At 39.1% G+C, this 270,815-nt stretch overlaps 9 protein-coding genes, 2 long non-coding RNA genes and 1 pseudogene across 18 annotated transcripts; 9 read left to right on the forward strand and 3 right to left on the reverse strand.

Annotated features, from left to right (window-relative positions):
- Positions 1-22,265: 22,265 nt before the first annotated feature.
- Positions 22,266-25,973, forward strand: MDA1 (Mitochondrial transcription termination factor family protein). 3 transcript variants are annotated; one of them, XM_088982585.1, is made up of 5 exons: positions 22,393-22,662; positions 23,773-23,822; positions 24,300-24,515; positions 24,615-25,434; positions 25,541-25,973. In XM_088982585.1, the coding sequence occupies exons 1-5, from the start codon at positions 22,592-22,594 to the stop codon at positions 25,590-25,592; spliced, it is 1,209 nt and encodes a 402-aa protein (XP_088838711.1). In that variant the 5' UTR covers positions 22,393-22,591; the 3' UTR covers positions 25,593-25,973. The 3 variants fall into 3 exon arrangements, with proteins under 3 accessions (XP_088838709.1, XP_088838711.1, XP_088838710.1); XM_088982583.1 differs by having other exon boundaries at positions 22,266-22,662; positions 24,615-25,973; XM_088982584.1 differs by having other exon boundaries at positions 24,315-24,515; positions 24,615-25,973.
- Positions 25,974-26,103: 130 nt separating this feature from the next.
- LOC148853584 (uncharacterized) lies at positions 26,104-26,870 on the reverse strand. Its single transcript, XR_016112362.1, has 2 exons — positions 26,485-26,870; positions 26,104-26,339 (listed from the first exon to the last, which is right to left on the reverse strand). It is a non-coding gene; the product is annotated as an uncharacterized LOC148853584 (long non-coding RNA).
- A 2,162-nt stretch (positions 26,871-29,032) lies between these two features.
- LOC148853585 (RNA helicase family protein) lies at positions 29,033-96,741 on the forward strand. The gene is made up of 16 exons (XM_088982166.1): positions 29,033-30,848; positions 31,519-31,611; positions 31,749-31,853; positions 32,679-32,896; positions 35,603-35,655; positions 35,775-35,891; positions 49,678-49,769; positions 51,262-51,348; positions 60,781-60,995; positions 61,680-61,772; positions 69,781-69,904; positions 70,428-70,575; positions 91,044-91,113; positions 95,050-95,210; positions 95,735-95,910; positions 96,006-96,741. The coding sequence occupies exons 1-16, from the start codon at positions 30,649-30,651 to the stop codon at positions 96,154-96,156; spliced, it is 2,103 nt and encodes a 700-aa protein (XP_088838292.1). The 5' UTR covers positions 29,033-30,648; the 3' UTR covers positions 96,157-96,741.
- A 3,427-nt stretch (positions 96,742-100,168) lies between these two features.
- Positions 100,169-105,265, forward strand: LOC148853586 (adenylate kinase 4). Of its 2 annotated transcripts, XM_088983662.1 has the most exons (7): positions 100,319-100,379; positions 100,467-101,088; positions 102,848-102,993; positions 103,110-103,229; positions 103,340-103,507; positions 104,095-104,184; positions 104,935-105,265. In XM_088983662.1, the coding sequence occupies exons 2-7, from the start codon at positions 100,974-100,976 to the stop codon at positions 105,034-105,036; spliced, it is 741 nt and encodes a 246-aa protein (XP_088839788.1). In that variant the 5' UTR covers positions 100,319-100,379; positions 100,467-100,973; the 3' UTR covers positions 105,037-105,265. The 2 variants fall into 2 exon arrangements, with proteins under 2 accessions (XP_088839787.1, XP_088839788.1); XM_088983661.1 differs by having other exon boundaries at positions 100,169-101,088.
- Positions 105,266-113,474: 8,209 nt separating this feature from the next.
- On the forward strand, positions 113,475-121,537 carry SYN2 (Rad21/Rec8-like family protein). Of its 2 annotated transcripts, none has more exons than XR_016095069.1 (13): positions 113,475-113,842; positions 115,131-115,392; positions 115,479-115,516; positions 115,601-115,635; positions 116,658-116,722; positions 116,812-117,134; positions 118,445-118,556; positions 118,998-119,134; positions 119,210-119,505; positions 119,810-119,846; positions 119,997-120,018; positions 120,220-120,347; positions 121,164-121,537. XR_016095069.1 is itself a non-coding variant. In XM_088941820.1 (13 exons), exons 1-13 carry the CDS (start codon positions 113,719-113,721, stop codon positions 121,257-121,259), a joined length of 1,680 nt encoding a protein of 559 aa, XP_088797946.1. In that variant the 5' UTR covers positions 113,475-113,718; the 3' UTR covers positions 121,260-121,537. The 2 variants fall into 2 exon arrangements, 1 of the variants encoding a protein (XP_088797946.1); XM_088941820.1 differs by having other exon boundaries at positions 120,215-120,347.
- Positions 121,538-125,781: 4,244 nt separating this feature from the next.
- LOC148853588 (Zn-dependent exopeptidases superfamily protein) lies at positions 125,782-142,570 on the forward strand. The gene is made up of 11 exons (XM_088982741.1): positions 125,782-126,253; positions 126,415-126,550; positions 126,647-126,725; positions 126,915-127,117; positions 127,216-127,285; positions 136,353-136,475; positions 136,738-136,893; positions 139,754-139,930; positions 141,307-141,381; positions 141,462-141,602; positions 142,189-142,570. The coding sequence occupies exons 1-11, from the start codon at positions 126,163-126,165 to the stop codon at positions 142,408-142,410; spliced, it is 1,473 nt and encodes a 490-aa protein (XP_088838867.1). The 5' UTR covers positions 125,782-126,162; the 3' UTR covers positions 142,411-142,570.
- An 11,230-nt stretch (positions 142,571-153,800) lies between these two features.
- URE (urease) lies at positions 153,801-201,102 on the forward strand. Its single transcript, XM_088983387.1, has 19 exons — positions 153,801-153,996; positions 154,577-156,192; positions 159,579-159,750; positions 160,182-160,255; positions 162,876-162,921; positions 163,164-163,269; positions 164,061-164,203; positions 164,907-165,017; positions 165,299-165,462; positions 165,647-166,025; positions 166,248-166,356; positions 182,296-182,435; positions 182,623-182,760; positions 182,841-182,932; positions 197,234-197,398; positions 197,742-197,955; positions 200,008-200,142; positions 200,568-200,639; positions 200,810-201,102. Exons 3-19 carry the CDS (start codon positions 159,625-159,627, stop codon positions 201,029-201,031), a joined length of 2,436 nt encoding a protein of 811 aa, XP_088839513.1. The 5' UTR covers positions 153,801-153,996; positions 154,577-156,192; positions 159,579-159,624; the 3' UTR covers positions 201,032-201,102.
- A 5,243-nt stretch (positions 201,103-206,345) lies between these two features.
- On the reverse strand, positions 206,346-209,126 carry LOC148853590 (uncharacterized). Its single transcript, XR_016112238.1, has 3 exons — positions 208,893-209,126; positions 208,563-208,638; positions 206,346-206,614 (listed from the first exon to the last, which is right to left on the reverse strand). It is a non-coding gene; the product is annotated as an uncharacterized LOC148853590 (long non-coding RNA).
- Positions 209,127-219,917: 10,791 nt separating this feature from the next.
- Positions 219,918-225,300, forward strand: LOX6 (PLAT/LH2 domain-containing lipoxygenase family protein). Of its 3 annotated transcripts, none has more exons than XM_088941785.1 (10): positions 219,918-220,075; positions 220,362-220,849; positions 221,454-221,731; positions 221,848-222,085; positions 222,220-222,552; positions 222,706-222,791; positions 222,893-223,000; positions 223,086-223,387; positions 223,526-223,792; positions 224,175-225,300. In XM_088941785.1, the coding sequence occupies exons 2-10, from the start codon at positions 220,450-220,452 to the stop codon at positions 224,932-224,934; spliced, it is 2,772 nt and encodes a 923-aa protein (XP_088797911.1). In that variant the 5' UTR covers positions 219,918-220,075; positions 220,362-220,449; the 3' UTR covers positions 224,935-225,300. The 3 variants fall into 3 exon arrangements, with proteins under 3 accessions (XP_088797911.1, XP_088797912.1, XP_088797913.1); XM_088941786.1 differs by having other exon boundaries at positions 220,403-220,849; XM_088941787.1 differs by having other exon boundaries at positions 219,920-220,286; positions 220,403-220,849.
- A 3,691-nt stretch (positions 225,301-228,991) lies between these two features.
- LOC148853592 (O-fucosyltransferase family protein) lies at positions 228,992-231,799 on the forward strand. The gene is made up of 6 exons (XM_088984340.1): positions 228,992-229,792; positions 230,001-230,169; positions 230,249-230,335; positions 230,440-230,723; positions 230,828-231,086; positions 231,451-231,799. The coding sequence occupies exons 1-6, from the start codon at positions 229,107-229,109 to the stop codon at positions 231,664-231,666; spliced, it is 1,701 nt and encodes a 566-aa protein (XP_088840466.1). The 5' UTR covers positions 228,992-229,106; the 3' UTR covers positions 231,667-231,799.
- A 3,917-nt stretch (positions 231,800-235,716) lies between these two features.
- Positions 235,717-250,930, forward strand: LOC148853593 (COP9 signalosome complex subunit 3-like; annotated as a pseudogene). Its single transcript, XR_016112876.1, has 5 exons — positions 235,717-237,908; positions 249,574-249,663; positions 250,079-250,239; positions 250,524-250,596; positions 250,668-250,930. The product of XR_016112876.1 is annotated as a COP9 signalosome complex subunit 3-like (transcript).
- Positions 250,931-252,709: 1,779 nt separating this feature from the next.
- On the reverse strand, positions 252,710-268,609 carry LOC148853594 (protein TPLATE-like). The gene is made up of 7 exons (XM_088984338.1): positions 267,181-268,609; positions 264,519-265,115; positions 262,728-263,089; positions 259,424-259,727; positions 254,559-254,681; positions 254,013-254,468; positions 252,710-253,799 (listed from the first exon to the last, which is right to left on the reverse strand). The coding sequence occupies exons 1-7, from the start codon at positions 268,306-268,308 to the stop codon at positions 253,293-253,295; spliced, it is 3,477 nt and encodes a 1,158-aa protein (XP_088840464.1). The 5' UTR covers positions 268,309-268,609; the 3' UTR covers positions 252,710-253,292.
- Positions 268,610-270,815: the final 2,206 nt, after the last annotated feature.

A 270,815-nucleotide genomic window follows, 5' to 3' on the forward strand; every position in this document is an offset into this window, starting at 1 on the left:
CCGATCTGTAGTGTTCGAGCCGGATCTGTAGCCGAGGTCGGGATCGTGACCGTTTCCTCTGTGGATGAAGCTCGTTCCTCACCCTGCTCCGTAGGCCGCTCCAGTTCGAGGTCGTTGGCTACCTTTGTTTTCTCTTCAAGGCGGTAATATAACACTTGCGGGGTTTACTGGTTGTGCTAGTGAGTGTATGGGGAACTTCATTGCCAGATAGTAGGTGGAGACCACTGCCCGTAGAATATGCGTGATTGGCCGCCCTATTATGGCATTGTATGGGGAGGGGACCGCGACCACCAGGAAATCATGGTTGAGTTTGACCGCGCAAAGCCATGTGTTGACTTCCATAGGTACTGTTATCTTCCCCAGGGGCCTGACTTCCTCTCCGCTGAATCCCACCAGAGGAGTGTTTGCGGGCTTCAACTCACTTTTCTGCAACTGTAGTTGGTCAAACGCCGACTTGAAGAGGATGTCCGCCGAACTGCCTGAGTCTACAAGTATGCGCCGGACTTCGAAGTCGCTGATCCTTAGTTTTATGACGAGTGCGTCATCGTGCGAATAGTGGACACCTCGCGCGTCGTCTTTCGTGAAAAAGATCGGTTCTTCTGTCTTCAGCCTCTTTGGAGGGTTCTGCTCTTCTCGGGCTGCCTCACGAACTGACATCCGTGCTGCTGCCGAAATGCACCCTGCTACCACCGAACCTCCTACTATTACATGGATGGTTCCCCAAACTGGCCTCTCTTCTGGAGGCGGTCGCTGCATGGCTTCGGCCGGTCTGCTGCTGGATTCGGGGGCATCCTGTCCCTGCTCCCCTTGCCGACCTGCTTTATTATTATTGTCATTATGTTGTACAAAATTTCTCAAGTATCCGCGACGGATGAGTCTCTCTATCTCGTCCTGGAGATTATTACATTGTTCGGTACTATGACCATGATCTCTATGAAAACTATAGTATAGATTTTTATTTATCTCGTTTGGATTACTCTTTAGGCGAGGTGGCCACTTTACGTAGGGGGCGTCCTTGATCGTCATCAAGATTTTGGTCCGCCTTGTGTTCAACGGCGTGTAATCCGTATGAACTGCTAAGGGAGCTCGGGACGGCAGGCTTGGCTTCGCTTCTCGGGCCTGGCTTCTTCTGTCGCCTGGGTTGGAGGGCTCACCTTCCCTTTTTCTTTTCTCGACCCTGCCTTCGGTTCTTTGGTTGATTTCTTCCTCTATTTTAATGAGCTTGTCCGCGAGCTTGAGGAAATCGGCTACAGTCCTTGGTTGGCTAGCCACCATGTGCCATTTGAACTCCTTGTGCGTTACCCCTCTCTTTGCCGCCGCGAGCTATACCACGGGTTCTAATCGCGGTATCTGCAAGCATGTTTCATTGAACCGCTTGGTGTAGTTCCGGATGGATTCCCCTTCCCTCTAGACTACCCCGAAGATACTTTCCTCGGTTCTGGGGCACCGTTTGCTGGTAACGAAGTGTGCGATGAGGATCTACACGAACTGGGCCCAGCTTCTTATTGACCTGGGGGCTAAGTTCCGGTACCAAGTGCGGGCCACCCCCCTGAAGGTGGTGGTGAAAGCCATGCACATGCATGATTCGCTGGCCCTAGCGAGGTGCATTTGTGACTGGAAAGCGTCGACGTGGTCGTTGGGGTCAAAGGACCCATCATACTTGTCCAAAGATGGAAGCTTGAAGTCTCTGGGCATGGGGACTGCCAGGAGTTCTGAGGCGAGGGGGGAAGGAACTGAGAGAATTGGGACAGTTTTTACCTCGTCCGAGCTCGTCTCTTCCTTGCCTCTGAGCTCGGGTAAGACACGGGTAGCAGTTCGGCGACTTCGTCGGCTTTTGTTGAGCGGGCCTGGTGCTGGCGCTGCTAGCCTCCGTGTTGCCGAGCTCGATGAGCCCGGAATGTTGGTCTGCTGCTAGGGCGCTGAACCGGTTCTTCGTGAGTGGGAACTTAGGCTTGGAGCGTCGAGGTGCTGACTTTGTGGGCGAGGTTCCCGACCCACCTGCGAGGAGGGGATAATTTTTCTTTGCTTTCGGCCTGGGGATGAGGCCTGGCTATTAGGGGGGTTCTGGAGTTGGGAAGCTTCTCCTCGGTGAGGGCGTCCTCCTGGAGGGGAGGCCTTAACCGGCTTCGGAACTGCTGCTGATAATGGTGTTGGGAGAGGTGGTGTAGTACCTGGTGCCGCTGGAGTTGATGCTGCTGGAATTGTTGCATCGTAATCCGGTCGGTCCTATCTATCAACGATTTCGCCTCTGACGGGAGCAACGAGGAGCCTGAAACGTAGAAGATGAGGGAACTCTGGGGGGAACTCGGTGATATAGCTCCGAAGCTCAAGTTAGTATTCTCTCAAAGGCAAGGTAAAGACCAGATGGCGCAAAGTTCACATACCTTGTTGTTGGGGGTAGGGGGCCTTTTATAACCACTTCGCGCACTCACTCCGAGGCCTCTGTCAAGTCAGGTATGATTACTTCTGTGTTTCTGCCAGTTCGGGTGTCATCCTTTCTGTTGGGATAGAACCGCCACTGCTCCTTGTCGGAGCCGTTTCTGTAACTGGAGATGGCGGTGTTAGGTGGCCGTTTGAAGTGCGGCCGTCAAGCATAAGATCCCAAGTCAGTCAGTTGCGCCGCCCCTGGATACGAACTTCTTCGGTGTCAGTCATGGTACAGTTTGTTCAATTTGGCGTCCTAGAGGTGAAGTGCTGGAGTGGTGAGCGAGATGAATACTTGAGTTCGGATGTATGTCCTGAACTGCCATTAGGCAGGCCAGTTCAGTGAGGCGTGTCCCGAACTGCTATAAGGCAGGCCAGTTCAGGGAGGTGTGTTCCGAACTGCCATAGGGCAGGCCAGTTCGGGTTTGGTTTGGGGCCTAAGGGAGAGTTCGGGCTCCTAGTAGGGAGTTCGGACCGTTGGTTCCTTCCTTTGGTGCTCGTGCCTTAGGCGTGCTGTTGTGCCAAGCTTTTGCCTTTGCCACATGTTGCGTAACTACGAGGTCGGGCCAAATCTTCTTTCATCAATTCCCATCTAAAATTAGTGATGGGAAAATGGTCTATGTTGGAGATATTCTGTGCAAAAGACTTAAAACATATCCGACAACGGTCTCAACGTTATGAGACAATGGGAGTTCCAATCAATTTCCGTTTTTTGGTTTTCATAGTTTATAAATACCATTTTGAAAATTTAAAATAGAATGAAGGATAAAATACTCTTTTCCATCTTTTCAGAAACAGTTAGCGACAATTATCCATTGTCATAAAATTTGAAGATGTTTAAAGCAATTTCTGAACAGTGTGGCTAGAGTTAATCCATTTTCTAAAACTTGGGGCTTTTAAGGGATTTCTCCTCATCTCTCCGGAGAATGTATGGTTGTGTGGGCATTGAATCCAGCCACGGCGAATGGCGACAATCCTTTAAATGAGTCGTTGAATTCAGCTAATGTCATAGTAGCAGGTGTGAAGGGACTGATGCCCATCATGCCCTGCCCTGGCATCAACCGAATCGGAGAATCCACCATAAGCCATCTAATTCTGTGTGCTAAGTGGTGGTCGGATCGGAAGATACAGTACAGAAATGCAGGGCCAGCTTCGTATGCATTTAACAAAGATTCGTCTGTTACAAGCGGGGCCTCTATTTCTCAGCTCACTTTTCAAGGTGTTGTCTCCCACAATTAGATTTTGCCTTTGGAGCCACACGTACATTTTGATATCACTTCTCTGATGCTTTCAGAGGCTGCAATTTCCTCAGAAGTTCGTCTGCAGACGTTTTACCTTATTGTTGTTATTTGCGAGGAAAAATGGTTCCCGAAACGATTTCTGGCTTACATTAATTTCCAGTGGTATGCTTCTTGATCAGTTCATCCTTCAGTGCTTCACAAACACAATGTGGTGATTTGGTGGGTTTCATGACAGACGGAGTATTATTTTATCTCGGGTATCGCGTTTCTTACTTTAATATCTAATTGCCTCCATAGTTTCAGATCGAGCTTGGAATTTGCTGTTAACGTCGTTGTTCTGCAATCACCGAGTGCCAGCTAGAACTAGAAGAACATTACTCTAAAATAGCTGTGATTCGGGGGGATTTTAGCTTATGTGGACTGGAAAACACTCGTTTCATGATTCCGGGTTCGTCAAACTGTATCTACATACGCTTCTCTTGAACAACCAAATAAGGAGCTCGGATTTGCTGCCCTCACAGCTCTATGCAACGGGCTCTGTAATACCCAACACCAGAGTGTCCAATAACACCTTTTCTGGTGTCAATACTCCTGTCACACTTTTAAACACCCCCTCGTTTCAATCCATTCACAGAGTTCGGATCTTATCCGCAGATCCGGTTTTCCATTCATACTTCTTTTAGAGTCGATCTGTGTACTTGACAATAGACCTGTTCATGGGCCGGGCCGAACTTTTACTTTACATAAACAGGATTTTGTTAGGCTCGAGTCCAAGCCCAAGCCCAGCCTGACCAACGAGTCTATAATTTGGGCTTGAGCCCAGCCCTGATAAAAAGCCCAAAACCCAGGCCCGAGCCCAAAGCCCGACCTATAGAGAAGATTGATTCTGGAAATTTTTCTGGAGGGTTTTGATCAAACCCAGGCCAGACTCTCCACCTAACAAATTTATTCTCTCCACTCTGTTACTTGATCACTTGATGTAATACAACAAAATGGCAAAGAGGAGTCATCGTTGGTGATTGTGTTCGCTGGTGCTGAATTTGTGGTGAGCATCAACGAAAAGTGAAGTTAGTTCACATTTGAGAGAGAGAGAGAGAGGACTCGTCGCCACCGCCGATGCCTATGTTCGTTGCCTCACCAGTGCCTGAGTTCGCGTCTAAGATTTGAAAGAGAAGAAGTGAGAACTGAGAAGAGGAGAGAGAAAGAGAGAGAGAGAGAGAGGAATCACGCTGGTCTGCCGGAGTTTACTGGTTGTGCTGGTGAGTGTTCGCCGATTCTATGATTGCCTAAGAGTGTGAGGTTGTGAGTCACTGTGAAAATTGAGAAATGTTCGACTAACTGGCTTAGACAAGAAAGAGATGAATGAGAAGAGGGGCTAGGATATTATGGTTTTTTAGTTTAACCTATAGGTCGGGCTGGGCTGAGCTTTTTTAACAAATCCCAAGTCCAGCTCGCAACATAGTCGGGCTCGGGCTTTTAGGCCTGAGGTCAAGCCCACAGGCTCAAATGTGTGTTCAAGCCCATCCAGGGGCCAGATCGGGCCGGGCTGCCCCGTCGGGCTACCCGGCCCATGAACAAGTCTAGTTCACAGCCCCATCTTATTATTCATGGGAGATGTTCTCAATACACAATGGAATGAAATTGGAATCTGCCCCTCGCACGGAACTCACAGCCACATCCCAATGTATATTGAAAACATCTCCCATGAATAATAACAAACAAATACGGCAGGTGTTCCAATTGCATGTTAGGATGGGGATGTGAGGTTGGTGTGAGGTGTATAATATATTAATATACTAAATATGAATATATAGCAGGTTTATTGTAATCGGTTCAGACCCGATTATTCTGAAATTCGATTCTGGGTGTAAAAAATACAGACCCTATGGGATCCGGTTCTGTTCCTGATCCTTACCCGTTGGCAGCCTTAGTTTAATCGGACCACAGTGACTCCCGATCTCCGTCGTAGGCTCGTAGCTTGGTGGCACTTCCAAGGCAACTTCTGCCACTGATTAGAGGGAGCTTAGATAAAAGATGTAGAGTTTTGGTTACCCGAGTTCTACAATTCGGAATTGTTGATGAAAAATAAAATCTGGTGACAAAAAATCAGAGGAGATAAAGCTGCAGCCATGGCAGATTTCAACGGTTCAGTTTCTGTTGATATGGGGATGATATCTCTTGGTGGAAAGTTTGGGTTCTTCCCTGACCAGAGAGGGAGACAAAGATGCAGAGTTCCATTACCCAAGGTTTGCACTTCGGAATCATTGATGAAAAATCAGATTTGGTGATTAAAGAGACGAAGTGGAAGATGAGTTTGAGGGTTTGTTCCATTAGCTCCAGAATTTGACCAGGAAAACCAATTCAGTTCTTTTTTTTTTTGTTCCCTCTTTCTCCGGATATGTTGAACTCAAAATTTTCTATATGTAGTTTTATGGCTTGCAAGACACATGAGGATTCTATAATTGAACCAAGTTGCTACAGAAATCAAGACTGTTCATCTCGTAGATACCCCTCTTCACCCTGAAATTCAAAAGAAAGCAACTTATACCAAAACTCAACTATTAACCTCTGAATCCACTTCCGAAGTTGTAGGCTTAGCAAATGAAATCTGTCAACCGGAGCCAGGGGAGGAGAGAGATGAATAACCGTTTCACCAACCAAAACTGTTCCCTGGTTCAACAGAATTAATGCTCGCTCTCTCTCTCATATCCTGCATGCCTTGTTTACTCTTATATATCTGAAACTCTCGTCTTGCATTCTTGCTTATTTCAACCTGCGCACACTTTTTTTTTGTAACAACAATGGATGCAGAGATGGGTTTTGACGAGCAAGGTTTAGCTGAACTCTCTTGCTGTTTGGTGGGCCGTGGAACCACTGATAAGATTCTATGTATTTAAGGTTTAGCTGAACATTCTAGTTGTTCATCAGGCTGTGGTAATAATGATGCGGGTCTCATATATTTAAATACTGGCGTAGTATCTTATTATTGGTTTCACATCCCGTTCAACAGTTAATTTGAATTATTTTAACTTATCAATAATTCCACAACACTCTGAACAGCAAAAGCATTTAGTAAAGCTCTCAACCCGGATTCAGATTAGTTGATCGCTTTGGCTGTTCAGCTGCCTGTGGAAGTGGAACTAATCGCAAAGTTTCATGTCAGTAATAAAATACAAGGGACTCACACTGGGGTGGATAAATTTATTACTGACTTAGAATCTCATAATTGGTTTCACAGGGCACAAACATGGTTCTTTGCTCTTTTCGGGTCTCCCATCCGATCTATTTTAGATCATTCGCTCGTAATTAAGTTGATTTTGCTTTATAGGCTTAATTTGAAAAGAGTATAAATATAAGTATATACAATATAAATATATATAAAATAATACAAAATACAAGATTTTACACTCTATAAATTTGTATTTATATTCCTTTCAAACTGAGACATAGCTTCATTTTATTTTCTTACAAGTCTGTTATTGTCTCGTTTGATTTATTTTTGTTGCCACGTCCGTTTGTGTTTTAGGACATCCGTTTGTGTTTTAGGACATTTGTTGTGTTGTCAACTCACAATTCTTCTCTGAGCTTTAAGCTACGGTTTTGAGAAGTGTATGGGAGGTGTAGTGTAAGAGTCGGATGATTATGGATTGAGCCGAGCTTTTAGGCCTGAGGGTATGGGCGGGTTTAAATTATTGGTTATAAAATATTACAATATTTTATATAATTATGTATAAATTTTAATTTATACATTATATAATATAAAATAACGTATATGCATAAATATAAATTATAAAAAAATACTGATATGGCCATAACCAACCACAAATCAGAGGAGCAAAATTGCTAATTGACCAGGCCGAGCTGACTTGACTCGAAGAGATAATTTGATCGGGCCCAGATGATCTAGTATCAGTTCATAGCATGCACAAGCAATGCGTGTTAAGCTGATCAGTACATCAATCCCAACACATTTCATACAAGTCCATTACCTATTGCATCCATAAAATGTGTACTCAAGTATGCACACAACGTGTCAATCAAGGATGTGTCAAGTAGACTGAACTCTATGTATTAGAGATGTATCAATTTTGGATGAAGCTCCTCTTTTATAAATAAATGAGCCCCTCATTCGTTTGGATACATAATACAACATTGCATTACGCTATTATACGCAAGACACGCTAGACATCTCCACGCACATATAACAAGCTCTCTAGCTTCTCTCAGTAAACTCTCCAACTCACCTTTTTTTCCTTCGACGTTATTGACTTAATTGTCAGAATCCACACCTCTGGGATATCAACCCGGGGCTTCTGATGTCTCTTATAGTTGCAAGTGTCCCTTATCTGCCAAGGTGCCAAGCCGAAATAACACCCTACTCCAACAACTTCCCATCTCCGCCTCATGGCCAATTTTAATGTCAATAATTACAGATATAAAATAAATAGTCAGGGGTGTCAATGGACCGGTTTCGGGTGTCCGTCCGATCGAAAGTATTATGGACGGATTTGGACAGTCCTAAAATTGATATGGATTCGGACCGGTCCAAATATGAATCGTCCATTCATAGAATGGACCGAAAGTGAACAAGGCCAAAAGTTTCAGACGAGCCCGTTGGTCTGTTTATTTTCGTTTGAAGTTTGAATGTTGAAGGTTTGGAGCGTAGAAACTTTCGAACGCTAGTTCGACACCTCTGTCATTCCATCTCAAAGTCTCGCCGACGCTATTTCGTTTGAAGCTTCGAATGAACTCCGACGGTATTTCCCCCTCTCCGGCTATCTTCCTCTCACCCTTAACCTGTGCACCTCCCACCTCTCCATCTCTGCACTCCACCATCGACGTCTCCGCCACAAGCACCTAACACGCCACCGACAGGCTGGCCTCCATCTCTCTTCCGACCACCGGCCCTTGTTTATAGGATCTGGACTACATCTCTCTTCTGACCACAAGTGTCGGTAAACACTTTCCTGGTTTCTGATGAATCTATGGGCATCACAAATAGGGCACCGATTTGATGTCGATAAACCAGAGAGAGAGAGAGCTCACTAACCTGACTCTTTCACTCTTTCCTGGTTTCGAATGAAGCTACATGCACCACAAACAGGGCACCGATTTGATGTCAAGAAACCAAAGAGAGGAAGAATAGAAAGTGGTTGCTTTGTAGGGTTGGACGACATGTCATACAATTAATTAAGTACATTGGATCTTAGCATGCTACTGTGGCAACTGGCGAGTGACAAGTGATGCCACCGGCTACGACTGAGATTTCTCCAAATTTGTAGGGACGGGCGGTGGGATATTATCAGGGGAGAGGGCGAAGTTTTTAGCCTTCTAGAGTCCGTACGCGATAGAGTATACATCGGGTCGTGTCACCCGCGGCTTGTGATAAGGCACAGTACAATAGCACACGGGCTGCGCCAGGCCTGGCATGATGGTCTGTGATAACCCACGGGCTGTGCTAGTCCATGGACGTGCCAAGACGACCCCCAAACTTTTCATCAGGGAGGGCGGCATGGCCTATGATAGCCTGCGAATCAGCATGGCACGATTCACACTTTGCGCAAACTGCTCGCAGGCCATGTCATGCGGGTCTTACACAACCCACTTTACACTTCTAGTATGCTGTTTGGAAGAAATGTTGCTTTACCAAAACTCTCAACCAATGAAAAAATGACACATATGTTGAGAGGTTATCGTATGCTGATTTTTGTTGTTATTTCACCGTTGGGGACTCTTATGGACTGTGAATAGGGAAAAATATTTTCTAAGGAAAACATTTAATTTAGACCGGATTGGGTCCAATCTAGCTCATTTGCATTTCAATTGAACTAAACTGAAATCAATTTGTATGAGATTTAGACTGAATTTGGTCCAATCCAATCCAGTCTAACATTGGTCCATTTACAAATAAATTGGACCAAATCAGTTCAATTGACAGCCCTATAAATAGTGGATGAGGGGCTGTCAAAGAGTTGATTCTGCCCGATTGTCCAAACCAAACCGAACCGATTATGTTAGTTTTAGTTATATGATTTAGTCTCAACTTAATATTGAGTCGGTTCTCGTTCTTGTTTGTCGTGAACTGATTATTTAATTAAATATATAAGGTTTTTGTAATTTTATAATAAGTTTTATGATATTTTATGTTCGAATAAAGGGTAAATTTGATAAATAATATCAGTTAAAAACATTTAGTTTATTAATATGTAAATAATATAGAATTTTACTATCATTTTTATTAAGATTATATTATCAAATTTACATTTTGAGTCATTAAATAAATATATTTTTCAGAATAATTGGGCCTATCAGTAAGATTCAATAGAAGCTGACTATTGGCCAAAATGGCTTTGGGTCTGCTTTTTCACCGAATTAATATTCGGCTCAAAACTGGTTCTGCTTAGACTCGACTTGTTGATGACATAAATATAATAGGTATTAAAAAACATGCGGATCCAAAGAGAAATTCCTTCCAAGTCCAAGCCAATGTTTTGAAAACCAACCCATAGGCTGACCCACATTTCCTAGGTCACAGGTCATCTGTTTGACCATCTAAGTTGAACGAGTCATATCGTGCCACATCATTAAATCTATCTATGTGTGTATAATTGTATTTTATCATTAAAAAATGTATAGTTATTTTTGTGATGTAATATATATATATATTATTTTATGTTTAATTTATATTTTTAATTTGTTATTTGTAAAAATATAAAAAAGTGCAATTTAAGACTCCAAAAGGTTTTTCTTTTCGCAAAAAATAGTGGGACACACCTTTGGATTCATGGGACATAGATTTTGAAAAGTTACCCATAATTAAGAAAAAAATCATCTAAATCGGACATCAAAATGCAAAGTTATGGCCTCTAGAAGTACACATACATTGACTGTACAACCCACAACCTTGTGATTGGGTCAAATGGGTCAATTGTTGAACCGCTTAGGTTAGATTATTTTTTACCATATCAATATTTTTAACCAACAATTGATTTTAGCAAAAACAAACCTGATGGAGCGCGATCCGGCCGGTCTTAGTTGTCCGCTGCCTTGCTTCCGAACAGGGTAGCAGGGAACCTAAAACGGAGGAGATGGAGAAGCTCCGGGGGGAACCCGGTGTAGAGGCTCCGAAGCTCAAGTTAGAATCCTTCAAAAGCAAGGTAATACCAGATAGCGCAAACTTTGCATACCGTCGTTGTCGGGGGGCAGGTGGCTCTTATAGTCACTTCGTGCACTCGTCCCGGGGCCCTTGTCAGGTCAAGTATGATTACCCTTGTGCTTATCAATTCGACCGTCGTCCTTTCTACTGAGACAGAACCGTCACTGCCTAACCGTCATCTAACTGGAGATGGCGGTGTCAGTGGCGGTGGCAGGTGGCCGTTTAGGGTGCTACCGCCAAACGTCAGATCCCAAGTCAGTCAGGCGCGGCACCCTTGGGCACGAACTTCCTTAGTGTCAGGCGTGGTACGACTTGTTTGGTTTCGGTGCCAAGTGATGCGAAGTGCTGAGCGAGGCGGTCTTGAGCTCGGAGGTATCTATAGGGCAGGTCAGTTCGGCGAAGTGTATCCCGAGCTGTTACAAGGTGGGTCAGTTCGGCGAAGTGTATCCCGAGCTGTTACAAGGTTAGTTTGGCAAGTATAACCCGAGTTGTTACAAGGTAGGTCAGTTCGGCAGAGTGTATCTCGAGCTGTAACAAGGTCAATTCGGCGAAGTGTATCCCGAGCTGTTACAAGGTGGCCGTTTAGGGTGCTACCGCCAAACGTCAGATCCCAAGTCAGTCAGGCGCGGCACCCTTGGGCACGAACTTCCTTAGTGTCAGGCGTGGTACGACTTGTTTGGTTTCGGTGCCAAGTGATGCGAAGTGCTGAGCGAGGCGGTCTTGAGCTCGGAGGTATCTATAGGGCAGGTCAGTTCGGCGAAGTGTATCCCAAGCTGTTACAAGGTGGGTCAGTTCGGCGAAGTGTATCCCGAGCTGTTACAAGGTTAGTTTGGCAAGTATAACCCAAGTTGTTACAAGGTAGGTCAGTTCGGCAGAGTGTATCTCGAGCTGTAACAAGGTCAATTCGGCGAAGTGTATCCCGAGCTGTTACAAGGTGGGTCAGTTCAAGCCCCCGGTAGGGAGTTCAGTCCGCTCGTGTCCCCTTGTTCCCGCCTAGGCTTGGCCCCTTTTGCCGAGCTGTTGTTTCTGCCACGTGTCAATTAATAGAGAGGTCGGGCCAAATCTTCCTTCATCAATTGCCCCCCACTCCTTGCGTCGGGGGTCTTGCCATGGTGCGGGGAGTTTTTGCGAGGTAGCAGGTGGATTTGTCCCGCCCTTCGAACCTTCACTGCACGGGATGCTTTTGCTAGGATTCTTTCAGTTTCCGAGAAGGCTGGAAACGTGCTTACTCAAGAACGCTAGTGGTTGTGACAGCGCGCATTTTAAATTTCAAACCAATTCGCGCCGCTGGGACGTGACAGCGGGTCGTTTTAAAAAGGCGCGCCACTGCTGTACGTGCACGGGCGACTGTCAGGGAGACGTGGCGCGTTAGTTTCGAAAAAGACGCATGTCGAAGCGACGTCGGTTTCAAAAAGACGTGCGCTGACGTTTCACTTTTTTCGGAAAGACATGCGCCAATCACGTCTCGACCTTAAGGGTTGTGCGGTCGGTAAGAACGTTGGCCGTCGGATTGTCTTCGGCCTGCGTGGCCGATTCTTGGTTACTGTAGCTATAAATAGTGGGGGACCCCGGTTGGTTTGTCACTTCTGCGGTTTGTCTACTGAGTTCGTGTCCAACCTTTCAGCTCGCGTCCAAGTCTTTTCCAGCTCGCGTCAAGGCTGGTTATACAGTCTTCACAGTTCTTTGGCTTGTTCTTCAAACTTTCTGGTGAGTACTTTCCTGAATCTATCTTTTCCCCAATGTCTAGCTTTGATAGCTCAGACGATTCTTCGAGTAGGGCCGACGTAGGTTCCACCAACCGAGTCGTGTCCCCAGACTGCCTCAGTGAACCTGAGGTGGAGTTTGAGGACTATGAACCAGTAGGCCGAGTTGCTTCGGGCAGTTTGGCGTCTATCTCCCGCCGAGGTCGGATGCTAGACAGGTTTGGTCCTTCGACCATGACGCCTGAGGGGCTTCAATCCATACTTCTGTCTTACAATCTTCCTGGGGGGTAGACATATTTTATTCCTTCGGGTAGCTTTCCTTGGAAACACGGTCCAGACGAGATCGTGATTTTTCGAGAGCAGCTCGCTGCAGGGTTGCGACTTCCCTTCCATCCCCTTCTCGTCGAAGTCATAAACCACTTCGATGTCACCATTGGCCAGTTTCATCCGAACTCTATTCGGAACCTGGTGGGGACAGTTTCCCTTTTTTGCGAGCAGAACTTCCCCTTAGACTTAGAGATATTCTCCTCTATCTTGATGCTCAAGAGACAGGCGGGTTCTCTTCCTGGGGGGAGACGAGCGTATTACCTTTCTCCTCGCCAGGGTTTTAAGCTTCTGCACGATCTTCCTAATAAGGCCCCGGCTTGGAAGCGGGACTACTTCGGCGTGCGAAGTGCACAAGGATGGCCCTTTCAGACCGGGTGGGGTGAGGCGCTCCCGATTTGGGCGTAACTCTTGATAAAGAGACGGTGAAGGGTCTCTGGCAATGGGCATGTCAAGGCTTAAAGTGCCACCACTACTTAACGGAGGCCAAGCTTATTGCAACCGGCCTGAGTTCGGGTAGGTTTCTACTAAGCAATTTCTTGCTTGCTTTGTTCTTTCATTTTTTTCTGATGTCGAACTCGTTTCTGTAGGTGTGATGGACGCGGAGAGAACTCGTGGGGGGCGTTTGTTCCAAGGTATGAAGAGGAGGAAGCGGGTCGCCAAGCGAACTCGTACCAAGCTGCCCCTGGATGAGGAGCCCCAAGCCCCAGACCATACGCCAGAGGATCTGCCCAGGGAGCCCGAAGTGACTCCACCGGTGCACGAGACTGTCGGGGCGCCTTACGCTGAAACCACTCATACGGGCGCTCCTGCGTACTCAAGTGCTCCTGCTCACTCCGGATCTGCTCATACACGGGCTGGGCCCTTATGCTCGGGAGCTCAAGGGGAGTTTAGGTGCGTGTTGACGCCGAACTACACTCTTTAGAAGAGTAGGGACACTACTTTCCCCGAGGAGGTCGCGGCCTGGACCGATCTTCCCTTGAATCAGGTTGCTTGCCGCGCCGTAACACATGCCATGGTGGTAAGTTAGATTATGTCTTCCTTTTTTATTCTGTGGCTTCTGCTGTTATTTGCTCACTTGTTTCTTTTGGTACGTGAATTCTTCGATTCATGCCTTGGTGGCCCAAGTGGAGAGGAGCTCGCGACAGGCACGAGCTGCTGAGGCTGCCGCTCATGCTACTGAAGAAGCCTTCCGTGCTGCAGAGGCAAATACCCAGGCTGCTGAGGCGGCTGCTTATGCTGCTGAAGAGGCAAATACCCGGGCTACAGAGGCAAATACCCAGGCGAGGTCTCAACGTGACGCCGAGGCCATGGGGGTAGTTGTCAAGCATATGGCGGACTTGAAGTTGGATTTGCAGCATCAAGTCGAATATCTTCAGGACATCAGGGAGAGAACACGGATTTTTTCCCAAGGCATTGAAGACACCAAGAAGAAGGCAGTTGAAGACTACATTGCCTCTCTGCATTTTGACGATCTGATGGTGGACTCTTACAGGAGGGGGTTCAAGTTGAGCCGGTGGATGATCCGGAATATGTACCCCGACCTCGATGTAAGTGCCATAACCACTTCGCGTATAACTCAGGAGATGGCAAATGCTGCCGATGGCGAGCCGGACTCTGAAGGAGAGGCAGGGCCTTCGGGTGTTGTTGAAGTGCCTTCCGATGGCGAAGAAGTGGCTTCGGGCATGTAAATTTTTTTTTTTTGCCAATGTACTGTTTCTTGCAATGGAGTGTCTTTTTCCCCTTGCTCATCTTCCCCGAGCTGTTTCTTTGCCGGGTTTTTAAATTTCCGCGGTCTTTTATGCCGCGAACTGATTTTTTGCCGAGCTGATAATGTGTTGTCTACGCCGAAGTTCCTCGGCTTGCCTTGTGGCACATAGGGCCTGATTTCGTCCTTTTCGCTAGGTGGTTTATAGGTAGTAGCGCCTTAAGTTCACGATGTTCCACGTTCGAGGTACTCGTTTGCCTTCCAAGGTTTTGAGTTCGTATGCGCCCCCGAGCGCTGTTTTTACTTTATAGGGCCCTTCCCAATTAGGTCCAAGCTTGCCGATGCCGGGTTCGGGCACCATAATCTTACGGAGAACCAGGTCGCCGACTCAGAAGCTTCGTTGCTTTACTCTGCTATTGTAGTAGCGAGCTACCTGCTGCTGTTATGCCGCTGTTCGGATGTGCGCGAAGTCCCTTACCTCATCCAGTAGGTCGAGGTTGGTGCATAACTCGTCTCCGTTCGTCCGATCGTCGTATGTTTCTAATCGCAACGTTGGTATTTCGATTTCCGCCGGGATCACTGCTTCAGTGCCGTAGGTGTGGTTGAAGGGGGTTTCTCCCGTGGATGCTTTTTCGGTCGTTCGGTGAGCCCATAAGACACTTGGTAGCTCTTCGGCCCACAATCCCTTAGCTCGATCCAGACGTGCTTTCAGTCCGCGCAGGATGGCTCTGTTCATTACTTCCGTCTGACCATTTGCCTGCGGGTGCGCGACTGACGTGAAATTTTTCCGAATCCCCATGTTCTGGCACCACTATTGGAACTTGATATCCTCGAACTGTTTGCCGTTGTCGGAGATTAGAACCCGAGGTAACCCGAACCGACATACTATGTTCTTCCAAAAGAAGTTCTGTATGTTTCGAGCCGTAACAGTTGCCAGAGGTTCGGTTTCTATCCACTTCGTAAAGTAATCTACCACAACAACTAAGAATTTTCTTCCGCCTGTTGCTGGTGGGAATGCCCCTAGGAGGTCGATGCCCCATTGTGCAAAGGGCCACGGGCTGGCGAGGTATTTGAGGTCGGAGGCAGGTTGATGGTGGATGTTAGCGTGCTTCTGACACTTGTCGCATTTTCTGACGAGCTCGACAGCTTCTGCCTTCATCGTTGGCCAGTAGTATCCTTGTCGAAGTGCCTTTTGAGCGAGTGCTCTGCCCCCCAAGTGTCCGCCGCACAGGCCTTCATGAGTGTCGTAGAGTACGAACTCGGCTTCGGTAGGTCGCAGGCAACGCAAATAGGGGAGCTTGTACGACCGTCGGTATAACCGTTCGTCTATTATGACGTATTTGGTCGCCTGGCGCTGCACCCTCTTGGCCGCATTGTGTTCTGCAGGGAGGGTTTCGTCTATCAGGAAGCTCGTGAGTGGATCGATCCAGCTCGGCGCTGCTTCTATGACGGGAGCGACCTCCTCTATCCCCCCGAGAATACTAGGCCGAGGTAAGTCCTCTATGTACACAGTTCTCATATTGTTGTGACTCGTACTGGCTAACTGGGACAGGGCGTCGGGCTCAATGTTTTCTGACCTCGGGATTTGCCTGATGATGTGTGACCGGAAGTTAAGCAAGGCTTCTTTTACTTTGGCCAAATTTGCGATCATGGAGAGATCGCGTGCTTCGTACTCGCCGGTAACTTGGTTCACCACGAGCTGAGAATCGCTGCAGATGACCAAGTGTTTTGCCTTTACCTTTTGCGCTAGGTCCAGCCCGGCAATCAGTGCTTCGTACTCTGCCTCGTTGTTGGATGCCACGAACTCAAAGCGTAGTGCGTATTCTAATTTTGTGTCGCTCGGGCCGCACAAGACTATTCCAGCTCCGCTGCCTTGCCGGTTCGAGGAACCATCCACGTGAAGGATCCAGGGCTCCTCATCCCAGTTCGCGCTTCGCCTGACAGGAGAGATGTCACACTGGCTGCTACTTCACGGGGTTCAGACTCTATGGGCTCGGGAGCTCCGGGTTCGCCCGAACTGGGGACCTCGGGCTCGACCTGTGGGGCTTCGTGGCTGAAAGTGCACTCGGCGATAAAATCTGCCAAAGCTTGGGCCTTGATAGCGGTTCTCGGTTTGTACTGGAGGTCGTACTCGCTGAGTTCGATGGCCCATTTCGTCAGTCGACCGGAGACCTCGGGTTTGAGTAAAACTTGTCTAAGAGGTTTGTCAGTTAGGACGATGACGGTGTGAGCCTGGAAGTACGGGCGGAGTTTCCGAGCTGCTATTACTAGGGCATATGCTAGTTTTTCTATCTCCGGGTACCTTGCCTCTGCTCCCTGCAAAATTTTACTAACAAAATATATGGGTCATTGGACCCGGTCTGTTTCTTTTATCAGTACCGAACTGACCGCCTCGTCGCTCGCCGAGAGGTACAGTTCTAAGACCTCGCCCACCTCGGGCCGGGCTAAGGTTGGCACACTAGCGAGGTAACCTTTTTGTTCGTCGAACGCGAACTGGCAGTCCTGGGTCCACTCGAACCCTTTGCCTTTGACTGCCTTGAAGAAGGGTAGGCAGCGGTCTGCTGACTTAGACAAGAAGCGGCTTAGAGCGGCTATGCAGCCGTTTAGCCTCTGAACCTCTTTTACTTTCCAAGGTGGTTTCATATCTAGAATGGCTTTTATTTTGTCCGGGTTGGCCTCAATACCGCGCCGATTGACAATGTAGCCTAGGAACTTGCCCGAGGTGACGCCGAAGACACACTTATTGGGGTTCAACTTCATGCTAAATTGACGCAGGATTTGGAAAACAGAATCTAAGTCTTGTATTAACTCTTGTGAAAACTGAGTCTTGACGACCATGTCGTCTACATAGCACTCTATCTTCGTACCAATCAGGGGCTGAAATAGCTTATTTACAAGTCTTTGGAAAGTCGCCCCGGCATTTTTTAGTCCGAAGGGCATGACTTTGTAGCAATACAGGCCGAACTCGGTTATGAAGCTGGTTTTTTCCTCATCGGATGGGTCCATCCTAACTTGGTTGTAGCTCGAGTAGGCGTCCAGGAAGCTTAGCAACTCGTTTCCCGAGGTCGCGTCCACTAGGCGGTCAATTTTGGGGAGGGGGAATCAATCTTTCGGTCAAGCTCGATTCAGGTCGGTATAGTCAACGCACATGCGCCACTTGCCGCTTGCCTTTTTTACCAACACCAGGTTGGCCACCCAGCTCGGGTAATGGACTCCCCTTATGAAGTTTGTTGCGAGGAGCTTCTCGACCTCCTTGTCGACCGCTCTCCAGCGTTCTGGGGCTAAGTTGCGTTTCTTCTGTCTAACGGGTCTGACTACAGGGTCAGTATTAAGTTTGTGAGTTATCAGTCCGGGGCTAATGCCGGGCATGTCGGCCGTGGATCAGGCAAAAATATCTAAATTTTGAAGTAAAAAACTCACCAGTTCGGCTCGTTGGGGGTCCTCGATGGAAGCTCCGATGCTTAATGTGCGAGCTAGGTTCGTAGCTGAAGTCGGGATTGCGACAGTTTCCTCCGTGGGCGAAACTCACTCCTCACCTTGCTCCGCAGGCCGCTCTAGTTCGAGGTCGTCGGCCGCCTTGGTTTTTCCCTTCAGGGCGGCAACGTAGCACTTGCAGGACTCGAGCTGGTCGCCCCGCGCTACCCCTATACCGAAGTCCGTAGGGAACTTCATGGCCAAATAGTAGGTGGAGACCGCCGCCCGTAGGATATGCGTGATCGGCTGCCCTATAATGGCATTGTGTGGGGAGGGGGTCGCGACTACCAGGAAATCATGGTTGAGTCTGACCGCACAAGGCCATGTGCCGACTTCCACAGGGACAGTTACTTTTCCGAGGGGCCTGACTTCCTCTCCGCTGAAACCTACCAGGGGAGTGTTCGCGGGCTTCAGCTCACTCCTTTGTAACTGCAGCTGGTCAAATGCTGATTTGAAGAGGATGTCCGCTGAGCTGCCCGAATCTACGAGTACGCGCCTGACCTTGAAGTCGCTGGTCCTTAGTTTAATGACAAGCGCGTCATCATGGGGGGTTCCATTCTTCGAGGGCCGCTTCGCGAACTGAAGTCCGGACTGCTGCCGAGGTACACCCCGCTACCACCGAACCTCCCACTATTACATGGATGGTTCCCCGAACTGGCCTCTCTTCCGGAGGCTGCTTCTGCAACGGTTCGACAGGTCTGTTGCTAGACTCGGGGGCATCCTTTTCGTGCTCCCCTTGCCGACCTGCTTTATTGTTATTGTTGTGTTGTACAAATCTTCTCAAGTATCCGCGACGGATGAGCCCCTCTATCTCGTCCCAGAGGTTATTACACTGTTTGGTGCTATGACCATGGTCTCTATGGAAACTACAATACAAATTCTTATTTCTCTCGTTTGGATTTCCCTTTAGGCGAGGTGGCCACTTAACATACAAGGCATCTTTGATCGTCATTAAGATCTCCGTCCGCCTCGTGTTTAACGGCGTGTAACCCGTCCGAACTGCTAGGGGGGCCCGGAACGACTGGTTCGGCTTCGGCTCCCGGGTCGAGTTTTTTCTATTCACCAGGTTGGAGAGCTCGCCTTCTCTCTTTCTTTTTTCGTTCCCGCCTTCGGTTCGTTGGTTGATTACTTCCTCTGTCCTCATGAACTTATCCGCGAGTTTGAGGAATTCGGCCACGGTCGCGGACTGGTTGGTCACCATGTGCCATTTGAATTCTTTGTGCGTCACCCCTCTTTTGGGCGCCGCGAGCTACACTACGGGGTCCAACCGCGGTATCTGCAAGCATGCTTCGTTGAATCGCTTGATGTAACCCCAAATAGATTCTCCTTCTCTTTGGACTACTCCGAAGATGCTTTCCTCCGTTCTGGGGCACCGTTGGCTGGTGACGAAGTGTGTGGTGAAGATTTGCACGAACTGGGCCCAGCACTTTATCGACCCGGGGGCCAGGTTCCTATACCAAGTGCGGGCTACCCCCTGAGGGTGGTGGTAAAGGCCACGCACATGCACGATTCGCTGGCCCTGGCAAGGTGCATTTGCGACTGAAAGGCGTCAACGTGGACGTTGGGGTTGAAGGTCCCGTCGTACTTGTCCAGAGGTGGGAGCTTGAAGTCTCTGGGTAAGGGGACCGCCAGGAGTTCCGATGTGAGGGGGGAAGGAACGGAGAGAGCCGGGGCAGCCCCTACCTCGTCCGAGCTCGTGTCTTTGCCTCTGAATTCCGACAAGGCGCGGGTGGCGGTTCGGCGATTTCACCGGCGCCTTCGCCGTTGAGCGGGCCTTGTGCTGGCACTGCTGGTCTCCGTGTTACCGAGCTTGATGGGCCCGGAATGCTGGTAGTCTGCCGCCAGGGCGCTGAATCAGTTTTCGGTGAGCGGGAGCTCGGGCTCGGAGCGCCGGGGTGCCGACCTCGCGGGCGAGATTCCCGACCCGCCCGCGGGTTGCGAGGCGGGGATGACATTTTTCTCTCTTCAGCCTGGGGACGAGGCCTGGCTGTTGGGGTGGTTCTGGGGCCGGGAGGCCTTCGCCTGGTGGGGGCGTCCATCCTGCGGGGAGGCCTTAATCGGCCTCAGAGCGGGGTGGCGAGGTGGAAGTAGTGGTTGGTTCAGTGGCTGTTGGGGGAACTGCTGTTGATAGTGATATTGGGAGATGTTGTGCAGCACTTGGTGCTGGTGAAGCTGGTGTTGCTGGAACTGTTGCATTTGGGCTTGCATTGCCCGCATGCATTGCATCAGGTCCTCCAACTGGTTTTGGCTAGCTGCCAGGGCGACGGCAGTTGGTTCAGTGAAGGTTGTCTCAATGTGGGGAGGAAAGGAGATGCTTGTGGTAGGAAGGTTTACGGGTGCCATTGCTTGTGGTGTGTTCAGGCTTGGGATCCCATCCGCCGAAAGGGGGATCGTGAACTGTCCAACACACACTACGGGGACTTGAAGTTGCTCCCCGGTGGCGTTTGTCTCCGTGCCACGTCCGGTGTTGCTGGAGGAGGCCATGAGTGTTGGGTTTTTTGAAGAAAAGGGGTTATCAAAGTTTGGAGGGAGGCTTTTTGAAGTGGTTTCCCACAGACGACGCCAATTGATGGAGCGCGATCCGGTCGGTCTTAGCTGTCTGCTGCCTTGCTTCCGAATAGGGCAGCAGGGAACATGAAACAGAGGAGATGGAGAAGCTCCGGGGGGAACCCGGTGTAGAGGCTCCGAAACTCAAGTTAGAATCCTTCAAAAGCAAGGTAATACCAGATAGCGCAAAGTTTGCATACCTCCGTTGTCGGGGGGCAGGTGGCTCTTATAGTCACTTCGTGCACTCGTCCCGGGGCCCTTGTCAGGTCAAGTATGATTACCCTTGTGCTTGTCAATTCGGCCGTCATCCTTTCTGCTGAGACAGAACCGTCACTGCCTAACCGTCATCTAACCGGAGATGGCGGTGGCAGGTGGCCGTTTAGGGTGCTACCGCCAAACGTCAGATCCCAAGTCAGTCAGGCGCGGTGCCCTTGGGCACGAACTTCCTTAGTGTCAGGCGTGGTACGACTTGTTTGGTTTCGGTGCCAAGTGATGCGAAGTGCTGAGCGAGGTGGTCTTGAGCTCGGAGGTATCTATAGGGCAGGTCCGTTCGACGAAGTGTATCCCGAGCTGTTACAAGGTGGGTCAGTTCGGTGAAGTGTATCCCGAGCTGTTACAAGGTGGGTCAGTTCGGCGAAGTGTATCCCGAGCTGTTACAAGGTGGGTCAGTTCAACGAAGTGTATCCCGAGCTGTTACAAGGTGGGTCAGTTCGGCGAAGTGTATCCCGAGCTGTTACAAGGTGGGTCAGTTCGGCGAAGTGTATCCCGAGCTGTTACAAGGTTAGCTTGGCAAGTATAACCCGAGCTGTTACAAGGTGGGTCAGTTCGGCGGAGTGTATCCCGAACTGTTACAAGGTCAGTTCGGCGAAGTGTATCCCAAGCTGTTACAAGGTGGGTCAGTTCAGGCCCCCGGTAGGGAGTTCAGTCCGCTCGTGTCCCCTTGTTCCCGCCTAGGCTTGGCCCGTTTTGCCGAGCTGTTGTTTCTGCCATGTGTCATGTAATAGAGAGGTCGGGCCAAATCTTCTTTCATCAAAACCCAAAATCAAAGCCAAGTGACGATTCAAATGATTCTACAAGCTAGGTGAACGACAGGTTGAAAACATTGGTCCAAATGCAATGGATTCAGCGTTAATTGTAGGGCTGCAAATGGATTGGATCCTGTTCGTATCTTCAGATCAGATCGGATAATATGATCTGATCAGAAATCAAATCAGATTCGGATCACCCCTATCTAATCCAAGAAGATTCAATCTGATATATATTATATATTTATAGAAATGTATAGAATTTGTGTATGTGTGTATATATATATATATATATATATATATATATATGTTATTTATTTATAAATATCTTTTTTATATTATATTTTTATAAATTTGTTATATTATTTATTTTGTATAAAAACATGTATATATGATGAAAATACTTAGAAAATACTTATATTTTTTACTTTATTTAAATTAACATATTTTAATTTTCTTTTAATAATTTATTAATTATAAAAACAAGTTAGAGCGGATCAAATTCGAAGATCTAACTTACCATTCAAATTCAAATTGAAACATATCATATCCGATCGGATTGAATCCGATATGAACAGTGTCAGATCGGAATCGAACCCGATCCATTTGCATCCTAAGAATTTGTGTATGTCGTGGCTTCTAACCGTTGGGTTCACATTTGACTGAATTATCAAAGATCACAAACTTTGCGTAAATTTCATTGCCCCACGTGCGATACGCACGTGAATGACTCGTCCTGTAGATATCTCAAGTCTGATATTAAACGGGAGACCGGAGCCAATACAGGACCATATCCAAGACTACACCACAAGGATATTCATTTATTTTTTATTTATAATTTTACAAAAAACGGGAAGGATCTGAAAATGGCGGTTCTTTTCCATTGTGGTATTTCATCTAAAGCCTGACAAGACAGTTCGCAGCTCAAAGAAGAAGAAGAGCAGAAGAAAAACTTGAAGCCTCCAAACCAGAAAGAACCACTGTAGAGAATGAGAGCTTTCTCTGCTATTTATTCTGTCGAGCCGACATCATTATCTAGGGGGTTTCTACCTGTCAGAAGGTAAACAACCTAACATCTACAATTTTCTTTTCTTTAATCTCTTTTGTTCTCCTTCAATTTATTTCGTGCTTTAGTTTGAATCTGATTTTTCGCTGGCAATAAACTGATCTCATTAGGAACTAGTTCTTGCCTGCTATCTTCAAATTATTACTTTTGGGTCTGGTTGCAGTATGGAAATGATAAACAGGGAGTGAAAGGATATTCTTCTCAATGCCATTGGTATCTGGGAAATGTTTGGGCAGGATTTTCTTCTAAATATGTTTAAGGGCATTTCTTTCTGATTCTATCTCTTTCCTTGAAGAAATAGGTGGTTTATATGTTAACTGATCCTAGTATTTCCTACACAAGTTTAAAATTCAATTTCAATCTTCTATGCATAGTGATTGGTAGAACATTTTTTCACTGTATAAAACTACATACAAAAAGAAGATTTTGTTTCAGTTTTCATCCTTTCTTTTTACAGATATAATAAAAGGATTTCTTCTAATCATATTCATAGCTTTAGTTGGAATGACTTCAAAATTGATTAGAATGCGTAAATAATTTCTAAAAATTGAGTTTTTGACCCATTACAGATTTGACACAAACTTTTAGTAAGGAAAGTAAGGAAACCCCTTTAAAAAATACCTACCAAAATAAGTCTTGAAGAGCTTTGATGGCAACAACATGTTTAATTCATGTCCAATTCCAAATACATGGTCCTTGGTTTGTTGGGTTGATTATTGGACAAGCTTTCTACTGACAATTATCCAACAAAAAAAAGGAAGCTTTCTACTGACACCAAAGTCAAGCCAATCTAATGAGTTTTGATGCTCAAATTTTTGTCTGCAAGTAGAGTGATGGGCTTGAAATTTTTTATCTGCAGTTTCATTTGAAGTAGTTCATCTTCAACTTTGAATTTGGGACCAGTTACTTTTCTTGGCATTGGTTTTGTTTGTCACGGACAACTCACCTATTTGAGATTAGTTATTCAACTTTGGATATGAATTAATTGTCAACTCTTATTTGCATTAGTTTTTGAACTTGAGATGTTTTATCTATGATTTCAAAATTATGAGTGGCAAGGCATGAAGAATTTTGTGAGTTAATGTTATCAATTTATGTGTCCAGGATTTGTCTTAGTTTTCCCCAACGTGTCTTCTTCTGCAAAGCGAAGTCTGGTAAGCAATTTTTGTGGTAATTTTTTGTGACTATGGCTTCTATAATTCCGAACCCATCCTCAACCCAGAACATAAAAGCAAATAGGGTTGGCAATGAGCTAAGTGGAACTGAGCTTTGTGCAGCTAGGGTTGCCCAGCTGGTAACATCTCAGTTGGTCTTGGACTTCTAATGTAGTGAACTCATGCTAGGATTGGATCAGCTCACTTAGGTTCATTTTCAATATTCAGCCTATCCAAACCAAAAAGGTTTATAATACCACTAAGCCATAATCCTAAACTTGCTGCCCAAATTTATTAAAATAGAAAAGATGTATATGATATCTAAACAAGTCAAGCCCACAGGCTCAGTTCCAAACTCAAGCTTCCACAAACTTAAATATTTAACTCAGACATTTTTTTCCTTTTTCTTTTTCTTGGTTGTCGTTGTTTTCTTTCTTCTTGTACAAGAACAATCAACATGTTCTAATGTGATGGCAGCTGAATTTGGGCCAGATGGATCTCTCAGCTTTAGAACAGTCTCTCATACTCTGTTAGTAGCAGAAAAAGAGGAGGCCAAAGCTGTCCTAACCTTGTTCTTGAGGAAACAAGGTCTGAGCAATGCAGTTGCAGCACGGATAATCAACAAGTCAGACCTTTTTATTAACCACCTTGTATCAAGACTCCATTCTGTTCATAAATCTCGATATCTAGTAGGTTCGACTTCAAAAGCATTGTCATTTTTTATTGATTGTATTGTCTAGCTGATTGCCCATATTTTGTGACCTGGCTGATCAAATCTTGGAACATTTGCAGGAAGAGAGCTTACCACCCTTGAGATCAGAGATGCTCTTATTCCATATCTTGAGTCTCTTCTTGAGGAACATGGAAACGTTCTGGTAGATGTGGTTGAAAACTTTCCTAACCCACCTGGGAAAGAAAGATCAATTGTTCCAGCTTCTCCAAGCACTTCAAATCTTAGCTCCAAGAAACTGAAGGCTGTGGCCCGGGTAAGTGAGATAGGCCCTGATGGGCAGCTGCCTGCACATGTACTCTACCTCATAGACCTAGGGATCGAACTTGAACAGATTAAGGTAATGACTCGCAAGTTCCCAGCTTTTGCCTACTACAGCTTGGAGGGTAAAATAAAGCCAATTGTTGAATTTCTCCTTGAACTTGGAGTGCCCAAATCAGACATCCCTACGATCCTTATCAAAAGGCCTCAGTTGTGTGGTATCAGTATCTCTGAGAACCTCATCCCAACCATGGCATATTTGGAGAACTTTGGTGTTGACAAGAGAGAGTGGGCGAAGGTGATACATCGCTTTCCTGCGTTGCTGACTTATAGCAGGCAGAAGGTGAAAGCATCTGTAGATTACCTGTATGAATTGGGCCTCTCAGCAGAGAGCGTAGGTAAGATCCTTACACGTTGTCCGCATATCATAAGTTATAATGTGGACGATAAATTACGGCCCACAGCCGGATACTTCCGATCAATGGGTGTTGATGTTGCTGTTCTTCTCCACCGATCCCCACAGACTTTTGGTCTCAGTATTGAGGCCAATCTGAAGCCTGTGACGGAGTTTTTCTTGGAGAGAGGATACACAGAGGCAGAGGTTGGGACCATGGTTTCAAGGTATGGAGCTCTATACACTTTTAGTCTGGGTGAGAACTTGATACCAAAATGGGATTTCTTTTTGACCATGGATTATCCTAATTCGGAGCTGGTAAAATTCCCACAGTATTTTGGTTACAGTTTGGAGGATAGGATTAAGCCAAGATATGCTCTTGTGAAAGAAAGTGGAGTGAAATTGTTGCTGAACCAGGTACTATCTCTTTCAGATATTGAATTTGGTAAGGTATTAAAGAGGAAAGTGAAGAAGATGCTTGATGATTAGACTTCACTTAGTGTAACAGACAGCGAAGATCATTGTTCAGACCTGGAAAGAAAGAGATAATAGTAATGTATAGATAACAAAACTCTGTATGCCCATCTTGAGGAAATAGTTGTAGATTGTCAGATCAGACACCAGTTATTGCTGCAGCAGTGGGCAAGAAAATTGTCCGATAATTGCATGTAATTTTTTTAGGGGTTGGAAAAATGTATACAGATTGTCATCCTTTTTTCCATTTTAATTTAATATAAGCTAAGCCTGTTGTCTTTGATGATGGAAATTGTGCTTGGTTCATGAGCAACCATTGCCATCGGAATGTTTCATGTGCATTGTGGCAGCCAGGGTTTCAACTAAAAGTTCTTTTCTTACTACTACAAGCCGCTGTAGCTATATTGTGGAGCATACTTAAACATGCAGAAATTAAAAGGACTTCTGCTTCAGAGATGTTATATGTTCAAAGAACGACTGTTCTTGCCTTACAATCTGATCACAGTGTCCCCATTGGCATCACAAACAACATCCATTGCATCAGAACACAAAATGATCCGTGAAACTGTTGTCAACAATGCCCACCGTAGCGCCTTGATCACAGCCCATATTTCAGCATCAGCGGCTCTGGTGGCTTTGCAAAGCTGTCGTCCGACAACTGCAATAAGAGAACTTTGTGATGTGATAGCAAAGCAAAACCAATAGATGCATGTATTGGATTATGATTAAAAGAGCCATCAACAAACATAAAGTAATCCTTGTCTGACGCAGATGCGGATAAGGGATCGTGTGTGGGCTGCTACCTGTTGGTAGTAGATTTTGGTTCCCCACCACCACGTCGTAGATACTTCCATAGTTCCATACATCTTCAACTACACCTCCAGGATTAGGAGAGACATGATGGGAGAGTATTGCGTTCCTTTGGTCCCAGATTAAGCGTGTAAATTGTAATGATCACAAATTCACAATGCAGATTATCTATTTCCTCCTTATTAAGCATCAATTCCTAAGCCAATCATGGACCACTAAAGGCTTTGAACACAATTTGTTCTTCCTAGGAATGGTCTCCCAATACTGTTTCCATAAAAATAATTGGAAACAGTACGGATTATGGAATGTCAAATTTCCACGATGACCCACTCGGCCTCCTTTTTTATAAGAGGAAGTGTGGGATCAGACGCGCAAATCCACAGGTTCTCTGGCAACCGGCAAGGTTTTAAAAGCCGGTCTGGGGACTGGTTCCCGGGTCGAACGGATGGTCTGTTCTGACTTAAAAAATATAAAAAAGGCTAAAAACTGTTATCTGGGTCAATGGTTTGACCACCCAGGTCAGTGGGTTGCTGACCAAATCAATGGTTTTTGGCCAAAAAAACATTAGGGGTGCTCATAACAAACCGAAAAAATGCGGTTAACTGAACTGATCGGTTTGATATTTTAAAAAACCAAGGGAATCGGTTTGGTTTTTGGTTAACCTAGAAAATAAACTGGTAGTTAACCGAACTGACCGATATATGTATTTATGTGTATATTTTATATATATTTTTAATATATCTCACATATTATTTATATATTATTTATAAATATATGAATTATATATAAATATATACATATTATATTTATAATTATTTATTTATATTTATCTATTTAAAATATATAATATATTATAAATATATTACATATATTATATATATTTATTGTATTTATAATATAATATAATATTTATTTATTTATAATGTATGTTATAAATATAAAAAACCAAAAAACCAAAGAATCGAAGAATCGAACCATTCAAAATTTGAAACCAGTGATATTTGTTCAATTTCAGTTTGGGGATATGGAAAAATTGGTAGAACCACTTTGATTTAAAAAAAAAAAAACCTTATGATTTGGTTAACTGAATCGTAAGCACCCCTAAAAAACAGTTTTTGGGTGAAACATAACCCGTTACCTGACCAGTTCCTAGGTTTTCTGGTCCGATCCGGTTTTGAAAACCATTCTCTTTGTGGTATGGTTAGTGGCATCTTGCTCTATCCCTATCTCATGAGCCCCCTGTCATGTTTGTTATGTAAGACCCAGAAATGGCTACAAGTACAGAAAACCGACTTATAATGTTTTTCTGTCCATTTTCTCCATGCAGATCGATCTGCCTATACATAAACTACAAAATGGTTTAACTTGCTAAGCAATTCTCATGCTTTGCTACCTTGTCTAAACATGTGATTCAAATTTTCAAAAACCAATAAAAGAATGACCGAAAGTAAATTGATTTACATAAAAGGCTTTTATGTGAATTGGGGCAGAGTTAGAATAAAGTCTTTACTTATGTTTAAAATCAAAGTAGAAGTATAGATGATGGTAAAGTTGATTATCCAAACAAACAAATAATGATATTCCAAATCCAAATAGGGCATAAATAAATCCATGTTTTAGGAAAAATTTTCTATTAGTATCATGTACTTTGGGCCTGGTGTGACTTTGTGTCCAATAATTCATTACCTGAACTATCAAAACATATCAATCTAGTACATGTTGTTAATCAACCACTAAATGGCATTTGAAAATACACAAATGTCCTTCGAGTGTCATCTAATTCTCTTTATCAACCTTCCAATGTTGAAAAAATTGAACAATCTCAAATCCTTGCTTCTTTTATTCAAGGTGGTTGGTTGCCTATCTTATGCTAATACCTCCAAGGCAGGCTGAGACAAATTCGCCCCACGCTCTCGTAAATGTGTGTTTATTGGGTACTCTCAAGGACAAAAGTGGTATCGCCTTTACTATTTAAAAACTGGGCAAATATTTGTATCACGGGATGCCATCTTTTTCGAAATCAATTTCCATTTGCTGGACATTTATTTGAAAATGGTTACTCTTCAGATATTGTGATCCCGTTACCAGCATGTGATGATGCTGATATGAGTTTACAACAACCTATGGTCCAATTATTGATATTGCCCCACCTTGTGAGATTGATTCACATATTGATCTTGTAACAGTCTCAAATTTGTCCACACCTACCTTGGGCAGGCCCACTCACTCTCGTCATTCTTCATCCCATCTTAATGATTTTGTATGTCTTACATTATCATATACTAACACAGGATACCCCATTTCCAATTATCTCACATATTCACCCTTAGCTTTCTAAATAAACGTTATGCAAATACCCAGTGACCCAAAGTCATTTGCCCAAGCACATCAGTTCCCTTGTTGGCGCCAAGCAATGGTTGATGAGCTTGCTGCTTTAGAAAGAACTAATACATGGACCCTCACCAATTCGTCTCTTGGAAAGAAGCCTATAGGCTGCAAATGGGTTTATAAAGTCAAGCACAAGGTGGATGGCAGTGTTGAGTGGTTCAAAGCACACTGGGTAGCAAAAGGCTACACGTAAACCGAAGGCATGGGTTACACTGACACATATGCTCTTGTGAAAAAACTTGTCACTATTCGATGTCTATTGTTCCTTGTTGCGGCATGTCACTGGGAGCTTCACCAAATGGACGTCAACAATGCTTTTCTACATGGAGCATTGCAAGAAGAAGTCTACATGCTACCACCACCAGGAGATGCATGTGTATGTTGTCTTAACAAGTCCATATATAGCCTGAAACAAGCTTCAAGAAAATTGGTTTGATACCTTAGCGCAAGCATTAAAGCAATGGGGATTTGTGCAATCTCTTGCTTATAGTACACTCTTCACCATGACCAAGCTGTGATACTTTCTTGTTGTGTTGGCTTATGTTGATGACCTTGTGCTAGTTGGGAATGATCCTTCTGCCATGGGAGCCTTAAAGTAGTATCTTAGCGATTGCTTTCCCATCAAGGACTTTGGACATTTACATTATTTCTTGGGCATTGAGGTATCTCATGATGATGATCGCAGCATATTTCTTAGCCAACATAAATACATGTTGGATATTCTAAAGGATGCTGGAGTGATTGCCTATAAATCCAACCTATTTCCCATGGAACAACACCACCACGTTCAACATGATTCTAGACCACCCATTGATCATCCAACTCAATGTAGAAGATTGGTCACCTCATTTATCTAACTATAACGCGACCCAAGATCACTTACTCAGTGCACATCTTAAGCCAATTCATGGCTGCTCCGCGCCAACACCATCTGGAAGCTGCAATGCATATACTTCGTTATTTAAAATCTTCCCCAAATCATGGCCTTTTTTTGCCTTCACAAAATGATCTTGTCATACAGGCCTACTGTGATTCCGGCTGGGCTGGCTGCCCGACTACTCGTCGATCCACCACAAGATACTTCACCACCCTTGGCTCTTCTCCTCTTTCTTGGAAGATAAAGAAGCAATCCACTATATTTCGTTCTTCTGTATGGCTGCAACCACTAACAAACTATTATGGCTGAAACGTCTCTTTCATGATTTGGGCCTCTATCATGCAGAGCCTATGCAACTCTACTGTGATAACAAACCAGCCTTTCACATTGCTGTTAATCTTATTTACCGTGAACGCACAAAGCATATTGAACTTGATTGCCACTTCATCCGCCGGCACATTCAATCCGAAACCATTGTTAGTGCACATATCTCCTACAAGTTACCAGCAGATATTGAAGGTCTTGGGGCGTGACCAGTTTCAAGCTTTAGTTCCTAAGTTGGGCATCACCCAAGTTCATGCTCCAACTTGAGGGAGCGTATAGCAGCAAGTGTAAATCCGTTGGAACAAATTCTGTTAGTCCAGCTGTCTAATTGGACTGACAGGTTGCATTAGTTAGAACATTGTCTCAAGTCGATTTATGTATCTATATATACGGGACTCTGTAATAAACACAAAATACTCTTTCTCTGTTTCTCAGTTGCATCTCGCAATTTTATAGTTGGTTCCGCAACAGTCCGCAGTTGAGCGAGGGAAGAAGCATCAGATATTCTTTTAATTCTTACTTGGTTATTTAGCTACGCTGCAAGTTCCATCTCTCCTTGGGATATACGATGGCGGTTCTTCCAATTCTTCAGTTTGAAGAGAAGATCATTGAAACGGTGAAGCAAAACCCTGTCGTTGTTATAATCGGAGAGACTGGTTCAGGGAAGAGCACGCAGCTCTCGCAAATATTGCACAGAAATGGGTACACCAAATCTGGAATCATTGCTGTCACTCAGCCTCGCCGAGTTGCCGCAGTCTCGGTTGCGAGGTAATTTCGTCTAACTCCTTTCTCTTTTGCTTTCTTTTTTTTTTTCCCTTCCTGCTATGACAGATCCTTTACTCCTCTAAATAGTTTCGAATTGAAACGTTGGAATAGCCAGAACTAGGTTTTCGAGTTGGATATCAGGTACAATTGGAGTTTATGTGTCTAACATTTGGAATCCTTTTTATGTTAGTTTATGAGTGTAAAAATCAATAAGTGCAACGGAGCTTCACTCATGGACTTTCAGATGGAATTAGCTTTCTTTAGCTTCTTTGCTACTTACTCTTGTAATTTATGTTCTCCTATTATTGAATTCAAAACGATAAAAATTTTCAATTAACATCCTGCTTTAGTTGATCATTAACTAGTAAAGCTGATTTGCTACTCTTGTGCCATTTTCTTCTTCTAAGTCAACCGAAGAAGCTGAAGGAGGATATCTGTTCAAGTCTGTAGATAGTAGATACAATGAGGACAGTTTTGGTTTCCTCATCTCAAAATAATTTCTCTATTTGATTTCCATTTTTGGCCTTTTCCACTCATTATAATAATAAATTTGGTTTGCTTGTCAATTACAATATTCAGTTATTCACCCGTGGGAGTGGTGAACGAAAATATCATGCTACACTACAGATTTTTTAAATTAAACCATTTGACTTCTTTTCTCATTGGTGCACAGGCGTGTTGCACATGAACTTGGTGTTCAGCTTGGTGAGGAAGTTGGCTATGCCATTCGATTTGAAGACAGGACATCAGAGAAAACATGTATCAAGTAATGCCATAGATTCTTATTTGCAAAACTTAATATTATATTCTTTCCTTTTTTTTTTTTTTGCCTTTTTGGTTGTTAAAATATTGGCATCTTATGCATTGTAACTTCAACTTGGATTTAAACTTGTGGAATCCCAGATATCTTACTGATGGTGTTCTCCTTCGTGAGAGCCTTTCTGGCCCAGAGCTAAATCAGTATTCAGTAATTATTTTGGATGAAGCTCACGAGAGGAGTCTAAACACGTAAGTTTCATTCTCTATATTTCTTTAATGTTTCCTGCTGATGGAATGCAGTGGAGTCCCTGTTGCTTCTTCATTTTCATCTTTGATACCCTAAACATTTAGGGGAAGAGTTGTATTGTATTTGCTTCTGAGATGTAACTCTTTTTTAAACCAGATTCATGCATTACTTTGGAGAGCATATAGAACATTCCATGCAATACTGAATTATTGATGTGGTTATAATCAGGACCTCAACCTAATAAATTCAACACCCCAATACTCAAGACACTGTGTCAATACTTTGCACTTGGCATTTCTTTTAACATACTGAGGATGAAGTCATAAGTGTTAGGACCTAACAGTGGCATGAGAATGGAAAAATCCAATAAGGCAGCAATACTTTGATTTGCCAATTTTTTTGTTTATTATTTTTACTATAATTTTATATTGGTTATGTCATTTAATGTTTATGTATGGCCAAGTTGTTATGCCATAAGTTCCAGAGGTTTAATATGTTGGATGCCTAAATGCTTGTCACCCATGTCAGGTATGAAGGTAGAAGTGATATGAGATTTGTTTCTATATCTGTTTATGCATTTATATTTTGCATGTATGTAAGGGTGCTAGACTTCTGGTTGGGTTGGGAATTTGTTAAATTTTTATTGGGTCTGAACCCTAATCTGAGCCCAATTTAATTGAAATTCTTCAAGTTGAGCAATCTGCCTCACAGCCCCATGTATGAGGTTCAAATGCTATGCTAAATTTGTTTAGTATTATATTGAGTTTTTCATTTTGTGCTACTGTGTATTTAAAGTGAGCTAGATATTTAAATGCATTTATATGCAGTGATATATTGCTGGGATTGATGAAGCGCTTGGTTAAGATGCGTCCCTCTAATCTGAAGGTTTTGATCACTTCGGCAACTCTGGATGGTGAGAAGGTTTCAAGATTCTTCTCCAATTGTCCAATACTGACTGTGCCTGGAAAGTTGTTCCCTGTGGAAATCCTATACTGCAGTGAGCGTCCTACAAGCTATCTTGAGTCTTCTCTAAAAACTGCTCTTGGTATGACAATAACTTGGATCCATACCTTGTATTAGCAGTTTATGACATGACTTTTTTCACCCTTATATAGATAGATTGGTAATTATTGTGTGATTTTGTATGATACTGCTTAGTTGTGCCTATCTCTTAGAAACCTGCATAGTTTTGTGAGCTTTTAATCTCTATTTTTGTGGTTTTGTTCCTTGTGTTCAATATTAGATTGTTCCTGGTATTCCAATGCATTAAAGATGATATACATGTTATTTGTTGAATATTAAAATAATGTTCATTTTAAGGAGCTTCAATTAAAATAGCTTCACTGTCAATCTGTCCAATATAGTGGAAGAGAAAGAGAAACACATACATAACAGAAATGGAAGTAAATACACCTTACCAGTGAGGCTGCTGTCTTGTGATTTTTACAACCGCCCATTTGATTTTCTAGAATTCAGTGTTAGGCCAGGTCTTGCTTTGTTAAGATGGTCCTATACCCTCAGATGCTTTGCTTATTCAGGTCTGCAACATGGAGCTTGGAGGGGCCTTTGATGGTAAAGCAAAAAGTTCTCCACTATTTACCTGTGATTCTCCCTTGAAGGCACACGGGTATAGGATCTGGTGAATTCAGACTTTTGAGGTTCGGATCTGAGATGGAGAATCAAGAAGGCAAAGTTGATAAAATTTTCCGATCTGAGTTACTTATAGAAAATGATGTAATAAACTAATTTTATTGTAAAATTTCTGCGTAGAAATTACAGTGTCTAGAAATGATACTTCAGAGAGAAAGGAGAAGCAATACCATACTGATATGCAGTATAGGATTTTTTCAATTCCACATTTCAACTCTAAATTCCATAACAAAAAGAGGGTGCCTATTTATAGATTTAAATCTATGGGGTCAGCTCTTTACTTCTAAAATAAAATAAACCAACTAAACTACTAAAAGATTATTGATATAAAACTAAATAATTAAATGATTCCTAAGCATCTAACTACTTGACCCTTAAGGATACAATGCTGTTTCCAATTAAAACATTACAAATAAAATGGATGCAACTTTCAAAATCAACTTAGGTTCGCAATATCTTGGTAATTTTGGACTGGTTACTGACATATCATAATGATGGAATTAAATTATTTCAGTCCAATAAGTTTTGATGGATCAAAACTTAGAGCTACAAGAAAAGTGATATGATCACAACCCTTTAAAAAACCCTAAGAACCCACCTATAGGATTCTTCTGACTGTTTTTGACTATTTAGACCATTAAAGCTATTCCTGCGATAGTTGTAAATAATATAATTACTCAAAAAGGGACCCATAATTGAAAAAATCCTAGAGTTACGAAACTGCCACTGGAGAAAGAGAAACCGGGAAAAGCTTGATTTTCTTCATTTTGATGTATTGCATTATTCTCTGACAGAGCTGGATTGATGTCTTTATGGGGTTTGGTGGTTGAGAGGTTCCACAGGAAGCTGGTCTGATCTGATAGAAATTGAGATATTTTTGCTAGTTTGTAAAATTGTTTTGATTCTTAGTGCACCACCAACCTTCCTATCTTATACTGCCTTGTATCCAATTGGATCAGAATATACTAGAAGGGTTTTCCTGATTGCCCTGAATTTCCTAGAGAGCAGGCATCAAATTTAGCTTTGCTGCACCCAAGGAAGGTGGAACCCAGCTCTGAATTATGGATGGTTTTTCTTCTAGAGTTAGCTATAGAAACAAAATACCAGCCTCCAAGAATGTCTTCAACAAAGAACTCTCTGAACTTGTCATTGTATGCATCCAATGAGCCACTTAACTGTAATGATGTCATTCAATCTCTCTGGCTGTGCACCAAATTCCTGACAATTCTCGCATTGCTTTCCACCTAAACCATTCATAGAATCATTGCCGGGAAACATCTCTATAAAATCTTTCCTAGCTGATGAGGAGAAGAAACAAGTTTCAAAGAAACTTATGGAATTAACACCCTCTGGACCTGTGGTCCAGAAGTTTCTGGACAATTCAATATTTTTTGCCATATTTCTTGAAATTTTGCAAAGATAAAGAGTTTTGTGTTTTGAAATTTTTTGCCAGAGGATGTGAGCTCAACTTATGGGTGGGAGTCCACTTCTCCCCCAAGGTGGAGGTGATGAGTTCATCCAAGAAACATGTTCTCTGGCCTAGTAACCAAAACCTCTGAAGAAGTGTAAATTTTGTATTTTTCAAAGATCCTAGGAAGAAACTGAACTGTCATTTCTACTTCTGGTACTTCTGGGTATCTGGTAGATCTTCAAAGTTGGGTAACAAGTTTGTTATTTCGTGCAGTAATACTATGATAGAAATTAACTGGCTGTTTTAATGTTAAAGCAAAAATGCTAGTTTTCTTTAATTGCAAAATCTCTACTCTAAGTTTGAGCGCAATGCAAAATATCAAGGCTAGGTTCTTCATTGAAGTGGATTGCATATATTCTCATTCTTTCTGAAACTGCTAGTTGTATGGAATTATTCTTCCATATGCACGCTTTGTGCTTTGAGATTCTGCACTTCTGGGAATCATATAGAACTCCTGTCATTCTAGTGGACAGGAAGGGAAGGCATTCTTTTTAAGTTTTCGTTTTCACTTGGAATTGTTTACAGTGCTAGATCTTAGGGTCTCTCTTCTATTACCTTGAAATATATTCTTTTTTGGTTGTAGAGACTAATTTGTGAGGTTTATCCACTGAACCATTCGTTTCTTCATAGATATACATGTTAGGGAACCAGAAGGAGATGTCTTAATATTCATGACAGGACAGGTGAGAAATTTTAGTTTTCTTTATGAATGTACCTATTAACTACTCAGGAATTTTGCATTTTGGTACTTGAGAAACTTTTAGCAACATTTTCCTGACAAAATTCATGGGGACCCTTACAGGATGATATAGAGAAGTTGGTAAGAAAGTTGGAGGAGAGAGTGCAAGGCCTGGATGAAGGGTCTTGTATGGATGCTATAATCCTTCCACTTCATGGCTCTTTACCACCTGAAATGCAGGCAAGCTTTCTCCATTTTTGTTTTTAATTAGCTAAAATTTGTAGATGAAACCCATTGTCGGTAGCTTTTGTTTTGCTTTTTTAAAGAAACCTACTTTTGTGGGATTGTTTCAGATCAAAACTCACTGCACACACATGCACCAGTTAAACGGTAAACCCTATTTGTGATAGGCACATGGAGAGCCTCATAACCTATTATCTATGCAATTAATCTAGTCATACTTCATATATTTCTTGAAACTTATTTATCTAATTAAAGTTATGCACTATAAAAGGGTGGGATGCCAAACTCAGGAGAAATCCAAGATGGAAAGATCATAAAGGCAGGACTGGAGCTAGCTTATATACCTTCCTTCTCTAGATCGGGTTCTGTAGTGGTGAGCCATAGGCTGGGAATCTGGGATAGTTGTATTTTGGAAGTACAGGCAACAATTGGAATAGTGGCTTGGGAATATAAGAGTTCAATGTGCTATTTAATGAGAGGGTAAAAGTTAGTTTTGAAAAATTAAGAGAACTCTAAAATGTAATTACTGAGACATCAGACATGGGAGATGGTGTTAGGCCAATGGCAGCAGCCTAAGTCCAGAAGGGCAAGTCTCCTTCCCTAGTGAATCATTTCCCATGCTACAACATTGTCTATGACAGAGGGCCCAGGCACCAGTTCATCAATTCAAGTCAGACCGTAGTTAGCTACAAATGAAAGAGTTTCCAAGTTCCTCTCCTTGTTCTAGAAAGAATTTTGGCATAGAAGGCTGTGCTAAGCTATCTTTTTGGACCATTTTTAAATTAAAAAATTGAGGACTTAGAGGCCTCTTATCAATCAAACAAAATTCCATTCTGAAATTTGAATAGGTGATGTAGGATTGGAGGAGAACATGCTATGGGGATTAATATGGTGGTTGAAGAAAGGGAAAATTAGGGATTTGAATTATGAGAAGGAAGAGATTCAGATCTTCGATTATCAAAAAAAAAAAAAAAAAGAGATTCAGATCTGAAATAGAAAAGAGAGAAAAGAAATAATGCTCTTTTAAAAGAAACGGGAGAAAAGAAAAAGATCATGCCATTAGCCCCAGGAAACTTCAAAATAAAATATTATTTCATTAAATCATCTCTAGATTTCCAATTATAATGATTCTATTTACAGACTAAATGTGAGAGAACGGGTCTCCCTTCGAAGAATCCAATTTCAATTATGAAACTGATACACAACAACTTATAACTGCTATAAAACTAAGACAAACCCATAGGTAACTGATTTTGATCAGAAAAGAACGGTGAAGGAAGGAGAAGAGGAAGGGAGAAGAGAAGAAGAGAAGAAGAGAAGAAGAGAGAAGAGAAGATTGGAGTCCAAAGAAAAAAACTTGGCTGGCAGTGCCAGTCCTTTTATTTATACATTAGGGCGACCATACAATAATAAAGAAAGATAGAAAGACAAAAGTGCCCGTGTGGCACATAACCAAAATTACATCACTCCCCCTCAAGTTGGGGCGTAGATATCAATCATCCCCAACTTGTCACAAAGATTATAGTGTCCCAAGGAGTTTAATCCTTTGGTAAGGATGCTTGCAAGTTGTTCCTCAGAGCTGATGTAGGGAGTGCATGCTTCTCCTTTTTCCAAATTTTCCCTGATGAAGTGTTTGTCAACCTTTATGTGTTTGGTTCTATCATGGAGAACAGGATTGGCTACAATGCTGATAGCAGCCTTATTGTCACTATAAAGCGACATAGGATCACTGAGAGGAAAACCCAATTCACCCAAGAGACTCTTTATCCATAGTAGTTCTGCCACACTATGGGACATGGCCCTGTATTCAGCTTCTGCACTAGATCTGGCCACCACACTATGTTTCTTACTCATCCAAGTCACAAGATTTCCCCCAACAAAGGCACAATAGCCATTAGTGGATTTTCTATCGTCCACAGAACCTGCCCAATTTGCATCGGCGTAAACGTCAACTCTCATATGCTCATGTTTTTCAATAGGAGCCTTGTCCCAGAGAATTTCTTCAGGTATCTAAGAACTCTGTTTGCTGCCTCTAAGTGTGTGGCCTTGGGAGCATGCATAAACTGGCAAAGAACACCCACTGCATATGCAATGTCAAGTCTTGCCATAGATAGATAGAGAAGTCTGCCCACTAATCTTTGAGTTTGCTTTGTGTCTGCTATGGGCTCATCATTGCAGTCCCCAACCTGTGGTTTACATCCATAGGAGTGTCAATAGGTTTTGCTCTAAGCTTCCCCGTATCTTTCAAGAGATCTTGGATATGTTTCCTCTGGGAGATGAAGATACCCTGATTAGAACGGGCAACTTCAATCCCAAGAAATAATGTAAAGACCCCAGATCCTTCACTTCAAATTGAGTGGCTAAGAATCTCTTCAATCTCTGCATCTCTGAGTCCCAATCACCAATGATAATAATATCATCGACATAAACAATCAAGGTTGCCATTCTTCCTTGTTCTCTCTTCACAAAGAGTGTAATCAGACTGGCACTGCTTAAAGCCCATCTGTTGGACTGCCTTGTGGAACCTATTAAACCAAGCCCTTGGAGACTGTTTTAGGCCATATGGAGATTTCTTCAATCTACAAACTCTTTGTTCATTTCCCTTGGCACAAAAACCTGGAGGCTGGGTCATGTACACTTCTTCTAAGTCAACATTTAGGAAGGCATTTTTAATGTCCAGTTGATGAAGCTCCCAATTTAGATTTGCTACTAAAGAGAGAAGTACCCAAATAGAATTCAGTTTTTTTATAGGGGCAAGGTTTCTACATAATCAACTCCATACACCAGTAAAAAACCTTTTACAGCTGCCCGGGCCTTGTACTTCTCCACTGTGCCATCCGCCTTATGTTTCACAGAAAATACCCATTTGCACCTCACATGTCCCTTTCCCTCAGGCAGATCTACCAACTCCCATGTGCCATTTTTGTGAAGGGCATTGATCTCCTCCTTCATTGCATCTGCCCACTCAAGAACAAGTAAAGCTTCTGCAACACTCTTAGGAAGGGGAACATTGTCAATAGCAGAGAGGAAAGCACTGAAAGAGGGTGAAACATTCTCATAGGATAAGGAATGAACCATTGGGTGGTGTGTAGTGCATGATCTGACACCCTTCCTCTTAGCAATAGGAAGATCCATATCACACTTGGAAGAGTCAATATCAATGGGTTTAGGAATATCAACTAGAATAATAGTACCTGGGTGTGGTGATGGATTCAAGCCCTGAGAGTTCAATGGCTAGGTTGCACAACTTCAGGATGCTTTGTGTCTGTTGAACTTTGTTGACCCCGGCCTTGGCTTTTGTACTGCTGTCTACGAAAGACCCGAAATGGAGGAGGGTTAGGAGGAGAAGGCAACAAAACCTGTTTTTGTTTCTCCTCACTTGAACTCTCTCCCTGAGGAGAAGCAAAAAAGAAAGGAACATCTTTAAAGAAGGAGACACTAGACATCCATGGATACAAAGTACTTTTTGGAAATAGGATCAAAGCAACGATAGCCCTTTTGGGAGAGAGGGTAGCCAAGGAAAACACAAAAAATGGCTTTGGGATCCAACTTACCACGGGTAGGAGACAAATCATGGACAAAACACTTACACCCTAAGACACACATAGGTATAGGAAACAATAGAGCTGTAGGGAAGATGAATTGATGAGGGGACATGTACTCCAAGAAACGAGATGGCATCTGGTTGATAACATAAACCGCAGTCATAACATCATCCACCCAGAACCTTTTGGGAACATTCATGTGTATCAGCAACCCCAAGCAACCTCTAGACGATGACGATTTTTTCTCTCTGCAACCCATTATGTTGAGGGGTTTTGGCACGAGCTACGATGAAGAGAGCCACAAGTTTCAAAAAAATCTGTGAGGTCATCATGAAAATACTCTTTAGCATTGTTCGATTGGAAAATTTGAATCTCTGTTTGAAAATGTGTGTATACCATATGTTGAAAAGCTTTCACAAGTTTATGGACTTCTTCTCAAGAGTGCATAGGGTAAACCCACGTATATTAAGAGAAGTCATCAATGAAAGATATGAAATATTTGTAGTCATTTTTCCGTTGAAATATTTATAGGTCCCCAAACATCAGAATATATAATGGAAAAAGGAACTTCTGATCTTTTATTACGTAAAGAAAATGAAGTTCTACAATGCTTGCTTAGCTGACACACTTGATACTGAAAATTATTTATTGACACTGACTTAAACAATTTTGGAAACAAGAACTTCAAAGACTCAAAGGACATATGACTCAAATGATTGTGTCACAAAGTAACTTGACTCTTATTTGACTGACTCAAGGACTCAGAGGCTACAAGACCAACTTTATTCTCCAGCACATAGAGACCATTCACCATGTTCCCTTTACCAATCGTCCTCCTGGAGGCCAAATCCTGAAAGACACAGGATTGAGGAAAAAAGGTTATTGAGCAGTTCAAAGAGTGTGTAATGCTGCTAATAGATAAATTAATAGGCAACTTTGGAACATGTAAAACATTTGATAGAGGTAGGCCAAATGGAAAAGATATAGATCCTCAACTAGCAATGGAGGAGAAGGATCCATCATCTAACTTCACTTTATCTTTGCTAGAAAGAAGGGTGTATGATTAGAAAAAGGTTGACTTACCAGTCATGTGATTGGAAGCACCAAAATCAATAATCCATGGAGATTCGGAGGTATCAGTAGACACATGGAATGCAAAAGCTAAGTTACCTAAGGAAGAAGCAAAAGAGGTTGAAGGAGTGGGTCCAAAATCATCTTGTGTGAGAGCACTACCATATTTCTCCAAATGGTCACAGAAGGCATTGATAATATTATCCTTGAGATCAGAACTAGGGGGGCAATCCTGGGAGTTAACAATAGTACATCCACTTTGTGGCTCATGAGAGGCCAAGTTAGCCGAGGTGAACTTTTGATTTGGTTTCTTTTTTGTTCTTGTGCTGATTTTTTACTTAGGTCCTGTGCCCACTTTGGCTTTCCATGCAATTCCCAACATGTCTCCCGTGTGTGTCGGGATTTCTAACAATGAGTGCACCATAATTTATCTTTATCATCAACCCTTTTTTGACCATCTCCCTTTCTTGCTGAATTGGTATTACCTCTTACGGCTAAAGCAATGGTCTCCCCCTCAAGGGGATTCATGGCAGATTTTCTACTTTCCTTAGATTGAACTAGTGCATACACCTATTGGACAAATGGAAGATCCTTGCTGCCCAAAAACCTGAACTCGAATGGATTTATACACGGGATTAAGCCCCAACAAAAAAGCAAACACTCGCTGCTGTGAAACTAACTGTTTGTAAGCTTTGGCATCCTTCTCACTCTCCCAATCAATGTTTTGATAGTAATCTAACTCTTTCCAAATAGATGTGAGGGCAGAATAGTAGGTGGATAAGCTTCTTTCCCCTTGTTTACATGTTGCAGACTCGACTTGCAATTGATAGATTCTAGCATAGTGCTCTGCTTGGAGTAAGTTGACCTTGCTTGTTCCCATATTTCCTTGGCTGTCTCAGCCCACGTAAAATTCTGCTTAACCGATGGTAGCATAGTAATCAAAAGCCATGACATAATTGTTGAGCAAGAGCAAGTGAAGAGAGGAGAGGAGAAGAGGGAAGAGAGATGAGTCGAGTGACTGAAAGCCCTCCAGAACTTAGGGGGCGAAAGAATGATTTTATTATTTATACTAGTACAGTCGAACAATATAAACAGAGGAGAAATTACAACAATATCCTTATGGTACTAAATCTGAATACATAAACAACTGACAACACTCCCCCTCAAGTTGGAGTATAGATATCAATCATGCCCAACTTGTCACAAAGATCATGATGTCTGGAAATGTTTAAACCCTTTGTAAAGATGTCTGCAAGCCGGTTCTCAGAAGTGACATAGGGGGGGTACACACTTCGCCTGTGATAACTTTCTCTCTGATAAAATGCTTGTCAACTTCGATGTGCTTTGTTCTATCATGTAGCACCGGATTGGCAGCAATGCTTATAGCTGCTTTGTTATCACAAAATGGAGTTATAGGTTTGGTCACTGGGAAACCCAACTCCCCCAACAAATTCTTTATCCACATGCCTTCAGCAACCCCGTGGGCCATTGCACGATATTCAGCTTCAGCACTGGATCTAGCTACCACATTTTGCTTTTTACTCCTCCATGTAACAAGGTTCCCTCCTATAAAGGTGCAGTAGCCATTGGTAGACTTTCTGTCACTTTGGGATCCAGTGTAATCTGCATCTGTATAAACTTCAACTTTCAAATGTCTGTGCTTTTGAAACAACAAACCAGTACTCAGATACTTCTTTAGATATCGAAGGATTCTCTCTACTGCTTCAAGATGAGAAGACCTAGGAGCATGCATGAACTGACTGAGGACACCAACAACATATGCAATGTCTGGGCGAGTCATAGAAAGGTATAACAATCTCCCTACAAGCCTCTGAAACTGTTTCACATCCTTGAGCGATTCACCACAATTGTCACCTAATTTATGGTTGGGGTCAATGGGAGAGTCAACTGGCTTCACCCCCATCTTTCTAGTGTCCTGAAGTAAATCTAGGACATATTTCCTTTGAGAAATGAAGATACCCTTCTTTGATCGGGCAACTTGAATTCCAAGGAAGTATTTGACAGGTCCTAGCTCCTTCACTTCAAACTGAGTGGCAAGAAAAAGTTTCAATTTCTGAATTTCATCCTCCCAATCACCAGTAACAATTATGTCATCCACATATACAATTAGAGCAGCAATTTTACCCTCTCCTTTTTTTCACAAACAGTGTGTGATTTGATTGACATTGCCTGTATCCTTTCTGCTGAACTGCCACATGGAATCTGCTGAACCAATCTCTTGGTGATTGTTTCAGCCCGTATAAGGACTTCTTCAACTTGCACACTTTCTGTTCATTGCCTTGGGCTAGAAAACCAGGAGGTTGAATCATGTACACTTCCTCTTCAAGGTCACCATTCAAGAATGCAATCTTGATGTCCAGTTGGTGTAAAACCCAATCCAGATTAGCCACAAGAGAGAAAAGGACTCTAATGGAATTCATCTTGGCAACGGGGGCAAAAGTTTCTGCATAATCAACTCCATACACTTGAGTAAATCCCTTTGCCACTAAGCGAGCTTTATACCTTTCCACTGTTCCATCAACCTTATGCTTGACTGTGAACACCCATTTACATCCAACTGGAACCTTTCCCTTAGGAAGATCAACAAGTTCCCATGTGCCATTTTTGTAAAGGGCATTAATTTCTTCCCTGATGGCATTTGTCCATTCAGGAACTGAAAGAGCTTCTGCCACATTCTTAGGGATAGGGACACTGTCAATAGAGGTAAGGAAGGCACGGAATGAGGATGAAATGTTCTCATAGGAGACAAAGTTGGAAATGGGATGTTTAGTGGTGCACAATCTAACACCCTTCCTGTGAGCAATAGGACGATCAAGATCATTAGCAGTAGAGGAATCATTTTCAATAGATTCAAGGACATCATTGGGAGCCAAAATACCTGAGTGAGTATGATCCTCCCCCGAGGAGTCTGGTGGCACTTGAGGTACAACTTCCGGATTCTCTACAGCTCTTGAATTTGGTTGGCCTTTGCGACGACGAGAAAAAACACGAAAAAGTGGAGGGTCGGGGAGAGAGGGAAGCTGAACCAGTTTCTCCTCATGCCTACACTCCCCCTGAGGAGAAACAGGATAGAAAAGCTCATCTTCAAAGAAAGAAACATCCATGGAGACATAGAATTTACGAGAAACAGGATCAAAACAACGGTATCCCTTTTGAGTGAAGGAGTAACCAAGAAGTATACAAGGGATAGCACGAGAATCCAATTTCCCACGAGTGGGAGACAGATTTTGGACAAAACACCAGCAACCAAAGACATGAGGAGGAATAGAAAGAAGGGGAGCCTTAGGAAAGAGAAGTTGATGTGGGGCTTTGTACTCTAACCGACGAGAGGGCATACGGTTTATAAGGTAAGTGGAACAAAGAACAACTTCAAGCCAAAAACGTTTGGGAACATTCATATGAAGTAGTAAACCTCGAGCCACTTCAAGGAGATGTCGGTTCTTCCGTTCGGCCACACCATTTTGTTGTGGTGTGCGGGCACAAGAGCTACGGTGAAGGGAACCATGGGAAGCAAAAAAGTCCGTGAGATCACTATGAAAAAATTCTTTTGCATTGTCTGATTGGAAAATTTGGATTTCAGTTTGAAATTGAGTGAAGACCATTCGCTGGAAATCTTAAATGATTTTTGATACTTCTTCTCTGGTTCGCATCGGGTATACCCAAGTATATCTAGAATAATCATCAATGAGGGTAATGAAATACTTGTAGCCATTCTCAGATGGTAAAGTAACAAGGCCCCACACATCAGAATGAACAATGTGAAACGGAGATTCAGATTTACTATTTCTTTGAAGAAAATGAGTTCTACAATGCTTACTCAACTGACACGTTTGACAAGAAAAATCAGAAACAGACATTGACTTAAACAGTTTTGGGAATACAACTTTCAAAGACTCAGAAGACAAATGACCAAGACGATAATCGTCCTTATTCTCCAGTATTATTCTCCAGCATGTAACATGAAGACCGACCTTATTCTCCAGCATGTAAAGTCCATCAGCCATACGACCCCTACCAATCGTCCTCCCCGAGGCCAGATCCTGAATCAATGAGAAGGGAAAAAAGTCACTGAGCAATTCATGGAATTAGTAACACTACTAACAGAGAACAAATTAATGGAAAAATTTGGAACATGAAGAACATCAGAAAGGGTAAGGCCAAGAGGAAGAGAGAGAGTTCCTTGACCAGCTATGGAAGAGTATGATCCATCGGCTAGTCTCACTTTGTCTCTTCCAGAAAGAGGGTGATAGGTTTGAAAGTAAGAGGACGTACCAGTCATATGTTTTGATGCTCCAGAGTCAATGATCCATGGAGAGTCAGGGGTGTGAGAAGCAACATTGAAAGCAGTGGCAGGGTTACCTGACGTAGATGCAAATGAGGTTGAGGGAGGAGTATCCATCTGACGAATTTCTCTACCATAAAGCTCTAAATGGTTATGGAAGGAATTCATAATGTCCTCCCTCGGGTCAGGTCCAATGAGATGTGTCTGAGTCACAGTATGGGGGGCTGATTCTCCCGACTAGCCATGTTGGCCATGTGATGTTTCTTTGTACTTTGCTGTCCGTACTTCTTATTCACCTTTGAACCTTGCTTCTTAGTCAGGTCTTGAGCCCATTTTGGTTTCCATGAAGATCCCAACATGTATCTTTGGTGTGTCGGGGTTTCTGACAATGAGTGCACCACAATTTTTCCTTATCTTCTGTTTTTTTCTGGAGATCTCCTTTCCGGGAAGAAGATCCCACACCAGTAGATACACCTCCTTTTGCAACTAACACAACAGCCTCCCCACCAAGGCTGTTCATCAAATTTCTCTTGCTTTCTTCAGATTGTACAAGAGCATAGACTTCTTGAACAGAAGGGAGATCCTTAGAGTTGAGAATCTGAACCATGATAGATTCATACATAGGATTCAGACCATGTAAGAATGCAAACGCCCTTTGCTGGGAGACAAGCTGTTTGTACTTCTTAGCATCCTCATCACACTTCCAATCCACACTCTGGTAGTGATCCAACTCCTTCCAGACAGATGTTAAGTCAGAGTAATAGACCGATAAACACCTCTCCCCCTATCTACAAGTAGAAGATGTTGCCTGCAGTTGATAAATTTTGGCATAGTGTCGCAATTCTGAATATGTAGACTTTGTTTGTTCCCAGATTTCATTCGTTGTTTCAGCCCACATGAAATTCTTCATGATTTGAGGTTGCATGGAAACCAAGAGCTAGGACATAACAATACTGTTCTCCTGATTCCATCTATCATATTCAGCACTCCTAGAGGATGGTTCTTTTATCCTCCCATTAATATAGCCTATCTTCCCCGTTGCAGTGATGTATAATTTGATCCTTCTTGACCACTCCAGGTAATTTAAACCATCAAGAGGGACAACAGCCATGGGAAAGGATAGGTCACCCCCACCCATTCCATTCAGCATTGAGGAAACTCCAGATGTGGCTGAATCTTCACTGCCCATGATATCTGAATAAAAAGTTGAAACAGCAACCAAAAAAAGCACAGCCGTACAAGACTATTTCAGATATAGGTCCTTCTGACCACCGGTTTCACTGAGAACAAAAGAAAGAGCACTGCTGTTGCAGTACAAGAACATGTCCTTCTGACCTACAACTTCACTGAGAATAAATAGCAAACTGAACACTGTTGTTGCAGTACTGAAACAGGTCCTTCTGACCTACGGTTTCACTGAAACAAGTCTGCACACTGCTGTTGCAGTACAAGGACAGGTCTGAATGACCTACTTAGTAGGGCTTAATAAGATTAATGTTGAGCAGACAATTAGTCGGCTAAAACAGACCATCAACAGTCCACAATACCAACAACAAAAAAGTTTGAATACAGTTACTGTGTTAAGGAATACAGTCGCTTAACAGTAGGGCAGCCGAATAGTTCATCAGTCGAACAGACAACAGTAGGGTAGCCGAACAGTCATCAAACAGTTCAGCAAACAATAGGCATCCGAACAGACAAGGATGATAGTCCACAAACAATAGGCATCAAACAGTTCATCAGTTCATCAGTCGAACATACAACAGTAGGGTAGCCGAACAGTCATCAAACAGTTTAGCAAACAATAGGCATCCGAACAGACAAGGATGATGGTACCTCTTTTAGTTTCAGATGATAGTCTCCCTTATGGTAAACCAGAACTCCTTGACTGTAAACCAGAGCTCCTTCTACGAATCCTCAAACAATAGGCAGCCGAACAGAAGATGAGCAGAATAAGGAAAGCAGCAATTTCTGAAGACAGAACACCCTCTACGAACTGCAAACAATAGTCTCTCTACAGTCGAGCAGACAGGAGGAGCAATCTTTGGGCTGGAAGACGAATAGACTCTATAACTTCTAGGTTGAACTGACTTCACCAGATCAGGAGTTCGATTGGAGACAGCACTGGATGCAACAGTAGTTAGCTTAACACCACCCTTCAGGCTTGGACGACTTGCTCTGATACCATGTTGAGCAAGAGCAAGTGAAGAGAGGAGAGGAGAAGAGGGAAGAGAGATGAATCGAGTGACTGAAAGCCCTCCAGAACTTAGGGGGCGAAAGAATGATTTTATTATTTATACTAGTACAGTCGAACAATATAAACATAAGAGAAATTACAACAGTACCCTTATGGTACTAAATCTGAATACATAAACAACTGACAACAATAATCATGCAGTTCTCCTAGTCCCACTTATCATATTCAGCAGTACCAGCCCTAGGCTCCTTCACTTTTCCATTGATATACCCCGCCTTACCTCGAGCTGTGATGTACATCTGCATCTCCTTAGATCATGTCGTATAATTTCTGCCATATAAGGGAGTAATAATTGTTGGAAAACTCATAGAGTCATGACTACTGTTCATTCCTCCTGGAGTGAAAGAGGTTCTAGAAGTTGCAGTCCTCAGAGGCCATAACAGAGGCTGCTATCAGAGGTTTCAGACCTACAACTCTTCTCCCACAGTCCACGCACTCAAAAAACACACAGCCCTCACTGTAAGGTTTAAAAAAACTGTAAACACAGTAACACAGTGCCTGCTTTCACAGGTTCACAGGTCTAACTGACCTCACAAGGGCTAGGTTAAGCCACATAATATTCACAGGTCTAACCGACCTCACAAGGCTAGTTTAAGCCACACATAACATCTACAGCTATTCTGTTGTACCTTTCCATCTAAACCAGGTCACACATGACCTACACAGGTTCTTCACCCACATAGATTTGGATCACCGACCCACAGGAAGCAACTCAACAGGCTTACACCATTCAGCTAAGGCAGATTTTAGTATGTTCTTGGTGACAGTACCAAGAACCAATAATAAGAACACTTCAGTCTATGTTTCTGATCAGTTCGACTGACTTCTGGAAGTTACAGTCCAGAGAAGAATGGAAGAGAAGAAGAAAAACAACCACCGACCTCTAAGAAGACCTCAGTCAATCATCTGCTGCTCTCTGAAAGTGTTTTTTCCAAGTTTCTGTTTAAAGATAATGGAACGGGATCAACTGAACAGTTCTCAGGGCAAGGTCGAACTTGTCTTCCTCATTCACAGTCCAGATATGCGATTGGAATAGTTTCAATCAGACAAGAATACTTTTACAGAGCACTGTCCCTCTCTGATACCATGATTTCGATCAGAAAAGAACGGTGAAGGAAGGAGAAGAGAAGATTGGAGTCCAAAAAGAAAAAAATAAACTTGGATGGCGGTGCCAGTCCTATTTATATGTTAGGGTGACCATATAATAATAGAGAAAGATGAAAAGACAAAAGTGCCCTTGTGGCACATAACCAAGATTACATCAGTAACCTATAGGGACACTCAAGTAAGGACTCTAACTCCTAAACGAGTCTGAATACCCATTATTAATCCTACTAAAACTAGCTTATATTGTAAAGACAGCTGACATTACTTAAAATAGTAAATCACAAATTTCCTATGAATAATAATTAGAGAATTATTAGAAATAGCATGCTTGACAATTACTGTAAATAGTAATTTTGATTTATCAGCAACAATAAATTTCTTGATGGTTACCAATAAACTAGAAAACAAATTTGAAGACTCAAAGATACCAAAATCAAAAACACCAAAAACTATGAAATTTCATTGGATGAGGAATTGGGACTTGGGAGAAAATTGATTTCTCTCTATTATAGTTCTTTCCTTGCTTCCATGCACGCATCAATAGCACTGATGTGGATTGGGACATGAGAAGAGGAAGGAGGATCTCATCTTTTTTTTTTTTTAATTTTTTATTTTTATGAAAGATGTATTATATTAAGAAGAACGAAGATGCATAACACCAGTTGGGGGGGGGGGGGCGGGGTTGAGTGAAGAGGCTATTAGCATTGGCCACAAAAGAGATGGTTGGTCATGACCAGCCGAGCTGGGATTGGGTTTTGAGCTTGATCTTTGTTCCTAACTGTATCTGGAAGAAAAGAAATATGAAGTTACTGGTTATTGACCAGAACGGTTCTCAGGATTGTGGATTTTAGTTTTTTTTTTGCTGTTTAGGTGTTAGTGCTAAAAGAGTCCAACAGGTTCTATGAAGTCTTGAGTGTTTATTATTGTTCTCTTTTTGAATTTTCTAATATTTTGGGAGAGCAGCCTTAGTCTCTTCGTGTAATTGGGGTTTTATCTTTTTTGTTTGTAATTAAACTTCTTTGACTATAAATCAATATATATATATATATGACGAAGTTCCATTTCTTTCTTCATTTGCTTTCTTTGGTTTTATTTCTGAAATGGCATTTGTCATCTACTGCAATTGGTCAAGTGAATTTCTGCTTATTGCTTCAGTCTTGGTTCAAAATATATTATCAGGTTATGAATTGGGTACACAAAGCACTACATAAAAAGAGGTTATTACCCAATGGTGGTCCCAACCATCTGGGGTCTTGGGAGGTGGACTTGATATGGACCTATCCATTGGCATTTTTTGGACAATGTGGTTTCTCTTTTCTGGGTCCCTTCTTTTTTTTTCTTCATTATATTGATTTGTCTGGATAAAACCCAGTTATTTCTGTACAACCAACTTGGAATTTTGATTTTAACACAATAATATGCCACTGTAATGACCTTAGAAGCTATTAGATTTCATAATTATTTTTTATATTGATTGTGCTTTGTTTATTTTGGTCCTAGGTACGTGTATTCTCTACAGCACCTCCAAATTGTAGGCGTTTTATTGTTGCCACAAACATTGCAGAGACTTCCTTGACTGTGGATGGTGTTGTGTGAGGATTCGTTCTTCTTTTTCTTCTACTTAATTACAAGTTAGTTTATATGGTTTCTTCTCATAAAAAAATGTTTCTGATTCACCTTCTTTTGAGCAATTTTGTAGAAATTGTTGTCATGTAATAAAATGCAGAGAGACTATAAAATAATAATAAATCATAGAGAGTTGAATTGAATTAATTTGTGTATTGTATTGTAGGTTGTAAGGTTATTTGAATTTTTCTAGAAAATTTTCAAACTATTATTTTACCATATTTTCAATCCACACTCACCATAAGTAGGGGTGTAAATGGAATTTGGTCATCCGCTTTCGACTTCGAGATCCGATATAACTGAATCGAATTTGGATAATCCAATTAATTTAATGGTCAAATTTGAATGTATGCTGATTCAATTCAATAAATATTCAAATTTGATTAGGATATAAATATAATATATATTAATTAATATAACATATATTAACTAAACAACACACATATATAATATTAGTTACAAGTGCCCCATGGGTATCAAAAAAGTTACTGCAAAAGTCTGCAAAGTGCGAACATCTCATTTATTGATAATCCAAACTCTTTTGGTAATCTTCCTTCTATCTCTTCTCTCCCGTTTTCCCTCCCTCTCTGCAAATCTTAGTCGATTTTGATTTTCATGTCATTCTGATGTTCACATCAATGTTCCAACTTCTCTACAACTTTAGAACTCTATTGTTCATGGTGTTTCAATGTGGTCTTAGTCAATGTTCATGATGATGTTCTGATGTTCATGGGGATATTCTGTGTTGCAATTAGTGAATTGGCTGCTGATGTAATTTTTCTGTTGTGTGTTCTTGTTGATTATTGTTTGTTACTTATAAAAAATTTCCTCCCAGCGTTCTGATTTTCTGTTGTCTTGTTTTTGTTCTAATGGTATAAATAAATTTTTTTATAACAAAATTTCCTCATGGTTACATCCAAAAATTGTAAGCATATTCACATAACTGTCCCTGACAATGGTGATTTGTGGGTCAAAGTGGTAGATGGGTATCAAACAACAATTCTAATATGTAAAGTGGCATTTCTAGCTTCTTTTCCTCTTCTCATTTTACTCAAGTATTATCTTACCCAAAGGAGGAGTTTTCACAATAATGCCAATGTGGCATATTTTGGACTAATACTGCTTATTTCTTTTGACATGTCATATCCTTTCAAACCTTTTTCCCGTGTTGTAAATGAAGCCTGTGCAATTCAATGATGATGTAACATATTGGAATGAAACAAGTTCTTGTTCTAATGAATTTAGAGTCCTTTGAAACCTTTTTCCTCTTCAAAAGAAAATTTATTATATACAAGTACAGAGTTCCATCTGCTTTGTTCACCATCTAATTTCCTGTTAAGTTAGATACTTTTCTAGTTTTTTTATGCCTTAATATTTGACATATGACCTTCCAAAAAAATTTCACCTGTTGATCATGCTCAATCCAAGTTATTAATTTTGCTTTTTCAAATATGATAGGTATGTTATTGATTCTGGATATGTGAAGCAACGCCAATATAACCCATCAACCGGCATGTATTCCCTTGATGTAGTCCAAATCAGCAAGTAAGCAATTTCATTGACATTTAGGTTGATGCTCCAACAGACATTGTTCTTAAATCTCTGTGTTATTATCCTTATTGCTTCTATTATGATGTCAACGTTTGAATGATTTTCTCATTTATTCTGTTTTCATTTAAAGCTTTTTTTCCTGTGTGAAAGGCATTCTCCTTTTCAGTAAGGTACAGCAGTCTATTTTATTAATCATTGGAATAAAGTTCAATGTGTTCAAGTATAATCCATATAGTCCTGTACAACAAGTTACTACAGATAAAGATTTTAATTGACTCACCATAAAAATACAAAACAAGAAGAATGTAGCTTAAAAGTCAAAACACATGATCACACAATATATGTCCTTTTTATCAAGATCCAAGTGTACATTGGTCCAATGATTCTTATCAAATTGCATCCTCTTGATTGGGATTTATTGAAGATATGGCTGTTTCTTTCCTTCGAATCTGGCCACAATCGTACAGTGAATAGTTCTTCACGTCAGATATTCTTTCTTGCTTAGCTTTTTGATGTTCCAAACTCTCCACAAGCTCCTTGATGGAAAAGGGGTTGATGTTGGATGGGTGGGTTGAAGAGGCTGATTTATGAGTGAGAAAATTTAAGGTCTGATAATGGATTCATAGAGAGGGTATATATGGTTGTAGAGACAATGGAGGCATTTCAGATTTGTAAACTGAGAATTAAAATGATGTAATAGATGTTTAATGCAAAAAATTCTGGATAGCATTAGGCTAGAAAAGGTATGTAATTAGAAGAGGAAGAAATATGATTTACACTGCCATGGAGAAGATCCAGCAGGGAAATAGATAGAGATAGAGATTTAAGGGATAGTGTTAAAATAATTTAGTTGCTGATGTTAGGGCCTGTTTGGATAATTAAAGTGTTTTTTTAATTTCGTTTTTTCTTTCTGTTATGTCTGTTATTGTACTCAGGGGCACAAGGGTCTTTTCCCTTGTTATTTCTGCCCTATATATATTAAAATAAAGACTGGCGCCGCCAGCACTGTTACATTGCAAAACCCTTCTTTCTTCCCTCCTTTCTTCTCTTCTCTTCTCTTCTCTTCTCTTCTCTTCTCTTCCTCTTATTTCTGGCCGGCCTTACTGTCAATATGGTATCAGAGCGGGAATACTGATTAAAGAGAGCAGATCGAACAAACTTATTGAGAGAACAGATCGAACAGACTAGCAGAACCTGGGCGGAACAGAAATCTGATTCGGGACTTAAAAAACAGCTACAACTGTTTCAGTTCTCCCTGTTTTTCTCTTCTTTACCCTCCTTGGTCATGTGCCAAGTGGAAACCCAATGAGTCTGGGCAGCTGAATGCTGTTGAATCTGTGTACCCGTTTTTTTGGATCATGTGATCCTGTTCATGTGTTAAGACAACTGTAGGTCAAGGATGACCTGTCTTCTCAATGGTTTGATTTGACTATAAGTAAGAAGGATCTCTCCTGCTGATTAGTGGCTGTTAGACATTCTGGAATTCTGGTAGGTTGGGACTGTTAAAACTATACAGGTTTAAAATTTGCCGAATAGTACCTCTGTTTTGTCCGGAATTTGGTACTGTTTGTGCTCAACCTGGTTGTTAAACCCAAGTGTGTGGGTGTGAACTGAGTGGAGCATTGTTTTGTGGAGTAAGGAGGGGTCCTAAGTCCGGTGTTTGGGACTGATTTACAGTTTGACCATGTCGACTGAGAATTCTGCTACTTCAGAGATTTCAGGGAGCCACAATGGAGTGAGTGGGGGAATGGACATGAGCTTTCCCATGGTTGTTATTCCCTTTGATGGTCTGAATTACCTTGAGTGGTCTAGGGGAATAAAATTCTACATCACTGCTAGGGGGAAAATAGGATACATCAATGGGAGAGTGAAGGAACCAAAGTATGGAAGTGCTGAGCATGATAGGTGGAACCAAGAGAACAATATGGTGATGTCTCGGCTCTTGGTTTCAATGCTGCCACAAGGAAGACTTTTATGTAGACTGAAATTGCTTGTGAGATATGGGAACAAGCGAAGTCCACCTATTCAGAGCAGAGACACTATGCCAAGATATATCAACTACAAGCTGAATCCTCTACTTGCAAGCAGCGGGAGAGGAGTCTCTCGATGTATTATTCTGATTTGACATCAATATGGAAAGAACTTGATCACTATCAAAATGTGAATTGGAAGTGTGATGAAGATGCAAAGGCCTATAAGTCATTTGTATCTCAGCAACGAGTGTTTGCCTTCCTCCTAGGGCTGAATCCGTCATATGAGTCCATCAAGGTGCAGATCTTGGGTAATAAAGACTTGCCATCAGTTCAGGAGGTGTATGCCTTGGTGCAGTCAGAAGAAAGTAGAAGAAGTGTGATGAATGGTGTAGAATTGGAGTCAGTTGCCCTAGCTGTTCGGGGAAATTTAGATACAAATGTCGGAGGTGGTTTTAAAAAGGGTGACACTAAAAAAAAATCAGATGATAAGAGCAAGCTTTGGTGCACTCACTGCCAAAAGACACGATACACGAAAGATACATGTTGGGATCTCCATGGAAAACCTAAATGGGCACAGGATTTGGGTAAGAAGTCAGCACCTGATCAGGGCATGAAACCAGGCCAACAGAATAAAAAAAGGTATAACTTAGCTAATATGGCATCGATAGAGACTAGTCCTTCAGTAACTCAGGAGAGACATCCTAGTTCTGACCCTAAGGAAGATATTATCAACTCCTTCCGTGAACATTTGGAATTGTATGGTAGGACTCTCTGCCAAATAGATTATGGGCCTACTCCTACCTCGTTTGCGTCTACATCAGGTAATGCCACAACCTTCCATGTGTCATCTCACACTACTGATTCTCCTTGGATTATTGACTCCGGAGCCTCAAATCACATGACCGGTAAGTCTAATTTGTTTCAGACACATAACCTTCTCTCTGGGAGAGATAAGGTAAGACTGGCTGATGGTTCTTTTGAAGGGATAGGATATCCATCACATGGACGCCCAAATCTTGCGGAATGGACTGGGCGAATTTCAAAAATTTCTCCCATCTTTGTAGGGAATCGAATTCTCTATTTTAGAAAAACATATTTTTCAAGGATCAATCTTGAACCATTACCAAACCAGACCTGAACCAAAAGGAGTAAGAGGGAGGATGTACCTGATATAGAGAAACAGTATCTCCCAATGGAGGTGTTCATGCCCAAGGAAGGATCCAAAATCTGCTCCCACTGAAGATGGCGCAGTGCAGGATGGAGCAGAATCAGCAGTGTTCTTCCAAAAGAACTTGACCCTTCGCAAGAATCAACAGGATGGCTTGTGAATACAACTCCAATCAATCTTTTCCCAAAAGACTGGTATCAAGATCAAATCTTGATTACTCCTGTAGAGAGTAGGAGATCGAACTGCTGGAGGTGGCAGTTGTAGGAAGGAGGTGGCAAGAGAGTATTCGCAGGGTGCCGAATTCTCTCTTCTTGTGATTTCAGCTTTGAAGACAAGAGTTTTGGATTGCATGTCAAAAGGCTGCCGCCACCTCCTCCTTTTATAGACTTAAAGGGATCAGCTCCTAATCCCATTAGGGGTTACTGATCCAAATCATATTTGGATTAAAAGTCCCTTTAAGTGATAAGGAATAACCCTTATCTTATCTGCAGATTAGATCAGCCATCTCCTAATCTAATTAGGAGGCTTCCAGATCTAAATCTTATTTAGATCTTGGACTCTCTAAGTGGATAGGGTCTGGGCCCAATCCTATCAGCTGATCCATCTTAGAATTCGCCCCTTTTTAATTGACTGATCAAACCAGCCCAGTTCAAAATGGGCTTAAGGCCCATTTAAGGTTATGTATTCACTTAGCCTTCCAAACTGCTGCCCAGTTGGGCTTCCTTGTATGGTGTGGGACCCAAACATTGATCTACACATCAGCCACATGCGTTCGGCCCAGCCTTTGTTACAAGGCCTGGCCGAATACACTGTTATGGACAGTGCACCCCCTGAAACCCATCTCATGGGCTCTATGGGCCCAACACTTACCCTAGTGGTCCCTTGGCCAAGCCACCTTGTAACACCTAGGGACTGTGGGCAGATGCAAGATTAGCCCATCAGGTATTATCCTCAATGGTCTTACACTTAACCTCTCAGCCCATAATGATCATACATTGCCTGACAAGAGAGGACTTCTCCTTCGGCTGCAAGGAACAGTGTTGCACTCTCTGCTTATATGGATCCCGGGAATTAAAACCTTTTGCAAATCATTTCGAAACCATAATATATATACTTTTATATCTCATATAAAATATATTTTGCAAAACAAATCTCAACGATTGAAATCGGCTGTCGGCAGTCTTGGTTTCCATCAGTGAGAGTGCATCCCCGATCATTACCTTTGTCTGACAAAGGGGCTGATCCTGTCACTATGATTATCCACTCAGATGAATTCTCAGACTGTCCCAACATACCCAGGTTTTGACCCCCGCTAAGGATCTCACTGAATGGTACATCAAAGACAGTCCAATCTGACACCTAGTGCAGTATCATAATCGAGTCTAGGGGTCGGGTGTAACTTTCCAGTTTTGCCCATCAATCTCCAAGGTTCAGGGCAATACTGAAAATCTAGTCCAGTTCATAGATTCAATTAATCCTACACTATATGTGCCTAGGGTCTCACCCTGGCAGCTAAGATAGGCCACCCCAACCGACTTGGTGGCACCACAGTGTTAGCCTTGTCAGGATAGGTTTCCCCAGACCGACCCACTGGCTGTGAACATTCTAAACTAACACGAATCTCATTAAGTGTCCAGTTTAAGGGTATTACACAGAAACATACCAAGGGAACATGAATCAAATATGCACTTTTATTCATTTCAGTAAACTCATAAAGTACATCATCTTGATTGAAGCTAAGGGCATACAAAACTGCCTAACATCTTTTTCTACCATAGCTGGCCGAGGCACCATACCTCTCCCACTTGGCCTTACTCTTCCTAATGTACTGCGCGTTCCGAAATTACCTATTAATTTGCTGTCTGTTAGTAGTCTGACTCACTCCTTGAACTGCTCAGTCACTTTTTTTCCGTCTTCATGTGTGTTAGCCTTGTCAGGATAGGTTTCCCCAGACCGACCCACTGGCTGTGAACATTCTAAACTAACACGAATCTCATTAAGTGTCCAGTTTAAGGGTATTACACAGAAACATACCAAGGGAACATGAATCAAATATGCACTTTTATTCATTTCAGTAAACTCATAAAGTACATCATCTTGACTGAAGGTAAGGGCATACAAAACTGCCTAACATCTTTTTCTACCATAGCTGGCCGAGGCACCATACCTCTCCCACTTGGCCTTACTCTTCCTAATGTACTGCGCGTTCCGAAATTACCTATTAATTTGCTGTCTGTTAGTAGTCTGACTCACTCCTTGAACTGCTCAGTCACTTTTTTTTCGTCTTCATATGTGTTTCAGAATTTGACCTCGGGGAAGCCGATTGGTAGAGGAAGCATGGTGGATGGTCTCTACGTGTTGGAGAATAATGCTGGTCTAGTGGCGACAGAGTCCACGAGTTCGTCAAGTGAGAGTCAAGCCTATTTATGGCATAGTCGTTTAGGTCATCTTTCTTTTGAGTCGTTAAAAGTTATGTTCCCAAAGTTGTTTGAGTCCTTGTCAGTGGGTCAGTTACAGTGTCAAACTTGTCAGTTGAGTAAGCATTGTAGAAGTTCTTTACCTTTACGAAATAAAAGATCTGAATGTCCATTTCATATTGTTTATTCTGATGTTTGGGGCCCTGTTACTCTACCTACTGTGGCTGGCTATAAGTACTTTGTTACTTTGATTGATGATTATTCTAGATACACTTGGGTTTACCCTATGCGATCTCGAGATGAAGTGCCACAAATTGTGAAAGATTTTCAACGCATGGTGTTCACTTAGTTCCAAACGGAAATCCATATCTTCCAGTCGGACAATGCAAAGGAATATTTCCATAGTGATCTCACAAAGTTTTTTGCTTCGAGTGGGTCACTTCAGCGAAGCTCTTGTGCCAGGACACCCCAACAAAATGGTGTAGTTGAACGGAAGAACCGTCACCTTCTTGAAGTTTCTCGTGGCTTGTTGATTCATATGAATGTGCCAAAACAGTTATGGATGGATGCAGTCTTGTGTGCGACATATATCATCAATCACATGCCCTCTCGACTACTAGAGTATAAGGCCCCACATCAGCTCTTGTTCCCTATAGCCCCGCTGTCCACCACGATGCGTGTTTTTGGGTGTCGTTGTTTTGTCCATAACCTGTTCCCTACTCGTGGTAAGCTTGATCCTCGGACTATTCCTTGTGTTTTTCTTGGTTACCCTTTATCTCAAAAGGGGTATTGTTGCTATGATCCCATTGCTTGCAAGTACTATGTTTCCATTGATGTCTCATTCTTTGGGAATCAACATTTTTTCTTGGTTTCTCCTCAGGGAGAGAGTAGGGTTGAGGAGAAACAGGCGACGACTCAAATTCAACTACCTCCTTTACCCGATCCTCCTCCATTCCGGGTTTTTCATCGTCGCCATAAGAGCTAGCAGAGTTCAAGAGCTGTGGAGCCTGACGCTATGCAACCAACATCATCGGATTCACCCGATGCAGATCCATCTCATCATCCAGGTACACTTGCTCCCATTGATATATCTGCTCCTTTAAATGTTGATTCACCTGTCACCAATGATCTTAATATTCCTATTGCTAAGAGAAAGGGTGTTAGGTCTTGTACCACTAATCATCCTATCTCTAATTTTGTGTCCTATGAGCATGTTTCGCCTTCGTATCGTGCCTTTCTCTCTTCTGTGGATAATGTCTCCGTTCCTAAGACTGTGGCAGAAGCTTTGTCAAAACCTGAATGGACAGATGCAATGCAGGAAGAAATTGATGCCTTACACAAAAATGGCACTTGGGAGATGGTAGACCTTCTTGAAGGGAGGGAACCAGTGGGGTGCAAGTGGGTATTCACAGTGAAACACAAGGCTGATGGAACTGTTGAAAGGCACAAGGCTAGACTGGTAGCAAGAGGCTTCACATAGGTATATGGAGTGGACTATGCAGAGACTTTTGCTCTAGTAGCCAAGATAAACTCTATCAGGATTCTTCTTTCCTTGGTAGCAAATCTTGACTGGGATCTTCACCAACTGGACATCAAAAATGCCTTCTTGAATGGTGACTTGGAAGAGGAAGTGTGCATGACCCAACCCCCAGGGTTTTGTGCCAAAAGCAGTGAACAAAAGATGTGCAGGTTAAAAAAATCCCTGTATGGGTTGAAACAATCACCTTGGGCTTGGTTTAGTAAGTTCCATTTAGCAGTTCAATAGATGGGGTTCAAACAATGCCAGTCAGATCATACTCTGTTTGTGAAAAGAGGTGAAGGTAAAATTGCAACTCTTATTGTGTATGTGGATGACATAGTGATCATAGGAGATTGGGAGACTGAAATCCAGAGACTGAAAAAATTCTTAGCCACTAAATTTGAGGTGAAGGATCTAGGCCCCTTACGATACTTTCTTGGAATTGAAGTTGCCCGCTCTCACAAGGGCATCTTTATTTCCCAACGGAAGTATGTACTAGATCTACTAGAAGATACAGGCAAGTTGGGGGTAAAACCATTTGATTCACCTATTGGACCTAATCACCATCTGGGAGACAGTCAGGGAGAGCTTCTGAAAGATGTAAAGATGTTTCAAAGACTCGTGGGGAGACTTTTGTATTTATCTATGACCAGGCCTGATATTGCCTATGCAGTGGGTGTCCTTAGTCAATTCATGCACAACCCTAGGACAACTCACTTTGAGGCTGCAGAGAGGATCTTGAGATATCTCAAGAAGTTTCCTGGAGCTGGTTTGTTGTTTTAGAAACACAGTCACTTAAAAGTGAAAGTATATACTGATGCAGATTGGGCAGGAGCAGTCAATGACCGAAAGTCTACCAGTGGGTATACAAAGTGTGGTGGCTAGATCCAGTGCTGAAGCAGAGTATAGAGCGATGGCTCATGGGGTTGCAAAAATCATGTGGATAAGAAATCTGTTAGGTGAACTGGGTTTCGTAGTAAGCAATCCTCTGTCACTCTACTGGGACAATAAAGTTGCCATCAATATTGCTGCTAATCCAATTCTGCATTACAGGACGAAACACATTGAAGTGGACAAGCATTTTATTAGAGAGAAACTTGAAAGTGGAGAAATGTGTACACCATATGTCAGCTCAGAAGAACAACTTGCAGATATCTTCACCAAAGGTCTCCATCATGTGCGGCACAAAGATTTGTGTGACAAGTTGGGCATGATTGACATCTATGCTCCAACTTGAGGGGGAGTGTTAAAATAATGTTAAAATAATTTAGTTGCTGATGTTAGGGCCTGTTTGGCTAATTAAAAGTGTTTTTTATTTCGTTTTTTCTTTCTGTTATGTCTGTTATTATACTCAGGGGCACAAGGGTCTTTTCCCTTGTTATTTCTGCCGCCCTATATATATTAAAATAAAGGCTGGCGCCGCCAGCACTGTTACATTGCAAAACCCTTCTTTCTTCCCTCTCTCTTCTCTTTTCTTCTTCTCCTCTTCTCTTCTTTTCTCTTCCTCTTATTTTTGGCCAGCCATACTGTCAAGAGATAGGATGGGAAAAGTTTTAACTATGAGAAGAATTGGATTCCATGATGACACATGTCACTTGGCACAGTACTTATTGTAGTTTGATGGTGCTCTGAGCTGAAGTTTACAGAAAAACTTTTGCCATTGGCATCCATATACAGGGTGTCATGAGAAAGGTGACATCCAATGAGAAGTCCGTTCTTTGATTTACCTATTTTTACTACTACCAAATTATTTATGTAACTAAGTATTATTTATAGCTGTGTCACTGTGGAATGATTTTTTTTGACATGCTATTCACCTATAAACACCTATTTCTTGGAATGTTTTCCACATACTTAGCGAACATTGGATAAAACTAAGTGAAGGATGATTCAATAGGAAAAGGAGAAGAAAAATAGAGAAGTTAGTTAGATATGGGTGGATAAATTGTGCACAACTGGTATCCAGAAGAAGAAATTTCAAACTAAACCTTTACTCAATTTCATTCATCACTAACTGAGGAAATCTACAAAACATTTTTTTAATCTATAACCTAGAATTGTATTATTTAAAAATGGAAACTTCTCAGCATCTGAAAGGATGGAGAGAATACAGTGCAAATAGTTTAAAAGTTTAGAAGAGTATAAAATGTTATAGAGACTTCTGTATTCCCCAGAAAATATGGTTTCTGGTACTCCGCCTCGTGAAAGACTCCAATATAGTCTTATATAGACTTTAGTATTGTTGTTTTTTCATGACCAGTCGTCCACTTGTCACCAGTAATATGTTCTTAAAAGTACTACATTTTCTTATTATTATAAAGTTACTAATTTATGTATGTATAAGTGCAGAGTTCAAGCCAATCAGCGTGCAGGACGAGCTGGAAGAACATGCCGTGGAAAGTGTTACCGGCTTTATCCTTCCATAGTTTATCATGATGACTTTCTAGATGTGACAGTCCCCGAAATACAGCGGTCTTCTCTTGCTGGAAGTGTCCTTTATTTGAAATCATTAGACCTCCCTGACATGGATATTCTCAAATTTGATTTTCTTGACCCTCCTTCACGTAAGAACAAATCTTTGTTTTCTTTCTCTTGACTTTTTATTTCTAAGTAACTAGCATGCTTTATTTGAATCATATGTTGTCTGTAATTAGGAATGGCAATGAGGCAGGGAACATACTCCCCATCCCTGACCCCGACTTTGAAATAAATCCCCGTCCCCAACCCCGATCCCCGTTGGGGATAAAAGTGATCATCCATCCCTGATCCCCAATGAAAATGGGTTCCCCATTGAGGATCCAAATCCCCAAAGTTTTAAATTATTTTTTTAGAAAATAGATTTGCTTAAAATAAGGATTTTTTAAATATAAAAATATTTTGATATAAATAATATAAATATTGTTATATATGTATATATTTAATATAAATAGATTTAGAAAATATATATGTATATATTTGATATAAATAATATAAATATTGTTATATATATATATGTATAATGGAGTTGAGGTGGGGTGGGGAATTCACTCCCCATCCCCGTCCCCATCCCTGGTTGGGTATCACTATCAATCCCTGTCCCCATCAAGGTAATCTCCATCCCTAACCCCATTGGATCGAGGAAGCTGTGTACTGACGGGGACGGGGAAAATTGCCATCCCTATCTATAATGTTTCTCTTTGCTTTCAGTATGCTCCTATTTCCCTCTGTCATTGTTACTAAGCAGTCCTTAATATTGGCCATTACTGCAGGTGAGTCACTGGAAGATGCTTTAAAACAATTATATCTTATTGATTCTATAGATGAAAATGGTTTAGTTACACAAATTGGGCGAAAAATGGCTGGTAATGGCTTAGCTTCCCACCAATGTTTTTTTAGTGTTGCTATATACTTATAGCGGAATGTTATTATTTTCTGGTATGATTTTCAAAGCATCATGGGTTTTATGTATCATATCCTCGTTATCTTAAGGATTTCATTTTCATTATCTAAGATTGGTTAAATGAGTCACTTTGGCTTTCCTTTCCTTTTTTTTTTTTTTAATCTAGGGCCATAATCTTCAATCAAAGCGTGACTTTATTGCTTTTTAAATTTTAACACTTTTTTAATAATGGCTTTAAATTCTTGGAATTACCTTGATCACTGTTTTTTATTAACTATGTCGTTTTAGAGCCTTTAATTTTGCATCCTTCTCCACAATGATGTCAATGGTCAAATAAAAGAATTTCTGTTTTATTAACTATGTTGGTTTAGGAGGGCTTTTGAGGAATTTGAAAGGAGGAGAGAAGAAAAGTTAAATAAAAGTTTTTGGGGAAGGAGGTGAAATTTGGGACGAGGATGATTCAAGCCAGGAGGATGGGTTTGTGGAAGAGGATTGAGGGGTAGTTTTTTTTGCAAGGTGTGGCTTGGTTTTTTATCAGGTCTCCGGTTGGTGGATTTTTTTGGTCTACGCATGAGTCTGGTCTGTTGTGGCTGGATGCTCGTTGAGTCAGTTGTAGTCTTGATGTTATTAGGAGGATGGTGAAGTAGTTTGGTGAATCCAGTGATTGTGTCTCTGATAAGCCCCCAATTATCCTCACGTATGCCAGGAGAGGGAAAGGGCAGTGCAAGCCAGGTCGGCAGTCGGTTGAGGGAAATGTGTAGATATGCCAGCTGGGAGGGAGTTAATTATGATATCAGGAGGGAATATTTCTGGAGGGAATTAGTTAGGATGTCAGGAGGGAATATTTCTGGAGGGAGTTAGTTAGGATGTCAGGAGGGAATAATATATGGGAATTTCTGGATAGGGGGAAGGGGGTGCGGTGAGAAACATTTTGAGTGTTTTGGGAGAGCCGGCGGTCTCTCGAAGAACTGACCACTGTTATTACTCTCCATTGAACGAATACAATTTTCTTTTCATTTGAGCTGTGTATTTTCACTGAGTGCTTGTGAATTGTGTGCGAGATTTTTGGGATATATCAGTCTCTCTCTTAGGTGATATCTTTTGTACTCCTTTCTTCTATTTATGAAATTTTCTCTTTATTCTTCAAAGACAAAAAAAAAAAATGAAGTCAATGGTCAGTCGTTGCTTATGAACAAAATCATCTTTGTTGAAGTATCCCATGTTGTTTGCTATCACCATGCCACAACTATAATATTAATACAGTGGCTATATAAAACTGAAACTGAATCAGAAGCAGCCTAATCAGAAGCACCCTTCTCCATAATGATGCCAATGGGCAACTGTTGCTGTGGCTGGATCCATCAATATTCACAATTAGTGATATCTGGAGGGGGACTAAATTGACAGACTGACCTCATTTAAGGAACATGCTACAGACTGTATAATTAAAATAGGAAGATGTTACAGACTGTATAATTAAAATAGGAAGTAAATACTAGGGAGATATGATTTACCTTGATTGTAGGACAGATTTGTAGGAATTTGATTAGTCTTCTTTCCTAATATATTCTTTCCTAACATAGAATTTGTAACTTGTATATATACATACGAGATTGATGAATAATATAACAAATTCTTCTTCTTCCTCTGTTTAGTCTTATTTTACATGGTATCAGAGCATCTAGTCTCTGCCTGCCCTTTTGTTTTAAGTAAACAGTAGGTAGAGGAAAATTTATGGGTGTTTCGGGTCACCTCCTTGGAGCAGTCAGAGCATCTAGTCTCTACAAAGTCCGGCAGTCAGCAGCCCTGCGCGTGTCTCACGCACCGCCTGAAGATTCTACCACAGTCATGCGCGCCGGCACGTGGAGGCACATCTGTTGCTGGAAAATTTTTTTCGGTCGTTGTCTTTTGGTTCGCCTTGTCCTGTATGGCACATATTTGTGCTTTGTTACGTGTATATCCATTCTGGTGTTTTCAACAGGTGTGCTCTGATTGATTTTCGGTGTTCAAAATATTATGTTTATTTGAATTTTGAGATTATGGCAGACAAGAAATCAGTAGTTATGTCGGATGTTATTCCAGTGATGTCAAAAATAACTGAGCATAAGCCTAATGGCTCTAATTATCTGGTTGGAGTAAAACTGTTCAACTATATTTGCTGAGTATTGCTATGGATAACCATTTGACTGATGACCCTCCTAATGATGACTCGAGAAAGTCTTGGTTGAGGGAGGATGCACGTTTGTTCTTGCAGATACGCAACTCCATTGAAAGTGAGGTGGTTGGTTTAGTCACTCACTGTGGATTTGTTAAGGAATTAATGAACTATCTGGAGTTCTTGTACTCCGGAAAGGGGAATATTTCCCGCATTTATGATGTGTGCAAAGCCTTTTACAGGGCAGACAAAGGCGATAGATCTCTTACAAGCTATTTCATGGATTTCAAGAAAACATATGAAGAACTTAATATGTTGCTTCCGTTTAGTTCTGATGTGATTGTTCAACAAGCTCAGCAAGAAAAGATGGTTGTTATGAGTTTTTTAGCTGGCCTACCTTCTGAATTTGAGACTGCTAAATCTCAGATTCCTTCTAGTTCAGAGATCTCTTCTCTACAAGATGCTTTCAGTAGGGTCCTTCGTACAAAATGTTCTCCACCTGTTCAGCCTAGTAGTGCCCTTGTCAGCCGCAATAATACATCTGAATCAGGGAGACAACAATACAGGAGTGGTAGTGGTAGGTCAAGTAACTATGACAGGAATACTAATACTCGTGGACAGGAGTTAGGAGAGATAGTGTGTCATTACACTGTCATAAGCCAGGACATATGAAGCGGGATTGCAGGAAGTTGCAGAATAAGAAAACTCAGTCAACCCATATTGCATCCACCACGGATACTTCTGAGAAGTTTGTTATGATATCTACAGATGAATATGCCAAATTTGCTCAGTACCAAGAATCATTGAAACCTCAATCTACTCCTGTTACTGCCATTGTCGAGTCAGGTAAACCCAATACATGTCTTGTTTCCTCCTCTTCAAAATGGGTCATTGATTCTGGAGCTACAGGTCATATGACAGGTAATTTAAGTCTGTTTTCTACCTTTCAGTCACATAAATCTACCTCTCCTGTTACTTTAGCAGATGGGTCAACATCTTGTGTTATTGGGTCTGGCACAATTAGTCCAACACCATCACTTCCTTTGTCATATGTTCTTAGTTTACCTCAGTTATCATTTAATTTAATTTCTGTTAGCAAACTCACTCGTACCCTTAATTGTTGTGTCTCATTTTTTCCTGATTATTGTTTATTTCAAGATCTTACGACGAAGAAGATTATTGGTAAGGGACATGAGTTTGGAGGTCTCTACATCCTTGATACACAAGTTCCAAGATCCATAGCCTGTTTTGGAGTTGTAACCCCTTTTGAAGCACAATGTCGGTTGGGCCACCCCTCTCTCCATGTGTTAAAGCAAATTTGTCCTCAATTTCAGAATTTGTCGTCATTAAATTGTGAATCTTGTCAGTTTGCTAAACACCATTGTCTTAGTTCGAGTCCTAGAGTCAATAAACGAGCTAATGCTCCTTTTGAATTAGTCCATTTAGATGTTTGGGTTTAAGTATTTTGTTACTTTTGTTGATGATTACTCTCGTATGACATGGTTATATTTAATGAAAAATCGTTCTGAGGTGTTTTCTCATTTTTCTGCTTTCTGTGCTGAAGTTAAAACCAATTTAATGTTTTTGTACAAATATTGAGAAGTGATAATGCTAAGGAGTACTTGTCAGAATCCTTTCAAACTTACATGCTTTAGCATGGCATTCTTCATCAAACTTCTTGTGTAGATACACCATCTCAAAATGGGGTTGCTGAATGGAAAAATAGACACTTGAAACTGCAAGAGATTTGTTATTTCAAATGAAGGTTCCTAAACCTTTCTGGGCTGATGCAGTTTCCACAACATGTTTTTTGATTAACCGTATGTCTTCATCTGTCCTTCAGGGTAAGACTCCTTATCATGTTTTGATTCCAAATAAAACACTGTTTCCTATTGAGCTTAGGGTATTTGGGTGTACATGCTTTGTTCGGGATGTTCGTCCTCAGGTTACCAAACTAGATCCAAAATCTTTTAAGTGTGTTTTTCTTGGGTATTCTCGTGTTCAAAAAGGGTATAGATGTTATTGTCCTACTCTTCACAGATATCTTGTGTCAGGTGATGTTAATTTCTTAGAAGATACACCTTTCTTTCCATCTACTCCTCATTCAAGTCAGGGGGAGGATGATGATTTGTTAATCTATACTGTCACATCATCTGGTTCACATCCTATTGAATCTACTCCTGCCAGGCCTAAGCCACCTACAGTACAAGTTTATTCTCGGCGACCAACCCCTCCGGATCCATGTCCTGCACCAGCTCCTTCGTTGGCAGATCCAGTCTCAACTGATCATGTTCCTTCGTCATCAGAACCAGTCTCTAATGATGATCTTCCTATTGCTCTTCGTAAAGGTAAGCGTAAGTGTACTTATCCAGTATCTTCATTTGTGTCTTATAATCATTTATCGTCCTCTTCTTGTTCTTTTATTGCATTTCTTGATTCTATCTCTGTTCCTAAGACTGTTAAAGAAGCCCTTTCTCACCCTGCATGGCGTAATGCTATGATTGAGGAGACGAATGCTTTAGAGGACAATGGTACTTGGACCTTGGTAAATTTACCTACAAATAAGAAGGCTATTGGGTGTAAATGGGTGTTTACAGTTAAAGTCAATCCTGATGGGTCCATTGCCCGATTGAAAGCCCGTCTTGTTGCTAAAGGATATGCTCAGACTTATGGAGTGGATTATTCTGATACCTTTTCTCCTGTTGCTAAACTTACTTCTGTCAGGTTGTTTATTTCTATGGCAGCTACTTATAATTGGTCCCTTCATCAGTTAGACATCAAGAATGCTTTTCTTCATGGGGATCTTCAAGAAGAAGTTTATATGGAGCAACCGCCTGGTTTTATTGCTCAGGGGGAGTATGGGAAAGTTTGCTATTTTCATAAGTCTCTGTACGGGTTGAAGCAGAGTCCTCGCGCCTGGTTTGGAAAGTTTAGTCAGGCAGTCGAGAATTTTGGTATAAAGAAAAGTAAGTCTGATCATTCTGTTTTCTTCAAGCACTCTGCTGCTGGCATCATTTTGTTAGTTGTGTATGTGGATGATATTGTCATTATAGGAGTGATACTACAGGGATTTCATCCCTTAAATCCTTTCTCCACACTCAGTTTCATACCAAAGATTTGGGAATGTTGAAATACTTCTTGGGTGTTGAGGTAACAAGAAGCAAGAAGGGAATATTCTTATCTCAAAGGAAATATGTATTTGACTTGTTGTCTGAGACGGGAAAGTTGGGAGCTAAGCCATGTAGCACTCCAATGATTCCTAACTTGCAGCTCACAAAAGATGGTGAATTAATTGAAGATCCTAAGAAATATAGAAGATTGGTTGGAAAGTTGAATTATCTTATTGTAACTCGTCCAGATATTGCGTATTCAGTTAGTGTGGTGAGTCAGTATATGTCCTCTCCAACAGTTAATCACTGGACAGCTGTAGAACAAGTTTTGTGCTACTTAAAAGGAGCACCTAAGCGAGGAATTTTGTATGGAAATCATGGTCATACTAGAATTGAATGTTTTTCAGATGTTGACTGGGCAGGATCCAAGGAAGATTGAAAGTCTACTTCAGGCTATTGTGTATTTGTTGGAGGGAATCTAGTTTCATGGAAAAGCAAGAAATAGAATGTTGTCTCACGTTCGAGTGCAGAATCGGAATATAGAGCTATGGCCAAGTCTGTGTGTGAAATAATGTGGATATATCAGCTTTTGACTGAAGTAGGTCTTAAAACTTCAGTACCAGCCAAGTTGTGGTGTGATAACCAAGCTGCTCTTCACATTGCATCTAATCCTGTTTTTCATGAACGAACTAAGCATATCGAGATTGATTGCCATTTCGTTCGTGAAAAGATTCAGCAAGGTTTGATTTCCATAGGTTATGTGAAAACAGGAGAACAACTGGGAGATATCTTCACGAAGGCTCTTAATGGGGTTAGGGTTGATTATCTTTGTAACAAGCTGGGCATGATTAATATCTATGCTCCAGCTTGATGGGGAGTGTTACAGACTGTATAATTAAAATAGGAAGTAAATACTAGGGAGATATGATTTACCTTGATTGTAGGACAGATTTGTAGGAATTTGATTAGTCTTCTTTCTTAACATAGAATTTGTAACTTGTATATTTACATACGAGATTGATGAATAATATAACAAATTCTTCTTCTTCCTCTGTTTACTCCTATTTTACAGAACAAAAGCATTTCAGTTGACTACCATGAAAAAAATCTTCTCAATTTGGTCTTACTTATTTTCCTCTCATATATATTCCTTCTCTTGAATGCATGGTTTTGTGATTTTGTTCTTCCTATATTTGCTCATTTATATCGTCATCCTCATTTGGGTTATATGTACATAATTGATAATTCTTGATTTCCAAGATTATGCTGCATATGCAACATTTACAGCTATTGCTGTCTTACCAAGAGAAAAAGGCTTCCCACAACCATAGCCCAGAAAAAAACATATACAATAAATAACCTGCTTTATTGACAATGAAGGGCACTGGGAAAAATCTTTGTGTCCACATTTCTCTTCACTAGGCTAGATCATTGGCTAGCTCAGTAGCTTAGTTTGGTTTCCAATTGAATGAGATATTGCATATTAGACATGAAGAAACATGCCCCAACAAAATAATTGGATGAACACCACAGACATAAAGGTGACTCAATCACCCAATCAATGGTAAGATTGTAGAGACAATGAGCGCCAAAGGGTTATTTTGTCTTTTTATGCTTTCTTGTACATTAGATTATTTCTTATTCTTTTGTACATTATTTGTATATTGAGGACAGAATGGTCCTTTCACTATTATAATATAAATACTCTTACCTGGGTGTCGACTGTCATCTTCTTTTCTCAGTCTCATTATCTGACTCTGACAAAGATAACCAAGGATATAAGAAACAATCTCATAATCAAGTTTGTTGGTAATTATCAAAAAAAAAAAAAAAACAAAAATCAAGTAGGTTGGTATTCCTTTAAATTCATTGCTTTTCTAATGTGTTGTTCTAAATACATAAATAATGGAAACCTAAGGAAGTTTGATACTTGTCACCTCGCACATTGAATGGGATGAATACAATATGGGAAAGCATTAGGATTCCTCTCCTCCCATAAAATGCAAATAACCACCAGAAAGAGACTCCCCTTTGAAACTCTTTTCGTACCTCTGTGTAAGGTACAAAACGCAAGAAAAGACATTATTTCAATAGTATCCTCTGCAAGGAGCAAACTAACTAAGTTGATAAAGTCTTAGGGGGTTGGAACCAGCTAGGATTGAATCCAGCCTTCATCATTCTAGCTACTGAGTACTGACTACTAACCACTGAACCATTGTTTAGCAAACAAATTCCAGGGGGGGGGAGCTTGGAGAAATGAATAAAATTATTGATTACTCTTGCTGATCCAAAAATAAAAATAAAATAAAATTATTGAGACTACATTATTGTGCCCATAAAGTAACTAGAAAAATCAGAGCTCCCATGTATTTATGAAATCATTTGGATCATAATCTTCTCATTCATTTTACAATCTTTGGGCAGTCAAAATGTCACTTCATAATTGTTTTTCTAGCCAATATTCGCCTATCATGCCCTGGGGGTTATTTTGAGCTTTCTTGCTTGCCGCTTTTGTTGTCACTAGTCACTAAACTCTGGGAATTATGCTCTTTCCACTGAATGTCTATATCTATATTCTTACTTGAAATAGATCTGCAATGCAGTTTGAATATTAAATTTAATTAATACGTGGTGTTACAATTTTGTTTAGATATATAACCTTTTCTTTTCTCTGAGCCTTGGCATTGTTATTGAATCTTGTGCAGAGCTCCCATTAGAACCTTCACTTTCAAGAACATTGTTAGAGGCAAATGAATTAGGATGTCTGTCTGAGGCTTTGACTGTTGCTGCCATGTTATCTGCAGAAACCACATTGCTTCCTGGTCGAAGGTTAAACTTATTTGATATTGTTGTATTTCATTATTGATAAGTTGGTTTCATCTTTATGTATTCACTAGGAGAAAATATTTTTCACTGCTGAAATCCTATCCCCTAACTTTGACTATTTGCAGAATAACGGTAAAGTAGGACTAATCAACTTGGAATTTGAAATTGAAGTTATATGTGCTACCTTGTCCACAAGTTTCTATCACTAGGGAATAATATTTTATCAATATCTTTAATAGATGGTATATTTTCAGGAAGCACATTATATAAATAAATTACTTTATTTCATTATCTCCATAAATTTTACTATATGGAAATGAAGTCTTCAATCCGGGATCAGGATGTGCTGGACTTTATTTTCATTTCCTTCCAGAGATGGTTTAATTATCTTATCCTTGTTTAACTGATAACATGATCTTGTAGTTACCATCCATTATCTGATTTTATTTACCAAGTTTTATATGCTCATCTGTTTTTGACATGCTTAGGTTATGTTGAAACCTTACGCCATATGCTCCACTTGCAGTAAAGGTACTGAGAAGAAAAGAAAACCCACTCCTTTGGACTTGCCAGATGGTTCTGGATGGGGTGATCACATTCAGTTACTCCAAATTTATGAGAGTTGGCATCGAGTTGAATATGATTCACGTTGGTGCAAAGATAATGACTTGCAGGTATCTTTCTGTAATCAATTTCAGATACACTTTTAAGAACCGTGCTGAGGTGACATAGAGGAGATGATATTCAAAATTTTTTGCAAGTTACTTGGGTCTAACTTCAAAGTGGAGACAAAACTGTCTCAAGTTATATTACTTGACTTACAGTCTAAATTTGTGGAAAATTCCCATTTGTCCAGATTTGGGTGCTACTAGATAGGTCATTCACTTACTCATCAACAAGACTAAGATGGTGCTATTTGGGCATCAATAGTTATTACTGATTTACAGGAAATTGATGCCTCTGTCACAGTTTCTATTTTTCAATTTTGAGTTAGAGCAATAGTAGTTTTAGGATTTATTTTAGTAGGTATTTGTATTTAGAAGTTATTTCCTTTTTAAAATTGTATGTCAAAATTTGTAATGGGTCAAAAGTCAATTTTTCTAACATTCATAGGGTTCTATATTTTGGCACATTAGTTGTATTCCCTCTTTCTTCCTGTTTGTCTCTAATGATTTATTTTTTCTTGCAACATGCAAAACATTTGTTATGAAAAACACATCTTAAACTTGAGTCCATTTAAAAGATATGTGGCTGGCGGCACCTAGGTTAGTATTTATACTTGGGGTGACAACTTATAACAAATAGAGGAGGAAATGCCAAAAATACACTTCGCTAGTACAAAACATGTTACAACACTCCCCCTCAAGTTGGAGCATTATATGTCAATCATGCCCAATTTGTCACACAACTCATTATGCCGCAAATAGTGAAGACCCTTTATAAGGATATCAGCTAATTGTTCCTTGGAACTGATGTAAGGGGTACAAACTTCTCCCTTTTCAAGTTTTTCCCTTATGAAATGCTTGTCAACTTCAATATGCTTGGTCCTGTCATGAAGAACTAGGTTGGCCGCAATATTAATGGCAGTTTTGTTGTCACAGTTGAAAGACATTGGACCATCAACAAAGAAGCCCAACTCTCCAATTTAAATTCTTTACTCAAAGAGCTTCAGAAAATCCATGCGCCATGGCCCTATACTCGGCCTCAGCACTAGATCTGGCCATTACACTTTGTTGTTTGTTCCTCCAAGTGACCAAATTTCCACCAACAAAGGTACAATATCCACTAGTTAACTTTCTATCATCAATTGCTCTGGCCCAATCTGCATTTGTGTAGACCTCCAATTGGAGTGGGAGATTCTTTGAGGGATGAGATACTAGTAGCCCTTGAAGGGGTACATAGGGTCAAGGACATGAATATTAATAAATTGATCATAGAAGGAGATTCTGAAATTGTGATGAACTGGCTAAAAGAGGACAACTCTAGGCTTTGGAATTATAGCATGAAAAGAGGAAATTTAAATGGCTGACTAAGGACATTGAAATTCAATGTACATGGGTAAAGAGAAGTGCAAATTCATTGGCAGATGGTCTAGCTAGGCAAGTGGTGAACAGAAACTCTATGTTTTGGGCTGTGTTGTAATTGCTTTACATTTTGGGTGTACATTGGTTGTATACAAGAGTTAAGATTGTTTAGCTCCTTTGCTTTGTAATTTTCAATACTTTAATAAAATTCACTATTATTGATAAAAAAAAATCTTGAATAATAACCCAGTTCTTGGATATTTCTTTAGATATCTGAGCACTCTCTCAGTTGCCCCTAAATGGGAGGTTGTTGGCGCATGCATAAACTAAGGACACCAATAGCATAAGTTATATCTGTCCAAGTCATTGATAGGTAAGGAAGTCTTCCTACCAATCTTTGAAACTTCTTAACATCTGTCATTGGTTCTCCAGTACAATCACCAAGACTATAGTTTTCATCAATAGGGGAATCTACAGGCTTTGCTCTCATCTTTCCTGTGTCTTGTAAGAGATCTAGGATATATTTACTTTGAGAAATGAAGATGCCCTTTTGAGAGCGGGCAGCTTCAATACCAAGGAAATAACGTAGCTGTCCCAGATCTTTCACCTCAAGCTGCACAACAAAGGATTCTTTAACTCTCTGAATCTCAGAGTCCCAATTCCCCGTAATTACAAGGTCATCAACATACACAATCAAGACCACAACATCCTTTTGGTTCCTTTTGATAAATAAAGTATGGTCAGACTGGCACTGCTTGAACCCAATTTGTTGAAGAGCCAAGTGAAATTTACTGGACCAAAGCCCTTGGGGATTGTTTTAAACCATATAAAGACTTTTTTTTTCTTTTTTAATTTGCAAACTTTCCCTTCACACCCTTGTGCTACACACCCAGAAGGTTGAATCATGTATACTTCTTCTAGATCCCCGTTCAAGAAAGCATTTTTAATGTCCAGTTGGTGAAGTTCCCAATCGAAGTTAATGGCCAATGATTGCATAATCCGAATAGTGTTCATTTTAGCAACTAGGGAAAATGTTTCTACATAATCAACCCCATACACCTATGTATATCCTTTTGCAACTAACCTGGCCTTATACCTCTCAACTGACCGATTTGCTTTGTGCTTTATAGTGAATACCCACTTGCACCCCACTGGCTCTTTGCGTTTAGGAAGATCCATCAACTCCTAGGTGTTGTTTTTGTGTAGAGCAAAAATTTCTTCCTTCATTGCATCTGTCCATTCAGGTATAAATAAGGCTTCTACAACACTTTTGGGAATGGAAACATAATCAATGGTAGTTAGAAAAGCACGAAATGAGGGTGAGATGTTTTCATAGGACAAGAAGTGGGTAATAGAATGTTTAGTAGTACATGATCTAACACCCTTCCTATGAGCAATTGGGACATCAAGATTATTGGTAGAATCATCAATAGCAATAGGTAGTAATGTCAAGGGGAACAAGTATACCTGGATTTGCCTTAAAGGAATTTGATGATGCTGGATGTATAGCCTCTAGCTGCTCCACATCCTTTGAATTCAGTTGTCCCTTACGACACCTCACGAAAACACGAAAAGGAGAGGAGTCAGGAATAGAAGGGAGAGAAACTTGTGGAACTTGCCCCTCCTCCACGCTACTCTCCCCTTGAGGAGAGGCTTGGAAGAAGGGTTCGGATTCAAAAAAGGACACATCCATCGATACAAAGTACTTATGTGTGACAGGATTAAAGCATTTGTAGCCCTTCTGAAAGATGGATAACCCCAAAAAACACATGGAATAGACTTGGGGTCCAACTTACCCCGGTTTGGAGACAGGTCATGAACAAAGCACTTACAACCAAACACACGTAGAGGAATAGAAAATAAAGGAGATTGAGGAAAGAGAAGTTGATGTGGGGCCTTGCATTGCAAGATACGTGATGGCATACGGTTGATACCATAAGCCGTGGCCATCACAACATCAACCCAAAACCGTTTTGGATTATTCATGTGTAGCATCATACTACGAGCAACTTCAAGATGTCAATTCTTCCTTTTAGTAACACCATTCTGTTGTGGTGTTCTGGCATACAAGCTTCTATGAAGAGATCGGTGAGATGAAAAAAAATCAGCTAAGTCATGATGAAAGTATTCCTTTGCATAATCCGGTTGGAAATTTTGAACTTCAACATGAAATTGAGTAAAGATCATGCGGTGGAAATCTTTCACAATTTTGGGTACTTCTTCTCTGGAACGCATAGGATATATCCAAGTGTATGTAGAGTAATCATCAATGAAGTTGATAAAATACTTGTTCCCACCCTTAGTAGATATGTTCATAGGGCTCCAAACATCAGAAAAAACATGGACAGGCAAAATAGATCTTTTATTATTTGATGGAAAAGTTATTCTACAATGCTTGCTCAATTGACATGTTTGACATCGCAATCTAGTGACAAACACAGATAATGGGTCATCTTTGCTTCTACATCAGGTAAAGGGTGCTTCTACATTTCATGTGTGTACCTCTGTTCTTGAGTCACCTTGGGCCATTGACTTAGGGGCATCAAACCATAAGAGCCGACCTATCCATCTGTCCAAGAGTCCTACCGTATAGTTCCAAATGATCTCTGAAAGAATTAATGATGTCTTCCTTAGGGTCAGAACCACCAGGATGCTCTTGGGAAGTACCAGTGGTCTGATTATTAGATTAGTAATCTTGTGCAACCAGATTTGTAGAGGTAAATTTCTTATGAGGAGGCTTCTTTGATGTGTCTTGATTCTTGGTTGCCCACTTGGGATTCCCCACTAGCTCCCAATAGGTCTCTCGAGTGTGTCTAGGCTTTTGGCAGTGAGTACACCACAACTTGTCCTTGCCACCATTTTTTCTTGATTCTCCCTTTTGTATTCCAATGTTACCCCCTCTTGCAACCAGAGCAACTAGCTGCTCCCCCTCAGAAACATGCATAAGATTTTTTTCTGCTTTCTTCAGACTGAACTAAGGCATATACCTCCTGAACCAAACGAAGTTCTCTACTTCCTAACAACTATACCCGAAGAGGTTCATAAATAGGATTCAGTCCCAACAAGAAAGCAAACACTCATTGTTGGGAGACAATTTTTTTGTATGCTTTAGCATCCTCATCATCCTTCCACTCAATAGTTTGATAATGGTCCAGCTCCTTCCATACAGAGGTAAGGGCTGAATAGTATGTAGATAGGCTATGGTCTCCTTGCTTACAAGTAGATGATTCTGTTAGACAGTATATGCCCTTAGCTCCAACTAGAATGATGTACATTATGACATTTAATGTAAATGAATAAAGTACATATTTGATTCATATTATTATGGTGTGTTTCTGTGTAATACCCTTAAACTAGACACATATGAGACTTGTGTTAGTTTAGAATCTTCACAACCGTTGGATAAATCTGGGGAGATTTATCTTGCCAAGGCTGACACTGATGTGCCGCCAAGCTGATTGGGGTGGCTTGTCTCAGCTGCCAGGGTGAGACCTGAGGTACATGCAGTGTGGGTTTTCTTGAAACCCTGAACTGGACCAGAATTCCAGTATTGCCCTGGACCTCGGAGATAGATGGGCAAAACTGGAATGTTACACCTGACCCCTAGACTCGATAATGATACTAAACTAGGTGTCGGATTGGGTTGTCTTTGATATACCAATCAGTGAGATCTTATGGGGATCAAAACCTGGGTATGTTGGGACAGTCCGAGAATTCATCTGAGTGGGTAATCATAGTGACAGGATCAACCCCTTTGTTGGACAAAGTGAATGGTCGGGGATGCACTCTCTCTGATGGAAACCTAAAACTGTCGGCAGTCGATTTCAACCATTGAAATTTATTTTGCAAAATATATTTATATAGAGATATACATATGAGATTTGGATCAGCAGATAGTATAAGGGATTATCCTTATCCACTTAAAGAGTCCAGATCCAAATAAAGATTTGGATCAAAGGAACTCCTAATTTGATTAGGAAGGCTGATCTTTATCTGCAGATAAGACAAGGGATTATCCTTATCTCTTAAAGAGAGTCCAGATCCAAATAAAAGATTTGGATTGGATTATCCCTACCCAGTTCGATCTCCACCAGTGGGAGTGATCAAGAACGGTTCTTGATATTGCCTTTTGCTAGAAGAGGCAATATGAAGTCGTGCTTACCAGCCCTCCATCATATTCTTGCTGAAGAGTCGTCCTGTTGATTCTGCTTCACCTCACACCGTGTCATCTTCGGTGGAAGCAGTCTTTGGTCTTCTCCTTGGGCATGAACACCTTCGTTGGGGGTTACTGTTACTCCGTATCAGGTATATCCCTCTCCTCCCTTTTGGTTTCAGATCTGGTCCGGTTTGGTTTCAAGATTGATCCTTGAAAATGTAGTTTTCTAAAATAGGGAATGCGGTTCCCACATGGGAGAGAGAAATTTTTGAAATTTTGCCCAACCTTCTTACAGGGTTCGGCCATCCATATGATGGATCTCTCATCCCTTCAATGGTATCAGAGCCAGGTTCAAATCTTGAAACGAATTAAGCCAAATCTGGATCTGCGCAAATGGGCAGAAGGCGTTCTACCCAATTTGCGCAGTTAATGTTTTTTCTGGGAAATCGGTTCCTGGTTTTTGGGTGGTTGATCTGAAATTAAATCTTTATTAATCTGATTAATATTTAGAACTGTTCTATATATTTTTCTTGATTTTTGGGCTGTTCGTATGGTGGAGATCGAATTCTTTAATGGCGCAAGAAATCTACGCACCTACTGTTCTATTCATTCATGGTCTGTAATTAATTATTTTTAATTTTTAGACAGAATGTATAGGAATTCAATTCTGATGTAATATTAATAGAAAATTAGGTTTTCTATTTTATTTCATTTGAAGATGAAGCAGAAAGCGCAAAGGAGAGATTTTCGCAGATTTGGGTTCAGCCATCTGCGATTTGCAGTTTTGGAAATTGCATACTGCGAACTAACCTTTGTTTCGCAGGGTAGCAGACTTACGAGCAGCCCTCCTGCTGATTCTTGATTGTCTTGTATCAGTTATTTAGTTTTAGATCATCATCTTGAATTAAATCTTAAAATTAAACATCAAATCCTAGACCCATTCAAACCAGATTGGACCAAACTGGTTGGACCGACTCTGTGGTTCGATGGGGGCTGTTCTTAGCCCTAAGTTCTTCCACATGGGTCGAGGGATTGATGGTTAATTGCAAGATGCAATTCGGCTCACAGCTGTAAAACCCAGTTTTAATCTGTTAAAATTGCTTTTAAGCCCAATTCAACACAAAAGCTATATGGGCCAAACTGCTCTTTGCAGTTCAGCCCATATACCTAGATAATATTAATGGTAATATTATGAAAATATATGGGCTTTAATTATGGGTTTTACAATTATTTAATTGATTGGATCAATTATGGATTTCATGCCTATGATGTATGGATGTGTTATGTGCTATGTTCATGGGCCATAAGCACTTGGCCTATGTTGATTCGATAAGTGGCTCTTACGCACACCATGGCTGAATGCACATCATTGCCATGGTGTCCTTAAGATCATTGGATTATCTCCCTTCGTGGTGGGCCCCACACCAGTTTCCTCCCCAGGAACCGTGCGGATCCCTAGCCGTTTAGGGCCCATCTAAATCTGGCTTTGAGAAAGTCAATGGGAGCCACTTTGGTTTGACCTAAATAAAACTAGGGCGTGATATTTCATCCCCTCCACTGAAATATGAGTGCATGTGATAGGGAGATTTCATGTGATGAACTCTCTAAAGGCCTTCCATCATTAACATGAAGATGGGTCATTCAATAATGAGGAAATGCATCATAAAATCGGGCTATCCATTTGCTGTTGGATTGTTTCATAAGATGATAGGGGTGTCATAGACCGATGTGGGAGGGGCCTATCCTAAAATGAAAAACTCTCTCATGGTACATTGGCGTTCACGAATACGAGGGGTGAGCACTCACTAGACAGAAAGGTTTAACCTGAAATGGCAATGAACCTTGTCTGATATAGGCCAAAGGGAAAGCTCATAAGATGAGTGGATATGATCCTTCACAGAAAGTGGTGGGGTTTTGCAGGTGAAACAGTTGGCTCTATGCACCCTATGTGATTTTCCACATTTCCAGAGACATAATTCGCAATCTCCGTCACTAAGGAGGGAAATCTCAGAGATGAATAAATGGAAATGGAACATAGATTAAAAGCCATATCTATGTAGATAACATGAATCAAATAAGGTTGTGGACTAATATTTGCTTTGCCCTTTATCAAAAATGGCAAACGGACAATTCGCCAAACTGTTGGACGACAATAAGCTTAAGGGCCCAAATTACATTGATTGGTATTGTAACCTTATGCTTGTCCTAACGTTCGAGAAATTGGACAAGGTAGCTAAGAACCCTGCTCCGGATCGTCCGGGTGATAGGGCTTCTGAGGCCTGTAGGAGCGACTATTAAGAATGGGAGGAGAAAATTCTCTTGCCCAGTGCTATATCATAGCCTCCTTAGACAATCAGATACAGCGACAATTCGATTAGATCGAATTGTCCAAGGATATCTTGGATAGTCTAAAGACAATTGTCCAAGGATATCTTGGTGACCCACAAATGTCCAAGAACCAGCTAGTTCATTACCATTGTCTTAAGATGATGGGGTACATCAATGAACTGGAGGCTCTTGGATTTGGGCTAGATCATGTCACCAAGGTTGATGCCATCCTGAACTCTTTGCCCCCTTCTTTCAATCAGTTCATCATGAACTATAACATGAACAAGCTAAATGTTAGCACTCAGGAACTTAGCAATATGTTGCGGAGGGCCGAGGAACTGATAAAGAAGGATGAGCCCATCGCCATGCTTGTTGAGGGTGGAAAATCGGGCAAGAAGAAGAGGAAGGCAAAGAAGAAGCCTCAGAAGAAAATTAGCAAGCCCAAAAGGCAGAGGAAGGACAAAGCATCAAATGCTTGTCACTCCTGCAAGTAGGCCGACCACTGAAGAGGAACTGTCCTCAGTACTTGGAGACCAAGAAACAAGGTAATTTCGAATCCTTTGTCATAGAAACCAATATGTTGGTGACTTCTGCTTCCTGGTGTATTGACTTTGGGGCTTCTACTCATGCATATAATACATTGCAGGGGTTCAGGACAAGCAGAAGACTGAGTGACGGAAATGTGATTCTTTACTTGGGGACTTCTGCAAGTGTTGCAGCTACAACCATAGGAACTGTAGAATTGTATTTCAGAGAATGATCAATTCCATTAATAGATTGTCTTTATGCACCAAATTTGAGAAGAAATTTGATTTCTGTTTCAAAATTGTGTGCGGATGGATATTTTGTTCTCTTTAGTAATATGATTACTATCAAAAGAAATAACAAATTCCTCGCATACAGAGAACTTGAGAATGGTCTCTATGTTCTCCATCCTTTTCTGGAAACAAATATAACCGAAACTACATCGGATAATAACCCCAAGAAAATAACCCGTGATACAGTTAATCCCACGTGTCTGTCGCATTACCGGCTTGGCCACAGTAACATAGATCGCATCACAAGGTTGGTAAAGGATGGTCCTTTGGATTTTCTAACTGTAGAAGATCTTCCAACATGTGAACCTTGCCTTCAGGGTAAAATGACGAAACAACCATTTAACGGTAAGCCTGAAAGATTAATAGGCACACTTGACCTTATTCATACTGATGTATGTGGTCCCATGAATGTTAGGACATGTAACCAGCATGTTTATTTCATAACATTCACCGATAATCACTCTCGGTATGGTTACATGTACCTAATGAGACACAAGTCTGAATCACTTGAAAAGTTCAAAGAGTTCAGGCAAGAGGTCGAGAAATAGTTGGGAGGCACATTAAGACCCTTCGATCACATTGAGGAGGCGATTATCTCTCTGACGAATTCAGGGACTACTTAAAGGAAAATGGGATAGTATCACAATTAGCTCCTCCTGCTACACCACAATTAAACGATGTATTAGAAAGGAGGAACCACACTTTATTGAATATGGTCCGATCACTTCTTGTACACTCGGAATTACCCACATCCTTTTGGGGTTACGCATTAGAAACAACGATATACGTGTTGAACCGGGTTCCAACCAAATCTATTCCAAAGACTCCCTATGAGCTTTGGACCAACGAGAAACTAAGTGTAAGACACTTGAAGATTTGAGGTTGTCCGACACATGTTAAAAGAACAAGTGCAGACAAATTGGAATCCATGACCAACAGTTACCTATTTGTAGGTTACCCAAAAGACTCTGTAGGGTATTTATTCTATGACCTAGGAGAACAAAAGGTGTTCTGTAGTCGAAATGCCCATTTCTTGGAAGAAGATTACATCCTAAACAATCATCATCAAGAAGTTGTTCTTGATGAGGAGAGCTCAGGTGTAGTGGGAGATGTCCCACAAGCTCCAGTTAATAACCAACCTAGGAGATCTACCTGGGATTCCAGGCCTCCAGTTCGTTATGGCTATGACCAAGAAAATTACTTGGTGGAAGTCACGACCAGTGAGGAGGATCCCGTGACTTATACGGAAGCTATGTTGGACATAGATTCCTTGAAATGGATAGATGCCATGAGAGCAGAGATGGACTCAATGGAGACCAATGGTGTCTGGACTCTAGTAGATCCGCCCCTTGGGGTAAAAGCAATTGGTTGCAAATGGATCTATAAGAGGAAGAAGGGCCCCGATGGTAAGGTTGAAACCTACAAGGCTCGTCTTGTGGCGAAAGGGTACACTCAGAAAGAAGGAATCGATTATGAGGAAATCTTTTCGCCCGTGGCCATGCTTAAATCCATTAGGATCCTACTAGCTGTAGCAACATACCATGACTACGAGATTTGGGAAATGGAAGTCAAAACTATGTTCCTGAATGGAGATCTTATTGAAGATAACTATATGCAGCAACTGCAAGGTTTCATAGCTACAGGTCAGGAACACATGGTATGTAAACTCAATCGATCCATATATGGACTTAAGCAAGCTTCTAGGAGTTGGAACATTCGGTTTGACTTTACCGTCAAAAGGTTTGACTTTGTATGTAGATGACATTCTACTCATTGGGAATGATGTAGGAATGTTAACTACGGTGAAAGTATGGCTTTCACAGCAATTCTCCATGAAAGATTTTGGAGAAGCCTCCTACATAATGGGTCTTCAACTCTACAGAGATAGATCGAAGAGGATAATAGGATTATCTCAATCTGCTTACATTGACAAAATAGTCAAGAGATACAGCATGGAGAACTCCAAGAAAGGAAATGTTCCTTTCAGGCATGGAGTCACTCTCTCCAAGGGTATGTCTCCCAAAACTCCCGAAGAGATTGAGAGCATGAAAGAGGTTTCCTATGCCTCAGCCGTAGGGAGCATCATGTATGCCATGTTGTGCACTCGTCCTAACATTTCTCAGGTAGTGAGTGTGGTAAGCAGATACCAATATAACCCAAGGCAAGAGCATTGAACTGTTGTGAAAAACATACTAAAGTGCCTTCGAAGGACAAAAGAGTTTTGTCTGGTTTTCAATGGTAGTTCACTACAGATCTAGGGGTATACTGATGCCGATTTCCAGTCAGATCCAGATGATAGAAAGTCTACATCTAGTTATATCTTCACGATAGGATCGTGTGTTGTTTGCTGAAAAAGCAGCAAACAGGGGTTCATGGCGGATTCCACAACCGAAGCCGAATACATTGCCGTAAGTGAAGCTGCCAAAGAAGTCGTATGGATAAAGAAGTTCATTCAGGAATTAGGAGTAGTTCCATCCAGCACATCACCCATTCCATTGTTGTGTGACAACACTGGAGCCATTGCTCAGGCTAAGGAGCCACAAGCCCACTCGAAGTCGAAGCACATCGAGAGGAAGTACCATGTACTGCGGGAGATAGTTGGAAGAGGGGACGTCCTGATTCAGAAGGTAGCATCAACGGAAAATGTAGAAGACCCATTGACTAAGCCATTGACACAAAAAGTGTTTGAGAAACACATGGAAAGCATGGGACTCCGGCTTATACCCGATTGGACCTAAGTATAAGTGGGAGCTGTTAAACAGTGTATGCCCTTAGCTTCAATCAGAATGATGTACATTATGACATTTAATGTAAATGAATAAAGTACATATTTGATTTGTGTTATTATGGTGTGTTTCCGTGTAATACCCTTAAACTAGACACATATGAGACTCGTGTTAGTTTAGAATTTTCACAGCCGTTGGATAAATCTGGGGAGATTTATCTTGCCAAGGCTGACACTGATGTGCCGCCAAGTTGGTTGGGGTGGCTTGTCTCAGCTGCTAGGGTGAGACCTGAGGTACATGTAGTGTGGGTTTTCTTGAAACCTTGAATCGGACCAGAATTCCAGTATTGCCCTAGACCTTGGAGATAGATGGACAAAACTGGAATGTTACACTTGACCCCTAGACTCAATAATGATACTAAACTAGGTGTCAGATTGGGTTGTCTTTGATATGCCAATCAATGAGATCCTTAGAGGGGGTTAAAACTTGGGTATGTTGGGATAGTCCGAGAATTCATCTGAGTGGGTAATCATAGCGACAGGATCAGCCCCTTTGTCGAACAAAGTGAATGATCGGGGATGCACTCTCTTTGATAGAAACCTAAAACTGCCGGCAGTCGATTTCAACCGTTGAAATTTGTTTTGCAAGATATATTTATATAGAGATTTACATATATATATATATATATATATATATATATATATATATTATGGTTTCAAAATGTTTGCAAAATGTTTTAATTCCCGGGATCCATGTGAGTAGAGAGTGCAACACTGTACCTTGCAGCCGAGGGAGAGGTCCTCTCTTGTCGGGCAGTGTTTGATCATTATGGGCTGAGAGATTAAGTGTAAGAACATTGAGGGTAATACCTGATGGGCTAATCTTGCATCTGCCCACAGTCCTTGGGTTTTCATAAGGTGGTTGGACCCAAGGACCATTTAGTGTAAATGTTGGGCCCATTAAGAGCCCGTGGTGATGGACTCAGGGGTTCACTGTCTCCTACAGTGAATTCAGCCAGGCCTTGTAACAGAGGCTGGGATGAACCCATGTGGCTGATGTGTAGATCAATGTTTGGGTCCCACGCCATACAAGGGGAACCAACTGGGCAGCAGATTAAGAGGATAAGTGAGCACATAGATTTAGTGGGCCTAAAGCCCAATTCGAACTGTCTTAATAAGATTAATTAAATAGGGGCGAATCTGAGATTTGGATCAGCAGATAGGATAAGGGATTATCCTTATCCACTTAAAGAGTCCAAATCCAAATAAAAATTTGGATCAAAGGAGCTCCTAATTTGATTAGGAAGATTGATCTTTATCTCCTTATCTCTTAAAGATAGTCCAGATTCAAATAAAAAATTTGGATTAGGAAACTCCTAATGGGATTAGAAGATCCTCTCTTTAAGGCTATAAATAGAAGAGCAGGGTGAACCTCCAAAGACACAACAACAGAACAGAGTTCAAAGTTCGCAGATCACAAAGAGAAGACATTACAGTTTGACTGCTCTTGTCTTCTACTCTTTTCTTTCCCACTCATGCCGCCCCTACCCAGTTCGATCTCCACCAATGGGAGTGATCAAGAACGGTTCTTGATATTGCCTTTTGCTAGAAGAGGCAATCTGAAGTCGTGCTCACCAGCCCTCCATCATATTCTTGCTGAAGAGCCGTCTTGCTGATTCTGCTTCACCTCACACCGTGTCATCTTTGGTGGAAGCAGTCTTTGGTCTTCTCCTTGGGCGTGAGCACTTTCGTTGGGGGTTACTGTTACTCCGTATCAGGTATATCCCTCTCCTCCCTTTTGGTTTCAGATCTGGTCCGGTTTGGTTTCAAGATTGATCATTGAAAATGTTGTTTTCTAAAATAGGGAATGCAATTCCCATATGGGAGAGAGAAATTTTTTAAATTTCGCCCAACCTTCCTGCAGGGTTCGGCCATTCATATGATGGATCTCTCATCCCTTCAGATTCTGATTGGACCTGGTAAATCTTGGCAAAATGCCTTTGTTCAGAGTAGGTTGCCTTGGCTTGTTCCCAAATCTCACAAGCTGTATCAGTCCATATGAAGTTTTTCTTTACATGAGGCATCATGGAACCTAAAAGCCATGACATAACCATACTGTTTTCTTGGTCCCATCTATCATATTCAGTTGAACCAGCTTTCCCCCTAGCTGTTGTTAGAATGACATGTTAGAAGGCTTGAGTGTGTTCGGCTGATAAGAATTCCTATTAGCCCATTCTTATGTTAAACTTATCTTGTAACTGGGCCTTTGCTAATGGGCCTAATCTTGTTTATGTCTTAAGTCTTATGGGTGTCCCATCACTAATCAGGGGTATCCCAGTAATTTCTTATACTTTGTACTTCACTTATATATAAATAAAGGCATGGTCGACTGCAAGTACAGTTCGACATTCCAGCATCTCTTCTTCTTCTCCTCTTTTCTGCTACTTCGACTACAGTGGTTCAGCTTTCGTGGTATCAGAGCATTGAGCACCTTCCTGGTTACTGTCGACGCCATCTCCTCTTTCTTTTTGTATTTCACCTTTTTTTTTATCTGGGTTGTTGCTGTGAAACCCTAGGGTTGCAGGAGAACACCACAAGGTTCAACCTAGGGTTTCCCTTGGTTGTAGGGCGCAAGGGAGGTAAGACCCTGAAGCTGGAGTCCTACTAGTTTCTAGTAGTTAGCAGCTATTCGATTGCTAAGAAGAGGTCTGTATAGGACAGACCTAGTTGAGGACTTATTTCAGCAGTTCTAGTGTTGTCTGTAAGGAGGGGAACTCCCTTTACAGTTTCAGTACTCGAAGTTCAAGTGGAGTCTGCATAGCACAGGTCGGTTACCATCCCAGAACACCTTTTGCTGCTGTAACAGAACTGCTTCAGAACTGTGACAGTCTCGGCAAGTCTGAAACTGTGTTGCGAGCTGTCAGGGCCTGCTGAGGTTACTTCGGCTAATCAGAACTGGTTCAGAAAGACCTTTACAGAACTGTGGCGACTTCAGTTACAGATCATTTCCAGGTCGGTTACCAGCCCTACTCCATCTCTGTGAACTGGTTTAGTTACAGACTTTTCCTTGCTGCTGTACCCGAACTGGTTTAGTCCAAGTGAAGCCTATCCGGTGTGCTACCAGCACTGTGAACTCTGAGGTGAAGCCTATCTGGTGTGCTATCAGCACTGTGAACTCTGTGACTACTTCGGCCAGCCCTAACCAGAACCACCCAACAGTACTGTGAACAACTCCTTGACCGAAGTTAGGGTGTCATCACTATCCGGTGAAGTTTCTTCTAAAGATAACAGGTCCTCAAACCTAGAGAACCCTAATTTGCATAGCTTGCAGATTACAAGTGTGCTATTGGATGAGTATAACTTTAGAGAGTGGTCAGTCTCAGCAAGACTGTTCATTACCTCTCGTGACCTCACAGGCTATTTGGATGGAGATAAAAAGGAACCAAAAATCAGCAGCCCTGAATACACTGTGTGGCGTAAGGAAAATGCCATAGTTATGTCTTGGTTGCTGGCCTCCATGACTCCTCGGGTGGCCAGAACTGTTCATCATTTTCCTACAACCACTAAAATCTGGGAGAAAGTATCTAAGACATATGGCCAAAAGAAGAATAATGCTAGAATCTACAGGCTGAACCAAGACATTGCAGCCCTAAGGCAAGGAGACATGTCTGTGGCAACATACTTTGCAACACTGGAAGGTCTCTGGGAAGAGCTTGACCATCACATGATTTTGGATTGGGAAAATGCCAGGGATAAGGAGAGGCATGACAAGCAGATTGAGGAGGGCAGAGCCTTCAAGTTCCTAGCAGGCTTAGACCCTATATATGAAGGTGTAAGGTCACAGATTTTAGGGAGAGATGAGTTACCTGAGCTTCATCATGTTTACTACCTGGTGAGGAATGAAGAAGTAAGGAGAAAAGAGATGTAGGTTGACTCCCATACACAAGCAACAGAACTATCTGGAGAACATTCAGCCTTAGTCTCCACTAAGGGAAGCAGATTTTCAGACAAGAAGTCCCTCAAGTGTACCCATTGTGGTGGTGAGAAACACACACGAAGGAGAAATGCTGGGTCTTGTACCCTCATCTGAAGCCAGCTACTCTGAGAAAGGAAAAAGGCAACATAAGGGCCACACAGCAAGTAGGAATCTTGCCACCAACAGCAGTAGTGACACCTCACAGAGTACTCAGCCAGTGTCCTCTTCCACCACAAAGCAGGTTGTTGATTCCTCTGGACCAAGTACCTTGGGCTTTACAGCTAGTGAGGTATAGGTTCTCAGTCGGGCATTTGCCCGTCTGAAGAACAATCCTTTAGCTTCCACCTCTCTTGCCAAATCAGGTACAGCCTCTGCATTTAGCGCAACTAGTTCCATTAATTCTAGCTCATGGGTGATTGACTCAGGAGCCACTGACCATATGACACATATGTCCTCATTATTCTCCTCATATCATTTATTGTCTGGCTAGGATAAGATGAGAGTAGCTGATGGGTCCCTCTCCACCATCTCGGGAAAGGGAGTGGTTGACTTAAGCAAGGATCTCTCTCTTAAATCAGTCTTACATGTTCCTAGTCTTACATCAAATTTGTTGTCTGTTTCAAAGCTTACAAGAAATTTGAACTGCAGTATAACTTTTTTTCCCTCTCATTGTGTTTTCTAGGACAAATTGACGAGGAGAACGATTGGGAGTGGTCATGAGTATGAGGGCCTCTACTATTTTGATGCAGATGTTAGTTCAGCATTGCAAGCTTCTACTATTACTAGTCCAGAAAGTGTGGAGTCAAGAGCTAGGCTACACTTGTGGCATGCTAGGCTAGGTCATTTGTCTTTTTCTTCTTTAGCAATGTTGTTTCCCGATTTATGTAAGGGCATTCCGAGTCAAAGTTTAGCTTGTGATGTGTGTCAAATGTCAAAACAATGCAGATCAATGTATCCAATTTCTAGTAATGAAATTCAAGCCCCTTTTGATTTGGTCCATTCTGATGTTTGGGGTCCTTCACCCATTGTCTCCATTGATGGCTTCCGTTATTTTATCAGTTTTATTGACCATTATTCTCGGTGCACTTGGATTTATCTGTTAAAAGGACGTGAAGAAGTTCCACGGATAACTATGATGTTTCGCAAGATGGTTGAAACACAATTTGATAAGAAGATTAAACAATTATGTTCAGACAATGCAGCTGAATATTTTGAAAGATCCCTGAACTCATTCATGGAAGACGAAGGCATGTTACATCAATCATCATGTGCTTACACCCCTCAGCAAAATGGAGTTGCTGAGCGCAAGAACAAGCACCTAATGGAGACAGCTCGAGCTCTACTTTTCCAGCACAATGTGCCCAAGCAATATTGGTCTCAAGCTGTTCTCACTGCATCATACCTGATAAATTGGATGCCATCTAAGGTACTGGGTATGAAGACCCCTTTCTCTGTGTTGTGTCCCACTCTTCCACAATTTCCTCTTCCCCCACGGGTTTTTGGATGTACATGCTTCATACATGTGAATGATCCAAAGAAAACCAATCTGGATCCTAAGGCTACAAAGGGAATTTTTTTGGGTTACTCTCCTACGCAAAAGGGGTATAAGTGTTATGATCCTGTCTCCAAGAAAAAATATGTCACCAGAGATGTAGTCTTTTTTGAGTCTCAACCCTATTTCCAATCTTCTCAGAATCCTCTTCAGGGGGAGACTAGTGGGATGGAAGAGGATTCTCATTCTCCCTTCTCTTTTGTTCCCCTTTCATCACCTTCCACTACTCCTAGCTGTAACATTCTAGGTCAACCTAGTGAGACTCCCGCTGTGCCAGTTACATCTCCAACTTCAATTGATGCTCCTAATGATTCCAGCAGGCAAGAGAAAGAGATACTTACATACAGTAGAAGGAAGAAGGGCCCTCAACCTCATGATTGCAACCAGTTGGACTCAGATCAATCTGTCTCTGCAATCCAAGGTAATTCTGACTCTCTCAATTCAGATTTGGATCTTCCCATTGCTCTCTGTAAGCTTGTTCGTTCTTGCACCACTCGGCATTCCATAGCTGATTATGTCTCTTACTCACATTTATCACCTGCCTATCATTCCTTTGTGTCTGCTCTTTCCTCTGTATGTGTCCCTTCCAGGTATTCAAAGGCGATATCTGATCCAAGATGGAAAGAAGCCATGAATGAAGAGATGAAAGCCCTAATGAAAGCAAGAACGTGGGAATTGGTGGACCTGCCAGAAGGGAAAGGCATTGTTAGGTGCAAGTGGGTATTCACAGTAAAGCACAGGGAAGATGGGTCAATTGAAAGATACAATGCCAGACTTGTGGCAAAGGGATTTACACAAAAGGAAGGAATTGACTACAAGGAAACCTTTCCCCTGGTAGCAAAGCTCAACACAATCAGGGTTCTACTGTCATTAGCTGCAAAATTCTCTTGGGAACTTCATCAGTTGGATGTGAAGAATGCTTTCCTTAATGGTGATCTACATGAAGAGGTATTCATGGAACCCCCACCTGGATATAATGTTGGAAAGAAGGTGTGTAAACTAAGGAAAGCTTTGTATGGCTTGAAGCAATCTCCCTGGGTATGGTTTGAGAGACTTTGTACGACCATGAAGAAAGTGGGGTACACTCAGAGCAGTGCGGATCGTACATTGTTTACAAGGAGACAGGATGAAAAACTTACAGCTTTCATTGTTTATGTGAATGATATGGTGATTACTGGAAATGATGTGAAAGAGATGAAGAGGCTGAAGGAGTTCTTAGCTTCAGAATTTGAGATCAAGGACTTGGGAAATCTGAGATATTTTCTCGGGATTGAAGTTGCTAGATCAAGAGAAGGAATCTACATATGTCAACGAAAATATGTGCTAGATCTCCTAGAAGAAACAGGCATGATGGGGTGCAAGCCAATAAACACACCAATAGAACCGAACCATGGATTACAAGAATCAATGGGTGAGGAATACTGTGATAAGGAAAGGTACCAAAAATTGGTAGGAAAACCGATATACCTATCCCTCACTCGGCTAGACATTGCCTATGCAGTGCATGTTGTCAGTCAATTCATGCACTCACCAAAGACTCCTCATACGAGAGCAGTGGAAAGAATTCTAAGATACTTGAAAACTTGCCCAGGGAAAGGAATTCTATTCAGGAAGAACAACAGACTTGAAATTGAAGCCTACACTGATGCTGATTGGGCTGGGTCTGTTGGAGACAGAAAGTCAACCTCAGGTTACTGTACATTCTTGGGAGGAAACCTAGTCACATGGCGCAGTAAGAAGCAAAATGTTGTGGCTAGATCAAGTGCAGAAGCAGAATACCGAGCTATGGCACGCGGGGTTGCTGAACTCTTATGGCTCAGAACTCTCCTTAATGAGCTTGGTATCAAGACTGAAGGTTCTCTCAAGTTGTATTGTGATAATAAAGCTGCTATCAACATTGCCAATAATCCAGTACAACATGACAAGACAAAACATATTGAAATTGATCGACACTTTGTAAGAGAGAGAAATGTTTCAGGGGAACTCTGTGTGCCTTATACTCCATCAGAAATGCAGATTGCAGATGTATTAACAAAAGGGCTTGAGGGGGAGTGTTAGAATGATATGTTAGAAGGCTTGAGTGTGTTCGGCTGATAAGAATTCCTATTAGCCCATTCTTATGTTAAACTTATCTTGTAACTGGGCCTTGGCTAATAGGCCTAATCTTGTTTATGTCTTAAGTCTTATGGGTGTCCCATCACTAATCAGGGGTATCCCAGTAATTTCTTGTACTTTGTACTTCACTTATATATAAAGAAAGGCATGGTCGAGTGCAAGTACAGTTCGACATTCCAGCATCTCTTCTTCTCCTCTTTTCTGCTACTTCGACTACAGTGGTTCAGGTTTCAGCTGTGATATAAGGTTTAATGCCTTTGAACCATTCCAGATAATTTAGGCCATCAAAGGGGGTAATAGTCATAGAGAAATTCATGCTGTCCATCCCCCCATTAAGGTTATATTGAGGGGATGTAATACCAGAGGTTGTTGAATCCTCAGTAGCCATTTTACCCAATGTTTTACTGTTGATTTTCCAAGAATAAACTGATAAAGAAGTTATGTACTTCTACAGCACTGTTATTGGTACATATAGTAGGCAAACCAACCACCCAAACAGAGAGCAGCACACTAACCAAGGAGGACAGCAGTACCTCCACCACCTGTAATTTAATAAGGGCTCCAAAAACAGGTTCAGTTGGACTGTAGGTCAGTAAACCCTAGCTGAAAAACACTTCAGCTTATAGGAAAGGAGACAACCAGCTCCTACAACCCCAAACTGTGACATTCACAGTAGTCACACACTTAAATGTGAATGTAACAGTACAAACCTGGAGTACAGTAGTGATTCCACAACCCACAGTCCATAAAAAACTTGGTGCAAACCCTAGAAATACTGCTCACTGCATTTGGTTGTCACCACAATCACCACAAAGCCTCTTCTTGGTGCAATGACCAAGAGAGAAAAAAAAAAAAGGAAGACTAAAAGGCTAGGTCAGTCCGAATGAGTTTTCTCTTCCTCTTCCAGTTGAAAAACAGAGTTTCAGATGGAGAACTCGATCTGATAAGATTAGGCCCAGATCAGCTCTCTGATACCATGTAGTCCAGCAGAAGAAAAAATAAAATAGAAGAAGAAAAGAGAGAAGGAAGAGAGAAGAAAAAGAGAAGGAGAAGAGAAGAAGTTCTTATTCAAAAGATGTGGCTGGCGGCACCTAAGTTAGTTTTTATACTTAGGGCGACAGCTTATAACAAATAGAGGAGGAAATGCCAGAAATACCCCTACACTAGAACATAACATGTTACAACATATTTGTTTGGGGTTTGTTCTTTGTTGCTCTCTCTCTCTCTAATATATATATATATATATATATATATATATATATATATATATATATATATATATATACATATACACACACACACAGACACATGTATGCATATGATTTTAGCAGAAAAAAATCTATAGCCTTCTCATAATTGGTTATAAAGTTAACCAAAACATAGAGAGGGGGTAGGATTTCAGTGCATTTTATGGTTCAAGAAACTTTATGTTTTTAACCTTGATGTAGGTAAGAGGTATGATGTTTACGAAGGATGTACGGAAACAGTTATCTCAGATAATGCAGAAAATAGCGAAAGGTTAGAATTTACTGTTTTTTAAGAGCTTATACATTTCCCATACAAATATTGCTGTCTTGGCTCCTTCTATTCCTTTCCAATAATCTTATTGTTGTTGGTTAGAACTTATCACTACAATTACAAAACCGATTTTCTTGTCCTTCTCTGATCTTTTACTCTTTGCACATCATTTAACATTTCAAATATAAAAAATGAATTTGACATTTCTTCAGGAAATGTTCATGGTTACACTTAATGTTATTTTTCTACTTAAGGTTATTGAAAAAATCTTTGGTCACTATGACATGTTGCTTCAAAAACCCCATCATTTTAGTAGTGGAAATTTTTAGCAAACTGTGGAATCATGGCTCAACTATTTTATTTAATAAGCATTCCTTAATATATATCATCTAATTTCATGTTTTTGAAATGGTGTTCGTTTCTTTTCTTTTTACCTTATTTTAGATAGGTGTTTCTCCTGCAAGGATTCGAAGGACCTCTTTTGGAAGAAAGATTGAGGGTTGTTTTAGAAAAGGAATTCGAGTAAGTAGAGGTTAAGGAAGCTATTTTTGCCATGGATCAATCAAAAGCTCTTTGCTTGGATGGTTTCACTACGACTTTCTACCAAGAAGGTTGAGATTTTGATTAAGGAGGATCTCATGAAAGTGTTTCAGGAGTTCTATCATCGAGGGGTTATTAACCGAGGTTTAAATGCAACTTTTATTGCTCTGATCCCTAAGAAGACGAGTGTCAATCATCCTAAGGAATTCAGGCCAAACAGTTTAGTGACTAGCCCCTACAAAATATTAGCTAAAATGTTGTCTTTGATATTGAAAAAGGTTATTCCCTCAATTATTTCTCAATTCCAAGGGGCTTTCATTCAGGAGAGGCAAATTAGTGATCAAATTCTTATTGCCAATGAATGTGTTGAAGCCTTCAAGAAATCGAGCAAGAAAGGAATTGTGTGTAAATTGGATTTAGAGAAGGCTTATGATTTTGTGGATTGGGAGTTTCTGATTGAGATTATGGATAAATGGGGCTTTGGTGCAAATGGATTAAGGGATGGAGGTGAATGGGAGAGTGGAGGACTTTTTTAGTGCCCTTAGAGGAATGAGGCAAGGGGATCCATTGTCCCCATTCCTATTTACTCATTGTGGAGATGCTTACAGATTGATCGTGAAAGCGGATGAGGGAGCACTAATAAAGGGATGGAGGATAGGAAGAGATAGGGTTAGGGTGACCCATCTACAATTTGCAAATGACATCATAATTTTTTGTGAAAAGGGGGGAGAAAATGGTGCGGGGAATTTGAAATTGTTGGTGAATCTTTTTGAGAGAGTGACACATTTGAAGGTAAATCTGAGCAAAAGTGTGGTTGCTGGTATCAATTTGAGTCAAGATGAGATTGAAGATTGGGCTAGGGAGTTAGGGTGTACTTCAAGTGGATGGCCATTAAGATATTTGGGGCTACCCTTGGGAGCGAATCCTAGAGTGTTATCCTTTTGGGACCCGGTGGTGGAGAAATTTGAAAGGAATTTAGTGGGACGGAAGAGGAATTATATCTCCTTGAGAGGTAGAATAACTCTTATTAAATTCACACTGGCTAATCTTCCAATTTATTACCTTTCAGTCTTTTGCATGCCTCAAGCCATTGTGAAAAGAATTAAAAAAATAATGAGGGACTTTCTTTGGGAGCCTGAGGAGGAGAAGAAAGATCACTTAATTAGATGGGAGGTGGTATGTAGGAGGAAAGAGTGGTGGGATGGGTTTGGGAAGGCTGAAGGAAAAGAACTGGGCTCTATTAGGCAAATGGCTTTGGAGATTTCCAAGCTATGGCATAGAGTGGTAGACAGCATTCATGGACTTTCAGAGAATGGTTGGGATGCTGGAATATCTAACAGAGCTTCTAGTGCTTCTCCTTGGAAGGCTATTTACAAAATTCTTCCACACTTCTTGCCTCATATCGGGTATGACACCAACTCGGGAAACAAAATCAGATTTTGGGAGGATCTATGGGTTGGAGAAGCTCCTTTAATGGAGTCTTTTCCTTCTCTGTTTGCTATTTCATCTTTCAAAGGTAGACCCATTTCTGAGTTCTTGGTCCATTCCCCTTCTCAGTCTGGAACTGGTTGGAATTTGGGTTTCTGTAGGAATGTGAGGGATTCAAAGTTGGACATTGTGTCACAATTGCTTCTTTTGCTGGATGGTGTTTTTATTGATAATAGCAGAGTGGATAGCCAATTATGGACGTAATTCCTCTGGAATATTTACTTGTACCTCATTCTTTAAATTGCTGGTTCCCTCTCCTTCACTTCCTATGTCTTTCCCTGTTAAGGAAGTGTGGTGTCATCCAATCCCCCCTAGGGTGAGTGCTTTTTGTTGGGAGGTTTACCATGATGCAATTAATACTCATGATTTTTTACAGAGGAGACCTGGATGGTGTCTAGCTCTAAACTGGTGTGTCCTGTGTGAATCAAATGGTGAATCTGCTCATCACTTGTTCATTTCCTGTCCTTTTGCTTGCTGTATTTGGGATTGGTTTTTTTTCCTTGTTTGGTTGCAGGTGGAACACTCCACTTGGCTTGGATAAGTTTTTTGATCCCTCAACTTTCAGCTTACCAAGAAAAAGGGAAAGGTTACTTTGGAAGTGCACAATAGCTGCAATGATCTGGACATTGTGGGAAGAAAGGAATAAGAGAATTTTTTAGCAGGAGAAAAGAAGTAAACAGGCTTTGATTGAAAGTTTAATGGTAAAGGTGACACATTGGGTGGAGAACTAAAGACAACTAAATTGTTTCTTGACTTCACATTTGATGACATTTTAAGACAATGGGGCACAATTGCTGTATCATCCTCAGCTAACAAGAAGCAAATGGCAATCTGGAAACCTCCAAGTGATGATTTTTTCAAGTTGAATTTTGATGGGAGCTATTTCGGTAATCCGGGGGCTGCTGGAATGGGAGGGGTGATAAGAAATAGTGAAGGAAAATTGGTGTTCTTGTTTTCTGGGCCCATAGGGCAAGGGGACTCAATGGGTGCAAAACTAAAGGCTGCTGTTTTGGGGGTCCAAAAGGCATGGGAAATAGGGATCAGGAAGTTGTTGCTTGAAGGAGATTCAAAGGTGATTATCAGCTGGCTGAAAGATAATAATAAAAATCCATGGTATTTCAGAAATGAGATTAAGAAGTTTAAAAGATTCTCAAAAGACATGCAGGTGAATGTGCAGTGGGTACCTAGATCAGCAAACAGTTTGGCTGATCATTTTGCTAAGAAAGGGGTCAATAGAGGAATTGTTTTGGGGCTCAGCTGTAACTGTAAGAATATGGTTATGCTATTGTCCTAAGATTTTCGGGTAGCTGAGGCTATGCATATTATAAATTTTCTTCCTAAATTAATAAAAGAATTTTTCTGTTGCTGATCACAAAAAAAAAAAAAAAAGAACTAGAAAAAGGTGCTATTGATTGGTGTAATGCCAAAATCTCAGGCTGACAAGTGTAAGAATGCAGGTTTGACTTTGAGTCAGAGTCTGGCCACTTTGTGCAAAAAATAAATACATAGATAAAAGGCAATATTTTAGGTTTGTATTCAGTTCACCCCACCACAGATAGCTGGGATAACGGGGCAGGGACCATATTCCCCATCCCCGACCCTGATTGTGAAACATATCCCCGTCCCCGTACCTGACCCCAATCCCCACGGGGATAAAAATGACCCTCCATCCCTGATCCCCAACAGAGACGGGTTCCTTGTTGGGGACCCAAATCCCCAAAATTTTCAAATTAAAATTATTTTTTAAAAATAGATTTACTTAAAATAAGGGAAATTTGTTAAAATATAGAAATGTTTTAAACATATTTTGATATAAATAATATAATATTATATATGGATATTTCTGATTTTGAAATACCCATTCTTCTAGTTGTTCCTTGTCTAACTTATTTGGTTTTTGAAAATCAGGGCCTATGGAGGTACAGACAAATAAAAGGTGGAAAGATGATCAACAAGATTACAAGAACTTGAGGAGGGCTCTGTGTGTAGGATATGCAAATCAGCTAGCTGAGCGGATGATTCATCATAATGGTTATCGAACTATAGGCTACAAGCCTCAACTTGTTCAGGTGATGATTATAATGATCATAATCACTAATTATTTCACAGGAGGGTGGGCCTTGAAGCAATGGTTGGGTTGCTCCATTGTGACCTGGGTGACTAGGGTTCAAATCTTGGAAACAGCCTCTCTGTATGTGCAGGGGTAAGGGTGCGTAAATCTGTCTCTCCCCAGACCCCACATTGGCGGGAGCCTCGAGCACTTTATTATTTCACACATGGACTATGGGATAAGGAAAGATTAGATGGTGAAGAACATGCTATTTGGCACAAGACCATTAAAATTTTATCGGTTTATGCAACACTACTATAAGTGCACATGCCATTTCTAAGACATTTAGGTTTTGAAGTTTTTTTTATTGTTTTTTAATTGATTGGACTTAAAGATCAAAATGTTTGGACAACTTTCGTTCCCAAGTATCGGCATTAATATAGCATAGATTATTCTTGTACATAACATATCTTTGAGATGTGGGGATTAATTGTGATTTGAGAATGACATAATATCCGATGGTTAATTTATTCATTGTTTCAGGTGCATCCTTCCTCGGTGCTCAGAACAGATGAAGATGGATTGTTACCAAATTATGTCGTGTATCATGAGCTTATTGTGACTTCTCGTCCATTCATGCGCAATGTGTGTGCAATAGAGATGCCGTGGGTCATGCCCATCTCGAAGAAGCTTGACAAACTGAATGTAAATAAGCTCAGGTAAAAAAAATTGATTACTCGGGGGTGTTTTATATGGAAGGAGGTTCTATGTTCAATGTCATGTGGTCTGAATACTTGATGATTTGATGGATCAGCGGCGGTTTTGATGCTTTAGAGGAGAGAACAAATGGAGAATCACTAGTCTTGGCAAAGAAAGAGACTGAAGTTGTAAAGGCTCTTGATGATCGTGACAGTAGAATACAAGCTGCACGGGATCGTTTTCTTGCTCGTAAAGCAAAGAAATAGCCTGAATTGCTTGTTCATGCAAATTGGAATTTTTGATGAACTAGTGGGATTTGGCATACATCGGTCGATCTTCATTCCCTCTAATCGGTAACAAGGTAATTCTCTCTTTGATGGTTGAAACCAACCAATCATACTGGATGAATGTTGGAAGCAGTTAGCCTCAGCCTACTTAACGTGTTCCAGAGAAACAAAGATTATCATCAAATGATAGAGCTGGACAGGGTCTAAATCTTTGTTGTCAAGCTTGGATCTTCTTCATCATGATTTTAAGGCCATGACCTTGATCTTTCCCATCATGATCAAGGTTTTAAATTTTGCAATGTATCGGTTGATACGAGCTAATACGTATCATTTTGGAAGAGTTTTGATACACGGAACATGTATAATTAGATGGTTTCATATTTTTTTCGTCTGTATTAAACTGATACGGATCCATATAGGACCATTTTGGGTATGTATAGGCCGATACAACCCGAAACGCACTGATATATGCCCAAAGCAGGCTGATATGCATTGTGTATTGGTTGAATTTAGTTTTCCCCTCCCTTTTAAATTTAAATTTAATTTAGCTTCTCTCTCTTTCATTGATATCAATTTTAATTAAGTCTTAAAGTTTGAGACGTCACTAAATGAATATAATTTAATTAAATGATCATTTAAGTTACCTTTAATTATAACATTTAATATGTTACTAAATGTTATTTAAGTGAAATAACTTGTTAAAAATCACAAACCAAAAGTAACAAGTTTCAAACCCAAGTCATTTGCTTATAATAATAATTAATTAACCATTATGTCAACCTTAATTGCTTATTAGAACAATATGTGTTTTTATACTTAAAGTAATCTTTCTTGACTTGTGGATGTTTTTCAACAAATGTTATAAATTTTATTATTAATATTTATATGATAATAAGATGAATATAAGTTATATTCATTTATTAAAAATTAAGGTATATATTAATTTGTATACAAAATAAATATTATCTAAATCTATATATAATAAATATTAATTAATTTTAACTAATTATATCCCGATACTTTATATAAATCATTAAAGAATGGCTTTTATGTTTAAATAAATTAATTATACTTGCATAAAAAAATATTTTTATTATTGTTCATATTTTTTAAGGATTTTGTTTTGAATTTTCTAGTGTATTCATGCGTATCTTTATTTTTCGAAGTGTATTTCCAACTATCTTGGAGATAGATGTGCAAAATTGTAATATTATATCTGATCCCTAAACTTGATTATGGTACTACACTAGGTGCCAAATTGGACTATCTTTGATATATCAATCAGCGAGATCCTTAGAGGGGGTCAAAACTTGGGTATGTTGGGACAGTTTGAGAATTCACCTGAGTGGGTGATCATAGTGATAATATTAGTCCCTTTGTCGAACAGTAAATGATCGGGGAATGTATTATCTGATGGAAACCTAAACTGCTGGCAGTTGATTTTAAACATTGAAATTTGTTTTTGCAATATAGATATATAGTTTTTTAAATTAAGAAATGTGATTCACAGTTGGGAGAAAAAAAAAATTAAAATTTCGCCCAACCTTCTTGCATGGTTCAGTCCATCCATAAGATGGATCTCCCATCCCTTCAAATTGATCCCTGAGAATTAAGAAACACATCTCAAATATATGTTATGTACAAGAATAATCTATGCTATATAATGCCAATACTTGGGAACAACAGTTGTCTAAACATTTTGATCTTTAAGTCCAATCAATTATATTTTTTAACAACATTTGTCCAAACATTTTAATCTTTAAGTCCAATCAATTAAAATATAGTAAAAAAACTTTAAAACCTAAATGTCTTAGAAACGGGATATGCACTTACAGTAGTGTTATATAAACCGATAAAATTTTAATGGTTTTATGCCAGATAGCATGCTCTTCACCATCTAATCTTTCCTTATCCCATAGTCCATGTGTGAAATAATATAGTAAAGTGCTTGAGGCTCCGGCCAATGTGGGGTTTGGGGAGGGACAGATTTACGCACCCTTACCCCTGCACATATAGAGAGGTTGTTTTTAAGATTTGAACCCTAATCACTCAAGTCACAATGGAGCAACCCAACCATTGCACCAAAGCCCACCCTCTTATAAAATAATTAGTGAGTATGATCATTATAACTATCACCTGAACAAGTAGAGGCTTGTAGCCTTTAGTTTGATAACCATTATCATGAATCATCCGCTCAGCTAGCTGATTTGCATATCCTACACACAGAGCTCTCCTCAAGTTCTTGTAATCTTGTTGGCCATCTTTCCACTTTTTATTTGTCTGTACCTCCAGGTAACTAAAATTAAACAAGGAACAATTAGAAGAATGGATATTTCAAAATCAAAAAAACAGAATCACAGAAAAGGATTTATATGACCAACCCCATATGGTTGGGACAAGGCTTAGTTGAATTGATTCAAGAACGTCACATTTCAACTTGTCAAGACTCCAAAAAGAAAATACAAATTTTGAAATGACACCCAAAAACTTGAGCGCCCTTCCATTAGACACAAAGCTTTGTGCGATGTAAACCTGGTCAATGAGAGGCCAAATATATAAGTTTGGTTCTATAATGTACATGAGAATAAAAAACTGCCTTCTTTCCCCAAGCTATTTTTTTTATCTGGGAAAAGGATAATGGAGAGTAACTGGAGTTCATCTCACCAAACAAAACCCTCATAAATACAATGGCCTAAGAAAGTTCTAGAAGGTAATAATAAGCACTAAAAGGCTTTCTGTTTCTAAATAATATTTCAACAAGTAATCATGCTATTGAAAATGCTCCAATCAAACTAATTAATCAACAAAAAAAAAGCTCACTACATATCAACTGGTCATCATCCTAACAATTTGAGGTATACTGCCACCATATTATTATTGTCTATTATCATTTCTATAAACTACTTGCTTTACACAAATTGTTATAGGATTTGCACCTACATTGAGAAAGTTGAAAGTGGAAAATTGCATTATTTGCATGTTTTTAGGTGAAATGGAACTCTGACAAGTAGGGATGTTAATGGGCCAAGTTAATCAGGTAATCCACCTTGCCCCTATTGTGACAGGTTTGATATGTTCCAAATTGGGCAAGGTCCAGGTTCAGGTTGTAAAATGTCAACACCTTGCAGGGTTTAGGTTCTGGTGTGTATATCCTTGGATTGCCATATCATGAATATTTCGTGTGTTTTTTTTTTATATAGATTCAAATGTTCATATATTTTTTATTTGTTTTCTTTCTTTACCTTTTATATTTCATCTCACCACACCTTGCCTGTTTTATGACCACCTCTATCCTTGAATGCGTGGAGGGTTTAGATTCTTAAAATCCAACCTGCTGCAGGTTTTGAAACAAATACAGATTGGAAGGTTCAAGAAGGTGGATAAGGTCTAGAATTTACAAAACCCTCCACGTTGCTATCCCTACCTTTAGGCCTGGGCCCTGACTTATATTTTCAGTCCCATGCTTAACATAGGTGCTAAGTCTTGCCCAGCCTAGCGCATGATCACATCTACGAATTCCACATCCTGTTTGTAAATTGGGGCAGTCAATGGATTATGGGTTGTCTTTCCTCATCTATAGAAAAAAAGATATAGATAAATTAGTACTGATCTAGATTAGGCATTTTGATTCGCCCAAATCTTTGATCAATGACATTCTGATTAAGATACAAACTCCCACAATGCAAAATCACAGGCTATGTTTGGTTGCAATGCAAATAAATTTGCACTGCTGCAAAACTATGACAATGCAAACGATAGTGTAAATTCTGACATAGTATAAATTTTTATTTATTTTGTTTGATTATAGTATAAATTAAGTAAATTAAGAGATAAAGTAGAATAAAATAAAACCCAAATCAAAATTAAATGAGAATTTGCATTTTTTTTAATATGTACTCTCATACATTTATACTAATGCAAATAAATTAACACTGCAACGCCCAAATCTCATAAGTACTGATTTACGTATTTTTGGTATTACCGAATCTGAGAGGTCAATGCCCTGAGAAATGAGAGGAGGGTAGGTTGTTGGGCCTGGAAAAGGCAAAAGCAGCTATTTGTTGAATTAGGTGCCTCACACCTACCCAGCTATCGTATCATGGAAAAGAAGATAACAAGAGTTTGTCAAAAGAAGCTCACACTTCACATCCGATGTGCTGCTCGTGCTCCTTAGTTGTTGTGTTGTTTACTTGTCGCAGTCGGTTCGTTGCTCTTTTTCTTTCTTTCTCTTTTTTTATTTAATTATTGTTATTAATTATTAATTATTAATAATAATGGGACATGACTAGGTGTATTTGGTCCACTCCACTCTTTCACGCTTTGTATGACTGACAGATCCAACTGGTTCCACCGGAAATATGACTAGGTGTATGGTAGACGATGACTGACAGATCCAACGTATGAACCGGAAATATGGAAATTTTTGAAATCTACAAAACTAGAAGAGAACTCAAATATTAATCAATTTTATAATTATCAAGTAATTAAATTAAATTAAATAGTTTTGATTATTGACCATTGACTCCATAACCCCCCCCCCCCAACCATCAACCAATCGACCTACCAAATAGGAACGGGAGATGGTGAGAACGAGGTGAATTGACATTAATATCCTCGTTCTTCTGTGCCCTAATTCTTCGCTTCAAGGGTTAGTAACGTCTTTCTCGGATATAGCACAAAGTGAGCTATAGCTTGGAAGGAGCCGTCTGTCGCTGCTCATCCTCTCGTTCTGTTTACTTTCGCTGCTTTGCCTGGACGCTGAGTTCGGGAGGAGGAAAAGAAGGGAAGAAATAAGAATGGCGAGCTCTCCCGCGGTGGATTTGGCGGATATCCCATCCGTGGATCTGATGACGGAGCTCCTTCGCCGCATGAAGTGCTCCACCAAACCCGACAAGCGTCTCATTCTCATCGGTAATTCTCTTTTCATTTTCCTTTTTCTCAGTTTTCATGTTCTCTTTTCTTCTGAATTTCGCCTTGGGTTCTTTTTCCTTATTAATTTTGCAAGTCTTCGACGTTGCGTCCAAATCTAGGGTTTTACTGTAGATTTCATTGTGGATTTTTTTCCTTCAATGAATTTAGGGTTTTATTCTTGAGGATTTTAGTCATTTTTATTTTTATTATTAGTTTTTTGTTCTTTTATGTTGGATGCGTTTAAATCTCCTAGAGGCTGTTTGGTTTCTAAGTTGAATTTTTGGATGTTGTGATCTGGTGTATGCGTTCGCCCGTGGTCGTACGTTTGATTCTCAACGAACTGACTGCAATGCAGGAACTGCCAACTACTCTGATTTCTGAGCGTGGCTGTGTCCAAGCACCTGTTGATTTTCCTCCATCTCGGTGGATTTTGTACTGCTATTTTGTTTCTTAGGCTCACTTCGTAAAGAGTGCTAATACAAATATGTACAGTGCAAATACATAGAAAATAATACAAAATACAAGGTTTCGCGCTCTAGATATTTGTATTTGTATTCCTTCCAAACTGAGCCTTATCTACACATTTTCCTGTATTTTACTGAGTTTTGTTTACGAAGTAAAAATCCATGAAGCTACTGAACACGATGGCTATGAAACCAACAAAGCACCCTACCTCAGCCATAAAGTGTATATGAATGAAATAAGCCTTACTAAAACTAAATTGATGGTATGCCGGGTTTCAATTTCTATTGCCCTTAAGGCTCCGTTTGTTTACAGTACAAATTTTATTAGCACTGGTGAAAGTGCATGGGACTGCAAATGGGGGGAATTGAAATTCTTTTCCACTGTTGTTACGACTTTTACCTTGCTTCTCATGTTTGAGGTGCTAATAGGGGAGTTCAAATAATATAAATGCATAGAAGTGCAAATAGTCCCCAATTTATATGGAAGAAAATAAAGGCAAAGTACCTTTTATGAGTGCAAATGAGACCGAGTGCAAATTCTTAACAGGTACCGTATAGTTTCAAATAAATATGTGCATAACTGAACTAGGCACAAAATTTGCACTCAGTTCGGATTTGCACTCAAACAAATGGAGCCTAATGGATGGTGCTTCCAATTCTAGGTTAACAGACAAAGTTTTGGTTATATTTGAATGTGTGGTTGCTGCATCTTGTATTCTTTTGGCTTGGTTGGTAACTGAGTTTTACCTTACCTGCACCTGCTTAACCTACAAAATGGTGCCACATATGGTTGACTGCTTGGGAAAAGGCCCTTTAGTGCTTTAAATGGAAAATAGACATTAAAAAAAAAAAGAATTGGCTTTTAGAGCTTTTAGTCTATCTAGCAAGCTAAAATAATATCCAAAGTTGGATTATGGTCATTGAACAATACTAATCATACAAATTTGTTTTCTTGTATGCTTTACAAATTCACCATGGAATATAATATTCTGAGATCTGTGGTGTATGGTGAATATGTAAGGCATACTGGAGAGCTAACTTTTTATGTTTAATATTTTGTATGGTTGTATTATGCATCAATTTTATATATGATCAGCCTTTCCACCCCCCTTAACTGTTAATACAATTTTAGAACAAAATTTTAGCTATTGATGATTTGGTTTAATTACTTTATATGATGATTTCCTATTAGGTTGGATGATTGTTTGATGTGCATAATTAGAACAAAACAATTTTTTCTTCTCAAAAAAAAAATTGTTTGTTGTGCATAATTATCATGATTAAATGATTGGCAGGTCCTCCTGGATCTGGAAAAGGAACCCAGTCACCCATTATCAAGGATGATTATTGCTTGTGCCACTTGGCCACTGGTGATATGCTAAGAGCTTCCGTTGCTGCCAAGACCCCCCTTGGGATTAAGGCTAAAGAAGCTATGGATAAGGTACAGTGCCTTCAAGAGCAGAATTCTACCATGCACTCTGTTCTTGAAGGATGTCTTTCCAACAATTTGTTTATTGAGTGTTTCAATGATTGAATTTCTAACTCTTTTTCTCTCAGGGTGAACTTGTTTCTGATGACTTGGTTGTTGGCATAATTGATGAAGCAATCAAGAAGCCTTCATGTCAAAAAGGTTTTATCCTGGATGGGTTCCCAAGGACTGTGGTACAAGCAGAAAAGGTTTCTAACCCCCTTATAGGATATATGTAGTTCTCATCTTCTGTACCCTGAAATCTCAGTTTTCAATTTATGGGCTTCTGCTCATGCCCCTAGTATGGCCCTTGATGCAGCTCGATGAGATGCTTGAGAAGCAAGGAACTAAAATTGATAAGGTGCTCAACTTTGCAATTGATGATGCCATCTTGGAGGAAAGAATTACAGGTCGTTGGATCCACCCTTCCAGTGGCCGTACATACCACACTAAATTTGCACCTCCCAAGGTTCCTGGTGTTGATGATGTAAGATAATGCTTATATTCTTTCAAGTTATACAGTTTTATGTACTTTAGGCATGTCATATGTTGATGATAAATTTGTTGAGTAACATCAAGTGGGCAGTGCCACAGATGCAAAGAAGAAAAATTAAGAGCCTCATTGAATGTTTTCCATGCAGAAAAGTACCACTTGGTGACTTGGTGTATATTGCGTTGCATTGTTAGCTTCTTAACTTTGTTTTTGGGATGGTTAGCTGAACTTAGTACTTAAAAAAATGGATCAGCATGGAACAATGAACTTGCTCTGGCAAGTAAATCAGCAGCTTGGTCACATTTTAAGGGTGTAGATGGAATTATTTGTATGCATAAAAAGGTCAATTATTAGCTTTAATACGGTTGTGAATTCTAGAATTTGGATCTTCTTCTTTTTTTTTTTTTTTTGATAGATGGATTTGGATCTTTTTTACTTGTATACTTGATTACCCAACAATTAATTGGATATTTAATCTGCATTATGCCTTCCAGGTTAATAGTTGAATATGTTGTAAGAATCTTATTGGTTGTGATGTTTTCAATCTTATGGATGTTCCCTCCATTTCCTTATCAATGAAGGTCACTGGAGAGCCTCTGATTCAGCGAAAGGATGATACTGCAGCAGTTCTCAAGTCTAGGCTGGAGGCATTTCATAGGCAAACTGAACCGGTATGGTTGCCCTGTTTCCTTTCAAATTCATATGCGTTTTAAAATGATTCTATTTCTAGAAAGATATTTTATGTTCAATATGAAGATTTTTTTCTGTTTCCCCAGTCTATCATGCAGTAGCTCTCTTGCTTTGGAACTTGTTCTGAGTACTGGGACCAATCTAGCTTATGTGTGGAAGTTTGGGATAGAATGGTTGGCTTTATATGGATTTCCTAGTTCCATATCTATCTTCCTGAATATCTGTCTATTGCTATCTTCCAGTATCAAAAACCCCATGTTCTTTGTATTGCAAACTTGAATATACAAGTTCCTTGTAAAGTTGGGGTGACAAAATAGAGTGTTCTTTCATAAAATATGGTTAGTAAAAACTATAAGTTAACCTTTTTTTAAGTCCCAGTCCAGCAATTCAATTTATTTTGGCTGCATGAATGTGAAACTTGTTTTCAGAGAGAGAAGATTCAATTCAAAACTGGGATGTGTCAGTAAGAAGATTTTAATTTTCAAGTTTTTACCCAATAACCTTTCCATCGTATCGTCGGTGAAAGTTTCTTCTACTTGTTACACATTGTATTTGTTAAAATGTGTGGCCTTGCAAATTGAACTGCCTGATCTTGTTGTAGAAGACCTGAAATCCACGTCACTTCATTGCATGTTCTTTTTTTTAAAGTAGGTTTTATTCCTTTTCTTTCCCTTGATCTTAATCAACATTCTTTAGTATCTAAGCCATATTCTTTGTATTTGAACTGTCAGGTTATTGATTACTATGGCAAGAAGGGTGTTGTTGCACATCTTCATGCGGACAAACCACCAAAAGAGGTTACCAATGAGGTTCAGAAGGTGCTCTCTTCGTAGAGATGAACTCTTCAATTTTAATCTAAAAGATGGAACTTTCTCAAACCTCTCTGGGTTTTTGCTCATTTGTAATCCGATACATTATCGGATCGGCTGATCCATTGCTTTTCACTTTAACCCCATCCGTACGACTGTATCTGACCGCAAGATCCGGCTGGTTCCGTTAACTGCTGAGGTGTTACGGAATTTATTCCCAAATAAAAGAATGAATCATAATTTTTGAGTAAAACTTAGTTTTGTCGTTAATTTAGGCTCCTGGGCTATGCATTCTAGTTTATTGGGTTTAATTATTTGAATGAGTTTGTTATATTGTTGGACGAAGAATCACTTTTGAAGGAAGATATATATCTGAACGGGTGCTGAAAGATTTTTGGATCTGCTACTTGCATTCATAACTCAAAGCTCTAGCCGTCTGGCCATGCGTAACCATACAAATACCTCTTACATGGGAAACGTACGAGGAAGCTATATGCCTATCGGTATGTCTGCAAATGCTTATTTTGTTCTCAACCCTAACTTTTACTCCTCTCACGGAGTTTATTCACTAACCTCATCTCTGAACGGTCTTGAATTGGAAGTCTTTGACACGGTTTGTTGAAACCAACTATTGGGATGGGTAGAGGACCCTCTCATCACCATCTTCCAAGCCGTAATCCAACTATATGGGGATGACTACATAAATCCTGTTTTGCCTGATTATTATAGGCACTCGAACTACTTCTTACTTCTATCTATGGTTTTTTCGGTCTACCCTTTGCCCATCCCCTTCAACTTGTAACAAACCAATTCTTCTTGTGGGTGCAGTTGGTGGTTTTCTATTTACATGATCAAATCATCTTAACCTATTTATTTTCATTTTAGGATAAAATACAAAAACTTCCCCTGAAGTTTTTGACAATCATAAAAACCTCTCCTATATTTATTTTAACAAAAATCTCCCTTTTAGTTTTGAAAATTTTGATGAAAACCTCCCTTTTGTTAACGGCAAGATGGAAAGCGTTAAACTAATGATTAATTTTTTCAAATACCCATTTTACCCTTTTACATTTTAGCCTAATAAATAATATCACATGTTCGAGATCAACACGGGCCAGACCACTCCACTAGACTTCATGCTTCAAAATAGTAGAGGACGTGGCATAGGGCCTAGCATATATAACATTAAGCATCTAGGCTTGTTCACGGCAACCTCAAGTCCTCCAAAGTAACTCTTGGGTCCCGACTTTGAGGCTTGTCTCACCGGTTACTACCTTGCCATGCTCACTGATACCTCCTCCAAAGATGAAACCCCTAAATCCGTCGAATATAGGGCCCCAGAGGCCTGTAAGTCCAGTCATTGAGCCACCTCCAAATCCGATGTCTACTCCTTTGGCTTTCTCTTGTTAGAACTTTTGACTGGAAAACCTCCATCCCAACATCACCTGCTCATATTCAGTGATCTACTTAATTGGGTCAGATTCGTTAGAGACGACGATGGTGGCGATGAGAACCGGCTAGCCATGCTTCTTGAGATAGCCACCACGTGAGACATCACCGGAACAGAGACCCAGGATGTGGCAAGTTTTGAAGATGCTCTAGGAGTTTAAGGAGACGGTGATGAGTTCAATACTAGGTTTTAGCTCAAAAAGTGAATCAAAGACCAATCACAACCAACTGACCTCTTTCTAGATCCCTAAAATTCTATAGAAATCCAAGACTAATCAATTGAGTGATTCATTTAATGAAGCTCCAAACAGAGCAATACTATTAAAATTCTACAAAACAATACTACTGAGAATTTGAATGAAAAGAGAGAAACCTTCTTGATGAATACGTCTGAAAACAGAGCAATACTGTTAAAATAATGATCGGAATCTGATGGAGGTAGATTTGGCCCGACCCCTTGGCCGTGCGACACATGGAAGCAACCGGGCATGACCTGGCAGGAGCGTCAGCTCGGCACATCGACATAGCCATATTTCAAGAAGAGGCCCAAGCTCCCCAAAAAGGAACCCACGCTTCCTAGAAGGTAGAACCCAAGCTTTCCCTAGAAATCCTGAGCCTTACAAGGAACCCCGCGAAGGGCGAAGCCCGGACTGACCCACCTTGGGTTAGTCCGGGCCACACTCCTATCCGAACTCAAGACTTCACCTTGGGCACCACCCCGGCACTTTGGCTCTAGGTCGCATGATTGAATAACCATACCTGACAAAGAATGTCGTACTCTGAGGCAGCACGCTTGATTGATCAGGGATTTGACAAATGACAATCACACTCCAACGGCCACCTGCTACCGCCATCTCAGTTGTTGCAGAGACGGCCATGACAAAGAAAACATGACGGTTATGCCTGCCCTGCATAGAGGCGATTACACCTGATCTGGCAGAGGCTTGGGAGTGAGTGCCCCAGTGTAGTTAAAGGCCCTCTTCCCCAGAGTAAAAGTAAGTGATACTCTGCACCTTCTGGTCTCAGAATCTCTCATCCTCCTTGCCTTCTCAAAAACACTAACTTGAGCATCAGAGCATTCCCATCGGGTTCCTCCCCCGGGAATCTCTTGTTTCCTCCCTATTTCAGGCATCTCCTGCTCCGTCAGAGGCAAGGTTACCGGTAGCTAGGACCAATCGGATCGTGCATCATCAGAATCCATGTGCATTAAAACAAATCAATAATATTAAAACAATGAACCAAAGATCAATGTCAAAATAATTACCGAAAGAGGAAGAATAAGAAATTGGCTTGTGCTGTGTTCACTCACTTGGCTAAATACGTCTGAAACGGGAAGAAAAAAATGGCAAGGAAAAAAACAAAAATGAAAACGAAAAAAATGGCTTGTGTTGTGTTCCTCGAAACCCTTGTGTTTCGTTCTTGCATTCGTTCCTCCTATTTTTCTCCTCTTCAAACTGGAAAAATAGAAACTAGGATAATAAAAGAGGTATAATATGTCAATAGAGGTATTTTAGTAAAAATAGAAACAAACTAATTTGTAAAAGGGTAAAGTATGTATTTAGAAAAAAAATAATCATCAATTTAACATTTTCCATCTTGGTCATTGACGGAAGGGAGGTTTTTGTCAAGTTTTTCAAAAATAGAGAGGAGGTTTTTGCTAAAGTGAAACTATAGGGGAGGTTTTTGTATTTTACCCTTCGTTTTATTACCTATTGGAGTCAAGGTTCAAAATATCGATATATCCAATACACCGATAGGGGCATATCAAGTGAATTGATATTGCGTTTTGTTGATTTTTTTATTTGTTTTTCACAACTGGTTTAGGGGGGCGGTTTAGGGCTCCTCCACCCCCTGAATCGGTCAGACCCCCAATACACCCCCAGTAGGGGCATATTAAAGGGTCCCCAAATATCGGCCGATACTTTGAATCTTGATTGGAGTTATTTCTAAGTTCCTAGGCAAGATTTTATTTCTAATCTTATACTTTTAAGTTTTCTATCCATCCAGCATATGCATTTCTTTTTGGGTATATGGGGCTGAAGGACGAGAACGTAATTATTACTGTTTATTAAAAGGGTCATACCAATTGTGGAAATCACCATCTTCGATAATACAAGCAAGAAACATTTGCCTCTAACTTCGTGGGACCTGGTATCATAAAGGGGAAACGCATACTATACTAATACAGGGGGGGGGGGGTGAGGTTCTGTGGTCACATTTCATTCTTGTATCAAATGATTTTCACATACTAGCATTTTCAATTTTCTCTATTAAAATTGAAGAAAATATAAAGAGATTCCTATTTGCTATTATTCGGTTAGGACGGGTATATTATTACAATTATGCAAAGTATAAAAGGTGAGTGAGAGTGAGACACTCGTTTTAATTTTATTCTTAACCATTGAAAGAGCACAGATAAAGGGATTTGGGGAGAAAATAGTGGGTTGGATTATGGAATGTATCATATTAAAGACGATATGGGAACCGCTCAGAACGCTGCATTCCACTTCAAAAAATTCCATTCGCAATTAGAATATGACATCAAACATGTTTCTGTTCGGCAGGAACATCATAAACACAAGAAAATTCCCATGGAATTATGTCAAACAGGGCCTTAGTATCTTATAGGATTCTCATAAGTCTTGGCAAAAAGGTCTATCAAATTAGAGGGCTTAGATAGAGAGACCCACTTTCACCTAATCTATTCCTGATTTACTCTAATGTGTTTTTTACAATGCTTAAAAATATGTAAGATGAATGTATTATCTTGCTGCTCATCAAAGTTGCAACTTCTAACAATTGCTCATTTATTATCCATCTCTTCTTGGCTATGACTACATCCATACCTGTTTATAACTATGTCCTGCTTTCTATTGCCCTCAAGATTATATAAGGAGATGTCAAAATTATCACAAGGTGTTGGTAGGGGGAGGAGGATGGAAAGAAGAAGATAAATCGGATTAGGTGGGATCAACTGACAAAGAACAAACATAATAGTGGATTAGGTTTTAGAGACATTCATTGCTTCTGGACAATAGCAAAGTTGTTTGGATGTTTTGTCATGATTCCAATTCTTTGTGGGCTGAAGAAATAAAGCAAAATACTTGGGATTCAATAGCTTCTGGACAGCTCCTATAGGTTCAAAGGGGCTTGTGGGATGGAAGAGCTTATTGGCATGAAGAGAAAATCTGAAACAAGGAGGGCACTGGGCAATAAATGAAGGCTTGACCGATTGAATCCCGGATGCAAGGTTAAAAATATTGATACGTTGGTAGGGGTGTATCGGGTAATATCGATGTTGTTTTTATATATTTTTTATTTTTTTTTTAAATCGGTTCAGAGGGGTGGTTTAAGGCTCCTTCACCTCCTAAACCGGTCAAAACCTCAATACACCCACTGTAAGGATGTATCAGAAAAATCCCAAAACGATAAATATCAGCCAATTTAGATCAATACATGTCGATACTTTAAAATTTACCCGGATGTTATTGGTTTTAAACCAATGCCCCCCGTCCAATCACAAACAATATTGAGTCTGTCCATAACCTTATTAATGCGGACACTAGCCACTAGGTGCTGAAAATGGAATCTATTAAATTAAATCAGATCTTCCTCCAACCTGTTATAGACAGCATTTGAAAAAATTATATCGGCTTATGTGAATGCGGGACAGAAAAGGAAGCTTCTCTGTAAAATCGGCTTTACTCTCAAGTACAGCTTTAGAGATATCAAGAAAGCATTGGAGAAAAATCTGGTCGTTGGATGTTGAACAAAAAATTATAATGCATGCTGGGAGGACAAATTTGGGTCACAGGGAGATGTGGAGAACCAAAATTGCCTCATCTGTGGAACAGAGAAAGAAACTATAATGCATGACCTTTTCTTGTGTAACAAAAAATTATAATTTCTCTTTTGAATATTCTGCAGTAATGTTATAGTTAATCTGGAAAAGTAGAAATAACCAAGGTTTTTAAAACCGACCTGGAGACCAAACTGCTCAGGGGTCCGGTTCCCAGGTTGAACGGTCTGACCATTTGAACCCAGCAGTCGGTCTGTTCTGATAAAAAAATAAAAACAGTTAAAACTGTTAAATGGTTCAAACAGTTCAATCACCCGGATCAGCAGTTTGTTGATCAAATCAACGCTTTTTTTGTAAAAATCTAGTTTTGGGAAAAAACAGAACCGATCACTTAACTGGTTTCCGATTTTCCGGTCTGACCATCCGGTCTGGTCCAGTTTTGAAAACTACGAAAATAACTTTGTTTTCTCGAATACTAATCCAAATCCTCCATGTTTAATCTTTCATGCTGATAGGTATGTGAAGGTTTTCTCTCAAACCAACGGGTTAGCCCGGGTTCTTCCTTCAGGTTAACTCTAAATAAAATAAAATAAAATTGGAGTCCACAGGTCCAGAGTGTATAAAAAGCAAATGTAGATGGAGGTTTTTTGTCTAATGGTTCATATTCTTTTGGTTTTTGTACTAAGAAATGAAGGAATCCGGAATTTGCCCTCAGAAGTTTGGTACTTACACAGTCTTCACACCATGTTCAGCCATACATTGAAAACATCTTCGTATTTGTATATTTTAATTCATGGGAAGACGTGTGGGAATTCATGTATGAACAATTGAAGAGAATTTTTAGAAGTATAAGGGACTTATTTGCAAGAGTGGCATATAACCTAATAGTTTAAGTTTTTGGGTTGTATCTGGTATCCCTCCCTTATGTGCAAGTCCTAGTGTAAGTACCAAATTTGTGAGGATAAAATTCAATATCGAAATGAATGATGGGATCTTCTTTGCAACAAAATATGGCAGGCTGAATGCAATTTCCCCCCAAATGCAGAAGCCCTAGATATTTTGGAATGTTAAAAATTCCTTAAAGACCATTTGCGTTGAAGGGGATCGTAAGGCCTTGATGTCAAGCATCCAACAAGATGGAGATTGAAAAGGAATCCTGGTTTATCCTCCAAGATATTCAGAGGCTAGCTAGGGAGCTTAATATCTTCTTTGAGTTCGTTGCATGGGAAGCAAACAAAGCTGCTTACACTGCTGTTAGTGGTGGCCTGACTAATTCATGTCTTTGAGTGGATCAAGCCCCAGAGTGGTTTATTAGTGTTCTGCTTCCTGATTTAAGTAACAGCTCTCTTACTCTTAAGTGGAGTCTTTGTCGTAACTCCCAGTTAATTTTAAGGGTAAATCATTGAAACTTCCACTGACTGGCTGTTGCTGAAACCTCCTCTGAAATCATCTTCTTTGAATTTTTTGATATAATTGTAAATAGGTAGAATCTTCTTAACAAAACAACCACGAAAATGTCTAAAATACTCATACAGTCCAAAATTTATCTTGGTGTGATTCACTACCCCAAACACTTTTGATCTCTTTTTTAAAATTAATTTATTTTTCAAATTTTTTCTTCATAATTCATATTAATCACTCAAATGTAAAATTGCAATTTTAAATTTTCTTTGTTTTTGTTATTCGTAAAGTTTATATTGTTTTATTCTTGTAGAAATCATCTCAATAGTAAATTAATAATTACATGGGTTTGGACATTTTCATGTTTTTTTAGAATATTGTACCAAAAGGGGTCTACTATTAGAAAATTCATAAGAGGCAATTGCAATTACTAAATTTTAGGGAAGGTTTCAGCAATTTTACTAATTTTAATTTATTTTGTTTGACAGTTTCTTTCACTGGCTCTATTTGGGAAGACTGCAATTAATAGAAGGTATAAAAATACAAACATGGACGATGTACAAAGTTTTGCATCAAATCGAGCCTATAAAGAGTACAAATACAAATGTGTCAAATGTGTAGAATGCAAAACTTTATATTTTATATTTTTTTATATGTATTTATATTTATGTTTATATTTGTATTGCTTTCGTTGGATGGTGAATGGAATCGCTTTTCTACCATGTGAGAGTAAAACAGTGAGAGAATTAACAACCGTCTCGTCACGTGACGAGGACCGACCGACTCTTTCCTAGCAAAGAGCCAAAATCTTATGCACCAGTAATGAACTGTTTTTGCTGCTGTCAGGACTGAGAAGTGGACCGGCCCAAAGGTTTGGTTGGCCTCCAGCCTCCAGGTCCAATCCATCAGCAATTTAACTGACCGTCCGGTCCCTAACGGCTTCTTTTTGTTGGGTCATCCATTTTGATTTTTGACACGTTTCCATCTGTGGCAGACCCCACGAGTCGAAACTCGAGAGTGGAAACACCGAGAACATTACCGTTTGCTCACATCCCGAAAAGATTATCACAAACCTGAACCTGAACACTCATGACTTGACTCATCTCAACGAAATATGAACGAAAATTGATGAACACAAACCCCATTCCTCAGCTTCTGTTGCTGTCGGTTCACCCTGGCCTTCTTATACCAACAACCAACCCCCGCTATTTGTTTGTTTCCACTTTCCATTACATTTCTGCTCTCTCAGCTGATATGATTCTATAACAGTCTAACGTCCTCTGTGCTGTGCTCTGTTATTATCTTCCACTTTTACCGGGCAAATACAATTATTAATTATTTCATTTGAAATCTTCTCTTTAGCTCCCTTTAATTTTGATAGGTCTGTGCTCTCTTAATTGGGGATGGTCAAATGCCAAAACTGCCATCACTAAATGCTACCATAGACCATATTCTGTGACAAACACGACTATGGTATAGTCATTAGTCATTACTCAAAATCAAAGCCGGCTTGTTTCCTCATTGAACAGGCTGAAAAGAAACCCAAATTCCTTGTTTCATTGCATATCTGAAAGATTGAAAATGGACCCAAAAGAAAGGATTGATGGGTTGTAGCCAAATGGTAGATTAATCTTCAAAATATTGTGTGTAAAGTCTGCATTTCTCTGTGAAAGCTGATTAGGATTTAGGACACATCATAATTTTAATAATGTTAAAGTTGAAATTTGGTTGCAATTTATTCAAATATTGGGGGTAATTTGGTCACTCAAATCAATATGCCACTTATTTATGTTACTTGTAAATTGGTCCAGTCTTTCCAGGTTGTGGGTGAAATTGCTGTTTGGTTCATGGTTACTGGTTGTGCTTTTTATTTTCTGTTTCGTGGAGGCTCCTTCTTCAGTACTCAACCCAACTGTCTCTCTTCCCTTCTAAAACCTCTGACCTAAAACCCCTCTAAACGACTCCGCCATTTCCCAGCCATAGCAGCAGCAGCAGCTCTTTCTTCTACTTTTAGGCGTGAAATTAAAGACGGGAAAATAGGGAAAGAACAGGGAGACATGTTCTACTCGCAGACTCTTCTCTCCAGAAAGGGGCCTTTGCGCACCATCTGGATTGCTGCTTACTGTCACAAAAAACTCAAAAAGGACCAAATTGCGGAGACTGATATCTCTTCTTCTGTTGGTATTGCTCTATTTCTCTTTTTTTCTCATTTCCATCTTAAGAAAGTTCTTTTTTTTTCTCTGTTTACCGTCGTTTTTCTTCTTTCTTAAGCGTTGGGTATGTGGGATGTTGTTGTGGGTGGCATCGCTAGGAGCCATTGCTTGTTTTTTATGTCAGAAATGGGGATGAGCTGTCTGGGTTCTTCATAAAATGGCCGAATTAGCTACATAATTACTTGGAGGTTTCTAGTGATGCTACTTTCGGGTTTTTTTTTTTTTAATCTTAAAGTACTTTGTATATTGTAACTTGGAAAGTGATTTCCATTCCATGGTTTCTCTAGCCATGGGTAGAACTGCTCTTTCTTGGCTGTACTGTTTCTTTGTTTTGTTTAGCTTAGTATATTTTATATATTTTTTCGCGCATCTTTTTCTGGCAAGAATGTTAGTTTTATTTCTGAGAAAAAAAAAGAGGAATCTTCTATCTATTTTTGTTCTTTTTTGGAATCAATCCACTGTTTGTTCGAGAAACTACTGTCTTGAGGCGGCAGGAAGTAAGCACTTTGTCAAAGTTCCCTATAAAGGGGCGGCAGTAACTATTCCTACTTTAAATGTCTTCTTATGTTGTTACTATAACTTGTAATTTTGCAGTTCTCTTCTTTTAGTTTTTTTTTTTTTTTTTTTGTATAATCCCGCATTAACATCATCACAGTAGTTTTGTTTTCTCCCAGTTGCATGATCTCCTTCAATTTGCTCAAATCCAGAAATTTTCAAGATTTCTTATTCTATTTATTGGTTGAGATTATCGCAGTAATTATTTGTCACACAAAAAATTTCACACAGAATTCACTTTTACCTGCCATGAACCTGGAAAGGAGGTTGACCTGGTTATAAAATCAGCATTCAGTTGGACACATGGAACACGCCTCCCCCAGCCTGCACTCTCTAGGATCCTGGTGACAGAATGTAGCCAATCCAGTCCCTCTCATTGGAGATTGAGATGATGCATTAGTTTATTTCTGTTAGGTTTAGGAGTTGGTGGTCAGTTCAAGAAACGTGTTTTCAGTTCTAGAAGTTATGGTCTATTTGTTGATTATACTAATATTTTTTGGATAAAATGGTAATTTGACCACTGAAAGGCCTGAAACAAACAATAGGGAACATATAATCATAAATTAAAAACTATAAAAATATTCTACTCCAACAGCTATGGTTGGTTCGATATTTCAAATCATTCTTTCTTTTCTAATTATGGTTGATCTTAACCACCTATTTAAGTCAATTTTCGTTTTCTCTCTCATTGTGGCATGCAGATAAGATAATTCTTGATGAAGTTACTGTAACTTATAGGGTACTGGGTTTTCTTCTTCTTGGCGTTGTGAGAATATACTCAAGGAAAGTTGACTACCTATATCATGATTGCAATGAGGTTCTAATAAAAATAAACAGTTTTAAGGTGACTAGAAGAGCTAACTTGCCTAAAGAGGCTGCATTTGCACCTTATGTCTCCATCACTCTTCCTGATACGTTTGAACTTGATGCTTTTGATCTGGAGATTGTGGAAGATGTAAGCGGGTAAGAAATTGAATCTTAAATAGGATCTTTGAGTTCTCTTTTACTTTTTTTAAGCATTTCAACCCACCCTTTTTCTCACTTCTCAGGAGCAATGTGAGGCCCCATGATGAAATCGTGCTTGAAGGTATCAGATTTGTGAGCTATCTTTGAATATTTTAATATTTTCCTTGACTGATATTGCAAAATTTGGTCTTCTCTGAAACTAAAGCATGGGAAGAAGATGTGGATTATTCTCTGAACAAGGTACATACACTTATCATATTGTGTTCAAAGGATTCCGTATATCTTGGATACAGAAGTGTCATTTCTGCCATGTGGTGTAGATGGATCATCCATAAATCAATATGGAACACAGAAGAAATGTCATTCCCCTTCCCCCTTTTTTGCCTTGAAATGAAAGTTACCTCTTTTCAAAATAAATAAATAAATAAACAAACAAATAAACAAATCAATCAATCAATCTGGAATATGTAACTGTTACTGATCAAACAAAGAATATGGAACTGTTGGGCACACTTTGGATGAGTTTTACCCTAAAGGTCATAGAGAAAGAACATGTAAAGAAATGGCTCAGTTTGGAAGGAGTACAAATACAAATATGTATAGTGCAAATACATATAAAATAATACAAAATACAAGGTTTTGCACCCTACAAATTTGTATTTGTACTCTTTCCAAACTGAGACTTTAGGGTTGATGAATTACCTGTTGCAACCAGTACCTCCTGATCAACTTTCACCTGAGTGGTAGTTAGCTGTTCAATGTGATTTCTCAGCTTTGACCAACACATTGAATAGTCTATATTGACGCATAAGCATCAAACTCAAAGGCCTACCAATAATAGGATGTTAGGTTGCTACTTGATAAATGCTCGGTGTTATCAGGGATCAAAATGTTAGTTTTGGGCAATGTATTATCTACGTTCCCAAAAAGTCAATCCACTATTTTTTTATCAGTAACTGATCAGGGTTTTATTGGAAGTAGAACAGAAGAAAAGATACAAATTCAGAGCAGGGGCATGTACCCAAGGTAGAAGGTACAGAATGAAGCATCCAATTCAAGGGGCCCAGATCTACCCCTGGGGGTTTAACCAGGGGTAAGATAAATATAGCTTGTTTAAACAGTATATTTATAGAAGTGTATTAACGGCAATATGGGCGGTATCCTTTATCATATGTACAGCTGATCTTATGCATATTTGGCACTATAGTGATGTCATTTGGTTAGACATCTCATTGGTATTTTTACTTTATGCGCATTTGCAGTATCATCATAAGGAAGTTGCTGCTGATCTTGACATATGCACTGCTGGTTATACACCAATTGAAGAGTATGTATTAACAAAGTTTACCCATTTGGCTCAGAAACTTTTAGGAGCTTCCCTATGCTGAATCAATGCTAACATGCTATTTGTTGCAGTGTTCTTTCACCTTACATGTTAGACTTCAATATGGACAGCCTGCCTTATCATTACCAAAGTAATTTAGAAGAAAGCATGGAGAAGCTTCGGTGCAATTTGTTTCCTCAAGAAGAACAATTGGACCCTGAACTTTATTGTGGAGCAGAGGAACCTTTGGACTTCGTTGCACAATTTGGTAAAACAGATGATCAAGAAGAGAATTTGAAGTTTCTGGAAATACCACCATTGGATATTGGAGGATATGATATCTTTACCGAAGGCCATCCAATTGAGACTACACCTGACAAGACTTCTGATAAGACAAATTTCTCACACCCTTCAGGTTGGCAAGCTACAAGCTACCCACAACAGATTTTATGCTTATGCCATACAATGTTCTTAATCTTGGAATAGGATTTTTAGGATGAGGTAGATGTGCATTTACCTCACTAACATAATCTGATAATCACCCGAATGTGTTTTGACTATGGATGGAAAAGTACACCTGAGAAAGAAGGGACACATCACAAATATAACAATGAATGATTTGTCAAGATAATAGAAAATATCACCATTTAAATAAATGGACACATCACAAATACAAGTACATAAACATGATAAATTATTTAGCCAACATGAAAATGAAATACAACTGTGTGGATCTTATTCCCTATTTGTATCCTTGGCTTTCATTTGACATATCTTTGATATTTATTTTATGTAAATTCTCTTAAATGTTATTAAAACCATTTAACAATATTTCGTTGGTAATTGACATGCCAATAACCAGTGTTATATGTAATGAAGCTGAATGCATGAGGTCAGAAAGAAAAAGGTTGAAGTGATTCAAGTAAATAACAAGAAACAGTGAAATATCAAACCTTAAGGCTATGTTTGGTTTGAAGGAAAAGGTAGGGAAAGGAAGGGAAAGATATCAAAACCTATACAAGGTTTGTAAAGGTTTCCTTGCCTTTCCTTTCCTTCCCCTACTTTTTCCTTCAAACCAAACATAGCCTAAGTTAGTTTAGGCCAGATGCTTACCAACTTCTCTGCACATTCCTTGTTTACATCATAGAAAACCAAAGGGATTGTTTATAAAATGAATAGAGTCTTATCCAACTTTACAGCATTGGCCATACAGCCCCTACCTATTTTGCCATTTCCGCTCTATTGAGGGCTATATCCTCTGTTGGGTTGTTTATCCACAGTTTTTCTTTTCTTTTTTGCCCCCCTTTAAACAGATTGTGGACCATTCCACTCTAAAGTTCTATTTCCAATGACAGTATTTCCTAGTGAAATATCCACTTTAATGTACCTATAAAAAAATCCTCTTTAATGCACTTATTCCAAATATAACCATTGGAAAATGTCTCCAACCCAGAAACATTAGTGTTGTATCAAAATTATCAGATTTGGGCAATATTGGAGATATATATCTTGTCTGGGAACTTTAGGGCCCCCTCTGTTGTTTATTTTACCCTTTCTGGGAAGGGGAAATAATTTGGTGTATCATATACACGAAGGATATTTTGAACCATGATCATTAATATCTTTTAGTGGAAATAGAAAATGGAAAACAAAGGATATTTTTTCTTGTTTCTTCTTTTCTTCATTGATTATTTAACATGATCACACTTGCCTTCGGGTTTGCAGGTGCAGTTACACCAGGAGTTATGGTTATTCCTACACCTTCAAAGAAGGAGCAACCTCGGAGACCAAGGAAGAGAAGAAGTTTATTTGATGAGATGATAGTGTTGCCTAATGAGTAAGTAATAACTGATAATAACCTTTTCATGTTTTCTATTTCTCCCTTTTAGGAGTAATTAACTATTAAATGCAAATTTAATATGTAAGTTGGCCATAATATTTTCTTCATTTTTGGAAGTATAAGAATGGAGCAAAAAACTAAGCCGGAACTTATTAATCATTAGTAAAGAACAAATGAAGGGATGACATGACTTTATATTTCATGAAAAGGTTTCCTAATGAGTAAGTAATAACTGATAATAACCTTTTCATGTTTTCTATTTCTCCCTTTTAGGAGTAATTAACTATTAAATGCAAATTTAATATGTAAGTTGGCCATAATATTTTCTTCATTTTTGGAAGTATAAGGATGGAGCAAAAAACTAAGCCGGAACTTATTAATCATTAGTAAAGAACAAATGAAGGGATGACATGACTTTATATTTCATTAATTTCACAGGGTGCTTAGGCAGAGCATACATGACTCAAGTAGCTTAGTTGCTAAGCGAAGGAAAGTTCCACATACTGCATTAGATGCATGGAGAAACCATAAAATATCAAGTCTCCAACAGAATTTTTCAGAACCTCTGTTTCCTTGTAAGTTATGCAGTATGTTTTGCTGCACTCACATAGTGACTTATGTGATACTTACTATGTCCATCCATTTTGTAGATATTTCTTCAGAGCTCAAAATTCTCTTCTACAATAACAATCTCAACACACCAGAACCAGTTGAAGATGCAGAAGGCCCCAGTAAGTTGGGAGAGGTCAAATTTGAAACACCCAGAGATTCTGTAGAGCGAAGACCTATTTTCCAAGAAAACTCTATTGATCACTCAACATCAGCATGGTCTTTAGAAAGTCCTACATATGTCAAGCCAAATCGAGAAGAAGTTCCAATACCAGTTGCAAGAGTAGATCTCTCTCCAAGTGAGACTCAAGATCTTGTCCTGAGTCTTATGGATGAGGTAATATTACTAGGAATATTTACCAATAACATAGCCATACACATGGCATACCCCATCTGTATCCTTGGATTATGCATGTGACTGGATGGGCACATTCAAATATTGTGGACCTTTTCCCTGTACAGATCTAATTGTTTTGTCAGGGAAGGTTTTGTCTATCTGGCATCTGCAAAAGATGTGCCTATGTACTTAATTGCTCATTATTTCTCTCACCAACAGACAAAGAAGACGGGCTTTAAATATTTCTCTGTGACACACAAAGTTAGAACTCGGAATATTGTTGATTTGTAATTTTTATTTGCAGGACATTTGTCCATATGAAGAAAATAATCCAGAGCTGGGTAAGCACTGTCAAGTTGTCCTGGTTGCTCAATTTCAGTTTGTAGTATTTGCTTTTATCTATGTCAAAGTTTGGTTGTTTGTGTTCTGCTGTTAGATTGATTTTTGTGCTTAAAGAGGGTATTCTCATTGTGTTGTGTCTTAAACTGCAGGTGGATGTTCAGTTAGAACCAGGTAAGGGTGATGGATCTTTCTGATTCTTTCCTTATGACTCAGTTTGGAAAGAGTAAAAGCAAATATGTACAGCATAAATATATACAAAATATAAGGTTTTGCACTCTACATATTTGCATTTGTACTCCTTCCAAACTCAGCCTATATCTCCTGCTTTTATTGTATCCCTTTCACCCTATAAATTTGTTGTGTACAGAGCAGTGGCAAGGTATCTGCAGAAAAGATTTCTAAATAAAAAGAAGCAAAAGGAGAATCAAGTTTTGAACCTTGCATGTGTTCTGGAAGGGAGAACGAGAAAAGAAAGTGCCCGGCTATTCTATGAGATACTGGTATGACTTTGCTCCAAATTAGAACAGCTTGATATCTATGATTTGATCAGTTGCCAAAAATGGGTTAGAATCTTGAGCAATTAAGGGAAAACAGAGCATTTATATTTGGGGGAGCATCCTCCAATGTGAATTATTTGTCTTTATGATTTCCAAGAAAACTGGGCCCTGCAGCGTTTGGTTAAAAAACATCGTTTTCTTAAATTGAAACATGGAAATGTTTTTGGTTGTGTGGTATTTTTCACTCTTTAAGTTAAAGCTGAAACCAAAAGCACTTTCTTGACGTTCTGGTTTTAAAAACACATTTTCCTCCAGTGGTTTGAATGGATGCAAATTAACTTTCTTATTTTTATTTTTTATTTATGTTTTGGACCCAAAGCCGTTTGAATGTGAGTTGGTATGATTAATAGGAGCTTTAAAACAGCACTTGTAAGAGAGTTTGCATGAGACTTGTGTTTGTGCAACACACTGAATGGTATTGGTAGCCTAAGCCTTGTAGAAATGATAACATGGTTTTGTTTTCAAAGACATTTCTTGTGGGTTTCAGAAAAATAGGTGTTTCTTGGAATTAAATTGAAAATGCTTTTACTTTGTTTTAAGAAGAAGGTCGTCAAAGAACATGTTATTTGCTTTTTTGCTGATTTGTTATTTTTCTAGAAACAAGGAAAATAAAAACATTCCCTGAGTGTTTAATTTTGCAACCAATCAGATCAGAGCAAGCTCACAAAGTGACAAGCAATGTTATTGTAAAGTAGTGTAAAAACGGTGCTCTCGTGAACTATTGCCCTGTTTTACCAAAAAAGAACTATAATCGTGCAGGTATTGAAGACCCAAGGGTTTGTAGATGTAAAGCAAGAAACATGTTATGATGATATCCTTGTGCTGACAACTCCACATATTGAAGCAGTTCCATAAATCCAGCTATTCAGAAACCATGTAGAAATAACCTTTATTCATGTTGAACGATTTTGTTAGAAGTAACCTCCAGTTCCCATGTGTATGTGGAACTTTCTGTGAGAGTTTTAAAATCTTCCATGTATACTATGTTTTAGTCTGTAGTCTGTACATGCCATAACCCCCTTGTAGTTGCAGGCAACCTTGTTGAGAGAGAGAGAGAGAAGAGAGACTTTGTATAGTTGAAATTTGTATATAGTAGATATGGTGGCAATCAATGTTTTTTATTTGCAGCCTAATTTGTGAACTCTGAATACTAATTCCACAATGTTGGGGAATTGAAAGTTGTTGAAACAAAAGTTTCGGTCAGGTTCTTCAAATAGTATAGATCCCGGAACTTTTATTAGTTTTGACCCTTTTGATCGGGTCCTTTGAAAATATGAAAACAGGGTGCATGGAAACCAAGAAAAAAAACCCTTAAGCTGGTCAGCGCGCACCAACGTGCTCCGCTTACATTCTGTTGAATCATTGATCATGTACGCTTTATCAGCGGGCGACTATTCCCACCCAGTGGTATTCAAGGGGTCCGGATGTCCTATTTAATGCGCCTTTCATTCAAGCATTTTTGTTCCGTTAGACGGGAAGTATTCATTATTTTATTATTTTTATTAGAATAATTAAAAATAAAAATAAAAAAATCTAAACTTGTTGGCTTATTTACGTTTTTTTATTTTTTTTAATTATTTTGATAAAGATAATAAAATAATAGATAAATTTTAACGGAACAAAAACATTTGGATAAAATGCACATTAGCTATGACATATTAAGGTAACCTTTGTTGAATCTTTTCTTAGTTTTTTGCAAGGTTTAAAGTAACGGAAAGGCAAGTATATTGGAAAGATAATTTTAAGAGATGTATTAAGATATGCTTTGAAAATGTATAGATGTGGACCAAAAATCAAGATGCACATAGATACATTATAAAATCCTTAAAAAATATGAACAATAACAAAAATGAATTTTATGTGAATATAATTAATTTATTTAAACATAAAAACCATTCTTTAATGAAGAACTAAAATGTGTGCATATATGTTAATATTTATTATATAGATTTAAATAATATTTATTATGTATACAAATTAATATATATCTTAATTTTTAATAAATAAGTATAACTTGTATTCATCTTATTATTATATAAATATTAATAATAAAATTTATAGCATTTCTTGGGAAACACCCACCAAGGCAAGAAAGATTACTTTAGGTATAAGAAAAGATGTTCTAATAAGCAATTAAGATTGGCATAATGGTTAATTAATTATTGTTGTAAGCAAATTCTTAGGGTCTATTTGGTTTACAGTTGGAATTAGAATAAGAACCAGAATTGTCTATTCCCATAGTCTGTTTTGTTTAGCTAGGAATCAAAATGGGAATTAAAATCAGGTAGAATGGAATTTCATTCCCAAGGGAGGGGGAAGGAATGGGATTCCAATTCCACCCAACCAAATAGTTGGAATCGGAATGATTCGATTCCACCAATTTCAAACCCTTATTCTTGCGAACCAAATGGGCTCTTAATACCATGGTTTTCGAACCGTCGTTGACCCAAACAGTCAGACTTTTAACCCAAGAATCGTTTAGGCAATCGGTTTCGTTTTACCCAAAACCCGGTCCCTAGACAAAAATTATTGAATTGGTCAACAGCCCATTGACCCAAGTAGTCAAACCGTCAATCTGTTCAACGGTTTTTGACCATTTTTTATTTTAATTTTTTTTGTTAGAACGAACCATGCATTTCAGAGCGGATGGTTAAACCATCAACCCAAAAACCGATGGACATAACGGTTCTGGTTCTGGGTCAATTTTTAAATAGACTTGTTAAATAACACCTAAATAAATACTGCGAGGCTTTGGATGCACCCCTCAAGGTTGCACTTGTACCTCGAACGGTGAAGTATTGGCCAATGGCCATGCATGCTATATGGTTTTATGTGATCATATTATTTGGAAGAATAACTTCAATGAAATCCAAAGAAACAACCACCTATTTGTGCTTCAACCATTCCATGTTATTGTCTTTTTTAAAAAAATTCTCGGTCACTGTGAATCTAAATTCTCCATTACTTGGCTTTTCTATCTTGGGTAGAGTATAATTATAGGTGATGAAGGAAGATTTGGCCCGACCTCATAGTTACGCAACACGTGGCAAAGGCAACAGCTCGGCATAAAAGCACGCCTAAGGCGCGAGCACCAAGGGGAGAAACCACTAGATCGAACTCTCCTACCAGCGGTCTGAACTCCCTACTAGGAGCCCGAACTCTCCCTTCGGCCCCAAGCCAGACAGTAACCCGAACTAGGCTGCATGTAGCAGTTCGGGACACACCTCGCCGAACTGGCCCGCCTGTAGTTCGGGACACACCTCACCGAACTAGCCAGCCTTATAGCAGTTCGAAACACACATCGCCGAACTGGCCTGCCCTATAAAAATACATGACATACCTCTGAACTCAAGAGTTCACCTCGCTCACCACTCCACCACATCGCCTCCAGGACGCCAAAACCAAACAAACCATACCATGCCTGATACTGAGGAAGTTCGTACCCAAGGGCGGCGCACCTGACTGACTTGGGATCTGACACTTGATAGCCGCACTCCAAACGGCCATCTGCCACCGCCTCCTGACACCGCCATCTCCAGTTACAGAGACTATTCCAACAAAGAACAGTGGCAGTTCTGTCCCTGCAGAAAGGACGACACCCGAACTGGCAGAAGCAAATGTAATCATACCCGACCTGACAGGGGCTTCGGAGTGAGTGCGCGAAGTGGTTATAAAAGGCCCCTACCCCCAACAACAAGGTATGTGAACTTTGCGCCATCTGGTCTTTACTTTGCCTTTGAGAGAATACTAACTTGAGCTTCAGAGCTATCACACCGGGTTCACCCCGGAGTTCCCTCATCTTCTCCATTTTAGGCTCCCCGTCGCTCCAGTCAGAGGCGAAATCGTTGACAGCTAAGACCGACCGGATTGTGCTCCATTAATAGATTTTTCCATACTGAATATTATATCACCACTCCCTCTAATTCAACTTCATTTTCTATAATCCATAAATAAATAATATACTGTAATTCGAGTTTCTTTCTTTTGATTTATTTTTTGGTATTCGATTATAGGCCTAAATCTCCCATAAGGGACTTTTAGAATATCACAGCATCACATTAATAATAACTCTCTTCCAAAGTCGGCGATAGCTAGCAGGTCAACTGAGCCACCCCTCATGATTCTTTTGCTTATGCCTGCGAGTTGTAACTTCTAGTGATCTCAAGCTAGAGCTTCGAAATGGTAACGATGAAATTGCGTGTGTCGAAGTGAGTACCTAATTATACAAGAAAAAAGGCTGTGTTTGATTTGATTTGATATAAAATAAAAGAGAATACCCCTCGACTATGTTTCTCTCCAAATCCAATTTTCTATTAAACCAAAACATGCTCTAGGGGGATGAATATTTTTGTGAAGGAGGTTGACCACTCAATCAAGCTTACTTTTGTTAAAAGCACTCTGTAATTGTCAAGTAACTGAAGGTAATTTCCCAAAGATTAATTGGGAAAAGATTACTGGTGTGAAAGCCACCGTCAAAAGACTAGCTGAAGCTTTGGTTCAGCTTTAGTCATTCACTGAGAATTGCTTTGGTTCCCGGTTTTCATCGAATCTATATTCATTTTGCATGGTCTTCAGTTACAAAGGCTTCTTTCTGTCCAGTCCGTACAAGTGAAATCTGACTGGTTTGCTTTGGTTCAAGCCTTGGAACTGCCTGGGCAAGCCTTCTTTTGCTGAAAGGACATTCTGGTTGAATTCTCTAATTTAAATGTTAGAGACCATTCTTAAGCCCGTTTGGTTTACGGGAGTAGGGGTTTGAAATTGGAATTAGAATAGATTATTCTGATTCTAATTGTTTGGTTGAGTGGAATTGGAATTCCATTCCCATTTCTGTTGGAATGACATTCCTCCATTTAAGGAATTTCCATTCTTATTGATTCCAATTCTCATTTCTATTCCCCTCTGAGCCAAACAGACTATGAAAATATATCATTCTGATTTTAATTCCAAAAGATTTAAATTTCGATTCTAATTCCAATTCCAGCTGCAAACCAAACAGACCCTTAATGTTGGTGCTTGTTTTTCCTATTTAATTTATTTCCTTTTACCGAAAAAATAAATCCATAAACATGCTATTTGAAGATTTTTTCTTCTTCATACTTGAATTGATTTTATGTATGTCCATTTATTTCCTGCACTCTCTTGCTGTCTAGGGTGTATGCCTTATTAAAAATGGATATTCAAGTCTTTGTACCCATTAGATCTGTTTTCTCTATACATAATAGTTTGTGTTTTAATGGGCAAATAACATAAAGTCTTTAGTTCATTTTAATCTTCTTTTTTATCACCACTAATGTGAGGGTATTTATATAAGGATGTATTTGTACAAATATAAAGATATATTTGTATAAATATATAATCAAATTTTATTTTATAACATGCACTAATAATACAGTTATTAAATTCGGGGTTTTCCACATGACCGATTAGTATTGATTAATAAACCGTCTAAGTGGAGCCAAGTGGTCATATGGGATATGGCTGATTTTTCATTTTGGCATTTAAGAACTACCGGAACGTGGCCCTGGCACTCCCCTTCAGCGGAGCCGGAGATGAGCATGAGCCCGTAGTACCGAGGCATCAGGAGATCCTTACTGCGTGCATCTCACGTGAGATTCATTTATAGAAGAGCGCGAGAAGAGAGAGAGAGAGAGAGAGAGAGAGAGAGAGAGAGAGAGATTTTCTGTCCGGCGCTCTGCATACCGAGGAGCAAGAACGCGAACGCCATCGAAGCCTTGAAGGTGGTGGAAGGTGCAAAGCCATGGCAGGAGGAGAACAATGCGAAGGAAGTACAGTTGTTTCTGATCTCATCAACTTCCTCAACGCTTCTCCTACTGCCTTTCACGCAGTTGGTAACAAATTGCTAACTCATCTGTCTCTCTCCATTCGTATTGAATAATAATATCACATAGTTATCTTATCATTTCTTTCCCACACCTAGGGTTTTTTTTTTTTTTTTCCACCTCATCCTGCAGATTTCTAGTATTCCTTAATGGTCATGTTTTTGGCACAGACGAGGCGAAGAAGCGTTTGAAGAACGCAGGATTCGAGCAAATCTCTGAGAGAGAGGATTGGGAACTGCAGGTCGGGAAGAAATACTTCTTCACAAGAAATCACTCTACAATTGTTGCTTTTGCGGTTGGACGAAAGTATGATTAAAATTTGTAAAATCAATTACACTACTTTATCGCTTTCAACTTTTTTTCTTCGTTCTTTGTTTCTGAAATTCCTGCAACCTTTTATAGATATGTTGCGGGAAATGGATTTCACATTATCGGCGCTCATACCGATAGCCCTTGTCTGAAACTAAAGCCCGTTTCAAAGGTAATTTCCCTTCATCTGTGCAGTCTTTTTGCGGCTTATTTTCATCATGGGAGGTTATCAAGTTTTAGAATCTGGTCCTTTGATATTCTCTTGAAATGTTGAACACCTAAATTTTACTAAGTTTTGAAGTTTTCATTGTTATAAATTTTTTGAATTTAAGTTGGAAACTTGGTTGGTTGGCTACCTCAGGTAGCCAAAGGAGGGTATTTGGAAGTTGGTGTCCAAACGTATGGAGGTGGATTATGGCACACGTGGTTCGATCGTGACTTAACTGTTGCTGGGCGGTTGATCATAAGGGAGGAGAAAGATAAATCTGTGTCGTACTTACATCGGCTTGTTAGGATCGAAGAACCTATAATGCGGATTCCTACCCTAGCAATTCACTTGGACAGGTCTGCCAACAAAATATCTGAAATCTGAATTTTGTTACCTCTCTCTCTCTCCGATGAACTTTTAATGCTGGATGGCTATTTTTCTTATAAATGAATAGGGGTGTCAATGATGGATTCAAGCTGAACACGCATGGTCATCTTCTTCCAATACTAGCAACATCAGTTAAGGTGATTATTAGATTATGAACCTTTTCTTATATTGGTTATTTGTGCTTTTGTATGTTTATGTAGTCGTTAATATTGGGTTTGAAAGCCCATCTTATGTGGGTTTGGTATGAGTATTTCTGTATTTGTGCAAGAGTCAAATTTCATATTTGTCTAACAGCAGAATCTAGGGTCCAAGGACTATACCAAGATGTATCCTCTGACCATTTATGGGCATATTGCATTTATTACACTTTTATTTTTTATTACTGACATGTACATATTGTACATTAAACACTAAGTGTATAATGTAAAGGAAAGATAAGTAATAGATGAAAGAAATAATGAACCTGTAGCATGAAAATTTTAAAAAGCTTACGTTACATTTCAGCTACCTTTTCTAATTAAAATAATGGAATTGAGTTCTTTGTTGGCAAGCATCAATTCCGTACTTCTACCCCTGGTGGACCTGATTGTAAAGTTTGGAGAGGGTGTAAAGATGGGGCTTTCTTGGTAAAATCCTATTCTCTCTTGTTGGGAGCTCAAGATTCAGATGAAGTTCCCTGGAAGTGGATTTGGAAGTTAGGTCTCCCTTCTAAAGTTGTGTTCTTTTCATGGGCTGGGATCTTTAATAAAATCCAAGCCATGGATAACCTTCTGGCTAGAGGCATGGTGTTGGTGGACAGGTCTGTTTTATGTGAGAATGGCTGGGAATCAGTCATCCATCTGCTTCTCCACTATCCGTATTCCTTCTCTATGTGTGAATGCATTTTGTTCTCTTTAATAAGGCTTTTGTTCTCCATTCTTCTCCACTGTCCACCATTAATAAATGAGCCGAGCTCAAGCCTAATAGAGCTCGGCTCGTGAGGCTCGCGAGCCAAGCTCGAATATATATATATATATATATATATATATATATATATATATATATATAATAAAAGTATTATAATTCTTAATATTTTAAATATCAAATAAAGAATATTTCTAATATATAATTTTATATTTTTATAAAACATTTTTTCTCAAATCGAGTTCGATTCTTGTATTACCTTGGTGAGCCGAGCTCGAGCCTCGTACTATTTGGCTCAGCTCGGCTTGGCTCGTATCCACCCCTAGTTCCTTGTTAGCCATTTAAACATCTTAATTTCATATTTATAATACCACATTACAGATTCTGGAATCTGTAGCCAGCCCACTATCACCTTGGAGTCACCCTCAATTAACAATTGTGCCACTCCTAGCTGATTTGCAAACTGTACACTTTGAACTGCAGTCAACAGCTCCACCCTAGTGGAGTCCCCAAATCCTAAAGGACCCGAGTAGAGCAACACCACATTTCTGGCCTCATTCTTGAAAACCCCTCCCAACCCAGAAGGACCTGGATTACCTTGACTACTACCATCAAAATTCAGCTTCAGTACACCTATAGGAGGAGGTACCCAGATCATGCTTGCTCTAGGCTTTGCAGAGGTACTACTTGCCACTACAGCCCAATTCCTCCACAAATCACTAAAGGAGAAAAGGTGGAAAAGCTCCATAGATTTTAACTACTGAACCGCCCTATTCAAAATGCAATTCTTCAGCTCTTGTAGGTTTCTTTCATTCTCTTGAAACACTATGGCATTCCTTTCTTCCCAAACAGTATAGATCATTGCTGCTCTTGCAAATCTCCACATTAACCTCCCTCTTCTTGGCTGCCAAGGAAAGGTAGAAGGATCGAAGAGCAAGCTTGCTTCTGCTGGCATGTTCCACCTGCATGGCTGCACCCAAACAACAAGAAGAGCCAATCCCATAATTCTGCTGTAAAAGAACAAGAAATTAGTAAGTGGTAACAGTCTTCACCATGGGGTCTGCAAAGAATACACCAGTTGGGTGAGATGTAAGGTAAAGGTCTTCTCTTTTGTAGATTATCCAAGGTGTTTATTTTCCCATGATACACCTCCAACAAAAAGCTATTACCTTAGGGGGAATGGGTCTACACCTTAATTGGGAAAGTGATGAGATAGGGGCTGACAAAGGGACCTAAAAAAGGAGCACAAGAGAAAGATCCTTTTGGCTGTGGGGACCAATTCGTTTATCTGGTTGAGAAGAGTCCAAACAGACTTTATCAAGAAGACTCAGTAAACTGGTGAGACACTCAACTTCCCCATCCCTCAAACCTCTACGAAAGCCAAAATCCCAGTTTGGTGCCAAGGGATTTTCAAGAGGGGAGAAAAAAATGGAAGCAAATTTTTTTTTTTTTTTGAAAAAAAGGTTAACTTTATTCAATAAAAAGAAGAAAACTCATTTTTGTACAAAGAGACATTAAATGGAGAAGGAAAAAGGTCCCTCAAGGGTAGATCACCAATCCAAGTGTCCTCCCAAAAAAGAACAAAGTTTCCAGCACACACATCATACTTGATTAGGTTGAGAAAGAGAGGGAGAATACTGTGAATAGCCAGATAAGAGGGTATGGACTTAGGGAACACCCTAAGTATCCTCCCAAGGGTCTCACCTTTGGGAACACCCTTAGATCCTACTTGGGATTTTGGGTTTTGTAGAGGACTTAGGGATGATGAAATTGAATCTCTTTCTGTCTTGCTTGGTTGTCTTAATCAAGTTTGTTTGGATCCCTCCAAGCCAAATAAGAGGGTATGGACTCCTAGACGCAATGGAACCTTCACTTGTGCTTCTTTCTTCAAGTCCATCTCTCAACTTTCTACTCACCAACCCTTTCTGTCAAAAGAAATTTGGTGCAGGCCAGTTCCCCAAAAAATTATGGCGTTTTGTTGGGAAGTATTCCATAGGAAAGTAAACACTCTAGATAACCTACAAAAGAGAAGACCTTTCCTCTGTATTTCTCCTAATTGGTGTATCCTCTGTAGAGCTCATGGTGAGGATTGTTACCACCTATTAATATCTTGTCCCTTTTTTGCAGATCTTTGGGCTTGGCTACTTTCATTGTTTGGGAGTAGTTGGAGTCTACTAGCAGAAGTTCACATGCTCTTCAACCATTGTACCTTTTATTGGCCTACAAAAATAGGGAGAATTATGTGGAAATGTGCTCATGCTGCCTTGATTTGGACTCTTTGGGAAGAAAGGAATGTTAGAACTTTTCAAGAAAAGGAAAGGAGCAGTTTGGAATTGAAAGACTATGTGTTAAATAGGACAATACCTTGGCTGAAGACCTTGGAAATTTTTCATCAATTCTCCTTTAATGACCTTTGGAGAAATTGGTCAGCAGTAGCAAGGTGTTCATCCCTAAAGGACAAATCAATTATAAGCTGGTCTCCCCCATCCGAAGGCTCACTGAAGTTGAACTTTGATGGAAGTAGCATGGGTAATCCAGGATTATCCGAAATGGGGGATGCTTTGAGAAATGAGAAGGGAGAGATTTTGTTGCTCTACTCAGGTCCCTTGGGAATTGGGGACTCCATAAAGGCAGAACTTTTAGTTGTTGTACAAGGGGTGCAATTTGCAAACCAGCTGGGGGTACAACACCTAACAATCGAGGGGGATTCCAATGTGGTGGTGGGTTGGTTGAAAAATCCTGAAGAGGCTATGTGGCGTTACAAGAATGAAATGAAGAAATTTAGTTGGTTGACAAGGAATATGTTGGTCACTGTATAGTGGGTGGGGAGATCAACAAATACTTTGTCAGATGTGTTAGCTGAGCAAGGGGTAAATAGGGAAGAATTGTTTTGGGCTCAGTTGTGATTCTTGCTTTTCTTTCCTAGTTTACTTGTAAGATTCAAGGAGGGGCTGCAGCTTGCGCCTCTCCCTGGGATGTTGTATGAACTCACTCTAAATCTGCTTATGAATTAATAAATTTATTATCATTCATAAAAAAAAAAACAAATACTGCGAATAACCTTCCATGGAGTTGCCAATGTTGCCTGTCGAGATACACCATCATCCCACCCGTTTTCTGCACGACCATGAATGCTTCCTATCACCTCATGCCACAATCTTTCTCTTTCCAAAGGTCATCTCTACAGCCATTTCCCCAAAAGAGCTCGGTTCTTTTGAACTAGATTCCCCAATCCCAAACCCCCCTATTATTCACTCCTACAAACCACCTCTCACTTAACTAGGTGACCTTTCCTACTTTCCCCTGGTTCCCACAGGAAATCTCTCATAAGCTTCTCTAGCTTTTTAGCTTCCCTAGAAGGAATCCTAAAAACAATCAGGAAGTAGGTTAGCTTGCGTGGCTCTGATCAAAGTGATTCGCCCCCCACCAAAAACTACTCTCTCTAGGATTTGCCCCTAAAGGGAGCCTCAAGTAGGTCAAAGGCCAAGTAGAAATGGAACACTCAAGACACTCTACGATAACCTCCAACTCTCTTAATTCCAAATTGACCCATGCTACTTAACTCTTATCAAGATTAACTTTTAAATTGGATACCCTTTTGAAATTTGTTACCAACATCTTCAGATTTCTCACCTTCTCAAAATCCCCTCCCTCTTCACAAAAAATTAGTATATCATTTGCAAATTGAAGGTGTGTAACTGGGATTTCCTCTCTACCTACTCGCCACCCTCTTACTACACCCTCCCTGTTAGCTTTTGATATTAGCTTGCTCAACACATCAGTTATTAAAGTAAACAAGAATGGTAAGAGAGGGTCTCCTTGCTTAAAACCCCTATAGGATGGAAAGAAATCCTTCACTACTCCATTAATCAAGATAGAGTAGTGACAGGAACTAATGCACCCAAAAATCCAATTACACCACCTTTCTCCAAAGCCACAACTTCTCAAAACATGAAGTAGGAGTTGCCAATCCACCAAATCATATGCCTTTTCATGATCCGACTTGCAAACGAAACCTCTTCTTTTTGATCTTCTCATCTCCTCCACATGATCGTTGGCAAAATCTGATCAATGATTTGTGTCCATTGTACAAAGGCCCCTTGGGCTTGGCTAATTTGAGAGGGAAGGACTTCTTTAAGTCTCAATGACAAGACCTTGGCTAGAATTTTGTAAATATTGGTCACCAAACTAATCGGCCTAAAATCTTTAGGGTGAGCCGCATCAGCCTTTTTAGGAATTAAGGCCAAGAAAGTGGCATTGACTCTTGGGCTCACTATGTGTGTATCTGTGAATTCCTGAAACACCTCAACTAAGTCATCATTCAGCACCTCCCAACAATCTTGGTAAAACGCCATTGTAAAACCATCAGGGCCTAGATCCTTATATCTATCCATTAAAAACACTGCCTTCCTTATCTCTTCTTCCTCAAACCTTCTTTCCAACCAGCTTGTTTTTCCCTCACCCAACCTTAGCCAATCTAACCCTTCCAGAGGTAATCTCTCATTTAAAGGTCTCCTATAAATGGATTTAAAGTGATTCCAATTTGGTCACATAATTTTTCCTTCATCTTCCGTTTGCCAAATCATGAAAGAATTGGGCATTCCCATCGCCTTCCTTAATCCACTTATGCCTTGATTTTTGCCTCCAACAGATCTCCTCTCTAAGTAATACATCTTCCAAATCCTTTTTAGTTTCCTTCTCAGCTCTCTATCCTGTTCATTCATGGTCCTTTGAGATTCCTTCTTGTCTAGCTCCTCAATCCGAGTAACTAGAGTCAGCTTTTGCTCCTCAGCCCTACCAAAGTGATCCCTATTCCATCCCTTCAATTTTTATATCTCAGTCTTTGTAGCTTCTTGTGGAACTTACCCCCTTCCATTTTACCCCCCTAATTTCTTCACTCCACCACTCTTTCATTTTAACCCCAAAATCTGGATGTGTCAACCACATGTTTTCAAACCTAAATGGTCTAGGTCCACTAATAAAGGTTTCCACACCTAATTTGATGGGGCAATGATTGGAAGTGACCTTGGGTAGAGCTCTAGAGACTAAGGGCCCGCTTGGCAAGTCTTTTTGAGAAGATCTTTTTGTAGCTCTGACAGTCAAAAGACGCATTGAGCTTTTGACATAAGATGTGGGCAGCCCGAAAACCGTTTGGCAGACACGTGTCTTTTCGTGTGTTGTTTAAGGTCTTTCATCGCGAGATTAAAATGCAAAAGATGCAAGAAGCTTCATTTGGAGCTTCCCAAAATCAGTTCAAATTGGGATTCTCGCATCTTTTTGGCATCCCGTCTTTTGGCGGCTAGATCTTCTGCGTGCCAAATGGAAATAGACCGATTTTTGGTCTTCCCGGCTTGTAAACAGCCAAAAGACCGCGTGGAAAGACACGCCAAACGGGCCCCAAGTTCCCCCAATGGAAGGAAGGTATTATTCAAGTTTGAAATTTCGGTTAATTTATTTCTCTAACCTCTATTTATTAATGGATTATTTTGAGTGTATTTCACTACATAAATGTTTGGATAGGCAGGAATACTCTATTTGAGAATCAAGCATAAAGATATCCTTATGGTGGTATTCCCATGGTAAAATGCTTCATTACTTGATCTTAAAAGAAAATATGCTGCTATAAACAAATGTTCTCTTAGATACTATGTTCCCATTCCTAATGTCACTGCATCCACCTTTCTTTTTTGACTCAAACAGGTTGTGGCTCCACCTGTTTGGCAACGTACACTGTGCATATGATGTTGTGTTTCTCTTTCCTATAATGAGATGGTGTTTCATAAGGTGCTATTATCTGCTGCTTCTGAACAAAACCATCAGTGCATATCTACAGGAAAGATTTATACTAGTAGCTGTATGTATCTTCCATGCAGGTGGCACATATTGTCATTTATATCAGCTATCTAGTTTGTGAACTGAAACTCAAAGATTTTATAGAACTCAAAGGATCATTTGGTAATGACTCAATTGATTCCTTGGTTTGATTACTTTTTTTCTTTTTATATAATGTCTACACCAATGTTTTAAAACATGGAGGTGTGACGCGAGGCGTTCCACTATTCGGAGGCGTGAGGCGTAAGCCTCAAGTATGTGTTTTTTTTATAGTTATAGTGGGTATTAATAAAAAATAGATATTTTAAACATAAAAACATATATAACACTAAATTGACTTAATTTCTATAAGACTATAAGCATTCAGTTTCTACAATTTACAAGCAAAATCAATAAATCATTTATCAAATTCAAAAGAAGCAAAATCAATAAAAGGCTGAACTGATGAAGCTACAGCCAACAGTTGGGTCTTGGGCCTCTTGGCCTATTCGGTCCATTAAATGTGTTCAAAAAAAAAAAAAAGAAAAAATAGAAAGAACAGAATCAACAGATTACATAACTACTAAAATCATGCAGCTTTGTTAAACAGATTACATAATCAACAGAATACATAATTTATTCATGTAGCTTTGTTCAAGAAGGCTGAAACAAAACTACTAAAATCAAGAAAAAAAAAAGAAACAAAGAAACAAAGAAACAACAGAATACAGAAATGAAGAACATAACTACTAAGTACTAAGTTACTAACCGTTGAAGCTTATTTCCAAAAAAAGAAAAAACAGAACCGTTGCAGCTTTGTCACGTTCACAGCCACTCAGCTTGGTCGGTTACTTGGTTGGCCCAGCAGCAACCTCTCTTCAATAGTTCGATTGCAATTGAAAATAGAATAAAAAAAATATGATCACATCTGAGAAATTTCAGGTTGCTCGAAGAAGAATAAAGAAGTTGCAGGTTGCTCGAAGTTGAAAGGAAAAGAAAAAAAAAAACATACCAGACCAGATTTCTTGAAGTCGAAGTTTCAGGTTGAACGTTGGAACAGAGTAGAGCTTCTTTGCAGTTCACACTTAGCAAGAGGTTTCGCAGTTCAGACTTCACAATTCTTTCGAGCCCTAAAGTTTGGGTTTGAAAGAGGGATATCTCCCCCTCTTTTAGGCTTAAAAAAATAGTTGTATACAATGGGGGCCATGATATAATCGTGGCCCCACCAATTAGAACATAAAAAAATTAAAACAAATAATTTGTTAAATGTTTAAATATATCACACATGGGAGGCGTAAGCCTCTTTCCAAAGGCGTGCCAGAAGCGTATGCCTCTATACTTGAGGCGTACGCCTCAATGGTCTGGGTGCTTCTGTCATGCACCTCCAGGCTTTTTGGGGCACCTTGCCTGGAGGCGCGCCTCCAGCTCTAGGCGTATGCCTCCCACGCCTTTTAAAACACTGGTCTATACCATTCTTCCTTCATTCTTTTGAATGTTTTGGTGGATCCTAGGATCCATATTGGAAAGCAAGACTAGAATTAAGATTTGATCGATTGATTACAATCAATACAAATCAATTGGATGACAACTTCAGGCTGATTATATGATTTTGACAATCACATATAGTATAATCCATGGTTCAAAGTATTGATACATTCGATAGCATGAAGACGTGTATTGGGTGTTTCAGGTGAATAAAAAACTACTTTTTTTTTTACTTTCATATTTTTATCAGTGACAATATCGACATGTTTGAACATTTAAAAACATTAATTTTAGGAAATGGTTTAAGGTGTATCAGCAGCCCATCGATACAATATGATATGTCCAATATGGGGCGTATCATATTGAAATTTTGAACCTTGATACATTCTATTGAAAATTTTAAGAGAATTTTGACAGGGTAGTAATGATGATTTTCTGACCTGTTCTTTAGGCTAGGGGGCTTTACATTTTCCCCTTTTGATCAGTAAATCAGGCCTACAGTTGGGACTTCTAAATTTATCTGCGCCTGCTACACATGGTCAGGAAGGCAGCAATGCCAATTGATGTTATTAATGTGTCTAACTAATAAAAATAATGTTCTTCCAAAACAAACTAATCAAAATATATGTTACTGATCTGTCTAATTTATTTTCATGAATAAAATGTAATTAATTAGTTTGTATATCTCTGACTCTTAATATTGCTTAAGAAAAAATATGCACTCAAGAGCATTCTGTTTATTATATATATGACTGAGTTGTCCTTAGGCAGTTAGGAAAATGTTTGGATATTATTGAGACTCAAATAATCCAGGATGTGATAACATTATCATACTTATGTCCTTAATAGTCGTGGCATGTTTTTCCCCATTAAGTTAGACCCTTCCAATCCTCGTGGGACAGGTTGTATGCTATGATGGACTGAATCTTTTCCCATTGAGTAAGAATGCTGTGGCATGAATATTATCTTTCTGCTACTCTGACTCTAAATGAGATGATTTGTCAGGCGGAGCTTAATAAGGTGGCTCCTGAAAATGGTTCAGCTGAAGGTGGTGTTCAAAGTGAAGGAAAGAAGTCTAATGAGAAAGGGAATACTGATAGCAAGAAGCATCACTCACTTCTGTTACAGGTTACAAAACTTTTGAGCCTAAGTTTCCTGCTTAAGAAATTCTTTTAGTTTTATTTATTTATTTTTTCTGAGAAAAAGGGTTTTAGTTTTCATAGATTATTAGGTGAGCAGGAATTATCAAAAAAAAAAAATTAGGTGAGCAGGATAATATTGGAATTGCAATTTTAAAAACTGTATTTTAAATGCATGGTGCTCCATCTGAGAAGGCAGGATTTTTTAGTTTCTTGAATATAAAGTTTGTCTTTGCTTGAATTTCCTGCAGCTACTTGCAGCCCAGGCCGGATGCAAGACAGATGAAATATGTGATTTTGAGCTACAGTTGTGTGATACTCAACCAAGTACTGTAGCTGGTGTGACGAAAGAATTTATTTTCTCAGGAAGGCTTGATAATCTTTGCATGTCATTTTGCTCTTTGAAGGTCAGTATTTTGCATCATTACATTCATAATCCATTCACAGAAAATGGTGAAAAAACTTAGCTGCTTAGGTATTTTCTTATAGTTAATTAGTCATGTAAGCATCTTTTTCAGATACTTTTTTTCGATAGATAAAATATCATATTTCCATTAAAGCAGAAAGAAATTACATAATCAGTTTCTTGGGAAGGTGCGAGATGCTGCCTCTCCAAACATGAAGCACATAAAATCTTAAAACACAGAATCTAAAGCAAAATGTACATGTGTACTAATACAAAATTACAGCTCAGCCCAAAATAGTGTTTCCCGAGTTGTGCCCTATTTCGCCGAGCTATCAGCAAAGGCATTAGCTGAATTTGTTGGTGTGTACAATCAACCATGTCCATCGGTGCTCTCCTGTGCTATGACTATGAGCTTATATGAATTTGTTAGGGAGTACAGCATTTTACTGATGAACTTAATCATTGTGTCCAATGGAATTTCTTTCTGCTGCCTAGCAATAATAGTGGTATGATGCTGATGTTGATGATATGATTGGTAGGCATGTAAACGGAGCGAATTTGAATCAAATCACGTCGTATTTATAAAACTGATTATTCAAATTCAATTCGATATTCAATGGATGTTGAAAATTTAAAACTGAATTCGAATTCGACTAGATAATCGAATATTTGATTAATTTGAATTCGATGGATTACATCCTAATTCTTGAAATCCAAGAATGAGCCCTCTTGTTCCCTTTGAATGAATTATGGACAAAGTCTTTGCTTATTTTCTTTGAATGAACAAAGGGTATACACTGTTTCTGTAAATGAAGAAGACAGACGAACAACAAAGGGAAAAATAGAAAAGAAAAACAAAAACCTAATAAAATCTGGAACAAACAATGAAGAAGATGGACGAAGAACAAGGATAAAGCAAGAGAGAGAGGGAGGGAGGGGGAGAAAGAGGAGAACAGGGAGAGACTGCATCATTTTTTTCCGTTTACCGTAAAACAAATGGATGATAGCTGCAACTGTGCTATTCATTTACCGTGAAATTCTTTTTTGCTTCATTGATACATGATCTTTGCTTTCAATATGCACTATTCTTTGTTTTATATTTGAAATCTCTTCCATGAAAATCAGCAAAACCAGACACTGAGGAGGAGGTCGATGCAGGCGAATGAAAAAAAAAAAATCAAAAGAGAGAGATACAAGGGAGGGAAATGAGGGAGATGAGATGGAGCAGGTTGAAGTAATTAATGCACTTTTATCACCTGTCAACTAATGAAACTAAGTCTGAACTGAGTGGTCTTATCATGGCAGAAGTATTTACTTCTCTTTTTGTTTATTCATATTAAAATAAGATTATATAATAATATATAATATAAAAAGTTAAAGACACTTGACCTAGGTTTTAACATTTAAGACATGTATCTTTCTTTTATAAAAGGAATGTTAGAACACATATATACTATATTATATTATTATAATATCGAATTCGAATTCGGATTTTTGAATACCGTTGACACCCCTAATGATTGGACACCTTGAAACCAAAGGGTTTAGCCATACTGACACTTGGAAACTGTGCTTATACTTGGCAAATGGCATAGGAATCTCAATTATGCTCCAAACTGATGTCAGCAGAAAACTTAGGCACTACTAGTAACCACAATATCTTGAAAGAGGAGACATCTAATAAGGAAGGCTCAAAAGCTTGATTTTCCTTATTTTTACAATATTTTGAAATTATTCATATAACTAAAATATTATTTATTGCCATATCAATAAAAAAAAGTATTATTATTTGTCATGTCCCTATGCCATGATATTTGGAGGTCATGGTTTTGAAAACCAAACTGGACTGGATGGTTGGACTGTTTTGGACCCAGGAATCAGTCATGGTTCAGGGTTGGGTTTCAGTCCCAAGAACCATTCAACTGGTCTGGTTTTCAAAACCTTGTTGGAGATTAATGCGTTGGATACTTGTAGAAGCCTGAATGTTCAGCATGATGGTGATGATTTGACCATTTTGGATAGCATCTTGTATTTTCATCTTAGGTACATGCCAGTCACTTCTGGAATAGCAAATTTATTTCAGGTTTTCTGAATGGACAATGTCAGAAACCTTGTATTAGTTTCAGAAAATTATATCCTTTGAAAATGGAAATATGATCTTTACTCATGGAAACCTTGGATCATAACAAACTAAAAAAGTGGTCAAAACTATAATCAAGTACGGATTTTTCCCATTTTCTTTGAATGCCATGATGTTTATTTCAAGTTTTACCATGTATTTCACACTATTCCTGGTCCTGGGTTATGGGGTTTGATCCAAAATTAGTTATCAGCAAGGAAAAAGAATGTTTTTGACCCTAGCCAACAATTAAATTTATATTTGTAGTTGTTGAACACACATCTAAATCATGCCATGCCACGACTTCCTTGCTCAATTTGACAATGCCTTATGTTTCTGTTGAGGAACTGTTCAGCCTAAAAGCTTAAGCTGTTAGGTGAGGTCCCTGAATAGGCTTTTATTCTCTTAACACATTCCCTCACACAAAAGTCTATTGGGCTTAAAGTGTGGACAAGCACAGGCCCACCCATGTCAATGACCCATTCAACCTAAAAGCTAATGCTGTTAGATGAGGTCTAGGTTTTTATTCTCTAACAGTTTCAGGGGAATTAAGAAATACCAAAATTTGTGTCATATTCACATTGGGTCATGTACTCTTCACTACAATCCTTTGAGTTGTTAGTCTATGAGGAAAATATCTGTTTCAAATTGTTTGTCTACAAGGAATATGTGACTACTTTGTTTGTCTATCTTCCATCATAGAAAGTTATTCTGATTTATTAGCTTATGGATTTAATTCTAGGCTTTGATTGATGCCACATCCTCCGAATGTAGTCTTGAGGATGAAACTGGTGTAAGAATGGTAGCATTGTTTGATCATGAGGAGGTTGGATCAAACTCTGCACAAGGAGCTGGTTCACCTGTGGTGTTAGATGCTTTTTCACGAATCACAAATTCCTTCGGCTCATCAAATTCTAAGGTAGAACAGTTTCTTTATGATTTCCATATTTTAGGCTTGAAATATAGGTTTGCTGCTATGGTTATTTTCTTTCTGCTGCAAATTATGTTTTTTTCAGTAAGTAGGGCAGTCCTAAATATGTAGTTTGCCTTTTTCAAATATCTAGTGCTCTTCATTTATCAAAAAAATATGGTACTCTTTTTTAGCAAATTAACAAATTCTGGAATCTGGATTATGCTCTAAAGTAGATATACTAGTATCATTGTTTACCATTTACACACACACACACACACACTAAGGGCATGTCTAAAGTACATAACTTGAGAACTTATCTAAGAATTTAGCATCACTTTTTTTTTTTTTTTTTACCTGAATCAGTTCATTAGTAAAGCAAAAGACTGTTCACTGGATGATTAGTATTGTAAATACCGATCTTGCTATTTATAGTGGTCTTAACTGTGAGCTTAGTTTCAAATTATTCATTTTCTATGTGACCTATTATTTTTCTTCCCACTTTTTTATGTTCGAAGTCCAGATTTGTTTGGTAGATTAGATAATGTTGAGGGTGTACTCTCTACTAGGATATGCATACTTGTCTGGGACCCAATACCTGATCCCTTGTATTTGATCTGGTGGCTGTAGCCTTTTCATTTATTATAGTTTCTTTGGTAGTCAATATAGGTGTCACCTTGGACGAACTAGAGGAGGAATGAATTAGAGCAAACTGCAAATTATATAAGCCCACTTCCAAGGGTAAGTTGCATTTGAAAGATCAGAATTGCAGACCTCAAATTGGGAGTCTTTTTTTTTTTTAATTTTTTAAGAGGAAAGCAAGGAAATTTTGTTAGATATCAAAAAGCAAAAAGGAAAAGAGTTTACAAATGCAGGTGTCCAAATCCCACACATTCAGGCTCTCAAAGGCTTCATATACAAAATCAAAAGGCTTAGATAGATAGTTAGCAACCATGTTAGTCTTGCAAAGGGTATAGACAAAAGAAAGTTTTAGCTTCCGTTTGGGAGTGCTTATTTTCAAGCACTTATTTTAGGCTTGGGACCACACCAATAAGCACTTTATGTGCATTTGGAAAATAAACTCCAATAAGTGCTTATTCATGGAAATAAGCCCATTTTGAATAAGAACCCAAGAAGGTACTTGTTTTTAAGCACTTATTGTTTTCTGGCCTGTCTTGGCCCACCACGTAATTCTTAAAATACCTATACTACCCCCATTTGAAGAAGCACTTTTTCACCAAACATTGGTAAATGCTTATTTGAATAAGCACTTCCAAAGAAGGCAGATAAGCAAAATCATTTATTCTTTCTCTTTTCTGATTTGGGTTTGTTCACTGTTCTGTTTCTCATAATTGGTTATTTTCTTTTCACTTGCTATTTCTCAGCTGCTTGAGAAAGCAATACAACGGAGCTTTCTTGTATCTGCAGACATGGCACATGCTTTGCACCCTAATTATATGGTATGTAAAATGCTCTTTCTCCATTTTGCAAATGCCTGTAATGGGCTATCTTAACAATTCAGCAACATGACCTTTCTCAGGACAAGCATGAAGAAAATCATCAGCCAAAGCTGCATGGCGGACTTGTCATTAAGCATAATGCCAATCAGCGCTATGCAACCAATGCCGTCACATCTTTCATTTTTCGAGAGATTGCAGAGAAACATGGCCTTCCTATTCAGGTCAGTTCTGTCCCTTGGAGATATATGACCACGTATATTTTAGTTGGCATTTTATGAAGCGAAACATTTTTCTTACAAAGAAAGAAAAAAGAAACTAGGATCCTTTTTGTTCATGGAATGGAATGAATTAAGGATTGCGCACAAATGATAGATGTGCCTTACATGTTAATTTACCTAACATGTTAATTGCTCACTGAGTGGGGGATCTGTCAATTGGAATTGGCTACTTCTACCTTTTTTATGTCTTGTAAGAAGGTGGCTGGTTTTTGTATTTGCAGAAATGCACTTGTTGCAGATATAATGACACTAGTTAAGAAGGACCTATATTTTCAACAATCGATACTCTTTCTTTTTTATTTTTTTCAGACTTGTAATTCACATTTGGATATATTAGGGTGGGTATTAATCTTTATATCTATCAGAAGGACCTAAATTTCAGCATTTAGCATTTCGGTGACCCATGGTACTTTAAAGTTTAAACCATGGTTTAGAAATCATCACTTGATACAAATTTCCTCTTTGAAACCAGACATGTAAATGGCCGACTTGCTCTAAGAATAAGTAGCTTCTATTTTGGCTTTTGCAGGATTTTGTGGTCCGTAATGACATGCCTTGTGGGTCAACCATTGGTCCCATATTGGCAAGCGGAGTGGGAATCCGCACGGTGGATGTTGGGGCACCACAATTATCAATGCATAGCATTAGAGAAATGTGTGCTGTTGATGATGTGAAGCACTCCTACGAGCATTTCAAATCATACTTCCGAGAGTTCACTCAGCTTGATGCCAAGATCAGTGTGGATGCTTGAACTTCCAAAACCATCTAGCTTTTGGGGCTTTGATCATCTTTTACTGTTTAAGCAGTTATGCATTTGGATTTGTACTGTAATCACTTATTTAATGATAATAAGATGGATGTCCTCATTGGTATAGGCACGGCAAATAAAGACGTTGATGCGGTTTCCTGAAGCTTATCGCTAAAGCTATGTTTGGTTTGGTAGAAAATGAGAGACAAATCGAAGGAAAAAAAATACGAGTTATATTTCACGGTCTAATGTCTATTCAAGGTGGAGGTGCACATTATTTTCCTTGGCAAATAGTGGCCTTGTTGGCTTCCAAGTATTACATGTTACGATATCGGATATTCTGGCATCTCTTGGAAACATGGTTGCCTTGCAATGCTTCAGACCAATTTTTTCTAACCGTTGTTGATCCGGGCGGTTAGATCGGTTTGGGAACGGTTCAGGCAGCCAGTTCCATTTTACCCCAAATCTGGTTTTTGGCCAAATACTGATGAATTAGTTAATGATCCATTGATCTAAACGGTTGAATCAATTTGATTCGTTTAACGGTTTTGGCCATGTTTTATTTTTAAATTTTTTGTTAGAATGGATCATCTGTTCAAACTAGATGATTGAATTGTCAACTCAGAAACTGATGACCAGAACGATTTCGGTTTTGGCTCAGTTTTTAAAACTTTGCCTTGTTTAATTGCTATTATTTTTGAACCTTGTCGCTTTCATCCATAGTTATTGTCGATGGATAATGTAGCTCCTTTCCAATTTTCATTCAATCCAGATAGGTTGGATTGTGATAAGTATCGTTGATACATGGTCAAATGAAGATATAGAGATGTTTAGGTGTGAGCATTGTTTGGCTAAAATTGAAAAACCGAACCAAAATTTTTGTTTTTGGATTGTTTGGTTAATTTGGTTTTAAAAAATTTCAGTTTTGGTTTTTGTTTTTAGGATTAGAAATTCGGTTAACCGAAAAATCAAATTAATTGAAATTTATTATATACATAATATAATATATATTATTAATATATAAAACATAATATATTATAATATGTATATAATATATGATATAATATTAATATATAATATACATTAACATATACATATATTATAATATACATAAATATATATATATATATATATATATATATATATATATATATATATATGTATTAGTATAGTATTAATAAAGTTTGGTTTTAACCAAAATAACGAAAAACTGAACCGAAAAATTTAGTTTTGGTTTTCTTTTGTTTTTTAATAATTCGGTTTCGATTTGGTTTTATATTTTATAAGTTTGGTTTTTTTAAATTTGGTTTGGTTTTTAGCCGAATAAACCAAATGTTCATCCCTAGATATGTTAGAATAGATGGGATTGGATGACACTGGACATCCAAAATTTCTAACGAATGGATTGGATTACACTTTACTAGACTGGAAACATCTTGTCCATTCACAACTTCGAGAGAAGAATGGAATCAACATAATCACTTCGTATATATTAAAGTATTATACACTAATCAAGCAAATGGTGCAAATAGATTGGGGCACATTAGAGAATAATCTTTAAAACATACTTGCTTTAGTTTAGAGTAGGTTATAAATCAAATATCACATTTAGGTTTTATCATTATTTAATTAAACATATCACGTTCGCTTAAGAAAATATATATATATATATATATATATATATATATATATATATATAAGGAAGGTCTTCACGCAACAATACCCACCCTATAGACATGTGGCCATCCCAATGCTACTTATGGTTTGGACTTTGGAGTCCTACATCATGCATATTTGGCCTGATTATATTATCAGTTGATTACAACCATACATGATGATGATTTGATTGTAGTTATATATTTTTCATCTTTTACTTCAAATGATGGATTTGGCATGGATTGTTTTTCTTAGTAGTTCTTTGAGTAACTTTTCTTCACTCTTTGCCTTTGTTTAATATATATCATTTAAATACTTTTTATTCATTCATATGTCCCTAAATATTAAGCAATATTGGTGATATTGTTGTAAACATCCATCTAATTTTACTATTTTAGAAATAGATTAATGATTTCAAAGTTATTGATACTTTTTTAGGGGTGGGTTGCTCAATAGGACATTGATTTTTTATTGTTAAATAGTAAATTTCAAATTAAATGATATTGTAGTTGCCCCTTACTTAGTATGTGGTCATTCTCTAAATAAAATATGGTAAGTCTCTTAAATCAAATAAAAAGCCTACCCTAAATGTCTATTATAAATAATTAAAATTTTGAAATAATTCAGATTAAATCAAATAATTACTTGCTAAAAAATACTGAATTAAGTAAATAATAATAACAATCAGTTATTTATAGAAATAATTAATAATAATGACAATCATCAAATACTTAATTAAGTAAATGATAAAAAAATAAATAGTGATCGTCATTATTTATTTTTCAAACAAGCAATTGGGTAAGGTTATTATATTTTGTTTTATCTACCTGTTTTAATGTGCTTCCATACTACTAAAGTAGAATAATAATATTGTCCGATAGCCAAGAAATTGTTTATAGGTATTTAGCTCCCTTAATTTAATTTAGTTAACTAGGAATGATCCCTACTAAGTATGGGGCCACTATTTTGAATTATTTAAATTTTTTAAATCATTTATATTACACATTTAGGTTAGATTTGTTTTTTCATTTTAATAGATATTTCTTTAATTTAAGAAATTATCATATTTTATCTACAAGAATTGGCTCACACTATTTATCATTTCCTTTGATATTCACAACTATTGAATCATTTTTCGAATTAATCATATTTTATTATTTACCAAAAGGTGGACGAATTCTGTATAGCCTCTGCCGTCTACAACCTTCAATTTCATTATACCTTCAATATGCAAATTGCACTTTTTCAACCTGCAAGCTTTCAGGTATTAACTAAACCTTCCATTCTACCTTGATCAATCTTCTTCTATTCTGAAACATTTAAATTTTTCTACGGTTAATACAAAAGGTGGTGGACCGATTCTATACAGCCTCTGCGGTCTACAACCTTCAATTTCATTATACCTTCAATCTGCATCAAATTGCACTTTTTCAGCCTGCAAACTTTCAGGTATTAACTAAACCATTCTACCTTGGATCACTCTTCTTCTATTCTGAAACATTTAAAATTTTCTACGGTTAATAAAAAAAGGTGGACTGATTCTGTACAACCTCTACGGTCTACAAACTTCAATTTCATTTGACCTTCAATCTGCAACAAATTGCATTTTTTTCAGCCTACAACCTTTCTGGTATTAACTAAACCTTCCATTCTCGCTTGGGTCAATTTTATTCTATTCTGAAATATTTCAATTTTTCTACGGTTAATTCAAAACCTAGACTGTATCTCTATATATAGCCTCTGCGGTCTACAGTGTGACGTTGAATCTGCATCATACTGTACTTTTTCATCCTGCAACCTTTCAGGTATTAACTGAACCTTCCATTCTTCCTTGAATCAATGTTGTTCTATTCTGAAACATTTAAGTTTTTCTATAGTTATTACAAAAGTTGTACCGATTCTCTACAGCCTCTATGGTCTATAGTGTGAACTTCCATTAGACGTTGATTCTGCATCAAACTGCACTTTTCAACCTGCCTTTCAGGTAGTAGCTAAACCTTCCATGTGATCCAGTTAAGAAGCCTGTGATTATAGATGCCTGTAATTATTTGCTATGTTGATTTAGAAGACAAAAGGGCCATATTTTAAACTGGGTCCCATTATTTGCTGTCTTGATTGTTCACTATGTTTTGGCACATGTACCAAAATGCGAATCTACAATCCATCTATATTGACCATGGCGGGCTAGCTGCTTTCAGCAAAATAAATATTGACCCAACACTGCGTGTAGTTTGGTTTCCGATACAGCCTTGTTAACGTGATTGCTTTCCTCGGATGCAAGTTCAATAATGGTTTGCATCTTTAACAGTAATTCTGATTGAGAACAGTAGCACGTAAGGACCAAATATGATCATTGATTAATCTGAAAATTAATCAACCTGTTAGTTAGTAAAAAAAAAGATTTGGTGGATTTGAATTTCATTGAGCCCAGTAGTAGGAGGTTGACTTCAAGAATTAGAATTGAATATAGTTTGATTTGAAAAGAAATGGTCACTTTGATTTACTTCATCCATCAATAATTGTAACGATGATGACATTGTTTTATAATTTAATAATAATAATAATAATAATAATAATAATAATAATAATAAACAGTAGAAAATGATACAACAGCCTACAAACCGAACTAATTTTCCTTTTCAAGTTTATCAAACTGCAATTTTTTCATCTCTCAATCTTCATTTACAGTGCTGCAACCTTTCTCCATCAGATTAGTTGATTTAGTAATAAATACTCTATTCTCTCATTCCCTGTACAATCTGGTTAAACAATCTTTGTTTTTTATAGAATAGTTTAAAACAGAGCCTCCGCAAGAACGGGACCTCCGCACTGAGAACTAGATCCATCATCTACAAGAACGATAGACTACCTCTGCACTGAGAATCATACAGCCTGTACAAGAACTAGCGCCATCCTCGATCATGTTAGTAAGTAGAGTTCGTAAAACATACTCTGTTTTTCACAGTATACTATGTTTTTTTCACCCTATGTTTTTTTTTTTTTTCAATTATCTTCCCTGTTGAATCCAATTATATTCCATGTTTTTTACAGTTTAGTGTTTGGTTGTATGCTATGTTTGCTTATGTGTATTAGAATGCAACCCGTGTCTATCAAGCCGGACACAAACGTTTTTCTCTTTAAAGACAGCCGACCACCTGCTCATCTTTAAGCTTAGAGTACATAGCCACCCACTGGCACGTCTCTTTTGAGCTTAGATGACATCGCCAACCACCATCGATCAATTATGTGTGGCATCGCCGGGACATCATACCATCCATGTGGATGAAGACGCTGGTGGTCAACTATTAGGCAAACAGGGGATTTTTATTATTTTTATTATTTTTATTTTTATTTATTTATTTATTTTTTAATCTAAGACTACATAGCCACCCACCGGCACGTCTCTTTTGAGCATAGATGAAATTGCCAACCACAGCTGATGTTTCAATTTTTCGTGCTAAGTATCTCGTCATTTGGTCTGCTTCCAAGTGGTCAATGACTTAGAGACTGAAGTGGAGAACTTTTGTTGGATGAGGATCTAGATGCCGGGTTGACCAAGCCGAGCTGGGGGCAGATTAGGTGCCGAGTTGATTGAGTCGAGCTGGGTAGGTTAGGTGCCGAACTGATTGGGCCGAGCTGAGCAAGTTAGGTGCCGAACTGACTAGAGTGCCAAGTTACCTATTAGGTGTCGAGCTGACCAGAGGGCCAAGCTGCCTATTAAGCGTCGAGCTAACCAAAGTGTCGAGCTGCCTATTAGGTGTTGAGTCGGATTGATTGTTGAACTTCATAGTTCTTTAGAGACATGCAAGGAATCAATGTCAGAGGACCCGAGGTGGCTAACCCGGTGATGTCGCTCCGATGATTAAGTCAGTACTCTCATAGTAGACTGTGAGCTAAAAATCACAAAAGTATGAGAGCTAAAATATGCTTATTTGCCCCCCTCATGTCCTTGGGGTTAGTGCCTTTATATAGGCATTGTTTGGCGTGGGCTTCACGCACCATATCTGAGATTTCCGAGAGGTCGCCTAAGTGGTCTGAGATTCCCAGAGGCAACCACCATGCACGTTGACCACCCTTCGGATCGTTCGGTACGTGGGCTAATTTCCAAGGATCGTGGGAGTGTTGGGATATGCATGTTGAATTTGTCGGCGAGCACGTCTCGCAGGTCGCCAGGTCGAAGCCTGTGCCAAACCGCCAGTTCGGCGCCTGTGTCAGGTCGCCAGGTCGGTGCCTGAGCCAGGCTGCCAGTTCGGCGCCTATGCCAGGCTGTCAATTCGGCGCCTGTGCCAAATCGCCATTTTGGCGCTTGTACCAGCTCGTCAGTTGGGACACAATCATCTTTGCTAAGGCAAGTTGTTGCTTAAGTGGTTCTGGATGTCACCTAATTGTTTCAAGATGCCACATGTCACAATGTCATTAAAGGGCCAAATCCACCCTCATCAACAACGATCAATTATGTTTGGTTGTCGATGGCTGGGACCGCCATACCATCGAAGTGGATGAACCCGCCGGCGGTCGAGTTTCAGGCAAACAAGGGATCCCTTTTTTTATACAAGCGACTACCGACTATTTAAATTATCTCTGATGACATAAACGACCACGGGTGATCATTTACGTCAGTTCGCTGGTGATTAGGAAGGTCATACGATGTTGTTTATGGCACCGATGGTCGAGCAGTGCAACTTTGAATAGTGGGCCCCATATCATCGTAAGTTAACAAAATTACAATTTGTACCTGTTCAAAGAAAAATGTAATTAAAGTTTTATTAAATAATCAATTTTTATAAACTGTAATTAATAATCTTAATAATATTATTAATGTTTATTCAAAGTGGACTCCATAATAATTATTGAATACAGTAATTAAACATTAAATAAGATTCCATATTTATTAATAATAATTAAAAATGTAAGCCAAATCATTAATGTTTATTCATAAATGCAAAATATGAATTAACAAAACTATTATATAATAATTATACTGGATTTGAAAAAATATTTTAAGTAAATATTTAAATAATTATAAATTTAGTTAATACTATTAATATATAACAAAAATAAATAAATTAAATACTAAAATAAATTTTATAATAAGAATGGTTAAATTAAAGTAATAAATTTTCATTAAAGTAACAAATAGTTCAAGTTGAATTTGATGGTCTGTATAATTTTATTGGTTTGACATATAAAAGTCAATTTATGTGGACCCGTAGACTGTGTAGGTGTCTTAGAAAATGACAATTTATAAACTGCATTTGTTTAAGATGCAAATGACGGTTAAATATAAATATTTACTTTAGAACAGTTTTTCCACTTTTGTTTATGGGGTAATATGTTGCCAAAATCAATGTAAATTTGTGGATGTCAGAGTTTTCATCGACATAAGCGTTAAAGTTTACACTCTTTCTTAAAGCCATGTCGTTCGTACACCTTGACGACCACTTTGAAAAACTCCACCGGAAAAGCAACTACAATGGTAAAATCCGATCTCAATTATTTTTCATCGATGACTTCTTGCTACACCTATACCAGTGGCTTTTACGTCAATTTCCTCTGATTTCCAAGGGATTTCATAGTCAATTCCTCTATTTTATTTTTTTTTTTCTAGAAGAAATCAAAATCATAAACATTAGAATCTCCAACAAGTGAACGATTGAATTCTCTTTTTCAACAATTGAACTCTGCTTTTGGATGAAGAAAAGGCAAGAGAAAGGATAACGAAATCCAATGGTTGTAGCTGGCAGGACTGAGTGTATTTTTGAGAATTTCATTCAACAGTCAACACCGATCCTAATGATTCATTTAGATTGCAACTGGAGTCGCTGATTAATTTCAATATGTCATAGATGACTGCTGAAACTCACCAAGGTTCTTCCGTTGTTGAAGTCGTAACTTGTGAGTTGGTTAGGTTTTGGTTTGGGTGTTAACGTTGAAATCACCAAATTTGATGAATGCTATTTACTTGTGAATTCTACTTTTCGGTAAAAATCAAATGGTAATAGGTTTGGGAACTGAAACTCTCCTTTTGGATCTCTCCGATAAACGCATTTGTCTAAATCAGAACAGAGCCAAGACACACTAGCCAGAACTAAAATTGAAACTGTATAGTTCCGACAATGCAGTCACTCTTCCAATTGTTTTCATGTTATAAACCAAACGCTCACAAAACTGCATCATACTTTATATCATTAAATGCCAAACAAAAAGAGCACAAAAGAAAATCGAAATCCAGTTCTATTTTACATTCACTTGAACCGGACAACACATCATTTACGACGTGCAAACCACAACCAAACGCAGCCTAATAAAAAAATGGTATGGGAATAGTTTTGATGAATCAAAATCCACTTATTAATTTTGATAAATAACACCTGATTGGCTACTACGTTTATAATTTCAGTTTACTGATTAAAAGTTTTTCAGATATCATATCTTTTTTATATCATAGTCGAATTCATATTTATAAGGTCCAAAACTTGCCACATTGTTTGTTCACAGGATTGTGGTTTTCCACAATATTTTTTTTCCCAATTTCACAAGGAGTATAAGTTTTTAACGCAAGTCAACTTAATTCTGTGTTTATTTTCGCTCTCGCTTTGTTGCTCGTTTCAAGAATGATGACTCTCTTGGTGAAATACATTCCCTCGTAAGGGTGTCAATTGGACTGGATTTGGTCCAATGTGATTCTATTATAAATGGACCAGGTCCAATCCGATCCAATGAATGTTTTGGATTAATTTGGACTTGTCCAATTCAATGTCTAGACCATCGGATTTGTTCAAATTCATTTTGATTTAGATTGGTTTCAACCCAAACCCAGTCCATTAACACATATTCTTATCTTATATTAATGGATTAGATATTGGCTTAATCCAACCCAATCCAATATAAATTTGCTATAGACAGATCAGATCCAATCCAATCTAATAAATATTTTTTATCAAATTGATCCAATCCAATATATCTTGTTGGTTCATTCAGTCCGTCCAAATTGATTTTGGACTGGACGAAGTCCAATCCAAATCCAGTCCATTGGCCACCCTTACTCGTCAGCCCAATACAGTTCTCGATGCGTATCAACAAGTACTGAGCGAAGTTTTTTACATAAACTCGTTGGCAAATAGCTCAGTTTAGAAGAAGCATAAATACAAGAGTGCAAATATCGTATATTGTATATTATTTTACATATATATGTATTGTATTCCTTTCAAAATGAGACTTTAGTAATTTGACACTTTACCAAAGACATCATGTTCAAGAAAATTTGTGAACAATCAAGTGGTGTCATAAATGTATCAACCAATCACATGACATATATCAAAATTCACAAGTGGGTTTTTATTGGTTAAAGCTCTTCCTATATTATGTCTTTTTGGTATTATTGATTTTTTCTTTATTAAAATACTTTAATAGTTTGTAATTGAATTACTTAATTGACCTTGCGAAATGACAATTTTAACTTTAAACTTAGTGTTTGTTTGAATAAATTTAATTCATATAAAACATATAGATGAAAATATCATTATTCCTTTTATTAAAACAATTTGATCGATTTTATTCTCTATTTGAAGAAGGAAGGCACATTGTTGTAAATTAGAACTGAAGAAGCCATTGTTATCTTGTTTTCTTCATTTTATTGAAACCAAACATTATTTGGTAAATCTAAATTATTTCATTTTATAGGAGTACTTATTTTAATAAAATACCATAAGCCCATGTCCTTGAACGTTTTCCACTCGGTTTAGGCAAAGCTATTATGTATATAATGTCAGTATAAATGATTCTTGATAGAAGATCAATTAAGTAAGGGGTCGTTTGGCAAGTTTTTTTGAGAACATCTTCTGGTAACTTTGACAGTCAAAAGACGCATTGAGATTTTGCATGAAGATCTGAGCAGCCCGAAGCTAGTTCGACTATCACACATCTTTCTGTATCTTTTCGTGTGAGAAAAACGTGAAAAACTATATTTAGAGCTTCCCGAAATCAGCCCAAAATGGACTTCTCATGCCTTTTTGGAATCTAAATCAGTTGTCAAGTATGGGAGGTGTTTAGTAAAACATCAACTATAACACAAGTTTTAGTAAAATCATGAATTTAAAAACATGTATATATACATATATATGCATGCAAATATAAGGTTATATACGGGGTTTTTAAAACCAGACTATATATATATATATATATATATATATAGTCCAATGATCGAAAATCCAAGCCCGACCTATGTAAGCATATAAACATTGTGGGCTGGATGAGTCCAGGCTCAAGTTGAACCTGCCCACCTAGCGACTGCCCAAATCACACCCGTATAATACTTTTTTTTTGGTACTTAGCATATAACACTTCAATCCTTGAAGGCCTGAACGAGTTCGACTTCGGTCAAGGCAATTATGTACACATTGCAGGCTAGATGAATTCAAGCTCGGCTAGAACCCGCCCAACTAGCAATTGCCCAAGTCACACCCATATAATACTTTTTTTAGTACTTAACATATAGCACTTCGATCCTTACAGGCCTGAATAAGTTCAACTTCGATCAGGGCAATGCTCGTTCGAACAAATTGGGATCTACTACTCATACAAAATGCCTCACAATGACCTCATAGGCACATCCCACTATACATTGGGAACATTTCTCATAAATAACAATACTTAAGCATGAAAGATGTTCCCAATGTATGGTGGGATGTGCTTGTAAGGTCCATGTGAAGCGCCGGGTAAAATCTCCCTTGGAATAAATTTATAACCTTAAATTAGAAATACATTCGTAGTTATGTACTTTTATTTCATAAGAGATATCCCGATGTTGTTAGAACGGTGTGAACTTCGGCTTGCCCTGACCGAAGCCGATCTTGGCCTGAACCCATGGGTATCTGAATTCGGCTTCAATCAGTGCATCGAGCGTTCAAAAGAATGACACGCATCCGTAGGCGCTTGTTCATGCGTACGGCGAGAAATCGGATTTCAGTCAGTGCAAAAACAAAGTACGGAGATGTTTCCGATGCAAGGCTAACAGGCCTTGCACCGACTGAAGCCGATCTCGTGCGAACAAGCTAAACGGGCGTGCCGCCTATGTGGTGGTGACGCCTGTATGCATAAACAACAGCAAGCATGTGCGTAATGCGCCACGCAGCTCTCGTTCAGGAGAAGAGAGAGAAATGGAAACAAAAATTCCACTTTCCACACCGGTACAAAGATTCCACACCAATACAGCGAATATAAATATAGATGAATTAAGATAAGTTTCCGTCCGCCTGTCACTGAGTCACTGTCTCACTTCTGACTTTTTTTTTTTCCTAAAAAACTTGAAACTCAACTCTGACTTCGATTTGTGAATGTATTAGTTGATAGTTTCCGATCGAACTGCGAAGTGAGAACTGCGAAAAACGATTTCATTCATTCTCTCTTTTAACCATCTATTTATTCCCTTATTTACATTTGAAGAATCAAAGCTTGACAAGTTAATCCTAACTTGTCCCCCGCCCTCAGGTTCTTCATAATTTGCCTTCTCTCCTTTTTTTTTTCTTTCTTTTTTCTTTTTGCACTTTGAATTTTGTTTGTTAGCAGTGATCTTCATTTAGACCTTCAATTTTGTTAATTAGGAATTTTGTTTCGAAGTAAACAAATTGAGCACGTCGATTTTAATAGACCGTGTGATGTAATAATTATGGATAGTAAATATGATTTGTTGTATAAGTTGTTTGCGTAAAATTCACGCAATTCTTAAAAGTTCTAACAAGCATGAGTATGATGCCTCACGCTTGTCAAACGCCAATGTAGTATACCTGTGGCCGAGTTTAATACTTCAATTCATAGGTCGTGGTGAACTGTAACGTATATTGGATGTTTACTGCCTTATGGATCACAAGTTATATGTCTGCCTTCAGAATTGTTGAATTTGAACCTTCTTTGCTTGCGATACTTAGTGAAGAGGTTAGTAGATACTGAAATTTCTGTTTTCAGGATACTGAACGTCATTGTTGGATCAGATTGTCTCTATTGTTATTTGTTACCTAACATCTTCGAAGAAATTTCTGACATCATGTTTTTGTAACTTGGATTTTCTCAGAATAAGCTCTATCGTTACCTAACATCTAGGAAAATTGCAGGTTCCTCTTCCATTTTGTTATCTCCTGTTGAATGGGGTAGGGGGACTGAAATACTGGATCCAAATAGTTGGGATAAGTCTTGGTTTAGTGATTTGAGAATCGAGATGCCCTATGGATATTCTTTGAGAAGAACTCTGCACCAGACTTGGGTTCAAAGCCAGTCTTTGCCAATTGACAGTTAACTTTCTTGTCTTCCATACATATCTCTGTGCATGTATTGGACGGAGATAAGATTCAGGAGAGTCCCGGATCTTTATAAGAGAGTCCCATATCTGTATGTTACCTGTATAGTTAGAAGTCATAGAAAGTCTTTTTATTTTGTTTTTCTTTTTGGATTAGAAATTTATTTTTAGAAAGTTTTGGGAGCAAGTAACTCTAAATATCGTATGGTATTTATGGTATAGTAGCACGCATTACTGTTCGTTGCGCGACCGACGGTTATCCGCTGCAGATCTTGTTACGACTACAGCCTATTATCGACGACTCTGAAGCATTTATCTTCCCCCTCGCTTTTTGTATCGACTCTCACCTCCGTCGACACCTTGTCCAGGGCCGCAGGCTCTGTTCCCTCGTCGAGTTTCCTCGCGTTCACCACCGTCTCCGGGTAAAAAGGTTGTACTTCATCTTCTTCGGACGCTAGACCAAGCGCTCGTTTGATGCCTGCGACAATGTGTTCGCTAAAGAACCTGAAGCATCCGCCGAAGAAAACCCCCGCCCTCTGGTTTCGGCGACGTGGAGTTGGGCAGCAAGTAAGCCCAAGCCGCATGTTTAACAAGACGGTTCTTTATCGGAATCTCATGCCAACTCTGGTTGCCGGTGAAGATGGGGACAATAGGTCCTTCAAACTGGTATAGTTCGTAGATTTCAAGGCAACCATTTCGAGATAAGAAACAGAGTAGCGAGAATTCTGAAGCCCTAATTGTTGGAATGCAAAAGGAGATACCTCGCTTTCCTGGAAGAGAGGCAAATTGTTGGATCTTTCCACAGTTTGTTCAGGTTTCAGTCTACTGTGTTCGCTCGAACTCCCGCTGCCATAGTAAGGAAGCTTCTCGGTCCTTCTTTAATTCAGGTTTCAGTATACTGTGTTCGCTCGAACTCCCGCTGCCATCGAAAGGAAGCTTCTCGACGACGCCTGGTTTTCGCTCGGCGTTGCGGGATCGGAGGAAACCAGCCAGGAGCCCGGGTTTGACTCGGAATCGGCGGGCTCACTTGTTCTGATTTCTTCGTGAGTGTCATTAGGATCATCTCTACGTGTTTCTTGCAATAATCAAGCAGCTCCGACGACTCTTGCTCATCGGTTACCATGACTGCCAACAACGAAACTAGCTCAAGTAAGTTTGAATGGTGGGGAGACAGACCCCGCGGTACTTTGACTGGGCATGGAGCAGATTGAGGAAAAGGGGGTGGACCCTCTGGCGGACGTGACCGAGGTTCAGCAAAAACTCTGCTCAGTCATGAGGTGGCTGCTAATGTAGCCGTAAATGACGAAGACAGGATCGGATTGAACGACCTTAATGACAAGCAATGGCAGATTCTTGTAAGCATGCTTACAAAACCAGGACTAATGAAAGACTCTCCGGTAAGAATTATTCCACTGAATGGATTGTTGACTCTGGGGCGTCACATCACATGATGGGGAATTTAAATGTGCTCGTCGATACCTATGATGTTGCACCTTGTTCTGTTAGCTTACCCAACGGTGCGCACACCGAGGCTGTGAAAGAAGGCATTGTTGAATTTGGAAATAATTTTAAATTGCTGCACATATTATATGTCCAAAAACTCAATTATAATTTATTGTCAATAGCCTGGTTATTTCGTGACAGATTGTATTGTGACGTTTACTAATAAGTTGTGTGTGATACATGATCGCATCTCGAGGACTCTGATTGGTGCGGGTGAACAGCTTGATGGGGTCTATGTCTTTAAGGGTGTGGCGCCGGTTTGTGCTTACAAGACAGATGGAATTGGATCATGTGATTTGTGGCATCGGAGATTGAAACACCCTTCTTATCAAACGGTTAGTTCGCTTCTTAATATCAGTAATAGTAAGAACAAAACCTGTGATGTTTGTTTGAAGGCAAAGCAAAGTATGGATGTTTTTATTCAAAGCAGCAATAAAGTGACCAATTGTTTTGCTTTGATTCATTGTGACTTATGGGGTGATTATAGAGTACCTGCATCTTGCGGTGTTGTATATTTTTTGACAATTGTTGATGATTATTCTCTAGCGGTTTGGATTTATTTGCTAGCTGAAAAAAAGTGAAATTGGTCGAACACTCAAAAAATTCTGTGCAATGATTGGACGACAATTCAATAAGAAGGTTAGGGTGGTCAGAAGTGATAATGGAACAGAGTTTAAATCATTGAAATCATATTTTGAGGAGCAAGGGATTTTATTTTAGACTTCCTGTATTGGAATACTACAACAAAATGGTCGTGTGGAGAGAAAGCATAGTCATATCTTGAATGTGGCTAGAGCACTCAGGTTTCAAGCACATTTTCCGATCAATTTTTGTGGTGAGTGTGTTTTGACCGCAGGGTACTTGATTAACCGGACACCTTCGACCCTTCTTGGTGGTAAAACACCTTACGAGATGTTGTTTGGACAAAGCCCTTATAAACATCTCAGAGTTTTTGGTTGCTTGTGTTTTTCACATACTCGGGACCGTGACAAATTTGTCGCTAGGAGTAGGAAATGTGTCTTTGTTGGGTATCCTTTTGGAAAAAAGGGATGGAAATTATACGGTCTCGAGTCTGGTGATTACTTCGTCTCATGAGACGTGGTGTTTAGTGAGGCCGAGTTTCCCTTTACCACTCCGAAACATCAACCCTCAGTAACCAGTCTTCCCGTAGCCAAAGAAAATGTCGGGTTGCCTTGGGCCACTCCTCCTGACATGGTATCTGAGTCACCTTATATAGAAGTCAGGGAGAGCGACACGATCAATGAAGGACATCAAAACACGGGTAATGATGAGGAGGTAGGTCCTCATATAGAAGTCAGGGGGAGCGACACGATCAATGAAGGACATCAGAACATAGGTAATGATGAGGAGGCAAGTCCTCTTGATGAGACAATGAGCCATGTAGCTTGTAGAAACAATGAAACTCCAACTGCTTCTCAGCCCACCACAGAGTTATTAGGCCGCGGACATCGAGAAAAGCGGCCCCTCAACTATTTACAAGACTTTGTCACACACTCTGCTCTTCGTTTAGACCCTTCCGCTGTTTCTCCTGCATCATCTCAGTCCTCAGGTACTCCTTATCCCATAACTAATTATGTGACGTATGATAATTTTTCTGTGAAACACAGACATTTCTTGGCAGCTGTTACTGCAGGTCGAGAACCTACTTGTTTCTCTAAGGCAATGACTAATGCTCGGTGGCGCGAGGCTATGCGCCAAGAGATACAAGCTTTGGAAGACAATGGGACATGGACCTTGGAAGACCTCCCACCTGGAAAAAAGGCAATTAGGTGTAAATGGGTCTACAAAATCAAGTACAACTCTGATGGATCCATTGAAAGATTTAAAGCACGGTTGGTAGTCCTGGGCAACACTTAAGTTGAAGGTCTTGATTACAACGAGACCTTTGCCCCTGTGACTAAAATGGTCACAGTTCGAACCTTCCTAGCAGTTGTTGCGGCCCAACATTGGGAATTGCATCAAATGGATGTCCACAATGATTTTCTGCACGGTGATCTCCATGAGGAGGTTTATATGAAACCTCTTCCAGGTTTTTCGCCCTCTAGGACTGGAAAGGTATGCAAACTCCGGAAATCTTTGTATGGTCTGTGGCAAGCCCCTAAGAACTGGTTCTCTAAGTTAGGTGCTGCCTTGAAAACTTTTGGGTTTGAACAATTTAGTTTCGATTATTTCTTATTTACATATCGCAAGAATGGGCCTGTCTTGCACGCCCTAGTTTATGTTGATGACTTGATCGTTGGTGGGAATAACCCAGAGTTCATACACAAATTTAAGCAGTATATGAACCGGTGTTTTCACATGAAGGACTTGGGTGTTCTTAAATATTTTTTGGGCATCAAAGTGACTCGCAGATCATCGGGGATATTTCTTTGCCAAAGAAAATATGCACTTGATATTATTATAGAAACTGACTTATTGGGGTCCAAACATGCTCCCTTTCCTATTATTCAGAATCATAAACTTGCCCTTGCTGACGGAGCACTCCTGGATGACCTTGAACAATATCGACGTCTTGTGGGCCAGTTGATTTATTTAACCATTACGTGGTTGGAGCTCAGTTGTTGCATCCATGTCCTGACTCAATTTATGCAATATCCTCGTGTTGATCATTGGAATGCGGCATTACGTGTGGTTCGTTATCTGAAAGGACGTCCTAGTCAAGGAATATTTTTGCGCTCTGATAGTGATTTGCAATTATATGCTTATTGTGATTCTGACTAGGCGAGTTGTCCTCTAACTCGTCGCTCTCTTATTGGGTATTTTGTCATGTTAGGACATTCCCCCATCTCCTGGAAGACTAAGAAACAACATACTGTCTCCCGTTCCTCTGCCGAGGCTGAATACCGGTCAATGGCCACTACCAGTTGTGAGTTAAAGTGGCTAAAAGGTCTGCTATCGTCTTTGGGTATATCTCACCCTCAGCTTATACGCTTGTTTTGTGACAATCAAACTACTTTGCACATTGTCGCGAACCCTATTTTCTATGAACGAACCAAACATATTGAAGTTGATTGTCATTTCATTCGCAATGAGATCCAAGCCGGCACTATTGCACCTGCTTATATACGTACTGGTGAACAAATTGCCGACATTTTCACCAAGGCTCTTGGACAAAAACAGTTTGATTCTTTCCTTCCCAAGCTGGGCATTCGCAATCCTCATGCACCACCTTTAGGGGGAGTATTGGACGGAGATAAGACTCAGGAGAGTCCTGGATCTATATGTTACAGGGGAGTCCCGGATCTATATGTTACCTGCATAGTTAGGAAGTCTTAGGAAGTCATTTTGTTTTGTTTTTCTTTTTGGATTAGGAATTTGTTTTTAGAAAGTTTTGGGGAGCAAGGAACTCCAACGTTTTTATATAAATATCATAAGGTATCAATGGAAAAGACACACCTTTGGCTTCCAAAATTTTTCAGCATGAGAAAAGTAGAAGGATGATAAATACTAAAAAGAGAAGAAATGAAAAATAACTGACATATAATCGAAAAGATTTAGAAGTTAGATTTTCTTTATGAGTACATAAAAAGATGAGAAAATATTTTGTTGATGACAGAGTATGTAGTTCTAGAGAGTAGATTTATTGGGAACAAACTTATTAATTTAAGATGTTTTCTTATGATCTATCGATTTACCATTTATGTATCATCTTGCTAAGCTATTTCTATCTTACTTCTCAAATCCTTCCCATTAATTATAGGTTGGACTTTGGATGCTAGTAGCGTTTTGAGATACGAATAATAGAAATGAAATTGACCCCAAGAGAAGTTGAGAAATTAGCTCTGCACAATGCTGGATTCCTTGCACAAAAGCGTCTGGCTCGTGGCCTTAGGCTCAATTCCACTGAAGCGGTAGCTCTAATAGCAACACAGGTATTGGTGCAGAATTTATATTATTTTTATCCATTCATGGTCTTCATAAAGAGGATAGTTCACTTGCTAGGAATTTGTAGTCTCCTAAGTGGTTCACATTTTTTTTTTACAATGAGAAATTGGAGAAATCTTATTTCTGTTTTGAAACCTCACCCATCCATGAATACATGTAGATTACTATATATCTATATAAGTTTTGGACAGGTTAAGCTGCAAGATCTTCTTTGGATATTGACAAGCTTGCTTTCTATCACAATTCATGAAATTTTGGCTGATAGAATTAAAAAAGATGAGCCACAAATTGTAGAAAGATATCTCATTATACATCATATGTGTATATAGATTATTCTGTTATTTAGAGAAGTTTTACTTGATTCTTGGTTGTGAAGAGGAAAAGAAAGTTATACCTTGTCTTTATTTTGTATTTGCAGATTTTGGAGTTTGTTCGGGATGGTGATAAAAGTGTTGCAGAGTTAATGAACATAGGAAAACAACTTCTAGGAAGGTGTGTGAAATAAGTATATAATTTTATTTAACCCCTTTTCTAGAAAGAGCATCAGCTAGTATGTCTGCTAATCTGAGGACCTAATCAAAAGAATGGTTCAGACTCAAAGCTAAGGATCCTGCTTCCTTACTCTATGACAGTACTAGGGATGGCAATTTTCCCCATCCCTGCTAGGTACCTGACATCCCCAACCTGGCAGGGACGGGGGTGAAGATTGCCTTGGTGGGGACAAGGACGGGGACGAGGAGTGAAGTCCCTGCCCTTCCTTGACCCCGATTATGTATATTAAATATATGTGTATATATATATTATATTAAACATATAATATTATTTATATTATATATATCAAAATATTTTAAAATATTATTTATATTTTAAAATTTCCTTTATTTTAAATGAATATTTTTCCAAAACACATATTTAATTAAAAAATTAAGGGATTTGGGCCCCTGATGGGGATCGAGGTTGGGGACAAGTGTGGTTCCTACCCCATTGCCAATCACTCAACCAACTGATATTTCTGTAAAAAAAGTTGCTGATAACAGTTTGTGGGTCCACTTTTCTCACTAGTTTCCTATGACTCATGTAGCAGCCCAATTCTCTGACTACTAAATAACCATGCTTTTATTAGAACTTTAAAAGAATGTTTTACACCGTAAGTGTGCCAAGCATTCCTTTTTTGTAGGCCAGTCTCCTACTTACCCCTCTGTCTCCCGATCTAAATCTATCTCCCTTCAAATGCTTTTATTAGAACTTTAAAAGAATGTTTTACACCGTAAGTGTGCCAAGCATTCCTTTTTTGTAGGCCAGTCTCCTACTTACCCCTCTGTCTCCCGATCTAAATCTATCTCCCTTCAAAATAACTGAGTCCTATAGATTCCTTGTCTATACAATCAGATATCATTGTGTTAGCACTCCTAGATGTCCAAGGAAAGGTGGCATCTAGTTCATCTGCCAAATGTCTAATCTCTCATATATGATACATTTATTGCCAAGTTCCCTTCATGTTGTGTATAAACCAACTTACCACTACTTTTGAGTCCCCATCCACCATGATATGTTTGTCTTTAAGTTTTCTGGTTAATATTAACCCATGTAATTAATGGGATTGAATTCAGACGATTGGATATGATTTGTGGCCCTACAAATAGACTAATCTTCAAAGCACTAAGGTTTTTATCTTTTTTTTCTTTTGTATTTCTTCATGAGGGTCGATTAAGTCACATCCCAATTTTGGTAATATTAAAGTTGAAATTTGGTCGAGGGTGGGCCTTGGTGCAACGGTTGGGTTGCTCCATTGCAACTTGGGTGACTGGGGCTCGAATCTTGGAAACACCTCCTTGCATGTGCAAGGGTAAGGCTGCATACATCTGTTCCTCCCCAGACCCTGCATTGGTGGGAGCCTTGTGCACTGGGCTGCCCTTTAAAGTTGACATTTGGTTGCAAGTTGGCAATTTGGTCACTCTATCAATTTACCACTTCTCTTTTTGGACAAATCAATATGCCCTTGTAGAATCTCCACTCATTAGGTCACCTATAGTAGTACAATTCCTCACTATATTGGAATTGGGTGCCAGTTTTTGTACCCTTTGGCATATCTATAGATCATACTTTAACTTCTTCAAAGAAAGAAATAAATAAAAAGCTCAAATCAATGTTGTCAGCCTTGTACTTGATACAAAACCATTTGGGTCACCGGGTCGTTAGTCAAATTGTCCAAATGTCCAATTGTTCATCTCACTCATATAAAAATGCAAAATAGACAATTTAAAAAATGGAAAATAATTAAAAGAAGCTTAAAAAAATAAGGTATTAATGAATGATGTTGTCAAAATCTTAGACTTATGATATGCTTCAAATTTTGAATCATGAATCCCAAGGGTTTCTATGTGAATCTAATATCTGAATCCTTTTCTGAAAATAATCTTACATTTTTATTTGAAACCTACAATTTTATTCATAAGTCTTACAATTTTTTTTGTTTATATTTAGTTTTGTTAAGGGAGACTTTTTTAAAGCCCTTGCTAGAAAATGATTATTGTATGTGGATTTATTTGACTTTGAAGTCAAACTTGATTATATGATCTTAGGCTTCTATTGTATAAGTGGTAAATTCTATTGTTTTAGGTACATATATGGTAGATATAGATTAAAAATAGGGTAAAATCACTTTCCTATATATAGCCTTTTAATATATCTATATTTAATTTTTTGACAAGTTCGCAAAAAGTAGAAATAATCTTACAATTTACGATACGATTTATGATTCTATTCGATTCAAATTTCTCTATGATTTACAATACAATTACAGTTTTTTATTGATAATATGATTATGATTTTCAAAACATTGTTAATGAACTAATTTGAGGTAGGCTTGACCAAGACAACATTTCTAAGAACCAGGCAGCCTAAAAGCCATTTTGTCTCCCAGTTCATGGTTTTGATGGTCCAGCCATTCAGTCCAGTCCAAATCTGACAATACTGACCAGAACCAGCTTGATTGTGATTTTTTACTATATTTTTAATATTATACATTGTAGTCCAAGTTCTGTGTTGCAATCAATCTGGCATTGGAATTGCTTCAATTTAAAATCCGAAATATGTTTTTGTTTATCACCAGGAGGCAAGTTCTTCCAGTTGTTCCACACCTTTTGGATGTTGTCCAGGTAAATATTGTTGTTAAAATTGAAATTTCCTTGGAATTGATTAGGAGGATATGCATATTAATTTTTAGTACATAAGAAGCCACGACCTTGTTTTATTTTGAAATATATTATCCATCTAAAATAACCATTCCCAGAGCTAGTCTTATACGGCTACTACATTCTGAGATGAATTATCCTTCTAAGTGAATCACATGCTTCTAAATCATTCAATTAGTGAATTTCAGCCTTTTTTCCTCACTTAGGTTGAAGGGACGTTTCCAGATGGGACAAAGTTAATCACCGTTCATGACGCTATTGCCAGTGAAAATGGAAACTTGGAGTTGGCCTTGCATGGTTCCTTCCTTCCAGGTAGAGAATGACTATTATTTGTTAAACCTGGGACTATACTATGGTATAGTTTACTTGATGGATTTTTTATCACAAAGTACAAAGAAAATGTGACTGATCAGAAAGTATGTTCTTATATCAAATTTTTTTATCTATCGTCATTTTCACATGAATGTCTAAGGATATAAAATGCTACTAGAAAAAATCTCTTCAATTCATATAACTAAAACAATTTGTATCAGATTCTTATGTGAAGCTATCAATGGATAAGATCACAATTTGGTTCATTGGATTTAGCTGGATTCCGGTATTAGGTAGAAAATCCATTTAAAAGCAACAGATTGAATGCTGGTATATATTAATATTCTTTATCTAATCTTATTAACATCTGATCCTATCTTCCATATGGTGACATGGTTTAGGCCCAAAAGTGTCCAAATATGATTTAATAGGTAGGGAAAAGTCTATTCCTCTGTTGACCCTCCATTGTCCAAATATGATTTAATAGGTAGGGAAAAGCCTATTCCTCTGTTGACCCTCCATGGCTCCATCCACCTGTTGTCATGATGACATTTATAACTTTTTAGTTAATATTTCTATTGCTAAAAACTTAAAAGAGAATTGTCCTACCAACCCTTAGGTCCGAGTTATACATTTTGCGTTACTTATCCCTTATTTAAGGAATTTTCGTACATTAGATACCTTATTTGTCTGAACTCTATTAATTGACTATTTGTTGAATAGTTATATTCAAATTGTAACATGGCTGATAAATATGATTTGATGTTCATGAGAGAACTTCAATTATGCAGTTCCTTCACTAGACAAATTTTCGGGAAAAGATATTTGTATAAGTCCTGGTGAAATAATTTATGAAGTTGGAAATATTACACTTAATGCCTATCGGAGAGCAGTGATTCTTTTAGTTACCAATACTGCAGACAGGCCAGTTCAGGTTTGTATCTATGTTTTATGGTTCCTTATCTACTGTTTCTGGTATCCATTTTTCTTCTTTTCTGGTAATGCTGCACTTTTTGTAGTTTATGGACTCTTAAGTTCTTGTTTTATTTCCTAACATCCAACTCAATTTAACAAAATCTTAAAATAAAAACTTAAGAGTTAACAAAATAAGATGGACCAAAACTTAAGATTTGCATAAAATAGTTAACAAATAGCTTTGTTGATTTATGAAAATGAAGGAGTTATATACAAACTGTTTGGGTTGGTTGGCCTGGCATGATTTGTGGGCTTTCACACATATATCAAGACACACAAAGTTAAGAAGGCCATATTTCGTACCAAAAATGAAGAAAGCTAGCAGGCCTTCCATTAAGTTGTTATAGCTAAAAATCATCTTCAAGATATGCATCCAAGTGAATATCTTTGCAGAAAGCTGGGAATGATAAATCTGGTAAAGCCAGGTTGGGTTAAGTTGCTTACATTAAGTCATCCCAAAAAGGTCCTTGGTTGCATTCTGGATATTTAGAGAAATCAGGGAAGGTCAAACTCGGAAATACCAAACCCATATTGTCTTGCTGATTTAAGGAATAAACTGAACTGATGCATCTTGTCTGCTGCTAGTTTAGGGAATTTCTCTTTCATTGTATAAAAATGATTAGTGAATTCAAGATGATTATTTTTTCCCTTGATGAATTCAGATTGGAAGTCACTATCATTTCATTGAGGCAAACCCATATTTGATTTTTGATCGTAAGAGAGCATATGGCATGCGCTTGAACATACTAGCAGGAACAGCTACTCGATTTGAGGTTGGTATCTCAATTCATCAAAATTGTAGAGACTGCATCTTAACAGAGTTTTCCCACAGTAACTTGTTTTTTGGTTTTTATATTTTTTAGTTTAACTCTACTTTATAATTTTCCTTCCAGTTGAACGCTCAGTCTGTGATAGCCTTTTCATAGCTTTATCTTGTACCAAAAGAATGGCTGTAGACTCAGCTGTGCCATGTAGATTGGGTTTCAGCTGTTTTGTTTTTTAACTGTTCTTTTCTTTGCATTTTTGAATTTTATCTATGAATTTATTTTGCTAGCCAGGGGAAACTAAAAGAGTTACTCTTGTAAGCATTGGAGGCCATAAGGTGATCAAGGGTGGAAATGGCATTGCTGATGGTCCTGTTGATGCTTCCCGGATTGCAGAAGTGATGAAAGCTGTACATGATAGGCAGTTTGGCAATGCAGAAGAAATAGAAGCTAGGTCTGGAAAATTCACATGAGTTTATGTGGTTTTACTTTCCTTTTGTATAAGGGCATATACCCCTCCCCTACCCCACCCCACTCCCCCAAAAAAAGGAAAGCAAAGAATGAAGGCATTGAGAAAAGGAGAAAAATGGAAATAAAAGGAAATATAGATTCTTGATATTAAAAGTTTGGTTCTGCAGGAAAGGTGTTACCGGAGAGGATCCTGATCTTACCACCATAGTTTCTCATGAGACCTATGCCAACATGTATGGACCTACAATTGGTGATCGAATACGGCTTGGTGACACTGAATTATATGCAGAAATTGAAAGGGACTTCACCATGTACGGTGATGAATGCGTATTTGGAGGTGGAAAAGTTCTGAGGGATGGAATGGGGCAGGCTTCTGGACATCCTTCATCTGATTGCCTGGATACTGTCATCACAAATGCTGTGATTGTTGACTACACAGGAATATATAAGGCAGATATTGGAATAAAGGGAGGATTCATTATATGCATTGGGAAAGCAGGCAACCCAGATGTCATGGATGGTGTATCATCTAATATGACAATAGGGGTGAGTTCCACATCATCTTAATTATCAAAATCCTAATCTTTTGACATTTCTAAATAAATCTTAAAATTTACATTTCCATTTGATTCATACTTCTAAGATTTATGTTGCCTATTAGTTTCAAAACATTGATCATCACAATGAAAATGGTTGTATGAGTTTTATGGTTATGTCTATTCTGCCTGATAGTGGAACTTCTTTACATTTTTGTTTCCTTAATTTCAGGTCAACACTGAGGTTGTTGCTGGAGAAGGAATGATTGTAACTGCAGGAGCCATAGATTGCCATGTCCACTTCATATGTCCTCAATTGGCCTATGAAGCAATATCAAGTGGTGGGACTTCTATCTGATTATAAAGTATTTAGATGTAAAATATTTGGTGGAAGTTTATTCATTCTAAATCCATTCTAATTTCTGAATAAAAAAAGGTTCAACAAAGAGGAAATATATTTTGCTTCTCCTTAAGCATATCAAGGGCTCGTTATTTGGTGAACTGTTTTAAGTCTTGGATTGACAAATGTAGGAAAATAGATTTAAGTATGAGAGCAGCCACTGACAAAGGTTAGGTCCACATACAGTCCACCCTATTGCCCAAAGGCTGAACCCAGGGGGAATGAATGGGGTACTACTAACAGTTTTCACCTAAGGTCTCCCTATTTTTGTGAGTGTGTGAGAGAATGTAAATGTTGTGTTGTAAGATAACTACTGTAATGTAGTAGATATACAGAAGTAAAATGCAAGAATAGTGAACACAAGAACACTAAGCATTTATAGAGGTTCAGCTCTTCCAGCCTGCGTCCTCTCCCCAGGCATACACCCAAGAATTTTCCACTAATCCAGTTGGACTTCTGGATTCCAACAAAACATTTATACCAGTTGTATTTCTGGGTACCAACAAAACCTTTACAACAGTTGCACTTGTGGCTGTTAACAAGACCTTTAATAGACTTATGGGTGCTATCCAAATCTTTCACAGCTAGCAAATCACTAGCTATACAAACACAAATATAATATGAACAATGTAAGTACAAGTGAATGCAATGCCTCTCAATAGGTTGATATAACAATACAAACAAAACTCAGTATGTAAGAAAGCATAAAGAATGCTTGGGCTCAATAGAGCCTTTTGGGATTCACTCAAATCTTGTTTTTTTTTTTATCTCAATCAACACCTTCAAGAACAAGGGTTTTTCTCTCTTTTCAGCTTATGGGAAGATCAATGGATCCATCTTCTTGTTTCCCCACGTTTCCCTCTTCTTTTTCTTGCTAAACTCTGTGAATCTCACTTCTTTTTCTCGAGTTCTTTCTCATTCTTCAAGATTTTATATCTAGGGTTTATAAGAGAGCAATATGACTATTTTAAGCCGTTAAATATTGACTAATCCTCTATCGAAATGTTTTCGAGATGATTTCCAAGAAGTTTCAAAGCTTACTGGAAGAGGAAAAAGCCATTGTAGTTCAAACAGTCAAAAAATAGAGAGTGGTCAAGTAAATTTTGTGTGAAGTAGTTGACTACTACATGCTTTCAAAAGCTGATTGTCTCAAGTAATCGACTACTACCTCTTATTAGTTGACTACTAGAGCCTTTCTAGAACTTGGCTGTCACTATCAATTGACTAATGACTACTAGGATTAGGTAGTCAACTACTTGCTACAGATAGACCTAGAATTCTCAAGTAGTTGACTCCTAAAGCTAGGGAGTTGAATCCTTAGGCTCCCAAAGACTGAAACTTGATTTTCTAAGCAATGTACTTGATATTTTACTTGATTAAATGTTTAGGAAAATTGCCCAAGGCCCTTCCTATGCTAACCATTGGTCTCTAAGTTTTGGGGTTAACGGTTAACCAAGGTAGGTCTATATTGAGCCCTTTCAATGCATAAGCATACTGATTGCATCAAGTTTCTATACACAAAGTCTCATAATGCTCTTGAACTTGATCTTTCTCATCTTCCTTGAGAGGAATCTTCAATTTCTTATTCAACTTCACTCAAATGCAAGAGAGCTAATGAATTATCTGTACAGTTGGATTGCATTAATATTCTAAATGAGTTTGTTATCATCAAAATACATAGGGTCAACACACCCTTCCTAGGACCCCAAATATCTGGAGCCAAAATTGGAAAATGGCCTTTTTTGCTCTTCAGGAATGTGAACAGCTCTAAGATTGTCTGGATTAGAGTCAATCAGGGACTGACCCAATAAGATACTTATATAGATCCAGAATTGATCCAAACCCTATTGGGTTTAAAGGCAACTGATCCAAAATTGACTTGTTCACTTATCAGGCTCATTGTGTCTTATATAAGTTAGTTCCATCTGTTCAAAGCCAAAGCCCTGACAAACATTCAAGCAACCGAAAAGGAAAAAAGACTATTTTAGAAGTGAACATATTTACTAACATCAGTTGGATTGATTTAAATATAAATTTATTTATTTATTTATTTTTTGGCGGGGGGGCAGCAATTACTGACCTGTTTCTGTGGGGCACTGAGAACAAATTCTTTCATATATACAGTCTAAACAAGACAAAATCATCCCAAGAAATCCACACATTCAGAAAAGAGAATGGAGCCAGAAATTTAACACCCACCACTGGAGACACCAAATTTGAAGAATTAATCAATTTGAAAGAAGGAAAATCAAGGGAATAAAAACAATGTACTTCTTGATTTACCTACTTCAGATAAATGCTACATAGGCACATCACGGACACAATAAAAACAATGTTTTAGACAGATATAAATTGAAATGTCAGAGATATTGGACCCTACGTAGAAGTATGCATCCATGTAACATAGACCTCAGATTTTTCTATTAAAACACTGCCTCATAGACCTCTTTCTTCATTCAACAAGTCCACAGCTGGATCCATGTGTGTCATAGAATCAAATGTGTTTCCATCTAGGCAGAAGTCTCCATCTTATTCAGCTTCAAAGAGAGGATTAGGTTTATCTATGGAGAGAAATCCTAGTAACTTAAACTTACCATCCTAGGCTTCTCTTAGCACTCTTTCTAGATGACTTAATGAAGTGAATATAAAGATGGATGTATTTATCCTAAAAATTATGAACTATATATCTATACTACTTTATCAAGCAAAACAACCTATCCTAAATTTTCAATGAGGCTGACTCATATCTTGATTCTTGACAATTTTCCAGTTACCACCATACCTAGAAGTCTGAAACTAAAAACTGATGACAATTTCATAATTCTTGTAGAGAAGATGGGCCGAATGGCCCATAGACTGTCATTTCATGTTATGTTATGTTTCTCTCTGTTGTCGGCCTTATTCTGGGCCCATACTCTGTAATATTCTGTTTTTTGTATTTTCCTGCTCACTCAAGGGCCTCTCTGTAATTTGTCAAAGATTAACTTATTAATAAGATGTTTAGAGTGTTAGAGAGGGGTTATGTTCGAACTTCTTACTCTCTAACACTCATTGCCGCCAGCTCTCTCTTCTCTTCTTCTCCTGTTTGTTCATTTTCTGGTTTGCATCTAATCTCAAACAGTTCCATACATCAAGTGGGCTGTTTTTCAACTTGGTATCAGAGCGGGCCATTGCTTGGCGTGTCCCTCATGTGGTTCTAGTTCAGCCAACTACATGAGGAGGTTCTAGGGCTGAAAGTTTACAGTCATCCGCCTGGTTCTTGGAGGTCATTGGAGGGTGCCCAAGTTTCTATACACTTGGAGAAGGGTTCGGTGACCAGGAAGAACCAGAGAGCAAGTTGTTTGGCCTGATTTGAAATCAGAGAAAAGGACTTTCGAAGTTATCTTAGAGAACAAGTGTTCGGCCTGGTTTATAGTTCAAACCGGAGACTCTCTTGCTGTAAGTCTTTTCTCAGTTCTTTGCTGAGTTATTTTTTGTTATTTGGGAGGACTATTAAAGCATTCAAAACACCTCCATTCGGCGCACTATTGCTGGACTGATTTCTGGGTTATTCTGGAAGTGTGGTTCGGCTGTTATTGGGCTTCCAAACTGCCAAAAAAAACTGATCTAAATTGAGTGGTACAAGCCTCTACTTTAGTTCAGCTGCTTCTTGGACTTAGACAAAGTGTTCTTGAAGTGATTTCTGCTTGTTAACAGTGAAGTGTTGACTGTTGCATACATAGTGTTTGTAAAAAGTCCTCTTAGGTACTGTGGACTGTTTTCTTTGTTCTCCTTGGGAAATTATTGTTGGGAACCAAGAATACATATTGTTTGGAGGCCTACTGATTGTTCCTTGAAGGCTGAATCAGAGTTTCTTCTCTTTGAAAGTGCTGTCACCGAACTTGGTTCTCACGGCTGTCAGTTCTGAACTGAGTTTGTGTGTTCTTGTGTTTGCTATTGTTTCAACTCAATCTGAGCTCTTTGAAATCAGATCACTTTTAAAGGCCTGCCGAAACCCTAATTGAAGTTGTTACATAATGGATTTCTCAGAAATTGAGAACAAGAGCACTACTGAATATGGACATAATTTGGGAACTACAACTGATTCCTTGTTGGCTGTAACTACAGTTAAATTGGATGGAACCAATTATTTGGCCTGGTCACAATCCGTAAAAATTCATATTTGCAGTAGAGGAAAGTGGGGGTTTATCTTTGGGAGCAAGAAAGCTCCCCCAGAGGAGGATCCCTCTTATGAGAAATGGGTGCAGGAGAATTACACAGTGATTGGGTGGCTTGTGAACTCAATGCAGCCACAGATTAGCCAACATTACTTGTGGATGAACTCGGCTAAAGAAATCTGGGATAGTGTTGCAGAAACTTACTCCCAGAAGTTGAATGTTGCCAGAGCTTACAAACTGAGAAGTGATGTGAAGAATCTAAGACAGGGGGAGAAGTCACTTGCAGCATACTTCTCAGCCCTAAAATCTATATGGCAAGAGATTGATTTGATAGAGGCCGTGACATGGGATACCCCTAAGGATGTTGAAACATATAGGAAATTGGTTGAAAGGAATAGGGTCTTTGAGTTCTTGACAGGGCTGAATTCTGAATATGACATTACAAAGCAAAACATCTTGTCCAAGGAAGATGTTTCATTGTCTCAAGCATATGCTTTGGTCAGCAGTGAAGAAAGCAGGAGGCAAGTGCAGGTTCAAGGGGTCAGTATCAATGATCATTTTGCAAATATGGGAATCAAACCCAAAGGGGTTACAGGAGCCCCCAGTGGCACAGGAAAGAAGGAGGTGGTGTGTGAATATTGCAAGAAGCCGAAACACACTAAGGACAAGTGCTGGAAATTGCATCCCAGTCTTGTCCCTATCCGATTCCAGAAGAAGAATGACAGTAGAAAGACAGGAAGTGCACATACAGCCACAAGTACAGATACAGAGTTTGAGTCTGCAAGTGCACAATTGGAAGCCATGAAAGCTGATTATGAGAAGTTTGGAAGGATGATCAGCCAGCTTGAAGGTGTAACTTCATCATCCAACCCTTCTGGAAGTCCAGCCACCTCTGCATTTGCTCACTCAGGTATAAGGGCTTCTGCTAACCATACATCTACCTCAAGTAATCCCAAGACCCCTTGGATCATTGACTCAGGTGCTTCTGATCACATGACCAACCTTTCCACTTTGTTTGTGTCATATGATTTGCTTCCTGGTCGTGACAAAATCACCTTAGCTGATGGTTCTCTTGCCCCCATTTCTGGCAAGGGAACTGTCAAGCCTACAGGCTCTTTACTTTTATCTTCCACTCTTCATGTACCTAAGTTAAATACCAACTTGTTATCTGTAAGTAGCTTGACCAAGTCATTGAATTGTTGTGTAACCTTTTTCCCTTCTCACTGTGTGTTTCAGGACCTGAAGTCTCGGAAGGTGATTGGGAGTGGCCATGAAGCGAATGGAATATACTTGCTCGACACCCCTGGCCAATGCTTTGATCATCCCAAGAATGCTGCTTTTGGTTCTACTTCTTCAGAATCAGTCAGTCAAATTATGTTGAGTCATTGTCGGTTGGGTCATTTACCTTTTTCTGCTTTAAGTCATTTGCTTCCCAAACTGTTTAAGGGAGTCAGTGTGTCCAGTCTCAATTGTGAGTCATGTCAGTTGTCAAAGCATTGTAGAAAAAATTACCCTGTGAGCAATAAAAGATCCTCTTTTCTTTTTCATATTGTACACTCTGATGTGTGGGGGCTTTACCACTTATCCTCTATGGGGGGCTACAAATACTTTATCATGTTCATTGATGACTTTTCTAGATTCACTTGGATATACTTAATGAAATCCCGAGACGAAGTCCCGAGACTTGTGAGGCAATTTCATGAGCTTGTTTTGACTCAATTTGGTACCAGAATTAAGGTTTTCAGATCTGACAATGCAAAAGAGTATTTTGAGAAGAGCTTATCCTTGTATCTCTCTGACATGGGGGTTATTCACCAAAGCTCCTGTGTTAGAACCCTTGAACAAAATGGAGTTGCTGAGAGAAAAAATAGACATATTGTTGAAGTTGCAAGGAGCCTTTTATTTGCCTCACATGTTCCCACAAGATTTTGGGGTGATGCTGTACTTACTGCTACCTATCTCATAAACCATATGCCATCCAGGGTTTTAGGGTTTAAATCCCCCTTCAGTCTTCTTCATCCAGATAAGGATCTCTTCCCAATTCCTCTTCGTGTGTTTGGTTGTACCTGTTATGTTCACATTCCAAGTGTGCAGAGACACAAGTTTGAACCAAAAGCCCACAAATGCATCTTCCTCGGTTACTCTCCCACACAAAAGGGTTATTGTTGTTTTGATCCAAAGACTGGCACCAGACATGTCTCTATGGATGTTACCTTTGATGAACTTTCTCCTTTTTATGGTTCCTCTCAGGAAGGACATTGTCAACAGGGGGAGAGTCTGTTACAAGTTTTTGCTCTTCCCCTTCCTGTCCCAGTTCAGTCTCTTGACAAATCTGTATCCTCACAAAATGAATCAAAGGAGGATCAGCCACTTCATTCCTCTTGTCCTAGTGCTCCTATTTCTTTACCTCCTCGTCCTACCCATAATCCCAAAGTGTATCAAAGGCAGAGATCCAGGAATGAGCAAGTGGTTTCCCTTACAACAGATCAGGCTCATACCCTCCCAATCACAGATGAGATAACAGGTATTGCTTCAGCTCCCTTGGAATCCCCCTTCCCAGATCTTGATGTCCCCATTGCTGTTAGGAAAGGAAAGCGGAAGTGTACTGCACACTGCATTTCCAAACACCTTTCTTATGACCTACAGTGTACTGCACACTGTATCAGAAGCTCTTGGGATTCCAGAATGGAGAGATGCCATGCAGGCTGAAATGGATGCTCTACATGAAAATGGTACTTGGGAGGTGGTGGATTTGCCTGAAGGGAAGGATCCAGTTGGATGCAAGTGGGTTTTTACCATTAAATACAGGGCAGATGGGACTATTGAGAGGTACAAGGCCAGACTTGTTGCAAAGGGCTACACACAGACATATGGGATTGACTATCTGGAGACTTTTGCCCCTGTTGCTAAGATGACATCTGTGAGGGTTCTTTTATCTCTGGCAGCTCACTTTGATTGGCCTCTCTATCAGTTAGATGTAAAGAATGCATTTCTGAATGGTGACTTACATGAGGAGGTCTACATGTGTCTTCCTCCAGGAATGTATGAGAAAGATATGCAAGGAAAGGTATGTAAACTGAAGAAATCTCTTTATGGCCTCAAACAATCTCCTAGAGCCTGGTTTGAGAGATTTAGAGCTGCACTTGTTAAATTCGGCTATGTTCAGACACAGTCAGATCATACTCTTTTTGTGAAGAAAAGTGGGTCTCTAGTAGTGTATCTCATTGTGTATGTTGATGACATTATAGTGACTGGTGATGATGCCTCTGGCATTCTGGGCCTTAAGTCTTTCCTCCGTACAGAATTTGAGATTAAGGATCTGGGGGAGTTGAGATATTTCCTTGGCATAGAAGTTGCTAGATCCAGGGATGGGATTCTTATTTCCCAGAGGAAATATGTCCTTGATTGTTGTCTGAAACTGGAAAATTGGGTGCAAGACCAGTTGCAACTCCTATTGATATGAGTCACAAACTTTCAGCTTCAGATGGAACTTTGTTGGAAGACAAAGGGGTCTTTTAGAGACTTCTTGGGAAGCTTTTGTACCTGTGCATGACTAGGCCAGATATCGCGTATGCTGTCAGTTGCATTAGCCAGTTCATGCATGCTCCTAGAGATACCCATATGGCAGCAGCAGAACGGATTTTGTGCTATCTGAAAGGCTCTCCAGGAAAAGGAATTCTATTTGCCAAACATGGTCATCTGAAACTTGAAGCCTATACTGATGCTGATTGGGCTGGAAATATTGATGATAGAAGATCTACTTCAGGGTATTGCAGTCTGGTGGCTGGTAATGTTGTCTCTTGGAGGAGTAAGAAACAAACAGTTGTGGCTCGATCCTCCGCAGAAGCAGAATATAGAGCCATGGCACATGGAGTCTCGGAATTATTGTGGCTAAGGTCCTTAATGGAAGAACTTGGAGTAGATCATGACAAACCCATGATGTTGTACTGTGATAATCAGGCTGCCATCAACATTGCTCACAACCCGGTACAACATGATAGAACCAAACATATTGAGGTTGATAGACACTTTATTCGTGAAAGAGTCTCCTCCGGTGAAGTGTGTCTTCTATTCATTACTTCTGAAGGACAACTGGCAGATTTTCTCACCAAGGGCATTTCCAAGGCAAGGCTTCAACATGACACTGGCAAGCTGGGCATGATTAACATCTATGCTCATCTTGAGGGGGAGTGTAGAGAAGATGGGCCGAATGGCCCATAGACTGTCATTTCATGTTATGTTATGTTTCTCTCTGTTGTCGGCCTTATTCTGGGCCCATACTCTGTAATATTCTGTTTTTTGTATTTTCCTGCTCACTCAAGGGCCTCTCTGTAATTTGTCAAAGATTAACTTATTAATAAGATGTTTAGAGTGTTAGAGAGGGGTTATGTTTGAACTTCTTACTCTCTAACACTCATTGCCGCCAGCTCTCTCTTCTCTTCTTCTCCTGTTTGTTCATTTTCTGGTTTGCATCTAATCTCAAACAGTTCCATACATCAAGTGGGCTGTTTTTCAACTATTCTAAATAGTAGAAGATCAAGACTGTAATCAATCTTGAATCCTAATAGGTTTTAGGTTTACAAAATAGAAGAAAAGTGAGAGAAAGGAGAGAGAATAGAAGAGAAACAGGAGAACACAAGTGGTTGAAAGGAGGGACAGATTCTAACGGATCTGCCGCCGCCACTTTCTTATTATTTAAAGGTTATGTTTAGTACATAATGGAAATGACACATCTGCCCTTAGTACTTACATAATAAATAAAGTAAATAAAAGCTGAAATAAATAACAACTGAATTAACAAACTGACTCAAACTGACACTACTATAACTGAAACAAATAACTACACATGCTGTCCTACGAACACAATGGGGACCATTGCAGTGGGACCCACATCAGTGTTCTCTACACTCCCCCTCAAGTTGGGAGTAGATATCTATCATTCCTAACTTGGATAGGTCTGTCTCTAACTTCTTCCTTGGTACAACCTTGGTGAGGATATCTGCGAGCTGCATATTAGATGTGATGTACGGAAGACACAGTTCTTGTGATGTGACCCTTTCTCGCACAAAATGTCGATCAACTTCGATATGTTTAGTTCTGTCATGCTGCACTGGGTTGTGGGCTATATTAATAGCTGCCTGATTATCATAGTACAACATTAAGGGCTTTTCATAATCAATACCCAACTCTTCAAGTAGTGACCTCAGCCATAAGATTTCAGCCACTCTATTAGCCATTGACCTGTATTCCGCTTCAGCACTAGAGCGGGAAACAACACTCTGCTTCTTACTCCTCCAAGAGACAAGGCTACCTCCCACAAGGGCACAATATCCAGAGGTAGACCTTCTGTCATCAACACTCCCAGCCCAATCGGCATCTGTATAGACTTCCACCCTCATGTGATTATTGTTCTTGAGAAGTATACCTTTACCTAGGCATCTCTTCAAGTATGGTAATATTCTCTCTGTCGCAAGAAGATGAGAAGTTCTAGGGGAGTGCATGTACTGGCTAACAACACTAACTGCATAGCTGATATCCGACCGAGTGAGGCAGAGATATAAGAGCTTTCCAACCAACCGTTGGAGCATAACTTTGTCTTCAAGAGGCTCCCCGCCCTTTGCACTAATCTTGTGATTTTGTTCGATGGGTGTATCAGCCGGCTTAACACCCAACTTTCCAGTTTCCGCCAACAGATCTAGAACATATTTTCTCTGATGAAGGAGCTGTTTGAGGGACTAAATCTCATGACTGTCATTTCCTGTCACCACAATATCATCAACATATACTACAAATAGTGTCAGAGAGGACTCCACCCTCTTGATGAATAGTGTATGATTTGACTGGGCCTGTACATAACCAAACTTTCCAAGGGCTAATCTGAACCTATCAAACTAGGCTCGAGGTGACTGCTTCAAACCATACAATGCCTTGTTCAGTCGGCAAACTTTCTTACCTGTCTTTGTATCATAGAATCTAGGAGGCAACTGCATGTAAACCTCTTCCTGTAAGTCTCCATTCAGAAAGGCATTTTTAACATCCATCTAAAACAGGGGCCAAGAATGATTTGCTGCAAGAGATAACAGAACTCGGATGGTGGTCATCTTGGCTACTGGGGCAAAGGTCTCCAAGTAGTCTATACCATAAGTCTGAGTGAACCCCTTTGCAACCAGTCGGGCTTTGTACTTTTCAATAGAGCCATCAGCATTATGCTTCACAGTGAACACCCATCTTCATCCCACCGGTTTCTGTCCTTTTGGTGGGTCAACCAGTGCCCAAGTATTATTCTCCAACAGGGCATCCATTTCGACTTGCATTGCATTTTTCCATTCTAGAACTGATAAGGCTTCTTGCACTGTTCTTGGAATAGGGACATCGGCAATGGAAGTGAGATAGGACCGGTAAGATGGAGACAGACGATCATAGGATAAAAACTGTGAGATGCTGTGAGCTGTAGAAGTGGTGCAATGTCGTTTCCCTTTGCGAATGGCAATAGGGAGATCAAGGTCATCCACAAGAGGGGAAGTGGCAACAGTGAGAGGTATCTTAGTAGGCTCTGGATCTGGAGCCGCAGAAGGAACTGGAGCTGGCCGGGACTGCCGATGACTAGGATCAACCTGCCTGCATCACCTGTGATAGACTCTCAACTCCGGCTCCGTCTGACCACCCTCACCACTATAGCCTTCATTATCCAGTGGAATAGGTAAAGGAACAGCCCCACTTCCACTCACTGCTCTCTCCCTGAGGAAAGAAACTCAAAACAACCCCACTCTCACTGCTCTCCCCCCGAGGAGAAACCCTAGTATTATAGGGTGTCTCCTCAAAGAAGGTGACATCCATGGAGACAAACCGTTTCCCTGAAACGGATCATAGCAGCAATAACCCTTTTGAGTTTGTGCATAACCAAGGAAAATGCATTTGGAGGCCTTAGGTTCAAACTTGGAATGATGAGGCCCGAGAAGTTGAACGAAATAGGTACAACCAAAGGTTTTAAGGGGAACAATGAACAACTCCTCGTCTAGGTATAGAAGGGAAAAGGGGGTTCTCATATCAAGAACCCGGGAAGGAATTCGATTAATGAGATAAACTGTCGCGGGGATAGCATCACCCTAGAAACGGATAGGTACATTGGAGGTAAACATAATGCTTCTAGCCACCTCCAAGATATGCCTATTCTTCCTTTCGACAATGCCATTCTGCTGTGGTGTATAAGGGCAAGTGCTCTGGTGAATAACTCCATGGCTAAGAAGGTAGGAGGTCAATGGCTGAGCAAAGTATTCCTTTGCATTATCAAATCTAAGGACTTTGATTTTGGTCCCAAACTGAGTGAGAACCATCTGATGGAAGTTTTGGGTCAGAGCAGGGACCTCATCCCGAGAACGCATAAGATAGACCCAAGAAAAATGGGTATGGTCATCAACAAGCAGTAGAAAATATCTGTACCCACCCATAGAAGAGATATGATATGGCCCCCAAACATCAGTATGCACAATATCAAAAGAGGAATTACTCATTTTATTACTTAAAGAATAAGAGGTTCTACAATGTTTGGCAAACTCACAACTCTCATACCTCAACCTTGATAACTCAACAGACTCAAATAAAGTAGGAAACATACTCTTCAAAGACTTAAAAGACAAATGACCTAATCGGTTATGCCAAAGCATAACCGAACTCACAGACTGGGAAACAAAAGACTTCTTATCCACCGACTCCTCCCAACGAGAACTCTCTCCAAGCAGATAGATCCCATTTGTCTCACGGCCAGTCCCAATCACTTTCCTCGTCTCCAAATCCTGAAAAACACATCGGTCAGGGAAAAAGGTTACTAAACAGTTCATGTGTTTGGTAATACTACTAACTGAAAGCAGGTTAGTATCAAGCTTAGGAACATGCAAGACAGAAGATAAAGAGATAGTATCCGATAGCTTGATGTCCCCCTTGCCCGAAATGGGAACAAGAGAGCCATCAGCAATGGATACTCTATCTCGGCCAAAGGACAAGTGATAAGAAGTGAACAAAGATGGCAAGCTAGTCATATGGTCAGATGCACCTGAATCTATTACCCAGCAGTGGTCAGTATTACCTGGACCTGAAGCATGGTAAGTTGAGGCTCGAGTACCTGAATGTGCAAATGCAGATGTGGCAGGAGCTGATGGTGATTGAGATGGCTGAGCTGAACTCCCAACTTCCTTTTCCAATTGTATGAGGACAGCCCGAACAACAGCTAAAGTCTCTAGGGATGTGCCTGATGAGGATGTTGAATCAGTGTTCACGGCCACATGAGCATTACCCTTCTTATTTCTTAGTTTTGCTGGGACCAAGTGAGGGTGTAGCTTCCAACAAGTATCTTTTGTGTGCTTGGGTTTCTTGCAATGTTCACATACCAGATCCCGTTTATCTTCCTTCTTCCGGTCCCTTTCTGAGTCACCCCCTGGCTTAGGTTTAATAGCTGTCAAGGCTGGGAAAGAGGGCTGAGGCTGCATCATGACTTTCCTCTTGGTCTCTTCACTATGTACCAGGGAGTATGCTTGAGAAAGGGTCACACTATCTCTCTTGTCAATATCTGTTGTCGCACAATGTCATAATCTGAATTCAAACCAGCCAAAAACTCAAATACCCTATTCGTCTCGACTTGCTTTCTGTGAGTTTGTGCATCTTTGAGACTCTCCCACTCAAGGGTCTCTAGATGGTCAATCTCATGCCACAAGGATTTCAAGGTAGAGAAGTAGACAGAAACTGGCTTCTCTCCTTGTTTAAGGTTGTTCACCTAACACTTCAGTTCATAGGCTCTGGCAACATTAAGGGGTTGGGAATAGGTTTCTTTCACAACATCCCATATCTCGTTGGTTGTCTTTGCCCACAAGTAATTTCGGCTGATATGTGGCTGCATAGAATTACACAGCCATGCCATAACCAAATAGTTCTCTTGAACCCACTTGGTGTATGTTGGGTCCTCCTTGTAAGGTTCTTTCACATCTCCCAAGAGGTAACCCAGTTTTCCCCTTCCTCCATTAGCCATCATGGCTGATTGAGCCCATTCCAAATAATTTGACCCATCAAATCTCATAGTTGTAATATGAAACCCGGTTTCAGATACACTAACATAACTGCGGTTTCCAAAACTACTTTCTCCCTGACCCTTAAACTCCATCTTTGATCAAGATTCAGTGGCTACAAACTGTTAGAGCCACTATACCAGAAAAACAGAGTCAAACAAGCAGGTCTGAAATCTGATCCGAAACCAACACAAATCTGATCTGATCTGAAACCAACCGCCTATTACAGTATATGCAAGGAATCAACTCAAATCTGATCTGAAATCAATCGGCATGCACAGTACCAGGCAACCTGTCAATCTGAGATGCTATTTTCTGAAATCACTACTGTGGGGCCCACTACTGCGAGAGCAAAATTAGGGTTTCAACTGTAGGTCTGAAATAAGTGCTCAGCTGCATCCCTTTCCTGCAACAGATCCTGAGGGAAAAGCGTTGCTAAATTTATTCCGTCTGCTATTTCATATGTGACTACGGGTCGAACCAAAACAAAAAACTTTTTCTTGGTAGGTGTAATCTGTTGGATATAGATCCAATTTTTCAATTTTGTTTTTGATTCCTTAGAAATTTTTTTTCCACTCCTGGTGGTATCAAGATGCCACTATGCCGGGATATCTTATCTGTTTCTCCAGGAAAATGGATACTCTCCAAGCAGTCCACACAAGTGGGACTTGTCGTAGGGCAATATGAAACCCTAAAAACTAATCACCTCTGAGAGGGGAGGTGGTTTGGCCCAACAGTCAAACCCTAGAAACAAACTTAAACAGAGTTTGGCAAGTCAAACCCTAGAATTAAACTTGAACACAGTTCGGCCCCTCCTTCTAGATAGGTCCAACCTATCTCAACTGATTGCAGTCTTTGAAACTCAATAAAAAAAAAACTTACTTATGTACTTCGGTTTACTGTCTTCTAGGGTTACCTGAACCCTAACCTTCGCTGCTTCTTCCTGATTACCAACTCTCTGCAAGCCGCGGCAAGTCTTCAACTGCTGCGAACCTCTCCTGGTAATCTCCAAGATTCAGCCACCGAATACTTCTTCAAAGCTTCCAGCCCTAGCTAGTCCTCATGTGGTCGGCTGGACTAGACACACATGAGAAGCCCTAGATAGGCTTTGATACCAAGTAGAAGATCAAGATTGTAATCAGTCTTGAATCCTAATAGGTTTTAGGTTTACAAAACATAAGAAAAGTGAGAGAAAGGAAAGAGAATAGAAGGGAAACAGGAGAACACAAGTGGTTGAAAGGAGGGACAGATTCTAACGGATCAGCCGCCGCCACTTTCTTATTATTTATAGGTTATGTTTAGTACATAATGGAAATGACACATCTGCCCTTAGTACTTACATAATAAATAAAGTAAATAAAAGCTGAAATAAATAACAATTGAATTAACAAACTGACTCAAACTGACACTACTATAACTGAAACAAATAACTACACATGCTGTCCTACGAACATAGTGGGGACCACTGCAGTGGGGCCCACATCAGTGTTCTCTACATAAATATTAAGATTGATTTTTAAGTTATTTGGAAACCTACCAAAAATAACTGCAAGGAAGTTACCACTACATCTTTATATCTTCAAATTTCTCTCAAGTATTCTTGTATGTGCGGTGCTGCAATTACCCTATAGTTATCTGGTCAGACCATTGTCAAATCAGATCAGGATGAATGTAGTACTGATCCTATGGTCCAGACTCACTATGCTGGACCAGTACCTTGTCTCAGATTCGTAGTTGTAGGGTGAGACTGGATACAAACTTTAAGGTAATCCCAACCTATTGACATCCTTGATCCCATACAATATACAAAGGCCAACCTGTTTGATAATAATACAGACTAAATTTGATCAACATGTGCAGTTAGTTTTCATGTGTGCCACCAAAACTCAATTAAACTCTAGTGTTAAATGACCATAGTTGTTAAGGCAACACCTAGGCAATAAGATGCCAATGGAGGGTCAACTCATATAATTGCCAAGTTAATTTGTACATGTTGCTATGAAATGCTTTTATATTCTTAATTTTTTAAGATTATAATAATAAAATAGACACTATTGAACTAAAATATTCATTTTGTGGGTTTATATACTAGTTGCTTTTTATAATTTTCTATTTGTTAGGGTTCAATGAACACAAATGTTGGCGTATGCTGTTGTGAACAATCAAAGACTTCAAATCCTGAACAGCAAGGAAGAACTTAAACTTTTGCCAATCAGCACACTCTTCTTTTCCCAGGACAAAAACAGGGGCTCAGCCCCTATATTTTATATCTTTCTTTTCTTCCTTCTTTTTCCTCTCATGAATATGTTGATTTTCTATATCTTAATATGGAGTTAATACATTTTTTATGAAGTTTGTAAATAATTATTAATGAAAGATGGTTGCCAGTTGCTTTGGAACCTACAGAACTACCGCAGGGATTCATGGTTATTATTAAAAAAAAACCATTGCCTAGGAGACTAGGCAACAAGGAACTCCCCCCATTGGTTAGCCTTGCCTTGGCACCTTGAACTCACATTTAGACAAAATATTTCCAATATTGGAATTCATTGATGCCTTCTGATCTCAAGCATTGGCTTGTTTTATCCTTTAGCCAAATATGGTAAATTATTGAAGAAGTAATCAGAATGGTTCAATAAATATTTTAAGCTTTCATAATCAATGAAGGTATTACGACATTAGTGGGAGGAGGAACTGGACCTGCAGATGGGACACGCGCAACAACTTGTACACCTGCACCATTACAAATGAAACTTATGCTTCAGTCAACTGATGAAATGCCACTCAACTTTGGCTTCACTGGGAAGGTCTCTCTCTCTCTCTCTCTTTCTCACACACACACACAAAACAACACCAAAAGAAACCCTATTTGGACTACCTGGGTTGGCTACATAAATCCTGTTAGTTCATCACTGCCTAAAGTTGGAAGGTTAGAACTGAAAATTTCCCATTTTCCTTTTTTTCTCTGTTATGGACTGGGGTTTTCTTTTCAAGGGGAATAGTGCCAATCCAGATGGATTGCCTGAAATAATCAGGGCAGGAGCAATGGGTTTGAAGCTGCATGAAGATTGGGGAAGTACACCTGCTGCAATAGACAATTGTCTAAGTGTTGCAGAAGAAAATGACATCCAGGTATCAATTTTTCATATTTTATAATGATTTTTATTCTGTCATGTGATCTCTTTAGTTGATTCTCAATTAATTTTTGACAGGTCAATATCCATACTGACACCTTAAATGAATCTGGATGTGTGGAACACACAATTGCAGCTTTTAAAGAAAGAACTATCCATACTTACCACAGGTAAGATTGTTGAACTTCCATTTTTTTTGCATAACTGTGTTCTATATTTAAACCTTAAAGTCTTTGTAGAGAACATTGATGTGGACCCCACAGCTGTGGTCCCACTCTGTCCGTAGGGTAGAATGTATCTAGTCACAGCTGTGGTCGATTTATGATTCTGTTATTCTAGTTGTTATTTACTTTTCAGTTTTATATTGTTGTGTTAAGATGTAAACACCAAGGGCAGATGTGTCCTTTCATGTAACTAGCATAACGTATAAATATTAAATTAAAGTGGCGGCGGCAGAATATTTCAGATTCTGTTCTTCTCCTCAAAACTGTGTTCTATTGCTCTCTCACCACTCTTTCTCCTCCTTCTTCACTTTCTCTTCTCTTCGAACCTGAAGTTTCTTAGTGATCAAGACTGATAGCAGTCTTGAACATCTACATGGTATCAGAGCTAAGTTAGGGTTTCTCATGTGAGTCTAATACCAGTCGACCACATGAGAATCTCCTAGGACTGAGAGCTGAAAAGGAGGAGTTTGCAGACTGATTCTTGGAGATCACCATAAGTGCTAGTAGCTATTGGAAACTTGTTAGGGTTGCAGAGTGTTGGTGGTCAGGAAGGATCAGAGAAGACTAGGGTTTGGGTAACCCTAGAAGGCAACGAACACTTTTTCCTTGTAAGTTATTTATTTTCTAAGAGAAGTTAGATCAAAGAAGATAGGTTGGACCTATATGGAGGGGAAGGCCGAACCATCCTAGGGTTTTAGAGCAAACTCTAGGCCGAACTGTCTCAACTGTGTTTCTCTCTTTACTAGGGCTTGAAAGTTGTTAAGATGTGCCGAATAGGGGTAGTTTAGTCTTCTTCTGTTTATTAAGTAACTTGCTTATGTGGTAGTGTTATTAGAGTTACTCTGCCCCACACTTAAGTAAGGTCATTTCTGTCTTTGTAACTATGATTAGAATCTAATATAGATTAAGGGGGTCGACTGAATGGGTTAACCATCAGAATCTATGTCAGTTGGTAAAGCACCTCAGCATTGTTCGTGACTCCACCTTCGTTTTTGATCAGTCGATGGAGAGAACTGGTTCGCCCTAGGTCAGAAACATTACAACTTGTCTCTCTGTTGTGCATAACCTTCTTCAACAAGGAAAGTGACTTCAGTAGTGAATGGTTGATTGATATTCTCAAAGGAAGGTCGGTTCTCTCTTCTTCTAGTGTTACTTATATTTCTGGGTAGAAACCCTACAAGAAGCTATTGTACTGAGTAGAACCTAGAGAACTAGGTTCATTGTTGCCCTAGGAAAGGCTGTGTGTGCAGTAGCCGAATGGTGTAGGGCTGCTGTAAGTCGTTGAATGGTATTAGGGCTGCTGTAAATGGCCGAGTGGTGTAAGGTAGAATGCAGTGACCTTGCCGAACTCCTTGTGGTTGTGTAATGCCCTCTTAAGTGTGTTAAATAAGTCTGAACTGGATGCAGCAGATTTGGCTGTGTTGTGGTGCTTGAGTGGTTGTAAGAGGGCCTCTACTTGTGATTAGTGAATGGTAAACTGATGCTTATGTGGGACGTAAGTGTGTGAAGTCAGCAGTAGTGTGAATAAGAACAAGTGTGTGAAGTCAGCAGTGGTGTTTAGAGGCTGCAATAGGGGCTGAAATATCAAACTGTGAACAACATCAATCAGCTTGTAGCTAAGAAGTAAAGTTAGAGACAACTGTGAAAAGGTACAATGGCAGCAATAGGAGATGACTACAATGATCAGAAACCTAGTGTAGTAATTTCCTCCGACTACCTAGGAGTACAAATGACCTCAATTAAGCTAAATGGGGAGAACTATGTTCCATGGGCTAAATCAGTGGAAGTTTTTCTCAAGGCAAAGAAGAAAGCAAAGCATGTTAGAGATGAGAAGCCACCGGTTGACTCTCCAGGGTTTGATGATTGGGAACAAGAAGATGCTCAAATCATGACTTGGGCTGTGGAATAGTATGGAACCCAAAATCAATGCTAATTTCATGTTCCTTGATATGGCTAAGGATATATGGGAGCATGCTAAGAAGCTATATTTTGGACAAGATAACACAACAAGAGTATATCAGCTGTATCAGGAGTACTTTGATTTACAACAAGGAACCAAAACACTAGAAGAGTACTATGCCTGCATGAAGAATATAAGGAATGAACTCAATGTCTATCATCCCCTTACTCCAGATATTCAAGTTCAGCAACAGCAAAGGGAGCAGCTAGATGTTACAAGATTTTTAATGGGGTTGAAGTCGGAATATGAACCAGTTAGATCTCAAATATTGGGGGGCTCTACTCTTCCTACACTTGAGGAAGTATTCTCAAGACTTCGTAGAATCTCTTTGGGCCAGACAAAGAACCCCACACAGTATGATAGATCAGCACTTGTGACAGCTAGAGGTGGTGGACATAGTACAAGAGGGGGAGGTCATTCTAGAGGGGGCCGTGGCAATTCCATGATTGGTAGGGGTGGCCGTGACTCAGGGGGAGGCCGTGGCAGAGGAAAAAATAACTCTACAAGGAAGTGTACTCATTGTGGTAGGGATGGACACAGAGTGAATTTCTGTTATGATCTACATGGCCCTCCCTCTAAATGGGCTAATCATGCTGTAGCAGGCGAGGTTGCTATTAGTGATAGTAAACTGGCAGACCTAACTCCTTCCACATCTACATCTACTTCTGGGAGGGAGATGGTGAGTATTCTGCGTGATGAGTATGAACGGTTCCTTCAAACTACTTCACAGCATACCACTGCCACATGTGCCCAATCAGGTATCGCTTGCATGTCATCTAAAACTCCTTCATGGATTATTGACTCTGGAGTCTCAGATCATATGACCGGGACTCCAGGTGTGTTCTCTTCTCTTGCTGAAACCTCCACACCACAAACTGTTACACTTGCCAATGGGTCATCATCTCCCATCTGTGGTGTTGGTAATGTTGGCTTGGCTTCTGTCCCTTTATCATCTGTTTTATACGTACCTAAGTTTCCATTCAATCTTATGTCTGTTAGTAAAATAACCAAAACTCTTTGAGAGTTGAGAGTTGTATGTTGAGTCATTTTTCTTTGGTTCACTCAGATGTTTGGGGTCCGATCAAAATAGAGTCTTATAATGGGTACAAGTATTTTGTCTTCTTTATTGATGATTGTTCAAGAATGACATGGATTTACTCAATGAAAGAAAGAGGTGAATTATTTTCCATTTTTCAAAAATTCCATGCTGAAATACGCACACAATTTGGTGTTCCAATCAAAGTTCTCCGTTCAGATAATGGTCGTGAATACTTTCTTATTGCATTTCAACAGTATTTAGAACAACATGGCATTATTCATCAGACCTCGTATGCTTTCACCCCTCAACAAAATGAGGTGGCTGAACGGAAGAATCGTCATCTTCTTGAAATTGCTCGGTCTATGCTTCACCACATGCATGTTCCTAAACGGTTTTGGAGTGATGCTGTACTCACTACATGTTTTCTCATTAATCGGATGCCCTCTTTTATTCTTCATGGTCGGTCCCCTTTCTCCATCTTGTTTCCCACTTTATCTCCGTTTCTATTAACTCCTCGTGTCTTTGGTTGTGTGTGCTTTGTTCATAATCTGAGTCCTGGAATAGACAAGCTAGATGCACGCTCAATTAAATGTGTCTTCCTTGGCTACTCTCGGACTCAAAAAGGGTACAAGTGTTATAATCCTATTGCCCGAGAGTGCTATGTCTGCCCTGATGTCACATTTTTTGAGTCTGTCCCCTTCTTCTCCAGTCATGAAGCACCCTTGTCCTCACCCTTACCTCCTCTTCCTCTTCCTGTCAGTGATTCAGTTCCAGAGGCTGTTGTTGGAGTAGACTCATCTCCTCATCCAGTGCAGGTCACCACTGAACGACCACCGATCCAACAAGTGTATACACGTCGAACGACACCGGCCCCTCCTCCTGCTTCTACCTCATATGTGGATCCTCTCATGGCTCCTATTGCTGAACCTTCAGATCTTGACCTACCCATTGCCTTACGGAAAGGTAAACGTAGTTCCACACTCCATCCCATTTCCAATTTTGTTTCATTATCTCGTCTTTCTGCCTCACATCGCCAATTTGTTTCACTTTTGTCTTCTATTTCCCTACCTAACAATGTTCAAGAAGCTCTTAGTTCACCTGGATGGCGGCGGGCAATGGAGGAGGAACTTTCTGCTCTTCAACATACTCAAACATGGAAACTTACTACTCTTCCACCTGGGAAGCATTATGTGGGCTGTAAATGGGTGTATACTGTGAAATACTTGCCAGATGGTAGTGTAGAGCGTCTGAAGGCCAGACTTGTTGCTAAAGGTTACTCACAGGTGTATGGTGTGGACTATATGGAGACATTCTCACCGGTGGCTAAAATTGGTTCCGTTTGTGTCCTAATTTCCTTGGCAGTTATGCATGATTGGCCTCTCCTTCAACTTGACATAAAGAATGTCTTCCTCCATGGTGATCTAGTGGAGGAGGTATATATGGAGCAACCACCTGGGTTTGTTGCTCAGGGGGAGGGTGGTAAGGTGTGCAGGCTGAAGAAAGCAATTTATGGGTTGAAGCAATCTCCACATGCTTGGTTTGGGAAGTTCAACGAAGTGGTGAAGAGTTTTGGAATGAAGCAATGCCAGGTTGATCACTCAGTGTTCAGCTATGACTCAGAAGTTGGTAAGATTTTATTGGTGGTCTATGTGGATGATATTGTCATCACTGGTAGTGATAAATTGGGGATTGGCAAACTAAAGGTATTTCTGCAAAATCATTTTCAAACAAAGGACCTTGGAACATTAAAGTATTTCTTGGGTATAGAGGTTGCCAGGTCAAAACAAGGTGTGAATCTGTGCCAAAGGAAATATGTCCTTGATCTATTGGAAGAAATAGGACTGTTAGGTGCAAAACCGGCTGAGACCCCTATGGAACCAAATGTTAAGTTAAGCAGTGATGCAGGAGAAGTATTTGAAGATCTTTGAAGGTATAGACAACTAGTGGGAAAGCTGAACTATCTGACTATCACGAGACCCGACATCTCCTTTGCAGTCAGTGTGGTGAGCCAATTCATGCAGAACCCTCGTATACCTCACTGGGATGCAGTCCTTAGAATTGTGAGGTATCTGAAAGGAGCTCCAGGCCGTGGGCTATTGTATAAACCAAGAGGAAAACTTGAAGTAGTTGGGTATACAGATGCAGACTGGGCAGGCTCAGTGAGTGACAGAAGATCTACTACAGGCTATTGCACATTTCTGGGAGGAAATCTTGTGACATGGAAAAGTAAAAGGCAGACAGTTGTAGCCAGAAGCAGTGCTGAAGCCGAATATAGGGCCATGGCTCACACTATCTGTGAATTAGTGTGGTTGAGGAATCTCCTACAAGAAATTGGGTTTCACATGGATAAACCTATGAAATTGTACTATGACAACCAAGTTGCACTACATATCTCATCCAATCCTATCTTTCATGAGAGAACAAAGCACATAGACGTTGATTGCTACTTTGTGAGAGAGAAGGTTCTTGCCAGAGAGATAAATACAGAACATGTGGGCTCCAATGACCAGTGGGCAGATTTGTTTACAAAAGCTCTAAGCTCAGGGAAAGTGAACTATCTATGTAACAAGCTGGGATTATATGACATATATTCTCCAGCTTGAGGAGCAGTGTTAAGATGTGCCGAATAGGGGTAGTTTAGTCTTCTTCTGTTTATTAAGTAACTTGCTAATGTGGCAGTGTTATTAGATTAAGGGGGTCGACTGAATGGGTTAACCATCAGATTTTCGACAGACCCTTCTTCTTCTTCTTCTTCTTCTTCTTCTTCTCGGACTACTGTAGCAACAGTCGAAACAAAAGTAATCTTGCGGCAAGCCCTAGTGTTTGACTGAACCTTGAGATTTATGTATACAGATTCTAGGGTTTCTTATTAACCCTACTGCAAGTCTATATATACAGTACTGAGTGGATTGTGCAACTGAATTGTTCACTTTAAGGACTGATTATCCTAACTCTCCCAAGCATATCAGACCTCTTTTAAGCTGTTTTTCAGAGTCCTAAGGGGTTAGAGCTCTACGGACAGCTACTGTTGTGTTGGCTAGTTGGTTTCAGATTAGAATTATCCCAGTTTTGTGCACATACACTGTGAAGACAGATCAGGCCCATACTGTTTTTTCATTGTGATTGATAGTCCAAGTGCTGTTTTGAGACTTGACAGAAATGGAGTTTAAAAATCAGGCAGAAGGCAGCCTTGGGAACATCGGTTGTGGTAATGTTTCTGAGATGGGTTGTCAGATTACGACTGTAAAGTTTGATGGATCAAACTATTTGGAATGGGCCCAATCAGCCATGATGGCTATTGGTGGAAGAGGTAAATTAGGGTACCTCTTGGGAGATATGAAGGAACCTCCCAAGGGAGACCCGACATATACCAAGTGGATTCAAGAAAACTACTCGGTTATGACATGGCTGTGTAATTAGCCTCATATTAGCCGGAATTATTTGTGGGCAAAGACAGCTAAGGAGATATGGGATGTTATGAAAGAAACTTATTCCCAACCCCTTAATGTTGCCAGAGCATATGAATTGAAATGTGAAGTGAAGAATCTTAAACAAGGAGAGAGACCGGTTTCAGTATATTTCTCTACCTTGCAGTCTCTGTGGCGTGAGATTGATCACTTAGAGACTCTTAAGTGGGAGAGTCCCAAAGATGCACAGATATATAGAAAGCAAGTTGAGACAAACCGGGTATTTGAGTTTTTGGCGGGCCTAAATTCATAGTATGGTATTGTACGACAACAGATTTTGACTAGAGACAGTGTGACTTTCTCTCAGGCATACTCATTTGTACACAGTGAAGAGACCAGAAGGAAGGTTATGATGCAACCTCAGCCCCCCACACCAGCCTTTGTAGCGGTCACACCCAAATCAGGGGGTGATTCAGAGAAGGATAGGAGGAAGGAAGACAAGAAGGATATGGTATGTGAATATTGTAAGAAGCCCAAACATACAAAAGAGATGTTGGAAACTGCACCCTCACTTGGTTCCTACGAAGTTGAGAAGCAAGAAGGGCACTGCTCATGTAGTCGTGAACACTGATTCAACATCCTCATCTGGCACAAAAGGAACATCTTTAGAGACCTTAGCAGTAGTTTGGGCAGCCCTAATGCAGTTAGAAAAAGAAGTTGGAAATTCAGCTCAGTCACCGCAGCCTTCATCAGCACCTGCCACATTTGCCTTCGCACATTCAGGTACTCGAGCTTCAGCCTATCATGCCTCAGCTCCAGGTACTACTTAACCTTGTTGGGTAATAGATTCAGGTGCATCTGATCACATGACTAGCTTGCCTTCACTGTTTACTACTTACCATTTGTCTTCTGGTAGGGATAAAGTATCTATTGCTGATGGCTCCCTGGTTCCTATTTCTGGAAAGGGTGACATCAAGTTATCAGATACTATCTCCCTGTCATCTGTCTTGCATGTTCCTAAGCTTGATACTAACCTTCTTTCAGTCAGTAGTATTACCAAGCATATGAACTGCTCAGTAACCTTCTTTCTTGACCGATGTGTTTTCCAGGACTTGGAGACGAAGAAGGTGATTGGAACTGGCTGTGAGACGAATGGGATCTATCTACTCGGGGAGAGGTTCCATCAGGGAGAGTCGGTTGAGAAGATGTCTTTTGTTTCTCAGAGTGTGAGTCCGGTTATGCTGTGACATAATAAATTAGGTCATTTGTCTTTTCGGACTTTACAGAGTTTGTTTCCTGCTTTATTTGAGTCTATTGAGTTGTCTCAGTTACAGTGTGAAAGTTGTGAGTTTGCTAAGTGATGAAGCGCGATCCGGCCGGTCTTAGCAGTCAACGACCTTGCTTCTGAACTGGGTAGCAGGGAACCTGAAACGGAGGAGATGAGGAAGCTCCGGGGGAAAACCCGGTGTAGCGGCTCCGAAGCTCAAGTTAGAATCCTTCAAAAGCAAGATAACACCAGATAGCGCAAAGTTTGCATACCTTGTTTGTTGGGGGCAGGGGGATCTTATAATCACTTCGTGCACTCGCTCCGAGACCCTTGTCAGGTCGGGTATGATTACCCTTGCGCTTGTCAATTCGGCCGTCGTCCTTTCTACTGGGACAGAACCATCACTGCCTAACCGTCTCTCTAACTGGAGATGGCGGTGTCAGTGGTGGTGGCAGGTGGCCATTTAGAGTGCGGCCGGCAAGCGTCAGATCCCAAGTCAGTCAGGTGCGGCGCCCTCGGGCACGGACTTCCTCAATGTCAGGCATGGTACGACTTGTTTGGTTTTGGTGCCCAGAAGGTGATGCGGAGTGGTAAGTGAGGCGAAGTTTTGAGTTCGAAGGTATCTATAGGGCAGGTCAGTTCGGCGAGGTGTATCCCGAACTGTTACAAGGCAGGCCAGTTCGGCGAGGTATACCCCGAGCTGTTACAAGGTTGGCCAGTTCGGCGAGGTTTATCCCGAGCTGTTACGAAGTTGGCCAGTTCGGCAAGGTATATTCCGAGCTGTTACAAGGTTGGCCAGTTCGGCGAGGTATACTCCGAGCTGTTACAAGGTTGGCCAGTTCGGCGAGGTATATCCCGAGCTGTTACAAGGTTGGCCAGTTCGGATTACTCTGGTTTTGGGCCAAGGGTGAGTTCGGGCCCCCCGTAGGGAGTTCGGTCCGCTGGTGTCCCCTTGTTCACGCCTTAGTTTTGGCCCTTTTGCCGAGCTGTTGTTTCTGCCACGTGTCGCATAACTGTGAGGTCGGGCCAAATCTTTCTTCATCAATTGCCCCCCACTCCTCGCGCCAAGGGTCTTGCCCTGGTGCGGGGAGTTTTGCGAGGTAGTAGGTGGATTTGTCCCGTCCTTCGAATCTTGACTGCGCGAGTTGCTTTTGCCAGGGTTCTTCGATTTCCGAGAAGGCTGGAAACGTGCCTACTCATAAATGTTGATGGTTGTGACGACGTGCGTTTCAAATTTCAAAAATTCGCGCCGCTGGGACGTGACAGCGGGTCATTCAAAAAGGCGTGCCACTGCTGTACGTGCGCGGGCGGCTGTCAGGGAGACGTGCGGCGCAGTCAGTTTCGGAAAGATGCATGTCGGCGCGACGTCGGTTTCAAGAAGGCATGCGCTGACGTTTCGCTCTTTTTGGAAAGACGTGCGCCAATCACGTCTCGACCTTATGGGACGTGCGTTCAGTGAAAACGTGGGCCGTCGGATCGTCTTTGATCTGCACGGTCGATTCTTGGTTACTGTAGCTATAAATAGTGGGGGACCCCAATCGATTTGTCACTTCTGCGGTTTGTCTACTGAGCTCGCGTCCAACTTTTCAGCTCGCGTCAAGGCTGGTTACATAGCCTTCAAGGTTCTTTGGCTTGTTCCCGTCTCCGGAGCCTTCAAAACTTTCTTCTGGTGAGTACCTTCCTGAATCCACCTTTTCCTCAATGTCTAGCTTTGATAGCTCAGACGACTCTTCAAGTAGGGCCGACGTAGGTTCTACCAACCGAGCCGTGTCCCTCGACTGCCTCAGTGATCCTGAGGTGGAACTCGAGGACTATGAACCAGTAGGCCGAGCCGCTTCGGGCAGTTTGGCGTCTACCTCTCGCCGAGGTCGGATGCTAGACAGGTTTGGTCCCTCGACCATGACGCCTGAGGGGCTTCAATCTATACTTATGTCTTACAACCTTCCTGGGGGGTATACATATTTTATTCCTTCGGGTAGCTTTCCTTGGGAACACAGTCTTGATGAGATCATGATTTTTCGAGAGCAGCTCGCTGCGGGGTTGCGACTTCCTTTCCACCCCCTTCTCGTCGAAGTCATAAACCACTTCGGTGTCACCATTGGCCAACTTCATCCGAACTCTAGAACCTACGTCGGCCCTACTTGAAGAGTCGTCTGAGCTATCAAAGCTAGACTTTGAGGAAAAGGTGGATTCAGGAAGGTACTCACCGGAAGAAAGTTTTGAAGGCTCCGGAGACGGGAACAAGCCAAAGAACCTTGAAGGCTATGTAACCAGCCTTGACGCGAGCTGGAAAAAACTTGGACGCGAGCTGAAAAGTTGGACGCGAGCTCAGTAGACAAACCGCAGAAGTGACAAATCGATTGGGGTCCCCCACTATTTATAGCTACAGTAACCAAGAATCGACCGTGCAGATCAAAGACGATCCGACGGCCCACGTTTTCGCTGAACGCACGTCCCATAAGGTCGAGACGTGATTGGCGCACGTCTTTCCGAAAAGAGCGAAACGTCAGCGCATGCCTTCTTGAAACCGACGTCGTGCCGACACGCGTCTTTCCGAAACTGACTGCGCCGCACGTCTCCCTGACAGCCGCCCGTGCACGTACAGCAGTGGCATGCCTTTTTGAATGACCCGCTGTCACGTCCCAGCGGCGCGGATTTTTGAAATTTGAAACGCGCGCCGTCACAACCATCAACATTTATGAGTAGGCACGTTTCCAGCCTTCTCGGAAACCGAAGAACCCTGGCAAAAGCAACTCGCGCAGTCAAGATTCGAAGGACGGGACAAATCCACCTACTACCTCGCAAAACTCCCCGCACCAGGGCAAGACCCTTGGCGCGAGGAGTGGGGGGCAATTGATGAAGAAAGATTTGGCCCGACCTCACAGTTATGCGACACGTGGCAGAAACAACAGCTCGGCAAAAGGGCCAAAACTAAGGCATGAACAAGGGGACACCAGCGGACCGAACTCCCTACGGGAGGCCCGAACTCACCCTTGGCCCAAAACCAGAGTAATCCGAACTAGCCAACCTTGTAACAGCTCGGGATATACCTCGCCGAACTGGCCAACCTTGTAACAGCTCGGAGTATACCTCGCCGAACTGGCCAACCTTGTAACAGCTCGGAATATACCTCGCCGAACTGGCCAACTTCGTAACAGCTCGGGATATACCTCGCCGAACTGGCCAACCTTGTAACAGCTCGGGGTATACCTCGCCGAACTAGCCTGCCTTGTAACAGTTCGGGATACACCTCGCCGAACTGACCTGCCCTATAGATACCTCTGAACTCAAGACTTCGCCTCGCTCACCACTCCGCATCACCTTCTGGGCACCAAAACCAAACAAGTCGTACCATGCCTGACATTGAGGAAGTCCGTGCCCGAGGGCGCCGCACCTGACTGACTTGGGATCTGACGCTTGGCGACCGCACTCTAAACGGCCACTTGCCACCGCCACTGACACCGCCATCTCCAGTTAGAGAGACGGTTAGGCAGTGACGGTTCTGTCCCAGCAGAAAGGACGACGGCCGAATTGACAAGCGCAAGGGTAATCATACCCGACCTGACAAGGGCCTCGGAGCGAGTGCGCGAAGTGATTATAAGAGCCCCCTGCCCCCAACAAACAAGGTATGCAAACTTTGCGCTATCTGGTGTTATCTTGCTTTTGAAGGATTCTAACTTGAGCTTCGGAGCCGCTACACCGGGTTCCCCCCCGGAGCTTCCTCATCTCCTCCATTTCAGGTTCCCTGCTACCCAGTTCAGAAGCAAGGTCGTTGACAGCTAAGACTGGCCGGATCGCGCTTCATCAATAGCCATGAGATTGAGTCCCTTAAACAACTCTCTCATCAAGAATTTGAGGTCAAAGACCTTGGTGTACGTCGGTATTTTTTGGGTACATGAAGGTGGAGGTCTATACAGATGCTGATTGGACTGGGAGTGTTGATGACAGAAGGTCTACTTCAGGATATTGTGCCCTTGTGGGAGGAAACCTTGCTTCCTGGAGAAGTAAGAAACAAAGTGTTGTCTCCCGGTCAAGTGCTGAAGCAGAATACAGGTCCATGGCCAACGGAGTGGCTGAAATCCTATGGCTAAGATCTCTACTTGAGGAGTTGGGCATTGAGTATGAGAAGCCCTTGATGCTGTATTGTGATAATCAAGCAGCCATTAATATAGCACATAATCCAGTGCAGCATGACAGAACCAAACACATTGAAGTTGACCGGCATTTTGTACGAGAGAGGGTCTCATTTCAAGAAGTATGTCTCCCTTACATCACATCCAGTATGCAATTAGCGGACATCCTCACTAAAGCCGTATCAAGAAACATTGATGTGGGCCCCACAGTTGTGGTCCCACTCTGTCTGTAGGGTAGAATGTACCTAGTCACAGCTGTGGTCGATTTATGATTCTGGTATTCTAGTTGTTATTTACTTTTCAGTTTTATATTGTTATGTGTTATGATGTAAACACCAAGGGCAGATGTGTCCTTTCATTTAACTAGCATAACATATAAATATTAAATTGAAGTGGCTTCAGCAGAATATTTCAGATTCTGTTCTCCTCAAAACTGTGTTCTACTGCTCTCTCACCACTCTTTCTCCTTCTTCTTCACTTTCTCTTCTCTTCGAACCTGAAGTTTCTTAGTGATCAAGACTGATAGCAGTCTTGAACATCTACAGTCTTCAATGAGTTTATGTATTTTATATGTACAGCTTGTTTAAAGCTGAAACAGATTTGTGGGGTGCTACTATTATATTCTAACACCATGGAGTTCTGTTTCTTTGTTGCATGCATGATCATTGATCAATGGCAATACAGTTTATTTTATTATGCAACTAAGGCTTGCACTAGACCCAAATGAGTTCAGCTAGGCTTGCAATACTGTGGGTCTGAGACAACTTGGATGGGAGTAGTATCAACACAATATAATTATGAAAGGGACAGTTTTGTAATTTCTCATCTTTTTACATTAGGATGCATTTGGTAAGAGTGCAATTGAAAACATGTACAGTTCATAAAAATAAGCTTGGTTTGGTTTTGCATTGACAAATTTTGTATTCTTACCAATGGTTGTGATAGTATTTGGGTACAGACACGAATTCCAAGACTGGAATGTACCTTTTTTACATTGATCAACTTTGGATGCAGGCATTTAGAAGCAAACTTTGCTCTTGTTTTGGATGCAAACATGTCAGAAAAAAAAAAAAAACAAATCTGTTGTCATTTTCAATACAAAAATGTTTTCTTACCAAATTCCTGCAAAACTGAACCGGAGTGCAAATTCACTTCAGCTCAGCATTTGCACACCAAACACAGCCTTAAGTACAAATAGTTCAGAATAGTCTGCAAAACCAATTTTTGTCTCTGTAAACATTCATCTTCCCTCCCCCCCCTGTTATTATCATTGTTGTTGGTGGTGTTGGTGTTGTTATTGTTATAGTAGGTTCTGTAAAACTGATACTGACCTTAGCACAGGACACCTGCTGATATCAGCAGGTTGCATGGATGATTTTATGCAAGGCTCTTATTGGTCACTCCATTATGAAGAAAAGCATAGATTTTACTAGAGCATGGATTATAGAATTTATTGCTAATCTATTTGGGATGATTTACTGATATGAATCATGCAGTCAATTGAAAATTGAAATACATTTAGTGGATCCAGACCATCATAAACATCAAACTGGATTGAGATTTTACCTGGGGAGCTCCTTGTTAATGCTATTGATTACATTGTGGGCAATCCACTATTCCACTTCATTCTGACTGCATAATAGAAACCTTTTACCATTTCTCTTTTGCCAAGGGTTTGTATTTTTTGGCTTTCCCTCTCTTGGGACTACAGATCTCCAATTCTCTAGGAAGCTTAAGGTCTTTTGTTATTTATATGATTGATCAATCATGACGAAACCAAGTTTTAATTTAATTGCTGTTGAATCTCACCTTTTGAACAACTAGAAATCATTTTTTATCATTTAAACCTTTCACTCATATGATTATAATTTGTAAGGTGAGTAGATTGGTTTACTCCACTTGATAGAAAGTGCAATTGATTCTGATAGATCAACAAAATAATTTATTATGCAAACAAAAGCTAAAGCTTAACTTCATGTATGAAAAGAACTTTAAGTTGACTCTCAAGGTAATAATCATGTATATTGGGTGGGTCATAATACTGCTACTGCACATATCTGCAGCATTATTTCCAACTTATGTTATAATACCATCTCGTGCACTTCACATGGTGCCAGTAGTTTTCACCAGGGAATATGTTGATTCCAATAATGTTTGTGTCCGTACCCATGGGAATGGAAGCATTTCATGAAAATGTTAGCAAATATTTGACATTTTAGACCATAATTGCATGGATGGATTTTTCTCGATAGCATAAATATCACATTTTCCTGTGGAGAATTTGATTCAACCTTATAATCCCTTTTTATGTAAACATTTTTTGAATTTTATGCAAAAATAAAAAATAAAAAACTTCAGCAGTGAAGTCTGAGGTATTTCCAAAAATGAGGCCATTTTGGTTTAACTCTTCAAAGCATTCTTTTTAATATTTTGTTCAACAGTGAAGGTGCAGGTGGTGGTCATGCTCCAGATATTATCAAAGTGTGTGGTCTGAAGAATGTCTTGCCCTCATCAACAAACCCAACACGACCATTTACAACCAATACTGTAGATGAGCACCTTGATATGTTGGTAAGGGAAAAAGAAGAGGAAATATTGATTTGCTTGTGAATTCTCCCTATTTTCTATTGGATCAATAATAAAATATATTCTATTGAAATAAAGACACAAGAACCTCATTCCCCTATACTATTTGGGACAAGGAACAACAATCAGAACCCACCAACAAGCCATAATATTGTTGTTCAAAAAAGGTTAAGAAAGATTATCAATGAATCACGGAAATGTTGTTTTCTAATGGAAATTTTAAGGTTAAATCACTCAATTTCTATTGGTATATTTTTTGTCTTTATAAATTTAGATACTCCTTAGAATATAGGGGCCAAAAATAAAAGTTAACTGGTGATTGCATCCTCTGAAGATGCACTTGTTATGAATGCAAAACTTATTTTGGAATTTTTTGTGCTTAAGTCGAGTCAATGCTCTTTGTACCCAGGTTATAACCAGGACATGGCAAACCGCTCACAAAATGAAGGCACAAAGAGGATCAATTGATCAAAGTGACACACTTAATGACAACTTCCGAATCAAACGATACATTGCAAAGTACACCATAAATCCTGCAATAGCTAATGGATTTTCTGAATATGTTGGTTCAGTTGAGGTATGATAATTTCAATCTTGTAAATTATAATGAATTTGTTTCTGTTACATTTGAAGTTCTGAATTTTTAGTATATCTCAAGGACATCAATGACTATCTAAACAGAGTGCATAAAACACACAAAGATGCAGTTGGTATTCCCAATTCATTTGGTTCTACCTAGAATTTCTCTAAATACATCTACTTGATAGCTTTTTATTTTTGACAGTTTTGCTTTTCCCTATTTTGGGATTTCTAGAATAATTAACATGACTGGATAAATTATGTATACCTTTGAGAAGGAATATCCACTTAGGTTGGATTATTGAGTGGTGCATATGAAGTTCATAGCCATAAATCTCATTCTGATGAAAATTTCTAACAATCAGTTTATTTCTTTCTTCTTTCCATTCCATTTTGTTAGTGTCTTGATATTCAAGAAATAAAGGTACATGTATTTTTGGAATATTTAAATAATTTAACCATTAACTTGTTCACCCGGAAATGTTGGTTCAGTACTATGACTGAGTTTGTGGGTGCAGATGCATATGTGCATAAAGTAAAAAATGAAAAATTTGATGATAACCAAATCAAAATATCACCATATTTTTCCTTTGATAAAACAAAAGGGTAATTAAAATGAGGTTAAGTAGACTAAGATGGTTTAGCAGATGCAAAGAAGACCATCTACAGAACCAGTGTGAAGATGTGATCTATTACAAGTTGAAGTCCAAAAAAGGCTAGGGGCAGACCAAAAAGGACATGGGTTGAAGTAGTGAGAAATGATTTAAGGGCCCATAATTCACCAATGGATATGGCACTGAACAGAGTGAAATGGAGGAACAGGATTCATGTAACTGACCCAATATAATTGGGACAGGCTTGGTTGAGTTGAGTTGATTTTCTTGAAAAAGGTACACCTTTGAATATGTCAAACGGGACTAGATCTTTTGTGAACATGACCATGGTGAACAAGTCTTTCTTCCCATCTCTGTAAACCATACGTCCATCACATGGAAAAGTATGGACTTGATCTTGTCCATCTTTTCACTTGAATGGAGACTTGTTGCATACCTTGAGGAACTTGGGTTTGTTAGCAGGGTCTTGTTCAAAGCATGTCAGTTTTCTCGGTCACTTCTCTTTTTTTATCAGCATTCTTGGTCGCTTTTCTTGATTTGCATTAGTATTGTTTGCCCAACCATATCAATATTTTCAAAACTTTATGGTCACAATTAAATCATGAACCCCAAGGGCACGAATTTGAATCTTATAATCGGATTTCTGAAAAAGAAAAAGGAAAACTTAAAGTCAAATAATGTATCTTAATTATTTATTAAATTCATGTGATTTGAGTCAATTCACTGGAACTTGATTACTTATATTCCCTTTTTTCTTAACTTTTTCCAAGGTCTTCTATTTTAAAATACATTGCTAGAAAAAGACTTACTTGAGTTGTTTTAAAACATTAGGTCAATGAGCCATTTTATGGAGCAAGGTTTGGCTGAATGTGATGGCTGTTCAGCAGGCTGTGGAACTAATGATAAGGTTCCACACCAGTATTTAAATACATGGGGCCTGCACCTTTTACAGTGGGGCCCATGAATTTATTACTGGCATGGAACCTCATCATTGGTTCCACAGCCTGCTGAACAGCCATCGCGTTCAGCTAATCGGAATTCCATTTTATGTTGGTAAAAAGCGGAACTTGATTATACATTCTTTTGCTCATTATGTTGGTAAAAGTCAAACTTGATTATCATCATCCAAACTTATCCCGACTGGGGGGGAGGGGTAGGGGTAGACAAAAAGGACATGGTTCAAAGTGGTAAGAAATGATTTAAGCACTAATAATTTAACAATGGGTAAGGCATGCATGATGCTTTTGACAAAATTCTTACGAAAAAGAACATATTTTATAGTATATGGTACGATTTATGATTTGTTTTGCCCTTCTATAATATATTTGGTCATTTGTTTAATTTTAAGTCCAATCTTTACAACATTTGAAACAATGACTTAATAAAGACAACAAAGAAAATATTTAATACTTTTCTGGATATATTTTTATTTCCAGGCTGGGAAGTTAGCGGATCTTGTTCTATGGAAGCCTTCATTTTTCGGAGCAAAACCAGAAATGGTGATCAAAGGTGGTGCAATTGCTTGGGCTAATATGGGTGATCCAAATGCAAGCATCCCCACTCCTCAACCGGTAAAACTTATTTTACTCAGTTTTATTTGTTTAAGAAATATATCTAGCTCATTGGATAAAATATTATAAAATTCTGAAAATCTTGATCCTTCTACCCAAAAAAGAAAAAGAAATTCTTGAATCTGTGCAGGAGGACAGAGACCGTCCTTTCAACAGAAAATTAATTATGGAGAATGCTACAAAATTATGTTTTTATCTTATCCTTTGGGTGCTTGGTATTATCTGATTGAATTAATATTTAATGGTGGAGGTCTCCTACATGGGATTCAATTCATGTAATGGTTACTATTACGGGTCTGGTATATCATTAGATTGAATAATTCTCCATAATTCTATCCCCCTTTCTCACAAACAGGTCCACACACACACAAATACAATGAATCAAAGTTGTCCAAAATAGTTAAGTGAAGCATTGGTGGTTGCAGGTGATGATGAGGCCCATGTTTGGGGCATTTGGCAAGGCTGGAAGCTCAAATTCCATTGCATTCGTCAGCAAGGCATGCTCCTCTCTCTTCCATTGCATTCCAATGTACAGCTGTAGTGTCATATGGGCAGACGTGGGTAGGATTTTTTTGGGCAGGAAATCCGAGTCTACAAGGAGCTACCACCTGTTACTATTTTATTATTCACGTTGGACTAACTGAAAATTGTTGTTTCTGGTTAATAGGCTGCTAAGGACGCCGGAATAGAAAAAGAGTACGGACTGAAGAAGAGGGTGGTAGCCGTGGGCAATGTGCGGAGGCTCACAAAACTGGACATGAAGCTCAATAGCGCACTTCCAGTAATAGATGTGGACCCGGAGAAGTACACCGTGACAGCAGACGGCGAGGTACTCACCTGCACTGCAGCCACCACGGTTCCTCTGTCCAGGAATTACTTCCTCTTTTAATTTTATTTCTCAAACTGCTTACAACAGCCAAAGCTAATGAATAACTAACCAATGCTCGAAATTCTCCATTCCATTCTGTGTTATCTATCCCAACTATATTTTCTCTATTCACCAACTGCGTGGTTTGGACTGGACTCCAGGGTCCATTCTTTCATTGCCAGTCAATGGTGGAAGAGGAAGAGGAGCTTACAGCTGTTCACTGGTCAGGTTTCGGGCCGGGCCCATTCAAATTTTACCAAAAGCTAAACCCGAGCCCGGCCCATGAACAGGTCTACGAGGGAAGGAGTGGTCAAGTTTTGGAGTTCAACTTGGGCGGGCTTGGGTTTATGATTTGTTAAAAAATGAATGGGCCCCTATATAGAGCTGTGTAAATACTTCAGTCGGGTACCTGATTTGCACAATTGCACTAGTTTTCCTTTTATCTACTCTACTCTAGTTGAATGGGACGTGCACGAGGAAGGAGGGCGTGGAGAGAAGAATGATTGGGTTTATGAATTAAAATTTTGGGAGAATTAATTGTCTCGCGTGAGGCCAAAGCAAGTATGGACATTATGTCTATCTGGTAATCATACAATTTAGGGTGAATAATGGGCTGGGCAGCCCTGAGCCCCCGACAGAACTAAACTTAACCTATTCATATAGGGTCCAGACCTGTCCCGGTTATAATTGGGTCGGTTCTTGTTTTTGATATTATGCCATGATAAAAATGAGTCAACATTGGTTTTGATTGTTTTTGAACCAATTAATGTATATGCATATTTTTCTCGTAGTGTACCGTATACTTTTAACAAATAAATAATTTATTGTTAAATTATATGGTTGTTAATTATAATTATTTCTATCGGGTTAGACCTCATGGCCCCAATTAAGAACAATTTGTTTTCTATGATTATATTACATAATACACAAAAAAATTGCATAAAAGTTGAATGATGGAAGGAAATGGTTAAAAACACAAGAAAAAAAAAATACAGGTGGTCAAGAAGTTTGATGAATCAACTAAACGGATTGGTCGAATTCATTTTTATGTTTCACGGGTGAATGTTTGGTTGTTTGTGTCATAAATCAATGGGGAAAAGACATGGTTTTTGTATTTAATGTCTAAGCCTAATTAGTTTTAAATTTTGAAAAAAAAAAACTATAAATTATCAACTAGCATGGAGTCATGCAATACACAAGTTTTGTTAAAGAAAAAGCTAAACAATAGAAGTGTAGTGTATAAGAGTGGACAATTCTTTTCTATTTTAACTTTTTAAATAAATAATAATTAGTTATATTTTATATATTATTTTTAATAAATTTTTATAATAAAAAATAATAATTATTAATTTCAGTTAGGGTTGTTCATTAAACTGGTGAAACCAACTAAGCTTACCAACACGATCCAACTCGACTCGAGTTGGTAGGTTTTCTAGTATTTCTGGTGGGTTTTGGTGTAGCAATCTTCTAACCTAACCAGGTCAAGTCAATTTCGGTTTGGCTATTTGTAAATCGACAATTGAAAATTTTTTCATATTTCTTAGTCTAAAATATTTTATATTGTAAATTTAAAATGTTTAATTTATTTTTTAATAATATCATTGTAATTTTTTTATTTAATTTTTTAAGTTTAAATCTTTTAAACCAATTAACCAAATCGAAAATTTACCCAAATTGATATAACCTGAGTTGGCTAATTTTCACTAGTGGTTGGTTGATGTTAGGTGGAACTCCCCAACCTGATCAAGTCAATTTGGTTGGCTAAACAGCCTGCAACTAAAACTAATAGTCTAATCTCTAATAAATAACAATAGTTTAATCTCCAATAATTACTAAAAGGTATCTATTAAATAACAAAACAAAAATAAATTTATACATAATTATTGAAAATTTATTTATCACAAAAATATAATAAACAATTATTAAAAATATAATAAATATAAAATTTAGTATATATAAATTAATATTTTAAAATTATTATTAATAAATATTAAATTTCTGAAAATCATTTTATAGAATTATTAATTGATATAAGTGAAATAATATTTTTATTATTAGTACATTAATAATTGTAATTATTATTTTATATATAATAATTCTTAATTTTTTAATTCAAACGTTCTTTAGATAGATATAAATAAAAAGTGGGGGAGAGGATAAATAGGAATTAAAGATAATTTAGGAAAAAAACTCTATTAAATTAGAGATAATTTAGGAGATAAATAAGAATTATAAATAATTTAGGAGAATGTGGGGGATACCGGTGCAACTTGGCTATATTAGATTATATTTTCGTAGAAAGATTTTAGGAATAGATTTAGGAAGGGGTATCCAAAGGAGAAAAGGGATAAACATAGAGGAAAGAGGGTTGGGCTAGGTCTAATGAGGTGTCATTATGAGAGAGGGAGAAGGGAGTGATGAAGTGGCTTCATGAGGGAGCAATGAAGGCTAAAATGAAGAGGGTTTGAGAGTTGTTAGTATAAGGGAGAAAGCTTAGGCTATCTAACGTGACATGCTTCTACTTTAGTATATATATAGACTAGTTGACCTATTCATGGCAGGGGTGCAAGTCAAGCAGGTTGGGCTGGGTTTATGGTCAACCTGGGCCCAACCCTAAAAATTGGGCTTAAGGCCCAAGCTCGGATTGAACCCGAGTTCAAGCCCGATCTTCCCACCCCGCATTTTAATTTGATGCACTCAGGTTTGGTGCTTGGGTATGGGCCGGGCTTGGTTTGGTCAATGAACCCATACATATATATAATAATAATAAATCAGTATTCTTCATCTGAATGTCAATCCACTAGGAATGAGAATGGGATCCCAACTCTGTCCAACCTAGCAGTCAGATTCCAAACCCCTATTCCCGTGAACTAAACAGGACCTTAGTTCTTCGAAAAGCTAAATTCAACGTTCAAGCTCAAGCAACACCAGTGCAGGGGCAGCATCAGCCTTGATTGCCTGCCGAGTACAAGCCGGGACATTGCCTGAAGGCCCTAAACAAAGGCATATCCAGATTCCAGATATCCTCATTCCCCACCCACTTGAACTGAAATTACCTAGCAAATGGGCCACTTCAATTAGTACTCATTTTGCATTTTGAAATGATGGTCCACATTCTCAGTTAACTAGTTAACTATGATTTTAGTATACTCAATTCAGTTAATGAATTGTACGTTGAATCACAATACATCGTGCCAACATCTAACAAAAAGAATTTCCTCTACAGAACCCGTTTGTGGCTAGGAAATATTTGAATCTTATCCGATTGGAGGACATGCATCCGATCCATTTACGATTTAGACGTTGGTTTAGGGTTTAAGGCTCAGTTTAGAAGGAATATAAATACAAATTTATACATTATAAATACATACAAAATGTAAGGTTTTACACTCCATATATTTGTATTTATACTCCAATGAGCCAAAGGTTAAAACTTAGGTTTTAGATATGAAAAACAAGAGGTGATCAAACGCTTTCGCGCAATCATAACAGAGTGAAATAAGGCCCTTTTATAGCCGCCCACCCCCATCTACCCACACACAAAGGCTTGACTCAAATTAATGGGGTCAGGGATGTCAACAGGTCTAATATACAGGTTGGGCTTAATCCAACCCAGCCAACTATACCTGGTGCCGCTTCAACCTTTAAATAGTGGGGTGTGCCAGGCGCAAAGTGGGACGAAGTAAGGTGGGATACAAAGATGAAACTGTTAATAAAAGAAGAAAATAGATATGAAGTAATAGGAAAAGATAAAAAAAAAAAATAATAACTTATAGAAAATCTTTATGGCATGATAATGTAAGGTTGTATTTGGTCCCATATATGTCTACCTGATGTGATGACATATATTTCTCATCAATTTAATTTGTATATATAGATCAAACCCAAACATTTGAGGTAGAAACAACAATAATACCAAACACAACCTAAGAATGAGATATATCATATATAACCTGAACTATTTATCTGGTTTGATAGAACATAAATGAATCAAAAACAAAAACTAAGGCTATATTCAGGTTAATAGACAAAAAAATCAGAAAATTGATAAAAAATATAAGGAGAATACTTACCCTCAACTTTCTATTTCTCTCTTACTCTTTATCATACCAAAACACAGAAAAATTCCATGTACACAAATTTTAAATCATGAAAACATATTGAACACAATATGTATAGTATCTACGAAGTTGATGTGATAATGATAAAAACTGAACAACCAATTAGGTACCAAATATGAATTATTTATGCTGCTTTTTTTTTATTATTTTCAGTCTATAGTGACCAAACTAGACATTCTTCTCGTGTTAAAAGGAATCTAGAAAGTAGAGTCTTATGCTATTAGAAAGTCTACGCACCCAAGCTCTTGGCATGGGCCCTAGCCTCAAAACAAGATCCTTGACTTAAAAGTTGAGGCAACTTTTATTCATCTCGTTGCTTAGACTATTTTCTTTATTTATTATAAACAAATTAGTGAATGACCCCGTATTAAGTATGGGTCCATATAAATTGACCCTTAAATGTCGAGCCCGTAAAATTATACAGGTCATTAAATTCAGCTTGAACCATTTATTATTTTAATTTAACCATTCTTATTTATTATTACTAATTTATTCTAGTATTTAATTTAAAGTTTTTGTATATAGTAATAATAATAGCTAAATTTGTAATTATTTAAATATTTACTTAAAATAGATTTGTTAATTTAAATATTTTGCATTTAAGAATAAACATTAATGATTTAGCTTAATAACTTCAGTGACTGTTAATAAATATTGATTCTTATTTAAGGTTTAATTACTGTATTCGGTAATTATTATGGAGCATGCTTTGAATAAACATTAATGATAACTGATGATTGTTATTTCATTTTTTATTATTTATTTAATTAAGTACTTGATGATTGTTATTGTTATTAATTATTTCTATAAATAATTGATTGTTATTATTATTTACTTAATCAAATAATTTAATCCAGTAATTTTCTGCAAGTAATTACTTGATTTAATTTGATTTATTTCATTTTTTAATTATTTATAATAGGCATTTAGGGTAGGCTCTTTATTTGATTTAAGAGACTTACCATGTTTTATCTAGACAATGACCCCATACTAAGTAAAGGGCAACTACAACATCATTTAATTTGAAATTTACTATTTAACAATAAAAAATCAATGTCTTGTTGAGCAACTCACCCCCCAAAAAGTATCAATAACTTTGAAATCACTAATATATTTATAAAATAGTAAAATTAGATGGATGTTTATAACAATATCACCAATACTGCTTAATATTTAGGGACATATGAATGGATAAAAAGCATTTAAATGATATCCATTCAAAGAGGCAAAGATGGAAGAAAATCATTCAAAGTCTAAGAAAAACAATCCATGCCAAACAACATTTGCGGATGCGTCCATCATCTGATGTAAGAGATGAAAAATATATGACTACAATCAAATCATCATCATGTATGACTACAATTAATTGATAATATAATTGGGACTCCAAAGCCCATCCAACTGAAGAATGGAAGTCACCTCCAAGTTAGGTGCCAATACTTCTTTTGGTTAATCATGGTTATGTATTTTAAGTATAAGCTTCCTGCGATGAACATAAAGTAGTTAGAAATTATCTTTAAGAAAAAGGTAGGAAAACTTGTACATAACCTAATGGTATGCTTAAATTATGGGAATTGAGAGAGTAGGTTGAAATTATAATTTTGGGCATGTTGATGTGTCAAATTCAAGTCAATTAGAATACTCATAGAGTTTTAGTTTATTCATTTAGTGGTAATTTGAATATTTTTTTTATTCCATGTATTTATTGAGCAACATAGATTAATAATATATTAATAATTATGAAACCAATAATAATAATAAGTATATTATTATTAATATTATTTACTGATATTAAATTCTTATTATGTGTGTATTATTATTATTATTATTATTATTATTATTATTAAAATAAGTAATTTCAATAACCATTAGTACTTTTTTAGCAATAAGTATATATTAATCTGTTCAGTTATTTTTGTTAACTATTAGTGAAAAATTAATAATTAATTAAAATATCAATAAATATAAATTTCATAATTAAAAATTATTGATAACCTTTCATTGGAAAATTTATTTCAGTAAAATTAAATTTATTTTTCTAACATTGACATTAATTTTGATATTTTCAATAATTTTGGTCAATTTATTAAAAAAAAAACACTTTTGCTGATTTATTGTTTTCAAATATTATTATTACCATTACTGATATTACAATAGGTAATTTTAATATTATATTTATTTTTATTATTAATATTCAGATTCATTAATATTGTCAATTACTGATTTATAATTACAAACATTATCGATAAATAATGAAGATTATTTAATATCAGTAATTATAATTAATAATAATATTAATTAATTAATTACTTAATAATGTTTATCTATAATTTAATAAATTACTATAAATACAATTAAATCAATGTACTTATTAATTAACAGTAATATAAATAACAATAGTTATTTTTAAATAAATAACATTATATTTAATAATTAACATTCAATCTAATAATTATAATATTTTTAAATAATTAACAATATTGATTAAAAACCAGAATTATTTAACAGTAATTAAGAGTAAATAACTACTGTATTTAACAGTAAGAAACGAATTCAGATTAATTAGGAGTCCAACCCGAAAATCCGTTATTAGTAATTAAAAGCATTAACAGTGATTATATTTAAATTGGTTTTAAATTTAATGGTAATAAAATATTAAGATAGTATTAATTAACAACAATTAACAGTAATTAAATTGTAAAGAAATAATTTTAAATTGTAATTAGCAGTAATTATAACTAAATTTTTTAAAATATATTAATAATTAGTAATTGATACTTATAATATTAGTAATTCTCATTACTTATATAATTATGAATTAATATAAACATTAAATGGTTAAATCCGAATTAATGATTAGCATTATTACAATCGTTATTAATTATCAGTATTTAGTTATGTGTATTTAAGTAGTAGTAATTAATTAAATACCTTAATTAATAAGCAATAATTGAATGAATTAAATACCTTAATTAATAAGCCACAATTGTTGGGAATTGACTCGGTTTAAATACCTATATTTAAACCGGTTCAAAATACCCGGGTCATTATTAATGAACAGTCAAAGTGTCAGTTTGGATCAGACCCGACTCTGATCCACATAACATCTTCTTCTTCCCGACTCAAAGGTTTCATTCACTCGACAGAGCGACGAAAGTAACCATACAGACGCCTTCAAGAGGCCAAATAAGGGTGATTTATCATCCATTTGAACACATAAATGCATTAGATATTCGTAAATTAGAAGAAAATAACAATAGAAATTGAAAAAAAAAATTGAAAACACAAATCAGTTGTGATAACAGCCACCGGTGAACAGAACTAACCAATTTACTGATTTTACTAAACCCTAACTCTTGAAAATATCTAACCGATTTAACATTAAATAGCTACTAAAAAACTAAAAAATATAGAGCATATAGTAGACTAACCGATTGAAGTATTACTAAAGTTCAATAAGTTGCAGACTTGTATAAGTTGCAGAGTTCTCTGAAGATGCAGACTGCTCTGAAACATTGAAAGTTCGGTTAGATGAGATTTAAATGGGAAGAAACATTAATAGTTGGGATAATAGATTAACCGAATGAAGGATTTCTGAAGTTCAGATCTCTGGATTGTAGATTTCTCTGAGTTGCAGAGTTCTCTGAGATGCAAACCCCTCTAAATGTGTAGAAAGATAGCTAGTTCGGTCAGAGCTAACCGATTTAACATTAAATAACTACTAAAAGACTAAAAAAAAATAGAGCATATAGTAGACTAACCGATTGAAGTATTACTGAAGTTCAAACTTCTATAAGTTGCAGACTTGTATAAATTGCAGAGTTGTCTAGGTTGTAGATTTCTGTGAGTTGCAGACTTCTCAGAGATGCAAACCTCTCTAAATGTGCGAAAAATAGCCAATTCGTTTGGATGAAGTTGCATATCGTTCAGAGATGAAAATTGAAATGTTGCATATTCTCCTTTTTATTTTTTAGGAAACGATAGAGAGTGGGAGCTTTTCACTCCTCACTTTTTGTAAAAAAGAGTTCGAATGACATATGGCTTTGCAGGGAGGTGGGCTGTGTTATTGAATGGCCACTTCTCAGATTGTTGACACGTGTCTACTTTTTATCATAAAATTTGCAAGGCCATTACTCAGATTATTCTTGACTTTGCAAATTACTAAGAGGACAGTTGTCTTACAATAGGGTTGCCACGTCTGACTGGGAGGGAGCTTGGCCTGATTTGGTTACTTTAATAGATATGAGTTTGCTGATTTTTAGGGTTAGGTGAACTCTTTTTAAGGGGGTTAAATATTGATGAATCTAGATATTCTAAATATATGCCACGTGATAATTTAGAGTGGATTATTTTTTTAATTACTGATCAGTATCATGTACTTTAGGGGTTGTGTCAAGTGAGTCCCCAAACTTCAAAATTTGTTTCTGCACTATTTCAAACTTTTAAATTATGTCTAATAGTTCTCTATCCATTAACATACGTTAACAAATAAATAAAATGACAAAAGTACCCATTAGGTGTCATCTATTTTTTTTTTCTACAACTTTCACATAAACTAATTCAAGAGCTGAGCACCTTGAAATGAGATGCTCCAGATGTGGTGACTGTGGCGAAAACTCAACAAGTTGTTCTGTAAATGACAAAAATACATGAGCCTTCATTACCTATTTCTCAATTGAGTTTATCAAGTTCTCATGTTTCTTCTTCATCTGCACGTTATGACTTCTGAAAAGCTCATCAATGATTAATAAAGGTCTAATGCAATTCTAATGTACTTGGTCCAATAGCAGACCTTAACACTCAAGCGAAATAGGTAAAATAGTAAAAAAAATATCATAAAGTGTAATTTTATCATTTTGAAATTATTTAATATACACCTAATGTAATGTGATGATATTGACTGACAGTCAAGTAACTTAAGGACCTATTAGACATAATTTAAAAGTTCAGGATATTGCAGAGATGCCTTTTAAAATTCGAGGACCGACTTAACACATTTCTAAAATACAAGGTACTGACAGGAACTTCCTTTTTTTTCGGGCATAACTTAGAATGAGGTAGAACTGCAATTATGTCTGAGTCGGACATATTATGCTCCTAAGGTGGTCACTCATAATTTAGCACGTATTGGATGATTTCTTTTTCACATTTGAGTGGGACCACGTGGTTGAAGTACAACATCAATTGCCCTCTTCTTAAGGCCAAACGGTTCACACTTCACAGTTGTTCTATTTGCAGATGAATTTAAATCAGCACCCCACGACGTTTCACAGCACATCTCTCCTATTTATTGAGGGAATGGGATCCGCATGTGCTTTACATGCACATCTATGGTGCATTAGGAACATTTTCTGTGAAAAATGATTTATAGGTACGAAAAATGTTTTGAATGGATGGTTGGATGTGCATGTGAGACGCGTATAAGACGCTATATGTGATAAGTAGATCCCATTTCTATATTAAAACGAAAAATAATAATATCATCATCGAAAGATGTTCTCCGTATATTACAAAAATGTGCTGTGCGACGTTTGGGGGGCTGATTTGATCTCCTTGCAAATAGTGGAGGCGGAGCAATCAATCATCATGGCAAACTGCCTCGCTCCGTCCACAAGCAGATTGCGACGTTTGGGGGGCTGATTTGATCTCCTTGCAAATAGTGGAGGCGGAGCAATCAATCATCATGGCAAACTGCCTCGCTCCGTCCACAAGCAGATGTGGCGCATCATGATGGGCCCACCATCCACCAGTTTTTAATTTTCTCAACTCTCAAAGTAAAATAATATCCTGCGAATTTTATAGTCGAACTGGCAAAATCCGTGACACTTTAGGTAGGTGTTTGGAACGAATGCCGTTCTTTTTTTTTTTCGAAAAATAGTGCTACATCAGCATCACGTCTGAAATTGTTTTTATCAGACGTGGTTATGCGCTTTGTTTTGGAAAAAACATTTCTTTAAACCATACTTTCAAAATTTGGAAAGGCGTGGTATGAAAAAATCGTCTCATGTTTTCTGAAATGGCATTGAAAAACCTCTATATGACATTAACATACATTTTATGAGAAAACGACATGCTAACATGGTTTTCAAAATAAGACTAGAAAAATCAAAAACCAGTTAGATGATCAGTTTCGTTTTTCTCTAAAAAAGAATTTGTCAAAAAATGTTAATTTGGTCAATAAACCGTTGACCTGGGCAGTTGAATCGTTCAACGGTTTTGACATTTTTTTTTTATTTTTATTTTTTGTCAGAACAGGCCGTCTATTCAATTTGAACGATCAAACCATTTAATTCGAAAATCAGACCCCTAACCGATTCATTGTCTGATTAGATTTTAAAAACATTACAGGCTAATGTAGCATTATTTTCTCAAAAAATGCTTCAGAAAACAGCATTAAATTCAAACACCACCTAGAATATCATGAAAATATAAGTAAACAGAAATGTATCAAATCTTCTTCATTTACTTTGCAAAATAACCCTTAATTTTTTATTCTCTCCTTTTAAAAATCTTGTCCCGCCCTTATAAATGATAATTTTAGGTATCTTATTAGAGATATAAATAATATATTTTTATAAATCGATTTGGGTCTTGGATCTACTAGTTTAGATCAACACATAAAATCAATCCCTATCCAACAATAATGGAAGGCAAAATCTATGATGAATTCTATATAACTGTTGCTTCATACTCCAATGTGAATAAACCAGTGATAAAGTAAAAAATGTACATCCACAAACCATTGTATAGAATCATTCCATACTTTTTGCTTTTAGGAAATTCAATCTCTAAATTTGGTAGATCTTTTATCAAAAAAATAAAGTCTGTTAGTGGAGCCCAGGGCGATTTTCTCCAAACCACTAGTCAAATCAGTGGATTTATCAATTTTTATCGTTTTTACGGGATAAATTATTGAATTACATGGTGGAAGTGGAATCCATACAACCACATGAAAGGTGGGGTGAATAGTTGGCAACAGAAGGTGATGAGGGCAGATTTGGCCCTCCAGTAAAATTGTGACACGTGGTACCTCGTGACAACTAGGAAAACACCCAACCAACAAATTTACGAAGTTGGTGACACACCCGGGCACCTGTCTAGCCGGCCTGGCGCGACCTGATCTAGGCCGCACGGCCGGTGGGTCAGTGTCTAGGCTGCGCGCCTGCGCGGCGCGCACGAACTGCACGGTGCGCGCGGCCTGCGCAAACTGTGCACGACCTGGCCGACCTGGACCATATTGTAGAGAGCTTTGAAGATAATATGAGAGAGCTAGAGAGCAGGAGTTCTCGGAGGTCCCTTAGCTCCCGCCACCTACAAAGAGGAGGAAAAGATGGAGTTCTCGTAGGTCTCTCAGCTCCTGCCACCTACAAAGAGGAGGAAAAGATGAAGTTCTCGCAGGTCCCTCATCTCCCGCAGCCTACAAAGGAAAGAAGACTGCCTCATGCTGAGGGCAGTCGGATTGCGCCGCACCAGGGAGCTCCAACATTCTCTAAGGCATCGACCGCCTAGTAGGGAGTTCGCCCCCAGGCAGTTCGCCACCAGGGAGTTAGCCTCCAAGGCAGTTCGCCCTTAGGCAGTTCGCCACCAGGGAGTTAGCCTCCAAGGTAGTTCGCCCTTAGGCAGTTCGCCACCAGGGAGTTTGCCACCAGGGAGTTCGCCACCAGGCAGTTCACCCCCAAGCAGTTCGCCCCCAGGCAGTTCGCCACCAAGGCAGTTCGCCACCAGGGAGTTCGCCACCAGGGAGTTCGCCACCAGGCAGTTCGCCCCCAGGCAGTTCGCCACCAAGGCAGTTCGCCCCCAGGCAGTTCGCCACCAAGGCAGTTCGCCCCCAGGCAGTTCGCCACCAAGGCAGTTCGCCCCCAGGTAGTTTGCCACCAGGGAGTTCGCCACTAGGCAGTTCGCCACCAAGTAACTCGTCACTAAGGTACGCCACCACCGGGCCGAATAACGAGGTACTTTGCCAAAAAATTTTACATCACAAAACATTGGTACGTGGCCGAAAATGGTTACATCAATTGGCGCCGTCTGTGGGAACCCGCTACAAAAAGCTAAGTTCTCATCCTACCAAAGCTAAGTTCTCATCTTGCCAAAACTAAGTCATCACTTTTTAGAAATTGAAGCTATCGCTTTATAGTTCTCATCTTACGAGTCGCTCCCAAAAGCCTACGGGCCACATTACTGCTTAAGACCCAGTCGCCTCTCCGGCACGGGCAAAAGTAAAAAAAGAGTAGACTACGAGTCACTCCCAAAAGCCTACGGGCCACATTACTGCTTAAGACCCGGTCACCTCTCCGGCATGGGCAAAAGTAAAAAAAGAGTAGACTACGAGTCGCTCCCAAAAGCCTACGGGCCACATTACTGCTTAAGACTCGGTTGCCTCTCCAGCACGGGCAAAAGTCAAAAAAAGAGAATAGACTACGAGTCGCTCCCAAAAGCCTACGGGCCACATTACTACTCAAGACCCGATCGCCTCCGGCACGGGCAAAGTAAAAAAAGAATAGACTACGATTCGCTCCCAAAGCCTATGGGCCATACTAGTAATTGGATCAGCACTTACTAGCTCATCGACTTACGGGCCAAAAGAAATCTACTCCCTTCGCTGAGTTACTATCAGCTCGGGAGTGGGGGGCTATTGATGAGGGCAGATTTGGCCCTCCAGTAAAATTGTGACACGTGGCACCTTGTGACAACTAGGAAAACACCCAACCAACAAACTTACGAAGTTGGTGACCCACCCAGGCACCTGTTTGGCCGGCCTGGCGCGACCTGCGCGCGGCCTGACGCGCACCTGCGCGGCGCACATGAACTGCACGGTGCGCGCGCGGCCTGACGCACACCTGCGCGGCGCACATGAACTGCACGGTGCGCGCGCGGCCTAGCGCGCGAACTGTGCACGGCCTACACGAACTGTGCACGACCTGCGTGACCTGGCCGACCTGGACCAGCCTAGCGCATGATCCAGCCAAGGCGCCAGCTTGACGACCTGATCTAGACATTGACCCGCCGACTGACACAGGCGCCAGCTTGACGACCTGATCTAGGCACTGTCCCGCCGACTGACACAGGCGCCGACCTGACGACCTGGCCTAAACACTAACCCGTCGACTGATGCAGGCACCCCTCTGACAACCCGGCCCAGGCGCCGACCTGGCCGCCTGACACAAGCGCCAGCCTAACGACCTTGAGGAGTTCACCACCGTACCCCGGTTTTGACCGGATGCGACGAGTCTTACTGTTTGGAGGCTTTTCACCCACCTAACCCGCGAAGACTCCGGTATATAAAGACCTCACCCCCTAAAGGGGAAGGGGATGGAAAAGAAAGGGAAGTAACCCTGCTCTCTAGCTCTCTCATATTATCTTCAAAGCTCTCTACAATAAGAGTGCTAACTTAAGCATCGGAGAGCCCCCACCGGGAAAATACCCCCGGGACCTCTGATTCAGTTCTCGCAGGTCCTTCAGCTCCCGCCGCCTACGAAGAAGAGGAAAAGATGCAGTTCTCGGAAGTCCCTCAGCTCCTCCCACTTACAAGGAGGAAGAGATGGAGTTCTCGGAGGTCCCTCAACTCCCGCCACCTACAAGGAGGAGGAAAAGATGGAGTTCTCGGAGGTCCCTTAGCTCCCACCACCTACAAAGAGGAGGAAAAGATGAAGTTCTCGCAGGTCCCTCATCTCCCGCAGCCTACAAAGGAAAGAAGACCGCCTCATGCTGAGGGTAGTCGAATTGCGCCGCACAAGGGAGCTCCAACATTCTCTAAGGCATCGACCGCCTAGTAGGGAGTTCGCCACCAGGGAGTTCGCCTCCAAGGCAGTTCGCCCCCAGGCAGTTCGCCTCCAAGGCAGTTCGCCCCCAGGCAGTTTGCCACCAAGGCAGTTCGCCACCAAGGAGTTCGCCACCAGGCAGTTCGCCCCCAGGCAGTTTGCCCCCAGGCAGTTCGCCACCAGGGAGTTCGCCACCAGGCAATTCGCCCCCAGGCAGTTCGCCACCAAGGCAGTTCGCCCCCAGGCAATTCGCCACCAAGGCAGTTCGCCCCCAGGCAGTTCGCCCCCAAGGCAGTTCGCCCCCAGGTAGTTCGCCACCAAGGAGTTCGCCACCAGGCAGTTCGCCACCAAGTAGCTCGTCACTAAGGTACGCCACCACCGGATCGAATAACGAGGTACTTTGCCAAAAAATTTTACATCACAAAACATTGGTACGTGGCCAAAAATGGTTACATCAGAAGGATAATTTATTTGTTTAATCATTTTTATTTTTTATTTTTTATTTCCCCTTCTCGAGAAGCATCTAAACAAGTATATGTTGGTAAATTTAATTATGTATATTTATATCTGGACAAATTTTATTTTACATATATTGGTAAATTTACTGATTCACATTTTGATTTAGGCCTATCCATTTTATTTCATTTGCAACCCTGCAATACATTATTTTACTTCTCATAAACAAATAAGATAAAGCTAAATATGAAGCAAAAGTAATACTTGGCCCTTTTGCACTTCTATAATTTACACCCATTGCAAATAAAATTTGCACCGCAAGCAAACTTAGCTTAATGGTGTAAAACTTAAAAGAAAAAATTTTATTTGAAGGGTCGTAATCGTTCACCTATGGAGGGCGGGCTATTCTATTCATCAGACAAATCGATGATAAGGGACCTTAAACCTTTGGACTAAATAAACCTCACCTATCTTAAGATAGAAGAGAATCCAACCGATACAACTGATTTCGAATTCTATTTTGAGCAACCTTATAGGTCAGAATTGTAATGACGATTTGACCTTTTATATTTATTTAAATAATAATAATAATAATAATAATAATAATAATAATAATCTAGTTCAACATTTATCATTATAATTAAAATTTTGGAAATATTATCTTTTGTATTACTTATTATTGAAAACAATCAAATCATTTAAGTGATTAATGATGAAATGAGACCATGGTCTATGTAATCATGAGTGTTTGGATCCAAATATTTACACCTCAAATTATTTTGGGGATTGGTTTCAACAATTTGGAAGTAAGCCCTACCTAATAAAAAAAAAAAAAAGGGCAAAGTCAATTCAAGGCCTGTTTAAGGTCAATTCCATTCATTTTCAAGTGGAAGAACCTACCCATTTACCAATCCCTTTGTGACAACAGATATCTTTCACCAATTTGACTTTTAGCTCAATTTGGAAGGAATATAAATACAAATATATAAAATGCAAAACCTTATATTTTGTATTATTTTATATCTATTTATACTGTACATATAAGGTTAAAGAATCTTTGTTGCATTTGCCATTTTGGAGCATAGATAGATACTCTATAAGGTTAAAGCCCTTTGTACACGATGTGCAAATCAACGATGATAAATGCAGAGAAAATGAACAATGTCAAATGAGGTGAATAAGTAAATACAAAATTGAAATTAAAACATTGATTGAAGTGTTGCTCTTGTTCATTTTGTAAGAAAAATGAAAACTCTTATTCTCTTGTAAAGAGGAATAGCTTCTTTTTTTTTCACTGTCTTCTTTTTTCATCAAAGAGAAAATGCCAATGTGAGAATGAGAGTGCCAAATGACTCTTTACTCCAAGACAAAAGAGGCATTTAGAAAAAGTCAAACGATAATAGAGAATGGGTAGTCATGACAATATAAATTTATCTCTTTCTCATGAAACAAAGAATACCGGTAGTCATTTCTACCATTTGTTTTTAATGTTAAACTGATTCGTGCCTTGATAGAACTCATCCCTAAAAACCTTGTCCATAACACATATCAAATGGTATCAGAGCCTTAGTAGTATTCGAACTGAGATTAGGTAGATTAATGCAAAGCCAACTTGAGTGGGCGCCAGGACTGCAGAGCATAGTGGAATGTTACAATCTGTGTGTCCCACTTTGATAGTATGAGATGTTAATGTGAGACGTCCTACATCAATAATATGGACCTAACAAAATGTGTCCTTACAAATCTTGCAGTTGTGCATTTGAAACATTTCTATACTTTATAAAGGCATGATTGTAAACACTATTTCTATTTATTGGAAGATATTCCCGATGCATGACTGTAAGGGCTTTAAGATTGGTATGAGAATGGATTTTGTGAAGACAAAATCCAAATTCATTCACGACAAAAACAATTATCAGTTTATCACCGAAATTGAGTGAATTTGTTATTAGAGGTAATTGTTTCTAAAACAATTATATATTTCCTCTCATTGATTCCGTCACATTTTTTTTTCTAAACCTCGTGGATTTCGCAATTCAACAAACCTATGTTGCAAAAAATCCAAAAATAAAAAAAATAAAGGTATTATTTTGTTTGATACACTATCTAACAGAACTATTATTAAAAAATCCAAATCTTGTCAATATATAAATGGATTGGAGACAGACGAAATAAATCCAACTAATCATATGGATTTCGAAATTCAACAAACCCAATTGTTTATGTTGCAAAAAATCCAAAAAAAAAATATATAAAGGTATTATTTTGTTTGATACACTATCTAACAGAACTATTATTAAAAAATCCAAATCTTGTTAATATATAAATGGATTGGAGACAGACCAGATAAATCCAACTAATCATAAGATTGTCATTTTACAAAATTTATATTACATAGGATTGTCTTGGGTTTTGTTGGGATCGCATTTATTTCTTACTCGATCGAGTTCGGATCTGATCCAACCCGGGTCCCAACGTTCGGATCTGGTCCTATCCTATAGCGATCAAAAGTGTGGAATTGGTAGACGTCATGGAGAGCCGATGGATGACGTTAGAAATAGTGGAAATTGGTGTTTGGCTCTACTGCAAGGAAACAAAACCAATGGAAGAAAGTTTAAACAAATCGGGCGGATCATCTATTGACCTTCCATAAATGATCCCACATGTTTTGAGTCCGGATCTCTTGCTCATGAGAATATCTCATCCTCTGCAATAGTAAAGGGGGAATTGTTTCCATTTCATACGGGGTAATGTGTCGTGGGTAGACTTGGGCAGGAGATCTGAATTCACATGTTTTCTCTACCATGTGGAATGTGGATTGAAAACTGAACGCTCAGTCTTAGATTATTCTGGGATAAGAATTCACATCCGCCCCCCGATAAGGCGGCACACTATAACGTCCCACAGCACATATCAGCCATGTATTGGGAACATCTCCCGATTATAGTATATGAAATGATGAATCATCATCAGATGTTCCCAATATACGGCTGAAATGTGCTCTGAGACGTTGTGGGGCGCCTTCTTAGGGGCTGATTTGAACTCAGTAACGTGTTTTATGAATCAAATCCATCAGTCAATCCGAACTCTATTGTGGAGTAAATCATAAAAACACTAACTATTTAAGACCCCATCTCCTGTCTACAAAAATTCTGTTCAGGTCTACCCATATAACATAGCAGAATATCTCATCTTTTTATATGGTGGTTGTTTGTCGTGGGTAGACGTGGACAGGGTTGTTGTGGGCAGCTGGAGTCCAAATTTTTATTGATATTTTTACACATCGGTATTAGCTATTAACCCATATGATCAACCTTGCAATCCACTCTACAAATCCGTTAAGGCTCAGTTTGGAAATAGTATAAATGCAAATATGTACAATGTAAATGCATACAAAATATAAGGGTTTATACTACATATTTTCATTTGTACTCCTTCCAAACACAGCCTAAATAGGCTTGTACTTAACCACAAAAAACCTTAAGTGCTTTTTGATAGAAAATTTTCGTTTTATGTTGTGTTTGATTTGAAAGAAAAATGAAGGAAAAGGTAGGAAACTTGCACGGGCCCTACCTTTTCCTCCCAAAATTTAGGGTTTTACCTTTTTCTTTCTTTTTTACCAATGTTTAAAAATCAATTTAAAGGCTAAATTATTTTATTTTATATTTAATTTATGTTTTTTAATTATATTTTTAAATTTAATATTTGTAAAAAAATTAAAAATTATAATTTAAGGCCAATTTTTTTGCAAAAATAACGAGGCAAGTAGCCTATTTGGAACACATAAATCTTGAAAATTACTTAAAATAAAAAAAATTACATCAATAAAACATTAAAGTACAAAATTATAGCTTTCTAAAATTTGCACACACATTTATTATACAACCCATGACTCGGTCATCGGGTCAAACGGGTGGTGTTTCCTTTCATTACTTTTTCTTTCAAACCAAAAGCAGCCTTAATCTCTCAAAATCAAAGATGCATCAATTTTTTTAGATTCTACATCTTGTTCATGCCTCATTAAGGGCTTGATTGTAAGGGTAAGGTTACTAAAATGCTCATTTAAAGTTTAGATTTGAGAAAAAATATCAAAATAACAAAAATATACATCTTAAAGCATGATTAGTTTTTTTTGCCATTTTTAGCATTTTTTGTGATTTTTATTTTTCTACATTTTCTCCTTTTTCTTTTGTTGTATTTTATCATTTATAAAATAATCTTATAAAAATAAAATGATATAGAAATACCTTGGAATTTTATGAAGTTAATTGACGGAACTAACGATAAATGACAAAATACTGAAATCTAGAAGTTTAGGGTGGCGTTGTCGCAAACGTAAAAGTTCGGGGCCTAATTGACTAAGTGGCAGTGCCATCACATCCATACTCCCAAATTAGGGTTCGCATCTTTTACAGTGGGGCCTATAAATTTAATATCGATGTGCTTAAACGTTCAGAGAATCCGAATTTCCCAAAGTAGTCGATCCTATTCCTTAATAATTTACCCCAAAACAAATAATAAAAAAAAAAAGTCGCACGTTGCTAAGTATGTTACACGACCAAGAGACTGGCTGCACAAGTGTAGGAAGTAAAGAACGATGAAGATGATGATCCGCAGCTGGTAGGTGGGGGTGGGGTGATGACTGATGACTGATGAAAATAACCATGATCTTTAGACTGGCTGCACAAGTGTAGGAAGTAATGAACGATGAAGATGATGATCCGCAGCTGGTAGGTGGGGGTGGGGTGATGACTGATGACTGATGAAAATAGCCATGATCTTTCTTTCTTTCTGCACTTCTTCTCACTCTGTCATAAAATAAAATAAAATAACCATTAAAGGGTTGCGATTGCATCTCCTTCCATCAGGCAATCCATACCCATCTCTCTTTCGTTCTTTGTTGTTTTCTCTCTACTCCCTCTGCAGCTCTGCTATGATCTGGTAGGAGTAAAGAGACCCAGTTTTGTTCCGTTAATGTTTTTTGTAACAAGAGTACTTGTCTTTTGAATATTCTAGATTTCTTTGTAACAAGAGTACTTGTTGCTCGTCGTTGCCAGTCGTCTACATTCTACATCAGTTTGTTTCTCAGAGTTTAGCTGCCAAGATGTTTACGGCGCAACCGCCACGCCACTTCAACTCTACTATCACTACTTCTTCGGCACCCCGATCACTTGCAGTGGTGATCGCCGGCACCAGGAAGCATGGAAGTATCAGAAGGACCCCGAGACCCGAACTCGGTACAAGGGCCACCGGGATTCGCTCAATTCGGGCTGTGATCAGCAGCGAAGACAAGGCTGTGGGCACTGCCACACCACCGTCTACGGACTCTAATGGGTCATTAAGGTCGTCGTCGTCGTCTGTTATAGATGTAAGGGCCGCGATCACAATTAGGAAGAAGATGAAGGAGGGGTTGGTTGACAAGATTGCTGATCGATGGGAGTCTTTCATGAATGGAATTGGTCAGGGGATCATAATCCAGATGGTCAGCGAGGAAATCGATCCCGGTTAGCTCCCCTGTTTTATGTTTTCAATTGTTTGAACTTCTATTGGAATTGGCATGAACTCTGAGAGATTTCTTATCTTTGCAAATATTGATTTCCCTCTCACCAAAACAAGAAAATGGACTCCACTTATTCTCCAAATAAAATAGACATTCTCTCTCTCTCTCTCTCTCTCTCTCTCTCTCTCTACCTTCTTTATATTATTTTCCCCACTCATCTCATTTCTTCCTCTTCTTGGACACAGGATCCACTTGATGGGTACTAGTTGTAATTCGTTTTCCCCTTCCCTTTGGTTTTCTTTATATATTAATTTTTTCCATCAAATGGTGATCTTGTTGCAGTTTTTTTTTCCTCCTTCCCTTTGCCTTTATACTAAAATAGTTCTATTTAACCAGTCGTCATTATGTGAGAGGGAAACTCCACTTGCTGCCTGCATTCCTTGTTACTTTCATTCAGTCAGACATGGCTTTTGGACTTCTTTTTTTGCCTTTTGGAATTTTTCATGGACCTTCGTGTGTCTGTGTTCTGTGTTTATTTGTTTGCCCGTGCATGCTCGTCCTTTTTACTCCGATGCAGGATCAAAGGTGTTCCTTTTTTCTTTTTCCAGAGACCAATTCAGGCAAGATTGTAGAATCACCTGCAAGAGGATGGTTGCCAAAACCATCAAACCGTTCATATATTCTCGAATATGCTGCCAATTTCACTGTGCCTTCCGACTTTGGTTGTCCTGGGGCTGTTCTCATCACTAATCTTCATGCAAAGGAGTTCTACTTGATGGAGATCGTGATACATGGTTTCAGTGAAGGCCCCATTTTCTTTCCTGCAAATTCATGGATCCACTCACAGAAGGATAACCCTGAGAGCAGAATAATTTTTAGAAATCAGGTAAAAATGCAGTACAATTTGATTGCATTTGCCCATAGTGTATGAAATCTGGAAGGAGGTGTGTACAATAACATTGTTCATTGATCTCTGAATGCTGCCTTTCTTGTCTTAAACAGGCATATTTACCCTCACAAACACCAGCTGGTCTTAAGGATCTTAGATGTCAAGATTTACTGAGCATAAGGGGGAATGGGAAAGGTGAGAGGAAGCCCTTTGAAAGAATTTTTGATTATGCTCCTTATAATGACTTGGGCAATCCAGACAAGGATGAAGATCTTGCCAGGCCAGTTCTGGCTGGTGAGGAGAGACCTTATCCTAGGCGTTGTCGCACTGGAAGACCCCCGACCAAGTCAGGTACGGTGCGTTCTAAAATATTACTGGGAAATCCTGATAGCTTTTACATTTTCAAGTCTTGAACCAGTTATGTTCTTCCTAGATTGGTGCTATTGTTGGTTACCAATCAATTATGCTTTCTGGATTGGAAACAGATCCTTATTCTGAGAGTAGAATTGAAAAGCCTCATCCAGTTTATGTTCCTCGGGATGAAACTTTTGAAGAGATTAAGGAGGCATCTTTCTCTGCTGGAAGGCTTAAAGCCCTGTTTCACAATTTGATACCATCTCTTGCTGCCACTTTGTCAAGCTCAGACAACACCTTCAAGTGTTTTTCTGACATTGATAAGTTATATAATGATGGTGTGTTCTTGAAGCATGAAGATGGAAAAGGCGTCCTTGAGAACCTGTTGTTGGCAATGTTGATGAAAAAGGTTTTGAGTGCTGGTACAGTGTTATTGAAATATGAAATTCCAGCTATAGTTTCACGTAAGTATTGCTCCTTTGTATTTTAGGTGGATAATCTGGGGATGAAACTTCCATGTAAAATTGTTTTCAGATCCTATAAATTGATCTCAACTTTCTGTTTGAAAATCCAATTTTTTATGTGTTCTGCAGCTTGATCTAGTTTCTTCTTTACAGGAGATAGATTTGCATGGCTTCGTGACAATGAGTTTGCACGTCAGACTTTGGCTGGTGTTAACCCAGTAAACATCGAAAGACTGAAGGTATTCTGTACTTAATGAAACGAATTTGTCTGTTGTTAGTGCAATGTTTTGATTCTACCGTTTCTTTGTGGCATCCTTAAGTTTAAAATGATTTTTTGTAGGAATTCCCTATTCTCAGTAAATTGGACCCTGCAGTATATGGACCTCCAGAGTCAGCAATAACAAAAGAACTGATTGAGCAGGAACTAAATGGAATGAGTATTGAAGAGGTAAAATTATGTAAGATGCATGTTTAAATGCTTCTGTATGTAACACATTTTTAACACTATACTTTTCTGGTGATTGATGAAACAGGCAATTGAAAACAACGGATTGTTTATACTTGATTACCATGACATGCTCTTGCCTTTTATTAAAAAGATGAATTCCTTGCCAGGAAGGAAAGCTTATGCCTCTAGAACAGTTTTTTTCTACAACAAAGCTGGCATTCTGCGGCCTATTGCTATCGAGCTTTCTCTTCCTCCAACACAATCCAAGCCTCAAAATAAGCATGTTTACACTCATGGACATGATGCAACAACCACCTGGGTTTGGAAGTTGGCCAAAGCTCACGTGTGCTCAAATGATGCCGGTGTTCATCAGCTAGTGAACCACTGGTAAGATGATTGAAGGCCTGGTGCGTGTATACAATTATACATATAGGATAATCAAAAGTAAAAGCATATTTTGCATATGCTGCTTACATCAATTTATCTACTCTAATCTCTAATGGATTGGTGCTTGCAACTTCTCAGGTTGAGGACACATGCTAGTATGGAGCCTTATATTATTGCTACTCATAGGCATCTTAGTACAATGCACCCAATTTACAAGCTGCTGCACCCACATATGCGATACACATTAGAAATTAATGCATTGGCGAGGCAGAGCTTAATAAATGGAGGGGGGATTATTGAGGCTTGTTTCAGCCCAGGAAAGTATGCCATGGAAATCAGCTCAGCGGCCTATAAGAGTATGTGGAGATTTGACATGGAGGCATTACCAGCTGATTTGATTCGGAGGTAATGTCATCTTGTGATTGCCTTAGCCTATTTAGTTTTTCAACTATTTTTAATTAGGGATTGACTTTGACAGTTATTCAGAATGTCAAAACGAGAGAACCCAATATTACATGGGTAACCAAACAGAGGTCCTCCTGTTCTCTCCCTCGATATATAATCTGTGTATTCTGCGTTTCATTATCAGGAACCAATTTTCTTGATTTCAATTCCTTTTTCTACACCTTAACAAGAAGGTGAAAATGTTAAAATTGACAAAATTCAGTATCTACTAAATTGCAATCATCTTCCAGTGTATGCATGTTTTGGATGATCCCCATTTTTGAGTACTATACTTACTTTTCATCGAAACTAAACCATCATAGTTCTTTTCTATAAATTTCAGGGGCATGGCAGTAGAAGATCCTTCTATGCCGTGTGGCATTAGACTAGTGATTGAGGATTACCCTTATGCTGCAGATGGGCTTCTCATATGGTCTGCCATAAATGAATGGGTAGAAGTATATGTTTCTCATTTCTATTCTGAACCTGGTAGCGTCTCCTCTGATGTGGAGCTCCAAGCTTGGTGGAATGAGATCAAGAATGAAGGTCATCATGACAAACGGAATGAACCATGGTGGCCTAAACTGAACACCAATGTAGACTTATCTGGCATACTGACCACAATGATTTGGACTGCTTCAGGACAGCACGCGGCTATAAACTTTGGCCAATACCCCTTTGGAGGGTATGTGCCCAACCATCCTACCCTCGTGAGGAAACTAATTCCACAGGAAAACGAACCTGATTATGAGAAGCTCCTTCAAAAGCCTGAGCAAACTTTTCTATCATCTCTCCCAACCCAACTCCAGGCCACGAAGGTGATGGCTGTCCAAGACACCTTGTCGACCCACTCCCCGGATGAAGAGTACTTGGGTCAGGTGCACCAGTTGCATTCCCACTGGATAAATGATCTCCATATCCTAAATTTGTTCAAGAAATTTGCATCCAAATTGGAGGACATAGAAGAAACAATAAACGCAAGGAATAAAGATACACGTCTAAAGAACAGAAGTGGTGCTGGTGTTCCTCCATATGAACTGCTTCTTCCCACTTCGGGTCCTGGAGTTACTGGCCGTGGGATTCCAAATAGCATTTCTATATGATGGTTCAGCTTATTTTCGCCATTGTGACCGACTTTTCATTTTCGTCAGCCATAACTGCTGCACATAATTGGCTTTGTTCGAGGCTTGTTATCTTTAAGCAAATTCTTCCCACGTTTCTTCCTGATGTTTAACATTCGGATTGGGAAATGGAATATACTCATCTCAGTTCTCGGCATTGTAATTTGGCTTTGCGGGCTCACTTAGTGTAAGTTGGATTATAGCTGATGAATTGAAGATGGGTTTAGTTAAATCTTAAAAGAGTAGATTTTGTCATTTTCCTAGTGTTCTCCTATCAATCAGAATCAAAAAAACAAATTGAAGGTAAAGGAACAAGAATATGTGTTCAGGTGATTCATCTCAGCCCAATATTTGAGTATGTTCTCAGGGAAAAAAAACGTTTTAATTTCACTGGGCTCTGCAGTGGAACCTCGAGACATTAAGGGTCCATTTGGTTTGCAATTAGGATTGGAATTGGAATCAGAATCCCCTGTAATTGGAATCGCTGTTCCGTTCTGTCAAGAATCAGAATCAGATTTCAATCATTGATGTTTGGTTTATTTGGAGTTGAAATTGCAATCAATTGAAAATTTTTAATTTTACATTAGTCTAATTATTATTTTAATAATATTTTATGAATATATAACTATTATTGTATTAGTATTTAATAATTAATATCTTAATGTTTATTATTACTTTAGTAATATTGTATTACCATTTTCTTATCAATTTATTAATATTCTATTGTTTTTGTTTTATTAATTTAAATTTAATTATTATTTGATAGTTAGTATGTTTGTATTTTATTATTACTTTAATTATATTAATTAATTTATGAATATGTTATTATTAGTACTATTTTATTATTATTATTTCATGTATTGTTTATTAATATTGTATTATTATTATTATTATTATTATTATTATTATTATTATTATTATTGACATCTTTTTATTAATTTAATAATATTTTATTAATATTAGGTATTTAGGTTGGGGGGCTATAATGGCCATTCCCCCATATATGGGGAATCCAGGCCAAGAATGTAAATCAATCTATGAATGGGAATCCCATGCCAGGCATTTATTCCAAGGAAACAAACGGACAATAAGTATCAATTGAACATGTTTTACCTAACAATAGGGGCATTTTTGACACTTTGGATATACTATCTACAAGCTGTTCCCACATCCCTATCTTTAAAACACCACCGTTGTGTATTGGGCCATGAATGGAAAAATTTAGGAAAAAGTACGGAGACACACGATGCAGAATTCTGAATTCCAGCCCCCCGCCCCTCCTACAACTTGCCCTGTCTCCCTATAAACCACATCCTGCCCGTGAATTTGGCATCAATTCACAGTCAGGATGCATTCCCCCTGTACTTTGGGCCTAGTAAATTCTGAGCTGGGCTGATTTGTACTTCTCCCAAAAATTTATAATCAATCTGGTTGTCAATCATGGGTTTTCATTAAAATTCACGGGGGTTTTGACCAATCAATTCCCCCACCCCTGGGCCCCCACCACACACAACTAGGGGTGGGACTTTAGCAGGTTAGGGTTGGGATTTTGTGAAAATTTCAATGGAAATTCTGAACCCAAGCCCAAAATAGTATAAACTGTTTATTCGGGCCAACCTGAGTTGCACCCTAAGCCCTGACTTTAAGGTTGTGTTTGGTTTGAAGAAAAAAGTAGGGAAAGAAAAGGAAGGTAGGAAAACCCATACAAGGTTTGTAAAGATTTCCCTTCCTTTCCCTACTTTTTCCTTTAAATCAAATATAACCTAACTGACTGCAAAAACCTCCCCAGACGTTATTGGCCCATTCCCTTGATTCCAGTGGATAAAATGAAAATTGTCGAATTATTTTTACTTGTCTACTAGAAGAATTAAATTTTTTAATACCAAAATTTATACTTATTTGTCTCTTTGGTTATTGTCCCCTTTCTTCTGAAAAATAGACTTGTTAATAGACTTATTCATGGGCTAGGTAACCTGATGGTCCAGCTTAGTCCAGCCTGTTCTAAGTTGGGCTTGAACATGAATTTAGGCCCACGGACTCGAGCTCAGGCTCAAAACACTAGACCTGACTTTTTTGAGCCAAGCTCATGCTTTCTTAAAAAAGCCCGATCTTAACCTAATTCCGACCTAATAATATATTATATAACAAAAAATATATCTTACATAATAAAATATATAATATATTAATTTTCTTTGTTTCCCTTCTCTTTTTTCAAGTCATAGTGAGATCTTTCATTATTTTTGGGTTTTATTTAATGAAAAAGAAAAAGAAATCTTTAATCCCAATTTTTTGGCCAATCTTTGGGCTTTATATGAGGGTTGGATTGGGTTCAAGCCCTAGGCTTGATGGTTAGGCCAGGCTTCGGGTAGGGCCTAAATGTGTCCTGTTAATACAAAGACAAAGTCTGGCTTGGCCCGTGAGCAGGTCTACTTGTTGATAGGATTGCAACTTGGGCGGATCCAACCCAAGCCCAGACCGATACAACCTGCAATTTTTCGTGGGCCTAGCCCTTAGATAACCCCAACCTGGCCCGAGCTTGACCCTACCTTATCCTAACCCAAGTGTGATCCACGTATGTACATACATATATGTTTTTTTTTTCTTTTGATGAATCATACATATGTATGTATAATTTTTTTTGGTAGAATATATATACCTTTATATTAAATTTTAATGTGAGTTGATTGACCAGCATGAGCCTAGCTTGGGGCTGAGCCCAACCTGAATGCATCAAATTTTAGTTTGGGTCAGGCCCTGGACTAGATAGTTTGGGCTTATGAGCCTTATGCCCAGTTCTTAGGGTTGGGCCTAGGTTAAGTTTAAATCCAACCTGTAGAGCTTGCACCCATACTTGTTAATGGGCTTGGTAGCCCGATGGGCTGGCCTGACCCGACCCCTTATTTATCAGGATTGGACAAAATGATAGGCGTGCGTGGTGGGGCTTGGGCTTTAAACACTAGAGGTAGCTATTTTTCAAGTCAGGCTCAGGCTTTCTCAAATAAGCGCTGCCCGAGCCTGAACCCAACCTGATAATTTTACATATAATAAAAAATATATATTAATAATATAGTAAATATATATAATATATATTAGTTTATGAAATTATATTGTAAATAAGAATTTTTATGTCATACTCCATACTAGGCATCGGACTTGGATTGAGGCAAAACCTTGCCCGCCCGTATGGGTCTATTCTGAAATCGCTCCCGCCCAGAAACAGACGGAGCGAGCACGGTGGCTCTAAATTCCTTAGGAAGACAAAAGGATTTACCAACAACCCATCTGACAAAAAAACTTGGATAATGGGTAGTGACTAGCTCTAAATTCAAGGGTGGAATCACGCTCCTCGCGTCAACAGGTAAAAGACAACCCATTTGCAGTCCAAACCCTAGATTTCACTATAAATGAACAAAATTCAAGTCGGAGATTACGCGGATCAATCAATGGTGTAAAGAAAAATAAGATTGAAAAACGAACCAGGTTCCTTAAATACTTAAATTCTCTGTAATTATTAGGATTCTAAAATAGTAAGATTGAATTGAAAATTTTATGGGCTTGTTTGTTTGGTTTTGCAAATTCAGCTATATTGAAAATGGGTTATCTTGGATTGAGCTCAGTAAAGAACTGGGTCTGCCATAGTTATAAATTGATGGAGATTTTATTACTACTGTACTAGCATAGATGGGGCACAGATATTTTAGTTCTTGGATTGATTTCAGAAGTCAAAAAGATAAACATTGTGGCATGGGCAGGGGAATAGCGGTATGACGTTCTGAGAGCTTGGCTGAGAGTTATAGGTTTCAACTCAAACAACCCCCATTGGTAATAGGGGTGATCAAGGATAATTTTGGTATTAAAAATCCTTTTAATACTTCTGATAAGTATGGGGTAATTTGGAAATTTTCATTGTCTAGTGGAATTAACGGAAGGAGTTAGTACGTAAAGGCCAAGGGAAGTTCAAGTGTTTCAGTTTTGTTAGATTATATATGTAACATGTAAAGTAGCCACTGAATCGATCAACTGAACTCAACAATTCACTCCAAGTTTTCCCAACATAAACAAATTTCTCGCAAAATTCACCCAAGTCATCAAGTACAGAAGATGCAAGAAGAGCTTCCTTGTTAGTTGCAGAGAGGCATGCCAATTTTTCGTTCATGGCGAGATCAAAGAACACCAAGAACCCATTCATTACTCTTAACCCATTTGATTTCTTTCAATCTCTTTTTTCGATCTCTCCACTTAAATCACTTCACTTCTGTCCGAAGAAGAACGTCCCAAGAAACCAAAGGCTCTGTTCTTACGGAATTCCTTCTCTCGTGTGTATCTTCCTGCTTGCCGCTTTCCTTCTCCTTGGAATTTCAAGAATCGACCTCGCACCCATTTCTCCGCACTCGATACCGTGTTATCTCATGGCTTCTTCATCCGGATTTCCTTACTCTTCTTTCTCATCTCTCTCGCCTCCATACTCTCCATTACTTTTATCTTCGCTATCCAAGATTGTGTCGGCCGATGACGACGAGGACGTGCCGAGGCTGTCGAGTGGTGCGATGTTGCCGCTGCCGGCTCACAGGGTCACCAGAAACTCGACTGCCGAGGAGAGGGAGTTCTGGCAGCAGCCTGACGGGGCGAGTTACCGGCCGTGCTTGGAGTTCAGTGTCGAGTATAGAAGAGATTCCGTGAGAATCACCAAGGAGAAGAGGAGATTCTTGGTAGTTGTGGCTTCAGGAGGATTGAATCAGCAGAAGAACGAGATTGTTGACGCGGTTGTCATTGCTAGAATTCTTGAAGCCGCCTTGGTTATGCCCATTTTGCAAGTTAATCCGATATGGGAAGACGAAAGGTACTACTCTGCCCCTGTCATGCAGAAGCAGCTAAGCTCTTCTGTAATAAAGAATGATTGGAGTTGGTGCAAAACTGCAAATGGGTAGTTGCTTCAATATTGTTTATTTGGATTTGGTTTGACCAATCTTCTTCAGAAAGAATTCAAAATACTATTTTCCTTTATGTTTCTACAATTAAATTTCGTTCTATTATTGCTATATATGCAGTGAATTTTCGGATATTTTTGATGCGGAACATTTCAGAAGGACGCTACAAGCTGATGTTAGGATTGTATCATCCCTTCCCTCCACTCATTTGACCTCAAAGCAGTCTATCGAGACCCGAATTCCTTTCAACGTTTCACCTCTTTGGATCCGCACCAGATTCTTCAAACAAGTAATTAAGATGGATTTAATTAGTTACAATGAACAACAAAACAAAATCCCTCCGCTCATTTTACTAGTTGTTGTTGTAGTTGAATGAAGGTGTTCTGGTGTTGAAAGGATTGGATTCTAAACTTTCTAAGGATCTCCCTCCGGATCTTCAGAAGCTTCGCTGCAAGGTAACTATGTTTCTTTCCCGCCCATATATATATACTAATCGCCCAACTGCTAGAGTGCTAGTAAAGAGAATGAATTATGAGGATGAGAGACATGGGTGGTGCAGGTATCATTTCATGCGTTGAGATTTGCGGCTCCAATTAGGGAACTTGGGAATAGGCTGGCAAGGAGGATATGGATTGAAGGTCCTTACATTGCGTTGCATCTTCGACTGGAGAAGGATGTATGGGCCAGAACTGGATGTCTTACCGGCTTAGGGCCTGAATACGATGACATTGTTGCCATGGAACGGGAGTCTCGGCCGGAGTATCTCACGGGAAGGTTGAATATGAGCCACCATCAACGGAGGCTTGCAGGGTTTTGTCCTCTCAATGCATTAGAAGTTGCAAGGTAAATTAATAATAGAACCCCTCAGTCAAATCACAAATTAATGATGGTTAATTTGATTTCAATATGACCGAATGAATTCCTCCAAAAAAAAATGGTGGTGGTAGGCTACTGAAGGCATTGGGTGCGCCAAGGAGTGCACGAGTGTACTGTGCAGGAGGAAAACCATTTGGCGGAAGTCGAGCGCTGCGGCCATTGATGATGGAATTTCCCAACGTGGTAACAAAGGAGATGCTGGCGAGGGATGGAGAGCTGGCACCATACGTCAACAGGTCCTCAGCTCTGGCCGCAATCGACTACATTGTCTCCCTCAGCAGCGACGTCTTCATGCCTTCCCATGGTGGTAACATGGCCCGTGCTATGCAGGTACGTACGTAGCTACAAACAACTACTACTACTATATATATTATTTATTTATTTATATTATTTATAAAAAATTGTGAATTCCCCTTTTTCTAGAATTTTTATTGAACATTTTTTACCCTCTTGTCTAAGCATACAGTGGACATAAGAGAGAGCACATATGTTCTTCAATCTCACTTCAAAAATTACTCACAACCATTCAGAAATTGTCCACTTATAACTTTCAAAAACTGACCATAAATTATAAATAGTTTTTACTAGTATATAGAAAAGATGAATCAACCACTCCAGTGGTTAATATTTCATATTAGTCTTTGAATTTGTTATTAACACAGATTTTGGGTTCTATCTGAATCTATTTGGGCAGGGTGACCGTGCCTATGCGGGTCATAGGAAATACATAAAGCCAAACAAGCGAGCGATGCTACCATATTTCGAGGATGACTCCATTTCAGATGCAGAATTTGGCAGCATCATGAAGAAGCTGCACAGGACACTGGTAGGGCAGCCAGAGCCCAGGACTAACAAAAGAGACCGCGATGTGATTGCGTATCCCATACCCGATTGCATGTGTACTCTTTAACCCATTCCCCCACTCCCGACCCGAGCCTCCGAATTATCCTTTCAACATATCTTCTTACGAACGTCCGAGGTCCGACTGCTTCTTGTCGAATTAACGTTTTCCATTTCTCCAATCTTCAGTATACAAATTTCCTTTTTTTTTTTTGAAGAAAATAAGCAACTCGCTGTAACGACTGGCTACTCGATTGAAACTTGATTCGGTGGTTGCATTTAAGTCATAATTTCTCTACTAACTAGAGTACTTCGAATGCTAATTAATTTGGTCTTAGTACCGGTCTATCGAAGACAACTGGGGCACGTCAAAGGAGTATAGTCTGATTTCATTGCAAGATGAAACAGCTATTGTTCTCAAGTCAAGGAGTGGTGATCATTTCTAGCCCGGCCAACCCACAATATATACTCATAAATCCACTTTCTATGTACATAACTACATATGTTTTATTTTATATTATATGATATATTATATAAGTGTATAATATATGCAATATATTATATAACAGTTTATGTTTATAAATTATAACATCTATTTTATACGTATAATTATATGTCATATGATCTTTAAATGGTGAAACAAGAATCATGTGGCCAATTTTATATTAGTTATTCAGTGACATAGGCCCAATGCCCAGCCTCGGGCTAATATTTCAGGCCCGAACTATAACCCTTGTTGTAGGTGTTAAGCCTGTAGGCCCTGTACCCCTGTTGTTTTCAAGTCTAGGGGTTGGATGTTTAGAAGAAAAGAATCGCAGGTTGGAATACTAATAGCCAAATTAAAATATTGATATCTCTGATATCCTCAAGTGGTTGATACATTGTTTTTTTTTTTTTTTACTTTATCTATTTTATAGGTATTAGAAGGTTTCATTCATCGTTTTAAATTAAAAAAAAAAAAGAAATAAAAAAATCTTTGTATGGTGTATCCAAGAATATCTCATAGACCAAATATAATATGATTGGGCGTATCATACCAATATTTTAATCCTTGCTAACAGTTAATAGGCTGGACCAGTTAACAGGCCAGTGGTGGCAGGGTACATAGCCAGGCAACTGTCAATCAATACACACACAGTTTGCACTTCTTCAGGTTTGAAACCTGTGCCTCTTCAAAGATAGATGCTGAATGACCAACTGAACTAATTGCTCTTCATCAACTGTTTAATAATATTCAAACTTCACTAAGATCTCTTAGCCAACACAGTCAGCTAATCTCCACTTATGGATTCAAAAGAAGGAAAGAAACACGGAAGAAGAAATATGATCTGTATAATTTTGCTGGTGTTTTTTTTCTCGTAATATAGTGTTTCAACAGTTCTTGACTGAGCTGAGGAGCAAACAAGACCGACTGATGACTGATGAAGATGAAAATAGTCTGTACACAAAAACACGAATTCACTATACAAATTAAGGACCCAGGATCATTTAGACATCCAAATGACTTGAATATTGACAATGGCTCGTGTAAAGATACTTGGCAGATTTCTTGGGGATTCTTGTCAAATTGTTTTTATAGTTGATGTATTGGTGTACTTAAGTCCATATCTCAGCCTAGTAATGGAGATTGAATGCATGCTTACAGCAGCAGTAAACATCCCAAAGAGAAAAACGCGTGGAAAATCATATCACCTCTCTTTATTACAGGTTGTGACTTGTTTCCCTGACCAATCCTGCACACAAGGATAATAGATAAAACTACTTACTCTTTTCCATGCCTAGAATTTAATGGAAAGAAATGGAGTCATAGAGAGACAGACAGAGAAAGAGAGAGAGAACCAAAGCCAAGGTTCAACGGAATAAGGAATAGTAGTGTGATCTCTCTCTCAACTTCTCTTCCTTTTTCTTTCTGGGTAATGTTGCATCAACCATCTTCCTTGGAGACCGGTCGGATCTACTACTTCCAAGCTGCAGTTCCCAATTTTCTGGTTTTTGAATTTTAGATTTTTCGTTTCTCTAAAAATTCCATGTCAGCATCAAAAGCTCATTGGAGACGCTTGCCTTCGAAGGATGAAAGCAAAATATTTCCTTCCTTTTGAGCTCAACACGTCTTTTGCTCAACTCAACCTATTCTTCTCAAGTTTCGACCAATCTCCACATATAAGGTAAGCAAGCTCTGCAATCAAAATCTTCTCAGTATATTCATCCTTCATCTCATTTTGTTTTTTGCTTGAATAGGTTCTCTTTCAAATATTGTTTATGTTCTTATCCAAACGCCTCAGTAGTTCCAATTTCTCACTTTTTTATTCAGTTTATTTAGAGTTTCCAAATGTAATCAAGTGTAGATTATGGATTGCAATGAACAACAGAGGTAGAAGACCATTTTTTAGATACTTTCTATATAAAGGATTGTAAAAAACAGCTTCAAATCTCTCTATTTAGTAAAACGAAATGATCCAAACTATTAATATCTTAAATGGTTAAATATGAGACCTTAAACCTTGCAATTTTTTATTTAACAGCTCAAATGTTTGGAAATGATTGGAGAATGAAAAAAAAAAAACAGATTAAATACATTTAAAAATGTCAAAGAACAAAACGGGTCATCACAGGACCTATTTTGTCCTCGGGCAAAGAAGATGACTAAAAATGGCTTAAATAATTCTCACGCTATTGTCAACCTGCCTTTGTAGGTGAATACGTTCTATCTATTTGCTTCTATATACTAAACCATGGTTTGTTTTCTAAGGGTTATTTTCCAAAGCTTTTAGCTTTGGACTCTGAAGCTACAGCCGTACGGGTTGAGACCGAGTAAACAACAAGAGTTGAATATCCCAATCTTTTGAGTTCCAAAGTTTGAACTAGGTTTGGGACTATTGCAAAGACTTTGTCGAGATTTCATCTTTTGTTATCCGAACAACTTTATATCTTGACACCTTCAATTACTTTGCTTCTACAAGTATCGGTCTAAGGTTTGATGATTTTCTTTTCGCTAATTCTTTTGTTGGTTGGATTTAAAGCCATTCAGTCAAGTTCTGCCATGTGAAAATGGATATTTGAAGCAATTGGGTAAGCTTTGCTAAATATATGGGTCAGCACAATAATATGTGCTATTTTGTATGTTTGGCAGTGGTTTTGTAGGTTGTTTTCTCTTTCTTTTTCCCTCAGCATTGTTTTGCTTGGTTAGAGATGGGGCACATGGGAAGAGGAGTAACTGAATGGTGAGTCGTTTTATTTTTAATTGCTGTATCAAGACGTAGGTGCTATATATATATATATATTTATTTATTTATTTGATTCCCTGTGTGTGAAGCCAATTAGATCCATTTTTCTCTACATTTGTAATGAAACATTAATAGTGAGGTCAGGTGAGAGGACATGAGTTTATGCATCATATCCCAGGATGCAAACGGATCATATTGGATTTGAAATTGGGGTATACTTGAATCCGATCCAATAGAAATTAGATTATAAATTAATAATTAGTAAAAGCTAAAATCAATTTAAGTATTATAAAGATTAATATAGATTTATGTAACAATAGTAATAATTAATTAATTAGTAGCATTAATAAATCTGTGTTTACTAAAATTAATCAATTACAAAACCATGTAAGTTTCATTTAAAAATGATATCAATTAAGAAAAATTAATAAAATAAGAAATTATTAATTTCAAAGTTAATTTTAATTATTATTCATTTAAATTACATTAATAAGATTTTAAATTTATTTAATAAAAGATTGTTTTAAAAAACATAGCCCAAAAAAATGCTTGCATTGGGCTTAGACCAACTTGACTATCACAAGACTCCTTATGCCACAAGTTAACGGTTTAAATATTATTTTCTTTTCCTTCTTCCTACTTTTCTACACTCAATTTCAATCTGTATATAATAAGCTATAAGGAACCAAAACAAAGTTATCAACTATTTTTAGCAAAATATCTTGACAAAATTGTTGTGTTTCAATTAATCTGAAAATCAGATAAGATAAATAGCTTGGAGCATTATTCTAATGCATCAGAACTCAGGTTTAAGTTTGCCTCTGAACCCACTAATAAAATAGTGACACAATGAAGAGAGAGAGAGATTGATCAAAATTTTCGGATGATGATATTGACGTGAGGCCAAATTAGCATTATATAGAGAAGATGGATGGACCGGGCTTCAACGAAGCGGGGCTGGTATCTACCAAAGCCCACGTTATGATTCGGGTTCGGGCCCAAACTCGGGCTAGGCAATTGCCAGTAGGGAGGTAGTTCAAGATGCGTTGACTCCCGGCAAGCGGCGGAGTGGGAGTGGAATTTCTTATTCGTCACCTTCCTGATAAATTTGATTGATCGATCAATCAATCCACCCAATCTCACATGGAATCTATCGAAGCTTTGATCGCTCACATGCAAGGGCTTTTGGAGGATATTTCTCATTTTCATAACCTCTTGAAACTAGCCGAGGAATCTCTCAAATCTGAGGCGCCTCGATTAACCTCTTTCTTGGAGCAACTCGACTCTGCTAAACATTCTCTCGGATATCTCTATATCCTGTAACTTGCATTCCATTCACAATCTTCTGCATTTGTGCTTCCTGCTACCAAGTTCTCTATGCTTCTATACTTTTGAAGTTGTACGCTTTTTGCCTGGTTTTTAATGACATCCGTTTATTTCTGTTTTGGTCTTATTCGAGGTGAATTTTGAAGCATTGAAATTGTAAGAAACAATTAGGGTTAAGTCTGAAACGGGTTTTGATCATTCGACATTGCAAAGAAGTTTCAAATTGATTTTCGGCTAACTTTACTTTTAACGATGCATTCTTTTCGTTTTCGATTGGCTATGGATTCATTATGTTGATGAAATGTGCGGCTTTGTTGCTTTTTTAGCTTTTATCTTCCTTTTTAATTTTATCGAGTTCCGGTTCTTTCATCTTAATAATACTAATCGTATCGTTTTAGGGTTGGAGGACCTTAAATAACGTGTTGTTTTGTCCTTGATACCATGGCGTTAGTGTGCGGTCATATAAATATCTCCATATTGCATAAGGAAAACCAATTTTAATGATACTTAATACTGAATTAATGATCGTGTAATAAGATAGTGATAACGTAATAAAGGCACATTGTAGAAATCAATTTTAGTGATACTGAACACTGATAAAAATAAATAATGATAAAGGTGCATACCAATCCAGTGTATCCATGGTAGACCCACCATAGCCAGTTCCATGACTTGACTTGGGAATCTTCAGTATGGTAAGCTTGGAGCTCAAAGGGAATCTGCGGCTTCCTCTCCCTCCATTCATGCCTTCATGAAAGTTTTTGGCTGAAAAACCATTGCCATGTGTTTTAAAATAGACATAAGATTAGGTACAGGGCTGATGAGGCTATTGGGATTGAACACAATGCCAATCCACTGGGTTCCCTATCTGATGGACTGTCAGCACATGCCACACTAACCCTTTTTCTTTTTATTTTTCCCTTTGGCCTTTTATTCTAACATGTTATGGTAAATATGTGCAGACTCTTTTTTTTTTTTTTTAGAGAGAAAAGGTTAACTTTCATTAAAAGAAGAAAGGATGTACAAAGCTCCAGCTAAACCAAAACCCAAAACCCAAAAAAGGAAACCTCCAAGATTTACAAAGGCATTGAGGTGTCACTATGCAAAAAATCCCTTCCCACTCCAGATTTAGCCAAAAATCCCTCCAGATGTACACGATAAATATGTGTGGACTGTTAAGGAAGAAAAGGAAAAGCTAACAACAGCCTCGAATGTGCTTGATGATATTTTGATTTTCAGTTCCATTATCTGGTTATTGGGTAAAGCTGATATACTGTTTTGACATTTGTGGTTTGGATAGGGAGGCATATGCTTCTGCTCCAATATCAAAAGAGCAACCTATTGAACTTGTTCTTTCTATTGCTACATTTATCAATTCTTGCTTGGCAGAGCAGATACATTTGGCACCTGATAAATGTTTGCAACACTACCACTAAAGCAAATGTATTTGCCATATTTGGATTATCTTAACATTCTAGATTCTAGAATGGGCTAAGCATTAATTTCTTTACTTACAATTACTTCTCTTTGCAAGAGGTTCAAGGATCAAGTTATACTGCTTCAAGAACCAATATTGGGTGTAGCTCCTTTGAGGACTACTATTAGAAAGCTTCAGTCTTCCTCTGAACATTAGACTACTTTGCATCCAGATTTCTTCCTCCTTTGTTTATTGGCAAAGAGCTATAAAACTGGTTTAAGCATCTTGGAGGAGGATATCTTTGAGATTGATCAGCCAGGACTTCTTTCTCTATTGCTAATTTGGGTAATTTCTCTATCTTCTTTCTACATTGCTATTATTATTATTTTCTAGAACATCTGTTTGCATCTTTTCTAGTGAATAGGTGTCTATGATGTATATGTTAGATGTAAAGTGGCGTTGTAGCATGTAGCAAACACCTAAAAGTAATCTAACATGAAAGAATCAAACATTAAATGTGGAATTAAAGGGAAAATGTATCCATGTGTGTGATAATGATAAATCAAGAATGTAGATAAACAAATAAAGGGATGTAGCCCCTGCTATGTGTTGGAAAACGTGGGGTTACTGGTGCAGATCTATATTTGGTAGTTGTGTAAAAATAGAATTGTATATATTCCTAGGATTGTGGAAGGATTGATTTAGAAAGTTTTTTATTTTTATTTCTTTATTTCTATTTTTGTACTTTTTATTTTCTTTTCTTTCTATTTTTCTACTTTCTATTTTCTTTTCTTTCTATTTATTGCAGCAGCTTACTGTATAAATATGCCGATTGGCAATAGAATGAAATACATCAGTATTCTACCATTCCAAAACATGGTATCAGAGCTCTAGATTTGTCAACCTTGAGATTTTTTTCGGCCTTCATTGCCAGTTTTTTCGTGTTTTTCTCTTCTGACCTTTAGTGTTGATCTGTAACCAGTAGTGTTCCTTTATTCTCCTTTATTCCGTCAGTTCTTCCCTCCTTTATTCTCCTTCCCTACTGGCCTTATTTTTCCTCCATTAACAATATCCGACATGACTGCAACAAGTTCTCCCGTCCAAACCGATGAAAGAGCAACAAATTCTCATCCTCACACTAGTGATTTGCAGAATATTCAGGCAACATATAGACTGAATGGCCAGAACTACTTGAAGTGGTCACAACTAGTGCGTACCTATTTGAAGGGAAAAGGAAAAATTAGTCACCTTCTTGGAACAAGGCCAAAGTTGAGCGAGCCAAATTTTGATGCTTGGGACGAAGAGGACTCCATGATTATGTCATGGTTGTGGAGTTCAATGACACCCGAGATCAATGATACTTGTATGTTTCTTCCCTCTGCAAAGGCTATTTGGGATGTTGTCCGACAAACCTATTCCAAAGCCCATGACGCTGCTCATGTCTATGAGGTCAAAGTGAAGACAGTGGCGGCCAAACAAGGGAGTTGAAGTGTTACAGAGTATACAAATCTGCTGCAAAATGTATGGCATGAGCTTGATCATTATCGGGTTCTTGAGACAAAGTGCCCTGATGATGTTGTGATCTTGAAGAATTTTATTGAAAGAGATAGGGTGTATGATTTTTTGGTCGGACTGAATGCTGAATTTGATCAGGTTCGAATACAAATTCTTGGCAAAGAAGAAGTGCCTCCATTGAATGAAGTCATAGCTCTTGTCAGAGTTGAGGAAAGCCGTCGTGGAATCATGATTGAGCCTAAAGATTCCGAAGGCTCAGCAATGGTGGCAAGGGGAGGAAGTTACAGTGGTTCAAAGGGTGAAAACAATCGCAACTTGGCTCGTGACACAACTACCCGTGATAGTAACGATAACCTCTGGTGCACCTATTGCAAGAAGCCCAAACACACAAAAGATCAGTGTTGGAAACTGCATGGGAAACCTCCCACGTCCAGCAAGGAATGGGGAAATCGAGGAGTTTCAAAAGGAGTTCAACAGGCCCATAATGTCTCCACAACCCCGCAGCAAGAACACTCAAGTCAGGGACCATTTAATGATGAAGAAATTGAAAGGCTAAGGAGCTTCCTGAAATCCTTGAAACCAGGAAGTGGTTCTACCTCTCTTGCTCTCTCAGGTGAGTCTTTATCTCTAGGATTACATGCCTCGGCTAGTGTTTTTCCATGGATTCTTGATTCTGGAGCTACTGACCACATGACACCCTCTTCACTACATTTTCTCACATATACACCATGTCCTAGTAATAGAAAAATTTTTGTTGCTGATGGTTCTTTTACCACAGTGGCAGGGATTGGGAATATTCAAATTACTCCATCCCTTTTACTTAAAAATGTGTTTCATATTCCTAAGTTATCCACTAGCCTTATCTCTATACATAAACTCACCCAAGATGTGAACTGCAATGTTGTGTTCTTTCCTTTTTATTGTGTATTTCAGGACCAGGTTTTGGGGAAGAAGATTGGACTTGCTAAAGAAAGGGATGGACTCTACTACCGTGAAGCAACCAGCAAACCATCTCACACTGTTATGCATGTCACACACAAGTCATTCTTATCTACCTCCAATAAATATTTAATTTGGCGTCATCACTTCCATTTCGGTCATCCTTCATTTCCTGTTTTAGAAACAATGCTTCCTTCCTTGTTTAAAGGAATTGATGTTGAAACCTTTCATTGTGATGTTTGTGAACTTGCTAAGCACAAAAGGGTTTCTTTCCCAATCAGCAATAAAAGATCTTCAACTCCTTTTTATTTGATTCATTCGGATATATGGGGCCCTTCTCAAATTCTCAACATTACTGGTTCTAGATGGTTTGTCACCTTTATTGACGATTGCACTAGGGTCACATGAATTTTTTTTCTTAAGTCTAAATCTGATGTGGGTACGGTTCTTCCCAACTTTCATAACATGGTCCAAACTCAGTTTGGTGTGAGAATTAAAAGGTTTCGATCTGATAATGCTACAGATTATTTTAATCAGAATTTGTCCCCATTTTTTCAGAAAGAAGGCATTGTGCATGAATCCTCTTGTGTTAATACTCCCCAACAGAATGGGATAGCTGAGAGAAAAAATGGCCATCTTTTGCAAACCACCCGAGCCTTTCTCTTTCAAAATCAGGTGCCAAAACAATATTTGGGGGAAGCTGTCCTTACTGCTGCCTACACCATAAATAGACTACCATCTAAAGTTCTTGACAACCGAAGCCCAATACAAGTCATTTCTCAATTTTACCCTGATATTCGAATCTCAAATAATCTCACACCAAGAATTTTTGGCTGCACTGCCTTTGTTCATGTCCATAATAAGGGAAAATTAGACCCACGAGCAATCAGGTGTGTCTTCTTGGGATATTCCCCAACTCATAAAGGTTATAAATGTTATCATTCAGCCACCAGAAAATTCTACACCTCCATCGATGTCACATTTGAGGAAGGAAAATCTTTTTTCACTCAACCTTATCTTCAGGGGGAGCCCTCATTAATGGAAGATAAAGCCTTGGATCTATGGGTCACAAGTCCTTTCTCCCTAGATGTATTACCCTCCTCACAGACATCCAATCATTAAGAATCACAACCCTCCGAGTCACATTCCTCTGAGCCTCACATTCCCGAGTCTCAACAAGAGTCAAACAACTCGACCATTGAACCAAATTCGGGCACTGTTAATCCCACGAATGATGTGCATGATAATGTGAGATATATGCAGGTTTACTCTAGGAGAAGAAATCCAGATCCTCAACTTGTGCAAGTCCAAGATTCAACTCCTAATCCTAGAACTGAGGGATGCTCAGAACCTGAACCTACACCTTCACAGTCTGAGTATGAGTATGACCTACCTATTGCACTGAGAAAATGAACCAGAGAATGTACCAAACGCCCATTGTACCCTTTAGCCAAATCTGTATCATTCCAAAGATTCTCTAAATCCCATAAAAGTTTTCTAGCCAGTCTTAACACCATTCCAATTCCTAATACTCTAGCCGAGGCACTTTCTAATAAGGAGTGGAGAAAATCCATGAGAGTGGAAATGGAGGCACTAGAAAAAAACCACACATGGGAAGTTATGGATCTACCAAGAAACAAGAAGACGGTAGGTTGTAAATGGGTATTCACAATTAAGTACAAATCTGATGGGTCATTAGAAAGGTACAAAGCACGACTGGTAGCCAAGGGATATACACAGACTTATGGGGTAGATTATCAGAAGACTTTTGCCCCAGTAGCTAAAATGAATACAGTAAAGGTGTTACTGTCGTTGGTTGCTAACTATAATTGGGATTTGCAACAGCTTGATGTAAAGAATGTGTTTCTCCATGGTGATCTAGAAGAGGAGATATACATGGACATTCCACCGGGTTTTGGAGAAGGCATTAAAGGGAACAACGTTTGTAGGTTGAAGAAAGCACTATACGGTCTCAAACAATCCCCGAGAGCATGGTTTGGAAGGTTTACGAAGGTGATGCTTAGTATAGGTTAATAGCAAAGTCAAGGTGACCACACATTGTTTATCAAACACATAGCCTCGGGGGGAGTTACTGCACTATTAGTCTATGTGGATGATATAATCGTTACTGGGAATGATAAAAAGGAGAAGGAAGCATTAAAAAACTGTCTTGCCAGATAATTTGAGATAAAAGAATTGGGGAGACTAAAGTATTTTCTCGGAATTGAAGTTGCACATTCTAAACAAGGCATCTTTATCTCTCAACAAAAGTATGTTGTTGACCTTTTGAGAGAAACAAGAAATATGGCATGTAAACCAGCTTCCACGCCTATAGATCCCAAACATAAATTTGGAGAGGTCAACGAGAATGTAAGTGTAGACAAGGAGATGTTCCAAAGACTAGTTGGAAAACTCATTTATCTTGCACATACACGATCGGATATTGCATATGCTGTAAGTGTAATAAGTCGGTTTATGCATAATCCTAAAGAGGTTCATCTGCAGGCTGCTCATCGAATTCTGCACTATTTGAAAGCCAATCCAGGAAAAGGAATTTTATTCAGAAGAAATGGGGGACTGGCTCTTGAAGCATATATATATGCCGATTATGCAGGATTTCCAGTTGATAAACGGTCCACTTTTGGTTATTGTACCTTATTGGGAGGAAACTTAGTCACTTGGAGGAGTAAGAAGCAAAATGTAGTTGCTCAGTCAAGTGCAGAGGCAGAATTCAGGGCTATGGCACAAGGAGTGTGTGAATTACTCTGGTTGAAGATAATTTTCGAAGACCTGAGGATTCCACGAGATGAGCCTATGAAACTATATTGTGACAACAAGTTAGCCATCAATATTGCTCACAATCCTGTTCAACATGACAAGATGAAGCACATCGAAATTGACCAACACTTTATAAAAGAGAAATTGGACAACAAGTTGATTTGCACTCTCTATGTGTCTACAAAAGGACAACTGGCCGATGTACTTACTAAAGGAATCAATAGTATAGACTTTCGAAGAATTATAGCCAAGCTGGGAATGGAGGATCTCTATTCACCAGCTTGAGGGGGAGTGTTGGAAAATGTGGGGTTACTGGTGCAGATCTATATTTGGTAGTTGTGTAAAAATAGAATTGTATATATTCCTAGGATTGTGGAATGATTGATTTAGAAAGTTTTTTCTTTCTATTTTTGTACTTTCTATTTTTTTTCTTTCTATTTATTGCAGCAGCTTACTGTATAAATATGTCGATTGGCAATAGAATGAAATACATCAGTATTCTACCATTCCAAAACACTATGTTGAATGTTCAGTAGAGACATAAAGAATATAGAATGAGCATAGAAAAGAAATAAAAATTGAAGGGGAAGAGGGTGATCAGCATAGTTTTCAAGGCGCCAAGGTGAGGCTAGGCGACTGGGGGGTGCCTAGTCGCCTAGTCGCCTAGGCGATGAATTTTTTATGTTAAAAAATAGATGCTAGGATAGTTCCCTAGGTACCATAACCATATTTCTTTAATAATTATTCATGGTTTTCATAATTAAAGTATGGATTTTATATTAAAGTATAGAAAATCAACATATTCGTGAAAAGAAAAGGAAGAAGGGAAATAAAATTCAAAAAACATAGGGGCTGAACCCTTATTTTTGTTATAGGAAAAGAAGAAAATAAAAAGTATTGGTAGTAGTAGTAGTAGAAGAAGAAGAAGAAGTAGAAGAAGAAGAATATATGGAAGAGGAAAATGTGCTAATTAGATAAAATTTTTAGTTCTTCCTTACTTATTGGTTCAGGTTTTTAAGTCTTTGAGGGTTCCATACAGCATTTAGCAATGTTTGTGTTGATTAAACCCTAATAAAAAAGAAATTAGTATATAAAGAAGAAAATAATAAAAAGAAATTAGTATATAAACACACAAAATGATTATTTTAGTTTAATAATGTTTATTTTATAATTATAATCTCAAAAAAGAATGAATAAAAAAGTATTTTATAGTAGGAAGTGGAAAACTGTTAGGTGATTGGGCGAGGCGAGCCTCAAAGGGCACCTTGTCACCTAGGCGTCGCCTTGACAACTATGGTGATCAGTTGATTATAGAGAAGAAGAAGAACAACAAAAGGTGTGGATTCACTGGCTTCAAATCAAATTAAGCTCAAATTTGATGGGTGCAGTTTGGGGAATCCAAGTTTGTCAAATATTGGAGGTGTGTTCAGAGACCGGCATGGAGTTGTCATAGGAATATTCTCAAGTCTTATTGTTGTCGTGAACTCTACTAGAGCAGAATTGACAGTCATACTTCATGGACTAAAGTTAGATAAAAGGTTGAAGAAGAGGAACATTGTGCTGGAAAGAGATTCCATGACTCTAGTAGGCTGTCTGTCTGAAGAATGATATGGCAATAAAGATATGTATTAAGAGAAACTAAACAACTAGCAAGGGAGTTGGTTGTTTCAGTTATTTGGGTACCGAGACCAGCAAGCTATATGGCTGATTTTGCAAAAGAAGGGGTTATCAGGGAATGAATGTATTGTGGTGGGGGGGGGGGGGGGGGAGAAAACTATAGTTGAAGTAATAGTAGTGGTAGATGGTGAAGGACTGTCTAAAAAAAGGGAGCCAAGGTTCATGTACATAATATTCTTTTATCATATTCAATAAAGTTTGTCCTTAAACGAAGAGAACAGGTTAGCTTCATGTTGTTGGACTGATCTTGCCATAGCAGGTAGGATCCCATTGAGCTGAAAGACATGAGATGCAATGTGAAGTGGTTTAGCTCTGGTCCAGACTCTCAAAAGCACATATGGCTGAATGACTGAAAGTATAGATCTAACTAGTGAGTCCGTATGAGCTTTGGCTTGAAAATATTCCATACAACCAACTCAGATTGAAGTTGAAAAGACACCAAATCAAATGAGGCCTTGGGTGAGGCTATTTCTTTGCACATGCAAACATTATAAATATTTTGAGTTATCATTTTCTGGAATATGATTTGTATATTATATAGACCAACAATGTTTACAAAAAAAAATACATAAATAAATAATTGGTTATAAAGGTGATATGATCTGTTGAGTTCTGCCCTAGGGGTGAAACTTCTAATGGTGCCTCTAATTTTATTTGGTTATTTGGTAGTGCAAATTGGATGAGTTAAATTCTCTGCACCATTGGTGCAGAAAATTTTCTGCATCAGACCAATAGAAATCTGCTACTCCAGCCTGTAATTTTCCATTTCAAAATTAAAGTCATTTTTCAAGATGGTGTGGCAGATTGCTATTGGCTGGTGGTGCAGAGGATGTGAGTTCAAATTGGATGAGTTAGTTAAGGTTTATGATCAACCCAAACCTAAGGATACCCAACCCAAGATGCTAATTCTTCAACTTTAGTACTACTCAGGATTGAGTTAAGTCTTGGTTGGGTTTGTCTGGCACTCTGGGTTAACTCAGATTTGGCTTGACTGGGGATGTCAATGGGTTGGCTTTGGTACAGATTTACCTTCACCCTAACCTGTCCCTCCATTGGTCCAACTTGAACCCAAAACGACCTAATAAGGTTCAACCTGCTACCGACCTGACCCAACTTGTAGTCTTTCAATTGTATTTTTTATAACACATTTGAAAAATCAAGAGCTATTAATGTAAGCTTGAATTTGGTTTATGGGTTCCATGGTGTTGCTTTCTCAGTTTCTCCACAGTGAAAGAAGAAAAGCCAAAACAAACATGAAAATAAAATCCTAAACTTCAATATGATATGGGGTTATAAGTAATACCAAATTGCAAGAATACCCTCTATACATGTAGGGGTGTCATGACCTGACAGCTTGGGTCAGTGAAACCTAAACTGACTTTGGTTGAAGACCTAAAACCCTAACCCGACCCAAACTGCATTTAGCATTTAACCTGACCCATTGGCATCCCTAGGCTTTATAAACAACATTTTATAGGCAAATAGAAACAATTAATTGTGACGAGTAATACATTAATCCATGTCCTTCTTAAAGACAATTTTTTAGCCTTATGTTTGGTGAATTTTTTCAATGTCTCAACTAAGCACAACTGAATTTTTTAATGAATTGATTCTATTACTGATAAAAAAAAAGATGGCTACATGAATCCTGTTCTGCCATTCTCCTCTGTTCAGTGCCATATCAATTGTTAAATTAGGGACTCTTACATCATTTCTACTACTTCAAATCATGTCCTTTTTGGTTTTCGGTTTTCCCCTAGTTCATCTAGACCTATCAACTTGTAACAAATTCTCACTGGAGCTGTAGATGGTTTTCTTTCAGTCTGCACATGACGAAGTCATTTTAGTTTACTTTTTCTCATTTTGACACTTATTGGTAGGTTCCTTCGGATAAGTTCATTTCTTGTTCTATCATATTTAGCTTCCCCACTCTTCCATCTCAACATTTCTAATTTTTTTCCTATACTCATTTTTTTATTAGTATGTGGAAAATCCTTCACCCCATGATAGGGTAAAAGAACTGTTAGAACAACCAGGGCTAACCTATTATAAACACTTAATATGAACTCGGATTGCATATCCAGACCCTATGTACCAGGTCAGGTCAGGTCTGTTTGGTTGGCCCAGACCATTGACAGCCCTACCAATGACTAATTGGAAATCTCCCATTCCATCCCATCCTGATAAATAGGCAAAGTCTTAACCCTTGCAAGAGAGCTAGAAGCTTGGCCTTTAAGGAAAATCCATCACCTGCTGTTCCAAATAGCTGAAAATTCTATGATGGTCTCTGAAAGCAGCACCCAGACCTGATGGACCTTGGCTAACCAAACAGCATCCATCATTTAACATTATGCAACCCAATTCAGGACCTTCAGGTGGTGTCCAATAAATGTCTATCTGTGTTCTTCTGCAGGAAAATTCAGCAACTGTGGTTCATCATCTCAAGATGAAATCTTTGAGTCTCAAATTCCTCTCCTATAAATACTGAATTGGGATCTTCTCCTCACACCGACCTCACATCAACATCCCATCGTGTATTGGGAACATCTCCCATGAATAATAACATACAAGTACGGGAGATGTTCCTGATGTGCGGCTGACACATGCTGTGAGGACAGTGTGAGGAGCACTCTGTGAGGAGCAGATCCGGACTCATAAGTACCCAAAGGTGCAACTCTTATTTCCAATGATATATGTAGGAGTTCTTTCATCTTGCTTTTGTTATTAAAAGGTGATGCACAGCTAGCCAAGATCTGAGGGTGCCAACTATTCTGTTAATGATCACCTCATCTGATTTTTACTCCTGTCGTACAGATTCTCTTTGTACAAAGGATTTGGTGTATGTGTTATACATCTCTACTATAGCAATACACAATACTTTACCTTTCTATATATAAAAGGTAGTGTTGGTGTAGGTCAAAAAAAGCTTCCCTGTTTCCTGTCGTTGGGGAAGAGAATAGTTCCAAAATGTTCAAAGGTGAAGGTGAAAACAAATGAAAGGGAGGAAAAAATGGTTCCATACATTGAGACCATTCTGATGAATTGGTTCCATACATTGAGACCATTCTGATGAATTCTATTCAGAAGAAACATATTTTTTGTGGACTCACCATCACAATGTTTGTTATGGTCTTAGATTATAGAAGGATTAATATCACTTTCCATGCCAGACTCATCCGGATGGAATTTTAGGTTGAGTTGTGTTCCATGTTTTTTATATTGGTGTACTGTGTTGACACATATTAGCACCTGTATCAGTGATTTAAAAGGAGTGCCTCAGGCGAGGCGCATTTTGGGGGGGTATGTGCCTCACCCAGGTCCTAGGTGCACCCCTTTCAAAAGGCGCCTAGGCGTGCGCCTTTTTAAAATTTTGTGCTTTTTGCTTTTTTTTTTTCGAGTCTAACGCTCCGAGAACCCCCTATTTGCTAATGTTGTTCATTCATTCATTGCAATAAAATATCTTCTTAAAAGGCAATGAAAGTTATAAAATCATTAATTTTTATGTGAGAAATAAGAATTTCAAACCCCAACATAGATTTGTTCGGGCTTGCCTCATGGGGCACGGTACAAAGGCGACTCATAGAATCAAGAATGCAATATGTTTTACATCACATTAGCTACTTGAAGCAATGCGATTAAGGAGAAAAAGAGATTGTGGGTTTTACATGCTTGAAAATGCTTTATATGTTTGCTTTTATTTTTAAATTTTCATTTGAATACACTTTACATGTTATGTTTATGTATTTTAATTTTAGATAATAGGTTTTTTAAAATATTTATTTTAAAATTTAAGTTTATATTTTTTATTAACATTATGCTTAATATTTTTTGAATTTTTTGCATTTGTTAACATTTTTGGCTTTTTTTATTTTCTTATTTTTTTGTAGCTTTTTTTTGTAATTTTGCGCCTTGCTTAAAAAGACACATGCCTCGCCTTGCGCCTTGTGCCTCAGGCGCAAATTGGCCCTTGCACTTTTAAAACACTGGCCTATATGCATTATCATGGATTTTAGTTTTCAGCCAAGTTTGCTGTGACCACATGTACTTGTCCATGTATCAGTTGCAACAAATTTCCTATCTAGCAACTCAGCCAAGTTGCATCTACTTATATTTTCTCCAGTTACCAAGGAAAATGTGGTATGAGAGTGATAGGTAATGATTTATAGGCTTATAATTTGACCGAAAACATGGCTCTTGATAGAGCATAATGGTGGGGCAGGATTCATGTAACAGACCAAATAGTTGGGATTAAGGCTAAGCTATGTTGAGTTGACTTCAAAGTTAGTGATGTCTTCACCAAGTTTGCCTTTAGTGGTCACCAAATTCATATGGAAACCAAGAGGCTAATCTTTGACTTTTACGGAGAAATGATATTAGAATCCATGTCAATTGATAGTTCCTCACTAGGTTCACTTGCAACGAAAAATTGCAATGGTCATATACCTGGTTCAACGCTACATTACTAGACGGCATTGTCTGTTTTGTTCTCTGTTTGCAATTGTCATATACCTGGTTCAATGCTGCATTACTAGACAGGATTGTGTTTTTTGTTCTCTGATTGCACAACAAGATGAAGATATATGGATCTCCATTGGTGAATTCATGATGAAGGCTTCGCATATTTCACAATGGTGAGACAGTGTTTGCTCTTAAGTGTGACTTCTCCTGCAAACGTCCATGTATCTTCATCTTGTGGTGCAACCATAGAAGTGTAACGGGAAACACAACAGACAACTCTCATCTTGTTACTTTGATTTGCCAGTTTGGTCATGGATTCAATGCTCCTAACTTCCCAAGTATGATTGTTTGCCATTTCTTGTCAACTTGATGTCTGACGACCTTTGTCAAATGTTTCTATTTTATTTCTTGTAAAACTTTTCATTGGTGGTCTGTATTCGTGCTTTATACTACTTGTACTGTAACTGCATACATATTCTGAGATGAAATTTCTCTCTTCTGCACAAATAAGTTGGGCTTTTAATGTGCCTCCTGTGTAATTTTTTATTTGCTTTATTATGTAATATGTATATCATTTTCCATCTTTCCTTGCGGCATCATAAGTTTTAAATTGTATTGTTTAACTATTCAAATCCTCTTGCAGCCTTACATTGACTTGGCAAATAGTTACAGCACTGGGGAATTTTCAGAATTACAAAGTTGTATTGAGACAAACAAGGAGAAATTTCAATGCGTGAGCTTTCTTATATTTTACTTTGTTTTGTTCCACAAGTTAACATTGATTTATATGATCCTTGTTGAGGCAAACTGGGAGACATTGTTTCAGTACCTTCAGAGGTGTTTGGAAATAATCCATTGGATTCCGCTCCTTGGGATAACAGAATCTTACTGCTAGAAATCTTCATCTAAAGAGCTTGTCTTTTGTGTCGGGACAACAATCTTGGATTAGTGAAACAGGTTGTATCATCTGTATATAAGAGAAATATCCAGAGATTGACTCAGACATATTTAACTCTTTCACTTCAAGATATTGCTAACACAGTACAACTGAATACCCCCAAGGAAGCAGAGATGCATGTCATTCAAATGGTATCTTTGAAACTTTAGTCCGTACTGATTGTAATTTGTTTTGGTGCTTTTCTGTTTAGGTATGGGTTCAATTCTAGTATTCTTTCTCCAAATTCAAGATGGTGAGATATTTGCAACAATCAGTCAGAAGGATGGAATGGTCAGCTTTCATGAGGATTCTGAACAATATAAGACATGTCAAAAGTCAAATGATAGATCATATTGATTCATCAATTCAAAGGTATGTAACTATGCAAACATTAGCTAGTTGGCTAATGAAACTCTAGTCTAAACAAGACTTGCGATCATATTTTCTGTAACATTTAGGACAGATTAAAAAGTGTGCCTTTTCCCTGTTTTTGCTTTCATTTCATTGCATACTTTTTTCTTTTTTTTCCCACGTGCACGCCTGGGGGGGTGTTCACCCGTGGAAATCCTTGATAAATAATATGACGAGAATTCAATCTGTTAACTTATGGCTGAAAGTACCAGTATGAAGGGATCGATGATGTACCTTGTTTACAGGATAATGGCGTTGTCAAAGAAGCTTACTGCTGTGGATGATCATATCTCATGTGGTCCTGCTTACCTGGCAAAGGTATGTCGACTATGAATGTTCTTTGTCAAGCACAAGACAGTTTTTAACGATCTAATTAAACCTGTACCCAGGCTGGGAGGGAGCGTCATAGATTTGATTTTGATGATTTTGATACTGTCCCTCGGAAATTCAACATGTAAAGCAAAGTAGACAAATCGATCCCATTTTGAGAATTGCCTAGTACATATAGCAAGAAAAAAGTGGGTAAAAAATATGCTTTACAATTGAGGCGATGGGAAAAGCAAAGCAAATTGGTTATCTTAGGATATACATTGTGTTAAAAAGGAGCTTTAAAGTTTAAACTTATTGGGGAGGTATCATTCAAGATGGATACGAGAAATCATTTGCGTAGAACCCTGATTCTGTGAAAGCATCACCTTCTTTGTGGGTCTCATCATATGTTGCTAATGGGAAGAAGCGAAAAAAAATCTTAGATGGTTCAAAATTATAGAATGTTTGTTGTGTGCAGCCGGGAGCAAGATTTAGGTGTTACCTGATCAAAGTTAGGAAGTATGACCTTGGTTAGCTGAGAAAGCATGGATTGGAGAGAAGTGCCAGAAAGAAATCAACCAGCTAAACAATGTCATACCATGTGCTCTTTAACATACATGTTACTTATGGTAGATGCTATCACATTGAATGGGAAAATGAACCGTAGTTTATTTTTTTATAGATGTTGATATTTACCAATAGAAAAACAAAATGAAACTTAGGTTCGTCATTGGGGTATCATCTAGTGTTGAGATTGAAATTTGATACAGACACGTCTACTTAGAATATAGCATGCAATGGTTGAATGGTTAAATTGTCATTATTGCAGTTATTATCAAATTAGTAATTGTTTTTAAGCCCTAGAATTTTCCTTGGCCTTGGTTCCAAAGTAAAATTTCAATTCACAAGCGTGAAAATGTAACTTCAAGATTAGGTGGGTATCCAGCCTATCCTTCCTAATAGTTCAGATGGCTCGGACCATCTTGGGTGAGGGTGATAGACCCCTTCTTTTCTTTTTTATTTTTTTCCGCTTGAGCTTTTTGCTATCCACTTTATCTAGATGCCTTTTCTTTCATAAAATTCTAAAATGACTCCATAGTACATGGTCCTCGGCATGTCTCTTATTCGGTTCTTGTGCCACATTTAGTGGTAGAACAAAGGTGTTTCAAAATTCTTAGAGGAAAAAAATTAGCGGTAGTTGTGGTCGTGGATATGGATTTAAATAAAAAGGGTAAATTAGAAAGATCCCTTATACTATGGGTCAGTGACAAATGCTCCCTGAATTTTCAATTGCGACAAATACCCCTTGCCACTAAGTGACGGGATGGACAGAGCCCGATCCCTGCTCTGTGGGGATCCCACTAATATATATAGTTGAATACATGGTTTTAAAAATGGACCGGAAAAACCGGGAACTGGTCAGGTGACGTTTTGTTTTTCCCCAAAACCAGATTTTCTCTAAAAACTGTTAATTTTGGTCAGTAAACTGTTGACCCGGGCGGTAAATCATTCAAATGGTTTTGACCATTTTTAATTTTTTAATTTTTTTTATTTTTGTCAAAACGGACTGACTGTTTGGTTCAAATGGTTGGACCATTCAACCCAGTAATTGGACCCTTGACCAGTTTGGTCTCCGGGTCGGTTTTAAAAACCATGGTTGAATATATTTGAATATTTTTAATAGGAATGTAAATTTTAATTATTGTATTTTCAAATTTTAAATAAAAAAATAAAATAATTGATATTAAAAATCACAGGAAGTGGGGATTCCCGCAAGAATGGAGATCCCGATGGGGAGCCCCACCCCCCTACTGACCCATCTTTGTAATTTACTCAAACCCTTGGAGCCCAGAAGCCAGAAGACGAATGGTTGGAGTGCAAATATTAGACATGGTATGTATGTATACTGACCCATCTTTGTAATTTACTCAAACCCTTGGCGCCCAGAAGCCAGAAGACGAATGGTTGGAGACATGGTATGTATGTATCATATATCATAATGAATGTGACTGCCACTGTAGCTTTCCATCATAAAGCCAATGGAGCTCATATGCACCCTGTTCTGTCTCTACGACGTAATTCATGTGTAATTTGTAACATAAAAAAAGAATGAATTTGACAGTTGTGGGCATTAAGGTCGGACCTGCCGATTCATTGTTGAAGTAGAAAAACATGATGCAGTCATCATCCGCAACGAACGAAAATAGAATATGGTATAATTTCGGGGTGGGGGCGGGTTCTTCAAGAATGCTTCTGCCCTAATTGTCTCCCTAAAGCTAAGCGTGTAAGTTTCACCCTTAGCCCTTGGGGAACAAGCCATATACATACCATCAAATCCAAGACCGCATTAGTATCAAGGTCCTTATGAGCACTGCATCTTTGTGGTCTTCCATGGAATCACCACAACCGCACATTGTGAAGAATCAGATAGGCTCCATCTTCGTATCCCTTGCTCCCCACGACCTTCAAAACTGCTGCCGCCGATGCACCACGAATGATACCACCCATCTTATAACCAGACATCACTCAATTTGAACAAACTAATAAACAACCCTTTAGTGATGCACCAGAAAATCAAATCTAAAAAACAAAATAGGAAGTTAACTCCATGACCACACTTTCCCGTGACTAACAAACTAAATCCCAAAAATCAACATAATCACACCTTAAGGGCAAGACAAATAAAAAATAATAATACTCTGCAATTAATGAACTGTTCCTCTCTCTTTGCAAAGCATATGCCATTCCTGCAGCACTGCAGCCTGAAGTGCACGATGCTCAGCCTCCTCTGCAGTTAAATTCGATAGGGTTGAAGGTCCCATGGGTTTACCATCTTCACTTTCCTTTTTCTTCCTCCTCTCCTCACTTTCCTCTTCTTCTTCTTCTTCAGTAGGTTTTGGAGGTTGGGCTGGTGGTTGGGCTGCCTTGAGCAAGGCAATTCGTTCCATTGAAATTCTTAGCCTCTCCACAGCTGCCAATTTAACTTCATCTTCAGGCATGTATTCTACACCTCCATCCGTAATATCATCTAACCACCCCTGCAAATCTGATCCAATCTCTTTTGTGATTGATGCATCAGAGGCTCGGACCACAAATTTGCACATCATGGTTGTTGTCTCGTCTCCTAGATCAACATTTCTACTCACTTCACTTGCGCCAAAGATCATCATGCCAATAAATCCACCATACCAAGTTTTTGCAGCAAAACATAGCTGTTCCAGAAAGAGGAAAGCAACAACAGTAAACAGAAGCATACGTCAATCCTGGGGGCTATAAATGTAACACCCAATGCTTGAAATCAGGCTTCAAAAAAATCCAATGCTTGAAAAAGAACGTGTAGAAAAAGTTAAATAAAAAAAGACGACCAGAAAATGAAAACAACCGTAACAGGATATCAGTATGAAGAAAGAGGACTAGACACTTACTTGAAAACCAGCCACTGTTCGAAGGATGTGAGAACAAACTCTATGAAAAGGTTTTGAAGAGAGAGATTTCAAACCACTCAAAAATGGAGAAGCCCCATATTGTTGTGCAGCAGTAGCTTTAAAACCACTCCCTTCATAGGTATATGCGCCTGAGTACTCCAGAATAGCAGGCAGGCTAGGCCACAGGCGGAAATATTCAACAGGTGAGATTTTGTGTGGCAAAAGAAGCTCAGTTAATGGAATCTTGTAGGGCTGACACCTCAAGACCACGGGTTCTCCAAGTTCTGGCCTTAAGCTTCGTTTTTGTCTAATGACATGTGGATCATCTTCAGAATAATCTCCCTCATAATCTCCTGGAGCACCACTTCCATAGAAGGGATAGTACAATACTTGAACCCAAAGATCGCATCTCTCAAAGTGGGAGACACCAACAGTGACACTGCAGAGCACTGGATCCTAGGAACAAAATCGAAGACCATCAAACTTCATCATAAGTTATAGAAACTTAGAAAATAAAATCTATACAAATAAGTGTAGAAATTGAACCTGTGAAACAAGGTTACGCAACTGCCGCACTGCTTGAGGAGATCCATCCATGAAATACAGTGAACCAGATACCCCAACTCGAATATCCACTCTATTAAGTTCTAGTTCAGTCAAATTTAAAACCTGAAAAGTTCCACTGATTAGCACACCCTGCAGGTCATATAACGGCATGACAAAGAAACACTTGCAAAATCTAGTTATAAATATGAAGCATTGATAAGTCAATCCAAAACCATAGTGTAGACATGGGCAAAAGCACCAATACTAATGGTATAAAACCATCTAAAAAGATAGTTTAACACAATTAACTTGCAATTAAATACTTTATCATCCTATTAAAGAAGCAGATAGATCAGATTAATTTTAGTCATTTATAGTATAGGAAATTTTATGGTGAAAAGATTACTGTTGCTTGACTTGATTTTGGTGTCAGTAGAAAGGATTATTATTTTACTTAACCAATATTCCAGTGGAACAAGATTATCTGAAATATGATTTGTGTTTAAATTGCTTTTTAGTGTATCCACAGTGTATTAAGGGACCCCTATGGTTGGCCTTGACTAGTCACTCATTGTAACTGAATTCTATTCTAAATCTTCAACCACAAACTTCTCTTCCTAATAAACACCCTATAGTATTTCTGCTTATCCTTAAGTGCTTGCACTGCATATATCGTGTTCATAAAAGCATCGAGTACTTGAAAGCCCCATTTGTCATCATATTAGACTATTGACATCTGTTCTGTAGCACATTGGTGCATTAGTGATCATCTCCCTATAGTTTCATATGCTGTACATTATCCCCCACAATTTCAAGTATTCTGCATATATAAACATGATTCTGGAAAGCTAAGTATGGGAGACGGGGGAGGAGAAAAGGGATCATAGGGTATGCTGGAAAATAGTCAGTAGAGCTAAAAAGTAGGGGGGTCTTGGAATAGGAAATATCCAAAAAAGAGACTTATCTCTACCGGGGAAGTGGTTATGGAGAATGCCCAAAGAAAGAGAAATTATGGGCAAAGGTGGTGGTGAGCATACATGGGCTCTTGGACAATGGAAGGGATGCTGGTTCACTGCTTAAGGCTACCAGAGCATCTCCTTGGAAAGCCATACAAGCGTTTCTACTTTGTTTCTTGCCTCTTGTAAGGTATAATCAAAATTCCGGTAATCAAATCAAATTTTGGGATCAGATTTGGTGTGGGAACTCCTCTTTGAAGGACTTATTCCCCTCCTTGTTTGCTTTGGCGTGCTTCAAGAATAAGCCTATTTCCACTTTTTTAGTCCCTTCAAATTCAACTAATGGTTTTGACTGGAATCTTGGCTTTAGAAGAGGAATAAGGGATTCAGAACTTGATAGTGTGCCCACTCTGCTTCATACCCTCGAAGGAATTTTCCTTGATCCTGCTAAACCTGATGAAAGAATTTGGACACCTTCCTCTTCTGGATCCTTCTCCTGTAACTCTTTCTTCAAAATTTTAACCCAATCTCCCCTTAGTTCCCAGCAATCCTTTCCTGTCAGGGAGGTGTGGCACATGCCTATCCCACCTAGGGTTGGGGCCTTTTGCTGGGAAGTTGCACATGAAAGAATAATCACTTTTGACTGTCTGAAAAGGAAGAAGAAAAAGTAGTGCCTTTCCCCTCATTGGTGTATTCTTTGTAAGGCTAACGGTGAGACTTGCTTTCATTTATTTATTATCTGTCCATTTGTTGTTGGCATTTGGTAATGGTTTTTCTCCTTATTTGAGTGCAGGTGCACTCATTTGATATCAAAAGCCTCTTTGGTCCAACTTCCCTTAGCTGAAGAAGATAGGTAAAATCATGTGGAGTGCTAGGGCAGCAATAATTTGGACAGTGTGGAAAGAAAGAAATGCAAAATTTTTTGAGAGAATGAAAGAACGAAGGTCTTGATCAAATCAATAGTGATTAGAGTGGGTCACTGGCTGAAATCATTAGAAATTTTCTCACACGTCTCCACTGATGACATTATTAGAAATTGGAAGGAGGTGGAGGATTCAAATATCAATAAGCAACTTGTTGTTCCTACTTGGTCTCCTCCTGAAAGAGGGTTTATCAAGCTTAACTTTGATGGAAGCAGTTTGGGAGACCCGGGTATGTCAGGAATTAGAGTATTCAGGGATGGGGATGGTAAAGTGCTTGCACTATTCTCAGGTCCAGCAGGTGAGGGTGATTCATTAAAAGCGGAAGTTATGACACTTATGGAAGGGGTGCAAAGGGCTGGAATCATGAATTTTAGGAAGATAATTATTGAAGGGGATTCCAAACTGGTAGTGGCATGGCTACTAGATGAGGAAAGCAGGATATAGAAATACAACAATGACAAGAAAAAATTCAAATGGATCACAGAGGATATGGAACTGTGAATACTTTGGGTAAAAAGAACTGCTAAATCGATGGCTGATGCATTAGCCAAACAAGGGGTTCGAAAAAATCAACTATTTTGGGCACAGATGTAACTTTTGATAAAAATCTAAAGGGGAGAGATAAGAGGGGACACCAAGGGAAAAAAGCATATGAAACTTTCTAACTAGAGCAATAAAGTCGGCTGGATCTAATCTATAAAATCTAAATTGAAATTTAACCGACTTTAGCAGTAGCAGTGGCTTCATAGTTCCAAAACTTCTACCCCCTTGAAGTGCTTTTTTTTTCGGTTCATGGGCATGGACTACACGATTGGGGAGGAGGTGCCCATATCCATAACCCCCCAACCCCGGTGGCAGTGGAATTTGCCCAAGTCTCCACTACAATGAGCCAGAGACCACACTAACTGAGCCACCATCAGTTGGACACATGATCTGAAATCCATGTATAAAGATAATTATACAAAGCAATTAGCCTTTCTTGAACAATTCCACAACATGAATTATATTTCCAGATTCCCTACCTCTGAAAAGGACATGGGTTGAAGTAGTGAAAAATTATTATTTTAGTAATCATGTGGCCAACTCTGTAGAGTGAAATGAATCAAATGATTGGAGGGTCCATAATTTAAAAATGTATATGGCACTGAACAGAGTGGAATGGCAGAATAGGATTCATGTAGCCTACTCTGTATAGTTGGGACAAGGATTAAATGAGTTGAGCTGCATTTTCAATTTCTCCACTTAGGAGATGTTCAGCAAAATGTATGGTTTTGTCTTCAAAAACAAAACCACACAAATTGCCGAACACCCCCATATTTTACAGTTTGCTCATAATATGAATTTTATTTCCAAATTTAATTTAAACGACTCCCCTGTCCCTTTTCCATTGAATTTAATTTTTATCACCTATCTTACTTTTATTTAAATCTGTGGGGGTGGTAGTCATATGTTGCAGAGGATGATAGTTCCTTTTACAGGTAAGAAATATTCTTTTCTTCCCTCAATTATCACCTGAAAGGGTTAAGAAAATTCCTCATAAAGCACCTCTATAAACTGGGTTTTGGAACATTGGTACCATCTTGAAAATAAAATTTTATATAGATGTAGGTCTCTTAGAAGAGGTATCAGCTCTCCTTGAATGAAGCCACCACGGCCCATAAGATCAGAATACCTCAGTATCCCTTCCTCTTAACTTCTAAACCAGAAAATCCCGGATTCCCCAATGAGCAACTACTACAAGTTTAATCACTTTTTGACGGAGAAGACTCCAAAGCTGGGATGATGGCTCTAGCCTCTCGGTGCTGAATAACAAGCCAGAAAAGACAACTTCTCACCACATTATCCAAGGAGAAAACTCTGAATTCCTCTTTGATACTGTTTCAAACCATCCAAAGGACTGTTTCTCTCAAGCATCTCTACATAATATTCATATTTCTAAAGGCCATTTTCCATTTCAGATATATTTAATTACATTTTAAAAATGACTGCTTACAAATATTTTTAATCAAATTGCACATCACTTCACTAGGGTGGTGTCATGTATCATGTGAAATGGGAGAGCTTTGTCCGTCCAATCTCTCAGGTACTAAGACACTATACCATCCCTTTCCCTTTCCTGACTATCTTCTTGGATAAGAAAGAGAGAGAGAATATGCAGATTTAAAAGAACTAGTAGGGTCATCAGGTGGATTTCTTGGAGAGAATCCATTCTCCAATTAACTATTTCTAAATGTTTCTCAATAATTTTTTTTTCATGAATCATTCACAACTCTTATAGGACTCTAGAAACAGTAAAGTAAGAGAGTTTTAAGCCACATAAACAACCACCCCCTATACTATCAACATTATCATAACTTCTTACTTGTCCCACTTCAAAATTAAATAACTGTCTATTCCCACTTAAAGCCAACACCTTTAACCCACTCAAATTGACTCATAACTCTTAACTTGTCCAATGCAGATTCATGGAACTTGCACTTAATAGAACCTTATAGATGCAATATCAACATGGCCATTAATTGCCATGAATAGAACAAATACTTACTAGATCAACCTTGTGCTTTTAAAGAACATAAATGCAATTTTTCTTCACCTATTAACACTGTCTTATAAACTTAATTGCAGCATAGCATCCCCAAGAATATAAAATAGTCTCCTAAACTAGGAATCACAAGTAAAAGAACTAATGAGGTTGGCACAGGTTTTCTTTTACAAGTGACTGGTAAGATTTTATTAATAATAAATTGTGTAGAGGTGAATCCCCTTCTACATGCAGGCCTGCATAATCTGATTTAATCCCCTTCTGCGTAATAGGGTGGTTTTTCGCAAGTGATAACTAAAGACATCAATAAATCCAGATAAAGCAGCTAATAGGTTGGCAGACAATATAAATACATTAAAGCATGGCACACATATGCAGTAAGGTTAACATAATCCCAAGTGACAGAACTCAGAAAGCATCCAAACTGGCTTTGACAATACTAACCTTTAGGTGCAGGGTGATCCTTCCATCATTCGAGTCTGTCAAATGATATGCTTCAACATAGCAAGGATCACTACTACCAGTCAAAGTATAAGCACTTGGAGGCACCTTGAGGACAGTAGAGTCGATGCCTTTTGTCAATAAAAGAGTTAACTCACTAGGATATGGCCTCCAAAGTTCCTGAATTGCCTTGTGAACTAATCCTTCCAACTTCCTGTCCTGAGCTGCAGATGCTTCATAGAACTGAACAGTAAGCTTGTGGTGGCTAAAAGGATAATCTCCCCTGGCTTCACAAACCCCAGCCCACCTGAAAATGACACATAATTAAACACAACTATCATGTACTGAAGTATAGTTTATTCCCAAAAATATTAGGCATAGAAATTAAATATACTTATCACAAAGATTTTATCATCTCTGGCATCAAGTTTTCCAAGTTCCAACAAGATATTGCCAAGGGGTCAGAAAACAACAAAACTGACTTTTTCAGTAAATAAAAAATGTATGGGTTCTTATAGCAGAATGCTATTACACATATTATTAGGATTATACACTAATAAATTCTTGAATACTTGTCAGAGAATGATGTTGAATGACCAAGAATATGAAAAAGAAAATATAAACGTCATTGTGAAAACTTCAACATTGAGGCTAAACAATGTTGGGTTCTGTCAAAACTTTGGAATCAGAATGTGGTTGCAGCCAAGATTCAAAGTATTAATACACCTTAAAACCATGCGCTTTTATGTTTTTTTTTCAAATTTTGGTATATATATATATATATATATATATTCATTAAAAAGGAATTCCCGAAAACACCTGTAAACAAGTGTATTGGACCCCAAAAGATATGATACAATAAGCCCGATATGGAGTGTATCGTATCTATACTTTGAACCATGGTTGCAGCAGCATGTTCAATGGTCTGGCTGCAGGTTGGTGACTAGAAGTAGGCTCTATTGGAAAGTAACAGAAGCATTTTTTAGAACAGCTCAACTCCTCTCAAGGCCTTGGGAGTATATCTATGGCCTGATCTTACTAACCAGAAAGCAGTTTAGAGGCATCAGCTATGGGAACCCGCATAGAAACCTAATAGAAGTTCTACACTCTTCCTGCTCAATTTTGAGGGTATTGTGATCTGGGCTTTCAGTGGGCCAAATGTTATAGCCAATGCTTCCCAGACTGAAATAAGAGCTCTTTTAATGGGCCTGCGGATTATCTATCCATGGTTACTCCCTACTTGCTGAAGTGGATTCCAGAAACATTATTGGGTGGGAGCATGGAGAAGGGTCCTTGGAGATTCGCTCACTTCCTCAATGAGATAAGAAAAATTTTAGCTTCTATCAACTGTACATCCAGATGGATTCCAAGAGCTTTGAATCATATGGCCAAGTCTGGGGTGGATAGGGCTTTCTTTATGGTGCAAATACTTTACGTTTGTAATTTCCCGGGAGGCTTCCAGGATTTTGCTTTTTTTTTTTTTTGAAAAAGGTAAAGTATCATTGCATTAATATTAAAAACAAAAAGAATGCATAGTCCTCTGTACAAAGAGTTTCTGACTTTCTGTACAATATTCACATCCCTTAAGGACCCCCAAAAAAGACTAATTCTCAAAAAAGATCAACATAAATCTTCCCCTCAAAAACATGGGAGATTTGATATCCAGATTTTGATCATTTCTACTGCTGTATTAATAATTACCCCCTCCTCTGAATTTGCCTTGTGATCAAATAATCTCCCATTCCCTCTCAAACCAAATGGCCCACAGTACTGATAAAGGCACAACTGCTCAGCAAGCTTTCCCTTTCTCCAAGAGACCTTGAATTTGCCAACTTGCCAAGAGATCCTTGGCCAAAGCTGGACAGAACCAGAAGACAGGAATGACCTTGCAAAACTGAAGCTAAATTCTGGAGGAGAAATTGCAAAAACGGAATAGATGACTCGGGTTCAATCATCACATTACAGAGTGGGCATATAAAGTCAGGTAAGTTTACTTCTTTTTCATTGTACATATTTGATATTCCCATGTGAATCCCTCAATCCCCCCATCCCTTTTTTGCCTAGCAATTAACGTTATCTTTTTTGCAGGAAAAAAAAAAAAAGAAAATTTTAGGTCATTATTCCAGGAGGTAATTAGATGGCTGCCAAGGTATTCCTCTAGCAACCTCCCTCTTCCATACTGTCGCTTTATTGATCAGTAATATCATCAAAGAGATTCTATTAGAGGGAGAAAATGAGTGAGGAAAACTGCTTTCAGCTGATTTTGTTCTGCCTAGCCAGTGGGACGACCATGTTTCTTCTTCAACAATGTTGCAAAGATCCTTTGTATGCTAAGCATCATGGAGGTGTGGTATTTTGGAGTTTTGAAGAAGGGGCAACTGAGTTTTTTATCCATTTGCTGCATATTGTAGGCGACTCTTTTTTCCTCCCCAAGGTGCCTCACAGGCAACTCCAGTATTTTAAATGGGTCCCCTAAAGGGCCTAAACTAAGGGTTAGGCAAGCACAACCAATGTGAAAAATATGTGAAAACATTCCAACACTTAGAATATAAATTGAAAAAGTGTTCCAACAAGTCTTCCATTAAGAGGATTAGAGTACATATAATTTCGGTACTTCTTGGTTATTAATTAGGTAGCTTGCCAATACCTGGACATATTTAAAGAGAACATTGTGTGGAACTTTCTTATTTCACTTCTAGTAACATTAAAATAATATAAACATCATATGAATCAATGCTCACATTTGTCATTACATAAATGTTCATGTTTTGTTGTACCTCATTCTTATTGGCAAATAGTGATTGACTCACTCTAGCTTTCAAAAATTCAACAATTTCTCCTTTTATTGGTTGAAGTCAACAAATTCTTCCTGATGAGTATGGTTAAAAATAGAGGAAATAATTATATGTTCTCCAACCACACCTCACCCAAAAAAAAAATCATGAAATTCTGTTTTATGAAAAGAAAAGGTCATACAAAATAGATCCAGATGGATGAAGACAGCTCCCATTATTAAATGCAACACGTCTGAGAGAGAAGAGAGAGGAACTAAAATGGGAGAAAAATACAACTATACAACTTCCATGTTCAGAATCCAGAGCAATGTTTTCATAGACAGCAAGCAATAATAGGAAACATGGAGCAATAATAACTAATAGATGATCTACCCTACAAACACAGCTCGTACTCACCCATATGTCTCCTTCATAGAACTTTTCACAAATTAGAAAGAAGGAAAGCAATAATATTAATAAAAAATTTTGTCCTTTTTCATGCCAACATTAACCAAAATAATTACAGCACTTACCTGCTTTCAGGATGACTTGTCACATATTTTATTCTCTGCAATATAAGACGGCACTGATGCTTGTTTACAGAGTCAGCGAGGCCATTACTCCTAAAATCTTCTAATTCCTTAGTCAACAGTTGCCCCGCCCTAGGATGGCGTGATCCCAAACGCTGAGCACATAGAAGAACTGCCTGCACATCCTGGAGCCTATTTGATGTAGTTGCAGATGAATCTACATTGAACAACACTTTGTGGATATTTGATATGATAATGTTCAATGGATCCTCAGGATCATCTGCCAGAAGTGGATCAAGACCTTCCAGATCAATATGTTCTGCAATGGCCCATATAAGGCGGGCAGATATTCTTGGGGTGTTCACCTAACAAGTGGGAAAAACTTATGTTAAGATAATACTCAAAAAATTAGAATAATAACAAAAATATAACACAGCAAAAAAGGTTCTGTAAATTAAGAAGAAGGATCAAAATAGAAATATCCATTAAGAGGGTATCATGTAGCATTGTGCACAAGCAGCAGTTATTTTGGGCATTTGCTGCATAATAAATGTGAGAATATTTGTGAACAAGGAAATTATCAAAAAATAAAAATATTTGTGAACAAGGAACAAGACATCAATACTAATATGGGACTCATCAAAGGTAAGCATGGCACATTGAGTAATAGCTAGGGATGAGCATAAAGGGAACACAAAGGATTCTATCCTGAGACACTGTGATGGTCAGAGTGACACATTGAGTAACGACCAGGGATGAATTCAGATGGACTTTTTTGTTTTTGACTTCAAAGGGATTATAATGGGCTCTATCCTGAAATGGTAGCAAATGGTGGCTGGTTCTGCCACCAGAAGATAGCTAAGATCAATATATCAGAAGCTCCAGAGTTGAGCAAGATAAAAATGAAATTTGACGGATGCCATATAGGAAATTGTAGGCCCTTGGCAACTGGCGGGATCATTAGACACCATGTTGGAAATATCTTGTTCAGTGACTCAGGCCCTGCAGGTGAAAGAGCTTCACAAAAGGTTGAATTTCTTGCATTTCTTCAAGGACCGAACTGGATTCCTCTCAGGATGGAATGGGTTGATGATGTAAGGGGACCACCAAGTGGTGATTGGTTTGTGATCCTTAAGTATAGATGTTCTTTGGCCCCTTAGGTTCTTTTTTAGAGAAGCAAAGACACTGACTTAAGCCCGAATTGCTTGTTCAGGTAGACTCCAAGGGCAACAATTAGTCTTGCAGATGCTCTAGCAAGGGATGGGATGTTCTGGTTTGGGGGCACCTAGCCCAGAGGCTAATTTGTAAGCTTTAGCATGTGATTTATTCTACTGGAATGGTCAGCCTGGTGTTGTATTTGTTCCATTTATTCCAAACCTTTGGAATGTTGTGTTTCTTATTATTGATTACCAGTGCTGTACATGTAATCAAATAATGAATGATAAACTTAGCATTATCATCCCATCAATCAGGTAACAAACTAGAGAACATTTGATACATTATGGTATATGGTAGTAAAAATGCCATACAAATGCTGTAAAATGATAATCCATCCTACTTCCAACTTACCAGTTACTACACACCACACTTGATAAGCATTAAACAACACATTAATGCATTGGAAGCAGTAGCATACAAAATAGTCTAGTGAACACACAGAGCGAGAATAAAAGCAACTTCTTGATGAGCAATGCCTTAAGAAGGATACACTCTCAGATTTCTTCTCTAAAAAAGTGAGTAAAATAATACTAGCAAGGATAGCAATCTAATTTCTGAAAGAATTATTTGACGAACCTCACGTAAATCTTTAACAAGCTCACGCTGCAAATTTTGTAACCTTGTCTCATTTAGAATCTGATCCTGAGAAGCACCATCTTTAACCCTTTTAACACCTCCTCTAGTATCATATATATGGCACAGTCTAACCAACAACTTTAAATAACAATCAATAGCATAAGTTCGCCCCTCGCAGTCCCATTTAACGCAAGGCCTACAAACTTCTACCACTTCCAATGCTGGCTCTGTCCAATTCAATGCACCATAACCAGTTCCATAGGCCAAAGCTCCAATGACTCTGCTCTCTGTACCTGAATTCTTTTGCTCAGGGAGCGGAAGAGATAACTGGAAACAACTTTCCACCAGGGAAGCAACTAGCTCCTCTCTAAACAAGCTTTTGCTTGTCACACTGTTGAGGTCATCCTTTATCCTTACATCTTCAAAAAGCGAAGCAATATCAGTTCCAGGAAGGGGTTTTTGTCCTCTTCGGACACTTTCTTTTGCAAAAAGGTCAACACAGAGCGCTGTTCGACATATACATGCTAGAGCATGCATACGGTCTGATTCTGCCCTCAGATTTCTGACCATAAGGAGCAACCTCTTGAACAAGGAAACCTAAAACCATACATTATATCAGGGATAAATATATCTCCAATCATCTATTAATAACAGTATAATTGATCCAAAAAAACACTGCAAGCATGATAAGAATGAATCACTTATTCACAATTTTTTCTATAAGGTTTGCAATTGGAGTGCATAGATCGTGGATTAGGACTCATTGTGTGCTAAGTAAAGGCAGCAGTGGTTGTTTTTCTTATTTATTTTAATTTCTTTTTATTGAAAAATGATAAAAAGACTGGTCAGTCCATGATGTAAGGTCATAAAACAATAAGCATTAATATCTCGAGATAGTTGAACTGACCAATCTAGGAGCACAAATGTAGATAAACATGTAACTAACTAACAAGCTTTCACAAATACAGTTCCACAATTCTACTATAAGCCTTGGTTTAAAATGTCCGTAATTTCCCTAATATTTCCACGATATATTTCCATTTCCATGGGTAGTGACACAAAATTTGACTGGAATCGACATTTCCCCAATGAACACTACCAGACCTACGTGGAAGAATAACACTGATTTCCATTTCCATGGATATCCACGACATATTTCCATTTTCACTTCCATGGGTAGCAACATGAAATTTTACTAGAATTGACATATTCCCTAGTGAACACTATCAGTACCATGTGGAGTACAAGAGATAGTATTGTAACATAAGTTGGTGACGATATTGTAGATATGTGAAGTAACAAGTTATTGTGCACCTAACTTACATGATTACAACTTTGAGCTAGCTCAATATTCATTCCAAACATGAAGTTAAATAATAGTTTTTTTTTCCTGTAGTAGATTATTTGGTTGATCTATTACAACCATTTACATTTTCTATGAGTTTAAATTTTGCTTTAACTAATTCTATCATGAAGTTCTAAATTTTAAGGTTTACAAGGCAACTTCAGTACATACTCTTTTGTCTGTAACCTTAATTTCTTAGTTTTGTTTAATAATTTGTAACAAGATAATAATTTAAAAAGGTGTGCCTATGCTTCTTTTGTCATTTCATAAAATATCATTCTATATTTTGCATATTTTACAATGTTTCCACCATGTCTATAATATTTACAATATTTCCATATGATATTTCCGACATGTTTCTTATATTTGGATGACCGACATTTCCACCAACATCGACATCTTAAACCTTGCTATGAGCATAAACCACAAAACAGCAACAAATTATAACATCTGATGAGTAGTGGATTAAGCTTCAGTTAATAAAAGGCCATAAAATAAGCAACTTCCCATTCTTCAACGATCTTGCTGTAAAACAATAGGGAGTAACTATTATATAACTGAGCCTATTCTATGAATTACGATTCACCTTAGACGGGACCCACTCAATGGGTAGATGCAGTTCATAAGCCATTAGTTACATCTCAACGATCACATAACTGAGTGTTGAGATCGTCTTATTCTATCAGCCCAAAGCCCAAATAGAGGAGGATTGCCTCAAGTTGGTAGCTGACATTTAACTTCTGTCAAATCCTTATGGCCACCTAACTAACTACTTGGAAATAGAACAAATATTTGCAGCTTAGTTTGTTATGAGATCAGCTCATTAAAGCAACAACAGAAATGAAGAAGCCAGATCCCTAGATGATTATTATGGAAGAAAGTACAATTATAGCAATAACAAGGTTAAGGTTTTCAATTGATATGGATATGGGCAATATTTTCCCTTACAGAAAGGTAAAAGGAGCAGATCACATCCATCGGCAAGTTTCATAAATGTCATATATATTGCAGAAAGCTTGTAAAGGCTTCTAGGTTATCCATGCAAAAGTGTTCCATCAACCAGTACATAAAACCTGCTGGGTACAGAACACAGAAGCATAGTCTTTCAACAACATTGAAAAAATTAAGCTATGTATAAATTAAATAACCAGTTCACTTGCTACATTACTATTTAACCTATCATTGCTATAAAGGGAACCAACTTGCATGTATTTTTCTAAGTTACTACAGTTCTTTATGGCATTAAGCTTCGGCCCCTATAGTCTCAGATTGGTAAACAAACAATCACTTGAGGAGACAATTTGATTGGATGGAAACCTGCATATGAAGATCCAGAAGGTGTAGGTTTGTAACAACAGCTCTAACGATGCTTTCTCTAGCAGAAGAGAATTCTTGCCTGTCCCAAAGAGTGAGAATCGCCGTGATAGATGCCGAAGCCCATTCAGGCTTACCTCCAGGCACATCCGCTAGACGCAACATGTTAATTCCCACCTCAAAGATCAAAGACGGATCCAATGACGCTAAGAAAGGAACCAGATGCGAAACCACGTCTGAAACTCCTACAACCTTTTCCGCATTACTCAAATCCGTAGTTGCATTGCTACTAGCATTTCCAGGAGATTTTGAGAGTTTCCGAAAAACCTCAACTGCACCAGAAGCGACAGCCTTCGCTGCATAGACAAGTGGAAATACAATAACCCTAAAACTCTCAATCGGGAGAATCAAAGACCTGGCCATCAAGGCATTTCTCTTCTTCCAGACAAAATCAACCATGGATGAAACCCAATTAGAACGGATAGCAAGTGAATTTTCACTGTCAACAAGCTTATCCCCTGCTAACCGGCTCATCCTCTTCGAGTCAAACTCCTGAAATAACCTGCCTACGGACTCAAACGCAACCTTAGAAACAGCATCGGATCGATCAAGCATATTCTGCCCAATCCTTCTCCACCAATTTGAGACCTTATCCAGCAAATTTACATTGTTCTCGCAAAGAATGACAAGATCATCTCGTGCTAGAATGCAGCCTAGGGTTTCGGTAATGGAGTACCGGAGATTATCACTGGGAGAATCAAAGCAATTGGAGATCTCCTTGTTGCAATCTGTAATGAGCTTACCAAGACGATAAGAAGGTATTGCAGCGAGAATAGAGACAGCAGCGGCAGTGACATCAGGGTCGGGGAAGTCGAGATCTGTGCGGATGCCGGTACATACAGTTTCCCATAAATCAGTGGTGAGTCGAGTCGATCGGATGAGATCGAAAGCGAGCTTCTTTGAGACGGCAGAGGCTGGAGACGCGACGATCTCTTCACATGCGGATTTTGCGATGATGGAAATATCTCTGCCGGCTGCTGACTGTTGGAGAGCTTGGAGAAGAGCACCGGACTGGCGGAGAGCATCATTCGAGCGCAGATCAGCTTGGATCTGAGCGAAGAGGATGTCCATTTACGGAATTTCCGTAGCTATGATGTGAAGATTTTTGCGCGCGAATGTAATTGGGGTTCTATGAGATGGTTTCCCTACTTTGCTAAAAACTCAGTGTCATGGCAGCGCTGGAATAGATATTAGTTGAATTTATCAGATTCTGGTCAAGAGATACATCTGAGAAGACACGTCATTGCAGACATTGCTTCTGTTCTTCTGCAGCTCGATCTCTGCACTATTTCTCTCGCGGAAGGGAGAGGGACGAAAAGGCAGAGAAAAGCTTGAGACAGAGAAACGGTGCTTAAAAGGAGTGAAATCATGACGCATAGGACATTTTAGTTTTTACATCCTTTTTCTCGGCGGGTGTCCAAGGGGTGGCGGGGGCCACTCGGGATCTGCTGTTCTATCGCGCGGGCTACGCAACCAATACTGCTGGCGCAGTGGCGTTCTCACTCGTGATCGATCACGTAGCCCGCGATTCACAGCGGTGCAAGCAACATATTCGGATTCGGCGTGAGCCGGTGGGCGGACTGCTCGCGCGCACCAAAACCCAGTCGGCTTGTTGCATCGAATTCGGATTTGCTATTCACACCAATCTCACGGTGCATCCGAGTATTCAAAACAGTGCATCAGCCGAGTTCGGCTTCGATCAGGGCAAAAGCCCATTCGAGCAGTTTTTACTGTCATATGCATTGAGATTATCTCGGTACTTGTCTGTTTTATTTTATAGGAAGATATTCTCGATACAAAGTTGTAAAAGGCTGTTAGAACGGTGTGGATACAGATTTGATATGCATTGAGAATATCTCAGACGAATTACAAGTATAACAGATATTTTTGATGTGTGGCTAAAATGTGGTGACGTTGATACAATATCATTCTATGAGGAGCAAATTCAGATTTTATAAGTTCAGATCTCCTCTAATGATAAAAGAATATTCCAATATGCACATTTTATACATGGTGGGTCTCATTCTTATGGTAAAAATATCCGACACAAATCATGTTGGGACGGTTTTGTTAAGAGGAGATCACAATTTGTATGTTAAAGAGTTTGGGCCGGCTCCCAACAAAATGTGTTCCAATGCTATATATTTCTTTTTTTTTTTTTTTGATAATTAAGAAATAATGCTTTCATTCACATAGTCAAAAACATCAACAGAGCCTCCCGGAGATTGGGTCTGATGCACCCTTTTGGCAAAGCGGTCCATGAGGGTGTTACATTCACGGGGAGTGTGAGTAAACTCAAAAGCCGTAAGGGACCTAGTTTTAGCATCTGATTCAGAAATGAAACTACCCTTCTCCAATCGGAAGCTTTCGAACAGCCAAGATGTAAAGCTAAAGCTTCTGCCATGGAGGTAGAAGTACATAAGGTTTTCCTAGCATGTCCCAAGATGATTGAACCAAAGTTGTCTCTAATAATGCATGCAATAGTGGTGTCTCATGTCTTCAGAGAGAAGCTCGCATAAGCATTCACTTTAAGCCATCTTGGCGGAGGGGGAACCCAATATAAAGTTTGGGAACTAGGAGGAGGATTGACATTTATGTTCTGCAGGTTAGTATTGGCAACTAACAGTCTCAACTATGCTGAAAGTAATGCACATTTTTGCACAACCTGGAGTGGAGAGAAGTTACTCCCTTTTGAATAAGAAAGCATTCCTGGCCTTCCAAAGCTCCCAGCAAAGGATCACGAAGTCCTGTAACCAATTAGTTTGATGCAGAGGAGACCCAAAATTTTGAAACTCCACCCAAATTCAACTTGCTAGAGAATGCTAACGGATGTCATATGATCTTAGAGCCAAATTGCTGCTATCCAGGTTTCTCTAGCAAAAGAGCATTTAAAAAGTGTTAGGATTGTGCTGAAAATCAGGAACTAGTATCCGTGTATATCTCTTTTCCTGGTATCTCTGTATATCCTATTCTTGGCATGTATATTTCAGTTAGGAAAGATATGATTTGGTTGCCATTAGTTTAGGAGTTAGTTTCCATAAATTTAGGAGATTGATTGCTTGATTGTAGGGATGTAGCCGTGTATATATTTGAGTTTTCTCAATGAATGAAAGAAGAAGAATTAACCAGCCAAGCTCTAGCTTTTCATGTTATCAGAGCCGAACATGGGTGAAAACAAAGAACAAGAACAGGGCGGTGGTCAATTGACAAAGAGCGTGATCTCACCCTACCTCTTCTATCAACCAATGACAATCCAGGTAGCATTATCACACAAATCCAGCTTAGAGGCGACAATTGTGATAAATGGGCTCAAGCGATAAGAATGGCGTTGCGAGCCAAGAAGAAAATTGGCTTCATCGATGGATCGGTGAAACAACCTTCGGGCGATTCGGTGGAATTGGAAGATTGGTGGATGATGAATTCCATGCTTGTGCCGTGGATTCTGAATACGATTGAACCAAATTTGCATTCGACCGTAACGTACACGAAGATTGCAAAGATGCTCTGGGACGACATAAAGGAGCGATTCCCTATTGGTAAGGGACCGCGAGTTCAACAACTCAAATCCGAGCTGGCGA

This window comes from Nelumbo lutea, chromosome 4 (genome assembly GCF_056320005.1).
Source record: "Nelumbo lutea isolate HS-2025 chromosome 4, American lotus-T2T, whole genome shotgun sequence".
In the NCBI taxonomy this organism is placed as follows: Eukaryota; Viridiplantae; Streptophyta; class Magnoliopsida; order Proteales; family Nelumbonaceae; genus Nelumbo; species Nelumbo lutea.

Coding starts and splice junctions, on each gene's coding strand:
- MDA1 (XM_088982583.1), top strand. CDS start 22,592: ATGAGAGCTTTCTCTGCTATTTATTCTGTCGAGCCGACATCATTATCT. Junction 22,663..23,772: donor GGGTTTCTACCTGTCAGAAG/GTAAACAACCTA, acceptor TTATGTGTCCAG/GATTTGTCTTAGTTTTCCCC. Junction 24,516..24,614: donor TAAATCTCGATATCTAGTAG/GTTCGACTTCAA, acceptor GAACATTTGCAG/GAAGAGAGCTTACCACCCTT.
- LOC148853585 (XM_088982166.1), top strand. CDS start 30,649: ATGGCGGTTCTTCCAATTCTTCAGTTTGAAGAGAAGATCATTGAAACG. Junction 32,897..35,602: donor TTCTCTAAAAACTGCTCTTG/GTATGACAATAA, acceptor GTTTCTTCATAG/ATATACATGTTAGGGAACCA. Junction 70,576..91,043: donor GCAAAGATAATGACTTGCAG/GTATCTTTCTGT, acceptor ACCTTGATGTAG/GTAAGAGGTATGATGTTTAC.
- LOC148853586 (XM_088983661.1), top strand. CDS start 100,974: ATGGCGAGCTCTCCCGCGGTGGATTTGGCGGATATCCCATCCGTGGAT. Junction 101,089..102,847: donor CAAGCGTCTCATTCTCATCG/GTAATTCTCTTT, acceptor AATGATTGGCAG/GTCCTCCTGGATCTGGAAAA. Junction 103,508..104,094: donor AGGTTCCTGGTGTTGATGAT/GTAAGATAATGC, acceptor TTATCAATGAAG/GTCACTGGAGAGCCTCTGAT.
- SYN2 (XM_088941820.1), top strand. CDS start 113,719: ATGTTCTACTCGCAGACTCTTCTCTCCAGAAAGGGGCCTTTGCGCACC. Junction 117,135..118,444: donor AAATTTCTCACACCCTTCAG/GTTGGCAAGCTA, acceptor TCGGGTTTGCAG/GTGCAGTTACACCAGGAGTT. Junction 120,019..120,214: donor GGATGTTCAGTTAGAACCAG/GTAAGGGTGATG, acceptor TGTTGTGTACAG/AGCAGTGGCAAGGTATCTGC.
- LOC148853588 (XM_088982741.1), top strand. CDS start 126,163: ATGGCAGGAGGAGAACAATGCGAAGGAAGTACAGTTGTTTCTGATCTC. Junction 126,254..126,414: donor TACTGCCTTTCACGCAGTTG/GTAACAAATTGC, acceptor TTTTTGGCACAG/ACGAGGCGAAGAAGCGTTTG. Junction 127,286..136,352: donor TACTAGCAACATCAGTTAAG/GTGATTATTAGA, acceptor ATGATTTGTCAG/GCGGAGCTTAATAAGGTGGC.
- URE (XM_088983387.1), top strand. CDS start 159,625: ATGAAATTGACCCCAAGAGAAGTTGAGAAATTAGCTCTGCACAATGCT. Junction 165,463..165,646: donor GCAGAAGAAATAGAAGCTAG/GTCTGGAAAATT, acceptor TTGGTTCTGCAG/GAAAGGTGTTACCGGAGAGG. Junction 166,026..166,247: donor CATCTAATATGACAATAGGG/GTGAGTTCCACA, acceptor CCTTAATTTCAG/GTCAACACTGAGGTTGTTGC.
- LOX6 (XM_088941785.1), top strand. CDS start 220,450: ATGTTTACGGCGCAACCGCCACGCCACTTCAACTCTACTATCACTACT. Junction 222,792..222,892: donor TAAACATCGAAAGACTGAAG/GTATTCTGTACT, acceptor GATTTTTTGTAG/GAATTCCCTATTCTCAGTAA. Junction 223,001..223,085: donor ATGGAATGAGTATTGAAGAG/GTAAAATTATGT, acceptor TTGATGAAACAG/GCAATTGAAAACAACGGATT.
- LOC148853592 (XM_088984340.1), top strand. CDS start 229,107: ATGGCGAGATCAAAGAACACCAAGAACCCATTCATTACTCTTAACCCA. Junction 230,170..230,248: donor GCACCAGATTCTTCAAACAA/GTAATTAAGATG, acceptor TTGTTGTTGTAG/TTGAATGAAGGTGTTCTGGT. Junction 231,087..231,450: donor ACATGGCCCGTGCTATGCAG/GTACGTACGTAG, acceptor CTATTTGGGCAG/GGTGACCGTGCCTATGCGGG.
- LOC148853594 (XM_088984338.1), bottom strand. CDS start 268,308: ATGGACATCCTCTTCGCTCAGATCCAAGCTGATCTGCGCTCGAATGAT. Junction 254,682..259,423: donor GGATCACCCTGCACCTAAAG/GTTAGTATTGTC, acceptor GGAACTTTTCAG/GTTTTAAATTTGACTGAACT. Junction 253,800..254,012: donor GAACAGTGGCTGGTTTTCAA/GTAAGTGTCTAG, acceptor TTTCTGGAACAG/CTATGTTTTGCTGCAAAAAC.